Here is a 288,358-nt window from a genome sequence, read left to right as displayed (position 1 = left end):
TGTGACTTCCTATTGAATTGACCCTTTTATCATTAGGAAATGTCCCTTTATATCTAGTAATATTTTTTGCCTGAAAGTCTATTTTGATATTAATGTAGTCGTATCAACTTTCTTATGATTAGTGTTTACATGGTATATGGTATTTATGTTTTCATCATTTTACCTTCAACTGTTCTGTGTCCTTATATGTGATTTTTTTGTCTTTTTATTTTTTGAGACAGTCTTGCTCTGTCGTTCAAGCTGGAGTGCAGTGGCACAATCTCAGCTCACTGCAACCTCTGCCTCCCAGGTTCAAGCGATTCTCATGCCTCAGCCTCCTGAGTAGCTGCAATTTACAGGCACACGCCACCATGCCTGACTAATTTTTGTATTTTTAGTAGAGACAGGATTTTACCATGTTGGCCAGGCTGGTCTCAAACTCCTGGCCTCAAGTCATCTGCCCACCTCGGTCTCCCAAACTGCTGGGAGCCACTGCACCCAGCCTTAAATTTTGTGTCTTATACGTTGGTTCCGTTTTTTTTAATTTAGTCTAACTATCTGCCTTTTAGTTGGAGTGTTTAGTCCGTTTACTGATATGGTTTTGGGTCTACCCTCTCAGTACTCACTTTCTATTTCTTCATATGTTTTTTATTTCTGTGCTCCTCCTTTACTGCCTTCCTCTGGATGTGAGCTTCACATGTGTCTGCACATGTAGTATGTGACTATGCCGTGAGAATGTTGCCTTTAATTTATAAATTAAAATGTGATGAAGTTAAGAGCATAGTTAATTTAATTCTATTACTTCATTAATTTCTTTTTTAAATTTTAGATTCAGAGGGTACACACGCAGGTTTGTTACATGGATACGTTGCATGATGCTGAGGTTTAGGCTTCTATTGAACCTGTCACTGAACAGTGGACATAGTACCCAATAGGTGTTTCTTCAACCATTGCCTCCCTTGCTACCGTTTCCAGTGTCTCTGGTTTCTATCTTTATGGCCGTGTGTACCCAATGTTTAGCTCCCACTTATAAGTGAAAACATGTAGTATTTGATTTTCTGTTTCTGTGTTAATTCACTTAGGATAATGGCCTCCAGCTGCATCCATGTTGCTGCAAAGGACATGGTTTTGTTCTTTTTTATGGCTGCTACTTCATTCATCTCTGAGTGCGCTGAAGTGATTGGTTAAATGACAACATATCTGTCCTGTGAAGCTCTTTAACTTGTAAGCCAGAATTTAACTCAAGTCTTTAAAGAGAAAAATTGTATGCTCATAAAACTTCTTGTGAAACAGATATGAATGATGTCTAAATTTAATTCAGTATTTATTTCCATAAAATCTTATAATAAAACTCATGAAAACTATAGGAAGATGTCATGTCAGCCATTTCTAACATAGAACAAATATATACTCTATCAGTTTCATGTCACCTTTTTTAAAAAAATGATTTCTTAAGGAAATACCTTTCTCTCCCTCTGGTAAATTGATTGAACTCTGGAAAGCTGTAGCAGAAGAGAGGTTTGGGTCAGGCTGCCTAGAGGAACTTACCTCCCTTGGCAATTGATGCGATCCTGGCTTGTGTCACACAGGTATGATGCAAGTCTGTGCATGTGTGAAGATTATGCTTAACCAAGGGTTTACTTAGTGCAATGGTGAAACTGAACTTTGGGGAATTTTGAGAAATAATTCTGCGAAATATAATTGTAACTAAGGTCTCTTTGAGGTAGTTAAGGTCTTTCCCTAGCCATAATAATATTGACTTATTTTGCCTTGCTTTTGGCACTAGGATAAAGACAAAGAGACACAGTCATTCAAAAGATTGATTCACAATTTTTAAGCACTTTTAGTGCTGGGTATTCTGCCAGGTGCCATAGGTAATCTAAAATAAAAAAATCTGAGTTACTGCTCAAGGAAGACCTTGTCAAGTAGGAGGAGCTATGTCATGAATACAGATAACCATAGTGTAAGGTAGAAAGTGGCATGCACTATACATTTGAACAAAATGCTAAGGAAGTTCAAGTGGGAAAGACTATTTACAATGGGAGCTGAGAAAGATTTTTAAAAATTCTTTATAAAGGAGGGGACATTTAATTTGGGCCCTAAAGGCTAGGTAGAAACAATAGCTACTGATGAAGTGGAGAATATTAGAGGTAAACACTTGATAAAGGTGTAGCAATAGGTTTGGAGGAAAAATGAGCCATTCTGTTTTGTTGGTATACAAAGTAAAAGTAGGAAAGAAATAATAGATAATTCTGGAAAGATAAGATGAACCATACCAATGAGGGTTTTAAATGTCCAGCTATCATTATTACTCATTAAACAATTAACAATGATTTATTCCTTTTACCATGTGTTACAAAATAGGGCTAGCTGCTGTATAGACATATAAAATAAGGAAACACGGTCTATATGTGTACAGGATATAAAATATAGTTCTCTCAAATATAAATGGTCTCTGCGTTATTCTACTTTATAAATATTCTGGTTTTTAAAAATGTTTATTTATATCTATGTTTAGTTATGTTTACATTTGTCTTTATATAAGATTTGTACTTACCTATCACTTACAATGGCATGGATAACTCAGATAACTGGTTCCAATAGCAAACTAGTTTTCCTCTGACCTGCTTGTAGCTATCTTTAGCAGTACCCAGACTATTACTTAATGAGCTTCAGTCTGCCAAGGTCATAGAGATTTTCATGACCTTTGTTCTCTTCCCTTAATTTTTAAGCATGCAGAACGTCATGAGCCAGATATACTAGCCAATCTTTAACATTAAACATCTAGGGCCTATGTGGACGCCACTTGATTCCCCCGACATTGACCTTCTATTCTATACTCTCCCTAGCCCTAGTCTGTTGTAGGCACCATTTGGCCTTCCAAATTTCTGGGTCCTGGTGTACATACACTTTCTTCCGCTTACTCAAACATCAATCGATGTGTTGCTATGAATAAATTTTGAACATGCAATTAAGGTCCCAAATCAGTTGACCCTAACATAGGAAAGCTTACACCTGGATGGGCACACAGTGGCTTACACCTGTAATCCCAGCACTTTCGGAGGCTGAGGTGGGAGGATCGCTTGAGCCCAGGAGTTTGAAACCAGCCTGGGCAACATAGGGAGATCTCATCTCCACAGAAAAATTTTAAAATTAGCCAAGTTTGGTGGCACCTGTGGTCCCGGCTGCTCAGGAGGTTGAGATGGGAGAATCACTTGAGCCCAGGAGGTCGAGACTGCAGTGAGCTGTGTTTCTGCCACTGCACTCCAGCCTGGGTGACACAGTGAGACCCTATCTCAAAGAAAGAAAGAAAGAAAGAGAGAAAGAAAGAAAAGAAAGAAAAGAAAGTATTCCTGACTCATATGAAACCCCTGTGTACTCTGCCCCAATTCTGTTGTTCCCCTCACTTTTTCTTTTTTTTTTCTGTTTTATTATTATTATTATTATTATTATTATTATAATACTTTAGGATCTATGGTACATGTGCGCAACGTGCAGGTAAGTTACATACGTATATATGTGCCATGCTGGTGCGCTGCACCCACCAACTCGTCATCTAGCATTAGGTATATCTCCCAATGCTATCCCTCCCCCCTCCCCCCCACCCCACAACAGTCCCCGAAGTGTGATGTTCCCCTTCCTGTGTCCATGTGTTCTCATTGTTCAATTCCCACCTATCAGTGAGAATATGCGGTGTTTGGTTTTTTGTTCTTGTGATAGTTTACTGAGAATGATGATTTCCAATTTCATCCATGTCCCTACAAAGGACGTGAACTCATCATTTTTTATGGCTGCATAGTATTCCATGGTGTATATGTGCCACATTTTCTTAATCCAGTCTATCATTGTTGGACATTTGGGTTGGTTCCAAGTCTTTGCTATTGTGAATAATGCTGCAATAAACATACGTGTGCATGTGTCTTTATAGCAGCATGATTTATAGTCCTTTGGGTATATACCCAGTAATGGGATGGCTGGGTCAAATGGAATTTCTAGTTCTAGATCCCTGAGGAATCGCCACACTGACTTCCACAAGGGTTGAACTAGTTTACAGTCCCACCAACAGCGTAAAAGTGTTCTTATTTCTCCACATCCTCTCCAGCACCTGTTGTTTCCTGACTTTTTAATGATTGCCATTCTAACTGGTGTGAGATGGTATCTCATTGTGGTTTTGATTTGCATTTCTCTGATGGCCAGTGATGGTGAGCATTTTTTCATGTGTTTTTTGGCTGCATAAATGTCTTCTTTTGAGAAGTGTCTGTTCATGTCCTTCGCCCACTTTTTGATGGGGTTGTTTGTTTTTTTCTTGTAAATTTGTTGGAGTTCATTGTAGATTCTGGATATTAGCCCTTTGTCAGATGAGTAGGTTGCGAAAATTTTCTCCCATTTTGTAGGTTTCCTGTTCACTCTGATGGTAGTTTCCTTTGCTGTGCAGAAGCCCTTGAGTTTAATTAGATCCCATTTGTCAATTTTGGCTTTTGTTGCCATTGCTTTTGGTGTTTTAGACATGAAGTCCTTGCCCATGCCTATGTCCTGAATGGTAATGCCTAGGTATTCTTCTAGGGTTTTTATGGTTTTAGGTGTAACATTTAAGTCTTTAATCTATCTTGAATTGATTTTTGTATAAGGTGTAAGGAAGGGATCCAGTTTCAGCTTTCTCCATATGGCTAGCCAGTTTTCCCAGCACCATTTATTAAATAGGGAATCCTTTCCCCATTGTTTGTTTTTCTCAGGTTTGTCAAAGATCAGATAGTTGTAGATATGTGGCATTATTTCTGACGGCTCTGTTCTGTTCCATTGATCTATATCTCTGTTTTGGTACCAGTACCATGCTGTTTTGGTTACTGTAGCCTTGTAGTATAGTTTAAAGTCAGGTAGCGTGATGCCTCCAGCTTTGTTCTTTTGGCTTAGGATTGACTTGGTGATGCGGGCTCTTTTTTGGTTCCATATGAACTTTAAAGTAGTTTTTTCCAATTCTGTGAAGAAAGTCATTGGTAACTTGATGGGGATGGCATTGAATCTGTAAATTACCTTGGGAAGGATGGCCATTTTCATGATATTGATTCTTCCTACCCATGAGCATGGAATGTTCTTCCATTTGTTTGTATCCTCTTTTATTTCCTTGAGCAGTGGTTTGTAGTTCTCCTTGAAGAGGTCCTTCACATCCCTTGTAAGTTGGATTCCTAGGTATTTTATTCTCTTTGAAGCAATTGTGAATGGGAGTTCACTCATGATTTGGCTCTCTGTTTGTCTGTTATTGATGTATAAGAATGCTTGTGATTTTTGTACATTGATTTTGTATCCTGAGACTTTGCTGAAGTTGCTTATCAGCTTAAGGAGATTTTGGGCTGAGACAATGGGGTTTTCTAGATATACTATCATGTCATCTGCAAACAGGGACAATTTGACTTCCTCTTTTCCTAATTGAATACCCTTTATTTCCTTCTCCTGCCTAATTGCCTTGGCCAGAACTTCCAACACTATGTTGAATATAAGTGGTGAGAGAGGGCATCCCTGTCTTGTGCCAGTTTTCAAAGGGAATGCTTCCAGTTTTTGCCCATTCAGTATGATATTGGCTGTGGGTTTGTCATAAATAGCTCTTATTATTTTGAGATACGTCCCATCAATACCTAATTTATTGAGAGTTTTTGGCATGAAGGGTTGTTGAATTTTATCAAAGGCCTTTTCTGCATCTATTGAGATAATCATGTGGTTTTTGTCTTTGGTTCTGTTTATATGCTGGATTACATTTATTGATTTGCGTATATTGAACCAGACTTGCATCCCAGGGATGAAGCCCACTTGATCATGGTGGATAAGCTTTTTGATGTGCTGCTGGATTCCGTTTGCCAGTATTTTATTGAGGATTTTTGCATCAATGTTCATCAAGGATATTGGTCTAAAATTCTCTTTTTTTGTTGTGTCTCTGCCAGGCTTTGGTATCAGGATGATGCTGGCCTCATAAAATGAGTTAGGGAGGATTCCCTCTTTTTCTATTGATTGGAATAGTTTCAGAAGGAATGGTACCAGCTCATCCTTGTACCTCTGGTAGAATTCGGCTGTGAACCCATCTGGTCCTGGACTTTTTTTGGTTGGTAAGCTATTGATTATTGCCATAATTTCAGCTGTTATTGGTCTATTCAGAGATTCAACTTCTTCCTGGTTTAGTCTTGGGAGGGTGTATGTATTGAGGAATTTATGCATTTCTTCTAGATTTTCTAGTTTATTTGCATAGAGGTGTTTGTAATATTCTCTGATGGTAGTTTGTATTTCTGTGGGATCGGTGGTGATATCCCCTTTATCATTTTTTATTGCATCTATTTGATTCTTCTCTCTTTTTTTCTTTATTAATCTTGCTAGCGGTCTATCAATTTTGTTGATCCTTTCAAAAAACCAGCTCCTGGATTCATTGATTTTTTGAAGGGTTTTTTGTGTCTCCATTTCCTTCAGTTCTGCTCTGATTTTAGTTATTTCTTGCCTTCTGCTAGCTTTTGAATGTGTTTGCTCTTGCTTTTCTAGTTCTTTTAATTGTGATGTTAGGGTGTCAATTTTGGATCTTTCCTGCTTTCTCTTGTGGGCATTTAGTGCTATAAATTTCCCTCTACACACTGCTTTGAATGCATCCCAGAGATTCTGGTATGTTGTGTCTTGGATCTCGTTGGTTTCAAAGAACATCTTTATTTCTGCCTTCATTTCGTTACGTACACAGTAGTCATTCAGGAGCAGGTTGTTCAGTTTCCACGTAGTTGAGTGGTTTTGAGTGAGATTCTTAATCCTGAGTTCTAGCTTGATTGCACTGTGATCTGAGAGATAGTTTGTTATAATTTCTGTTCTTTTACATTTATTGAGGAGAGCTTTACTTCTAAGTATATGGTCAATTTTGGAATAGGTGTGGTGTGGTGCTGAAAAAAATGTATATTCTGTTGATTTGGGGTGGAGAGTTCTGTAGATGTCTATTAGGTCTGCTTGGTGCAGAGCTGACTTCAATTCCTGGGTATCCTTGTTGACTTTCTGTCTCGTTGATCTGTCTAATGTTGACAGTGGGGTGTTAAAGTCTCCCATTATTAATGTGTGGGAGTCTAAGTCTCTTTGTAGGTCACTCAGGACTTGCTTTATGAATCTGGGTGCTCCTGTATTGGGTGCATATATATTTAGGATAGTTAGCTCTTCTTGTTGAATTAATCCCTTTACCATTATGTAATGGCCTTCTTTGTCTCTTTTGATCTTTGTTGGTTTAAAGTCTGTTTTATCAGAGACTAGGATTGCAACCCCTGCCTTTTTTTGTTTTCCATTTGCTTGGTAGATCTTCCTCCATCCTTTTATTTTGAGCCTATGTGTGTCTCTGCACGTGAGATGGGTTTCCTGAATACAGCACACTGATGGATCTTGACTCTTTATCCAATTTGCCAGTCTGTGTCTTTTAATTGGAGCATTTAGTCCATTTACATTTAAAGTTAATATTGTTATGTGTGAATCTGATCCTGTCATTATGATGTTAGCTGGTTATTTTGCTCGTTAGTTGATGCAGTCTCTTCCTAGTCTCGATGGTCTTTACATTTCGGTATGATTTTGCAGTGGCTGGTACCGGTTGTGCCTTTCCATGTTTAGCGCTTCCTTCAGGAGCTCTTTTAGGGCAGGCCTGGTGGTGACAAAATCTCTCAGCATTTGCTTGACTGTAAAGGATTTTATTTCTCCTTCACTTATGAAGCTTAGTTTGGCAGGATATGAAATTCTGGGTTGAAAATTCTTTTCTTTAAGAATGTTGAATATTGGCCCCCATTCTCTTCTGGCTTGTAGGGTTTCTGCCGAGAGATCTGCTGTTAGTCTAATGGGCTTCCCTTTGATGGTAACCCGACCTTTCTCTCTGGCTGCCCTTAACATTTTTTCCTTCATTTCAACTTTGGTGAATCTGACAATTATGTGTCTTAGAGTTGCTCTTCTCGAGGAGTATCTTTGTGGCATTCTCTGTATTTCCTGAATCTGAATGTTGGCCTGCCTTGCTAGATTGGGGAAGTTCTCCTGGATAATATCCTGCAGAGTGTTTTCCAACTTGGTTCCATTCTCCCTGTCACTTTCAGGTACACCAATCAGACGTAGATTTGGTCTTTTCACATAGTCCCACATTTCTTGGAGGCTTTGCTCGTTTCTTTTTATTCTTTTTTCTCTAAACTTCCCTTCTCGCTTCATTTCATTCATTTCATCTTCCAGGGCTGATCCCCTTTCTTCCATTTGATCGCATCGGCTCCTGAGGCTTCTGCATTCTTCACGTAGTTCTCAAGCCTTGGTTTTCAGCTCCATCAGCTCTTTTAAGCACTTCTCTGTATTGGTTATTCTAGTTATACATTCTTCTAAATTTTTTTCAAAGTTTTCAACTTCTTTGCCTTTGGTTTGAATATCCTCCCGTAGCTCGGAATAATTTGATCGTCTGAAGCCTTCTTCTCTCAGCTCGTCAAAGTCATTCTCCGTCCAGCTTTGTTCTGTTGCTGGTGAGGAACTGTGTTCCTTTGGAGGAGGAGAGGTACTCTGCTTTTTAGAGTTTCCAGTTTTTCTGCTCTGTTTTTTCCCCATCTTTGTGGTTTTATCTACTTTTGGTCTTTGATGATGGTGATGTACAGATGGGTTTTTGGTGTGGATGTCCTTTCTGTTAGTTTTCCTTCTAACAGACAGGACCCTCAGCTGCAGGACTGTTGTAGTACCTGGCCGGCCGTGTGAGGTGTCAGTCTGCCCCTGCTGGGGGGTGCCTCCCAGTTAGGCTGCTCAGGGGTCAGGGGTCAGGGACCCACTTGAGGAGGCAGTCAGCCCGTTCTCAGATCTCCAGCTGCATGCTGGGAGAACCACTGCTCTCCTCAAAGCTGTCAGACAGGGACATTTAAGTCTGCAGAGGTTACTGCTGTCTTTTTGTTTGTCTGTGCCCTGCCCCCAGAGGTGGAGCCTACAGAGGCAGGCAGGCCTCCTTGAGCTGTGGTGGGCTCCACCCAGTTCAAGCTTCCAGGCTGCTTTGTTTACCTAAGCGAGCCTGGGCAATGGCGGGCGCCCCTTCCACAGCCTCGCTGCCGACTTGCTGTTTGATCTCAGACTGCTGTGCTAGCAATCAGCGAGACTCCGTGGGCGTAGGACCCTCTGAGCCAGGTGCGGGCTATACTCTCCTGGGGCACCGTTTCCTAAGCCCGTCGGAAAAGCATAGTATTCGGGTGGGAGTGGTCCGATTTTCCAGGTGCCCTCTGTCACCCCTGGAAAGGGAACTCCCTGACCCCTTGCGCTTCCCGAGTGAGGCAATGCCTCGCCCCTGCTTCGGCTGGCGCACAGTGCACTCACCCACTGACCTGCGCCCACTGTCTGGCACTCCCTAGTGAGATGAACACGGTACCTCAGATGGAAATGCAGAAATCACCCATCTTCTGCGTCGCTCGCGCTGGGAGCTGTAGACCGGAGCTGTTCCTATTCGGCCATCTTGGCTCCTCCCCCCAGGACCTCCCCCCTCACTTTTTCACCAGAGATAATCACTGTCTTGAATTTGATGTTTCTCATTTACATGTGCTTTTATACTTTCTCTAATGTGTATATATCTATAAATTAAGATAAAATATTGTTTTGCATGTTTTTAAAACTTTTCATAAATGGCATCATGGTGTTTGCAACTGTCTGAAAGATGTTTCTTCCCCTATCTTTCATTGTTATGGTTTTGAGAATAGCATCATTTTATTTGGGCATATGGTGTCCCTGGCTGAACACTAGCAGTCCCCATCCCAGAATTTATAGGGATGTTGAAAGGAGTGACACATAGGCACCAATAGATATAAAATAAGGTTTATTACTCACAGAATAAAGGGTAAAAATATTCCTCCAGGAGAAGAGGTCAGGTTCAGACAGCCTTACTCTGTCTTAAACCACATTGTTCTAATTACTGTATCTTTAGGATGCAAGATTCCTGATATCTTAAACAATGAGTCCCCTATTCTTCTTCAGAATTATTTTGGCAATTCCTGGCCTTTTGCTCATTTATATGGATAACTTTAGGATAAACTCAGTAAGTTTTATCAAAAAAGTCTGTTGGATTTTGGATGAACTGATGATGTCTTTGTTATTGAGACTTCCCATTCATGGGCATTTGTTTCTTTAATGTCTCTCAAAATTTTTATTTTTCTTTATAAAAGTCTTAAAGATTTATTTCTAGATACCTTATATGCATTATTGCTATGATACATATCTTCAAAAATTATATTTTGAACCACTTGTTGCTGGTTTTTAGGAATACAGTTTAGGTTTTTAGGAATACAGTTGATTTGCAGGACCATTATCTATTGATTCATTGAATATTTTATTATAGAAAAGCTCATAAATAGAAAAGAATGACAGTTTTATGACTTTCCTTTTAATCCTTGTATCTCCTTATTTTTCTTGTGTCTTATATCAGAAGGGCTTTTAATAAAAAGTAATTGGATGTTGTATAGAGAAGATATATGTATGTAACAAACCTGCACATTGTGCACATGTACCCTAAAACTTAAAGTATAATAAAAAATAAAAAAAGAAAGAAAAGAGATAGCAGGTATTTTCATCCTGTTCCTGTTTTTTATTTCCTCATTTTAGTGTATGGCTATATTAGTACCATGAGCCTCTCATTAATAGTATTGCAAGAGGAAAGCTGTAACCTATAAAGAGATATCTGTGATTATATTTTAGTGGTAAGACCAGAGGCTGATTTAAGTAGCTATATTCAATAATTCATTACTAGAAGTAGACTTAAAAATACATTTTACCTCACACCTGTAATCTGAGCACTTTGGGAGGTGGAGGTGAGTGGATCACTTGAGTTCATGAGTTCAAGACCAGCCTGGGCAACATGGTGAAACCCTGTCTCTACAAAAAACACAAAAATTTAGCTGGGCATGGTGGCTCGTGCCTGTAATCCTAACTACTTGGAGGCTGAGGTGGGAGAATGGCTTGAGCCTGGGAGGCAGAGGTTGCAGTGAGCTGAGATTGCACCACTGCACTCCGGCCTGGGCAACAGAGTGAGACCCCACATAAACAAAACCAAACCAGACATTTCAGTGTTTGCCCTCCCAAAAATTGAAATGTGCTATTTATCAAGATCCATTAGCTTAGGTGCTGCATTTTAAGTCAGTTTTTCAGAAATAGTAATAAGTTTGCATTGACACAATTGGACTTTGCTGTTAACTGTTCCTCAGGGCCAGCGGCATGGTACTAAATATTAACTCTGAATTGATAGTGTATTATTAATCTGTCTGGGCTGCCATAAAAAATATCATAAACTGGTGGTTTATACAACAGAAATCCATTTTCTCACAGTTCCATATGCTAGATGTTTCAGATCAAAGCCTGGCAGGGTTGGTTTCTGGTAAGGCCTTTCTTCCTGATTTGTGGATGGCTATCTTCCAGATGTGTTCTCACTTGGCAGAGGAAGATTGAGTAGCTCCCTGGTGTCTCTCTCTCTCTTTTTTTTTTTTTTTTTTTTTTGGCTTTTTAGAGACAGGGTCTCACTCTGTCACCCAGGCTGGAGTGCAGTGGTGCAATCATTGGTCACAGCATCATAGCAGCCTAGAACTCCTAGGCTCTACTACGTCCAGCTAATTTAATTTTTTGTACAGATGGGGTCTCGGTTTGTTGCCCAGGCTGGAGGTGTCTCTTCTTATAAGGCTGCCAATCCTACCCACAAGGGCCCCACCCTTATGATCTTGTTTGACACTAATTACTTCCTTACTCCAAAAACAGCCACACTGGAAGTTAGGACTTCTACATATGAATTTTGTGTGACACATCATGCAGTCCATAACAGATAGCTATTTAAATACCTCCACTTAGCTGGTTTTCCAGGTTAACAGGTAATCTGCATTTTCCTTGTAAAAGACATATATACCTATGACTTGACAAATGCTTATGATTAGAAGGCTATTCACTAACAGGCCCCATGCTGCTATTCTCACAAGGCAAGTATTAAGCTTGAATCAGTCATGCTGATTACTAAACTTGTTCATGGAAGTTGAACTTATTATTGTAATTATATAATTGAAATTAATTTAATGCAAACTAACAAATAAGAATGTGAAAAAAAAGTTGTTTTGATGAAAACTAAATTGAATCCTTTAGAAAGATTCAATAGAGTTTTAGGCTGGGCGCAGTGGCTCATGCCTGTAATCCCAGCACTTTGGGAGGCCAAGACAAGCGGATCACCTGAGGTCAGGAGATCGAGACCAGCCTGGCCAACATGATCAAACCCCATCTCTACTAAAAATACAAAAATTAGCCAGGCGTGGTGGCAGGTGCCTGTAATCCCAGCTACTCAAGAGGTTGAGGCAGGAGAATTGCTTGAACTAGGGAGGCAGAGGTTGCAGTGAGCCGAGACTGTGCCATTGTACTCCAGCCTGAGTGACAAGATCGAGACTCTGTCTCAAAAAAAAGAAAACAAAAAAAAAAAGGAAGATTCAATAGTTGTCAAAGTAGTTGACAAGGCAACTATAAAAGATTAGTAAACAGTAAGTACAAATCTAGGACTCTGCATAAAGATTATTTCATAAATATGTTTAGTTTTTATTCCACTTTAAAGAAACTGAAATGAGGCTGGGAGCAGTGACTCATGCCAGTAATCACAGCACTTTGGGAGGCTGAGGAGGGTGGATCATTTGAGGTCAGGAGTTGGAGACCAGCCTGGCCAACATGGTGGAACCCTGCCTCTACTTTAAAAAAAAAAAAATAGCTGGGCATGGTGGCACACACCTGTCATCCCAGTTACTCAGGAGGCTGAGACAGGAGAATTGCAGGCGGAGGTTGCAATGAGCACGCCACTGCACTACAGCCTAGGTGACAGAGCGACATTCCGTCTCAAAAAAAAAAAAAAAAGAAAAGAAACTGAAGTGATATAATAGCAAGTGTATTACAGATATCATTTGTGCAAAAATGTCATAGAAAAATCAGAAGATTCAAATAAAAGACTTTAACAAAGGCTGACAAATCATGTACAGTTATGCACTTTATGTTACAATAAAATGTTAAGGCATGTTTTTATTATTTGTAACTACTTTTATCAGTCCACTGCTTTCCTCATCACCACAAAAAAGGCTTCTCTTATACTGCTGACCAGGACCATATTGGGGCCATAATTAGTACACTATTGGTTGACTTAGAATAAGCCCCAGACAGAACTCTCATCCTGAACATTGTCTCTCCTATTTGCTTAGCTCAGTAACCAGTCACCAACATGTATCAACAGATGAAGCATGTGCAAACTATCAAAAGCCTATGCTTTTCATCCATGCCATTAATTTTTTTCATTTTTAATTTTTGTGGGTACATAGGAGGTGTCATGTCATTAATTTTTGGAGCTAGAAGATGACAGGGCTAGTGCACTGACATAGTGCTACACAGAATCCCAGGACAAATACTCCAAGGAAAAATAATCTCCTCTAGGATACTGCTTTTTCCTTTAGCTGTGGTGATTAAAAGTACTTTCTCTGTGACTTAATTTCTTAACATTTGCACCTGTACTGTGTGTCAAGTATCACACAATGGTAAATTCTAGTAGCACTTTACAGGTGGACACTACTTTTCACCTAAGAAGTTCACATTTTCAGTAGAGGCTTTCCTTTTTCCTGACAGTACTACAGTGGGAGTAAACAGCAATTAACTCATGTTTTCATTTTCAAATAGGGACATCCCGCCCAAGAGGAGCCCGGTGGTTAACTCCAATGGGTCTACCAGTTCCAGCCTTACTTCATCTGCTCCGCTAGCCCCACACATTCGGAAAGTTCTCAGTGCAGTCAGGCTCAACAGCCCTGCTTATGACTCTCCACGTGTTTGCTGCCTGTTGCTCTCTCTTTTGAGGCAAGGTTAAACAGCTGTTGGAGAATTGCCATCTCTTCCAGTGTCCCTACTGCCATTCTATTCCAGCAAGATCTTCAGCTAGATCCAAATAGGACAGAGGTGGTGTGAGTGGAAAGAGAGCCACTCCAGCTAAACTCTGACAGGGAAATGATTGCCTTTAATAGCTAACTAACAAAGGACTTGTTGACTGTATTTTCAGACTACTTTGTGTTATTAGCATTGTAATGACAAATACATTTAATTAACTAAAAGCGCTCTTTGACTTTTAACCAGAAAGGGCAAGTTATATTTAACAGGGAGTGGTAATGAATTTACATTCATTAAGGTTAATCTCTGTAACTCGTTCCATTGGATTATCTAAATGAAAATGACTTAGAGTTACAGCAGCCTGAATTAGAGGGAAGGAAAGACAGCCCTGATAACTTTCTATTATAAATCAGTGTGAAAACAGTGATAGAATGAAAGATTCTTAGAGCTGAGAGAAACACTGGAGTCCATGTAGCCCAAATGCTTATTTTACAAATGAAGAAGAAATTGTCAACATGTTTCTCACTAGGAACACTAGGGGCATTTGTCTGGGACAATTCTTTGCTCTATGGGGACTCCCCCACACTTTGCAGAATATTTAGCAACCCTGACACCTGCCCACTAAGTGTTAGTAATCTCCACAGTCATTATGACAAAAATGCACCCCCTCCCTACTTCCTAATGTTTCTGGGGGAGTTGTACCTTTCTCTCCCTATTGAAAACCCCTGAGCCAAAATGCTTATAAAAAACCAGAAAACATATACTACCACAATCAACTCATCCATACTTCTCAAACTTCAGTAAAGTGGGAATGAGCAACAATCAGGGATTTTGTTAAAAATGCATAATCTGATTCAAGATTCGGCAGGTCTGGGATGGAGCTGAGATTCTGCATTCTTTTATTTCATTTTTTAGAGCAGGGCCTTGCTCTCTTGCCCAGGCTGGAGTACAGTGGTGCAATTATAGCTCACTGTAACATCGATCCTCTGGGCTCAAGGGATCCTCCCATCTCGGCCTCCTGAGTAGCTAGGGCTGGCTACAGGTGCACGCCATCATGCCCAAGTAAAGATTCTGCATGTCTAACCAACTCATAGGTGATGCTGAGACTGTTATTTCATGAATCCCACTTTGAGTAACAAGGGACCAGAGATTAAATTGAGAGGATGTCTGAACTGTCTCAGTGTCTTTACCAGTTCATCTCCCATCCAGGGTTGTGGCTGAGGATACACCATAAAAGTTACTCTCTATGTATGGGCTTCTCAGGAGATCTGTTCTGGCTTTGCCTTGGGGACTCTGCCTAAATCTCCTTCTCCTGGGTGACCTGGTGGCAGACTCTGTCTTTGCCTCTGCACAGCAACCTTCAGACTGTTTCTTTGTATCCAGAGTCCAACTTTATGGAAGACCATCTCTCATGCCCTCAGACCATCCAGCTGCAGCTTCTGGAAGCCCAGCTCAAATCAAACCCAAAGCACCTGCTTGCTAAGTCAGCTGGCAAAGGCAGATGGAGTTTGGGAGAGCCTGTGAGCTATTATTTGTCTTGATGACAGAGGTAACCAGAGACTGTGTTTCCTGACTACCCAGCTCAGAGATTCTCTCCAGAGCCCCGTGCACTTATTTCTCTTCTATGTCTACCATTAAGTAAAACTGTGTCGCTCAGTACATCTGTTTAACTTACCAGGAAACTGCCACCCACTCTGCTCCAGCAAGAAGGTTCTTTATGGATCAGCTTTCTGATTGATGCACAATGTAGAGAACTCTTGCAGCACAAAATTAATGACATACTGAGAAATGAGTTCCTGCAGACACTGTTGTCAAACTTGTTTTCCATTTTGCCATTCGGAAGTGGCTGGTGGGAAGATCTGGAGATGGGTCGATTTCCTGAAGTGATAAAACAATGAGATATAAAGGAATTCTATTACTGTGTATACACAATCTGCTCTAGATTCTCCACTATCTTTTCTGGTCTCCTCCATCCTGTTTCAGCCAAGGAAACAAACCAGAAGGGCATCCATGTGGGTAGGTAGGCCCTGTATCAGGAAAGAAGTACTTCGTAACTCCATAATGTCTGTCTTAGCCTGGATTTCCCAGAAAGCAAAACCTGAGACAATGGTTTGTGTGGTTGGAGTTTGAGAATGGGGTACCATCGAGCAGCAGGGCAGGGCAGGGGGAGTCAAACAGAGAATGAAGGGAAGCAAGCAAGGATATAGTATCACATTGGCCACAGCTACAGGTGACTGGTACTTGATTCTGCCTGGACTATTTGAGAAGCTTTATGTAGTGCATGTGAAGACTAACTAGAGAGTGAAAGGGGGAAGCATTTATCTGTCAGCTCCCATAGCCTATTAGTTAAGAGCAGGCCCACAGGTGTTGACCTCCGTGAACTTCCAGGTTGTGCAGGTATGAGTGCCCAGAGTTTCTGAAGGAACTCACTGCATCAGAGTCAGTCAAAACCTGTGAGGAAGTGCTAGAGCAAGAAGTGAAATTGAGTGGAATTTTAAGTGATGTATAAAAGGCAACAATCCTTAATACAATGGAGAATGTTTGGGACAGCTTTGGGAGTCCTGGGAGTTGAGACATCCCACCTGAAGTGTCCTTTGTGTGACTAGCACAGGTTTTTGTCTGTCTGTGTTTTCTGAAAGACATACTTTGAACCTGCATTCTGGACCCCTGCTTTGTCATAGAAAAGGTTAAGGTGGGGAATCGGAAACTGCTTTTAGGGAATCAGGAACTCAGTTTTGATCCTGCCCCAAATGTTGATTTCCCACACTCAACTTTGAGTATAGGAAGATTGGCTATAAAAATAGCTTTGGAAAATTGGATATCTACATGTAAAAGAATAAAGTTGGGCCCTTACCTTATACCACATATAGAAATTAACTCAAAATCAATTAAAGATCTAAACACAAGGGCTAAAACTGTTAAACTCTTAGGGAAAAAAAAAAAGAGGAAAAGCTGCATGGCACTGAATTTGGCAGTAATTTTTTTAGATATGTTATCAAAAACACAGGCAACAAAAGTAAAAATAGATAAATTGGACCACATCAAAATTTAAAACAATACAATCCACAGTGTGAAAAGGCAATCCACAGTGTGAAAAGGCAGCCCACAGAATAGGATAAAATATGTTCAAATCATATACCTGATAAAGGATTGACATCCAGAATATATAAAGAACTCCTATAACTCAACAACAAAAAAATCAAACAACCCAATTAAAAACTGGGCAAACAGCCTGGGCAACATAGCGAAACCCCATCTCTACACAAATTAAAACAATTATCCAGAGGTGGTGGCACATGCCTGTAGTCCTAGCTTACTTGGGAGACTGAGATGTGCAGCTCACTTAGTCTAGGCTAGAGTGAGCAATGATCATGTCACTGTACCCCAGCCTGGGTGACAGAGTAAGACCTTGTCTCTAAAAACAAACAAAACTGGGTAAAGAACTTGAACAGACATTCCTTCAAAGAAGGCATACGAATGGCTAACAAGCACATGAAAAGATGCTCAACATCACTAATCATTAGAAAAATGCCAATCAAAACCACAGTGAGATACTAGGTCACACCCATTAGGATGGCTACTGATTAGTTTTCTAGGGCCACCATAACAGAATACCACAGACTGGGTGGCTTAAACAACAGAAACTTATTTTCTCACAGTTTTGGAAGCTGGAGGTCCAGGATCAAGGTGCCGGCAGGTTTGGTTTCTTCTGACGTCTCTGTCCTTCACTTTCAGATGGCTGTCTTCTTGCTGTGTCCTGGCATGGCCTGTTCTTTGTGTGTGCACATCCTTGCTTTCTCTCTGTATATTCTAATCTCCTCTTCTTGTAAGGACATCAATCGGATTGGATTCTGGCCCACCCTAAATGCCTCATTTTAACTCAATTACCCCCCGAAGGTCCTATCCCCAAATATGGTTACATTCAGAGGCACTGGGGATTGGGACTGCAACACAGAAATTTGGAAAGGACACAATTCTGACCATAAAAACTACTGTAAAAACAAAAAATAAGTGTTGGCAAGTATGTGAAAAAATTGGAATCCTTGCCTATTATTGATGGGAATGTAAAATGATGCAGCTGCTATGTAAAACAGTACATCAGTTCTTCAAAAAATTAAAAACATAATAACCATATGATCCATCAGTTCCGCTTTTGTCCATATACCCAAAAGAACTGAAAGTAATCCTCAGAGATAACTGTGCACTCAAGTTCACAGCAATATTATTCACAATAGCCAAAAGAAGGAAGCAACCCAAGTGTCCGCCGATGGGTGAATGGATAAACAAAATGTGGCAAGTCAGCTTTTAAAAAAGGAAGAAAATTCTGACATGTGCTATAATGTGGATAACCTTGAGGACTTTATGCTGAGTGAAATAAGCCAGGCGTAAAATGACAAATACTCCATGATTCCATTTATATGAGGTACTTAGAGTAGTGGAATTTACAGAGACACAAAGTAGAATAAAGGTTTCAAAGGGCTGGGGTGCAGGGATGAGGATGATAGGGAGTTGTTTAATGGGTATAGGAGTTTCAGTTTTCCAAGATGAAAAGAGTTCTGGAGATTGGCTACACAACAGTGTAAATGGACTTAACACTACTCAACTATATACTTAAAAATGGTTAAACTAGTAAATTTCATGTATATGTTACCAGAATTCAAAACAAAACAAAAACAGCTTTGGGGGTGATAGAGGGAGGCCAACAAAATATGGGTGGGGAAATGGACAAAATCGATAAAAAATGAGAATAAGCAAGTGCAAAATTTAAACCCTTATAAAATGGTTTCACGTTACTAAATGGGCAAGTTTTACTCCACTAAGTTTTGCTGATACAGACATATCTGTTATGTGTTCCTTTTTTGGTTTCCCAGAAATCTGCTCCAGGGGCAGGAATAAACCTTGTAAATCTTGATCTATTACCCAGCTGTGCCCATGAGGCCATGCTGTATAATGCTTAGAAAGAGAAAATGCATTTCAAGAGCAGTGACAAAACATCCCTGGGGCATAGTGGCTCCCTAGCTACTGCAGGACATTGCAGGATTCTCATTGGGAACCACTGGTATAAGATCCTAATAAGCTTTTTCCAGCTGTACTTAAATTGCTAATGAGAGCAGCATAATTATGTCAGCTTGCAAGCTACTCAAGCAATTTGAGAAATCTGGAAAGATGGTGGCAGTTGTCAATGCACAAAGTAATACCTTTAATGCCAGAATTACGTTGCCTAACATGCAGTCATCTTCGACATCACCAGAAACCAAGTCATTGCTTGCATAACATAACAGAAAAGTGAGAAATACAAAATCCTTACAAAATTGTTTTATTTTCTAAATAGGTTGATCTTTCATTTGGATTTTACTGATGTTTATGCCATCTGCCATTTTCTCACATTTTAAAAACATCCATAATGTTCTCCACATTTTCTATCTTATTTTATAGATAAGATAGTATGCAATTCATTCTAATTACATAATATTTACTTTTAAACTAATTAATTACATTTTATAAGTAGATGCTATCAGTAATAATTTTTCTTACTGACAATAGTTATTATCTTTATAACAATCACAATAATTGTTAGCATTTATGAAGAGTCTAAAAGAGGTGACAAAGCTCAAATTCCTACTACATCCTCAGAGTTGCTGCTATAGTGTGTTGTTTTTCTTAGAATGTTATTCCCATTGTTTTAAAAGTTCTTTATCATTATACCAACAAGAGAAATATAATCCCATTTAGCAGAAATTAGATAATTCTAGATAAAATATTTTGTATAAAACACAAAACCTAGTTTTAGGCACTTGTCTTTAAAAGAGACAAATATATTTGGGCACGTAGAGTAGTAGCAACTACATTGGAAAAATCTAGAAAACTTTTGTGTGATACATGATTAACAAGCCTAAGAATACTAACTTAGAGGAATTTTGAGACACAGTGTATCCTTGTTAAAATATTTGAAGGGTTATCAGGTAAAAGATAAATTATATTTCTATGGCACCAACAGGTAGAAATATGACCACGAAATAGAAATTAGAGTGGAGGAACATTTGCTAATATAAAGTCAGTAGTTCCTATGGCTAGGTAGAAATTTTAAAATTACATATTAAGGTCTGCAAAATGTAATTTTATTTTTTATAAGTCTATCAGATTTTATCTCAAGTCCCCAATTGTAGGAAAAAAGCTATTCAGTGTAAACTAGGTCAGTTCAAGATTCTCCCCCTCCACATTCTCCCAGGTTTGATTCTGAAAACAATAATTGTGCCCTGTGTTACAGAAGGAATCTTAAGGTGGCCCCTATAATCCCTGCCTCCTGATATTCATGCCTTGTGTGGTCACTTCCCATTGAGTGTGGGCAGAACCTATGACTTGCTTTGAACCAATAGGTTATGGCAAAAGTGATGGGATTTTAATGATTCCAGGTATTCAATTGTATGTGTGTGATTATGTTACATAAGACTGTGGTGCCAACTTCTTCCTCTCTTGTTGGTTTGAGAAGCAAGCAGTCATGTTGAGGAACTGCACATGGTGAGTGGGCAGCCCTCTGACCGAGAATGGTCTCCAGCCAACAGTCAGCCAGCAAAAACGACTACTACCACAAAAGAGCAGTTCTACAGCTGCAAAAGAAATAAAATTTACCAACAACCTGAGTGAACTTGGAAGTGGGTCCTCCCCAAGTCAGACTTCAGATGAGATCATAACCCCAGCGTCTTTTTGTTTTGTTTTTGAGACAGGGTCTTGCTCTGTCACCAAGGCTAGAGTGCAGTGGCACAATCACGGCTCACTTGCAGCCTCAATGTCCTGGACTCAAGTGATCCTCCCACCATAGCCTCCTGAGTAGCGGGGACTACATGTGCAAACCACCATGCATGATTGATTTTTTAAATTGTTTTGTAGAGACGAGGTCTTGCTACGTGCCATGGCTGATCTTCAACTCCTGGCCTCAAGTGATCCTCCCACCTCAGCCTCCCAAAGTGCTGGGACTATAGGTGCAGCCACGATGCCTGGCCTGGCTGCAGTCTTATAAGACTCTAAGCAGAGGTACTTAGCTAAGCCTACCTGGCATTCCCTATCCATAGAAACTATGAGATTAATAAATGTGTGTTATTTTAAGTGGCAAAGTTTGTAATAATATTATTATGCAGAAATTGATAACTAATTCACCTTGATATCAGTGGAAAGGGAGCACATAATCCTTGGTCCTCAACTGTCTTATTCCTTCCTTTGTTCCTTCATTCTTTAAACAAGTATTTATTGAGTGCCTGTGTGTCAGACATATATCACAGAACAAAGTTGGCAAAAATCCTTGCCCTCCTAAGGCTTTCCACTCTTGTTATATGTTGTTGAAGTCTTCAGTTTTCAGGCCAATCCAGTCCTCAAGGATAGTCAGCCTTCCACACTGTCATCTGCTGAGGTTTCCACACCAAACCCTTATATCCCAGCCTGAGGATCCCTCAGGTCCTCATGCTGTCAGGGTTGTACCTGGACCATTCTCAGCCAAAGAAGATATCTGGCAGTTCCCTGATCTCGTTGGGCTGTGTAAAACTCTGGAACTGCCTCAGATCTTTGGCCTAACAGTTTGCCCTTTCACAGTCTCTGTTTCATGTTTCCCAGAGTATAACAGCCTGGGAAATGCTTCAGAGAATCTGTTGACTCTCAAGGCTGTGGGAAAACAGTGCAGCGCAATGCCCACAAATTTATCCATCTAGGGCCTCCACTATCTTCCTGCGAATTAGATGAAGCCTCACCTCTGAGTCAATGCAGTTATATCCAGTATGGCTTGGTGCTTTTGTGAGAAGAAAAAGGGTCTCCTTCCCCGAGCCCAGCAACAGAGTATGGGACTTAGTTAAGGAGGCACAAGTTAGACTCCACCTCTCACTTCCTTCTTGGGTGGGTACATCTGCATGTATGCAAACCATATATGATATATAATGGCTCCTCCTGAGTTCCTCCTACAGCTCCTGAGTTCCTGCCTCAGCCTCTCGAGTAGCTGGGATTATGGGCACGTGCCATTACACCCGGCTAATTTTTGTATTTTTACTAGAGACTGGGTTTCACCATGTTAGGTGAGGGGTAGGGAGCACCAAGGTGAATAGGGTCTGGGGAACAGTTAAAGTCTCACATTCTTTCTTCTCCTCTAATTCCTCCTCAGCTCAGAGGAGGAGAGTAATTTATTCCTTTTATTTCGAATTGCACCAATTTTTTGGCTCTTAGGGCCAATGGATTACTTCAGAATCTTGTAGTCAGAGCATGGGAGGAACCAGGGTAGGGAGGAATTGGGTCACTAATTCATCCAGATCCTTCTTGAAGAATTTGACAACCTGAAGTCCTCTGTCACTTGAAGTCACCCTTTTAAAGCACTGGAAGCTTTAGACTGCAATTCTAATGGCCCAAATAGGTGAGAGTCATGGAGTGAGAGGTACAAGGGAGAACTCGTCACAGGGTGGCAATAATGTTGTATCTCACTACCATTTATGGATGCCCAGTATTGCCAAATGTCGTTCTAAGCACTTCACATTTAATACTTACAAAAAGCCCTATAAGGTAAATATTCAGCCACATTTTATAGATGATGAAAGTGTGGCTTACAAGATTAATGTCTCCAATATCACAGCCTTAAAGAAGTAGAAATGAAATCTGAAGCTATAACTACCTAATCCAAAGCTTGTGAGTTAATATTTTTAGCTCTATTATGTGCCAACCACTGCTCAATATACCAGAACTACATCAGTATTAAACTACTTTGCTACCTTAGAACAGAATACGTCAGAGAGGTAAAAATTCTTGATCACTGGAAGCATTTAGGCAAGACTAGATGACTGCTTGATTGAAATAGTTTCTATTAGACAGTAATGTATGGCATTCATTTAAAAAAATAGAAAATTAAAGCTTGAAATAATCATTTAACATAATGATTGGGCTGTGTAAAACTCAGCCCAAGATTCAGAAGTATAAATTTCCTTGGTAATTCTACAAACTCATTATTAAACTTTGGGTGCACAGTAGTAGTTATGACGTGACAATAATGTTAAGACTTCATTATTATTAATAATGCTCAGACTGGGGGTGTGGTTACACTGTGGCTAAGCACAGAGCCAATGAAAAAGACACTTTTCCAAATGAACATCTCTAATATCTGAATAGTATTGACCAAATTCTAGAATTGTTTGACCTGCTGCAGGATAATATACAATCTCATAAAAAGGACAATTTATTTGATGCTTGAGAAATAGAGATTAGGCATAAGTAAACTATGGTCAGATTGCCTGCTGGTTGCTACAGGGCCACTCTGACACTCTTTGGGGATGTGCCATGAAAGACTTGCTGCAATTATCCAGTAATCATACATGACACAATGTGCCATAGCCTCAGATGGGCCATGGAAGCAATTCTGTTTAAAGCTCTTCTGCTCCATCCTCTTGTATCCAGAAGTGAGTGACAGCTAAGCGTCATTGAATTTATTACAGTTGTTGAGCAAAAAGGTAGGAATGCACCAGGAGATAATGACTGATACTTCTGCTCTCTGTCTTTCTACTACACAGTGAGTGTACTGTTCTTATTAGCAGGTGGAGCCTGTTGACTTGAGAAACTGATATGTATTTTGAGGATTACAGCACTATAAAACTTAATGGCAAGACCTCTGTCTCTCTCTCCTCCCCCTTGATATTTCTGAGTGTGCCTAAGGGCACATTTAACATATAGCATATAAAATGCCTATGTGAAATACATAATAACTACCATAAAATGTAATAAATAACACAGACAAACTACATTTGCCTCCTCTGCCCATTTGGCTAGAATGTTTCTGTTTTGTGTTTCCCAAACGCTAAAGCTGGTGTGTTTAAGAAGTGTCCATATGTTGATGACTCCCAAATAGACATCTTGAGCTTTTACCATTCCCGAATTCTAGATTCATATATGCAGTGCCTGATTGACATTTCCTTTTACACTTAAGTCTTTTCCACCTCTCCAAACCCATTTTCCTCCAGTATTTCCCTCAAGTCAATACATCTAGGTTGATTCTCCTTTTCATTTACTTAATCCACTCACAAGCCAGTTACGCTTTCAAATATAACTTGAATTCATTCATATCTCTCCATCTTTACTACTACCACTTGAGAACAAGCATCATCACAATTCCTCCAGAATTTTTGAATACCCTCAAAACTACTCTCCTACTTCCAATCTGGCCCCTTATCAATCTTTTTTCACAGAAAACCAAAATGATTTTTGAAAAGATTTATCTATAAGTCTGACATTCTCACTCCTCTGCTTAACAACCTTCATGAGTTTCCACTGCAGCTAGAATAAAGTACAAACTCCTCACAACTGCCTATAAGGCCCTGTATTACCAGGCTTTCCTCTCTGGCCACATTTCAGACCACTCCCTGCTTATTCATTATGCTTCAGCTGTTCCTTTCTGCTCTATAAACTCATCAAAACTATTTCCACATCGAGGCATTTGCACATGTGCCCTTGGCCTGAATGCTGTTCCCCCAGATCTTTGTTATGCCCATAGGATCATTCAAATGCCTGCTCAGAGAAGTTCTCTGACCTCTGCATCTAAAGCAGATCCCTCCCACTCCATCACTCTATCACATCACAATTGTTATAAAATAATCCTGTTTGGATTATTATTATTATTATTTTAGAGATGGAGCCTCGCTCTGTTGCCCAGGCTGGAACGCTGTGGCACAATCTCAGTTCATGTAACCTCTGCCTCCTGGGTTCAAGTGATTCACCTGCCTCAGCCTCCCGAGTAGTTGGGATTATAGGTGTGCGCCATTATGCCTGGCTAATTTTTGTATTTTTAGTAGAGATGGGTTTTCACCATGTTGGCCAGGCAGGTCTCAAACTCCTGACCTCAGGTGATCCGCCCGCCTTGGCCTCCCAAACTGCTGGGATTAAAGGTGTGAGCCACTACACCTGGCCCTGTTTGGATTATTTTATAGTAATTTTATATAAAATTTTCTATCTGAAATGGTCTTATTTATTTACCTATTGTCTGTCTCCCACCATTAGAATGTGAGCCTCCTCAAGACAGACATCTGTTGGTCTTGTTTACTGCTGTGGCCTCAATGCCTAGAAAAGTTCTTAATTTATAGTAGGTACTTAATAAATATCTGTTCAATGATTTGGGTTTTTCCTTCAAGAAAAAAAGCATGTTTCAAGGTAAGATATCTAAGAAGGGTACAGAGTCCAGTTGCTTACTTACAATGAAACATGCAAACCAAAGACAGAGATATCAGAAGGCTCATCATTAGCTTTTCTAAAACATTCTATTCTCACCCCACTAATATGAATTAAATTTCTGCCTCTTGGACATTGATGTTAATAGACATCTCAAGTTCATCTAGTCTGACCCATGCTTTTCACAAAATATTTAAAATAGAGTGAAAACTTAACAGCTTTAAGAACACTAGTGTGATGGGAGGAAATTTATATTAACTCCTACAGTCATTGACAAAGACTCTCCTTGACCAAACTTTGGTTAGGTTCCTCTAAGCCCTTTTCTTGACTAGGCCTCAATCCTGGCCTATAAGAGCAGCAACTGAAAGCAGAGACTATTTCTCCCAACTCCTCCTGCCCTCCCAACTAAGAGGCATGGGCAAACACTAGTATAGTTTCTATAAGCTCGAGGCTGTGTTCCCAGGATGACAAACCCAGATCCCTTAAAATGCCTGCCTGAGAAAGCTCAACACTGCCAAAAGAATTTACTGTTCATTCTAGCCCAAAACCTGAGTATAGGCCCCTGATCTCTCTTTTCTTAGAGCATTTACTTTAGAAAACTTGCTATTGTAAATCTTTTCTCTCTTTGAGGTGTGTCCTCTACATTCCAGGAATGTCTTTCTCAAGGACCTGGGAGCCATCCCTTTGAAGTGTAATCACAAAGAAAGATAGGGCCCTGTTGTGCAGTCTCCCTGGGAGTGTAGGATCCTAACTTTGGTAAGTTCCAATTAACAGACAAAGACAGACTAATCATTTTGAGCCAATCCCCACTGATGTCCTGTCCTTCAGTACTTTTTCTTTAGTATACCCAGATGTTTAAAAAGCCTCCCATCTTTTATTTCTGCAAAATTGAGTTTAGTTCTGTACTGAAGTATTTCTCTTCTATTGCAGTAGCTCAAACAAATTCTTTCTTGTCATTTTCAACAATTGTCCAGTGAATAATTTCTCTTTAACACCATGAGCTAGGTAGCTATTATATGTGGCATGTTTGGCTCTATCTTAGGGTGAATGAATTGTCATAGATTGTGTACTACATCTAGCCAGAATTTGAGATTCCTCAACATGATGATATTTTCCAGGAATGGTTCTTCACACTGTCTTCACTTTGATGGGAGATGAGCTCAAGAAAGGTCCTAGGGATGGATCTCTGGCTAAAACAAAAAGAAAATAATAGAGCTATATCCTGAAGCAATACCCAAACACCTACATCTCCAAGCCCCTCTCGATAATCTAAATTTAGGCCACCTGGAGTTTTGTTTTGTTTTTTTTAATTGTCCCAATTGGATTTTGCAGTCTCAGTGACTGTAGGACCTCCAAGTGTCATAGATAGTTGGGTATAGAACCTGGAACTCAAGAGAGACATCTGGGCTTAAAGACAGCTGGGCTTGGGGACACAGATTTGAAATAATTAACATTCAGATGCAAACTGAGTAGGTAAAATTACCCAGCAAGAATGGGTTAACTATGAGAGGAAAAGAGGATCAAGGACAAATCCTCCTAGGAAATGTCAGTGTTTTCAGAAATGGTGGTGGACTGTGCTTCCCAACTGTTTACATGTCATAGCAGACATGGGAAACAGCATTTGTATGACACACTGGGTAAACTGTGAGACATTTAGGAGTGTTTATATAAGGCTGCATGACATTTTTCTTTACTTTCTGTGTTAGTTTCCTAGGGCTACTACAACAAAGTACCACAAACTGGATGGCTTGAAACAACAAATATTTATCATCTCACGTTTCTGGAGACTAAAAGTCCAAAATCAAGATGTCAGCAGAGCCATGTTCCTTCTGAAGCCTGTATGGCAATCCTTCCTTGCCTCTTCCTTGCTTCTGGTGGTTTGCCATCAATCTTTGGTGTTCCTCGACTTGCAGAAATTCAATATCTGCCTTCATCTTAACATGGTGTTCTCCTTGTGTGTCTCTCTGTCTTCACATGGCCATCTTCTTATAAGAACACATATTGGATTAGAGATCCACTCCACATTAGTATGACTTCATCTTAACTAATTACATCTGTAATGACCCTGTATTAGGCTGTTTTTACATTGCTATAAAGGAATACCTGAGGCTGGGTAATTTGTAAAGAAAAGAGGTTTATTTAGCTCACAGTTCTGCAAGCTATATAAGAAGCATGGCACGGGCATCTGCTTCTTGTGAGGACCTCAGGAAGTTCACAATCACTGGGGAAGGCAAAAGGGAGCAGGAAGTGTCACATGGCAAGAGAAGGAGTGAGGAGGGAGAAGAGGTGCCACATTCTTTTAAACAACCATATCCTGCATGTATAGAACAAGAACTCACCCATTATTTCAAGGATGGCACCAAGTCATTCATGAGGGATCTGTCCCCATGACACAAACACTTCCCACCAGGCCCCACCTCTAACACTGAGGATCACATTTCAACATGAGATTTGGATGGGACAAACATACAAACCATATCAGAACCTATTTTCAAATGAGTTCTTATTTTGAGGTACTGGGAGTTAGGATTTTAACACATCTTTTTTGGGTAGGGACACAATTCTTAATACTTTCTTTATATTCTATAACTATAATAAGAAAAAATTTAAAAAGTAGTAGGGGTGCTAAATATTGAATTGATATAATATTTAACCTAACTCTTTAATATCAGATTTTATGTTTGAAATTGGTATACTTTCTTTCTAATTATATGTGATCATTACCATTGGTGAGAAATGTTCATATGAATAGGTAGTTTAAAAAGTGAGAATATTTTTTATAACCACTTAACAATTTATGACAGTTGGAATTACATCTAAAGCATCTATCATCCCTTTTTTTTCAGTGACAAATGTAATAGTAAACATCTTGCAAAGATGATTTTGAATACAATCAAATTTTCTCTTGATGAAAAAACACATTATTAGGATAGTCATACTATAGCTAGAAAGAACACTACTAAAATTGTAGTCAGCACAAATTTTATATATTTCTTTATTTCTAAACATTATGCCATAAGAAATAAAAACTGATATATTTGAAGACAGAATTTTATCCTGCTTGCAGCTCCAATAGGAAAGAGCCCCTACCTGGCTTCCCCTGCACAGGCAGTTGTATCTTGAGCTGTGCACTCTCCTCTTTGGGCTACCAAAGTTGATGTCCAACTTGGCCTCTCCCAGATCTACTCAATAGAGCAGTGAGTGCCATGTGATGCTGGAAGGAGGGAGGCACACTTTCAGATCCACTTTTCTTGGATGACCATCACAGGAGCACGAAATAAAAATGCTTCTAATGATAGCAATCAGCTAGGAGGTTCTGTACTTCCAGGTCCCACATGGGTGAAACAATATCTCTTTGTTTCCTGTTTGTTGGGAAGCTCTGAGATAGAGGAAGTGGAGTCCTTAAAAGAGAAACAGATTAAGCAAGAGAAAAAAAATAAATGAGTGTAGTGTCCCAGAAACTAAGCAAGGGTGTGGCCCACAAAGTCAAGTGCTGATGATAGTCTGGGTAGATAAGGACTGAAAGGGTCCCACAAAGAGGTTACTGGAGACCTTGTTGAGAATAGTTTTAGTCAAGTGGTAGGAGCCCAAGCACAAGTTTCCATGGGTTGGAACTGGAAATCGGAATGGCAGTGAGAAGTGGGGACAGTGGAGGCAGACAACTGTTCTGTAAGCTTGGATTGCTACTCCGTGTCTCTAAGTTTCCTAGTTTTTTGTTTTGTTTTCTTTTGGTAAAATAGGGCATATATGAACACCAACCTCATAGGATTTTTGGGAGGATTAAAAGAATTAACATGAAAGCTTTCTGAAAATTATAAATCACCAGAAATGTATAAATACATCCAATTATTATCAAGGATTTTAATGAAAGTTTGTGATTCTTCTTGTACCATCCCCTCTCCCCAAAGAGCCATCTCTTTTAAGTCTGGTTAAAAAAAAAAAAAAAAAAAAGTAGTTAAACCAGGAAATAGAGCTAAACGGTGGCCAAAATTTTTGATCCTCTTTTGTGCTCAGATGATAATGGAAGTAAATCCCCTGGGATGCCACTAAAAAAGAGAAGAAAATCACCCTGAAGAGCTGTCTCTCTACAAACTATTGGATTTACTCTCTGTGAAGAATGTATGTTTTATTAACAGTGGTTTAACTTTGGGAAAATTCTGAGTAAAAGCTGAAAGACACAATGATTAATTCCTTGAATTTGCAGAGAATATAAATTCTAGGAAGACCTGAGAGTATAGATTTGGAATGTGTGTGGCCTTGGCTGGGCCTGAGAATCATAATGGAAATAGATTGCTATTATAGAAAGACCCATCAGTGAACCTAGCTGGGGTCTTCTGCTATGTTCAGCTAGAGGAAGGCCATGTTCCAGAAGAAAGTATTCCTAGACCAAAAAACTTGGCTACCTTTTCCATCATGCATTCACAGCAGAACAGCTAAACCGGGTGATAAATATATGTGATGCTGAAGTGGTGTCAGGTATAGCTTATGTAATTGCAACTCTACATCCTTAAATCCTGGAAATGGATTTATTTCTGTAATCAAATCATTTCACTTTGCCACATTATTACTGTATATGATTACTTATGTAGATCATTCAGCTTAAGAAAACATTAGAACTATTTTCAGTATGAACTAAGACTTACACTTTTTTTTTGAGATGGGGTTTAACTATGTTACCCAGGTTACATTTGATCTCCTAGGCTCAAGTGATCCTCCCACCTCATCCTCCCAAGTAGCTAGGACTACTGCACTCCAGCATGTGCCACTGCACTCGGCTTACACTATTTTGAATTACTATTTTCATTTTCTGAAAACTGGTGTTAAAGCAAAAATTGTACCAGGCGGCCAGGCATGGTGGTTCACACCTGTAATCCCAGCACTTTGGGAGGCCAAGGTGGGCGGATCACGAGGTCAGCAGATCAAGTCCATCCTGACTAACACAGTGAAAGCCCATGTCTACTAAAAATACAAAAAATTAGCTGGGCGTGCTGGCGGGCACCTGTAGTCCCAGCTACTCAGGAGGCTGAGGCAGGAGAATGGCGTGAACCCGGGAGGCGGAGCTTGCAGTGAGCTGAGATATGTTGCCCAGCCTAGGCAACAGAGCGAGACTCCGTCTCAAAAAACAAACAAAAAAAACAAAACAAAACAAACAAAAAACAATTGTACCAGGCAAAGTAAAATAGGCCAGGATGACATTACTTTATTCAAGGCTATTGCAGTAGGGGAGAGAGGCCAGAACTAACTCTGAACTTGACTCCACTGAGGCAGAGGGGGTAGGGTATTTTAAGGGCTCGGTTGAACTGGTGGACAGCACTGGAGGACATTAGGGGAAAGTCTTAGGCCATCTGTGTTTGCTAATTGGCTTTATCCAAAGTAAAAATAAACTTCTCATATGTTTATGTTAGAAGGTAGTTTTGCAACTTGGAGCAGATGCCCACTAAAGTTAGGCTCCTACTCTCCCACAGGAACTAGGAGATAGGAGTACTATATCCTTTGATAACTATATTTCAAAGAAATTGCTCTCAGGTCCTTGAGACAAGATATTCCTGGGTTGTAAAAGTGGCAAGAACTGCTCACTAGTAAAACTACTCACTAGCCACATGTGGCTATTAAGCACTTGAAATGTGGCAAGTGAGACTGTGAAACTGAATTTTTCATTTTTATTGATTGAAATTTAAATAGCCACGTGACTGGTGGCTGCCACACTGGACAATGTAGGCTCAAATTATCTCACCATCATTTGATCTGCAGAAAAACTGCTGCTATTAAATGTAATGTCTATAATCTGGATCATTCTCCAAAGATAAATTATCACTGGCGATTAGAGACGCTTGTACTCACTTTGGATGGTGGCAGTGAGAATTAAGTTAGATAATGTATATGAAAGTGCCTAGCAAAATGCCTAGTACAAAACAGGCACCGATGATGTTAGTTTAGTTTTCAGTCTCCTTCAGGGGACACAAAATGAATTGTGGAAGAGTGTTCAAAGTCAAGAACATAACAAATAATTGCTGGTGTGGGTGTTGTAGGGGCAGAAGTGTTAATATTCCTCATGGTTACATGGTTACAAGATGCTCTGGCTGTTTTGTAATCTACAGGAAGTTATTTAATCTTGGAAATAAGCACCTTCTTTATGCTTACTCAAATAAAAATGCCAAATTGTAAAACCATAAACATTTGGGTTACTCTCAATACATTTAATAATCTATTAATGCATGATGTTATTGATGCATTCTTTTCCTTAGAGGAGTTAAAATAAAAACCTTTATAAAGACTAAGTCAGAACATCTTCTAAAGATTCTTGTGATGTAAAGGCATGATTTTATATATTACATGTGTTCAAAAGAAATTATATCTTCTTCTGACAGTGAATTATATATTTAAAAATGTGGGATATACAGAGGAGAAAAGGAAAAGTAACATATATAATGAAGGAAAGAACAATTTTGGCAAATGTCTTTCAGCAGAATATGAGGATGTTGGCATACTACAATTGGCCTTAGTCTGAAAATAAGCTACTGTAGCTCCAGCCATCAGGAATTCCACATTTTTTAGCTGTGGGCATACAGCTGTGGGCTGGTTTCTCCCAGACACTATATTCTCTCCTATGTCTGACTTGGCTTTTTCTCCACTGTTGATCACCAGCATCTATTTTCAGTTGTTTTTAAAAGTTTTAATTTTCTCCTGGGAATTGCATAGTGATAAGTTTCTCCAAGAGATGCTTAAATTTTTATAACATGATGAGGATATTTATATGAAATAATCATTGTGAATGAATTATACTTACTCTCTGATAAGGAGTTTGAGGTGCTGCATTCAACCAAAGGCAGAATAATGGAACTCCTGGTCTTGGATCCCACCATGCTGACACATAAGAATAAATAGATTTTAGTAGTTTATTTCATAATTGCCTTATAATAGGGAGGCATTACATACTGACTTTTTATTCTGAATCTTATGCCAAGGAGATAGGACCCATTACATAATAGCTAGAAAGGTTTTTTTGTTTTGTTTTGTTTTGTTGTTGTTGTTAAAGCAAAGTTAAGCAAATTGATTTAAAATTGTTCAGGTTTACATAATGAAGAAGTGATAAGATTATAATTTACTAACAAAGACCATTAAAGCAAATTCCAATAATCCATTTAAGATACTTATTTTACAAAATTTCAACTCATACTTTTAAGGAACATGTCTATAGTGTAAAATAAGACAAAACTACGTAACTATGTTTCCTTTTGCCAACTATTGAATATATAACAAATAGTAAAGAAGAAAACTGACATTTGCCAGGCAATTTCTGTATGCTGGATGAGCACCCATAAAAGACTCTTTTCATCCAGTTTTGTAAATACGTTTTTAGTTATCATCTACCTTGCCCTGAATTCACTTGACTTTTTCACTTTCAGTGATTTTATGATTCCTTTGGTTACCACAAGTCACTTCATGTTGTAATGATTGATTAAACATGCTAATTTTTAATATTCTACAGATACAGTATGTTACTTTTACTCTTAATTTTTATGTGAATCAAAAAGCATATTAATTTCATATGAATAGCTGACAAACATCATAGACTTTTAAGACTATTATGTAGGAATTTCTTATTTATAAGCATTAAAGAGCTAAACCAGGCCAGGCACGGTGGCTTGCACTTGTAATCTCAGCACTTTGGAAGGCAGAGGTGGGAGGACTGTTTGAGCCTAGGAGATGGAGACTAGCCTGGGCAACAAAGTGAGACCCTGGCTCTACCAAACAAAAACAAAGATTAGCCTGGCATGTTGCACCTGTAGTACCAGCTACTTGTGAGGCTGGGATGGGAGGATAGCTTGAGCCCAGGAGGTTGAGGCTGCAGTAAGCTGATATCACCACAGCACTCCAGCCTGGGTGACAGAGTGAGGCATTGTCTTGGGGGAAAAAAGCTAAACCAAAAATAATTAGCAAAATTGGGAAGTTGGAACATGCTTAAAATTTTGGAAATGCTCTCTCACAAATTTAGTCCCTTATGATCATCTAGAAGCCATGGTTTTTTATTTTACCTATATATCATAAAACAATCCTTTTGCAGAATATTTCTTGTTCACAAGTCCAAATGTAATGACTTTCGGATACCTGAGGTGAGCATTTCTAAGTAAGGAACTGTGTTGATTTCTAATTAAGGAATTGTGTTGATTTACACTGGCCCGTCACCAAAAAAAATCAGTATTTGATTTAAAAAAAAATGGGCCAGACATCATGGCTCACGCCTGTAATCTGCTTTGGAAGGCAGAGGTAGGTGGACTGTTTGAGCTCAGGAATTCAGGACCAGCCTGGGCAACATGGGGAAACTCTGCCTCTACAAAAAATACAAAATTTAGCTGGGTGTGGTGGTGCACACCTGTAGTCCCAGCTACTCCGGAGGCTGAGGTGAGAGGATGGCTGCAGCACAGGAGGTGGAGCACCGAGATGGCACCACTGTACTCCAACCTGGGTGACAGAGTGAGACCATGTCTCAAAAACAAAACAAAGCAAAAACAATCCAAACCTCCTGCCATGTTTTTGAATATATTCAAGGTGTAATGTAATAAATAGCTTGAATACAACACAGTTTCGTTTTCAAGTGATTTGTATCAGCTAATCCTATAAACACTAATACTGTCATAGGTAGACTAATTCCTTTGAAGAATGACTCTTGGGACATTGCCAGTATCTGCATCTATTTTTTATTCTTTGATTCCTTTAAGAGTTCATTATGTGGCCGGGCGCAGTGGCTCATGCCTGTAATCCCAGCACTTTGGGAGGCCAAGATGGGAGATCACGCGGTCAGGAGATTGAGACCATCCTGGCTAACACAGTGAAACCTCGTCTGTACTAAAAATACAAAAAATTAGCCAGGCATGGTGGCGGGTGCCTGTAGTCCCAGCTACTTGGGAGGTTGAGGCAGGAGAATTGCTTGAACCTGGGAGGCGGAGCTTGCAGTGAGCTGAGATTGCACCACTGCACTCCAGCCTGGGCGACAGAGTGAGACTCTGTCTCAAAAAAAAAAAAAAAAAAAAAGACTTCATTATGTGAGCTTTGCTTAGACACCCAGAACAATTATGAAATTATTGTACAATTTGCTTACTTCATTGAAAACTTTCCATTTTATAGTTTCAAAGTTTTGGTTTTCATTTTTTATTTGTGGACTATAGGAGCTATTGTATTTGAAATGCAAGTATATTTCTGAGCCCACTTTCAGTCCACCATCCAACTAGGATTAAGGGATAACATTTTGGCAATTGTGTAAGTTCACATTCTTGGGTTCCAAGCAACAATTTCAAAAAAGGTTTCTTTTCTTCTTTGTTATTTCCAACATAAAGAAATCCTGTCATAGAATTTCTTTCTATCATGAATGGACAGCTTCTATCACAGAATGACAGAATCTTAGAGTTAGATCTAGTCCACCATCCCACTCAATTCAAGAATCCATTAGTTAGCATAATTTAGTATCCCAATGGATGATCATCTAGTCTTTGTCTAAAGTCCACCAGTGATGGGAAAATTCATCATCATAAACCCCTATTCCATTTATGGTATAGTAGAAAGCCCAGTGGTTTTGGAAACAGACAAGATGGATTACAATTTTCAGTTCTAACAACATGAGCTAGGGGAAAGTTAATTACTGTCTCTGAGCCGTGTCTTCCATGCCTATGTCTAGCATATAAGTGCTCAAAAAGTGGCTGATGACAAACTGTATAAAGATAAAACTAGTTAACATAAAACATCCTCAGTGGTTAAAAGCTCTTGCCCCTTCCCCACAGAAAGAAAATTCTTTCTCTATTAAGCCAAAATCTGCTTTCCCATAAATTAGTTCATTCAATAAATATTTATAGTAGTACTGTTCAAGGTACTGTATATAACTGTGAACAAGACAGGGGGGAACTTACTATCAGGAAAATTATGTTCTAGTGAGAAGAAACAGACCAACAGACAATAAATTAATGAATTAAGTTTACAGAAAAAAATTAAGTGAATAGATAATGATACCTATTATACAGAAGGCTAAAACAGTTATGTACTAATTACTGGGTGGCTACTTTAAGGCAAGACACTGCTGAGGCAGTGTCACTTAAGCTGAAATCTGAATGACAATTCTTCTACCCTTTGTTTCTAGATATGGTTTCTGAGCAGCTCAGAAAAATTCTTTCCAATTGTTGAAGGCAGCTATGATGTTTTTCTTTAGTTCTTTCTCTTCATCTTTCTTATATAACATGATTTCAACAAAAATTTTCAGCTGGGAAGGCTCACGTTTTATTAACGCCGTCTTTAAATGTGTCCTTAAATTGAAAACAATACTCCAGGTGTAGCTTGAACCATGTGGAAATGGTAAGAACACCTCTTCCCTTCCCTCTGGATTCTGTACTTCACTGATGATACCTAAGCTTACACTATCTTTTTTGGCGGCCCAATTCTAAATCAAAGCCCAATTCTGGCTAAGTTTTCATCAACAAGAAATACCCAGTCTTTTCCACAGGAACTCCTATTTTGATGCATTGCCTTCTTTCTATGCAGGGACAGTTGTTTCCATACCAGGACTTAACATTTACTTTTTTTTTTTTTTTTTTTTTTTGAGACGGAGTCTTGCTTTGTTGCCCAGGGTGGAGTGAGGTGGCATGATCTCTGTGTTCACTGGAACCTCCACTTCCTGGGTTCAAACAATTTTCCTGCCTCAGCCAGCCAAGTGGCTGGGATTACAGGCACATGCCACCACACCCAGCTGATTTTTTTATTTTTAGTAGAGACGGGTTTCACCATGTTGGCCAGGCTAGTCTGAAACTCCTGACCTCAGGTGATCTGCCCCTCAGCCTCCCAAAGTGCTGGGATTACAGGCATGAGCCACTGTGTCTGGCCTACATTTACTCTTGCTACAGTTTATCTTGTGTTTCAACTAATTCTTCCAACCTATGGAGGGTTTTGAATCCTAATTCTTTCCTCTACCATACTAGCTATTCCTTTCATCTCCACGTCATTCACAAATTTAGCTAATATGTTGCTAGGTCTATGAAATGGACATTCTGACAAATACAAAAATATTTCAGAGCCTTGGTAAATTATTCAAGAAATACAATTTGCTAATGAAAAAGAAAAGGCACACTACTATGGATGATTCCCCACCACCACCATCCCATGTTTCCTAAATCATCTGTATTAAGCATTAATTAATTTTATAATTAGGAAGAAAGTTATAAGAAATACATATCACAATATAAGTATATCGTCTATATTTTCATCTGAAAAGTTGGTAAACGTTAAAGAGTAAAGACAATGAAAGAGCCGCATGTCATTTCTATTAGAGACTTCCCCATAGGCTGATGCAGGGCTGTTAATTTAAATCCAACTCAACCTGGGCAATAATAATATATTAATAAGTGTATTAATATCATGGTAGCAAAATAATGGTCCAGAAGGATGCAGGCCTTTGATTCAATATCCTCATATAATCTCATCAAAATGAGGTTTTCTGGTAAAATTTCTTCTATTTCTTAGTTTAAAAGTAATTTTCTCAAGAATCCCTAGAAATAGTGATTATTTGAGTCAGTCAAACCTTTAAAAAAGCAAAATTTTCTGCCATAGTGTATGCTTAAAAAACTAAAAAAAAGTGTTTAGAATTTAAACTTTGAATCTTGGCATACAACTAATACTCAGAGGACCAAGAATGCATTTCTGAGTGTGGGAAAGCATTTGCCTTTGAGAGAAATTTAGAACAAAAAATAACATTTTGCTGGGTGTGGGTAGAGAATTAGTTCTTATTCAGAGAGAAATGCTTACATGATATAATTGTCTTAATACAATTTATACATAGAACACATTGACCTTGAGAAGTTCAGGTCAACTTGAATATTTATCCTTTTATTTCCCTGGAGATCTGACATTGGAATTTGGTTCTTTTTGTTTTTTGGTAAAACTTAGCTTAAAACCTAATCTGTGGCTTTTTTTAAAGCTTGAAAGTAAAGCAGGCAAAAGCAGGGGTCATCACCTTAATAACATCGTCCTCCTCTCCCTGCTTCCCAGCTCTCTGTTGCTAATCTCAAGGCAAGAGTGAGCTGGAACATGGCAGGTAAAGCTGTTGCATAGGCTCAGTTGAGGAAAGAGGGAGACATCTGAGATGAAGAATCATTTTTGGTTGTTAAAACAATGACCAGTTTTCCTTTAAAAGCAGGCGCATGGTCTTGATGAACACATTTTTTCTTTCATCATATCAGATTTCATATCAATGACATTCACTGATTATGCTTGTCACCTAAGAGAGTTAGTCAGTCGGCATCTTACTGCTTAAGATGGAAATTAGAGAATGTCCTAGGGCATGTACACACCTTCCATAAACTCTCTTCAAGTACAGGGCAACACACGTCTTGAACTCCTACTATGCCCCAAGCTCCAGGGATTCAAAGATGAATGAAATGTAGGTCTTACTCTCAAAGAACTCACAATTAAGTAGGAAAGACACAGGCAACCTGGACATAAATGCAACTAGAGGAAAACACAATAAAGATATGCCTATCTTATTGTGTGATCACCAAGAGGGGACACCTAAACCCAAGCCAGAGGGATTCCTAGAGGAAGCAACACCCTCTAAGCTCAGCCAATAAAATTATCAGACCACCATGTTCATCACTGCCTCTCCCCAGCATCTACCATAGTGCATAACCCATACTAGGTGCTTAATAAATATTTGTTGGACAAACTGAGTGTGCTTTACTCTTGTTAAAAGATTTTATGCAAGATCAGAAGAGCTGCATATTCTCATTAAAGCTTCAAAGAATTCAGGTATGTCATACTTATTATCTCCACAAGACTTATCACACTTTATATTGTACACATAATTAACTGTGCTTCTTCTTCTTCTTCTTCTTCTTCTTATTATTATTATTTTGCAGTTGCAAGATTTAATAGAGTGAAAACAGCTCCCATACAAAAGGAGGGGACCCAAAGAGGGTAGCCATTGCCGGCTCGAATGCCTAGATTTATATCCCTATCGTTGTCCCTCCCCCTATGCTCTCAGGCGATAGATTTGATTGACTATTTTTTTTGCCTAGTTAGCATTTTAGTGAGCTGTCTTTACTACCTGACTGGTCGGGTGTGAGCTAAGTTGCAAGCCCGGTGTTTAAAGGTGGATGTGGTCACCTTCTGAGCTAGGCTTAGGGATTCCTAGCTGGCCTAGGAAATCCAGCTAGTCCTGTCTCTCAGTCCCTGCTCTCAACAGGAAAACCCAAGTGCTGTTGGGGAGATTGGCCGATAACCATTGTAATTGTTTCCTGCTGAATTGGGGTGTAGTAGGGGTCACGCAGTTGAGATTTCCTTGGGAGGGGTGCCGTTGATGTCATCAACATTGGAGCATGGGCTAGTAGGCGGTCCAGGGGTCTGCGGTAGATCTTAGTCATGGACTGCATCTGGGGCTCCATTTGAAGAGTGATGTGTAGTTTTACAGCTTCAATTCTGGAAGAGACAAACTTAACAAGGAAGTTAAAGATACAGGGATTGAAATATATGGCCTGCAGTGTAGGGGATTATTTCTTTGGCACATTTCACAGGCCCTGACTATCTGCTTGACAGTTTTGAAAAGGTCTGGTCCAGTAAATAATAATTTGGCCATCTGATGGGTGCTATCAATGCCTAAGTGAAAGGTTGGGTTAAGGATTTTAAGTAATTTCCATTGGTTAGCTGCAGGCAAAAGTATTTTTCCTTATTTGGTGGCTAGCCATTCTGAGGGGAGGAAACTATTTCCTCATGAGGTTCCCCATTCTATTTCTCATGCTAAGTACTGGGGCTTTGATTCTCGGAGGGGATTACCCCATACTAGGGGTCCTTCTGTAAGCATTTCGAATGGAGGGTCCTGCCTTGTGGCTCTTTTGGCTTCAATATCCATTTGGCAGTTCCTTTCCTTTCCCTTTCCTTTCTTTTCTGATGACCCCAGCAGTGTAAGACTGCCACCTCTTTAGGTTTCTGTACAGCCAGTAATAATCTCCTAATGGCTTCCTGATGTTTGATAGGTGTTCCCTCAGAAGTTAGGAAATTCCCTTTCTCTCCATATGGCTTTGTGGGCATGGATGACTAGGTAAGCATACTTAGAGTCTGTATATATATTTACCCCTTTTCCTTCTCCTAATTCTAGTGCCTGAGTGAGGGCTATTAGTTCTGCCAGCTGAGTGCTAGTTCCTGGAGTGAGGGGATTACTTTCAAGTATTCCATTATCACTGACCACTGCATACCCTGTTTTTTGAAGTCTTTTTCTACAAAGGAACTTCCATCAGTATACAAGCTGAGGTAGGGATCAGTCAAGGGAACCTCTAGAAGGTCCCCTCGAGTGGTGTAGGTTTGAGCAATCACCTGTTGACAGTTATGTTCTATCTTTTCTTCATTGTCTGGAAGAAATGTGGCTGGGTTAAGAGCCGCACAAGTGCACAGTCACAGCACTGGCCCTTCAATTAATAGAGCCTGATATTTAAGCAAATGGTTGTCTGACAGCCACAAGTCTCCTTTAGCAGTGAGTATGCCGTTCACATCATGAGATGTCCACACAGTAAGATCTCTTCCCTGTATTATTTTAACTGCTTCAGATACTACGACTGCTACTGTTGCCACTACCTGTAAACAATGAGGCCAGCCCTTTGCCACTACATCAATTTCCTTACTCAAGCATGCCACGGGTTGCAAGCTGGTCCCTCGAACCTGTGTAAGGACTCCTAGAGCTATTCCTGTTTTTTCTGTGACATATAAAGAAAAGTCTTGCCCCACTGGCAAGCTTAACACTGGGGCTTGTGTTAGGGCCTTCTTTAGGGCCTGGAAAGCCACTTTTGCTTCAGTTGTCCATCTTACTAAATGGGTATTGGCTTTCTGAGTTTCCTTAATTAGTGTATATAATGGCCTGGCTATTTCACCGTACCTGGGAATCCATATTCGGCAGAAGCCTGTTATGCCAAGGAACGCTCTTAGTTGCTTTTAGGGTTTGGGGATGAGGATAAGCCAGTATAGGCTGGATACGTTCCTCACTGTGAGCCCTAGTGCCTTTGGATAATTTTAGCCCTAAGTATTTAAACTGCTGTGAGCAAAGCTGAGCCTTTCGTTTGGAAACCTTGTAGCCACAAGTGGTGAGGAAGTTTAAAAGCACTTGGGTGGCTTGATGGCACAAGGTTTCTGAACAGGCAGCTAAATATAAATTATCCATGTACCGAAGGACAAGAGTGTCCAGTATGAGAACTGGCACTCAAGTCTTGGGCAATGCCTGGCCAAAGAGATGGGGGCTATACCTGAACCCTTGGGGTAAAACAGTCCAGGTGAGTTGAGACGTTGGGTTCAAAGGATCTTCAAAGGCAAACAAGAATTGAGAGTCAGGATGTACAGGGATGCAGAAAAAGGCATCCTTAAGGTCCAGGACTATAAACTCTGCTTCCTCTGGTATTTGGGAAAGCAGAGTATAAGGGTTAGGTACAGCTGGGTATAGAGGGACAACGGCCTCAATGATAATCCTGAGATCTTGCACTAACCTCCACTGTCTGTTGGGTTTCTGTACTCCTAAAATTGGAGTATTGCAGGGGCTATTGCATGGTTTTACTAGGCCTTGGGCTTTTAGGTCCTTAACAATCTTTTGGAGTCCTTGTTGGGCCTCGGGTCTAAGGGGGTACTGCCTTTGGTAGGGAAAGGAGGTGGAATCCTTTAGTTTAACTTGAACAGGATGGGCTTTCTTTGCTTGTCCATATTGTCCTTCTGTTGCCCAGACTTCAGGATTCTTTCCTTCCTCAAGCAGGGGACAACAAACGTGTGTTCCTTCTCCTGTGTTCAGGTGTATGATGGCCCCTGCTTTTGCTAGAATGTCACTCCCTAACAAAGGAGTGGGGCTTTCAGGCATAATTAGAAAGGCATGTGAAAAGAGTAAAGTTCCCCAGTCACAACTTAGTGGCTGGAAGAAGTATCTAGGAACTGGCTGCCCTAGGACCCCTGGGATAGTGACAGATCTGGAAGACAGTTGTCTGGAACAGGACAGTAAGACTGAGAAGGCCGTGCCAGTGTCCAGGAGAGTTAACCTCCTGGCCCTCAATGGTCAATCATACCCAGGGCTCTGTGAGGGCAATGGCATGGGCTGGCATTTGCCCCAGGCACCCTCAGTCCTACTGCTGGATCATCTGGTTACTGGCTTCTGACTCAGACGACCTTCATCCCCTGGAGCTGTGGGCCTTCCAGTGATTCCCTCGACATAAGGAGCATGGACAAGGGGGCGACTTATTTCTGTTTGGACAATCTTTTTTAAAGTGTCCTTGTAGACCACACTGGAAGCAAGCCCTATTAGGCATTCAATTTGCCCAGCCTTTCCATGTTCCAGAGCCTCCAAAATCCGCTTGCCTGAGGGTCATGACTAAAGCGGTGGCCATTTTTTTAAAATCTCATTTGTTCCATTCTGCCTGCTCCTCCTGATCTCTATTATAAAAAACCGAGGTTGCCAAGTTCAATAGAGTTTCTAAGTTTTGCTCTGGGCCTAAGGTGGACTTTTGAAGTGTTTTTTAATGTCTGCAACTGACTGAGTGATAAACTTATCCTTTAAGATTAGTCGGCCTTTAATAGGGTCAGGTGACAGAGAGGTATGCTTCCTCAATGCCTCCCTTAGTCTCTCCAGAAAGGCAGTAGGATCTTCTTCCTTTCCCTGTGTTATAGTGGTCATCATCGAATAATTCATAGGCTTCTTCCTATTTTCCTTAGTCCTTCTTGCATGCAAGTTAGCAAATGTCTGCAGCACCAATCTCCATGTTCTGATTCTGCATCCCAGTGAGGGTCTACACTGGGAACTGCTTGCTGACCTGTAGGGAATTGTCTCTTTCCTCTGTTGTCATCCTATCATTGACCTGACTGAGATACCAGAGATTGCCAAACCCTCGGGCTGCGGTTGTGGCGGCACATCTCTCATTTGGGTTTAGTGTCTGATCTAGCACTAAAGTATCTCTCCATGCCAGATCAAAGGATTGTCCTAACCCTTGTAAAACATCAATATAGCCATCAGGGTTATCTGAGAATTTACCTAGTCTATTTCAATTTGCTTCAAGTCTGACAGGAAAAAAGGTACATACACTCTGACTAGGCCAAATTCTCTAGAATACATCTTAGGGGCGTTTTTGCCTTGGGGGAAATGTTTCCCATCTGAAAAAATAACATAGGGATGGCAGCACCCCTAGTCATTTTCTAATAAGCATTAGTCCTAGAGTGTCCTCTATCATCCTAATGCTTATTCCTTTCCAGAGTGCGTAACCACCCATGGACCTCTGCTTATTAGATTAGTTACTCTCAGTGATGTAGCACTCCTGCACCTGTTTTCCTGCCCTTCTTGACCACAAAGAAAGGGGGCCGGGCTGCTGGATTCTAGTGGTCCTTTACCAGCGGGCCCAACATTGCCTTTGCACTCAGAGGTGAGTTCCAGAGCTGGGCTGGTTTCCTATTTCATAACAACCCAGCTGCCCCATCAAGATGCATTCCTATAAACAACAGTTCTTAGGCAAATTCATTTCAGAGAGGGTGTAGGTAAACTTTTGAGTCGGGATTGAGATAGTCTTTTTGATTCTGTAAGTACTTTAAGGCTTGGCTGAGTGCAAACAGCTCACATGTTTGAGCAGACCAATTATTTGGCAATTTTCCTAACTGCTTCCACAAGAGTCTCCCTATCAATTACTGAATACCCATTGTGTTTTTTTTTCCCCTCAATCACCTGGGAGGAACTATCTGTCATCCTGTCCTGAAGGGAGTTCTTCCTAGGTCTGGTTGGACCTTTGTATGGTCATTAAGATTTAAATCACCTGTTATGAAATCTGCTAGGTTAAGGGAATTTTCAGTGGTTAATGTTAAATCACCTTTTTCTAAGAGAATAGCCCCATACTTTTAAGATTTTTTAGTTAGTAAGCTACCTTTTTGCTTTTTTGACTTAGAATAATTCTGAACTGGTGAGGTGTGCTCACAATAAGGTTTCCTCTAAAAGTTACTTTTCTTCTTTCTTCTGCTAGCAAAGGAGTTGCTGCTACAGATTGAATGCATTTGGGCCATCTGCGGGTTCCTGTGTTAAGAATTTTTATAGGAAGGCTACAGGTTGTCAGTGGTCTCCGAGTTTTCAGGCTACGTCCTTGTTTACACTGACAACAAGGTAGTATTGGAGTGTTATAGGGTCAGGGAGAAGACCTTCAATTATCAATTACAGGTTTTATATTTACCCTGGCTTTTAAAGGAATAGGGCACACTGCTTTTTTCTTTACTACTTCTTTCTCTTTCTTTCTCTCTTTGACTCCCTTTTTGTCTCTCTCTCTCCCCTCTCTGTCTCTCTCTCTTTCTCTTTTCTCCTAGCCCTTTACAAACTTGGGGCCCTGGCAAAGGTGGTGGGGAACAGGTCCCACATAACTGCCCATGTTTAGAGTTGTATGCCTAAATTGGGAGGGACACCAGGGACAAGACTCTTGGGTTCATAACCTAGGGGCCTAAGGATGCAGTGTGGAGCTTCCTTACATCCCTTTGGAGATACAACTTGCAGAGGAAATGAAAGACTGAACCATTAGTACCTAGGAGGCAGGGATCAGAGGAAGTAGCTTCAGAGGTAAGGAGAATTTTGGGGCTACACTTTCAAGAAAGTCATGGTCGGGACCCAGGAGGTATGGGTCAGAAGGAAAGGTAGGGGCACACTCATGGGTGATTGTTGAGTAGAGACTTCTGGCTGTGCCATGATCTCAACTGGCTAACAGCAGGAGTTCACGATGACAGCTTTCTGTCTCTAGTCAGCCCTCGGCTTCCCCAGGTAAACTGAAAGTGGAAGCTGGTTCCAGGCAGACCAATGCTCCCCACCCAGAAGGGTTGGGGGTTGTTAGAAAGCCCTTTCCCAGACAGCCTCACACCTGAGTCTTAAGTCCGGTGGCCATGCTAATAGTTTTTAACCAGCCAACAGGTGGCCAGTATTTTCCTCCAATTCTAAGGAACTGTAGGACAGAATAGCAAGTGAAAGTGGTCCAATATTACTCACCACTTTGGAAGTCCCTTCATGGTCACCAAAATGTTACCAGGTGGTCCTTGCTCCTAGAGAGCCCAAGATGGTGGCGGGCTGCTTCCAAGATGGCAGCAAGCCTCTTGTTCTCTGACCTGGGGTTCTTGGCCTCACAGATTCCAAGGAATGGAATCTTGGGCCATGCAGTGGGTGTTATAGCTCTATTAGAAGCCCTGGGTCACAGAAGAGAACCATTGAACCCAGCGACTAGTGTTCAGCTCAATTAGGACAAACCCAGGCACTTAGCCATGCATGAACAATGGTGAGCCTTTAGCCCAGTCAGGAGCAGTAATGGGCACCTCACTGGATCAGGAGCACAGTGGACACCCTGCTGGATCTGGAGGGGTGAAAGTCAGTGGCAGGTCTGTGATGGCAGCAAACAGCACTGGTGGATGGCCAGTTAAAGCTCAGCTCGAGCCATAACAAACATGGACCAGAAGAGTGTGCTGTTGCAAGATTTAATAGAGTGAAAACAGAACTCCCATACAAAGGTAGGGGACCCAAAGGGGGTAGCCCAACTGTATTTATTATTTGCCATGCCACCTCCTCCAGGAATGTGAGTTTTGATGATGGAATTTGCATTTCTATAGCCTAGAACTGTGGCTGGCATCTAGTAGAAACTCAATAAATATTTGTCGAATGAATGTGGAGTCCCACACTAGTGGCACTGATGAAATGAACAATTTAAAAGGAAATTCAATACATTTTGCTTTACTTATTTTGCGGGGGGGTTACATGAAGCAAATTCATGAGAATCTATATGAGAATTCAGTGACTAAATTCTTGTTGCCTAGGGCAATGGTCCTGGGTTTTCTGAGACTCTCATGAAGCTATTAACTCTCTCTATAGAAAAATTTACACATACATCAAGTTTTGACATTAACAAATATACAAAAATATTTGGTTGAGACCTCTTGACCTACTGGAGAAGTGGTAAAATTTGAAAAGAATTGATTAGGCTTTTTTGTGAGTTTGCTTTTTATTGGCAGGGGGGCAATTTTAATGTCCATCTTTAAGTGTCCTCTATCTTACTTTATTTGTAAAATGAAAGCTATTATATGATACATGTGTCAATCTGTATTCTATATTATCCAGCTCAATACTGAAACATTTTGAAAAGATTTGATTTTTCTTCCTTCTGATTCCCTTTAATTTAGTTTAACAACAAGAAAAAAGTTTTCAGCATTTAGATATATCATTAAGTGAAAACTAGGCAATTATTTTAAAATTTATATAAGAAATTATTTCAAACTATTTTTAAAATTTCAGAGTACAAAATAGACCATGGTTTATTGAAACAAAACTCACCAACCTTTAGAAATGGTTATCCAAGATTGTTGAGATCTACAAAAGCTCTTGATCTACAAAAGCATTTCCCATATCAGGTGTGGCAGACAGCCTCTTAAAAAGCTTCCAAAGATCACTGCCCTTTGGTATCCACATATTTTGTGCAGCCTCTTCCCCTGGAGCATGGACTAAACATAATGACTTGCTTCTAACTAATAGAATATGGCAAAAGTGATGGGCTTCTGAAATTAGCTTATAAAAGTCTGTGACTTGCATTTTGCTTCTATTCAGCTTCTCACTCTGGCTCTTCTTGTTTGCTTGCTTATTCTAATGAAGCAACTTGGCATGTTTGATTTGCCTGATGGAGAGGCCCACAGAACGAGGCCAACTAGAGACTGAATCCTGCCAACATCCACAGTATGAGTGAGCTTGGAATCTGACCCTCCTGTAGTTGAGCCTTGAGATGGCTGCAGCCCTGGTCATCACCTTGACTGCTGCCTTGTGAGAGACCCTGAGCCTGGGTACCCAGATAAACCCTCTCTGGATTCCTGACCCACAAAAACTGTGAAATAAAAATGTCATTTTAGGTCACTAATTTCTTAAACATTGGTAGATAACTAATATACCAAAAACTACCTTAACTACTGCCAGTAACACTCTGATGTAACTCAAATGTCGCTACATGGCCTTTAGGGTGAAACAAGTATTTCATAGTAAGAGTAACATATTTCCAGCAAAACCATCATTATTAAGATTCAGTTTATTCTCTTCGCACCATGGCACATGTATACATATGTAACTTACCTGCACATTGTGCACATGTACCATAAAACCTAAAGTATAATAATAATAATAATAATAATAAAATTATCTAATTATATGGTTCTCCAATAACCTTCGTGTCCTGCCCCCACAACAAGTTTTTCTTTGTAGCATTCCACTTCTGTTTCATTTTAATAGGTTGAATGGGAAGAAATATTAGCAATGTCATTTTAAAATGAATAAATTAGTTTCATGAAATGACTATGTAGAAATAAGGAGATATCCAAAAAGAAAAACCTGGCAATTATAAATGTAAAAATAAATTTTCATTTATATCCACTGCAATTATCAGTGGTTTTGAAATAATTGGCATGTTGTAGAATGTTGGTTTATATATTTCCAAAAAAATATATCTAGGGAGATTTGAATTTTTTTCTGGGTTTGTTGAGTCTCTTCTGTTTGTAAGACTGCTATAGATTATAAAGACTGTCATAAGCAGAACTGGGAAACAAAAGAATCTTAAATTCAAGTAAATTGTTTCACTGAAGGAACAAATAACTCTTTCCCATGTGTTTGATGTGGATTTAAAAGCAGCTAATTCTGGAAAAATTATCTTCCTTGGAATGTGGGGGTTGGCAGTAGCTTATATGAAAAAGTGAGATCTTTATGTATAAGAATTAAAATGCCATTTTGTCATTCTCTCTACTGCTCTTTAATAGTTCAGAAACTACTCTATGGTTTCAAATTTATATGACTTTACCTTTAGGCCCTTTTACATTTTGCTATGTGCACATATACTTATTAAGAAACTATATGTGTTGTGGTGGTTTATGCCTGTAATCCCAACACTTTGGGAGGCCAAGGCAGGTGGATCACGAGGTCAGGAGATGTAGATCATCCTGTCCAACATGGTGAAACCCTGTCTCTACTAAAATGCAAAAAATTAGTCGGGCATGGTGGCATGCGCCTGTAGTCCCAGCTACTTGGGAGGCTGAGGCAGGAGAATCACTTGAACCCAGGAGGCGTAGGTTGCAGTGAGCCGAGATCGTGCCACTGCACTCCAGCTTGGCAACAGACCAAGACTCCATATCAAAAAAAAAAAAAAAAAAAAAAATTTAAGTATTTTAGCCTCATGGAGATGGACTTAGTGTCTCTTCAACATATATTAGAAAAAATAAGAATTTCCAGACAAACTGTATATAACAATGTCCAAGTGATTTAATATTTGTAGTAAGTTAACAATATATTTTCTACAATTATATATCAGTTTCCCTGTACACAGGGCAAACACATCAAAGTGTGAATCAAAGTCTCTGGGACCTGATCTATAAAACTATTCATTTATTCTCTGGCCAACCTAGAGCTATCACTGAACTTAATTTCAAGTCTTTAGGGGCTTTTGATAATTATATTCCTTTTAATTGAATGATTTTTATAGTTTTGCTCTAACTTTGCTTGTGTTCTGACAGCTTCTTCCCTTTCTGCTTAGGATGATCTTTTCGCTGCTTGCTGCTTGTTTTTTTCCATTGCATCGAATGGCTTAGTAAAGCATGAAGAAAGGAAAGGGAAGGGATGAAGCAAGTGCGTGGGGATTATTCATCTTCCCTTTGTGCAGTTCTGGTTTGCCTGATAAAACTTAATTCCTGCCTTGCCCTGATACTGTACCACACTAAAACCACAGTGGGGGCATAATGGTCTCAGATCTCTCCACAGCCCAATTTAACTTCATGACAGAGCAGTTTCCACAGCAATCAGAGAGGAAAGTACCCTGAGGAGCCTCCTTTTCTGCTCCATTAGCCCCAGAGGATGAACAGCCAGTGGAGGTGGAACTAGCAGGGAGGAAGCTCAGAATTACTTACTCCACATTTTTCTGCATATGGTTCTAGCAAAGAATACTCGAAAGTTTTCTAGTATTCCAGCAAAGAATATCTCCAAATCTAAATATGAATGGCCTGGAAATTTAAAAAATTACACGTAAAGGTTTTTGTATTAATATAAGTTCCACTCTTATTTGGAAGTCTTGAATGGATTTGTGTGGATAACAAGTGCAAAAACCTTGGATATTGTCAAAACCCCAAAGTGACTTAATAACTTTCCTACCAAATCCATATGATTTTTTTCCCTCCTGCCCAAAGATTCCCCAGTTTCTCTTCAGGAATTGGACCATGTCTTCAAAATGCATTTTAACACTCTAAATTTCCTCTGGCCTACGTGCTTTCATTCAGGTCTCTCCCTGTATCATGAATGAATCTCTTGTATAACTCTCCTGAGTACAACCTTTCATGCACACATTCTCCCTCTTCCAAGAACCAGAAAATGTGGAGCTTTGTCATTAAATTAGGAGCTTCAGCTTAGAACTGGATTTGAAATGCCAAGTTTCTGGTGACATTACAGATTGATAGTTTGTGCTTAATGCTGGCTTCATTCTATTTCTGGCAGGCCACTGGATGTTAACCACTAGTTACAGTGGTTAACAAAGTTAACATATTAAAAAAGTTTGTGTTTTGACCTGATCTCCAAAACAAAGAATATTCTGTCTAAATTTTTCAAATTAAATAAAGCAATTTGATAAGGCTCTTTTGTCTGTGTGATTTTTTTTATTCATTTAAAAAAATATATCTGTTTGAGATAAGAAGCCAAATAATTTAACATGGTACCAGAAACTAATGCCAATTTTAAAGCAAGAATTAGCTAGGCATTCCAAAAAGAAGTTTTAATAGTTTTTGAACCACGATATTTTTGTGTTTGTAAAACTTTACTCAAAAATAAATATTAAATGTTTATTTTCTCTAACTCTAGCGTCAAATTTCTCAAAATATGTAGAAAAATACTGAGAAGTAAAAAGCCACGTAATACTGTTGCTTAGCGAATTACTATTAGCATCATGTTGTATTTGAAAGTCAATTATTTATTAAATAAGTTATATGACAATCTGTTCTTTAGGTGAGTCTGGATTAAATAAATTCAATCTATATTGTTACAAAAAAAGTTAAACTTTCCATAAAGTTTTTAAAAATTTTACTTTTTAATTTTTAAGATAATTTTGGTTTGTTTGTTTTTAGTCTGGCTTTTTCAAAAAGTAAGGATAGCAGGGTGGATCCGCACAGGTGGAATAAGGTATTCTGAAACTTACCCTCCCTAATTCAGAGTTGCATTATGTGGCTGGCTTCAGTGCCTACTGGCAAGCAGTCAGAGATTTTAAGGTATCCACACTGCAGGAAGGTAGTGAAGTATGATGCCAAATAATCATCTCAAATTAACTTTGGAACAAAAGAAAAAAAAGTGTGATTCCTAAAGTTTTATAATATATTGCTTTCATTATATCCTCCCCTGGGGTATGTTCCAACTGTTAAGTGTTTTTTTTTTTTTTTTTCCTGAATGTAAAAGTAATAGATACTTTATTTATTTATATATTTTTTTGCAAACTTCAAACGTTACAGAACTACAAAAGGAAACAAACCATCAACAGTTTGGAAGCAGATTTTTCCAAATTGAAAAAATTTTCAGGCCACCTGTGGTGGCCCAGCACTTTGGGAGGCTAAGGTAGGAGGATTGCTTAAGGCCAGAAGTTCAAGGCCAGCCTGGGCAACATAGCAACACACTGTCTCTCTATAAAGAAAATTCATCCATTCAATACTCAGTGTCCAGTATTATTTTTAATATGGTATTCTTTTTTTTTTTTGAGACAGAGTCTCGTTCTGTCGCCCAGGCTGGAGTGCAGTGGCGTGATCTCGGCTCACTGCAACCTCCGCCTCCCGGTTCAAGCAATTCTCCTGCCTCAGCCTCCCGAGTAGCTGGGACCACAGGCGCCCGCCACCACGTCCGACTAATTTTTTGTATTTTAGTAGAGACGGGGTTTCACCATGTTGCCCAGGCTGGTAGCAAACTCCTGAGCTCAGGCGATCTGCCCGCCTCTGCCTCCCAAAGTGCTGGGATTACAGGTGTGAGCCATGTCCAGCTAAGTTTTTCTCAACTTATTTATTTATGCACATTTTATATTGGTGTCAAGAATTTGTCCATATCAAGTGCACCACCCTCTCCTTATTTCAGATGAGTTAAAAAAGTGACATAAAAAAGTGTTGGGAACAAACAGTTAAATAGGTCTCCTTATACATCCATGTGTGTGACTGTATTTTCCAAATGGCTGCAACATTTATCCTATCATACAAGCTCTTCTTACATGTAACTTTGACACTCCTCCAATTGGGACAGGCTTTTGTGACTGTTTGGATCAAGAGAGTAAGATAAAAGTGACAATATGTGACCTCTAAGTCTAGGTCACCCAAAGGAAAGGCACATTCTGTCCTTTTCCCTGGAATAGTTGCTCTGAAAGCCTTCGAGCTCCTGGTAAGCACTTTGACTGTCCTGAGGCTGCCATGCTGTGAAGAACTCAAACTGGCCCATAATAAAAGATCATATATGTAGAGAGCCTGAGACTACTTGAGAGATAGAAATAGAGATAAGGGTGGAGATAAGAGAGGGGGAGGGAGAGAGAAAGAGAGAGAGTGCATGCATAGCCACCCCTCACCCCCTTTTACCAGCCACTGTTTAACTGCAATGACATGAGAAACCCTGGGCCAGAACTAACAATCTAAGCCCTTCTCAAATTCTGAATGCACAGAAACCATGAGAGATAATGTAATGATTGTTACTGTTTTAAGCTATTAAATGTTGTAGTAATGTGTTACATACTGATAAATAGCTGAAATATCCCATAAGCTTTTCCTAATTTGAGAGTGACATAATTTCCTTTCTTCTTGTAGAATCTGAACAGCTCTACCATTTTCAACCTAGAGAACAGGTTTGGACTGGCACAGGTACAAGTGGCAAGCTTTAGCATGACATACGTAGATAGCTGACCCCTGACCTAGATAGAGAAATGATGTTTTATAGAAGGTATACTGTGGTGATAGCTGGGAAAACATGAAAATTAAAAACAAGCAGTTTCAAAAAATTTTTACTTTGTTATATGAGAGTAAAAAACACAAACAGAAAAATCCAATACAATATTAATTAATTCTACAAGATTAATACTTAACCTTGTCAAGTCACTTAATTCTACTTTCTAAAGCCAAAACCTGTAATTGCTAAAATTGTAAGTAAAATTTATATTCTTAGAATATTTTAATTAATTAATTAATTAATTTTCTTTCTTTCTTTTTTTTTTTTTTTTTTGAGATGGTGTCTTGCTCTGTTGCCTAGGCTGGAGTGCAGTGGCGCAATCCCGGCTCACTGCAACCTCCGCCTACCAGGTTCAGCGATTCTCCTGCCTCAGCTTCCCGAGTAGCTGTGATTACAGGAGAGTGCCATCACGCCCAGCTAATTTTTATATTTTTAGTAGAAACAGGGTTTCTCCATGTTGATCAGGCTGGTCTTGAACTCCTGACCTGAGGTGATCTGCCACTTTGGCCTCCCAAAGTGCTGGGATTACAGGCATGAGCCACTGTGCCTGCTCAATATTTGAATTTCTTTTAGTGATTGATAGTGTTTTCTTTTTAAAAGATGAAAGTAAGTATACAGAGAAATGCACCTGATTTATTTTTGTCTTTGTTTTCATTTGACAAATACCCATGTAGGGCTTACTATGATGAGGATAAATCATTGGAGGAGACAAAGGGAGGTAAGTAACTTGACAAAGTTGGCAAAATTGGAACAGGAGCCCAGGAACTCTTAGTCCAAAGTCTATATTCTAGATTACTAACTTTAATGCCTTGTTGACAAGTACACCAGCTATTACCTGTCTAAATGAGTATTTTCCCCCTTCAAAATTGAAGTATTTCTGGGAATATCCCCAGTGGGGGCAAATTTGTTATGAACATGCAAGCGAAGTGTTACTGAAGCTATCTTTTATTTACATTTGAAAGAATACTTCTACCATTCAGAGAGATTTTCAAGTACTTAAATACAAGACATCCCAAATACCAATAAAAATACAATTTAAAACATTATGAATATTTAAAAATATTAGTCTTCATGTTGCTAATTGCTGAAGTGCACATTCATTTCTTTTACAGTTCGGATTTCATAATTACCTACTTCTTTACTTGTGTATTGGCTGCTTCTCCCCATAAGCTTATGTTTGCATACCAGTGCCCAGTCTAAGGCTTGGCATAAAGGAAGTGTTCAAGAAACATTTTCAATAAATTAAGGGGGAAATATCTATGTGAGGGAATGGGGAACGGCTTCATAAGATGAACCAGATCTTGAAGGAAAGGAATAACATTTGTTGAATGCTTACTATGGGACAGGCACTGTTCTAAGTGCTTTACATATCTATCTGTATTATATGATATGACATAGTATAGCTTGTTTATTATCTCAGTAGGATGTAATTTCTAGATACAGAGAATTTGTATTATTCACTATAAATCTTCCAGGGCCTATATCAGGGGCTGACACATAGTATGTTAATCGGTAAATATTTGTTGAATAAATACACAAAAATCACCTCTTTTAATCCCCATAACAACTTTAAAAGGCAGGTACTTTTAATATCCTCATTTTTCTGATGAGGAAGCTGAGGCCCCGAGACAATAAGATTTTCAAAGACACAGGGCTAGAAAGATTCAAACCCAGTCAGTCTGATTCTAGACTTCATTCTTGTTATGGATTGAACTGTGTCCCCTGAAAATATATTTTGAAGTTCTAATCCCTGGTACCTGTGGACGTAAAACTAATATAATCTTTTTTTTTTTTTTTTTTTTTTTTTTGAGTCAGAGCCTTGCTCTGTTGCTTAGGCTGGAGTACAGTATCACAATCACGGTTCACTGTAGGCTTGACCTCCTAGGCTCAAGCAATTCTTCTGCTTCAGCCTCCTGAGTAGCTGGGACTACAGGTGCATGCCACCACACCGGGATAATTTTTTTTTCAAGTTTTTTGTAGAGACAGGGTCTCACTTTGTTGCCCAGGCTGGTCTTGAACTCCTGGCTTCAAGTGATCCTCCTGCCTTGACCTCCCCGAATGCTGAGATTACAGGTGTGAGACACAATGCCTGGCCTGAAACTAATAAAATGCTCTTAAAAGAATGTGGTATAGTGTTTACCTAGAGTAAATAAGAAATAATTCCAAAAGAGGAACTGAGAAACATTTCAAATAATGGCAGCTGGCCAGGTGCTGTGGCTCACGCCTGGAATCCCAGCACTTTGGGAGGCTGAGGCGGGCAGATCACTTGAGGTCAGAAATTTGAGATCAGCCTTGCCAACATGGTGAAACCTTGTCTCTACTAAAAATACAAAAATTAGCAGATGTGTGGTGCACTCCTGTAACCCCAGCTACTAGGGAGGCTGAGGCAGGGGAATCACTTGAACCAGGAGGCGGAGGTTGCAGTGAGCCAAGATTACGCCACTGCACTCCAGCCTGGGCAACAGCGTGAGACTCCGTTGGGGGGAAAATAATGGCAGCAACATTGAGAGTATGTGCAAAATTTCTCCAGCAGTTTGCTGTCTTGAAGTACAATAGTTATGTGGACATCTGAATTTCAGAAGGTTTATTTAAAATTCAGTTTTACTAATTTAGAATTTTATTCCATATGCCATGTTATCAACTGGGATGTTGTGAACTTTTAACAAAATGGTTTGAGGAATGAAACAACTAGGTTGACTATCTGAGAAGAAGGAAAAGAATCAGTGCTTTGTAAAGAAAATCAGTATGTTGCATGCATTTACAGTTATAAATAGCTATATATGTGAAACTAATAAGGTAGTATAACTTGAGTTACTCTGCGATTCATGTAACAACATCTGTATGAACATTACAATAACACAGGTATGTATATTTGACCTTTATTTATTTAAAACATTTAATTAAGGGCCCAAATGCATTGGATTAGACTTGTGCTCTCTAATTCGATGGTCACTGGCATATTACTAAGCATTTGAAATGTGGCCAGTGCAAATGAGATACTCAGTTTAAATTGTATTTGATTTTAATTTAAATATAAAACAGATACTCAATTTAGTCACTGGAAAACTTTAAGGTATATTTGCAACAAGTTAGGTATGAGAGTCTACTATTGCAAATGTAAGTTTTATAAAATTGAAATACAGATCAAATTTCTGATAAAAATTTGGTGTCTAAATTGAGATGTATTATAGTATAAAATGCACACTAGATTTTGAAGACATAGTAGTAGTGTGCTTTTTGTGTGACTACAGAATCATTTAGTTAATATTACAAATCCTCACCTAGATACATATTTTTTCTATTAATCTTTTTTATCTCATGAAAGTAAAATATTTGAATTGCTGTATGTGCTATGAGTTATTTCCTGAATTTTCTATACTTGCAATCTCAACTGACATTAGATCAGAGTATCTATTACAATCATATTTTATGTTGTAAAAGCCCTTTATGTGCTAAACTATAACTTGGGAAAGAAAAATCTGATTTTGACTGATGGTATTCTCACCTGTATATAACAGAAATCTATAGGTTTTAGTCCCTTAATTTGTGAATGATACCCATTCTTAACATTACCAATTGCGTCCAGAGTGACAGTGCAATTACAGTTTGTTACAATGCAAATTAAAGCAGTTTTTTTCTCTGCACCTGTTGTCCTACATTTTTGGAAATAAAACCTAATCTTATGAGATTATTATTAAAAAAAGACTGAAAATTTTGATATTCTAGCTAACATTTATGTAGAAAAATAGGTTTTTTCCAGTATTCTTGGAACTACATATAAATGTACTAAATGGCTTCTTCAGCTAGGCCTTATTCTGTTTCATTCAAGATGAATGCTGTCATTTTAATAATTAAAGTAAACATATAGATGAAAGATGTGAACTTTACCTAGTACTGACAGGATATTGTAATCCCCTTGTAATGTTGCCTTTGAGGGAGAGGCCATATACTCTTTGTGGGTTACTCCCTGTACTTATAACACCTTTCCTATCTGTAGATATTAAATCTCAGAAACAGGAACAGATAGGTAGTATATCTAAATTCATGTAATAAGTACTTTATTATAATAAGGGTCTGTTGTACTAACAGTTTTGTTTCTTCTTAAGCAGCTTGAATTGGCTCCCATGCCTGCTGTTAAACTGTTTTCTCTCACATAAAACACCCTAATTGTAATGTGTCTCAGTTAATTCAGGAGAGTGAGTTTTGTAAAGTATACCTTTTTCTTAGATGTTGTAGGATTAAGTATTTATGGAGTATAGAATTAACAATGAAAGGTGTCATTTAACTTCAAGGAATTTTTTCAAAAAGAACTTTGTGATGCCTAGAAAATATTCTCTACAAAAACAACTAATTTTCTGGATAATTCAGACGAGGTCAAAGAAGTTTCTAAATGTAAGTGTGGACAAAATACAATTACCGTAAGAAATCTTCCTGATAAGGCAAAGTAACATAACTAGAAATGAAAACACTGTGATTGGATGTGTGTCTAGTATATGGAGATATAAAATCAGCAAATAATCTCAAACACTATCCTTTGTAATATCAGTATGCAGAGACAAATGGGACAGAAACTAGCAATCCTATTTAACTGAAAAGGAAACTGGGGCACAGAAGGCTTTAGTGTCTGTTGCTATTAATTTATTTTTATCAGACAGGCACTCCTTTTGGCTATGATCTGACTATTCCTCCAGTCCATGAACCTCCAAGCATAAATATCAATAAAACAATAAAAAAATGGCCCAGCGCGGTGGCTCACACCTATAATTCCAGCACTTTGGGAGGCGGAGGCGGGTGGATCACCTGAGGTTGGGAGGAAGGCCTGAAAGACTGCTTACTCATCATTATTCAGAGAGAGCAGTGATTCTTGAACATCAGGTTTCTAGAACTCCCAGAGAAATAATATACAAGATAAATAGGACTGTTCATTGGGCCTTTGCACCCTAACACCTTGACTCTTATCTTATTGGCATTCAAATAAAATTCCAGTGGAAAATCTGTAGAAACTGACAGGTGTGGCACCTGAGCTCTCCTCTCTGGGCTTACTCCCAGTTCCCCTGGGCCTCGGCATTCTGGGTCAAGCCTGGTTCCCTCCGGCCTCAGGGCCCCGGGCATGGCCGGCATCCTGGACGGCACGGCGAGGGCTGTGAATCTGTAGAAAGAGAGCTTCCAAGACGCTAACAAGAAGGGAGAGACTAGTCTGATTCTCCTCAGCCTGTCGAGGTCTTCTGTCAACAGTTCTGGGGACCCCTCACGAGTCCTTCCGTCCTGTAATCCCCCTCGGTGTCTGAGCGACCGCCGGCTCTGCCTGAACCGCTCAGGTTCGCACCTTCTGGCATCTCCTCCCACTTTCTCCAGCCTTCCCGGGCAGGGGGATCTTGGCCTGACGCTCCCCGCTCCCTGCTCCCGCCCTGGGTCTCTGGGGTCAGCAGAGCCACCCAGTGCACTGCGTTTAGGCATGCCCACATGAAGAGAGGCGACCACAGCGGTGATCATAAGCCCATGGTGGGCAGAGGCCCTATGGAGCCAAGGGCTCCGGCCGCCACCCCCGCTCCGCCACAAGCAGCGCTGCCAGGACTCGCTCTTCCTCCTCCTCCTCACACGCCGGCTCGGATGATCTCCTGCCATGACTCAGCGCTTCTCGCAAGCTGCCCTGCTGGGGACACCGGCTTCGCTCGGGCCCCTCCCGACGCGTCCACCCCCTCTCGCCACCCACGCCCGCCCCCAGCCGCTGGGCCTTTCCCAGTGCGGCCGCCGCCGCCACAGCTGCAGTCAGCACCTTCACCCCAGCAGCATCCGCCGCCTGCACCGCGCGTGCGGCCCGCCCCGGCCTGACCCCGCCGCCTAACCCGGCGCCAGCCATGGAGCCCGAAGCCCCCCGTCGCCGCCACACCCATCAGCGCGGCTACCTGCTGACACGGAACCCTCACTTCAACAAGGTACACCCGCAGGCCCACCTGGCCGCCCATCGGCCCCTCTCTATCAGGGTCAGGGCCCTCTTGCAGGTCCTCGCACCATGGCCTGGCCCCTCCGCCGCTCTCCTGGAAGGTTCCCGGTGAGCAGCTGCGGCCTGGGGGGCCTTGGTGTGGGCAAAAGGAAGAAGGACGCCTAATCGGGTCCGTATCCAGTAGAGTGATGGCAGGGCGGTGCTGGTGCCTCTGCACCTCGGCATCCCATGTTAGGGATAGAAGTAAAGGTAAAGGTTAGTGATAGAGGAAAAGGTGATACTTTTCGGCAGCTCTTCTCCAAAAACAAGAGCCCAGACAATGAAAGTAGTATCAGACAAAGTGTGTGAATGGAGTGTTTTTTGTGAGGGTAGCAGGCAGGCTGCCAGGTCAGACTCCATGTGCCATTCACTTACTGGTTGCACACACAGTGTGGCAATTATTGGAGGTTGATAAGGCGAGAAGTGGCTCTACTGGTCCTGCCCAGACAGAAATGTGTATTGAGTGCCTTCAGATCACGTTAGCAATCTGGAAATCCAAGTCCTCTCGGTTTCTGGAGTGACACGGTTAAGAGTCTGGGAATGCGTGGTGGGTGGCCTCTGTCTTGGACACTTTGCATGGCTTGGTAGAAGAGCTCTGTCCCAGACATGGGACTGTGGGTAAAGCCATTTCCTTTCTTTCTTCTTCTTTTTTTTTTGTTTTGTTTTGTTTTTAATTTGGCTTTCTGGAAGTTAAAAAATAATTTGTTTAGAGCTGCTCTCTTTTTATTAAAGGGGAATTCAGTGTACACCCTGTTCAGAGACTCCTTTTCGGATCCTGGTAACACTTCATTTTCCTTCACTGGTGATGCAATAAGCACTCGGGATCTCTCTCAAATAAAAAATACCTCCGAATTTATCATTTTGCTTCCACACTTATTTTACAGCCAGGTTTGTCTCTGGATTGTTCCTTTTGTGTGTGTGTGTGCGTGCGCTTTGGACATTTCCTATTTATTCAGGAGTTTGAAAATGCCATCAGTCAGCACAGAGGTCTGTTTAGTTATTTTGGTTGTCTCTTTGGTGGACTGCATTTCACATTAAGAACAGAAGCTCGGCTTTTTCCTTGTCTTGTTCCTGATGATTTGTAGATCATATTAATGACTTAAAGACATGATTTATTTAATAAGTTATAGTCAGTGTGAGTTCTTATCTGTTTTTTTTTTTTGTGGTGACAGGCACCTTTTACAAATCTATGATTATGTGCTATCTGTGGTCATGTAGCATTATTAAATTGTAAATAATTCCAGCTTATTTCTTTCTTTAAAATAAATTTAATTGCTAGTTTGATTGTTTTTTCTTTTCTTTTATTATTCTGCAGGTTTGCCACCTATTTTCAGTAGAACAAAAGTAAAATTTGATGTGACAAAACTATTTGTGACTTGTATGTGTCACCTGCCTACTGTAATTTATGACCAAGTTGTGGGTTGACACTTAAGAAGGACCACATGAGTTGTATAACCTGTTTGATTTTCCTCAAGTCGGAGGCAAGAGTGTCTATTAAGAGTGTGTAGATGGCATGAGCAATCCCTGAGCAAGAGTAATTACTGCCTTTACTATGCTTACATCAAGAATTTATTATTATTATTATTATTTTTTTGAGACGGAGTCTCGCTCTGTCGCCCAGGTTGGAGTGCAGTGGCGCGATCTCCGCTCACTGCAAGCTCCGCCTCCTGGGTTCATGCCATTCTCCTGCCTCAGCCTCCCGAGTAGCTGAGACTACAGGCGCCTGCCACCACACCCGGCAAATTTTTTGTATTTTTAGTACAGACGGGGTTTCACCGTGTTAGTCAGGATTGTCTCGATCTCCTGGCTTCGTGATCCACCCGCCTCAGCCTCCCAAAGTGCTGGGATTACAGGCATGAGCCACCACGCCCAGCCAAGAATTTATGATATAACAATCCTTTTGACTCCTGTTCACAAGGTTACTAGGAATTAAGGATTAATTCTTACTTCAGAATAATAGTATCAAAAAGATCTTCTATCAAAGATAAGATGTAACATTAGTATGTTAAAAGCACATTTTCAAATTTGTAATACTTGAACTTTTTATCTGCATTATGTCAAATTGGATTCACAATCCAGTGTACCAACTTTGAGGCAATCAATGGAATAATCTTTTACTCAGTTCTAGGACGGTTATCTGGTACCTTATGGGAGTAACAGAATTTCCTATGTACCATTGAAACTACAGCTATGGGACTTTCTTCATCTGTCATACACTCAAGACTTCTAGGCCTTTAATTTTGCTAGTAGCTCAGGAATGTTTTGGTTTATTTTTATTCTTATTATTTTGTAATAACTTTGGCTCCAAAAAGACAAGAGTAGATTTTACTTCCCTCAACAACCCAGCCTGTCACATGTCTTCTTCAACCACACTAACACAGAACTTCATCATCTTACCTTTGGGTAGCTGCAACAACAGTTTTGCTGGTTTTATTTCCATTGATATAGTTCATTCTACATATATGTATGAAAGAGACACCTTCATTAATTAACATTTTCTTCACTTTACTCTTCTATTATCCAAGCATTTATAGTATGTTATTATTTCCTATTATGTTTAATGTAAAATCAGTCTGTCAATTGGGTTTATAGTCTTCTCCAAATTTATCTTATTAGTTCCCCAATGTAGCCTTCCACTTAAAATATATTTGCTGAATCTCTTAATTCTTTCCTTTTTGTGTGTAATTTCTACTATGAAAATGTCTTAGATGATTTAATAATGATCTTTCTAGGGAAGCATTTCTTAGTTATGTTAGTCTTATTATTTAACACCTCTGTTTTTATGTATTCAGTTGTACTATATAATTTTGTATTTACTAACATGTATTTTTCTTTTCCTTTTTTTTTTTTTTTTTTGAGACAGAGCCTTGTTCTGTTGCCCAGGCTGGAGTGCAGTGGTGTGATCTAGGTTCACTGCAAACTCTACCTCCTGGGTTCAAGTGACTCTTGTGCCTCAGCCTCCCGAGTAGCTGAGAGTGGGCATGCGCCACTATGCCCAGCTAATTTCTATATTTTAATAGAGACAGGGTTTGGCCATGTTGGCCAGGCTGGTCTCAAACTCCTGACCTCAAGTGATCTGCCCGCCTTGGCCTCCCAAAAGTGTTGGGATTACAGGCGTGAGCCACTGCACCTGGCCATAAGTTGTATTTTTTTTTATTTCTTTGATTGTCATAGGGCAGGAGTCACAATATTTAGTACAGTATTTTGCTCAGTAGACATTAAATAAATGTTTACTTAATGAATGAGCCATGTCTTTATTTTTGTCTTTAAACAGAACTCAGCTTTTAAAGTGATAGTTTGGGCATTGTCCTCTTTAAAGTAATTTTGTGAAAATAAATTCACATTGAAGTCTAAAGTTTAGTTCACTTCCTATGCCATTATATTGTATGCTGAAATGTAGTCAGAAAAGTTGGAATTTGGTTTAAGCTTGATAATCTCATGAAATTTTAATTACTTGCTGGATAACCTAAGGGAGGTGCTTCATCTTGGTAAAATCAAAGTTAACAGTAGATATGGTATGAATTGAAAAATTTCCAAAAAAAGAGAATTAGGATCTTCATTTGTTATGATTCATGTATGAGTCTAAGCCTTACTATTTGTACTAAAATATGCATCATTCAAGGTAGGATTTCATCAAAACAATTGGGGAAGTAAATCTGCCTCATGTTTAGGAGATTTAATATTTTTCTGTGCACAGCCCTAACTATTTTTGAGATGCTTATCTTTGCCGGTTTTATATAAATGTGTCTAATTTAATGTTGAATGCTTTTATTTTCAGGGATATGGTCTAATATAGATGAATTGTGTTTTAAATTTTTTCTCAATAATTTTCATGTGACTAATAATAATATTTCATAAATTGCCCTTCAAAATTAAAATCCACACACTATAAAATAATCATGCCTATTTTTTATTCTCAATTAGTTTATTTCCCTTTGCAATGGTAGAAAACACTAATTGATAGTTCTATCATAATTGTGCTTACATGGTTTCTATATCTTAAGATTAAATAATAACATGACCCATAAGTAAATCTCCAAAAGACACCACTCTTCCATATTTTAGGCAGTTTGGTTCAGTATAAGTCATGTTTAAGAGTTACGTTCCAGTAGAAGATAGTGTTTTATCAAAGTTAATTTGGGTCATCGTTACTAACTTTTACATCTAAAAAATCAGCTTTTATAGCTGTTTGTTTCCTGGCATGACAAGACCTAGTTGGGTGTGTTGTAAGAAAGAGAGAGAAATAAGATTCATGGCAATGAAGGAAAAGTACCCTAAACCTCTTTTTCTTCAATGTAAACTAGACCTGAATGAATTATTCAGAAAATTTCATCCAACGGCGTTCTCTAGAGTTGCCTCCGCAACATGAGAAACTGATTTATTATTTAAGATAGAATCCCACTAATGTGAAAGTCATATACAGCCAGGTACCTCTGTATATGTTTGTTACTTTGCTGCAGTTGAAACAACAGTAGTAGTATAGAATATTACAATAACAAAATGTGTGCTGTAATAAGAAAGATGAGTTTGATATAACTCTTGAGACAGGTGATATGGAGTATAAGAAATACTGAAGAAAGGAATGGATTTGAGATTTTTCATTTTTCAGCTCTGATTTCCCTCTAACTTTTGGACAGGTAGGGGAGAATGTGATGTAAAGGAATGGACATTCTAAAACTTTGTGCCTAGAAGAAATGAGCCCAAGTCCCAAGCCTCCCAATTAGCTGTGTGATGTAGCATCTGGGAAGGTCCTCCTTGCTACATCATCCCATGGCGGAAGGCAAGATGGTAGAGGGTGAGAAAGAGCAAGAGAGGGTTGAACTTGCTTTTATAAGGAACCCACTCTTGCTTGCAATAATGAACCCACTCCTGCATTAACAATACTAGTCACCTCATAAAAATCCCACCTCTTAACACAGTTGCATTGGGGATTAAACAACACATGAACTTTGGGGGACACATTGAAACCATAGTAGAAAGTCAGGTAATATAATAATGAATAATGTTCTCTAAAAACATGAGAATATAACTACTAGAGCTTTTGTACTAATATACAGACCCTGCATTTAAAAACACTAGTATTATTTTTTCAATAATCAGGTAATGGTTGAGTAAGAACATCAGCAAAAAGTACTTGTGTGTTTGATATGGTTTGTCTGTGTTCCTACCCAAGTCTCGTCTTGAATTGTAGTTCCCATAATCCCCATGTGTTGTGGGAGGGACCCAGTGGGAGGTAATTGAATGATGGGGGTGGTTACCCCCAGGCTGCTGTTCTCCTGGTAGTGAGTGAGTTCTCACGAGATCTGATGGTTTTATAAGGGGCTTTCCCCTCTTTTGCTCATTCTTTTTCCTGCCGCCATGTGAAGAAGGATGTGTTCGTTTCCCCTCCCGCCATGATTGTATGTTTCCTGAGGCCTACCTAGCCATGCTGAACTGTGAGTCAATTAAGCATCTTCCTTTATAAATTGCCCAGTGTTGGATATGTCTTTATTAGTAGCATGAGAACAGACTAATACAGTATTCATACCAATGTTAGTAATTATGTTATGAGGCCAGGTGTGATGGCTCACACCTGTAATGCCAGATGTGAGCCACCTGGGTGGCCGAGGTGGGAGGATCACTTGAGCCCAGGAGTTCAAGACCAGACTGGGAAACATGGCAAAATCCCATCTTTAAAAAAAAGAAAAAAAATACAAAAAGCTGGGCATTGTGGTGTGCACCTGTAGTCTCAGCTACTTGAGTGGCTGAGGTGGGAGGCCACAGTGAGCCATGATCACACCCACTGCACTCCAGCCTGGATGACAGAGTGAGATCTTGTCTCAGAAAGACAAAACAAAGCAAAACAAAACAAAAGAATAAAACCTTAGAGATGCAGAGGCTGAAGGAGTTCTAAGACTTCCATTATACTATTAGGCATTGGCCCTTTAAGCTTAGAATATATTTAAATACATTTAAATTGTCTAATCAGAGTCTTAAGATGTACATCTAGTAAGTCCAGAAGAGAAGCCATAGAATAAAATCAGCCCTCCAGACACCTTGATTTTGGACTTCTATCCTTCAGAACTTTGATAAAATAAATTTATGTTTAAGCCACCCAGTGTGTGATGCTTTGTTGTGGCAGCCCTAGCAAACTAATGATATACTTCTGTAACTGAAGCAAAATTTCATAATACAGCACTTTCCCTTGCTTTGTTTAGTTGACATTTTCTGGACTTTGACAGGAACATGTAGGTGAGAAGCAGTAATGATCTCATCAGTCAGGTTTGCTTGTAGCCATTGCCAATTTTTGACAATCTCTGTCTTTTGACTTTTGTGTTTAGGCCATTTACATTTAATGTAATTGTTGATACACAGAGAGATAAACAGATTTCTGTCATATCATAGGTGTCCCCTTATTTTACATTCCTCTATTTCTCCTTTTCAACCTAATTTTTACTTACATAAATATTTTTATTATTCCATTTTGATTTATTCCGTGAGTTTTTGACAATATTTCTTTGTATAGCTTGTTTTTAGTACTTGGTCTGGTGATTATGATACACATACTGAACTTTTCACCGTCAACTTAAAGTTAAAATTTCACCACAATTGAAATATAGAGATCTTATCGTTATATAGATCTCATTACCTTCCTCTATTTATGTTGTAGTTATATGTATTATATCCTCTTATATCTCTATGTATGTATTACACAAATATTTTAAAAATAGTAATTTAATGTAATGTTTATACATTTTTTTTTTTTGAGACAGGGTCTTGCTCTGTTATCCAGGCTGGAGTGCAATGGCGTGATCACAGCTCACTGCAACCTTGACCTCCCAGACTCAGTCCATCCTCTTGAGTAGCTGGAACTCCAGGTGCACACCATCGTGCCTAGCTAATTTTTGTATTTTTTTCTAGAGACGGCATTTTGCCATGTTCCCCAGACTGGTCTGAAACTCCTGGGCTCAAGAAATCCTCCCACTGTGGCCTTCAAAGGGCTGGTATTATAGGTGTGACCTATAACTTTTATTTATTTTTATTTTATTTATTTTTCATTTTTTTTTGAGACAGAATCTTGCTTTGTCATCCAGGCAGGAGGGCAGTGGTAACATGGCTCACTGCAGCCTTGACCTCAAGGCTCAAGCAATCCTTCCACCTTAGCTTCCTGAGCATCTGGGACTACAGGCATGTGCTACCACTCCTGGCTAACTTTCGTATTTTTTGTAGAAACACGATTTCATCATATTACCCCATCTAGTGTCAAACTCCTGAGCTCAAGGTGTCTGCCTACCTCAGCCTCCCAAAGTACTAGGATTACAGACTTGAGCCACTGTGCCTGGTCCTAACTTTTGTTTTTAACTGTCACACATATTTTAAAGAGTTTAAGAGGGAAAAGATAATCTATTATAGTTATCCAGGTAGTTACTATTTCTGTTACTCAGTTTCATTCCCCATGTTCCATGTTTGTTTTGGGGTATCATTTCTCTTCCATTTAAAGAATGTCCTCTAACATTTTTTTTAAAGCAGGTTTGCTGGAAACCAATTGTCTTAGTTTTTCTTCCTCTGAGAGTGTCTATTTTATCTTCATTTGTGAAGGATATTTTCAATAGTTATAGAATAATGAGTTGACAGTTCTTTCTCTTTAAGACCTAAAAAAAAGCCATCTCTCTTCCTTCTGCCCTTTCTTTTTCCTGATGAGAAATTTGCAGTCATTCAAGTTGATACATGTTTGTAATACATCAGTTTTCTCTGGATGTTTTAATGGTATTTTATTTTTCACTTTCAGAATCTTAAATATAATGTTTCTGGGTTTGGAGGTTTTGGGGTTTATCTTCTTGGGGTTTTCTGAGCTTCCTGATTCTGTAAGTATATGTCTTTTACCAAATTTGATACGTTTTCAGCCATTATTTTCTCCAAATATTTTTTTCTTCCTCCTCTCTTTCTGGGACCTGATGAAACAAATGTTAGGCCTTTTGATATTGTCCTGAGGCTCTGAGCCTCAGGTGACTATATGATAGTATCAAAAGGCCTACTTTTTTAAGGACTTGTTTTCTCTTTATTTTCCAAACTGGTTTGTTTCTAATGATTCAGCTTTAAGTTCACTGATGCTTTCTACTCTCATCTCAATTCTGTTCTTCAGCCCATCCAATGAATATTTTATTACAATTATTGTATTTTTAAGTTCTAAAATTTCCATTTGGTATAGCTTTTATTTCTTGTCCAATACTTTCTTTCTATTTATTTAGAAAGACTTTGCCCTTATGTTCTTAGGCATGGTTATAATAATTGTTTTTAAGTCTTTGTACATTGTACAGAAATTTCAAGGCCTGACATTCAAGGTCTGACAAGGCTTGCTTATTAGTCTTTTATTTTCCAAGTTAACGTTTTCCTGTTTCTTTCTATGTTGAGTAATTTTTTAATCTATTCTGGACATTTGCATATTATGAGATTCTAGCTGTCAGTTGTATCTTAAGGGGAATACTGTTCTTCTTAGCTTTAGTGGTCACTCAACCTGGTTAGGTCATTTTGCAAGTTGAACCCACCCATGGCCTGCCGTTCCGATATCAATTTGGTTTTCAAAGTCTACTCAATAGTACTATTTGGATTTGTCCATTATGTGTACCACCCAGTGGATAGTGTGGGATCTGTGCAGTAGTCTATGCTATAGTTTACTTCTGAAAGCCTTTGGTATGCTGTTTAAGGTCAGATCTATGCACGTTTAGCTCAAAGGTGAGTGTAGAAGTTAATATACAACTTTATGGGGTTGCTCTCATGAGTTCCCTTTTTTCTGTGATCTCTCTGATATTTTTTGTTTCCATGAGGACCCCCTTTCGGGTCCTCATGGCCAGAAAACTGGGCTTTTGTTTTCCTGCCCTGCTGTGTACTTCCTCCAGATGTATTTGCATCTGAGGCCATATGATTGGAAGACAGAGAGAGAAAGTTGCAACAGGCATTTGACCTAAGATCTTGAGACCAGGTCTATATCCTCTGGTAAAAAGAATGATTCCCTTACCTTAGAATTTTAGGCATCTGTTGTGGTTATTGCTTCTGCCATCCCTGTGGGATTACCTGGGAGTTGGGACTAGAGAGGGTGGAAAAGAATATTGGATGTTCTTCGTTCTCTGACCTTTAAGCACCCCCTTTCTGATTCTTGGATCAGAAAGATAAGGCTTCTCTTGGCAGTCTTTGTACACAATCAGTTGCACTTCCAGCTTTTCTGCTGCTTTTGAGTCAAGGCCAGTTGATTACAGCAGAGAGAAAAAAAAGCCAGGCCATATTGGAGGAAAAAATGCCAGGAAACTTAATCTGGTTTTGTTGTACTTTAGATTCTAATCTTCTTCCTTAGTTCTTCTGCTATCATTTATTTTTCAGTCTTCAAACAGCTGCTCAATGCATTCTATACAAGGATTATTGTTGGATTTAGTGGGAGAGACAAGGTATACTATAGCTACCACTTTGCACAGAACCAGACCCTCAGGTTGTTATTTTTAAGGTATGAATGTGTGAAACTCAGTCTAACTTGATTTTAAGTTCAGAGAAGAAAAATACCAGGGAATTGGTTCCCAAATGTATACTCAACATTTTTTCCCATTTTACTGGGTACATAGTTGCTGTACCAATCAATATTAATAATAAAGATTATTGTGTGGAAATGGTTCATGTAAGACAAAAACTCTATACATCATTTATAAAATGTCTGTGTTCTAAGGATTTAGAAAGAAGTTTTGCCTTTTTGATATCTACGTACTTCATTTCTGCCCCTTTTTGGGCTGTGAAGGAGAACAGCAAGTTCAACGTTCAGAATTTCTTTGGGGTTCCCTCTCTTGGCTTTGGGCCCCCACCCGGCTCCGTACACGGAAGCTTCTTTCTTTCTTCCCCCTTCTTTTGGGCCTATTAAACTGTCCGCTACTTAAAACCAAAAAAACAAAAAAACAAACAACAACAACAACAACAACAAAAACCCAACAACAACAACAACAAAAATTTCTTTGTGGATGTGGGAAGGAGTGTTATACTGTTTTGCATCATAGATTTATCTTTCAACATAGTTGCTCTTAGGGCCTGGAATGTAGTAGGTATTCTGTAATAATTTGTTGAATGGATGAATTAGGGATTATTCTTGAAGTAACACTGTTTTACCTTGCAGATATTGCTATAACCTCTCGGCAGTTCACATCCTACCTTGTGGGATAAATGCACAATAACCTCTGTTATATGCTGTTGAATGTGTGTTGTAGAATCTCTTTTCCTTAATGGGTATAAAGATGAGCACTATATCATTTAGGATTAGGTTTTGCTACATATAACAAAAAAGCAAAATAAAAGTGAGTTAACTAAGATACAGCTTAATTAAGATAAACTGTTCTGTGGGTCCACAAAGTCATCAGGAACGTAGGCGTCTCTTTTGCTGCTCTGTCATCTTCAGGATCACTTCATGGTCCTAACTGACTATGTAGGTCTAAAGATACCACCTACAGGCTGGGCGCAGTGGCTTTTGCCTGTAATCCAAGGACTTTGGGAGGCTGAGGTGGGCGGATCACTTGAGGTCAGGAGTTGGAGGCCAGCCTGGCCAACATGGTGAAATTCCATCTCTACTAAAAATATAAAAATTAGCTGGGCATGGCGATGGGCGCCTGTAGTCCCAGCTACTTGGGAGGCTGAGACAGGAGAATCGCTTGAACCCAGGAGGTGAAGGTTGCAGTGAACCAAGATCGCACCACTGCACTCCAACCTCAGTGACAGTGCAAGGCTCCATCTCAAAAGAAAAAAAAAGATACCACCTACACATTCCAAGATGGTTGCTCGAAGAAATGAGAGAATTACAAGAAGGCCTGCTTTTCAGTGAAGTCCTCTCTTTTAAAGTAGCCTTCCCCACATTTCACATGATACTTCCAGTTAGGTCTCATTGTTCAGAACTCTGTCATATGGCCACATATAACTACAGGGGAGTCAGGAAATGTCTTTTATTTAATGCATTGCCACCCCAAATAATATTAGGATTCTGTTCCTGGAAAGGAAGAGGGAAATAGATGTTGTGGTAGGCAATTAGCAGTCTCTACCATAGCCAGAGCTGCCAGAAGCAAAAGGAATGAGATTTAATAAATGAAAATATTAAATATGAATGTAATATTCCTGAAAATTGAGGTGAATGATTCTTAATATTTTAAAAATAGTCTTATAGATTTGTTTTATAAAAATAAGAAGATATAATAATATGAAAAGTATGTCTGCCACTTCCGTGTCTGGACTAGCTGGTTCCCCTTCCTAAAGGCAACCACTGTTGCCAGTGACCAGTGTTTTCATTATATACTAGAGATATTGTATGAAGTATTTTTTAAAGTTAATTTTCATAAGTTAAAATGTTATTGATACAGGGCATGAATCAGATATGCCCTTAGTGTGGTAGATAGGAGATAATGTTATAAAGAAAAATGTTTCAGGTGGGAGTATGTATGTGAATTTTATAGAGACACCGAAAACAGATTAAGAATCATGATATCAGGTTGAACCATCTATGATTTGCCTGGTAGTCTGAAACTAGTTCTGAAGCATTGTTCTACCCACCACCTTTTGTTTTTTTTAAAATCCGAGCTAGCCTTAGTATGTGGATTCCTTAATATGGTGAGTGATAAACATGCGGGTTGGCTATTGCTAAACTCACAACATTTTTATGAAATGGAATAACTAGTCAGGAAAGGTGCTGGGGCTTCCCATTACTCTTAGGATAATGTTTGAAACTTCTTACCTGGTTAACTAGGACTTGCCCACTCAGGTTCGTACCTGTCTTTCTAGTGCTTATCTTTTATCATTTCTCACAGTTGGTGCAGTTTCCTTCCCTGTGCTTTCCCTGAGAAGCCAAGCTTTTCTGCATGCTGTTTCTTCTCTACCTACCCCCAACTTTTCACCTGGTCAACTGCTACTCTTTCTAGTCATCCTTCAGATTGCATTTTGACATTACTCCTCAGCGAACTATTTCTTTTTTTAACTGTCTAAATTGAGTTTTTCCTTTTCTTTTCCCTGTACTTATCACAATCGTTATAGTTATTTGTGTAGCTTTTCATATAATATCCTGTTAAGCTCTTTATATTGTAAGCCTAATGAGACTATGGATCATACCTGACAAGCCACTGTTTCATTGGGGTAGTTCCTGTATACATTGTAAGCATTCACTCAACGATATCTGTGAGTGTGATGATTAATTTTGTCTGTCAACTTGCTTAAGCCACAGGGTGCACAGACATTTGTTCAAACATTACTCTTGTAACTCTTGTAGTGTCAGTGAGAGTGTTTCTGAATAAGATGAACATTTGAATTGAATAAAGCAGATCGCCCTCCCTAATGTGGGTGGGCCTCATCCAATCAGTTAAAGGACCAAAAAGCTGAGTAAGAGGGAACTTCTCCTGCCTGACTGTCCTGAAGCTGGGACATCAGTTTTTTCCTGCCCTTGGACTCAAACTAAAATGTGGGCTCTTCCTGGGTCTTGAACCTCCTGGCTTTCAGACTGGATTTACACCATTACCATTGGCTCCCTTGGGTTTCTAGCTTGCTGGCAGCAGGTCTTTGAACTTGTCAGCCTCCATAATCATGTGAGCCAATTATAATATTTCTCTCCTAATAAATCTCTTCATATATATAAAGGTTCAGTTTCTTAGGAAAACTGACCAATACAGCGAGCTTCACAACCCCCCATTAAGTAACTGTAAAAGCAGAGAGAAAACATTTCTGCAAATCTCCACAGTGGATCTGAAGCAAGAAAGCCATCTTGTGGTGTTTCTGGGAATATCATGTCTGAGGTATATATCCCTTAAGAAACTGAAGCATAGTCCTCTGCAACAGTTCTTAACATATTTTGTGCCAAAGGCACAAAAGTTGGAAAGTTGATGAAGTCTGTGGACTCCTTAAATCAATGATTTTAAATAAACAGTATACATAGTATTACAAAGGAAACCATTTGTAATTAAATATAGATATCAAAATATTAACAAATATATCTTACAAGTGTGTATTATAAGATATATTCCTCTTTATTGAAGACTTATATAGCAAGATAATATATTTAAATATGGTCAATTTAAAGTAAAGTTTTATTTTTTAAAGAGATCAATATCAAGGTTGTCTGCATGACTAGCCTGTGTGCCTGTTCATGTTATTAAAAAAAGTTGGGCATGGCGTGGTGGCTCATGCCTGTAATCCCAGTACTTTGGGAGGCTGAGGCGGGTGGATCACAAGGTCAAGAGATCGAGACCATCCTGGCCAACATGGTGAAACCCCGTCTCTACTAAAAATACAAAAATTAGTTGGGCATGGTGGCATGCACCTGTAGTCCCACCTACTTGGGAGGCTGAGGCAGGACAATGGCTTGAACCTGGGTGGCGGAGGTTGCAGTGATCTGAGATCACGCCACTTCACTCCAGCCTGGGTGACAAAGTGAGACTCCGTCTCAAAAACAAAGCAAAACAACAACAACAAAAAAACACGTTGGTTAGGCACAGTGGCTCCTGCCTGTAATCCCAGCACTTTGGGAGGCCAAGGGAGGAAGATTGCTTGAGGACAAAGGACAGGAATTTGAGATCAATCAGGGCAACATAGTGAGACCCTGTCTCAAAAAAAATTTTTTTTTCTAGATGTGGTGGTGTATGCGTATAGTCCCAGCTACTCAAGAAACTAAGGCAAGAGGATTGCTTGAGCCCAGGAATTCGAGGCTGCAGTGAGCTATGATTATACTACCGCACTCTATCCTGGGCAACAGACTGTCTCTAAACAAACAAAACAAAACAAAACCTTATTGCAGATCTAAAGCTACAGTAATTTCAAAGTAATGAAGAACATGAATGTTATTTCCAGATACATGCCACAGATGTAACATGACATAAAAATAATTGTTATTTCTATTATGACAAAGACACAGAAACTACTTTTTTTTTTTTTTTTTTTCAGGCAAGTCTCACTCTGTCACCCATCCTGGAGTGCAGTGGCATGATCTTGACTCACTGCAGCTTTGACTTCCCGGGCCAAAGACATCCTACCACCTCTGCCTCCCAAGTAGCTGGGACTACAGGTGCATGCCACCACACCCAGCTAATTTTTTTCTACTTTTTTTTTTGTAGAGATGGGGATCTCACTATGTTGCCCAGGCTGGTCTTGAACTCCTGAGCTCAAGCAATCCTCCCACCTTGGCCTCCCAAACTGCTGGGATTAGAGGTGTGAGTCACTGTGCCTGGCCAGGAACTACTATTATGTCTCTTGTTTATTTCATTTAAAATGGAAAGAAATACTAAATCTCATAGAGTTCGTGAAAAAGATGTCCAAGTTCAGGCCTCCTTAATTACTCATCCATACTTTGAGAATCTGTGATTAGGTCTGTGAATTTTAAGTTAAAAGCCTCTGATAGGGGGCTAAATTGGTTCTTCACCAAAAGCACTGACCTTGGTCTCTGAAAACTGATTCTTAAACTCAGAGGCTTTCAGACGATACTGAAATGTGAAGAATAAAAGTCAATATTCACGTAGCATGTGCATATTAGTGACTTTATTTTAAAACTTAGTACCATAACCATTTCTATAACACTTTATAATTTACATAGGATGCAAAAACATCTGGTCTCATTTTTTTCTTCCCAACAACCCAATGAAACACACATAACATGTACTATGTGTTCAAGAAATAGTTGATTAGCCTTATTTAGCAGATGCAATAATTGAGGCAAATCTCCATTTAACCCTTAACACCTTAAATATTTGCTCTAAATCAAGTGTTAAATAATATCTTCTTGTGACTCAAACTTGACAAATGGTATGCCCTTTAGTCTTATGTTGCTATTCAGTCATATTTGTTGGTGAAGTGTGCATCTAAATTTCTAGTGTATGGCTTATTACAATCTATTAAATACCAAAAATGTACTGAATAGCTGCCTACAACAAATAATTGTCTGTCCTAAAATGTCACTAGTACCAAGATTGAGAAACCTGGTCAAGATGAAAGTACTTTAAAAAATCCCCATAAACTCTGGCACTTATGCTGATATGTAGATATATATTTTGGTCAAACCAAAGTTGATCTTGAATGCCTGGGTTAAAGTCAATGAAAAAACTTGTTAATAGTGGATTAGTTTAATTAAATGATTTCCTAAGGTATATGTGGAAAGCTTAATTATTATTTGGGAGATTTTTAAATCATGAGCACTCTTTGTACTATTGCATAAATAAATCTTTGTTTGAAATTTGAATTCAATGATTTGGTTATTCAAAATAGAACTACACAGAACCGAACTACAGAGTACTGAAAATTTGTTTCACATTAATATATTTATACATCCATTTGTTTATTTAAAATTTATTAAGGCCCTGCTCCATCCCGACATTGTACTAGGCGCTGTCATATAAATATGAATAGTATAGTGCCTGTCTTCCAGACCTGGGTAAAATGGCAGGTAAGCAGAAACAATGAACTATGGGACATTCTATGATAGAATTATCCCTTGAAGAAGATCATTATTCAGGAATAGGCAAGGGACACAGGAAGAAACAGACATTTGCAACTTCATGTGTAAATTAATTGGTAATTAAATGTGTTGGAATTGCTGTCTAATGTTCATAGTCTGCAGATTCTTCTATTAGCTTGAAGAGTTAAGAAATCAAGACACAATAGAGGATTATTTTATAATTCTGATCTTTCTGGTTCACTATATGAGTAATCACTATACACACTATCATAGGCATAGAGGATTTTGTCACATATATAAGATTTTTAAAAGTAGTATAAAGGTACATATGATAACTAGGAACTCTATTGGCAACCAGTGGTTTATTTGGATTATTCATACACGTTTCAATTGAAGATCTTAAATCTTGATTTTTCATCATTTGTGTACATTGCTAGTTTCAGTTATTTACTGAGAAGTCTCAATCTGCTTATTTAACAGATACTTTTCTCTATTGGTTTAGTGACGGTGAAATTTGCCTTACAACTTCTTATGATAAAATAGTGCTCCATCTTGCTGAAAAGCTTTGGAAATTTTTCAAATGATTTCAATGATTTCAAGAGATATATTTGGGAAAATTTAGTGTTGACATTGTTGGCTAAAAATTTTTCAGCCTTACAAAGAATCTGTAATGATCAGTAATAAGACTTTCAAGTGAGAAATACTTAAACCTCTCATCCAATGTTTTAAAAACCCATTTGCTGTCTTAGGTAGAGGTGTTCTTTCCTTTTTTTAAAAAAAATTTAAGCAAACATGTCATTTAAATCACAAAATTCTTACACTTGCTTATATCCTATATTCATACCTCAATGAAATAATTTTGGGGTCCTATAAAGTGATATTTTGCTGTAAATTTTAGGGTATCAAAGGCCAAGACTTAGCTGAATATATTTTAGATATATTGTTATAATCATTACAAGATTAAAATTACTTTATATCAGATATGAGTAAAAACTAATTACTATGCAATGAAACCAAATGATCTTTTGTGTAAAGAAGCTGTGTTTAATATATTGTTGATCTTAAATAATTGGTTTTCTGTCCTTTAAAGGAGACTAATAAAGAATTTGTTTGTATAGTTAAATGCATTCAAAGTAATTATTTTTATATGATTATTTTCTGATATAAACTTTACCTTGTAAATACATATGTCATCTGGCTGATTGTTTTTGGGGGAAAAATGAGGTTGGATACTACCATAAAAATAATTTTTTTTAGTTTTTTTTTTTTTTTTTTTTTCAAGACGGGGTCTTGCTCTGTCACCCAGGCTGGAGTGCAATGGTGCGATCTCGGCTCATTGCAACCTCAACCTCCCAGGATCAAATGATCTTCCCACCTCAGCCTCTTGAGTAGCTGGGACCACAGGCATGCACCACCATGCCTGGCTAATTTATTTTCATTTTTTGTGGAGGTAGTATCTCCCTGTGTTGCCCAAGTTGGTGTTGCACTCCTGGGCTCAAGCCATCCTTCTGCTTTACCCTCCCAATGTGCCGGGATTACAGGTGTGAGGCATCGTGCCCAGCCAATTCTAGAAATTGTTATCTATATTGTCAATTCGAATTTAAAAATAATCATTTCCAAGAACAATTTTTGGCACTAGAGAAGCCTTGGAGGAAGGAACCCTTCAGTAGAATATGTTCAGGGCAAATTAGTATCAATTATCTTCATGTAGATGTAAAATATGCACATAAACTATGTTAATAAATTGAAAATATGACACTTAAAACAAGCTCAATTTTATCTCTTTATTTCAGAATAATAAATAATAAAAATACAAAGGGTCCTCTTTCTGTACTCTTTATATATAAATAATTTTCTCCCCCAAATTAGCATTAAAATTAATTCTAAAACTTTTTTGATATGAAGAAATAATTTTAAGATAGATCTACTATATTATTTGCAAGGTCACATTAATAAAATATATATAATTCATTTGAAATAAAAAATTAAGAAAAAATTTTCATAAAGGATTCAAAGACAATCATATTAGATAAAGAATATTTTAGGCTGGATTCACGAGCCACTGTGTCTGGCCAAAATATTCTTTGTTTAATTTGATTGTGTAGTAATCCTAGGACTTTGGGAGGCCAAGGCAGGAAGATCGCTTGAGCTCAGGAGTTCAAGACTAGTCTGGAGCAACATAGTGAAACCCAGTCTCTACCAAAAAATACAAAAACAATTAGCTGAGCATGGTGGCATGTGCCTGTTGTCTTAGCTACTTGGGAGACTGAGGCAGGAGGATCACTTGAGCCTGGGAGGTGGAATATGAAATATATCAATAATTTGCTAAACAAATTTTTAGTCATTGTAATTATATTTCTTTTTAAGTAAAGAGAATATTAGTTACTGAATTGACTCTATAAAGTCTAATAAAATTCAATATAATGAAATTTACTTTTGGATGTACAGTTCTATTAGTTTTGACAAATATACAATGTTATGTAATCAACACCACAATAAAGAATGGTTCTATCACTGAAAAACATTTTCTTTTTGCTTCCTCTTTGAAGTCAAACCCTTTTTTCTACTCCCAGTCCCTGGCAACTACTGATCTTTTTCTATCCACATAACTTTGCTTTTTCAGAATGTCATATAAATGGAATCATACAGTATGTAGCCTTTTGAGTCTGGCTTCTTTCACTTAACATGATGCATTTAAGATTCATCTATGTTTTGTGTATCAATAGTTTGTTTTTTTACTGTTGGGTAATATTTCAGTGTATGGATATACTTTAGTTTTATCCATTTACTAGTTGAAGGACTTTTGTTGTTTCAAATTATTTGCAATTATTACTTTCCATTTGCTTCTCTACCATTTTTAACCTTCCTTATTCACTTTTCTGCTTTGTCTTCTCCAAAATGTACTGTAACAAGTATAATTAATTAATCATTAGTTAGTTAATCCAACGCATTTTTGTTGATTGCCTATGAAGTGCCACACAGGTATTATTCTAGACACTAGAGATTACACTAGTTAAACAGAACACACAAACCATCTCTGCCGTAATATAATCATAGCCTCAAATATTTAAATTATAAGTTCTGTTACCATAATGAATTTTCATACATGTATAGATTAACTGTCTTAAAGATCTTTGTGAATAAGATAAATGTTTCCTTTTTTTTTGCAATTCAGCTTGATTTAGTAATTTTTCAGGCAAAAAAGAAAAGAAAGTTGTTCATTGGAAATATTAAGGATTGTTACTGCGGAATACAGAATATATTTGTTCTGTTTTTATGGCAATAGTTTCTGATAAATTACTCAGGACAAAGTTTCTTTCTCAGTTATGCTTGCTCCCTGCAAATATCATTTCTAATATAAGTCCTTCGTCATGTCAGGAATTTTCTTTTCATTTCTGCTTGATAGTCTCAGTTTTCTCAAGAAGATATACATAGGTTAATTAGCACAGTCCAGAAGAATAGTTGTCCTGTTTGCTGCCCTTAGCAGTGAAACAACGTACCATTCTGCTGTCTAGGGATCTAGTCCAAAGGTTTTATAAAGAATAGGGAAAGGAAAGAAAAGACAAAAAAGGAGAAAAACCAGGATCAAACTTAGCATATATGAAGATGTCTTTAGAGGATTAGATGTACAGGTGGTCTGGAAACCTAATATATCTATATAGACGTCTAATATTTTCAACTACATGAAAGACTTGGTAGAAATCAAATGACAGTTAGAACCTGCATGTATAATTTGGGTTAATTATCCTTTGTTGGATAGGCCCTGCAGGATAATGCTAAGGTAAAAATTCTTTGAAATATTTTACTTCAAACTTTACACATAACTGACCTGTTTACAAATTTCTACAAAATAGATCTCTAATGAATATGTCTCTGTTAGTATGAAAAATAGAACCTGTGGCTTAAATGAAATAATACAATATCCATTTTAAATTTTTCAGGGATTTTAAGATTTAAGTTTACTTATTCGTTGATGTTCTTTTAACTTATAAAGGGTAGTAATAGAATGTGAACCCAATCATGGGACTAGTTTTCTTTTTTTTTTTCCTTGAGACAGAGTCTTGCTCTGTCACCCAGGCTGGAGTGCAGTGGCGCAATCTCGGCTCACTGCAACCTCCACCTCCCAGGTTCAAGCGTTTCTTCTGCCTCAGCCTCCCAAGTAGCTGGGACTACAGGTACATGCCACCACGCCTGGCTAATTTTTGTATTTTTAGTAGAGATGGGGTTTCACCATACTGGCCAGGCTGGTCTCAAACTCCTGCCTGCCGTGGCCTCCCAAAGTGCTGGGATTACAAGCGTGAGCCACCACGCCCGGCCCATAGGACTATTTTTCTCCCCAATCCTAGGATTTTAACTTGGCCCAGTTCCCTAGATTTCTAAGCCCTAGGTTTTGTTGCTGTTGTTTTTAAAAGAATTGAATTGGCACTTTAGTATGTTTTGGAAAATTTGGCTAACAGTGTATGGGAGTTTGTAGTTGCTAAACATCAAAGAATATAAAAAGATTTCCAGATGGCATTATCATTTACATGGCATAAGATATGGAGAATTGTTAGATTTAGGAATCAGTTTCAGTACATACCATTGGAAAATTTATGTTAAAAGACTGGCTAACTATAGCAATAAATGTCGTTAAGAGCCATTATTAAGGGAATGAAAGGGTATATGTTAGTACTTCTCACAAGACTTATCAAAATATTGATATTTTGATTATTATGTTTTTGGGCAGATTTTCAAGGCATAACACTCAGAAGTTTACTGCTTCTTCACATATATTTATATATTTTTGAGACTTTAGCTAGCTTTCCTTTCCCCTTTTCATTTTCTAGTTAGATAAAAATCTATTGAGTTTTCTCTTCTTTCTTTTTCAAATATATTACTGTCCATAATTTTGTTTCATTCCAAGGAGTTATTTCATGACATTTTGGTTTAAATGTTGTCTTCCCAGTTATATCTTTAACAAGTGAAGTTTGTCTTCCATTTTATAAATTACTTTTTCATACAGATATCTCTTGTTGCTTTGAATTTTAACAGTAATTTGCTCAGAATTAATATGCTAATCAGGTTTTTGAGCAGCAATTTAATAGATTTTATAAATTTTAATGTCTCTAAAATTGAATATTTGAAAATTTCCATGAATTCTAAATTTTCTCATAATAAATTCTAATGAATTATAAATATTCTATTGACTATGTTAAAATTTTATTGCAGCAAATTTCTGAGTTCTATTTATGTCAGGCACTGTTGTAAGCACTAGGGAGAAAGCAGTGAAGAAAACAATATTCTGTGGCCCCGTGGAGTTTTCATTCTGTTGTGGGGATGCAAACCAAAAGTAAAAAAGTAAATGGCAAGCAAAGACTTTAGACAATACCACAGATGTCTCCTGGTGCCAGCTGGAACTGCTGGGCAAAGGACTGACAGATTGTACCATCTGCCGTTTAGGTCCAGGAGAGGGTGATTGGTCCAGACACAGTTGAACATACTGGATTATCCTCTTGGGAAGAGACCATTCTGCTGCTATCCACACAAATTGAACTTCAGAGGATGCCCAACTGTAACAATGGGGGCTTTTGCAGCTATGAGAATGGTTGCTAATGAAAAATATCTTGCAACTGGACACCAGCTGTGGTGATAGCACTTAGAGACCTTATGAGAATTGAAGGTTGTGCACTGCTTCTTGCGCTGAAGATTCTGGAGCCACTGGTCCCAGCTAGCTCTTGCAGTTATCTCAGAGAGCTCTATCATGGCGTCATTCAGTGGACCAATTTGTCTCTCTTCAGTCTGGCCCTCAACCCAGGAGGCTAATTAAACACAAACCTTTCCATCATTGACATGAATTAATGGGTATATCTATATGAAAAATTAGAAGAAAGAGAGGATTGTTCATTCATTGACCTCTTTCACAAACTTCCTGGGGTTGGACATGTTTATTCCTAACCAATCAGGGTTTGTCATCTCCCTGTGGGATGAACCAAATTGTCTCTCCTTTCTCCCTAGTAATACACTTTATAAGTACTCAAGAGTCACTATTCTGTCATTGCAAGAAGTTTTCAGGGACAGAGGAATGATTGTAGAATCACTCAGTGCAAAGTTAATGAACACATTCTTACCCATCCAGGTTGATTAGAGATAGCAGTAGTTACAATGAGCAAAACTATCTTAGTCCATTCAGGCTGCCATAACGGAATACCATGTACTGGGTGGCTTATAAGCAAAATAAATTTATTTCTCACAGCTCTGGAGGCTGGGAAGTCCAACATCAAGGTACTGCAAATTTGGTGTTTGGTGAGGGGTCTGCTTCCTTATTTGTAGACGGTGGTCTTCTTGCTGCGTCCTCACATGGCAGAAGGGGTGACAAGCTCTCTGAGGTTCCTTTTATAAGGGTAATAATCCTATACATGAGGGGTCTGCTCTCATGACCTAATCACCTCCCAAAGGCCCTTCTTCCTATGCCATCGCCTTGGGGGTGAGGATTTCAATGTGAATTTTGGGGGACACAAATGTTCAGACCATAACACCAACTATCATATCATATTGGTGTACTTATCCTGGACCCAGAGGAACAGCAGTCATCGTTTAGATAAAGAAGTCTCTTGGGCTTCAGTGTCTCCAATCGGATGCCTCCCCAGAGGGACTCCTTATCCCAATCTACCACATCCGTAATGACTACGGGAGCTGCTCTGATATTACTTTGTCTTGTATTAATGCCAGCAAATATCTTAGGTCCATTATGATTTATGCGTCAATGCATAATTTCTATTTAGTTTTCATGTTTTTGAGCTTCATAGCTTGTTATTATCATTTGTTTTATACAATCAATGTTCATGTAAACAGGTAACATAGGTATAATAATAGGGTTGTAATGGATATACTGAGGCTTTAGACAGGAGGAAGCACTTGAGATAAGACATGAAGGGCAGAAAAACAGGGAAGAATATCTTGACCATGTGCCATGGAAGAATAAAAGGGTGTGGTATGTATGGACAATGGTGAGAAGTTTTGTATGCCTAGGAGTGCATAAGAATCAAAGGCTACAACTTGGGAGAGGAGTGTTGAAACAGGTAACTCAGAATCGTATAAGGCATTTCCTGACCTATTTTAAAGTTGGAATCACAGCAGGTCACAGGTGACTTACTCACATTCATAATTTTAAAATCTCTTCTAATAATGACTTTTTATTTTTATATGTACTGACATTAATAATAATGATTATATCTTCTTTCATTTTTGTGTCTTTAAGTAGTTTCCTTCCATTCATCATCTGATTTTATCCTAATAATCTCTGAGTGGCACAGCTCTGAAATATTATAGTATTCTAATTTCTACAGATAGGGAAACTGAGATATGGAGAACTTACATGGTTTACTCAGAGCCACATGGCCATGCTTCCAGTGACGCAGACTTCGGATTTTTAATTGCATGTACTTGTCAGATTTTATATGTATGCTTTTTGTCTATTTTCCTCTCAAATACTATTGTGCGTGTGTGTGTGTTTTTTTTATCTATAGGACTTGGCCTTTACCCTGGAAGAGAGACAGCAATTGAACATTCATGGATTGTTGCCACCTTCCTTCAACAGTCAGGAGATCCAGGTTCTTAGAGTGGTAAAAAATTTTGAGCATCTGAACTCTGACTTTGACAGGTAACACATTGCTGAAGGTGGTTTTTATATTTCTCTTATGCAGTTGTCTAGTTTATTTTTTATTGGGTGAGAAAATGAAAACATTTAATGATTTGGAAAGGGTAGCTAACTTTGAGGAGAATTTGCCTGTAAACACAATGATGTTTTTTAAAAATTTACTCTCTTTGGGAACATTTGAATGAAATAAAATTTTGCTTTCTAAACTGCATGCTCAGACAGACCACATTTATCATATGATATTGTAAAAGTAAATGATCAGGAAATGCCACCCTGAACACAACAAAACAGGTTAGAGTGGGTTTTAGTCAGACTTTAAGTATATTGTAGGTGAAAGCACACTTTTCTAGCCTCCAGTCTCTGTTCCAACACGGTTGCAAGTTTAGGTCACTTACTTTGGATAGTGTATTCAGTTTCTGTATTTGCACAAAGATAAAGATAATATTTTTCCCTACCTTTGGGATTAGATAACCTTAGATTGAAATTCTGTTCATGTCCTTCACCCACTTTTTGATGGGGTTGTTTGTTTTATTCTTGTAAATTTGTTTGTGTTCATTGTAGATTCTGGATATTAGCCCTTTGTCAGATGAGTAGGTTGCAAAAATTTTCTCCCATTTTGTAGGTTGCCTGTTCACTCTGATGGTAGTTTCTTTTGCTGTGCAGAAGCTCTTTAGTTTAATTAGATCCCATTTGTCAATTTTGGCTTTTGTTGCCATTGCTTTAGACAATGAAGTCCTTGCCCATGTGTATGTCCTGAATGGTAATGCCTAGGTTTTCTTCTAGGTTTTTTATGGTTTTAGGTCTAACGTTTAAGTCTTTAATCCATCTTGAATTAATTTTTGTATAAGGTGTAAGAAAGGGATCCAGTTTCAGCTTTCTACATATGGCTAGCCAGTTTTCCCAGCACCATTTATTAAATAGGGAATCCTTTCCCCCATTGTTTGTCTTTCTCAGGTTTGTCAAAGATCAGATAGTTGTAGATATGTGGCGTTATTTCTGAGGGCTCTGTTCTGTTCCATTGATCTATATCTCTATTTTGGTACCAGTACCATGCTGTTTTGGTTACTGTAGCCTTGTAGTATAGTTTGAAGTCAGGTAGTATGATGCCTCCAGCTTTGTTCTTTTGGCTTAGGATTGACTTGGTGATGCAGGCTCTTTTTTGGTTCCATATGAACTTTAGAGTAGTTTTTTCCAATTCTTTGAAGAAAGTCATTGGTAGCTTGATGGGGATGGCATTGAATCTATAAATTACCTTGGGCAGTATGGCCATTTTCACGATATTGATTCTTCCTAGCCATGAGCATGGAATTTTCTTCCATTTGTTTGTATCCTCTTTTATTTCATTGAGCAGTGGTTTATAGTTCTCCTTGAAGAGGTCCTTCACATCTCTTGTAAGTTGGATTCCTAGGTATTTTATTCTCTTTGAAGCAATTGTGAATGGGAGTTCACTCATGATTTGGCTCTCTGTTTGTCTGTTATTGGTGTATAAGAATGCTTGTGATTTTTGTACATTGATTTTGTATCCTGAGACTTTGCTGAAGTTGCTTATCAGCTTAAGGAGATTTTGGACTGAGACAATGGGGTTTTCTAGATATACAATCATGTCATCTGCAAACAGGGACAATTTGACTTCCTGTTTTCCTAATTGAATACCCTTTATTTCCTTCTCCTGCCTAATTGCCGTGGCCAGAACTTCCAACACTATGTTGAATAGGAGTGGTGAGAGAGGGCATCCCTGTCTTGTGCCAGTTTTCAAAGGGAATGCTTCCAGTTTTTGCCCATTCAATATGATATTGGCTGTGGGTTTGTCATAGATAGCTCTTATTATTTTGAGATACATCCCATCGATACCTAATTTATTGAGAGTTTTTAGCATGAAGGGTTGTTGAATTTTGTCAAAGGCCTTTTCAGCATCTATTGAGATAATCATGTGGTTTTTGTCTTTGGTTCTGTTTATATGCTGGATTACATTTATTGATTTGCATATATTGAACCAGCCTTGCATTCCAGGGATGAAGCCCACTTGATCATGGTGGATAAGCTTTTTGATGTGCTGCTGGATTCTGTTTGCCAGTATTTTATTGAGGATTTTTGCATCAATGTTCATCAAGACATTTATGCAGCCAAAAAACACATGAAAAAATGCTCACCATCACTGGCCATCAGAGAAATGCAAATCAAAACCACAATGAGATACCATCTCACACCAGTTAGAATGGCAATCATTAAAAAGTCAGGAAACAACAGGTGCTGGAGAGGATGTGGAGAAATAGGAACACTTTTACACTGTTGATGGGACCGTAAACTAGTTCAACCATCGTGGAAGTCAGTGTGGCGATTCCTCAGGGATCTAGAACTAGAAATACCATTTGACCCAGCCATCCCATTACTGGGTATATACGCAAAGGACTGTAAATCATGCTGCTATAAAGACACATGCACACGTATGTTTATTGTGGCACTATTCACAATAGCAAAGACTTGGAACCAACCCAAATGTCCAACAATGATAGACTGGATTAAGAAAATGTGGCACATCTATACCATGGAATACTATGCAGCCATAATAAATGATGAGTTCATGTCCTTTGTAGGGACATGGATGAAACTGGAAATCATCATTCTCAGTAAACTATCACAAGAACAAAATACCAAACACCGCATATTCTCACTCATAGGTGGGAATTGAACAATGAGAACACATGGACACAGGAAGGGAAACATCACACTCTGGGGACTGTTGTGGGGTGAGGGGAGGGGGGAGGGATAGCTTTAGGAGATGTACCTAATGGTAAATGATGAGTTAATGGGTGCAGCACACCAGCATGGCACATGTATACATATGTAAGTAACCTGCATATTGTGCACATGTACCCTAAAACTTAAAGTATAATAATAATAATAATAATAATAATAATAATAATAAAGAAATTCTGGCTCTATCTCACTAGCAGTAGATCCTTGAGCAACCACTACAGGCCCTGCCATCGTGACTGTAACTGCTTTGCTGTCTGTTTTTGACCCCACTCTGTCTTACTAAAGTACTAAGCCTTTGTAGACCTTAGTTTTTTTCATCCATGGATTAGAGAAAACAACAGCTATTTGAAAACATTGTTGTGAGGGTTAAAAGAGGTAGCCAACTCAATGTCAAATAAGTATTGGTGTTAATCAGGGTTCTCCGAAGAAACAGAGCTAATAGGATGTGTGTGTGTCTGTGTGTGTGTGTGTGTGTGTGTGTGTATAAATGAAAATATAAATATAAATGGATAGAGAGAGAGAGAAAGAAGGAGAGAGAGAAGGCTTGTTAAATCCAAAATCTTCAGGTAGGTTGTCAGGCTGAAGACTGAAGGAAGAGTTGCAATTGCGTCCAAAGGCAGTGCACTGGCAAAATTTATTTTTGCTAGACAGGAGGTCTGTCTGTGCTATTAAGGCCTTCAGCCATTTGGAGGAGGCCCACCCACATTTTGGAGGGTAATCTGATTTATTTAAGTCCACCAATTTAGATATTAATCTCATCCAAAAACACCTGTGCAGAAACATCCAGAATAGTGTTTGCCCAAATGGTGATACACCATGTTTGCTATGGATTGAATGTTTGTGTCCCCCTGCAAATTCGTACATTGAAATCTAATCCCCAGTGTGATGTTATTTGGAGGTGAGGACTTTGGGTGATGATTAGGTCATAAAAATGGCACCCTCATGAAATGGGATTAGTACTCTAAAAAGAAGAGGCCAGAGTACCAACGAAAAAAAGCCCAGGATCAGATGGATTCACAGCTGAATTCTACCAGAAATATAAAGAGGAGCTGGTACCATTCCTTCTGAAACTATTCCAAACAATTGAAAAGGAGGGACTCCTCTCTAACTCATTTTATGAAGCCAGCATCATCCTGATACCAAAACTGGGAAGAGACACAACAAAAAAAGAAAACATCAGGCCAATATCCCTGATGAACATCGATGTGAAAATCCTCAATAAAATACTTGCAAACCGAATCCAGACACATCAAAAAACTTATCCACCACAATCAAGTCGGCTTCATCCCTGGGATGTGAGGCTGGTTCAACATACGCAAATCAATAAACATAATCCATCACATAGACAGAACCAATGATAAAACTCACATGATTATTTCAATAGATGCAGAAAAGGCCTTAGATAAAATTAAACATCCCTTCATGTTAAAAACTCTCAATAAACTAGGTACTGATGGGACACATCTCAAAATAGTAAGAGCTGTTTATGACAAACCCACAGCCAATATCATACTGAGTGGGCAAAAGCTGGAAGCACTCCCTTTGAAAACCGGTACAAGACAAGGATGTCCTCTCTTACAACTCCTATTCAACATAGTATTGGAAGTTCTGGCTAGGTCAATCAGGCAAGAGAAAGAAATAAAGGGTATTCAAATAGGAAGAGAGGAAGTCAAATAGTCTGTTTGCAGATGACATGATTTTGTATTTAGAAAACCCCATCCTCTCAGCCCAAAAACTCCTTGAACTGATAAGCAACTTCAGCAAAGTCTCAGGATATCAAATCAATGTGCAAAAATCACAAGCATTCCTTCACACCAAAAATAGACAAGCAGAGAGCCAAATCATGAATGAACTCCCATTCACAATTGCTACAAAGAGAATAAAATACCTGGGAATACAGCTAACAAGGGATGTGAGGACCTCTTCAAGGAGAACTGCAAACCATTGCTCAAGGAAATAAGAGAGGACACAAACAAATGGAAGAACATTCCATGCTCATGGATAGGAAGAATCAATATTGTGAAAATGGCCATACTGCCCAAAGTAATTTATAATTCAATGCTATACCCATCAAGCTACCATTGACTTTTTTCACAGAATTAGAAAAAAACTACTTTAAATTTCATATGGAACCAAAAAAGAACCTGCATAGCCAAGAAAATTGTAAGCAAAAAGAACAAAGCTGGAAGTGTCATGCTACCTGACTTCAAACTATACTACAAGGCAAGAGTAAGCAAAACAACATGGTACTGGTACCAAAACAGTATATAGACCAATGGAACAGAACAGAGGCCTCAGAAATAACACCACACATCTACAACCATCTGATCTTTGATAAACCTGACAAAAACAAGCAATGGAGAAAGGATTCCCTATTTAATATATGGTGTTGGGAAAACTGGCTAGTCATATGCAGAAAACTGAAGCTGGACCCCTTCCTTACACCTTGCACAAAAATTAACTCAAGTTGGATTAATGATTTAAACGTAAGACCTAAAACCATAAACCTAAAACCTAAGACCTAAAACCCTGGAAGAAAACCTAGGCAATACCATTCAGGACATAGGCATGGGCAAAGACTTCATGACTAAAACACCAAAAGCAATGGCAACAAAAGCCAAAATTCACAAATGGATCTAATTAAACCAAAGAGCTTAGGGCTTCTGCACAGCAAAAGAAACTATCTATCATCAGAGTGAACAGGCACCGTATAGAATGGGAGAAAATTTTTGCGATCTGTCAATCTGACAGAAGGCTAATATCCAGAATCTACAAAGAACTTGAACAAATTTACAAGAAAAAAACAACTCCATCAAAAAGTGGGCAAAGGATATGAACAGACACTTCTCAAAAGAAGACATTTATGCGGCCAAAAAACATGAAAAAAACCTCATCATCACTGGTCATTAGAGAAATGCAAATCAAAACCACAATGAAATACCATCTGACACCACTTAGAATGGCGATCATTAAAAAATCAGGAAACAACAGATGCTGGTGAGGCTGTGGAGAAATAGGAATGCTTTTACATTGTTGGTGGGAGTGTAAATTAGTTCAACCATTGTGGAAGACAGTGTGGCGATTCCTCAAGGATCTAGAACCAGAAACACCATTTGACCCCACAATACCATTACTGGTTATATACCCTAAGAATTATAGATCATTCTTCTATAAAGACACATGCACATGTATGTTTACTGCAGCACTATTCACAATAGCACAGACATGGAACCAACCCAAATGCCCATCAATGATAGACTGGATGAAGGAAATGTGGCACATATACACCATAGAATGCTATGCAGCCATAAAAAAGAATGAGTTAATGTCCTTTGCAGGGACATGGATAAGCTGGAAACCATCATCCTCAGCAAACACAGGAACAGAAAACTAAACACCGCATGTTCTCACTCATAAGTGGGAATTGAACAATGAGAACACATGGACACAGGGAGGGGAACATCACACACCAGGGCCTGTCATGGGGTGGAGGAAAGGAGAGGGAGAGCATTCGGATAAATACCTAATGCATGCAGGGCTTTAAACCTAGATGACAGTCTATAGGTGCAGCAAACCACCATGGCACATGTATACCTATGTAACAAACCTCACGTTCTGCACATGTATCCCAGAACTTAAAGTAAAATAAAAAAATAAAAAAATAAAAGAGGCCTAAGAAAGCTGCCTTTTCCTTTCCCTCATGTGAGGATGCAGCGAGAATGTGCTGTCTATGTGGAATGTGTCCTTATCCGGCTCAGAATCTGCTGGCAGCTTGATCTTGAACTTCCTGGCCTATAAAACTATGAGAAATCAATTTCTGTTGTTCATAAGCCACCTAGTCTATGGTATTTTTGTCATAGCAAACTGAATGGACTATGACACCACCCATATGCATCTCCTCAAATCACACTTAATCTTTGAATAAAGGCAATAACAAAGTCCATACTTCCACCTAACACAATACAACTATCTTGCATACAACCAAAAATGCACCAACCCTATCCTCAAAAGAAGATGCCAAATCCTTGGGTGATGTTTACTCTCGTCGATATTCCTTAACTTAAACACTATGATGTAATATTAGCAGTACTTAAATACTATGATGCAGAGTCAGTATATCTTATGTTATCAGATAAGGTGATAAGAGAAGGAAGAAAATGATATTTTCTGAAATTTGCATATGGATTTTTGCTTATATATGTATACACACATATTAATAGCAAAACAAGGAAGAAATACTTATGGCAATTACAGTCTTCTTTTTCTTTAGTTGATCACATGGTCATAGCTGGTATTTATAACTACCTTTTTCCATGACCCAATCCATATCCCCTTTGCCCTCAGCAAGTATCTCAGCTGATTGTGGTTCTTTACCTGGTGAGGGTGACTCAAACCTTCAATCCTGAATGGTCTGGGCCATTAGTAATCTTGCTTGAATTGGATTGTTGTTTTCATTAGCTTTAATCACAGGGCATGGTATTACTAGGAGCTACCCTAAGGGATCTCCTGTATTTCAGACATACTCTCTCTCGCCTCCACTGTAGTGTTAACAGTTTAGTTTCCTCTTGGTAGTCAGGATCAATTTTTCCCAGCCAGCACAGTAACTCTTTTCTTGGCCTGTTAATTCAGGGGCATGTGGTGCTCAAAGTGGTCAGGGGGCAGTCTTAATTTCCTGTTCAATGGATTTGTTATTGTGTCTCTTGATGGAAACATTCTTCCCTTTGGAATGAAGACCTCTAGACCAGCAGAGCATAAAGTCACAGGGGTAGAAAGGAGAAATTTTGCTAGTGTGACACTAGGGTTGTTAGTGAGAAGGTGCCATTTCCATTTCCACCCCTTGATTCCTAGACCTGTGAATCCTGGCTATGAGAAAAACAGCACCATTTTTTGGACAGCACATACAGCCTCCTGGAGAACCTTGCCTCAGCTTTGCAAGGTATTGCCACTTTGCTGGTACTGTAACTGTGTCTTCAAAAGTACATTCCACTGTTCTGTCAAGCCAGTTGCTTCAGATTGTTGGGAAACATTGTAAAACTAGTGAGTTTCATGAGCATGTGCTCATTCCCCACATTTCATTTGCTCTAAAGTGAGTACCTTGATCAGGAGCAACGCTGTGTGGAATATCATGATGGTAGATAAGGCATTTTGTAAGTCCATGAATAGTAGCTTCAGCAGGAGCATTGCATGCAGGGAAAGCATATCTAGTTCCAAAGTAAGGGTCTATTCCAGAAAAAAAAAAGTTGTCCTTCCCATAATGGAAGCTGTTGAGTGTAACGAACTTGCCACCAGGTAGCTAGCTGGCTGATTACCCTGGAGAATGGTGCCGCATCAGGGAATCCGTGTTAGTCTCTGCTGCAGATTGAACACTCAGAAGTGGCTATAATAGCCAGGTTGGCCTTGGTGAGTGAAAGTCCATGTTGCTGAGCCTATGCATAACCTCTATCCCTGCCACCATGGCCACTTTGTTCATGAGCCCAGTGGATATGATGGGGTGGCTGGGCAAAGAGGCTTACTCAGTTTGTCCGACGTGTATACAGTTGCTTCTTTTTAAACTCCTTCACAATCTTCTCTTTCATTTGTTCCATAACATCTTCCTTTAGCTGCTTGTGTCCTTACTTTATATTCTTTTCCTGGGCCATTTTATCAGCTACCTGCTAAGAGCTGGTGACCTTCATCTATTTGCTACAGACTGTTCCTCAATATATATTGAACATCAACTCAGTGTCAGGTACTCTTTTAGATATTGGGGTTATAGGCAATGATCTCTGACCTCATGAAATTTACATAAATTTAAAAATTATTATTATTTTTAGAGAGGGTCTCACTCTATTGCCCAGGCTGCAGCGCACTGACGTGACCATAGCTCACTGTAGTCTCAACATCCTGGGCTCAAACAGTTCTCCTGCCTCACCCTTCCAAGTAGCTAGGACTACAGGCATGCACCACCATGCCTGGCTTATTTTTAAATACAAATTATTAAATTTTGTAAATAGTAATACAAATTGGTAAATTATAAAATACGTTAGAAAATGGCTAGTGTCTTGGGATGGGGAAAATAAAGGTAGAGCAGGGTAAAGAGGAGCAGGGTAAAGAGGAGCTGAGAATGCTGAGGGGAGGTGTGGCCAGTTTGCATTGTTGAGTAGGGTGATAAGGGTAGCCTCCATTGAGAAGGTGAGTTTTGAGCAAATAATCAAAGGCAGTGGAGCAGTTAGCCATGAAGAAATCTGAGGAACAGTGTTTTGTAGCTGGCATGTTCAAGAATCAGCAGGGAGACTTGTGTCTAGAGCAGAATGAGCTAGGGAAAGAATGGTAAATTGGGAAAGGAAGTTATCGAGGTAATGGGCGGTTGATTAGGTATGGCTTTGTAGCCTACTAAAGACTTCTGCTATACTATGAGTGAAAAGGGTAGCCTTTTGAGGTTTTTGACCAGAAGAGCCACATGATCTAAGCTATAATTTCAGAAAGACTGGCTGCAATGTTGAGAATAGAATGTAGGCTGGGATAGCTTTTAGGAAACCATTATAATAATCCAGGCAAGGGATGATGGTGATTTAGATCTAGGGTGGTAGCAATAAGGGTGGTCAGATTTTGGATATATTTTGAAAGTAAAGCCAACACAATTTATTCATGTATTTCACATGAGTGTTAGAAAGCTTTCAGAGAAGAGGAGTGTGTTAGTCTGTTCTTGCATTGCTGTAAAGAAATACCTGAGGCTGGGTAATTTATAAAGAAAGGAGGTTTAAATGGCTCATGGTTCAGCAGGTTGTACAAACATGGCACCAATTATCTGCTGCCTTGGTGAGGGCCTCAGGAAGCTTACAATCATGGTGGAAACAGGAGCAAAATAGGAAGGAAGTGCCAACCAAATCTCACATCAACTCAGAGCAAGAACTCATCACCAAGGGATTGGTGCTAAGCCATTCATGAGGGATCCACCCCCATGATCCAAATACCCACCAGGACCCACGTCCAACACTGGGGATTACATTTCAACATGAGATTTGGAAGGGACAAACACCCAAACCATATCAAGGGGAAAAGAGCAAGGAAACAGAAAAGGAATGACCAGAGAGATAGGAGGAAAACCGTGAGAATATGATAGATTGGAAGTCAAGGAAAGAAAGTGTATTAAGCCCTAAGGAATATCTCCTGTGTCAAATGTTCTGATAGGTAAGATGAGGTCTGAGAATGGACCATTGATTTAGCAATGCTAATTTCCACATTGCCAAATAAATTTTATCATGCCTAAAGTTAAACTCTTTGTCTTCCACATGTTTATTTTCTGGGTTATGTCTATTAATTGCCCAAACATTAGAATCCATGCATCTCTTACTCAGAATTCTGTGCATTTTCAACTATTCTAGGGAATGAAAATCAATTCAAAATGGCTGGTAAGATTGTTGGGTAGTTTTGCAAGATTCTTTTAAGTTGAACTGAGCAGTTTACGTTTTACTCTATAAACTATTGAAGGTTACAGATATCATGAAAAGGTTTATATTTACAAAGATAACTCTGGGTCAGAAATGCTTCTAGAAAGAAAAAGGCCATAAGATACAGGTACAAAGAAAAGTTTCTTGAACTTGCCTACCTTAGTTATTTTTAGGTAACTAAAATAACAGTCATTTTACGGTCTCTTACTTATTTCCTGTATGTCATTTCCCTTGGTTATTCAATACTGCAAGTCAAAGGATGAAATCTTTCTATTAACTTAGTTAATATTAAACTAAATCTATAGTTATATTCTCATCTCTTTTAAAATAGGGATAAGGTCTCTTCAAGTATTAAATAAAACTGCTATTTCAGCAATGATTTTAATGTTTGCATTAAAATGGTTCTTTATTCTTTGCAATATTAAGAGTATTTCTTGTCTGGGTGCGGTGGCTCACGCCTGTAATCCCAGCACTTTGGGAGGCCGAGGCAGGCAGAGCACTTGAGGTCAGGAGTTCAAGACCAGCCTGGCCAATATGGTGAAACTGTCTCTACTAAAAATACAAAAAAAAGTTAGCCAGGCTTGGTGGTGTGCGCCTGTAGTCCCAGCTACTTGGGAGGCTGAGGCAGGAGAAAACGCTTGAACCCGGGAGACAGAGGTTGCAGGGAGCCAAGATCGTGCCACTGCACTCCAGCCTGGGCGACAGAGCGAGACTCTGTCTCAAAATAAATAAATAATAAATAAATAAATAAATAAATAAATAAATTAATTAATTAATTAAATTAAATAAAAAATAAGCCGGGTGTGGTGGCGTGCCCTTGTAATCCTAGCTACTCAGAGATTGGGTTTCACCATGTTGGCCAGGCTGGTCTTGAACTCCTGACTTCGTGATCCACCCGCCTCTGCCTCCCAAAGTGCTGGGATTACAGGCGTGAACCACCATGCCCGGCCATTTTTGTATTTTTAGTAGAGATGGAGTTTCACCATGTTGGCCAGGCTAGTCTTGAACTCCTGATCTTGTGATCCACCCACCTCAGCCTCCCAGGGTGCTGGGATTACAGGCATGAACCACTGCACCCGGCCAAGACTCTGTCTTAAAGAAAAAGAAAAGAATATTTCTTAAGTCTTTTTTAATCAGATGTTTTCTATGTAACTTAAATGTACTTTATACTTGGTTGAAAATATTTAATTAGATTTCTAAGTAGCTATTTCATGACTTTATGGGATGTAGATCTAATTATGTCCAATTTTTACAGGTATCTTCTCTTAATGGATCTCCAAGATAGAAATGAGAAACTCTTTTATAGAGTGCTAACATCTGACATTGAGAAATTCATGCCTATTGTTTATACTCCCACTGTGGGTCTGGCTTGCCAACAATACAGTTTGGTGTTTCGGAAGCCAAGGTATGTCAACTTTTATTTTAAATGCAACTTGTGTCTTTATTTATTTTTGTAAGTTTTTTAACGAATTTAAAATTTATTATTATTATTTTAAATTTGACAATAAAATTGCATATATTTATGATGTACAGAGGATGTTCTGAAACATGTATACATTGTGAAATGGTAGAATCAAGCTAATTAGCATATGCATTATTTCACATTCATATCATTTATTTGTGGTGAGTATGTTAAAATCTACTTTTAGCAGTTTTCACTTATATAATAAATTATCCTTAGCAATAGTCACCATGTGGTACAATAGATGTCTTGAACTCATTCCTCCTGTTTAACTGAAATTTTGTATCCTTTTAACCAGCATTCCCCTAATCCCGCAACCCGCTCCCCCCACCTTTCTCCTATCCTCTGGTAACTACCATCTTCTCTTTGCTACTATGAGTTTGACTATTTTTAGGTTCCACATATAAGATCATGTGGTATTTGTCTTTCTGTGTCTGGCTTATTTCGCTTAACATAATATCCTAAAGTTTCATCCGTATTGTTGCAAATGACAGAATTTCTTTCTTCTTTAAGGCTGAGTGGTATCCTAGTGTGTATGTGTACCACATTTTCTTTATCCATTCATCTGTTGATGGACTCTTACCTTGATCCCATATCTTGGCCATTGTGAATAATGCTGTAGTGAACATGGGAGTGCAGATATCTCCTAGACATACTGATTTCATTTCCTTTTGATATGTACCCAGTAGTGTTATTACTAGATCATTTGGTAGTTCTATTCTTAATTTTCTGAGGAGCTTCCATGCTGTTTTCCATAATAGATTTACTAGTTTACATTCCCACTGAATGGTGAATAAGTCTTTCCTTTCCTCAGGTTCCTCGCCAATACTTATTGTTCATCTTTTTGGTATAGCCGTTCTAACAAATGTGAGATGATACCTCACTGTGCTTTTAATTTCAATTTCTCTGATGATTAGTGATGTTGAGCAATTTTTCATAAACCTGTAGGTCATTTATATGTCCTCTTTTGAGAACTGTCTATTCTGGTATTTTGCTCATTTTAAGAACAGGTTATTTGTTTTCTTGTTACTGAGTTATTTGAGTTCCTTATATATTTTGAATTAATCCCTTATGAGATGTATTGTTCACAGATATTCCTTCCTATTCCATAGGTTGTCTCTTCACTCTGTTGACTGATTGCTGTGCTGAGCTTTTTAGTTTATTATAATTCCATTTGTCTATTTTTGCTTTTGCCTATGCCACTGGGGTCATATCTAAAAACATCATCGCCCAGACCACTATCATGAGGCTTTTCCCCTAAATTTTCTTGTAGAAGTTTTATAGTTTCAAGTCTTACATTTTTCTTTACCTATTGAGTTGATTTTTTTTTAATATGGTGTGAAATAAGGGTCTAATTTCATTCTTCTGGCATTTGGAAAACCAGTTTTCCCATCACCATTTAATGAAGAGACTGTTCTTTCTCCATTTCACTTTTGTAAAAAATCAGTTGACTGTAAATTCATGGATTTATTTATGGGCTGTCTATTCTGTTTCATTCTGGGCTGTCTATTCTCTTTCTTTGGTCTCTGTGTTTGTTTTTATACTGATACCATGCCATTGTGATTACCATAACTTACAGTATATTTTGAAATCAGGTAGTATGATACTCTAGCTTTGTTCTTTTTGCCTAAGATTGCTTTGGACAGTTGGGGTCTTTTGTGGTTCATATGAATTTTTCGATTTCTTTTTTTATTTTCTGTGAAAAAAATGTCATTGGAACTCTGATAGGGATTGTACTGAATCTGTAGATCTCTTTGGGTAGTATGGTCATTTTAACAATATTAATTCTTCCAGTCCATGAAATGGAATATCTTTCCATTTATTTGTGTCTTCTTAAATTTTTTTCGTCAATGTTTTGTAGTTTTCTGCATACAGATATTTCACCTCTTTGGTTAAATTTATTCCTAAGTATTTTGTTGTTTTGGTGGCTATCACTATTATTATTATTGTTTTGAGACAATCTTACTCTGTCTGCAGTGTAGTGGCATGATCTTGGCTCGCTGCAACCTTTGTCTCCTGGGTTCAAGTGATTCTCATGGCTCAGCTTCCTGAGTAGCTGGGATTACAGATGCGCACCACCATACCTGGCTAATTTTTGTATTTTTGGTAGAGATGGGGTTTCACCACGTTGGCTAGGCTGGTCTCAAACTGTTAGCCTTAAGTGATCCACCCGCCTCAGCCTCCCAAAGTGCCTCCCAAAGTACAGGCATGAGCCACCACACCCAGCGTTGGCAGCTATTATTAATGGGATTGCTTTTTTGATATTTTTGGATAGTTTATAGTTAGTGTATTAGAAACATTGCTGACTTTTATATGTTGATTTTGTGTCATGGAACTTTCCTGAATTTATTAGTTGTAACAGTTTTTTGTTGGAGTTTTTAGAGTTTTCTATGTATATGATCATATTGTCTGCAAACAGAGACCATTTAACTTCTTCCTTTCTAATATGGATGCCTTTTTTTTCTTTTGCTTGCCTAATTACTCTGGCTAGGACTTCCAGTCTCTAGATTTCTCTCCAGATTTAAGATTTGGCCAGGCAGTGGCTCATACCTGTGATCCCAGCACTTTGGGAGGCTGAGGTGGGTGGATCACGAGGTCAAGAGGTCGAGACCATCCTGGCCAACATGGTGAAACCCTATCTCCACTAAAAATACAAAAATTAGCTGGGCATGGTGGCATGTGCCTGTAGTCCCAGCTACTCGGGAGGCTGAGGGAGGCCAATCGCTTGAACCTGGGAAGTGGAGGTTGCGGTGAGCCGAGATCGCGCCACTGCACTCTAGTCTGGTAACAGAGCAAGACTCTGTCTCAAAAAAAAAAAAAAAAAAAAAAAAAGATTTAAGATAATAGAAAGTATTTCCAAATCAATTTGGGTTCCCTTTTACAGATAGTAAATGAATTTCCTTTTTGTTTTGAAAGAGATTGGCTGGGCCTGGTAGCTCACACCTGTAATTCCAGGACTTTGGGAGGCTGAGGCAGGCAGATCACCTGAAGTCAGGAGTTCGAGACCAGCCTGGCCAACATGGTGAAATCCCATCTCTACTAAAAATACAAAAATTGCTGAGCGTGGTGGTAGTCGCCTGTAATCCCAGCTACTAGGGAGGCTGAGGTAGGAGAATTGCTGGAATCCAGGAGGCAGAAGCTTCAGTGAGCTGAGATTGCTACTGCACTCCAGCCTGGGTGACAGAGTGAGACTCCATCTCAAAAAAAAAAAAAAAGTAATATTGATAATAATTAAGCTTGCCTTTGATATGTTAATTACCACTATTACATATATATTTTTACAAGTTAAAACAAAGATTCCAAATTTTTCTGAAATGAGGAGAATATTACTTTCTAAATTGAGTCAAAATTAAATGATCTTAAAGTAGCTCTTTTGTTCTTTCCCTTAAATGAAATAGTAGTCACCTTTGAGATGCATAAAATATAGAACACAATTTTTATAGCACTACTTATTCATTATATTAGTTTCAATACTTTTTGAAACAAGAAACAATTGAAATAAATACATATTAATACTTTTAACACAGCAATAACAAAAGTTCAAGTTGAATATGTTTTTTTACTTTTGGCTCTGAATTTAAAGATAAAAAAGAAATGTTTAAAGTATCTACCACAAACACAAAAGCCTATTGAAAGTACTGTCCTTAAAAGGAATATTTCAGAGGTATTATCTGAAAGCAATATTGAATGTGGATTTCCATGTAGCTGTGTTGATATAGTGGTAATATGTATCATACTGCGCTGCATTACCCTTTGTATAAAGAAAAGAGTTGGCCACATCATCCCTTTGTATAAAGAGGATAATTGGATAAGTATAGATGATCTAAACTACATTAAAATTTTTTTATTGATACATATTAGATATACATATTTTGGGGATATATGTGATAATTTAATACATTCATATAATTTGTAAAAATCAAATCAGTGTAATTGAGATATCTATCACCTTAAATATTTATCTTTTCTTTATGCTAGAAACATTCGGATTATCTTCTTCTAGCTGTTCTGAAATACACAATAGGTCTTATTTCTTCCATCAAACTTCATACTAAACTACATTAATAGCACATATCCATGTTACATTTATATAATAGTTACATTAACAATGACTAAATTTTTTTTCATTGAAGAAAAGGAGTTAGAATTTACTGTTAATTGTATTGCAAAGTAATTGTTTTCTGGGTGTATAAGAATATTAGTTTAACTATACAAATAATTAGATATTTATTATTGAAAAAATAATAAAACAAATATTCAGAAGGAAGAAACTTAAAAATGCCTAATGTCATCATACCAAAAAACTCTGACAGACACAATACATACTATTTTCCTTGTAGATGAAGGAATCATACTATATAAACTATTTCTTGACTTACTATAGGCAAGAAACCTACAGTATTTTCCTTATAGATGAAGGGGTCATACTGTATAAACTATTTCTTGCCTTACTGTCTTCTCTGAGTAATGTATCATAAACATCTGTTCATGTCCAAAAAATATATTTCTATATAAAGAATCTTAATACAAGCATAATAAAAAGCTGTTTTAAATTCAAGGATGTTTATTGAAATTCTGTTTCTGAGAGATACTAAGTACTAGCAATGATAGGAAATGTAGAAGGGCTTGAATCAAACGAAGTATTTGAGTTGAAGTCGATAGAAATCTCAATAGCAACAAGTTTTTTTTTTTTTGGCTAAGCACAGGGGATTTTATTGATGGTACATGACAAGGTGGGCCTCCCTCGGCTCCTCCCTTTTAGGGGGTCTGCATGGAAACTGTGAGGAGGGGAGATTCTCATTGTGGTGGGAGACTTGAATGTAGCAGGGACTCTCCAGCAGTGAGGGCCGCTCTCTTCCCATCATGCTGTCACTGGGGCTGGTGGTCTGGGGGTCTTATTCCTTGGAAGCTATGTGGGCAGAGGTCCACCACCCTGTTGCTGCAGCCAAATTCATTGTCATACCAGGAAATGAGCTTGACAAAGTGGTCGTTGAGGGCAATGCCAGCCCCAGCATCGAAGGTGGAAGAGTGGGTGTCACTGTTGAAGTTGGAGGAGACCACCTGGTGCTCAGTGTAGCCCAGGATGCTTTTGAGGGGGTCCTCTGACGCCTGCTTCACCACCTTCTTGATGTCATCATATTTGGCAGGTTTTTCCAGACAGCAGGTCGGGTCCACCACTGATGTGTTGGCAGTGGGGACACGGAAGGCCATGCCAGTGAGCTTCCCATTTAGCTCAGGATGACCTTTTCACAGCCTTGGCAGCACCAGTAGAGGCAGAGATGATGTTCTGGAGAGCCCCATGGCTGTCACCCCACAGTTTCCCATAGGAGCCATCCACAGTCTTCTGGGTGGCAGTAATGGTGTGGACTGTGGTCATGAGTCCTTCCACAGTACCAAAGTTGTCAAGGATGGCCTTGGCCAGGGGCGTTAAGCAGTTGGTGGTACAGGAGGCATTGCTGATAATCTTGAGCTGTTGTCATATTTCTCATGGTTCACACCCATCACGAACATGGGGGCATCAGCAGAGGGTGCAGAGATGATGACCGTTTTGGCTCCTCCCTGCAAGTGAGCCCCAGCCTTCTCCGTGGTGGTGAAGATGCCAGTGAACTCCATGATGTACTCAGTGCCAGCACTGCCCCATTTGATTTTGGAGGGATCTTGCCCCTGGAAAATAGTGATGAGATTTCCATTGATGACAAGCTTCCCGTTCTCAGCCTTGACGGTGCTGTGGAATTTGCCATGGGTGGAATTGTACTGGAACATGTAGACGGTGTTGTTGAGGTCAATGAAGGGGTCATTGATGGTGATAATATCGACTTTACCAGAGTTTAAAGCAGACCTGGTGACCAGGCACCCAATACAACCAAATCCGTTGACTCCAGCCTTCACCTTCACCATGGTGTCTCAGGGATGCAGCTGGCAATGCACGAGAAGATGCAGCTGTCTGTTGAATGGGAGGAGCAGAGAGCTGCAACAATTATTTTTTGAGAGCTTTTACTATATTAGATGGTTTTCTCAGGCTTAGGACACTTTGGTGTGCATATATTCCAAAAGAAGAAGAGACAAACATATAAAATAAATAAATTGTCTAGAATGTTTGAAGGTGATAAGTGTTATGGAAAAAGAGAACAGGAAAGGGGGGATCAGGAGTGTCAGTTGCTTTGCAGGAGGCAGTGGTAATTTTAAACAGAGTGAACAGTGTGGGTCTCATTGGAAGATGATATTGGAGGAGTTGGGGAGGAAGTCATGTAGATATGAGTGGAAACATGCCAGACAGAAGGAACAGCCAATGCCAAGGCCCTCAGTGGGAACATGCCTGGAGACCGGGAGCAGCATGGAGACCACTGTGTCTGGAGTGGAGTGAGAGAGAGGGAGAGTAGGAGATGAGTTCACAGAGGTGGGTCAGTGAGTGGGTATAGGTCTTAGGGCTTCCTGTAGGCTGTTTGGAAGAACATTGACTTTTACTGTTAGCTAAATGAAAAGCCGTAAATGGTCTTACTCAGTTACATGACATGATCTAGTATTTTTAAAAAGAGCATTCTTGGTTGTTGTGTTGAGAATAGACTAAAGCAAAAGAAGAATCAGGGACCCTTGTTAGGAGACTATTATAATAAACCCAGTGAGAGATGACAGTGGCTCAGATTAGGAGGGTAATAATGGAATTAGGGGTAAGTTTTAAAATCCAGATTCTGGATAAAAATGAAGACAGCCACAAGGACTTTCTGCTGGACTGAAAGCTTCCTAGAGTAGTGATTGAAAGTATGGGCTCTGGAGTAGGTAGCCTATTTTTACTTACTGGTTTTGCCACTTGTTGTAGTCTGGTGTAAGGTATTTAACTTTTCTGTGCTTCGGTTTCCTCATCTGTAAATTGGGAGTAATACTACAGCCCGCCGCATCTTATCCATACTTTTAAATTCCAAAACTTTGAAAATCAAGACTGTAAAAAAATCTCATTTGGGACAAAACCTGATCTTATCTGAAATCATTGGCAGCAGTACCAAAGACTATATATAGTCTTGTAAGTCCAGCAGTAAACTGGATTTATAAGACTATAATAGTCTATTTATCTCACTTACTGTCATTTGTTTTTCTGTAGAAGTACTAATGTATTTGATTATGGGGACTTTCTTAGAAATAAATATGTTTACATATATATAAACATATAAGTATGTGTTTTTCTGTATGTACATATGTATATATGTAGAGAGAGATGGGTGGCTGGGGAGGGGGAGAGGAAGAAATGGGGAAGAGGGTAGAGGTAGGAAAGCATTTGTGGCAAAATGCTTACAAATGTTGAATCTAGGTGGAGGTATTGTATTATTCTTTCAACTTTTCTGTAATATTTGAAATTTAAGTAAGGAATGCTTTACTGCTAGAGAAAGCAAAGTTTCTTTTTTTTTTTTAACAGAGGAAAGTAAATTGTTTTATTTGGTGTCAGTATATTCCCCAAATACATATATCAAGGAATTTAACTATATTAAGCATAATCAACTGTAATTTTCAGAATTAAGCTTTAATCTGTGATGGAATGCACATATATAAGCTTGAATTATTTTAACATTAAATGTGTTAAATTTCAAATTAGTCTACAAAAACACATAACTATGAACATAGCTAATACATTCACGTGCATAGAAAAAATGGAGGAAAATATACCAAAATGTTAAAATTAATCATCTGTCATTTAGGAAATAGAATTTTTTAGCCATTTTTATTTTGTTCTTGATAACCTTTCTATAATATCCAAGTTTCCTGCACTAAACCTGTATTACTTTTATTTTAAATTTTTATTTATTTATTTTTATTATTATTATTATACTTTAAGTTTTAGGGTACATGTGCACAATGTGCAGGTTAGTTACATATGTATACATGTGCCATGCTGGTGTGCTGCACCCATTAACTCGCCATTTAGCATTAGGTATACTAAATCCATTTCTGTATGACCTCTTCATGACAGTTTTCTGTCATATTGCAATTTAGTGTGTATATTTTGTTGAACTTTTGATGATTTTGAAGTTTTCCAGTACAATAATTATGGCTTCTCCTATAATTTTAAAAAAATCCTGTTTGAAATTGTGTTATGTGGCTTAAATTTAGGTGTTGTATTTAATTAGAAAGGGAATTGTGGATGTGTGAATGATGTGAATGATGGATCTTCCATTAGCATATAGATGAATTTTATTTTTAAGCCAAAATGGAAAAGTGTCTAGTAAACCTTATCTACTACAACAGCAGGTATTTTAAGACATTCAGAAAGTGAAGAGGAGAATTATACCCCTTATTCTATTAATACTTACTGTGTATGGTTTTGGTGGTAGCACTTAGGAACATAGTGAAAATTAAGGGTTAAATGTACTTCAAGTACTGAGCTTAACATAGTTACAAACATATATCTTTTGATCACACTTTTAAGTATGTATCTTAATGCTGTGATACTTTTCTGTGGCTAGATTTTTTTTATTTTGAATATGGCATTAAAATCTGGCTAGGTATCCCAAAATAAATTCTTGTGTGAACAACCGTATTTCTAATTTTTTTCTAAATGACTGCTGGAATACTCATTTATTGGTTTTGTGTGGAATTTCTTTTCTTTTTGGCGTAGATACTTTGTGTGGGTTTTTCAGATGTCATAGATAATCATTTTTAAGAATATTTTTGGGCTCGCTTGGATTGTCTTGTTCCCATGTGCCGAAATCATTTTAATTCTTGCAGAATTTCCAGTATTTGGTAGTGCAATCTGCTTATGTCAGTGTGCCTAATTGTGGTTAGTTTGTACATAGAGGTGTGATTTTTGGAAGCTAGAGACAATTTTTTTTTTAATTTTTGCAGACTGCTGAGCTTCCTATGTTACTTAAGTTATCTGTATTTTGTGAAACTTTTTTTTAAAGAAAAGTTTTGTGCAAATTGATAATGCAGGTGTATGTAATGCATAGCTGAAGCAGATATTTATAACTTCTTTGGAAATATTTTTACCTACTGTATTTTTACACTGCATTTTCTAAGAATTATCTCCCTCTCCCTTGAGTTCTGATTAGCTACATATTATTATACCATGTATTTGGCAATTATTCATGTTCCTACTTTTGATATTTCTAATGTTCTATCAAAATATGCTTGATCTGTTTTTTTGGTATTTTACCATTCATTTTGTCTCAACTAGATTGTAAGATTCTAGAGAAAAGGGGTCATATTTTATAAATTATTCTTGTATTTCTCATGCTATTTAGATTTAATGCCTGGTTGGTGTTCAATTAATATATATTGTTTGCTGTCTCAGAGAAATTGTAACTTAGAATTACTTTATTCATTCACTCACACAGAAAAAATATAAAGTATTCATATGTTCTTTATTTCTCCTACTGTTTAAGCATATTATTCTAACAGGCAAATTCTCATAAATAATAGATACTAAAGAAATTGGATACACTCTAAGGAATCAGACTGTGAGGACATGAAATATTATTATTATTATTTTACTTTTGAGACGGAGTCTCACTCTGTCGCCCAGGCTAGAGTGTAGTGGCATAATCTCGGTTCACTGCAACCTCTGTCTCCTGGATTCAAGTGATTCTCCTGCGTCAGCCTCCCAAGTAGCTAGGATTACAGGCATGTGCCACCATGCCCAGCTATTTTTTTGTATTTTTTTAGTAGAGATGGGGTTTCACCATGTTGCCCAGGCTGGTCTCAAACTTCTGGGCTCAAGAGATCCATCCGTCTTGGCTTCCCAAAGTGCTGGGATTACCACCGCATCTGGCCTCATTCACTCATCCTTATATAGGGCACCACTGATTTGATTTTGGCAAACAGAATGCGCTAATACAACAGTTTGCTGGTGATAGTCTTTTTAAAAGAAGCATTTTCCAAAGTTTGATTAGAGTAGTACTTTTGGTTCACCAAAAAGTTATGATGAAAAAAGTATTCAATGCTCGAATTAATTGGAGTAAAACAGAAGTAAATGAAATCAAACAAGATTCTTTACAGCCAAGTTTCTCAGAATAATGACCTATTTTGTGAGTCTTTTGGATGGTGAGAATTAGATTTAATAAAGTGGTATACATAGCCTAATTCTTGGCACAAAGTAGATATTCTCAAATGGTGGTTATTGTTACTGGTATTATTTTAACTTTCAGGTTTCTTGATCAAATGGATTATGGTATCATGTACCAAATTTCAGAATATTGGAATATTTGAGAGAGATAGAAAGTTCATTTGGGGGGCCAGATGTGGTGGTGCATGCCTGTAATCCCAGTACTTTGGGGGGCCAAGGCAGACGGATCAGTTTAGTTTAAGAGTTCAAGACCAGCCTGGGCAACATGGTGAAACCCCATCTTTACAAAAAATACAAAAATCAACTGGTGTGGTGGTGCGTGCTGTAGTCCCACCTACTCAGGAGGCTGAGGTGGGAGGATTGCTTGAGCCTGGGATGTTGAGGCTGCAGTGAGCTGTAATTACACCACTGCACTCTTTCTAGCCTGTGGGACATAGTGAGATCCTGTCCAAAGAAAAAGAAAAAAGAAAGAAGGAAAGAAAGAGAGAGAGAAAGGAAGGAAGGAAGGAAGGAAAGAAAAAGAAAAGAAAGTTTATTTTGGGGACATGCTAAATTTTAAATGTGCTTCGGACTTCCAAGTAGAAGGGTCTAATAGTCAATTAAATATATGGACCTGGAACTTAGTAGATGATGTAGTTAAAATATCCTAACATTTTCACTTGCACATTATATATGCTGCACGAATGGTATCTGTTTTTGATTTTGGCAATGTCACAGATTATCAACAAGAGTAATTGTTAAAAAGAATTAGTCAATAAGATGTTCCATTACATTGCTTTATGTCTTCCTAGAAAATTCTTTGAAAAATGCGTAAAAGGAAATATTAAAATCAGCCAAAACAAAATATTAAAATATTTTTTCTACATTTAGTAATGCATTTTTATACTTATTTCCTTTAGAATCCCAAAAGGATTTGACGTAGAGTATTCATTATTTAAATTGTGGGGACTAAGCTTTCTTTATTACTTAATATGTAATTTCATGTGAGGAAGTATGTCTAGTATGCCATCATGAACACGATTAGAAATGGAGATGTATACAAATATGAGAGTCTAAATAATGTTTACTTATATGGAAACATATAGTTTCTGCAGATGTATAGCCAATAGTGTTGTCTCATATGATGAGGGTGTCAGTTTTAATTGATATTTGATTTGTGAAATAGCAGCAAGAAAAGAAGCTTAAAAAGAATAAATGTAAAAAGAAACCTTCCCAAAGCTAATGCTCCTTTAACCAAAAATGTTCTCGTTGTATAGTACAGATTATAATTATACTATCAAAGGAGAGGTTAATATAATGAAACTTTCATATTGTTCTTGCTTTATAAATTTTCTCTAGTTTTAAATATACCTGGCTTTTTTCATATATCTATTTTAATGATATACTGCATAGTATGGTAATTTTACTTGATTAAGCTATAAGTACTTCAATAACTCAGTGATTATAAAATGAGCCTAAGTTGTTTATGGAAAAGAAACATGGTTTCACAGCCAGTTTTAATAACTGCAAATTAAATTTTTAATGCTTGAAATAAGACTGTGGCACTGTCTTAGTCAATTTGGGCTGCTCTGATAAACTACCATAAACTGGGTACTTTATCAGTGACAGAAATTCATTTCTCACAGTTCTGGGGAGGCTGGGAAGTCTGAGAGCAGGGTGTCAGCGTGGTTGTTTTCCAGTAAGGACCCTCTTCTGGGTTGCAGACTGCCAGCTTCCTGTTGTTTCCTCATGTTGCAGAAAGCAGAGAGCTCTCTGGGGTCCCTTTTACAAAGGGCACTAATCATATGACCTAAATCACCTCCCAAAGGCCCCATCTCCTAATACCATCATATTGGGGGTCAGGATTTCAAAATACATGAATTTTGAGGGACACATTCAATGTGTTGCAGGAACTTTCAATAGTTTAATGCTATTCTACTTGTTATTTGACAATTATAATGTAAACTGTCAGTTGATTCAGTGCCCAGAGGTTAGTAGACATGCCTTGCTGTCCTAGGTCCTCTCACTCTGAAATGTGTGGAGCTAGCCTTTTTTCATGGACCAGAATGGGAGTTTCTGGGAAGGGGTGAGAGGCAGTCCTAAACCTTTAGGTAGTCCTGGGTACTAGAGCTGCCCAGGTGAACCAGAACTATATTTAATTGGATTTGCCTTTTTTAAATTAAACTACTTTAGAATCCTTAGGAATATCTAGGAAACTTTTGAAAACCAGAGAATATTTTTGTCTTATAGTTCTGGCTTAGTGTGTGACTTTTATTTTTTATTCTGTTATAATTGTCTGCATTTCTAGAAATTCTCTTAAACATCAAATAGTTGATGTTTAAGAGGGCAACTAGCTTTTAATGCTTCCAGAAAAGTGATCATTTTAATGTTAAATATTAAAAACATTTTCACTATCTTTGGTAATAAGCCTTTGATTTTGATTTATACTTATTCTGTAATATTATTTGGTCCATTTATTTCATTTCCCTTGAAACTGGCCTAACCCTACTTCAAGGTATGAGGAAAAGAAATACATGGTGTAATTTTTTTCAAAGATATGAAACAAGTCAGATGGAATGTGTGGACTAATTCAAGTCTTAACTGTTACCTCAGTTGATTTTGTAGTTAAAGATAATTATTTATTAAAAGTTGATTTTTATTTATTATAGAGATATAGATGATGATTTCTTAAATTATGAATTTAAGCTAATTATTTTTTCCAAGCAGAATAAAAGTTATTTTATGAAAATGTATATATGACTTGTGCTAAATAGGAGTGAGGTAGAGTATCTTATATCTTAAGTACTGGAAATTCAGTGAGTGCCCAGAAGTAGTTTAAAATACCAAACTATCTTCTTTCCTAAGCATTGCCTTAATGAGGAAAAATTTGGAGAATGGAAAAAATGTAGACATGTTTCAAACATCAGTTCTTTACATCAAGATCTAAGGCTTGTCTAAATTTGTGCTTAGACATATAAATCTTCAAGGCAGTGAAACTTATCTTTTACTGTAAAATGCCATTAAAAATATAAAGTAACAGTTCATCGGCTCTCCATATTCATCTAGATATTTTAAATGTGGAAAACTTGAATGGAAATTTAGTTTAGGATCCCAAAATAACTTTTCTACAATCTGTGTGGTACATTCAGGTGTTCTGACTTAAGTTTACACGTAGCATATGGAGAATTAAGAAAAATTGCCAAGTTTTATCTCAGGTGGTATTTATGGAAGTCTATTAATTTGGGCATTATTTCCTCATCTTTAAGAAGAGTATTTATTTTTAAGGAAGATTATAAATCTTACTGTTCTTTACTAAAAATAAAGAATTTTTAAAAAGGAGGCATAGTTCTGATATCACTTTGCATCCTCTACCCAAATCACATCTTGAATATTGTATTTAGTTTTGCATACCATGGTTTTGAAGTGTCACTGATATCCAGAGAAAGTGACAATAACAGTGACAGTTACTGAAAACTTGTGTGAGAAACAGTTGGTGGAAATAGGAATGTTTAGCTTAAAAGGAAAGACTTGAAAGTTAAGCCTTCAATTATCTGAAAGATTTTCATATAGAAGAAAGTGTATGCTTGCATGGCATAGCCTCAGAATGTAGTACTTAAATCACTAGATGAGGTGTAAAGCCACATACCCACAACCATGTCATCTTTGACAAAGTCAACAATTACAAACAATGGAGAAAGGACTCCCTATTCAATAAATGGTGCTAGGATAACTGGCTAGCAATATGTAGAATATTGAAACAGAACCGCTTTTCACAATTAACTCAAGATAGATTAAAGACTTAAATGTAAAACCTAAAACTATAAAACACTAGAAGAAAACTTAAGAAATACCATTCTGGACATTGGCCTTGGCGAATAATTTATGACTAAGTCCCCAAAAGCAATTGCAACAAAAACAAAAAAGGACCCTAATTAAAGAGCTTCTGCACAGCAAAAGAAACTATTAAAACAATAAACAGACAACCTACAGATTGGGAGAAAATATTCACAGACTATGCATCTGACAAAGCTCTAATATCCAGAATCTATTAATATAAGGAACTTAAATTTACAAGCAAAAACCAAACAATCCCATTAAAAAGTGGGCAAAAAACATAACAGACACTTCTCAAAAGAAGACATGAAAAACTGTTCAACATCAGTAATCATCAGAGAAGTGCAAATCAAAACCACAATGAGATACCATCTCACACCAGTCACAATGACTATTACTAAAAAGTTAAAAAAAATCAGATGTTGGTGAGATTACAAAGAAAAGAAATGCTTATACACTGCTGGTGGAAATGTAAATTATTTTAGCCACTGTAGAAAGCAGTTTGGAGATTTCCCAAATAACTTAAAACTGAACTACCGTTCAACCCAGCAATCCGATTATTGGGTATATACCCAAAGGAAAATAAACCGTTCGACCAAAAAGACACATGCACCCTTATGTTTGTTGTAGCATATTCACAATAGCAAAGACATGGAATCAACCTAGATGCCCACCAGCAGTGGATTGGATAAAGAAAATGTGGTGCATATACACATAGAATACTACACAGCCATAAAAAGAATGAAATCATGTACTTTGCAGCAACATGGATGCAGCAAATCATCAATTTTAACTCAATACTATATATTTTATTGTATATTTTGTAATAATATTTTATTTTTGCTATGGTAAAATTTATAAAATAGTTGATAGAAGGATTCCAAATTAAATATTATCTACTTAAATCCTTAAAGTTATCAAATTTTATTTTTTTCTAAGCAAAGAAGTTTCTCATTTAACAGTATAAACCCTGATCTTAATATGATTGGTGGCTGAATTAATGGCATTTATAATAATTTGGAGAATATCATATTTTACAAAAATAGTGCTGCCTTGTGAAATAGAACATTTTCACTATGAAATGAGGTAATTTATTTTAAAAGCTGAAAATGTGCAAGTATATTATTTCCCTCTTTAAATAAGTTCATTTTTATTGTCAATGTGCCAAATAAATGCCATCTGCCTGATGAGATCAGTGTTACCTTAGGATTCTTTCCAGTGCTTTTTACCATGAAAAGTACTTTGGAGTTTATCAGAACAACAGTCTATTTATACTTAATTAATTGGGTGCTTGTACTAGTTTTAAAGTGAATAAATGAAGAAGAGGTTATATAAAATTATTTTGTGTACATTTTGAGTCTACATTTATTTGGAAACAATAGTTGAGCTGTGATATGTAGAGATTGAGTCAGTAACATTTGCTATTTGTTGATTTTTAAAACTGCTCATTTTATAATGTAAAACAATCATTCAAAGGAAAGTATCGCCAGATAGTAAGTGCCAGAGTTGGGACTTGAACTTGTTTTCTTCCTCCTAATCCTCTGCATTAGTAAGAGTCCTCCAGAGAAACAAAACCTGTAGCATATATGTATGTGTGTGTATGTATGTATGTATATGTGTGTATATGTATGTGTATATATATTTTAAGGAATTGTTCCATGAGGCTGGCAAGTCTAAAATCTGCAGTTTGAGACTGAAGACAGTCTGCTGGCAGAATTTCCTCTTTTTCGGGGGAGATCAGTCTTTTCTAATAAGATTTCCGCTGACTGGATGAGGCCCATACACATTGTGGAAGGTAATCTGTTTTATTTAGAATCTACTGATTTAAATATTAGTATCATCTAAAAACTACCTTCATGGAAACATTTAGAATGTTTGACCAAACATCTGGGTACTATGCCTAGCTAGGTTGACACATGAAAATAGCCAATACATATTCCTAGACCAATCTTGAGTCTTCTTATCTTAGATTGATTATGTTTTCCAACTCTACTTTGAGTTGCTCAGAGAAGCAGCACTCTATCATGTAGCTCCTTGGACCTTTCCCTATTGATTAATATGTGTTCTGATTTTCAAAAGGTAAAATGATGTATTATGTTTGTTAATTAAGATTATTTTCTCAAATACTGGAGTGTTTACTTGTGAAGAGTTTCATATATTGCTTTTCAGAGGAGCTTAATTCTAGCAGATATTTCTTAGGAATATTGCTCTACTATGGTTTCACTTTTAAAAGTTCCTAATACTGACTGGATTAATTATAGTAATTTAACATTTAAACCTAATTTTAGAAACTGTCAGATAATATTATTGACCATTCAATTCTTCTGGAAGATTCTTGCTTTTTTTTTCTTCCCAACCTTGCCATTTCTTTACAGTCTTTTAAATTATTGACTATGTTTATTATTTCCCTTCTCCTTCCTTCCTTTACCAGAAATTTATTGAGCATCCACTGCATGCTAGGCACTTTACTAAGCATTGAGAATAGGTAAATAAAGACTTAATTTCTGCATTTGTGGAATTTACAGGTAATATTCAAGTGAACAAAGAAATACATGAGTACTGTTTGTGTTATGAAGGAAATGAACAGAGGACAATGATAAACAATAACAGGGGATTTCCTTTCACAGTATAGTTAGGGAAGTGCCTCTAAGGAGATAATGTTTAGGCTGCCACTTGAAGGATAAGGAGGCAGCTTGTGAAAATCAGGGGAAAAAAAAGGAAAAAATAAAAACCTTTGAGCCTGAGGGGATAGCATGTTCAAAAGATCTGGGACTGGGGAGGTGGCATGAGATGAAGTTTGAGGTAGACAGCAGTCTCATGCAGGGTGTATGGGTCATGATAGAGTTTCATTATAATGTTTAATCCATTTAAAAAGCCATTGAATATTTGAAGTAGACAGCATCTAACTAAAGTTTTAAAAGATTACTCTGGCTACCATGTGGATAAAATATTAGAAATGAGAGCTAGAATGGAATGGAAAGGGCACTAAGAAGACTTGCAGTATTGGATACCTTTCCAATTCTTAATTGCTTTGAATGCACTTGATCCTCTTAGGATATGGAGCAAGGAAATCAAGAAAAGCTGTAAGCTAACAGAGTTGCCAATAGCAGCAACCAGTTCACGTGGGAATAATTCCACAGTCTTGTAGTCCTGTACTGATGGCTATAGATAGGTGAGGTGATAGGGATATGATATGGATACACAGCACGTAGGTATATACACAGACTCTAAATACATCAGCTGGAGATAAGAAGGTCTGCTGTACATAAGAATTTCTCAAGCTTGCAGTGAGCTGAGATTGCACCACTGCACTCCAGCCTGGGCAACAGAGCGAGATTCCGTCTCAAAAAAAAAGAATGTCTTAAGCTTGCAGGCTTAATATAGTTCATTTTATTTATAGCCCAAGTCAATCACCTCACTATCTTGTCCTTTACTCACTGTACAAATCCATCCTGAACCAATCCTTTCTTACCCTCCCAGAAATGCCAATTAGATCATGTTCTATGAAGCCAGTAAGTATTATTCATTTCATTTCTGTGCACCTATTTTTTAATTAAAATATTATTAATGTGGGGGTGGAGTGCTATAATTCTGCCTGCACAGTTCAATTTCAGCTGGGCCTTCTGCACCTCAGTGTTTCATTCCAGCTGTGTTTTTGGCTCATCTCACTCTTGCAGTTACAAGAATGTAAACTCTCTGCAGCCTTATCCTCCTTATCTCAGATATTTCTCTCCATGTCCCCCATGAATTCATTGGTTCAGCATTTTATTTCCATGAACTAAATCTAATGCATTTCCTTTCTTCAATTATTTCCTTCTTAATCTGTTCAGCTAACTGCAGTGATCCATTCCACCCACTAGAATGTTGGTTCTTGCTAAGGTTTTATTCTGGGTTCTATTTTCTTTTTATTCTGTATATTCTCTTAGTCACATGTAATTGGAGAATTTCCAAGTCAATATTTGTAGCCTAGATTTCTTTTCCTAAGATTATTACTCATATTTTCAACTATTAAGTAGCTCATCTTAATATGGCAAACAACTACTTCCACCTACCCACTCCCCAGCCTAACACCCCAGGCTCCCATGTTTTCTAACATTGTAAGGTGCAACATCATTCATTCAGTTATCTAAACCAAACACCTCAGAGATAATTAGGATTTTTTCCCCTTCCTTTCCCTTTTTGAGCATTAGAAATTGTATCCCTTAATTATCAATTGAGTCTCTTTTGTCCTTTCAATCCCCATTGTCACTTTTTTTAGCTAGGTTCTTCTTGTTTCTTTCCTGGACTACTACTGCATATTTACCCTTGAAGACTGTCAAAAGTGAGTGGATTTTCAAAAAGATATATCTAATTATGTCATTCTCCTGATTAAAATAACTGAATGGCTCCCCATTTCCCCCATGATAAAATTCAAACTCTTTAGCATGATATTCAAGGATTTTTGTAATTTGACTTCTTTGCCTGCTTCTCTGTCATCTCTTTCCTATTCCTCCCACTCATGTCCCTACCCCAAGTTGAATGCCCTCAAAATCCCCTGGGCATTTTCACAATCTATATCATATTGATGGTGTGGTAACTGATTCTTTTCTATCTACTGACTGATTTTTTTTCTTGAGGGTAGCAACTCTGTATCTTTCAGCTATACCCCTGAACTTAGTAGAATTAGCAATTTTTGTTAAGTGAATAAATGGGCAATAAAGTATGACAAACATTGCCAGCCTTGTATGTGCTTTGGACCTGAAGAGGGTTGGTTTGAATCCCTCCATTTCTTCTTACTAAATGTCTCATCTGAACTTTAGTTTCCTCTTCTGTAAAATGAATATTGTTACTTTGTTTAAGTAAAATGTTCCCTCTTAAACCTTTCTTTTGACAAGCGGTATATAGAACTTAAAAACCGATTTATCTTCAATTCAAATGTATGTACAATTCTCAAATATCAAATTATTCCTTATAAAGCAGAAGTTTCTTTTTCTAAGTATTGAAACTTAGCTTGAAACATGATTACAGAAATTATCATTGGAACATAATTGGTTTAATGTTATAACATGTATTTAGTAATATATGTTAATGGAAAAGGATGGATGTCATCTGACTCATCAACTAAAATTATAATTTTAAGGAGTGGATTTCAAAAAACCAAGCAAATGTAAATTATGTATTATAAATATCATTAATGAAGATATTTATAAGACACTAACAAATCAAGATTCGTATAAAAATTACTGAAAACGGTGTTTACAAGTATTCATAGAATGCAAAGGAAGCTATTATGTTATTTTGCCTCACGACTAGTATATCATATTTAGTACCTTAAAGGAAACACAAATATTTCTGAAGACAGATGGAAAGTGTTAAATCTAAGTGATAATTTAAACTATGTAAAGTTTCTCAAGAAAGTCCTCACCCAGAAAACAATCTATTTTATATTGGGGAGTTCTTTCTTTCTCACATGAGCAGATGAGGTCACTAATTTTTCTAGTAAGATAAATAAGATACTGATGTTGTAGACTTCTTTTTGCAAAGATTATTTTTTTACCAAATTTAGCTTGTGACTTATCTTGCAGTTATAAGACATTCCTAACATGTGACTGTTAAAGTCTTGGAGATGGTAGTATGGTTTCTTTATTACTTTTCATTATTTCTCATGTAACAAAATAGAACACACAGTTTATTTTAAAATGTGAAAAGTTACACTAATGAAATTCATTTTATTAGTGTCAAAAATAAGGAAGTAATTAGAGCACTTGTATAATAAATAAGTCACTATCATGAGCAATGCCAAAGAATATATTGAACTGTTTTCTACTTGCTTTTATTTGGAAATGAGGTACATGCTAAAAAACAATACAAAACAAAAACCTCAAGCGATCCCAGAGGGCAGTCTTCTTTAGTTTGTACCCAGAGAAAACCACTAATGACTATGGTAAGAAGAATTCCTTGTGGTTGGAAAACAGGTGAACAAGTTGCTGAAAGTCTCATTTATGTATTAAGCCAGTTCAGTCAGTTTGAGAGTTATATGATTTCTGTTGTCCAAGTATCTGCTAACTGCCACATTGAATTGGTTAAAAAAAAAAAAAAAAAAAGAAGAAGAAGAAAGAAAAAACCTTCCCTCTGCTGTCTTCTCCAATCAATGGACAAATATAAATATTTGAATAGAGAAGATACCTTCTAGTTTGATACTTTAACAATATAGCAAACTGTCTTTGGCAAAGATTATTTCTGACTCATTCAACCTGATTTACAGGCATTTGTAACTTTCATTGTATCTAGTTTTTGTCAGGGTCTATATGAGAAAAAAATACCAAATAGAGAAAATTCTTTTATATCTTTCATTGCAACTGTGGTTAGAAACAATGTCTACTATATTGTTCAATGTGCTTTATATAAAGACACATTTGATAAATTTCTCTCAAAATCAAAGAAATGCCTTTTTTTCTTCTTTCTCTCTTGCTAGAATTGAAAACTAATTCAGTTTTTCCTGTTGAGCTTTGCCTATATACTATTTTATGCTCAATTATAGTACTTTTCTTTAGAACATCTTTTTCCTGTCTTTTTACCACCGCCCCCCCACCACTGTATTAATTATTTTTAATGAATGAGTCTTGCAAACCCACATTTTAGATAGTTGTTAGCCCTTCAGTTCCTCCTAGGTTCAGTGGAGGGCTTGTGTCCTTTAAAAAAAAAATCTGCCCCACTTTAGCAGAGTCTCACACTTTCTTCCTCCCCTGGGTATGGGGCACTTTACTGCAGCTCAGAGAAAACAGAGTAAATCTTGCCTGTCTTCTGGATCTCTGCGGTTCCTCTCATTTTTCTATAGTTTGAATAATTTCATGATTTTACTGAATCTGTGACTTTACTAATTATTGCCTCAAACCTTTTTAAATTTATTTGAATCCACTAGCAATTTATTTTAGTTTAAATGGAAAAAAAAGATCACAAACTAAAACCATAATTTGAGTCTTTGTTTTTTTAAAAATACTTTCTGAACACCAATCCCTTTGCCTTCCCAGCTATGAACATAGTTAATTAGCAAGATCTGTGGGAAATCTGAAGGCTGAGATCCCAAAGGCTTCATACTTTTTTTTCAAATAATTATTTACCAACCTAGTACCTCTCCGTTTTAAATTAAATTATTATATTATATATTTGGGAGTTTAAAAGTTTAAATTATTTTGATTGCCAGTATGCTGCCAAATATTGGGTTAAATTTAAGTATTTCCAAAAACTATGCTCTCAAGTCTGCAATTGCATGTTTGAGAGTGACTGGTAATTTCATCAATGCCAGATGATTATCATTCCTCTTTCTGAAAAGACATTTTTGATAGAAAGTTGTTTTTTTTCTTTCTTATTACTAAATGTCAAAGAGTTTTGTTTAGCAGTGTCACTTAATTCTTAGAACTGTTTCCAAGTCATGCACCAAAAAACATGTAGAGATATATTATGGAAACTTATTTTTTTTTCTTTTATTATTATTATTATTATTATTATTATTATTATTATTATACTTTAGGCTCTATGGTACATGTGCCCAATGTGCAAGTAAGTTACATATGTATACATGTGCCATGCTGGTGCGCTGCACCCACCAACTCGTCATCTAGCATTAGGTATATCTCCCAATGCTATCCCTCCCCCCTCCCCCCAACCCACAACAGTCCCCGAAGTGTGATGTTCCCTTTCCTGTGTCCATGTGTTCTCTTTGTTCAATTCCCACCTATGAGTGAGAATATGCGGTGTTTGGTTTTTTGTTCTTGCGATAGTTTACTGAGAATGATGATTTCCAATTTCATCCATGTCCCTACAAAGGACATGAACTCATCATTTTTTATGGCTGCATAGTATTCCATGGTGTATATGTGCCACATTTTCTTAATCCAGTCTATCATTGTTGGACATTTGGGTTGGTTCCAAGTCTTTGCTATTGTGAATAATGCTGCAATAAACATACGTGTGCATGTGTCTTTATAGCAGCATGATTTATAGTCCTTTGGGTATATACCCAGTAATGGGATGGCTGGGTCAAATGGAATTTCTAGTTCTAGATCCCTGAGGAATCGCCACACTGACTTCCACAAGGGTTGAACTAGTTTACAGTCCCACCAACAGTGTAAAAGTGTTCCTATTTCTCCACATCCTCTCCAGCACCTGTTGTTTCCTGACTTTTTAATGATTGCCATTCTAACTGGTGTGAGATGGTATCTCATTGTGGTTTTGATTTGCATTTCTCTGATGGCCAGTGATGGTGAGCATTTTTTCATGTGTTTTTTGGCTGCATAAATGTCTTCTTTTGAGAAGTGTCTGTTCATGTCCTTCGCCCACTTTTTGATGGGTTTGTTTGTTTTTTTCTTGTAAATTTGTTGGAGTTCATTGTAGATTCTGGATATTAGCCCTTTGTCAGATGAGTAGGTTGTGAAAATTTTCTCCCATTTTGTAGGTTGCCTGTTCACTCTGATGGTAGTTTCCTTTGCTGTGCAGAAGCTCTTTAGTTTAATTAGATCCCATTTGTCAATTTTGGCTTTTGTTGCCATTGCTTTTGGTGTTTTAGACCTGAAGTCCTTGCCCATGCCTATGTCCTGAATGGTATTGCCTAGGTTTTCTTCTAGGGTTTTTATGGTTTTAGGTCTAACATTTAAGTCTTTAATCCATCTTGAATTGATTTTTGTATAAGGTGTAAGGAAGGGATCCAGTTTCAGCTTTCTACATACGGCTAGCCAGTTTTCCCAGCACCATTTATTAAATAGGGAATCCTTTCCCCATTTCTTGTTTTTCTCAGGTTTGTCAAAGATCAGATGGTTGTAGATATGTGGCATTATTTCTGACGGCTCTGTTCTGTTCCATTGATCTATATCTCTGTTTTGGTACCAGTACCATGCTGTTTTGGTTACTGTAGCCTTGTAGTATAGTTTGAAGTCAGGTAGCGTGATGCCTCCAGCTTTGTTCTTTTGGGATTTCTGCATTTCCATCTGAGGTACCGTGTTCATCTCACTAGGGAGTGCCAGACAGTGGGTGCAGGTCAGTGGATGAGCGCACCGTGCGCCAGCCGAAGCAGGGGCGAGGCATTGCCTCACTCGGGAAGCGCAAGGTGTCAGGGAGTTCCCCTTCCAGGGGTGACAGACGGCACTGGAAAATCGGGCCACTCCCACCCGAATACTGTGCTTTTCCGAAGGGCTTAGGAAACGGTGCCCCAGGAGAGTATAGCCCACACCTGGCTCAGAGGGTCCTACGCCCACGGAGTCTCGCTGATTGCTAGCACAGCAGTCTGAGATCAAACAGCAAGTGGGCAGCGAGGCTGGGGGAGGGGCGCCCGCCATTGCCCAGGCTTGCTTAGGTAAACAAAGCAGCCTGGAAGCTTGAACTGGGTGGAGCCCACCACAGCTCAAGGAGGCCTGCCTGCCTCTGTAGGCTCCACCTCTGGGGGCAGGGCACAGACAAACAAAAAGACAGCAGTAACCTCTGCAGACTTAAATGTCCCTGTCTGACAGCTGTGAGGAGAGCAGTGGTTCTCCCAGCACGCAGCTGGAGATCTGAGAACGGGCTGACTGCCTCCTCAAGTGGGTCCCTGACCCCTGACCCCCGAGCAGCATAACTGGGAGGCACCCCCCAGCAGGGGCAGACTGACACCTCACACGGCCGGCCAGGTACTCCAACAGACCTGCAGCTGAGGGTTCTGTCTGTTAGAAGGAAACTTATTTTTAATTGATGTGCCAGTTGACAGCTAGATTATATTCTCCTTCAAAATTGTTGAAAGCAAAGAATTAGAAGCCACTTGAATTGCAAAAGGATTTGTTACCCCATCATCATAATCATCACTTTTTAAATTTCTGAAAACTATCTCCAAAAGTCTTTACCAAGATTTTTCAAATGGTCTAATATCTGTTATTTTTTCACTTGAAGTCATTTAATCTGAGATACTCATAAAGGGTTGGGAAAATTAAAATATTAGTTTTGATACATTTCCACAGTATAAACTTTTTCAATATAAAATGTGTGTATCTTACACTTTTATCATAAACTCGAAGTTACAGATTTCATTCCTTGATGTAGTAGAAAATACTTGCCATGTAACTTCATTGGCCCAAACAGTCCTCTTTATCAAATCTTACGGGTGAATTAGACTTACTTTCTGCCAGAAAAATTCTGACTTCATTTTTCAATCAAAATGTGTTAATATTTCTTTTTTGAACTTTTTTTTTTTTTTTTTGGTGAGACAGGGTCTGGTTCTGTCGCCTGGGCTAGAGTTCAGTGGTGCATTCTCAGGGCACTGCAGCCTCTGCCTCCCATGTTCAAGTGATTCTCCTGCCTCAGGCTCCCAAGAAGCTGGGATTATAGACGTCCGCCACCATGCCCAGTTAATTTTTTTTTTTTTTTTTGATTTTTGATAGAGATGGAGTTTCACCACGTTGGCCAGGTTGGTCTTGGATTCCTGGTCTTGGGGGATCTGCCCACCTTGGCCTCCCAAAGTGCTGGGATTACAGGTGTGAGCTACTGCACCCGGCCTCTTTTTTTCTTTTTTTTTTTGACAGAGTTTCACTCTTGTTGCCTAGGCTGGAGTGCAATGGCACAATCTCGGCTCACTGCAACCTCCAGCTCCCAGGTTCAAGTGATTCTCCTGCCTCAGCCTCCTAAGTAGCTGGAATCACAGGCATGCACCACCACACCTAGCTAATTTTGCATTTTAGTAGAGATGGGGTTTCACCATGTTGCCCAGGCTGGTCTCAAACTCCTGACCTCAGGCAATTCACCTACCTCAGGCTCCCAAAGTGTTGGGATTACGGGCATGAGCCATCGTGCTCAGCCCTGGCCTCTTTTTTTAAAATATTATAAACACCACTGAGAAATAATTTATAGAACACAGCTTATATGATTAATAAAAATAATGTCAAGATTAACATGATGCAGATATAATTAAATGATTTATCTATTTAAAAATAAAATATAAAACAAGATAATTGTTTCTCATTTGTTAATTTGTAATAAAGCAGTGTAATATATAGGAGAAGCTACAAGTCATTTATGAATTAGAGAGTATGAAACACTTCCAAGTATGATATTACTTGGAAGTACGTATGTATGCATATATTAAGTTCTGGTGTTGGGCATTTAGAAATAACATACACAATTCAATTAATATAATCCATCACATAAACAGAAACAATGACAAAAATCACATGATTATTTCAATAGATGCAGAAAAGGCCTTTGATAAAATGCAACATCCCTTCATGTTAAAAACTCTCAACAAACTAAGTATTGATGGAACATATCTCAAAATAATAAGAGCCATTTATGACACACCCACAGCCATTATCATACTGAAGGCACAAAGCTGGAAGCATTCCCTTTGAAAATTGGCACGAGACAAGGATGCCCACTGTAACCACTCCTATTCAACATAGTATTGGAAGTTCTGGCCAGGGCAATCAGTCAAGAGAAAGAAATAAAAGGTATTCAGATAAGAAGAGAGGAAGTCAAACTGTCTCTGTTTGCAGATGACATGATCCTATATCTAGAAAACCCCAAGGTCTCAGCCCAAAAGTTCCTTAAGCTGATAAGCAACTGCAGCAAAGTCTCAGGATACCAAATCAATGTGGAAAAATCACAAGCATTCCTATACACCAACAATAGACAAGCAGAGAGCCAAATCATGAATGAACTCCCATTCACAATTGCTACAAAGAGAATAAAATACCTAGGAATACAACTAACAAAGGATGTGAAGGACATCTTCAAGGAGAACTACAAACCACTGCTCAAGGAGATAAGAGAGGACACAAACAAATGGAAAAACATTCCATCCTCATGGATAGGAAGAATCAATATTGTGAAAATGGCCATACTGCCCAAAGTAAGTTATAGATTCAATGCTATTCCCATCAAACTACCATTGACATTCTTCACAGAATTAGAAAAACTACTTTAAATTTCATATGGAATCAAAGAAGACCCCATATAGCCAAGACAATCCCAAGCAAAAAGAATGAAGCCAGAGGGCTCATGCTACCTGACTTCAAACTATACTACAAGGCTATGGTAACAACAATAGCATAGTACTGGTACCAAAACAGACACATAGACCAATGGAACAGAATAGAGACCTCAGAAATAAGACCAGACATCTCTAACTATCTGATCTTTGACAAACCTGACAAAAACAAGCAATGGGGAAAGGGATTCCTATTTAATAAATGGTGCTGGGAAAACTGGGTACCCATATGCAGAAAACTGAAACTGGACCCCTTCCTTATACCTTACACAAAAATTATCTCAAGATGGCTGAAATACTTAAATGTAAAATCAAAAACCATAAAAACCCTAGAAGAAAATCTAGGTAATACCATTCAGGACATAGGCATGTGCAAATCTTTTATGATGAAATTGCCAAAAGCAATTGCAACATTGCTAAAATTGACAAATGGGGTCTATTTAAACTAAAGAGCTTCTGCACAGCAAAAGAAACTATCATCAGAACGAACAGGCAACCTCCAGAATGGGAGAAAATTTTTGCAATCTACCCATCTGACAAAGGTCTAATATCCAGAATTTACAAGAAACTTAAATTTACAAGAAAAAAACAAACAACCCCATCAAAAAGTGGGCAAAGAACATGAACAGACACTTCTCAAAGGAAGACATTTATGTGGCCAACAAACATATGAAAAAAGCTCAACATCACTGATAGTTAGAGAAATGCAAATCAAAACCACAATAAGAAACCATCTCACACCTGTCAGAATGGTGATTATTAAAAAGTCAAGAAACAAGAGATGCTGGTGAGGCTGTGGAGATATAGGAATGCTTTTACATTGTTGGTGGGAATGTAAATTAGTTCAACCATTATGGAAGACAGTGTGGCGATTCCTCCAAGATCTAGAACCATAAATACCATTTGACCCAGCAATCCCTTTTCTGGATGTATATCTTAAGGAATATAAATCATTCTATTATAAAGATACATGCACACATATGTTTATTGCAGCACTATTCACAATAGCAAAGACATGGAACCAACCCAAATGGTCTTCAATGTTAGACTGGATAACGAAAATGTGGTACATATTACACCATGGAATACTATGCAGCCATAAAAAGGAATGAGATCATGGCCTGTTCAGGGACATGGATGAAGCTGGAAGCCATCATCCTCAGCAAACTAACACAGGAACAGAAAACCAAACACTGCATATTCTCACTTATAAGTAGGAGTTGAACCATGAGAACACATGGACACAGGGAGGGGAACAACACACACCAGGACCTGTCAGGGGGGCGAGGGGAAGGAGATCAGGACAAATAGCTAGTGCATGCAGGGCTTAATACCTAGATGACAAGTTGATAGATGCAGCAAGCCACCATGGCACACATTTACCTATGTAACAAACCTGCATGTTCTGTACACATGTATCCCAGATCCTAAAGTAAAATAAAATTTAAATAAAAATAAATTTAACAAATTAATTTTGTTAAATATAATGATCAAACTTTCTGTGTATTTAATGAAAGATAAAAATACACATTGCTGGCTGGGTGCGGTGGCTCACGCCTGTAATCCCAGCACTTTTGGAAGCTGAGGTGGGCGGAGTTCGAGACCAGCCTGGCCAACAGGTGAAACCCCATCTCTACTGAAAATACAAAATTAGCTGGGCTTGTTGGCGCCTACCTGTAGTCCCAGCTACTGGGGAGGCTGAGGCAGGAGAATCGCTTAAACCTGGGAGGTACGGGTTGCAATGAGCTGAGATCGCACCACTGCACTCCAGCCTCGGCAACGGAGCGAGACTCTGTCAGAAGGAAAAAAAAAATGAATACATGTTACTAAAAATGCTTGGTTTGGTGGTCGGTCAATAATTTGGCCTTTGGACAAAGATACAGGAAATATGAAACATTTGATAAAATAAATTAATATGAGGGTTATTTAACAGGAATAAATGCTTAAATTTAATAAAGTGTTATCTAATATCTAACTGGAGGATGGACCTTTTATTTGAATGAAAATAACATGAAATTTTTATCTGCAGGTTTTAGCCAGTATATCTAGGAATATTTAGTAGCTTTGGAAAGTATTCTATTTATGTTAAAACAATCAACATCACTAAACATTTACTTATTTCAGCTGTTTGAATATTTCTTTCTTTCCAGTGGACATATCGTAACCATTGTGAATAGCTGGAAATGTATGCTTTTTGTAAAATATGTGAGGGAAAAAGCCATTTTCAACATATGGTTCTTTTGCCTTATTTTCATGAGTGTCTCCCTCAACAGTGAAGCCATCTCCCACTGGTCTACTCTACGTTGTTTGAATTCAGAACTAAAAATACCCTCATTCTAGTGTCAGAGTTTACCTGTAACAGGAATATGTGAAAGACCAGATAAAGCACACGTTAGCAGGCCTTACCTGGTCATGTAAGTTACCTCACCAAGTCCAGTAAAATCCCAAAGGTTTTTATACCTCGGGACAATGCTGATAGCAACTTGAGATAGATAATTTGGTGTCTTTCTTTTGTAAGATAGAAGAAAGTCTAGTATTAAAGCAGCTAGGGAATGGAGAATCCACATGAGTGGATCAATCTTGGAGAACCACACTAGGTCTTGGCAGATCAAATTTAGGAAAGAGAGATATGAAAGGTAAATATCTAGAAATTGATTAAATTAAAACTGTTGATGCTTTTGTTGTCCTAGGAAAGTCTCTCAAACCATACCCCAGTCAGTCTTGGGGTTCCAAGAGTAAATGTTTGAAGAGAGAGGAAGTGGAAGCTGATAGTTCTTAAGAATTGGTTGGAAACTGGCACAGTGTTACTTCTGTCATATTTTATGGGTCAAAGCAGTTACAGAGGCCATCTGAAATCAAGGAGAAGACATTGACCCCACTTCTCTATGGGAGAAGTGTCAAAGGATTTGTGATCATCTTTAATATGCCTCAGCTACTATTTGCTAGACACTGTATTAGGTCACTGGAATAAAATAATGAATACGATAGACATAATGGTTTGTTGCATGAAGCATATGGTCTAACAGAGGAGACAAACATGCAATTATAATATTGTGTGATACACACTATGGTAAGAGAATATGGGGTGCCATGGAATCATACAGGAGGGGCCCCTAAACCAGAGAAAACTGGAATTCAGGCACAACACCCCAAAGGAAGTACCCTGAGAACTCTATTGTGAACCAAGTCTTATTGATATGATAATAGTACAGCTATAATTTTTGAAAACATATTTCTCACTCGTGCTAGACTTGAAGGAAACTAGTGACAGATTTTCAGTAGTAGCATAAATTTGAATTTGTGCAGAGGTGATCTAGATCTGAGGGAAAATGGGCATTATTTGGTTTATAGAGTAGAATTGGAGGGATCATTTTCTTAGTACCCAGCAGTAGCAACCTCCCCTGGAAAATTCTTTGGAAAACTGCCTCATATCAGAAGAATTTGCTTGAACTGTATTTGGCAGTATACCAAGTCTGTCCATATGGCTTATGTTTTTCTGTTGACAAATTTTCTTTTCTCTGAAAAGGAAAAACCCGGCAACAAGGCCTGTGAACAAACAGCAGTTTTTCTGTTTAGGTTTATATAGGCCTATTCCTACAGTTTTCAGCATATGCATGTGAGTCTCTGTCAGTTTTCCAAAACATTAGAAAAGGAAATGAGACTGATTGATTGAATAGTTTGATCAGTTAGTTTTGGGTTTAGATACACTAATCTGCAAACTTCCAATGTAAAGATCAGCAAAGGAAAAGACTTCTGGATAAAGGCTAAGTCAAGGCTGTAGGATTTACTTTAGTAGCAGTTTGAAAGGAACTTGAATATAAAACTTCAACTAAGAAGCTATTGCTCTTCAAGAATGCTGTTTTATCAGAGAAACAGTAATAAAATTCTTAGAATAAATTATAAATGAAATTATTAGAAAGTTTATAGCAACAACAATATGATTAATGAAAGTTGTATTAATGATAGAGATTACCTAAAGATTTTGGACATGAGATCTTGAGCCAGCATAGGTAAATTTCATGTAAACATTGGGGCAGATCTTAATGGTCTAAGTAAAGTGTTATATGTTTAGAAGTAATTGAATTCTACTGTCTCCTCTTTTTCTTCATTGATGTTTTTTGTGCTTTATGCCTTTGACTTCTTGAATAAAAGCATGGAGTCATTCTGGTGCACTTCCATCATAGAGTGTCTCTCCTATTTCCGCTCTTGGATCCCATTGCATAGTCAGTTTGTATTGGCCCTAGATATAACTGTCATTCCCTAGACATTAAGTAATGGAAATATTTTTTCTTTGCATTGCCAATAAATGCTGGATAGGATGTATATATTTTCATTTAACAGTGAGAAGTGCTTTTTCCCCTTTACTTCATTGCTGTTATTTGTAATGTTTGGAAAGAAACCTGAGATACCAGACTAAATGTGAGACTAAGTAATTATTCTATTTGATGGAATTCGCTAACTCAAACAGGATGAGTAGGATGGATACTTGGCAAGCCTTTGTTACTTACGCAGTGGCTTTTTATGCATAGGAGTTTATCATTCTATGGATATTTTTGTGTTTTTCAATCCTCATTTCAAATTGTCTCGTTTTCCTTTCTATAATGTCATATTCCAACAATTGTCATCTGTCCCATTAAATATTATGGTGTCTTTGCCAGCTTCTTTACTGAAAGGGAGTTTAGAAAAAGCAAGCAAGTTATCACATATGGGATTGAACACAGTGTAAGTAAAGTTGACTGTTTTTCCTGCAAAGTTAAGTTGTAGAATTTATTATGCCTTTTCCTCTCACCATATAGTATCTTGAAATAATTACAGTACAGACTGAGAAAGACAAGGATTTGTCAGCTACTTCATTTCTTTAACTTCCAATGTCATAGAAAAGTATGAACATGTCTTCCTAACTTTATCCATTTTAGTATGTAACGGTCTTTACAAATTTTAGCCTGAATCACTTGTATTTAACCTAAGTTTTCATTTTTGATTGAGATATAGATTCTTAAACTCTTTGCAATAATCCTATAAATATTTAAGAACTATTATCTTTTTCTCTTCATATCTTCTCTGCTGCATCCTTTTAAAACCTTTCCTAAAGGAACCCCTAAAGGGTTGTCTTGTAAAACATTGAATCATCTTTACTGTTCTTTCATGGCCCTTTAAAAATTCTCTGTAATCAGTTTAAATGTTATTATACCAAAGTTAATTTGATTGGAAATATATAGGACTTTGATATAGTTGATTGTCAAGTTTTGAACCGAGAAAGAATATATTCCTTCCTCTCAAGTTGTTATAAAAAAGCATCGTTTTCTGTGGATTGGATTTCGTTTATTTCCTTCCTTCCTTCCTTCCTTCCTCTCTCTGTCTCTCTTTTCTTTTCTTTTTTTTTCTGACAAGGTCGCTGTCTGTTGCCCAGGCTGGAGTGCAGTGGCATGATCACGGCTCGCTGCAGTCTCAACCTCTCTGGGTCTTAGAAGATAGAAGGATCATTTTTCTACCAGTCATTTGAAAATGGAAGGTGTTATCTCCATCTTAGTAAGGATAGTATTTTTATTATATGGTGGCAGATTTTGCACTTAGGTAAAGGGAAAAAATAAGGTCATTGACTTGGAAAAACTAGAGAGTTACTTTAATATAATCTGTTAGGCCACAACCCTCTTAAATAAAGTATATTTTTAAAAGTATGGAGCAAACACCTCAATTCACTTCAGTAGACATTTAGAGTGCCTACAGTAAGTTCAGTGTCAGGAATAGAAAAGAAATTTCCAATGAAATGTCCTCTTTGGGCTACCAACAGTTAGTTAGGTCTTTGATCTCCCATTCATCATCCTGTTCTTCATGTAATGACCCACATGACCTGACACTTAACTGTGTGCCTGGAAGTACAAGGAAGAGTGGCAAAAAATTACAGGAGAAAATTCTTTAAAGCATACATATCTATTTTTATTTTAAAAGTAACATTCTGCACATGTATCCCAGAACTTAAAGTATATTAATAATAATAAAGTCTATTTTCTTTGGAAGGAGGATTTCTTCATTCAACTTTCCTGCAGTTCTCTGGTTGCTAGCAAATATTGCAGAGGGAAATGAAAATAAAATGGGAAAATTTTCTATGGCAAGTTCAGGATTGGGAAAGACAGTATCATAGACCCAGAGAATATTGAGTCTCAGCTTACTGAATATTCTAGGTCCAGCTCTTCTTATCTCTAAATTACTGAGTCTCGAGAAGATAACTGACTGTTCCAAGGATTCATAGCCATGACTAAAACTCCTATGCTTATCCAGTGCCTTTCTTAATAAGAAGCCAAAAAATACGATAGGGTCTACTCAGTAAATTGTAATGTGTTAGTTTTGTAAATCAGTGTCGTAAATGGTGAGATCAATGCATGTAGTTATATGGCATTTTAATTTATTATATGATAACATTTGACTCCTTTGAAGTTAGTGGACTAAATGCAACAAAAATTAGAAATGTGGCCATAAAAGTGACCCTAAAAGTAATGTAATTCATAGTTAATATTTAAATCACATGCAAAGCATGTGGAAATATTTAATAGGGAACTAAAACCAAGCTTATTAGTACAAGCATGCCTTGTTTAATTTTTATTCATGTTATTGGTCTTTGCAGATAATTTTTTTTGTTTTTTACAAATTGAAGGTTTGTGGCAATCCTGCATTGGGCAAGTCTATCAGTGCCATTTTCCAATAGCTTGTGTTCACTTGTATCTAGTATCTCTGTGTCACATTTTGATAATTCTCACAATATTTCAAATAATTTTGTTATTATTATAACTTTTATAGTGATCTTATATCTGTAATCAGATCTTTGATGTTAGTATTGTAATTATTCTGGGGTACCATGAACCGCTCCCATATAAGACTGCAAACTTAACCCATAAATATTTGTTTTCCAACTGCCCCACTGACAGCAGTTCTCATCTCCCTTCTCTCGGGCCTATTCCCAGACACACAACAGTGTTGAAATTAACCCAGTTAATAACCCTACAATGGCCTTTAAGTGTTCAGGTGAAAGGAAGAGTCACACATCTCTCAGTTTAAATCAAAATCTGGAAATGATTAAGCTTAGTGAGGAAGGCAAGCTGCAAGCTAGGCCTCTTGTGCCAAACTATTATCCAAGTTGTGAATGCAAAGGAAAACTTCTTGAATGAAATTAAAAGTGCTATTCCAATGAACATACCAATGATAAGAAAGTAAAGCGGCCGTATTGCTGATACGGAGAAAGTTTGAATGGTCTGGGTAGAAGATCAAACCAGCCACAACATTCCCTTTAAGCCAAAGCCTAATCCAGAGCAAGCCCTAACTCTCTTCATTTCTAGGAAGGCTGAGAGAAGTCAGGAAGCTGCAGAAGAAAATGGTGAAGCTAGTAGAGGTTGGTTCATGAGGTTTAAGGAAAGAAACCATCTTTATAACATAAAAGTACAAGGTGAAGAAGCAAGTGCTAAGGCAGAAGCTACAGCAAGTTATCCAGATCTAGCTAAGATCATTGATGAAGGTGGCCACACTAAACAACAGATTTTCAATGGAGACACCGCAGCCTTCTATTGGAAGAAGATGCCATAGGACTTTCATAGCTAGAGAGGAGAATTCAATGCCTGACTTCATAGCTCCAAAGGACAGACTGATTCTCTTGTTAAGGCCAAATGCAGCTGGTGACTTTAAGTTGAAGCCAATGCCTACTTAGCATTTTTAATATCCTAGAGCCCTTAAAAATTATGCTAAATCTACCTTGCCTATAAATGGAACAAGAGTCTGAATGACAGCACATCTGTTTACAGCATGATTTACTGTTTTAAGCCCACTGTTAAGACATACTGCTCAGAAAAAAAAGATTATTTTCAAAATATTACAAAATATTACTGCTCATTGACAATGCACCTTGTCACATAAGAGCTCTGATGGAGATGTACAAGGAGATGAATGTTGTTTTCATGACTGCTAACATCGTCCATTCTGCAGCCTGTGGATTTAGGAGTAATTTTGACTCTCATGTCTTATTATATAAGAAATACGTTTTGTAATACTATAGCTGCCATAGACAGTGATTTGTTTAATGGATCTGGGCAAAGTAAATTGAAAACCTTCTGGAAAGGATTCACTAGTCTAGATGCCATTGAGAACTTTTGTGATTCATGGGATGAGATCAGAATATCAACATTAACAAGAGTTTGGAAGAAGTTGATTTCATCCCTCATAAGTAACTTTGAGGGATTCAAGACTTCAGTGGAAGTCTTTTGATTTCTGGAAACTGCGGCCATCTATGTGTGCTATTTAGATCTGAACTATCAATGCAATGCATTGGTAATTTGGTCACAGAAGTGGCAAGAGAGGTATACAGCAATAACTGGATAGTCCTCTTGTATTGATCATATAGCTCCTCAGTGTCCTTCATCCTAGGATTTTTGCCATAGTGTTTCACCCACTTTTGAGCCAGCTAGAGCCCCAGTCTGATCTGAACTATCTTTCTTTCTTCTTACCTTTATCCTTTCTGTTTCTCCCTGTTTCCTTCTTTTTTGAAGGCAAATTCCTTCTTCACACAAAATTCCTGACTTCAAGAGTTGGTAATCTAGTAGGACAGACATATACGAAAGTGAAAAATTATATGACAATATGATAAGCATCATAGTAGAGAAAAACAGCAGGGTTCTATGGGATTTCTGAGGGATTCCAAACTCAGATTGAGAATGTTGGTCAGGAAATATTTCCAAGAGGAGCTAACACTTGAACTGCCTTTGGTAAGCAATTAGGAGCTAGCCTAGCAGTGAAAAGGAGCTGGAGGTATTGGACAGATGCCTAAATGAATCCTTAAAACATCACTCAGAGTTGGAAACCAGATAGTTCTCAGGCTTAGTTGATCAAATGCCAAGAACAGGGTAGGAACCTTAATGGGAGATGAAGCCAAATTATCTGATATAGCAGAAGCTGAGACAAAGTGGACTTTGAAAATGAGTCCAAGGATTGGAGCAAAGCAAGGATTCCCTAGGCGTTCACTGTTCATTAGAGTAAAAAAGAGAAGAGTTGAACATTGGAGCCTGGAGAATGCCAGCATTTAAGGGGTAAGCAGAAACAAAGAGACTATGAAGAAGACTGAGGAGTAGCCAGAGACTGACAGTGTCAGGGTAAACCGGACTAGAGGACAGAGACACTGACCCTTATTTACTAATACTGTAATGAAGATAATAATTGGGATACAGATGGAAGGAAGTTTATAAGTAGATAGCTAAAAGCTGAATCTCTGTTTATCTTTGGAGCAAATGAAAGTGTACTAATCTATTGAGAGTATAGAGGGGTGGGAGTGAGGGACACGGGAAATATGAAGTAGCTCTTGTGAAGAATCTAAGTATAGCTAGTAAGGAACTCCTGGCCTCAAGTGATCCTCCCATTTTGCCCTCCCAAAGTGCTAGGCTTACAGGCACATGCCACTGCACCCAGCCAACAGTAAATAATTATAGTTTGTTTTTGTGTACCTTACACTAGTTTTTCTGTGTTCCTTGGAGATAACAGCAACAGTCAGGCTGCACCCCTCTCTGCATCATGCTCTTTCATTCTCTCGTTGAAAGGGCTGGGAACCCTGCATGAAATGTTGAAGACTGGGCAGGGTTAAGAACACTCACATAGGGCCAGGTGCAGTGGTTCATGCCTGTAATCCCAGCACTTTGGGAGGCCAAGGCAGGTGGATCACCTGAGCTCAGGAGTTCAAGACCAGCCTGGCCAACAGGGTGAAACCCTATCTCTACTAAAAATACAAAAAATTAGCCGAGGGTGGTGGCAGAAGCCTATAATCCCAGCTACTCAGGAGGCTGAGGCAGGAGAATTGGTTGAACCCAGAAGGTGGAGGTTGCAGTGAGCCAACATCGCGCCGCTGCACTCCAGCCTGGGCAACAAGAGTGATACTTTGTCTCAAAAAAAAGAACACCCACATAGGTTGGTGGCCTGCCTCAGGGTGTGAGGACAAGTGAGGTGACAGGAGAATCTGTGTAGGAGGGCAGTCCAGTGCCAGGTGACAGAGCCCCAGTGGGATGAGGAGGACTTCCAGGTAGGAGAGCTACTTACTTCAGAGATTGGTGTCTGAGTGAGGTGAGTGGGGCATCAATTTGGGGAGGGGAGGCAATTGGTTTCATTCAGGAGGACTGATCAAATAAGTATTAAGCATAATGGAAGCTAGGTTTCTCACTATAAGAAAAAATGAAAACTGAAGGGAGACAACCAGAATGAACCCTGTTGGAAGTATTGCTGCAAATTTATGTTTTCGATAGATAGATAGATAGATAGATAGATGATAGATAGATAGATAGATATGTATATACACACATATTCACATACATATGTATGAAATGTATATGTACCTATATATAGTTTCTAGCTCTGTCCATTGGGTTGGCCTGGAAGCAGCAACACACCTGGATCAGTGAGCACATGGTGGAACACTCACATCTAAATAGCATTCTCTACCAAAAGGAACCAGAACTCCTTAGAAAAATTGCTGACTCCAGGGCTGTGCCAGAGTAAGTAAAAGATGAGTTTCGGATATGTACTGAAAAGTAAGAAAGTGCTTGAAAAATGATCAGTGTATTAGTCAGGGTTCTCTAGAGGGACAGAACTAATGGAACATATATATATAGGGGAGTTTATTAAGTATTAACTCACACAATCACAAGGTCCTACAATAGGCTGTCTGCAGGCTGAGGAGCAAGGAGAGTCAGTCTGAGTTCCAAAGCTGAAGAACTTGGAGTTCAATGTTTGAGGGCAGGAAGTATCCAGCACAACAGAAAGATGTAGGGTAGGGGAGGCTAGGCCAGTCTCTCTTTTCACATTTTTCTGCCTGCTTATATTCTAGCCATGCTGGCAGCTGATTAGATGGTGCCCACCAAGATTAAGGGTGGGTCTGCCTTTCCCAGCCCACTGACTCAAATGTTAATCTCCTTTGGCAACACCCTCACAGACACACCCAGGATCAATACTATGTGTTTTTTAATCCCATCAAGTTGACACTCAGTATTAATCATCACAAGTCCATCCCTTGTCAACTTGAACCCATACGCATCTCCTGAGATCATACATAATCTTCAAATAAAGGCAATAATAAGGTCATAATTATGCTTAACATAATACAACTGTCCTTCCTACAACCAGAAACGCACCAATCCTCAACCCAAATACCGTTACATAAAGTTAACAATACTTAAATGCTGATGTGCAGTTAATAAATCTTATGTCACATGATAAAGGAGGAAGGAAATAAAATGAAGATATTTTCTTAGTACAAGTGTATACATACACAAACATGTTTCTAACAAAAGAAGGAGGAAATATCCATGACAATTACAGTCCTCCTTTCTGCAACTGGTCACGTGGTTGTAGTTGGTATTGATGACTACCTTCTACTACCCATTCTGTATTCCCTTTGCCTTCGGCAAACACCTCAGCAGATCGTAGTTTTTTTCCTGGTGGAGTGACCCAAACCTCCATTCCTCAAGGGTCTGGGTCATGTGTAATCCTGCCTGGATTGGGCTGTTGTAGTTTCTCATTGACCTTAATCACAGGGCATGGTAATACTAAGAGAAGCCCTAATGGATCTCTTGTATTCCATCAATACTCTTCCTTACCTCCATTGTGGAGTAGTAGACTGATTTCATCTTGATAGTCCAGGTCAATCACCCCAGCCAACACTGTTACTCCATTCTTAGCCTGTTGACTTAAAGGTATGAGGAGCCCAAAGTATCTAGGTGGCAATCGTAACTTCCAGTTTAATGGAATCATTGTTGTGTCTCCTGGTGGCAGCATTCCTCCCTCTGGAACTAAGACCTCTAGGCCAGCAGAACGTAATCTTGCGGGAACAGGAAGCAAAAATTTTGCTAGTGGATCACTAGGGATGATGGTGAGTGGTGCCACTTCCACCCCTTGATTCCTGGACTGGTTAACCCTGGCTATGGGAGAAACAGTGCCATATATTGGATGCTGATTCAAAGCATCCATGGCCTTCTGGAGAACTTTACCTCAGCCCTGCAAAGTATTGTCACCTAGTTGGCATTGTAACTGTGACTTCAAAAGGCCGTTTCACCATTCTATCAATCCAGCTGCTTCAGGATGATAGGAAACATGGTAAGACCAGTGAATTCCATGAGCATGAGCCCACTGCCACACTTCTTTAGCCATAAAGTGAGTGCCTTTGTTAGAGGCAATGTATAAGGCATTCTGTGAGTCCACGGATGGTAGTCTTGGCAGAAGCATTGCATGCAGGATAGGCAAACTCATATCCAGAGTAAGTGTCTATTTCAGTGAGGACAAACCTCTGTCCTTTCCATGATGGAAGAAATCCAATATAATCAACTGCCACTAAGTAGCTGGCTGATCACCCCAAGGAATGGCACCATATCGAGGGCTCAGTGTTGCTCTCTGCTGCTGGCAAATTGGGCGCTTAGCAGTGGCCATAGCCAGGTCAGCCTTGGTGAGCGGAAGTCCATGTTGCTGAGCCCATACGTAACCTCCATCCCTGCCACCATGGGTACTTTGTTCATGGGCCCATTGGGTGATGACGGGGTGCCTGGGGAAAGAGGCTGAGTGGTGTCCACAGAACGGGTCATGTCCTATCACTTGATTATTAAAATCCTCTTCTGCTGAGGTCACCCGTTAGTGAGCACTCACATGGGATACAAATATCTTCACAGTTTTGACCACAGAGGTCCATCTACATACCTCTTCCCCAAATTTCTTTGTTACCAATTTTCCAATCATGCTTCTTCCAAGTCCCTGACCATCCAGGAAACCTACAGCCCATGAATCCGTATATAATCGCACATCTGACCATGTCTCCTTTGATGCAAAGTGCACAACCAGTTGCATTGCTTGAAGTTCTGCCCACTGGGAATATTTCCCTTCACTGCTGTCCTTCAGGGATGTCCTAAAAAGGGGCTGTAGTGCTGTAACTGTCCACTTTCGGGTGGTATCTGCATATCGTGCAGAACCACCTGTGAACCAGCCCCTTCTCTTCCTCTGTCAACTGATCATAGGGAACTCCCCATGAGGCCAGCGGTGCAGGCTGGGGGAGAGAAGTCAAGGTGGCAGGAGTGGAGACCGTGGACACGTGAGCCACTTCCTCATGTAACTTACTTGTGCCTTCAGGACCTGCTCAAGCCCAGTCACCTATATACCACTTCCATCTGATGATGGAATGCTGCTGTGCATGGCCCGCTTTATGGCTGCATGGATCAGAAAGCACCCAGTTCATGATAGGCAGTTCAGGTCACATGGTGACTTGATGACCCATAGTCAAATGTTCAGTTTCCACCAAAGCCCAGTAACAGGCCAGGAGCTGTCTCTCAAAAGGAGCTTATTTATCTGCAGAAGATGGCAGGGCCTTGCCCTAAAATCCTAGAGGCCACCACTGTGATTCACCTATGGGGGCTTGCCAAAGGTTCCAAACAGCATCCCTGTCTGCCACTGACACTTCAAGCACCATTGGGTCTGCTGGGTCATATGGCCCAAGTGGCAGAGGAGCTGGCACAGCAGCCTGGACCTGTTGCAGAGCCTTTTCCTGTTCTGGACCCCACTCAAAAGTGGCAGCCTTTCAGGTCACTTGATAAATGGGCTGGAGTAATACACCCAAATGAGGAATGTGTTGCCTCTCAAATCCAAATTGGCCCACTAGGCATTATGCCTTTTTCTTGGTTGTAGGACAGGCCAAATGCAGCAACTTATCCTTCACCTTAGAAGGAATATCTTGACAGTCCCCACACCACTGGATCCCTAGAAATTTTACTGAGGTAGAAGATCCCTGAATTTTAGTTGGATTTATTTCCCATCCTCTGGCACGCAAATATCTCACCAATACATTCAGTGTGTTTGCTACTTCTTACTCACTGGATGCAATCAGCATAATGTCATCAATGTAATGGACCAGTGTCATATCTTGCAGAAGAGAAAAGTGATCAAGGTCTCTCCGAATAAGATTATGATACAAAGCTGGAGAGTTGATAACCCCTGAGGTAGAACAGTAAAGGTATATTGCTGGCCTTGCTAGCTGAAGGCGAATTTCTTCTGGTGGACCTTATGGACAGGAATGGAGAAAAAGGCATTTGCCAAGTCAATGGCGGCATACCAGGAACCAGGAGATGTGTTAATTTGCTCAAGCAATGAAACCACATGTGGTACAGGTACAGCAGCTGCAATTGGAGTCACCACTTGGTTAAGCTTACAATAATCTACTGTCATTCTCTATGATCTATCTGTCTTCTGCACAGGACAAATGGAAGAGTTGAATGGGGATGTGGTAGGAAACAGCACCCCTGCATCTTTCAAATCCTTGATGGTGGCACTAATCTCTGCAATCCCTCCAGGGATGTGATATAGTTTTTGATTTACTATTTAGGTAGAGGCAGCTCTAATGGTTTCCATTTGGACTTTCCTACCATAATAGCCCTCACCCTACCAGTCAGGGAGCCAATGTGGGGGTTCTGCCAGCTGCTAAGTATGTCTATGCCAATTATGCATTTCTGGCACTGGGGAAATAACCATAGGATAAGTCCAGGGACTCACTGTAAGTTGGACCTGAGCTAAAACTCCATTAATTACCTGACCTCCATAAGCCCCTACTTTAACTGGAGGACCACAGTAATGTTTGGGGTCCCCTGGAATCAGCATCAGCTCAGAGCCATTGTCCAGTAGTCCCCAAAATGTCTGATCATTTCCCTTTCCCCATTGCACAGTTACCCTGGTAAAAGGCCAGAAGTCTCCTTGGGGAAGGATGGGAGAAAGATTCACTGCATAAATTGTCAGTAATGTAGTGGCGTCCTTCCTCCAGGGGATCTGGACTCCCCTTCATTCAAGGGATTGTGGGTTTGTAAATTGGCTCAAGTCTGGAAATTGATTGAGGGGTCATGATTCTCTGTTTTTTTAATTCAAATTAGTCTTTTGTCCATTCGACCTAGAAGTTTTCAGATTGTATAGATTAAGTAGGAACGCAGTAGGTTTCCTATCAATTTCACTTCTAGCTCTACACAAGTCAGAATATTCTGATTGCTGCTTTGCCTCTGCCCTCTATTATGGTAGCTCCACCCACCTTGCCTTTGAAGGTTGAGTGTGGCCACTTGGCCCATGCCACTTCAGGATCCAATTATTCTCATTGTATTTAAATTTTGTAGTTGAGTGACTCTAGTTCCCATGTTAGATCTGACATGCAGAGGAAAGTAAATGCAAGGCTTTTCAAAGATGTAGGTGCTGCCCTCACAAATCTGTTTTGCAAGACATTGGTCAAGGGTATATCTTCTGGACCCACCCTACTGGGATGAGTCAGTCTAAAGTGACTAATCCACTCCACCACCCCAATCTCCCTAAGCCTTTGGATCCCTTCCTCTACATTAAACCAAGGCAGATCAGGCATTTCCAGCTCACTCACAGTGGGCAATCTTTTAATCCATATTTCAGCTAACCAAGTAAATAAACTATTAGAACTTTTTGTAACCCCCCGAGCTGCAACATTAAATGTAGAGTTCCTATTTAGTGGCCCCAAATCAATAAATTCAGCCTGATACAACTCTATTTTCCTTCCACCATTATCCCACACCCTTAATATCCACTCCCATGCCTGTTCTCCAGATTTCTGCTGATATAAATTGAAAAACTCAAGCAGTTCTTTTCAAGCGTAACGCACCTCCTCATGGGTCACACTTTCAACCTCACCTCTAGGGGCCTGCCGGGACTTTAGTCTAGTTATAGGTCTAGAAGCAAACAGAGGTGTTGGGGGTGGCTCCTGAGGAGAATCAACATTATCTTGAGTGCCTCTGCCCAGCTGCCGCATCATCTGGGATGTGAAGAGCGCCTCTGCCTGACCGCCCCTGCCTGACCACCCTGTCTGGGAAGTGAGAAGTGCCTCTGCCCGGCTCCTGCCCTGTCTGGGATGTGAGGAGTGCCTCTGACCAGCCGCCCCATCTGGGAAGTGATGTGCCCCTCTGCCCAGCTGCCCACCGTCTGAGAAGTGAGGAGCGCCTCTGCCTGGCTGCTGTGCAACCTTCCAAGTGTGAAGTGACGGCCTTGTGTGTGATCTTTTCTGTCTTCCCCAAGTTTGCATTTTCGACATTAAAGTTTACTTTTTAATTAAAAGTTTAAATTGGAGAATATAAAAAGAAAAAAGAAAAAAGAAAAAAAAACATTATCTTGCCTGGCAGCTGCCTCGGGGAGGCCATCACTGTTGCCTCAGGTAGCGCAGGGTTTATCTCCTCAGACAAAGGTGGAAAGGCTGATGGCAGCATGGGTCCAAGAGGGGATGTTGCCACTACTGGAGATGGGGAAGCTGTTCCTTCTGGCAAAAAGAGTTCATCACAGTTTACAAACTCAGTGTCCCCAGTTTCATCAGGGTCCTCCCACACATCCCCATTCCAAGTTGCATGGTCCCATTCTTTTCCAGTCAATGCCCTCACTTTAACAGTAGACACCTGGCAAGGCTGTGCATGCACCTTTCATTGCAGGTCAGCCACTTGCGCAATAAGAGCTTTTGTCTGTTTTTCCACAATTTCAGCTCTTTCTCTTAGCAGATCTGAGGCTCAGTATATGCTTCTGAAGCCAGGAGATAGAATCTCTGAGTTCATCATTTTCTTTCATAACTTTGTCCACTGAACTTAAGAGCAACCAACCAGCTTTATTATGGTCCTTGGTTCACCACATAGGCTCAAAGGTATTAGGTATAGAGTCACTAAACTCCTTGCCTCTCATGAGTGATGAATCAGGAGTGACAAATGCATTTATTTTGCGTAACAGTGTAAACAGTTCACGCCAAGGACTATTAGTGTTTTCCATGCTATTAGAAATAGAGTCCTTAGCATTTCGTGGTCTAATCATATTAGGCAGCCAACTCCCCAAACCCCAAAACCAATGAAAGAACTCCATCCTTAATATTCTTTTCCACTAGAACCACTCCTTGTACCAAAATCTGTATTAGTCAGGGTTCTCTAGAGGGACAGAACTAAATCTGTATTAGTCAGGGTTCTCTAGAGGGACAGAACTAATGGAATATGTATATATATAGAGAGAGGGGAGTTTATTAAGTATTAACTAACATGATCACAAGGTCTCACAATAGGCCATCTGCAGGCTGAGGAGCAAGGACAGCCAGTCCAAGTTCCAAAGCTGAAGAACTTGGAGTTCGATGTTCAAGGGCAGGAAGCATCCAGCACGGGAGAAAGATGTAGGCTGGGAGGCTAGGCCAGCCTCTCTTTTCACATTTTTCTGCCTGCTTATATTGTAGCCACACTGGCAGCTGATTAGTTTGTGCCCACCCAGATTAAGGGTGGGTCTGCCTTTCCCAGCCCACTGACTCAAATATTAACCTTCCTTGGCAACACCCTCACAGACACACCCAGGATCAATACTTTATATCCTTCAGTCCCATCAAGTTGACACTCAGTATTAACCATCACAATTGGGATATCTCAAAAGCCATAGAAGCCAGCTTGAAGGGCCTCCCTCTGGCAAATCTGGGACAATTTGGCCATCAGATACATTATATTTGCAATAGATTAAAACCTATTGAATAAGATAATAAACCATGAGCCCATACTGATCTGAATAAATTGAAAGTTGGATGAAGAAACAGTATGCTTACAGAGTTTTGAAGAATCCTTTCACAAAATACTTGTTAAATATAAAGGTGAAAAAGAATGACTTTACAGTAAAGAAGCCTGGAGGACACCACTTTAATCAAGTGTTAAATGTTAACATCATCACTAATAGGACCAGTCAGCAATGGTGCCACCTGATAGTAAACAATGAGAAGAAGCCAGCATCACTTCTGTAATATTACTGCAAAAGATGTATAATCTCAATCTAATTATGAGCAAACAACATGCAAACTCAAATAGAGGGACATTCTATAAAAACACTAAATTGTTCATAAGTATCAATGTCGTGAAAGTCAAGGAAAGACTGAGGAAATGTGATTGACCAAAGAGACCTGACAACTAAATGCTGCGCAGCATTTTGAACTACTCTTTATTATGAAGGACAATATTGGAACAACTGGTGAAATGTGAATGAGGTCTGAGGATTAGATGGTAATAATGTGTCAATATTAATTTTCTGGTTAAGATTATGTAGGAGGATATTTTTATTTGTAGGAAATGCATTACATCATTTGGTAGTGATGCGGCATCATGTTGGCTATTTAAATCATAGTTCAGGAAAAAAACCAATTTTATGTAATGTACTTCAAAGAAGAATTCAAAGAATTTACTGCACTTAATGATCATGTTGATCTATGCTTTCTTAACATTTTTTCCCCTTGACTTCTTTTGGCTTCAGAAACACTGGTTGTCTTACCTGTTAGGTCATCTTCTTCTCAAAGGCCATTCTTAGTCACCTTACTCTTTTATTGTGGGTACTAATTTGTAATGTTTTTCCTTGGCCTTCTCTTCTTTCCCCTTTAATAATTTCTTCTATTTCTTTCAACTCTAGGCATATCTATCCTAAATCTGCATCTTTATCCTAGCTATTTCCTGATCTTTAGACCTACATTTTACTTGAAGTTAGCTTCTTTTAGTACTTCTTTTTCTGTCAATCCAGACCTTTGGTATATAACTCAGCGTTGGGTTAACTCTCAGGGCTCACTAATGCATACTCATATTTTGTGAAAAATGTGGGGTTTACTTTTCTTATTTCAAAAGATAGTAAAATTGGCTTCTGTAATGGAACAGAGGGTTATTAAGAAAATTTCAGAATGGCTACTACCTGTACTGATCCAGGATCAGGGTCATAAACTTATCTCCAAAATGAAATACAAGTTTGATTACAGTAGAAAGTTGCATGTTATAAAAAGGTGAATTTTATCTTGATATGAAACAAACTTTTAGGGATATTATCTGAGATAACATGAAGAAGTAAGAATATTATCTCATCTCCCAAATCTGTTTTGAAGGAAGAGGTTATGAGAAAAATTTGAACTATATATATGAAAAAGCGTCCATATTTTAAAATTGTCTCAGTTCTAACATGAAACAAGAACAAAAACAGGAGTATTCTTAGTTGGCATGTTTAAAATTAAACATTTTAAATTGATCAAGAATAACAGGGATGGTGAGAATGTATTCATAATAATTCCATTCATTAAAAAATATTGATAAATACCTTTCTTATTTAAACTTTTTTATTTTATAACTGTATATATGTATATGTTGAAAATTAATGTTTTTATATCCAACTGTATACCAGAAAGTATGAGTCACTTCTGTGCCAAAACACTTTTGGATATCTCATTCGGTTTCTAATTATGAAGACATTTCAGGAAGTATTGCAAATAACTCAAATAGCCCTCCCAAAATGCTTGGTTTTGGTGGGACGTTACAGGTCCTTTATTTGTTGAACTCTCTTCAAAAGTAAAAATTCTTTCTATGAATGAATCTCTACTCAGTGCAAGAGATTACAGGTGGCCAAATGACTCTTCTTCTGAAGCTGAACTAGATATAATAAATATTGGCATTTAATTGGTGTTAATTTTGGTGTAATTTATTGTCTCTCTTATTTAAAAAAATGGTGTTTCCTGAAACCAGTGTTACTTGGAAAACCTTGGCTAACTAACAAGTTCCTGAGAAATATTATTGGATACCCCAAAGCCCTGACTTGACCACTGTGCAAGCTATGCATGTAACAAAATTGCACTTGTACCCCCTAAATTTATACAAATAAAAAATAGCATATTGCCAAGAATGTCTTAATAATTCAACAAAAGTGCCTGCTTTAAAAAGTCCAAAAATATTTTAATTTTATAATTATTTATTGAGATCCTGCTGATTTTATAGGCTCACATTGGACTATGACAGGGATCCAAAAGAAATATATACCTTATAAAGAACTTATAATCAATTTTGAGAAACAAAATACATTCATATGAAACAGCAAGAAAACCATGAAAGGGTATAATGTAGTGTCAGCTTAGTAAGTTAATATTCTTGTTGAGTCAGACAGTCATCAGTAATCTTCCTATAGCACTGACGTAATTTTGGGTTACTTAATGAGTCAGTATTAGTCTGGATTTATTTCATGTTTTCTGTGCTTTATAATATTTGATTATAAAAGCTTTATTTTTCAGCACTGAAGTCAGCACATATTGTTGGATACATACTACTTGCTAGCACACTTATAGGCATCGGGATTACAAATGTAAGCAAAATAGAGATTCTTTGTACTTAAGCACTTTACTGCTTTGTGTGTACATGTACGCTGGGTGATGATGCCAGGGAAGACGCAGACAGTTAACATTTGAATACATAAATAAATAACTCCAGATATTTTTAAGTATTATGAAGGAGATAAAAATGTTGGGGTGGAGGTGCACTGACTACTGTTATCAGAGAAGGCCTGTCTGAGGAGCCAAGATTTTAGCTGAAGATTGAATAATGATAAAGAATTAAGTAGTAGTTAGATTTATAGTTTGGAGCTCAAGGAGAGGTCTAGAGTGATGATAGAAGTTTGAGAGTCATTACTATGAATATGATATTTAAAACCACGAGAGGCCAAGTGCAGTAGCTCACCCCTGTAATCCCAACACTGGGAAGCTGAGGCAGGTGGATCACTTGAGGTCAGGAGTTCAAGACCACCCTGGCAAACATGGTGAAACCCCATCTCATGTCTACTAAAAATACAAAAATTAGCTAGGCGTGGTGGCAGGCGCCTGTAATCCTAGCCACTTGAGAGGCTGAGGCAGGAGAATCGCTTGAACCCAGGAGGCAGAGGCTGCAGTGAGCCAAGATTGTGCCACTGCACTCCAACCTGGGTGACAGAGCGAGACACTTTCAAAAATAAACAACCAACCATGAGAGTGCTTAAGTTACATCAGTGAGTGTAGCTGGAGAAGAGAGGAGTATAGAGCCCTGAAACAGTTCAACATTAAGAAGACAGAGAGGAGGAGGAGGCAGCAAAGGAACCTGAGAAGAAGCAGGTAGTGATTAGGAGGAAACGTAGGCAAATGTGGTATCTCAGCAGCTAGAAAAGAAAGTGTTTCACAAAAGGGAAAACCAACAATGTCAAACAGTCAAGAGGTCAAATGAGATGAGAGTTGAGAGCTGACCTTTGCCTGACCACTTTCTGCTCAAGGAAACAGATTAGAAAAATGGCTCATTTTAGGTCTGGGCAGAACATTTTCAAAACAGACCTGAAACATTTGATCATAACAGAGCAAGGAATCTATCCAAAACTACTATAGACATGTCAAAAGGACTCAGGGGACAGCATGAAGAGTCTTTCACTTGCTCAAGATGAGATAATATGAATATCAATAAGGAAAATAACTATAATGGATTGAAACACATCAAATATGTTTAAATCCGTGAGTTCAAATTGATCAAAAAAAGAAAACCAACAACAAAACCACACACACATACACACAACAACAACAACAACTAAGTGGAAACCTCTGAAGAAATCTAGTTAACCAGCTTTTTAATTTAAAAACTGATAAAGAGAATCAAGCATTTTTCCTTTTTCTATATCAACCATATCCTTGGGTACCCAAATAGTAGATGTGGTGAAATTTCTTTTTAAAGGGGTGTTCCAGTAAATAGATAATGAATGATACAACTGGAATATCACCATTTTGTAATGCCAGATGAATTCATGAATTTAGACATTTAGCAAAATAAGCTACTAACATCACAAAAAGGAATACCAAATATGGTGTGCCTTCTGATAACATCAACCCATGAAATGTCTTGTCCAAAAAAAATTGAACATGAATCTGATTATGCTTCTAGATTCAATTTTCAATTACCAATTTTCCAAGAATACAGAAGAAAGATTAACATGTTAACCTATATCATAGGGATGTAATTAGCCAAATCCGTATTGAGGGAAACTCTACCAGACAAATTAAACAATAGTGCCTATGGAAGGTTTATGATTTGGTGATAAAACAATAAATTAACTATAAAGGATGTGATACCATAAAAGTGAGGATAGTGGTTACACTTAGAAGGGAAGAGTCTTCGGGAGAAAGCCTGGGGATGGGTTTTGGGTAGCTGGCAAGATTCTGTTTAAATGAATATTATGTAGAAAGGTGGTTGTCTTATAACAATTCATTAAGCTGTATGTGGTTCTCTGTATGTGAGTTATATTTAACAATACTAGAGCAAAACTTTTAAATGAGGATAAGGCATTTACATATTTCAAATTCTATTATTTTAATTTGTGAAGTTACTTGTTAAGATTTTGTAGGAAATGGGAGGGGCAAGCAGTGTTAAAGACTTGAGAGTAAATAACAGAGTTGTAAACGGCAACTAAGATCACAAATCAAAGAAATCAAGTGAGCTCCACATGAAAGAACTGCTCAGCATTAGTCAGTCACTTCAGCCATCTCTAACACATGTTCTCATCTTCATGTCGAAAATGGATTAGGTGGAATATACATTGGAAATACCTGTTTACAGATGCTTCATGTTGCTTTTCAAAGTGCTTTTGTATATATTATATCATGACAGATTCTAAATGAATTTGTGAGTGGAACTGATAATGGTATCTAAATTCTCTGTGCATAAAAATAGTGAATGTTTATTAATTTAAAAATATTTTAAAATATCTAAGAGAACAAATCTCCCTTTATTGTAGATGTCAATATATTATTTCAAGTAATTTCTCCCTTACTTATAAGAATTCCTGCCCCTTATTTGTTTAAGGAAATAATGTCCACTAGTTTGATAAAAATTGAGATAAATTAAATTCTTGTTTGAAAAAAATTTTAAGATATTCATGATAGTTTGACAGGCCTGAAGTAAATGTAAACTACTCCTTTTTTTTTTTTTTTTTCTGCAGAGGTCTCTTTATTAGTATCCACGATCGAGGGCATATTGCTTCAGTTCTCAACGCATGGCCAGAAGATGTCATCAAGGTAAATTATCATGTTTTTCCACTATAGCAAATTTTTTCTTTTTTCTGCCCCATAAAACAGTTTAAAATATACTGACAATTCTCATGATAATAGGTAGCATTCATTAGCTTTTCTAGTGAATATCACCTAATTTATGTCCCTTTGATTTTTACATAGTGGGTTAATTTTATTCTGATGCCATTTAGATACTAAGTTTTCCTATTATTTCTATCTAATTTCTTAGTACCTCCATTCTAAGTAATGATAAATGTTGAATATGTTATAGCATCTGAATTTCTTTAAGCAAACCCGTAAATTCTATTTGTTGTGTTTAATTATCCACTTAGAGGAATCCAAGTAGGCAAGAAAAAAAGTCTGTTAATTCATTTCTTTTATCATTATGACTTTAAGTAGTTCATTTGACTTACCTCTGTAAGTGAGCTAATGAAAATAAAAGTAATAATAGTACCTGACATTTGGTAGCATTCTGAATGAGACTTTTTACATGGATTAACTCTTATAATAATAATAATTGATTGAGGAAAGAAAGGCACAGATGGGTTACAAAGTAGCTTAAGATAGTGGTGGGAACTGCATGCAGGCCCCAGAGCTGGCCTCTGAATCCCTGTTCTTAGACACAGGGCTATGCCATCTTCCTTGTCTAAGGGAGGTGAGAAGTGTTTGTTCTCCCTTTGGTTCCCTCTTTCTTTTCTGTTGAGTGCCTAGCAACTTTGTGGTATCTTTTAGTACCAGGATGGAATAAATCAATGCCTTTTGGTGGTACAAAGGCACTTCAGCTATAACTTCTGAATGTAAGTCCGTTAATGATCTTTTTAAAATTATTTTAATTTTTTAGAGACAAAGTCCCACTATGTTGCTCAGTCTGGTCTTGAACTCCTGACCTCACGCAGTCCTCCTGCCTGAGCTTCCCAAAGTATTGAAACTATAGGTGTGAGCTACCATGCCTGGGTGATCTTTCCTATTTGAGACATTGTGGCTGTAATTGATTAATTTGGTTCTCTAGGGCTCATGCTAGGAAAACTTGTAAATTAAAATGGTTTTTATTATTTCCAGTGTCCTCAATTTTTTTTTTTTTTTTTTTTTTTTTTTTGCTTTCTCCACCTAAGTTGCTTCCTCAGCTTTTCTGCTATCAACAAGACCATGTTATCCACAGATTCTGGTCTTAGAAACTACCCTAAGAAACATCTTAATTGTATAAAGCATAAATGTCTGATCACCTAAGGATGTTTACTTTTAATCAGGAATCTAAAGAAAATTTAAGGAATCAACAAGTTGGCCAGAAGTGGTGGCTCAGGCCTGTGATCCCAACACTTTGGGAGGCTGAGGTGGGTGGGAGGATTGCTTGAGCTCAGGAGTTTGAGACCAGCCTGGGCAACATAGTGAGACTCCATTTCTAGAAAAAATTTAAAAATTAGCTGGAATGGTGGTGCATGCCTGTAGTCCCAGCTACTTGGCATGCACCCAGCTACTTGGGAGGCTGAAGTGGGAGGATCACTTGAGCTCAGGAGTTCAATTCTGCAATGTACTATGATCACACCACTACACTCTAGCCTGGGCAACAGAGTGAGACCCTGTCTCAGAGAAAAACAAATAAACAAGAATTAACAAGTCAATAGAGGAAATAGTTCTGCAGTAGAGAGTTCTAGTCAATATCCCTGTAATCATAACAGCTAGGCAGTAAGCTATCACACCATGTTTCTTGTTCTTCCAACTAGCTGATCTCTGCATCTTTAACTTTATTCATAGGCTACTTTTATCCTTTGGACTCTTAAGATTGGGCCTTTACTGATGTTCTTATCCCTAACTATGCCCTGTTTTATTTAAAAATCTTAGCATAGTGCCTGGCACATAGTAGGTACTTAGTAAATGGCAGCTATTGATTGTAAAAGAATGCTGAAGAAAGATAAGTGTATCTTATATGGTCTCTACTATATACTTGAAAGTATCCATGAAATAAAGGCAATTATTAGGCAAAATATAATCAAAATGTGTGGTATTATAAGTGCCTTATTGATTCATTCTGAGGAGAACATTATTTAGAGAAGGCTGGAATAGTTAAGAAAACTTTTCTAGCAAAGTCGGAACTTAAATCCAGCCTTTGATAGTTAGAAAGGGAAGAACATACTATTCTAAGAAGGGAACAGGTGAATGTAGGTATCAAGTTCAGTAAGAGAATGGGGTGTTTTTAGACAATAAGGAAATTCACTGGCCTGACTAAAGCTGAGTGTTAATATTGGAATATAGTGGAATTAAGATTGTTTAAGGGGTAATCAAATTATTATAAAAGGTTTTGAAATTCAGGAAGAGATTTAGATTTGAAAAAATAGAATGTCATATTTAACAAGGAAATTACTTTATATAAGTAATATTTGAAGAAGGTTCACTGGAAACAGATTTTAGAATAGTTTTAAGAAAGCAGGAAAAGATGCAAAGGTTCTGCATTTAGGTAGGCTACAAGAGGATGGGCCTTGGGAAATTAAATGAAGGGATGAAGACAGGACACATGGAGAGTATCTTTGTGTGTTCAGAAGAAATCTGCGTATTTCATACAGAAGTTTCTATTCAGGTAATGCCTAGATAATTTGTATAGTGGGGTGAAGATTTAATTTCTGTAAAACAGACATCACTGATAGAATTGTAGTTGTCTTACTGATATTAATCCTGCAGTTGTGACTTAATTATTGTACAGAAAACATCCAACTGCTTCATTTTTCTGAAGCAGGAGATAAAGTAGGTTAAAAAAAGCAAGAGAATATTAATTTAGTGATAAACTACGTAAGTGACAAAATTTTTTTTCTTTGAGAGAATTCTTTTACTGTTAAAATTTAGTCTTTTATATGGAAGTATTTATGAATTAATGCTATAAATGTACGTTGTAATAAAGCATAAATATCAAATGTCTCAAAACATATTTTAAAAACTTCTCAAACTACTACATATCTAAATGTTCATGTATATGTATATAATTAAATAATATAAATAGCTCTGAGAGAAGAACTTAGGGAATAAAAGTTATGAAGAAATAAGAAATAATGCACTTCTTTTTTTTTTTTTTTTTTTTTTGAGACAGAGTTTTGCTCTTGTTGCCCAGGCTGGAATGCAATGGTGCGATCTCTGCTCACTGCAACCTCCGCCTCCCAAGTTCAAGCAATTCTTCTGCCTCAGCCTCCCGAGTAGCTGGGAGGCTACTTGCCACCATGCCCAGCTAATTTTTGTATTTTTAGTAGAAACGGGGTTTTGCCATGTTGGTCAGGCTGGTCTCAAACTCCTGACCTCAGGTGATCCGCCCACCTCGGCCTCCCAAAGTGTGCTGGGATTATAAGCGTGAGCTACTGCAACTGGCCCGCTTTTTTTTTTTTTTTAAATGTTCAAGACATATATTTAGTTTAACATAGATAAGCTGTCAAAAATAAGTGAAAAGGTATGCCACTTGAAATCCCTTTTTCAGAATTTTGAAACCAAATAACAACTCTCTGTGTTTAAGCACTTTTGATGAAATCTGGAAAGCATTTTATAAATTATTATTCAGGTCATAACTAAGCTAAGCTAAATGACTAAGCTAACTAAGCTAAATGACAATATTACTCTCCTTATAAAACATATCATTAAAAATATTTGTAAGTATAGGCAGGCCAACTGGACTTTACCTATGTAAAGATCACATTCATAAAAGTATATATTATCAATGATATGTAAAAGTACCTCTATTTGTGGTAACACAATAAATAAAACTGTCTGTTAAATAAACATTAGAAGTATTAGGACTTTGAAAATTTGGCCTTAATTTAATTTAAAAAACAAAGTTATAGTTATCTGCAGTATTTATCTTTTTTACCTTAAATCAGGGCTAAGTTAACCCAGTAGTATCGGATTGCTTCCTCCAAAAGAGCATCACATATTGATCCATTGCTATTTGACATGGAAAATCTTCCAAAGACAAATGTGTAGAATATGCAAAAATGATTTTCACCTACCTCCCAAATGTATTTGCTTTTAAGACAGTTTTTCAAGAGCTGAATAATATAGGTGAACAGGAAATTAAATAAAATATCTTAGAAGTATATTTTAAAATATATTCTGCAATGTGGTATGGTGAAAAGAGCACTGTACTAGGAATTAACATATGTGAGTTTCTGGTTCTTTGATATTAACCAAGTAAATCACTTTAGGCAAATTATTTCAGTTCTCTGATTTTTCAGTTAACTAATTTATAAAATAAGAGGAATAGACGGAATATACTTTAGATTTCTCTTTACAGCTAAAATGCTATAACTTTATAATTAGCTCTGGTGAAATAATAGTAATAATAGCTATAAATTTTTAAGAATTTGTAATGTACCAGGTACTGTGGTAAGTTCTTTATATATCATGATTTCATTTTATGTAATCATAGTTTTATTCAATTTACTAACATTTATTGATTGTTTACTGTGTGCCAAATGCTGTACTAGGTGCTGATGTACAGTGGTAAGCAAAAATGCCTGGTTCCTAATTTTATACAGCTACTCTGAAAAGTACCTTTGTTACTCCCAATTTACCAATAAGAAACAGAAGCTTAAATTCACCCAAGGCCAAATAACTGACATATTCCCACGTTTCTCTGAATATGATGATTGTAGCAGTTTGTAGACTATCTAACAAATTGTGTTTCATAAGATTGGTTTTGTTTAAATTCATATAACTGACATGAATCACAAAGATGTTCAATAATGATATCAAATTACATAGAATTAAAATCTCCACATGATTAAAGTATATGCTTCATAAATATTCAAGTTAATTAGAAATAAACTAAACAGGCTGGGCACGGTGGTGGCTCATGCCTGTAATCCCAGCACTTTGGAAGGCTAAGACGGGTGGATCACGAGGTCAGGAGTTTGAGACCAGCCTGGCCAACATGGTGAAACCCTGTCTCTACTAAAAATACAAAAATTAGCTGTGCGTGGTGGCGGGCGCCTGTAATCCCAGCTACTCAGGAGGCTGAGACAGGAGAATTGCCTGAACCTGGAAGGCAGAGGTTGCAGTGAGCTGAGATTGTGCCACTGCACTCCAGCCTGGGCGACAGAGCAAGACTCCGTCTCAGAAAAAAGAAAAAAAAAAGAAAGATAAAAGAAAGAAGGAAGGAAGGAAGGAAGGAAGGAGAGACAAAATTCATTAAGTCTAGTGGAAAATTTTCAGGTAAGAGAAGTAGCAGACTCTACTGGACATGTTTCAAAGATATCAAGTGATTATAGAAGTTAAGGAGAATGGGTCAGATTGTTTTAAAAATAGGAGGATAGTGCCAGGATACATAAACTAAAGATCAGAGCATTTAGGGCAGAGGTATAACCTTCTCAATCTCTTCAGTAACTATGCAGTACTTTACTAAAAGGACACTCTTGCCCAAAACCACCCTACATTTCTTTTGGTTCCCAGTCTGAGCTCTTATTTCCCTATACTTTACCCACTTGCTCCTCTTGACTGAAAACTTAAGTTATTTGGTATGTTTGAATCTTTATGTACACACTTGCCCTTCTTCTTTCAATAACCTAAGTAAGCATATTTATAAATCAAGTTCATTTCTTCACCCTCTTCTTCCACAATTACAATTCATAAAATCTTTTTCATATATATTCAATTTATGTTTTTTAACAGCTTAATATTTCACTAGTAGTAACTTCAGAAATAGAGTCAGAAATTGTGTCTCAGGATTTGTGAAAACTTGTTAATAGGTAATTTTTCTTTTTCTTCTAGGCCATTGTGGTGACTGATGGAGAGCGTATTCTTGGCTTGGGAGACCTTGGCTGTAATGGAATGGGCATCCCTGTGGGTAAATTGGCTCTATATACAGCTTGCGGAGGGATGAATCCTCAAGAATGTCTGCCTGTCATTCTGGATGTGGGAACCGAAAATGAGGTAAATAATTTACGTCTATAAGGCAGCTATGTACCTTTAAAAATGGCATCAATTCTTGCATTTTGAACTTATTCCAGGAACTTGATGAAATTCATTCTTTTTTGTCTGGTTCTCTTTCTCTCTCCAAATCTGCCCTTTACTGTTGTAAGAAAATTACTTCTCCTGTTCTCCTTTTCCCATCTTTATAACGTGATTAATCTTTTATCTGCTTCCCTAGTGCCTTATGTTGCTTTGATATATATTTACACCATTATTCTATAGAGTATATGTTTTACTTTAAGACAATAGTTTAAAAAAAATTTTTTATTATATAGGAACTAATCCCATGGGATTTATTAAATTTAATCAGTCTGAAATATTCTTGTTTTAAAAACCATATTGAACCTAAAGTAGATCATTTGGAGTTTAACTTTTCTCATTCATGACTTTATATTTTAGAATCTTAAAGTCAGATGTTAAGTACTACTTTTTTTTTTGCTCTTCGTTTACTGCTAATATTTAGGATTAACTAGCTAACTAGATACTAGAAGTTAAACATCAAATTCTCTGAAATAGAAATGAAAGATAATAGTCAGTTAAGGATGAACTTTTAAAAAGTTATTTACAAATTTCAGACCTAGGTCCCAAACAGATATATCATCAAATAAGACCTTGACGCAAATACATACATGCATTATGTTTATTTTCTTTGTCTCCTTCTAAAACAATTGAAGATATAACTTTTGATCTATAAGTAATATATAACTTTTTGCTCATGCAAAAATATATTTACGATAGTGACTTAAACAGTTATGTTTTTAACCTACACATAGAAAGTTACAATATTTAACTTGATCTGTGCATGAATGCTCACTTAACCTTTATCAAAGGATACATTTTGATAAAAATACATTGCTTATCTGGCATTTTCCTTTCTAATACCAATAGAAATGGCTTAAAAATTATCAAAGCTGGCCTCTTTAAACAATTGTCCTAAAATTGTGTGTATACATTGAACATTAACAGTTCCTCTTTAAGCCAGGAGAGGTGGTGTGTACCTACAGTCCTAGCTACTCAGGAGGCTAGGAGGTAGGAGGATTGCTTGAACTCAGGAGATTCAGGATGCAGTGAGCCATGATCACGCAATTGGACTACAACCTGGGCTACAGAGTGAGACCCTGCTCTAAAAAATTTAAATTAAAACAAAATAAATATATTTCTTATTTTAAAAATTGTTCTGTGATAAGTTGCATTGAAATAAAACAGTTTATTTATGTATTTTTTATTTTTTATTTTTTATTTTTTGAGACAGAGTCTTGCTCTGTCACCCAGGCTGGAGTGTAGTGGCTGATCTCTGCTCAATGCAACCTCCGCCTCCCGGGTTCAAGCGATTCTCCTGCCTCAGCCTCCCGAGTAGCTGGGACTACAGGCACATGCCACCATGCTCGGCTAATTTTTTGTATTTCTAGTAAAGAGGGGGTTTCACCGTGTTAGCCAGGATGGTCTCGATCTCCTGACTCTGTGATCCGTCCACCTCGCCCTCCCAAAGTGCTGGGATTACAGGCGTAAGCCACCGTACCCGGCCTATTTTTTTATTTTCTTTAAGACAGGGTCTCACTGCCGTTGCCCAGGCTAGAGTGCACTGTCATGATCATGGCTCACTGCAGCTTCACTCTCTCATGCTCATGTGATTCTCCCACCTCAGCCTCCCAAGTAGCTGGGACTACAGTTACATGCCACCACAGCTGGCTAATTTTTTGTTTACATTGAAATCAAATTTTAAAAATCACAAAAATATATAGTATATCTTAAAAATTCTGTGGAGAAATGAGGAGGAATATATAATGACAAAACAGACATGCAAAAATGTTAGAATTTGCCTCTTTTTTTTTTAAGAGATAGGATGTTGCACTGCCACCCAGGCTGTAGTGCCATGGCACTATCATAGCTTCTTGCAGCCTTAAACTCCTGAGCCCAAGTGGTCCTCCTGCCTCAGCCTTTCGAGTAGCTGGGATTCCAGGTGTGCACCACCACACCAATCTAATTTTTTTTTAACCTTTTTTTTTTTTTTTTTTTTTTTTTCTTTTTAGACGGGGTCTTGCTATGTATGTTGCTCAGGCTGGTTTGGAACTCCTGGTATCAAACAATCCTCCTGCTTCACTGGGATAACAGTGAAGTTTTAAACAGTTTTAAACCTTGGCCATTTATTGAGATTGTTTGTATAATGTGGACATTAAAAAAAAAGCTGTGCACTAGTGAAACTGTAACGCTAGGACTCTTGCATTGATAGATTATATTATATGAAAGAATTGATTTCATGAGAGAGATTGTATTATATGAAAGAATTGATTTCATGAAAGTAGGTCTTAAAATAGCCAAATTGATGGTTGTCTTGAATTTTCCACATTATCTCTGTTTAGTGTATGTTTCTTTCCTGTTTTGGTATTCATTGCTTTTATGTTATTACATTTCTATCCAGTATCTTACTTCCTCAGCCTGCAGAACCCATCCACCTATCCTTCACGAAATTTCTTACTTTACCCAGCTGTAGATCTAGCTTTTTTTTCCTCTCTTTTTATTAAGACATGTCTGGTTCATACTACATTTCAAAATTTTTAGCTGATAATTAGAAAATAATCTGATTATCTAAATGAATCTACGGTTAAAATGCTGTGTATTATTTGTAGAGATTTTGCTTACTGCCATTCGACTTTCAGGAATATTAAGGGCAGAAAATTAAGTGAATGGTGAACTTTTAACTCTTTGACAGGTCACCGGAGAATACCTTTGTCACTTTGAGAGTGACAAAGGTCTTTGAGAGACCTTTCTGAAACTCCTCAAATTGCATTTGGTAGATTTAATTGAATTAGACCAACATTGAGTACCTACTCATTATGTTAAGTGAAATAAACCAGGCACAGAAAGACAAATATCCCATGTTCTCACACCTGGGCTAAAAAAGTTGATCTCATGGAGGTAGAGAGTAGAATGATAGTTGCCAGAGGCTGGGAAGGGTGTGTGTATGTCAGGGTAGAGGGTGGGAGGATGAATAGAGGTTGGTTAATGGGTACAAATATGTCAATTGAAGGAATAAGTTCTAATGTTTGATAGCAGAGTAGGGTGACTACAGTTACCAACACTGTATTGTATATTTCAAAATAGCTAGAAGAGTTGAAATGCTACCAACACATAGAAATGATACGCAAGGTGGCTGGGGGCGGTGGCTCACGCCTGTAATCCCAGAACTTTGGGAGGCCAAGGCGGGCGGATCACCTGAGGTTGGGAGTTTGAGACCAGCCTGAGCAACATAGAGAAAACCTGTCTACTAAAAATACAAAATTAGTTGGGGATGGTGGTGCATGCCTGTAATCCCAGCTACTCGGGAGGCTGAGGCAGGAGAATCGCTTGAACCCAGGGGTAGAGGTTGCAGTGAGCTGAGATCATGACATTGCACTCCAGCCTGGGCAACAACAGCAAAACTATGTCTCAAAAAAAAAGAAAAGAAAAGAAATAATACTCAGGATGATGGACTCCCTAAATACCCTGACTGGATCATTACACGTTCCATGCATGTAACCAAGTATCACATGTACCCCATAAAAATATACAAATTTATGTATCAATAAACAGATTTTTAAAAAGTATTGAATATCTGCTATCTATCAAAGCCTAAGCAAAGCCTAGATAATATCGGAGTAAGAAGATTTTGCCAGCAGGATGCTCTGAATCTAGAAGAGGAGATACACATGTAACTAGTTGCAGTATGTATTAATTGCTTTCTTTGGTAAAGGCTTTTGAAGGCATTTAGCAAACCAATTCTCTGACAATTATTATATCCTCTTGTTACTGGTGAACAAAGAATTGGACAAAGCACACAATGCAAGGAAAGAATAAAGCAAGAAAAGCAGAGATTTAATGAAAATGAAAGCATACTCCACAGGGTGGGAGCAGGCCCGAGTAGCCGCTCGGGGACCTGGATACAGAATCTTCTCAGGTCCAAATACCCACTAGAGGTTTCCCATTGGCCAATTAGTGTTCACCCCATTTAAATGAAGTGGTGGCCTGCAATCAGTCTGATTGGTTGCAGAAAGCAACCAGTCAGAGGCTGAAGTGAAGTTACAAAGGTCACACTCCTAGCAAACATCTGATTGGTTGTGGAAAGCAACCAATCTGAGGCTAAAGTGAAGTTACAAAGCTGCCCTTCTATGCAAATGAAGACTTGGCCCACAGTCAGTGTGATTGGTTGGGGACAGCAACCAATCAGAGGCTAATGTGAAGTTACAAAGTTACACTCCTATGCAAACGTCTGATTGGTTGCAAAAACCAGCCAATCAGAGGTACTTTCAATTTCTCATCTGCCAGCAGAAAAGCTAGGGGTTTGCAAAGGGAGTAGCCTCTGGTCATTTTGTACTTAGGCGTAGAAAGTTAGGATTTTCCTTTCAATTTTGTTCTAGGAAGTCAGTGCAAAACGGCCTTAGATTCCCCGCCTCCAGACCCTATTCTCCTGCCTCATTCTTAGTCTTAAACTCTGTATTACTGTTATCTTCTTATAACTTGTCTTTTTAAATAAATCATATTTTGGGAATTTAATTGTAAAAATGTATAGTAGTAAATGATCAATTAGAGTTCTTGTTCTAAAAGGAGAGTAAATTATTTGTTCCCTTTATAAAAGGTAGTTTAGCTGTACCCAGAGTTAAACTACAACATTTACAGATATACGTTCTCTTCAAGACTGCCCTTATTTCTGACATCAGTTGCAAGTTGAAGAGCTTCCCAAAACCAACTTCAGGCTTGATAATTTGCTAAGACTCAAAAAACTCACTGAAAGCTATTGTACTTACAGTTACAGAGTATTATGGGCGAAAGATACACATTAAAATCTCACAAAAGAAGAGATGCATGGGGAAGAGTCTAGAAGAGTCCCAAATGTGAAGTGTCCATTTTCCTATAAAATCAGGACATGTTACCCTCCCAGTATGGATATGAAATATCAACATGTGTCCCACTGTTCAGAGTTTTACTGGGGTCTATTACCTAGTCGTGATTGATTGATTGATTGATTGCCCAGGTGGTTGAACTCAGTCTCCAGGTTGACCGATACTGTATGACGCAAAGGCCCTACCCCAGATCACATGGTTAGTCTTTCTGGCATGGCCAGCCTTCACCCAGTGACTCTAGGTTATGGTCGCTAAGCTACTAGATAAAAGGATTAGGCCCTTATTCAAACTGGTTGAATGCTTGTCAACTGTCACCAGAGTCCATCCACAGAATAAATAAAAATATGAGGCAAACAGACAAAAAGGAAAATAGATGTAAATTTTATTGTTAATTAAGCAGAATTAAGTTTTAAGCTCAGATAAGATTAAGGATTTGATCATCAAGCTTTTAAGGAAATATAGTTCCTATGCTATATAAACTGTCCCAGAGCATATTAAAATTGACAGCTTAACATTTCAGTTTTTAAAAACAGCATAACCTTGATATCCAAACCTGGTTAAAAAAAAATAGCACATAACAAGAAATTGCTAATTAGTCTCATATTTACCCATGCTCCCAGTTTCACCACTTACTAGTGGTGTTTCTGTGTTTTGCTCATGTAAAATGAGTACTTAGCTCATAGAGCTGTCATGGTTTAATACATTTAGAATGCTTAAAATTGTGACTGGCATTTTGAAAGCACTTGGTAAATGTTACCTCACGTGAACATAGATGTAGAAGCAAAAGTTCTTTATAAAATACTGGCAAGTAAAATCTTGCAGAATATTTTAATGTTGAAATAATGTTTGAAATCTATTCAAACCATTAGCTACATCATAATTAATGGTGATATATTAGAGGCATTATTTTAAAAGACAGGACACCCGTTATCACTGCTGTTTTCTTTTTTATTATTCAGAAAATTCTAGCCTGTGTAATAAGACAATAAAACAAAGGAGATATAACTGACAGGAAAAGAGAAAATTATCATTATTTATAGGTAATATGTTTATTACTGAAACCCAAGAAAACCAACTAAAAAGTACTGTGGTCAAATTATAGCACTCAGTAAAGTGGCTGCTTATAAAACAAATATTCAAAACTTAATAGCTTTTCTATGTACTTGTAATAACCAGTTAAAAATTAACTCATTCACAGTAGCAACAATATTCTATTCTGCTATTCTTCTAATGTTATATAGTATTTGACATTTCTAAGCAAAGAAATAATTACATATTATTTGGTTAATCAGAATAATTAATTTTGGGGCAAGTATTTTTTTCCAAAAACTGAACAAGGTGTGTTGCATTTATTAAGCAAAATATGTTTTCATCTTTGACTCAATTTGCCCTTAATTTTATTGACTTTTGGGCTACACATATCAACTGTATTCCGTTAGCAATACAGTACTTTTCAGGATAAAAATAGAAGTTGTTTAAGATTCTGGATTAACTTTTCTGTTGCTTAAAATAGATAGAAATGCTCCAACATATTACTTTCTCCGTTTGAGCTCTTGGAGTTCAAAATATGTTAGTAATATTGTAACCTGTAAAACATCCTAATCTAAATTTTTATGGTCTTTAACTCATAATGTGTGTGAAGAATAGAAAAATATTTGGAATCAACTGAGTTGCCACTCATAATGTTCTTATTTTATTCATTCTGACATTTTGTTTTTTGTATTTATTCTTTCACTGCTGCTTTTCTGAGAAGACAGGAAGGAAAACTTAATTATGACTGAGTCTATGAGTTCGTTTAAAATGTAATGGTGTTTTTATGTAGTGGCAGTTTCACATATGGAAAACTGATTTTAGTCAAAATGTTCCTGTAGGACTAATTTTTAATCTTCATTGCTTTTTTGAATCTCTGCATAGTTTTACACTTAATAATAAAAATATAGAAACTGCTTGAAAATATTACTTAGTTTCTTACCCAGAATAACCTAGCAAATTTTAATAAAAGTAAATCCCCTTTAAATACAAATTATAAATGTTTTCCTCTTTTATCATACCTACATGTACTGGATAGTAATGAAAATAGAAACGGAATTAGCTGCCAGTAAATAAGACAGTCTTCACTTGCCATAAAGATACACTTGCCTGACTGCTTTTAAGTTTCTGCAGCTTTCAACTAAAGGAAATTTAAGGAACTAAGACACCAAAACACAAGTACACAGAAGTATTTGGCTAAAAAATATTCTTTTTTTATTTTTATTTTTTATTTTAATAGCCTTAAGGGTACAAGTGGTTTTTGGTTACACGGATGAATTATATAATGGTGAACTCTGAGCTTTTAGTGTACCCATCACCTGAAAAACATTGTACCCAATAGGTAATTTTTTATCCTTTACCTACCTCCTACCCTCCTCCCATCTGAGTCTCCAGTGTCCATTGTGCTGCTTTGTATACTCCTATGTACCCATAGCTTAGCTCCCACCTATAAGTTCACATGTACCCTAAAACTTAAAGTATAATAAAAAAAAAAAAGAAAATATGCAGTATTTGGTCTTCCATTCCTAAATTATTCTAAATTATTTCATTTAGGTTAATAGCCTCCAGTTTCATCCAAGTTGCTGCAAAGGACATTGTTTTATCCTTTCTTATGGCTGAGTGGTATACTACGATATACACGTGAAAATTTTCTTTATCCACTCATTGGTTGATGGGCACTTGAGGTTGATTTCATATCTTCACAATTGTGGACTGTGCTGTGATAAACATACATGTGCAGGTGTCTTTTTGATATAATGGCTTCTTTTCCTTTGGGTAGACACCCAGTGGTGGGATTGCTGGATTGAATAGTAGATCTACTTTTTGTTCTTTGAGAAATCGCCATATTGTTTTCCATAGATGATGTACTAATTTACATTCTCAATAACAATGTATAAGTTTTCCCTTTTTACCACATGGTGCCAACATCTATTGTTTTTTTGACTTTAAAATAATGGCCATTTTGATTTTGTTAAGATGGAAAATACTCTTATTCTTTAAGTTAATAATACTAAGTATTAAATTAGGTAGGGTGTTTGTGTTTATATTTTCATCTCATTTTTCATCTATTATTTCACAGTCCACATTTTCTTTAATTGTGAAGCAGTTGCTATATAAAGTTTACTTGTTACCTGAAGTAAATTTTCTTTAGAGTATGTCATGTTTAATTCCTTCTTTTTTTGCTGTTGCCAAATCTTTTCATAGAAATTATGTTGATTTTATGTCTATTTTTCTTGTATATGACTAATATTGAGGCTTGCTATTTGACTAAAAATAATTTGAGTAGATGTTCCTTGTGTTCCCTTCATGCTTGTTTGGACATTATTATGTCTTAAAGAACCTTTTCATGTGTTATATGGGATATTCTTTTTTTAGGGTTTTATTGTAACAAAGTGCCATAGACTAGGTGGCTTAACCGACAGAAATTTATTTTCTCACAGTTCTGGGGGCTGGAAGTCCAAGATCAATGTGTTGGTAGGGTTGGTTTCTTCTGTGGTTTGTGTCTTTGACTTATAGATGTCCATCTTCCTCTGGTGTCTTCATACAGTTTTTCTTCTGTGTATGTCTGTATCCTAATTTCCTCTTCTTTTTTTTTTTTTTTTTTTTTTTTTGAGATCGAGTCTCGCTCTGTTGCCCAGGCTGGAGTGCAGTGGCATGATCTCAGCTCACTGCAACATCTGCCTCCTGGGTTCAAGCAATTCTCTGCCTCAGCCTCCTGAGTAGCTGGGATTACAGGCGCCCACCACCACGCCTGACTAATTTTTGTATATTTAGTAGAGACGGGGTTTCACCATCTTGGCCAGGCTGGTCTTAAACTCCAGACCTTGTGATCCACCCACCTCAGCCTCCCAAAGTGCTGGGATTACAGACGTGAGCCACTGCACCCAGACAATTTCCTCTTCTTAAAAGGACCAGTCATATTGGATTAGGGCCCACTCTAATGACCTCATTCAACTTAATTACTTCTTTAAATACTCTGTCTCCAAATATGTCACATTCTGAGGTACTGGGATTAGGGATTCAACATACGAATTTGGGGGCAACACCATTCAACCCATAGCACATGGTCAGTCCTCAAGAGGTCACGGGCAGAATGAGTAGGAGAATGTCATTTCTGCATATTCTTTGCTTATTAAACCATTGCTCCAGGTCTCAGCTTTTCTGTGTCTAGTTTTATGTTTAGTCTGGCCTCTGGTTGATGTGTACAGTGTACCCTTGCCACTTCAGACAAGTGATCCTGTATTGGAATGAATACCAGTCATCATTAGTAAAGCCAGGGGAAAGAAGAAAATTCTCAACTCCCAGGATTTTGGCTTGGAGTTTCATTTGCTTGCTCTTTGTGGTCTCATTTTGCCCCACCCTCTCTAAATTAGAAGATCATAATAGATTTTATCAAGAATTTATTTATCTATTTCCTGAGACATTACACTAGTGCCTTGGGAAAGAGAATGGGGTCTTTCTTTAGTTTGATTTTATACACAATATAACTAGCAGGAACTCCTTGAAATTTTTAGGTAAATTTTAGAAATACTGATTGTATAGAACAAAATAGAAAATTTATTTAAATGAGACAGAAACCTAGTAGGAAGTAGAATGGTTTTATTTTAACTTAATAATACAAGTTCGAAATAACTTAATAATACAAGTTCTCACCACTTCAGAATTATCAGGGGCATGTGTTAAGAATGCAGAATTTTGCACCCCGCTCCAGACATACTGAATCACAACTAAATTTTAATCATTTTTATTTCTAGCACTTTTTAACAATCATGCCAGCTCATATGCACGCTGACATTTTAGTGGTACTGGTTTTAGACTCTTACCTGAATGTGATGGTTACTTTGCTTATTCTTATTGATGACATGAGCCAACAAAACAGCAAAAGTTATGTATTATTTCTTTATAGAATCCATAACAAAAAATGAGAAATGGTAACAAAGAAAATAATTTTCTGTAAATTATAAATAGAGTTTAAAAATAAATGCAAGAATGAGGAATAGTTACATTAGTATAGAAGATAAAGGTGTATAATGTTCTTAATATTTAAGGAATACTTTCAGGTCAGTAAGAGAATATTAGGCTCAGTGACTCACACCTGTAATCCCAACACTTTGGGAGGCTGAAGTGGGAGGATCACTTAAGCCCAGGAGTTCAAGACCAGCCTGGGCAACATAAGCAAGACCTTGTCTCTGCAAAAATTAAAATAAAATTAGCCAGGTATGGTGCCTGTAGTCCTAGTTACTTGGGAGGCCAAGGTGGGAGGATTCCTTGAGTCTGGGAGTTCGAGGCTACAGTGAGCTGTCTATGATCATGCCACTGCACTCCAGGATATACAACAGAGTGAGAGCTTGTCTCTAAAAAATAATTTTAAAAGAAGACATAAAAAAAGAGAACACTTTAAAGTAAGTAAGAAAATGTCAAATCTCCACTATACAAATTGCCTAAGGATATATGGACACAGATAATTTACAAATGAAGAAATAAAAATGGTCAATAAACTTGTGAAAAAATTCACAACAGTAATATAAAAGAAATATAAATGAATGCTACTTGAGAACAGTTTTGTGCCTACGTGCCACACAGAGACACACATATAGCAGGTATAGATATGAATTTATTGTAACTTATTATATATTTATATGTATATTTCATGATATAGGCATGATATGAAAAGATACCTTATTTGAGACTGCAACAAAATAGACATACTTATTATATACCACTGGAAGTGTGATGAGGTGCTGTTAATTTATTCATACATTCTAGGAGAGCAGAGTACCAATACAGACGTTTGTCTATTGACACGAAAACCTTCATCATATATTCCTTTGTGAAAAGAGGTTAAAATATACTCTATGCTATCATCCCAAATTTGGACAGATAATCTTATATATGCATAGATACAAAGAAAAGGACCTGGAAGAATATACATCAAGGTGCTAATGTTGGGTAGTTCTGAATGGGTAGAGATTATTGGTATTCTTTGGTTTTAATTTTACTTTTCATGCTCTCAAACATTTCTGATAAACAAATATTGCTTTTGTGATGACGAAAATACTTGTAATATTAAGACAATATTTTTAAATTCTCAGACACATCAGATTGTAAAGATAGAAATGTGGGAGACAAAAACAAGGTGAGATTTGATAGTGATTGCTATTAACTTCAAATAAATGGATGCTTCAGTTATAAATTCTGAAGGGTCCAGAATTGAGATAATGTTAATAGTAAGATAATTAGTATAATTATCAACATATACCCTCCTTATCTCCTTTTTTGAGCTCTCTTATATTTCTATATGTCTTGTTCTTTACTTTTTCCCCAATCTTTTTCCTTTTCTCAGGCTTGTACATTTTCATAAGTCTTCAGTGGCACCACATGCATTTAGCATAACACCTAGTGCTAAAGAAGTTCCACCCTTTTTTAAGTGCTTCCTTAATACCAAGTGTTTATTCTCTAACAGTGATCTATTGAGTGTTTGCTCCTGACCATAAGAAGTTTTTAATCCAGTAAATTAATATCACTTCTGTGCCAGTCTACTTTGTCTGTGGAACCATTATCAAAATTGAATAATGTTGTTAAATTGCTTTTTGTAGATACTAATTTTTTTGTCAGCCAAATCTCTGAGAATGCACTAATTATTCAAGCCTTAATTATCTTAATTAAATTATGAAATAAAAAAACTAATTTTTGATGGGGACATTATTATGATTGGAAGAATTTTTTTATATACTTTAAGTTCTGGGATACATGTGCAGAACATGCAGCTTTGTTACGTAGGTATACATGTGCCATGGTGGTTTGCTGCACCTATCAACCCATCATCCACATTAGGTATTTCCTAATGCTATCCCTCCCCTTGCCTTCCACCCCCTGACATGCCCCGCTGTGTGATGTTCCCCTCCCTGTGTCCATGTGTTCTCATTGTTCAATTCCCACTTATGAGTGAGAACATGCGGTGTTTGGTTTTCTGTTCCTGTGTTAGTTTGCTGAGAATGATGGTTTCCAGCTTCATCCATGTCCCTGCAAAGGACGTGAACTCATTCTTTTATATGGCTACGTAGTATTCCATGGTGTATATGTGCCACATTTTCTTTATCCAGTCTAACATTGATGGGCATTTGGATTGGTTCCAAGTCTTTGCTATTGTGAACAGTGCTGCAATAAACATACGTGTGCATGTGTCTTTATCATAGAATGATTTATAATCTTTCGGGGGACCTGCCCCGAAAATCACGTAGGTTCTTTTCTATTTTCCTAAGCATTGGCTGACTTGAGAAATAAAGGGACAGAGTACAAAAGAGAGAAATTTTAAAGCTTGGCATCCGGGGGAGACATCACACGTTGGTAGGATCCGTGATGCCCCACAAGCCACAAAAACCAGCAAGTTTTTATTAGGGGTTTTCAAAAGGGGAGGGAGTGTGTGAATAGGTGTGGGTGACAGACATATCAAGTACTTAACAGGGTAATAGAATATCACAAGGCAAGTGGAGGCAGGGTGAGATCACAGGACCACAGGACCGAGGAGAAATTAAAATTGCTAATGAAGTTTCGGGCACCATTGTCATTGATAACATCTTATCAGGAGACAGGGTTTTGAGATCAACCGGTCTGACCAAAATTTATTAGGCGGGAATTTCCTCTTCCTAATAAGCCTGGGAGTGCTACGGGAGACTGGAGTCTATTTCACCTCTGCAGATTCGACCATAAGAGACAGGTATGCCCCGGGGGGGCCAGTTCAGAGACCTACCCCTAGGTGTGCATTCTCTTTCTCAGGGATATTCCATTCTGAGAAAAAGAATTCAGCGATATTTCTCCCATTTGCTTTTGAAAGAAGAGAAATATGGCTCTGTTCTGCCCGGCTCACCAGTGGTCAGAGTTTAAGGTTATCTCTCTTATTCCCTGAACAATTGCTGTTATCCTGTTCTTTTTTCAAGGTGCTCAGATTTCATATTGCTCAAACACACATGCTGTACAATTTGTGCAGTTAATGCAATTATTACACGGTCCTGAGGCGACATACATCCTTCTCGGCTGACAGGATTAAGAGATTAAAGCAAAGACAGGCATAGGAAATCACAAGGGTATTGATTGGGGAAGTGATAAGTGTCCATGAAATCTTTACAATTTATGTTTAGAGATTGCAGTAAAGACAGGCATAAGAAATTATGAAAGTATTAATTTGGGGAACTAATCAATGTCTATAAAATCTTCACAATCCACGTTCTTCTGTCATGGCTTCAGCCGGTCCCTCTGTTTGGGGTCCCTGACTTCCTGCAACAATAATCCTTTGGGTATATACCCAGTAATGGGATTGCTGGGTCAAATGATTTTTCTATTTCTAGATCCTTGAGGAATCGCCACACTGTCTTCCACAGTGGTTGAACTAATTTACACTCCCACCAACAGTGTAAAAGCATTTCTATTTCTCCATATCCTCTCCAGCATCTGTTGTCTCCTGACTTTTTAACAATTGCCATTCTAACTGGCATGAGATGATATCTTATTGTGGTTCTGATTGGCATTTCTCTAATGACCCGTGATGATGAGCCTTTTTTCATGTTTTTTGGCCACATACATGCCTTCTTTTGAAAATATCTGTTCATATCCTTTGCCCACTTTCTGATGGAGTGTTTTGTTTTTTTTCTTGTAAATTTAAGTTCCTTGTAGATTCTGGATATTAGCCCTTTGTCAGATGGATAGATTGCAAAAATTTCTCCCATTCTGTAGGTTGCCTGTTCACTCAGATGATAGTTTCCTTTGCTGTGCAGAAGCTCTTTAGTTTAATTAGATCCCATTTGTCAATTTTGCTTTTGTTGCCATTGCTTTTGGTGTTTTAGTCATGAAATATTTGCCCATGCCTATGGCCTGAATGGTATTCCCAAGGTTTTCTTCTAGGGTTTTTATGGTTTTAGGTGTTATGTTTAAATCTAAATCTTTAATCCATATTGAGTTAATTTTTGTATAAGTTGTAAGGAAAGGGGTCCAGTTTCAGTTTTCTGCCAGTTTTCCCAACACCATTTATTAAATAGGGAATCCTTTCCCCGTTGCTTGTTTTTGTCAGGTTTGTGAAAGATCATATAGTTGTAGATGTGTGGTGTTACTTCTGAGGCCTCTGTTCTGTTCCATTGGTCTATATGTCTGTTTTGGTACCAATACCATGCTGTTTGGGTTACTGTAGCCTTGTAGTATAGTTTGAAGTCAGGTAGCATGATGCCTCCAGCTTTGTTTTTTTTTGGTTTGTTGTTTTTTTGGTTTTTTTTGCTTAGGATTGTCTGGGCTATATGGGCTCTTTTTTGGTTCCATATGAAATTTAAAGTAGTTTTTTCTAATTCTGTGAAGGAGGTCAATGGTAGTTTGATGGGAATAACATTGAATCTATAAATTACTTTGGGCCCTATGGTGATTTTCATGATATTGATTCTTCCTATCCATGAGCATGGAAGGTTTTTCCATTTGTTTGTGTCCTCTCTTATTTCCTTGAGCAGTGGTTTGTAGTTTTTCTTGAAGAGGTCCTTCACATCCCTTGTTAGCTGTATTCCTAGGTACTTTACTCTCTTAGTAGCAATTGTGAATGGGAGTTCACTCATGATTTGGCTCTCTATTTGCTTATTATTGGTATATAAGAATGCTTGTGATTTTTGTATATTGATTTTGTATCCTGAGATTTTGCTGAAGTTGACTATCAGCTTAAGGAGTTTTTGTGCTGAGACAATGAGGTTTTCTAAATATACAATCATGTCGTCTGCAAAGAGAGACAATTTGACTTCTTCTTTTCCTGTTGGAATACGCTTTATTTCTTTCTCTTGCCTGATTGCCCTGGCCAGACCTTCCAATACTATGTTGAATAGGAGTGGTGAGAGAGGGCATCCTTGTCTTGTGCCAGTTTTGAAAGGGAATGCTTCCAGCTTTTGTCCATTCAGTATGATATTGGCTGTGGGTTTGGCATAAATAGCTCTTATTATTTTGAGATATGTTTCATCAATACCTAGTTTATTGAGTGTTTTTAGCATGAAGGGGTGTTGAATTTTATCGAAGGCGTTTTCTGCATCTATTGAGATGATCATGTGGTTTTTGTTATTGGTTCTGTTTGTGTGATGGATTAGATTTATTGATTTGCATATGTTGAACCAGCCTTGCATCCCAGGGATGAAACCGACTTGATCATGGTGGGTAAGCTTTTTGATGTGCTGCTGGATTCGGTTTGCAAGTATTTTATTGAGGATTTTTGTGTCAATGTTCGTCAGGGATATTGGCCTGAAATTTGCTTGTTTTGTTGTGTCTCTGCCAGGTTTTGGTATCAGGATGATACTGATCTGATAAAATGAGTTAGAGAGGAGCCCTTCTTTTTCTATTGTTTGGAATAGTTTCAGAAGGAATGGTACCAGCTCCTCTTTGTACCTCTGGTAGAATACGGCTGTGAATCTGTGTCTGGTCCTGGGCTTTTTTTTTTTTTTTTTTTTTTTTTTTTTTTGGTTGGTAGGCTATTAATTACTACCACAGTTTTAGAACTTGTTATTGGTCTATTCGGGGATTCGACTTCTTCCTAGTTTAGTCTTGGGAGGGTGTATGTGTCCAGGTATTTATCCATTTCTTCTAGGTATTCTAGTTTATTTGCTAGTTTATTTGTAGAGGTGTTTGTAGTATTCTCTGATGGTAGTTTGTATTTCTGTGGGATCAGTGGTGATCTCCCCTTTATCATTTTTTTATTGTTTCTATTTGATTCTTCTCTCTTTTCTCCTTCATTAGTCTGGCTAGCAGTCTATCTGTTTTGTTAATCTTTTCAAAAAACCATCTCCTGGATTCATTTATTTTTTTAAGGGTTTTTCATGTCTTTATCTCTTTCAATTCTGCTCTGATCTTAGTTATTTCTCATCTTCTGCTTGCTTTTGAATTTTTTTGCTCTTGCTTCTCTAGTTCTTTTAATTGTGATGTTAGGGTGTCGATTTTAGATCTTTCCCCCTTTCTCCTGTGGGCATTTAGTGCTATAAATTTCCCTTTAAATACTGCTTTAGCTGTGTCCCAGAGATTCTGGCACATTGTGTCTTTGTTCTCATTGTTTTCAAAGAACTTATTTATTTCTGCCTTAATTTCATTACTTACCCAGTAGTCGTTCAGGAGCAGGTTGTTCAGTTTCCATGAAGTTGTGCGGTTTTGAGTGAGTTTATTAATCCTGAGTTCTAATTTGATTGCACTGTGGTCTGAGAGTGTGTTTGTTATGATTTCCTTTCTTTTGCATGTGCTGAAGAGTGTTTTCCCTCTAATTGTGGGGTCAGTTTTAGAATAAGTACTGTGTGGTGCTAAGAAGAATGTATATTCTGTTGATTTGGGATGGAGAGTTCTGTAGACGTCTATTAGGTATGCTTGGTCCAAAGCTGAGTTCAAGTCCTGAATATCCATGTTAATTTTCTGTCTTGTTGATCTGTCTAATATTGACAGTGGGGTGTTAAAGTCTTCCACTATTATTTTGTGGCAGTCTAGGTCTTTTTGTAGGTCTCCATGAACTTGCTTTATGAATCTGGGTGCTCCTGTATTGGTGCATATGTATTTAGGATAGTTAGTTCTTCTTGTTGAATTGATCCCTTTACCATTATGTAATAGTCTTCTTTGTCTCTTTTGATCTTTGTTGGTTTAAAGTCTGTTTTATCAGAGACCAGAATTGCAACCCCTGGGGTTTTTTTTGTTTTTTGTTTGTTTGTTTGTTTTTGTTTTGCTTTCCATTTGCTTGGTAAATCTTCCTGCATCCCTTTATTTTGAGCCTATGTGTGTCTTTGCATGTGAGATAAGTCTCCTGAATACAGCACACTGATGGGTATTGACTCTTTATCCAGTTTACCAGTCTGTGTCTTTTAATTGGGGCATTTAGCCCATTTACATTTAAGGTTAATATTGTTGTTTGAATTTGCTCCTGTCATTATTATGCTAGCTGGTTATTTTGCCCATTAGTTAATGCAGTTTCCTCATAATGTCAATGGTCTTTACATTTTGGTTTGTTTTTGCAGTGCCTGTACTGGTTTTTCCTTTCCACATTCAGTGCTTCCTTCAGGAGCTCTTGTAAGGCAGGTCTGGTGGTGACAAAATCCCTCAGCATTTGCTTGTCTGTAAAGGATTTTATTTCTACTTCACTTATGAAGCTTAGCTTGGCTGGATATGAAATTCTGGGTTGAAAATTCTTTTCTTTAAGAATGTTGAATATTGGCCCCCACTCTCTTCTGGCTTGCAGAATTTCTGCAGAGAGGTCCACTGTTAGTCTGATGGGCTTCCCTTTGTAGATAACCCAACCCTTCTCTCTCACTGCCCTTAAATTTTTTTCTTCATTTCAACGATGGTGGATCTGACAATTATGCATTTTGGGGTTGCTTTTGTCAAGGAATATCTTTGTGGTGTTCTCTGTATTTCCTGAATTTGAGTGTTGGCCTGTCTTGCGAGGTTGGGGAAGTTCTCCTGGATAATATCCTGAAGAGTGTTTTCCAAATTGGTTCCATTCTCCCCATCACTTTGAGGTACACCAACCAAACGTCAGTTTGGTCTTTTCACATAGTCCCATATTTCTTGGAGGTTTTCTTCATTCCTTTTATTTTTTCTCTAATCTTGTCTTCACACTTTATTTCATTAAGTTGATCTTCAATCTCAGATATCCTCTCTTCTACTTGATTGATTCAGCTATTGATACTTGTGTATGCTTCATGAAGTTCTTGTGCTGTGTTTTTCAGGTCCATCAGGTCATTTATGTTCTTCTCTAAACTGGTTATTCTAGTTAGCAATTCCTCTAACCTTTTATCAAGGTTCTTAGCTTCCTTGCATTGAGTTAGAACATGCTCCTTTAGCTCAAAGAAGTTTGTTATTACCCACCTTCTGAAGCCTACTTTTGTCAATTAGTCAAACTCATTCTCCATCCAGTTTTGTTCCCTTGCTGGTGAGGAGTTGTGATCCTTTGGAGGAGAAGAGGTATTCTGGTTTTTGGAATTTTCAGCCTTTTTGTGCTGGTTTTTGCTCATCTTCATGGATTTATCTACCTTTGGTCTTCCCTGTTGGTGACCTTCGGGTGGGGTTTTTGCATGGTTTTCCTTTTTGTTGATGTTCATGCTCTTCCTTTCTGTTTGTTAGTTTTCCTTCTAAGAGTCAGTCCCCTCTTCTGCAGGTCTGCTGGAGTTTGCTAGAGGTCCACTCCAGTCCCTGTTTACCTTAGTGTCACCAGCAGAGGCTGCAGAGCAGCAAAGATTGCTGCCTGTTCCTTCCTCTGCAAGCTTCCACCAAGATGGGCACCTGCCAGATGCCAGCCAGAGCTCTCCTGTATGAGGTGTCTGTTGACCCTTGCTGGGAGGTGTCTCTCCGTCAGGAGGCATAAGAGTCAGGGACCCACTTGAGGAGGCAGTCTGTTTCTTAGCAGAGCTCGAATGCTGTGCTGGGAGATCTGCTGCTCTCTTCAGAGCTAGCAGGCTGGAATGTTTAAGTCTGCTGAAGCTGTGCCCACAGCTGCCCCTTGCCTCGGGTTTTCTGTCCCAGGGAGATAAGAGTTTTATCTATAAGCCCCTGACAGGGGCTGCTGCTTTTCTTTCAGAGATGCCCTGCCCAGAGAGGAGGAATCTAGAGAGGCAGTTTGGCTACAGTGACTTTGTGGTGCTGCGGTGGGCTTCACCCAGTCCAAACTTCCCGGTGGCTTTATTTACACTGTGAGGGGAAAACTGCCTACTCAGGCCTCAGTAATGATGGACATCCCTCCCCACACCAAGCTCAAGTGTCCCAGGTCTGACTGCTGTGCTGGCAGCAAGAATTTTAAGCCAGTGGATCTTAGCTTGCTGGGCTTCATGGGGATGGAATCTGCTGAGCAAGACCACTTGGCTCCTTGGGCTTCAGCCCCCTTTTCAGGGGTGTGAACGGTTCTGTCTCACTGGCATTCCAGGTGCCACTGGAGTATGGAAAAAAACTACTGCAGCTAGCTCGGTGTCTGCCCAAATGACCGCCCAGTTTTGTGCTTGAAACCCAGGGCGCTTGTGGTGTAAGCACCCAAGGGAATCTCCTGGTCTGTGGGTTGTGAAGACTGTGGAAGAAAAGTGTTGTATCTGAGCCAGAGTGCATGGTCCCTCAGGGCAGGGTCCCTCACAGCTTCCCTTGGCAAGGGGAGGGAGTTCCCCAACCCCCTGCGCTTCCTGGATGCGGCGACGCCCCAACCTGCTTCTCCTTGCCCTCTGTGGGCTGTACCCACTGTCTAACCTGTCCCAATGAGATGAACCGGGTACCTCAATTGGAAATGCAGAAATCACCCACCTTCTGCACTGGTCTTGCTGGGAGCTGCAGACTGGAGCTGTTCCTTTTTGGTCATCTTACCTGGGAATTGATAATTTTTTAACTTTCTGATTTACTTCAAAATCTCTGTATTGTTCATAAATCTTTGTAATTGACTACATTGTAGTCAGACTTCTTTATGGTATATACTTTAATTATTAACATGGGAGAGGAGGGAGAAAAGAGAAGGGGAAACATAACATTTTTTTCTCAATTGTGTTATTTTTCTAATTCACATTTTAGAAGCCTAAATATATTCTAGACATGGAGAAAGTATTTTAATTCTGGCAGCCATTAGTAGCACATTGGCACTTCAACTTCAGCTGCTCAGAAGCCTGCCAGTAATTGTTTAAAGTTTTTATGCCTTAAGGAACAGCTGCACTTTACAGCAGCACTTGGTTTCAGATTTTATATTTCACCTGAAATACATTTATATGATATAACTTGTTAACTTTCAGCTAACTGGAAATCCTTAACTCCTCTTATGCAATACATTATAAGTAAGATATATTGGCCAAACCAAGACAATTTCACAATGACAGAGGGTGCCATTACTAATTACAACAGGACAACAAGTGTGAAGAACTGGGCTGTAATTTCTTTTGCCTGTAAGTAAACTCCTCTTCAGATTATTCTTAACATCTGAAGGTTTAACCTTCTTAACATCACCATCTCAGTGGCTTAAAACAATTACTGTTTTATTAATGTTTATGATTCTGTGGGCTGGCAGTTTGGACTGGAATGGCTAGGAAGGCTAGGATGCCTGGCACAGCTGGGCCTTTCTCCACATCAGTTCTCATTCTTCAGAAATTGGTCACATTCCACATACAAAATATGCTCATCACCATCCTAGGATTTCAAAAGTTTCATCCCACTAATAGCAGCAGGTCCAAAGTTCAAGATATTGTTATCTAAATCTGGTCTAGATGCAAATGAGATTTCTTGGGTTTTGCTCCTTAGTGGAACTCATTTCTGTGTTCCCACACATCAAACATACAATGGTGAGGCAGGGACAGAATAACCACCATCAACATTCTCATTCATAGCTGGAGGAGTAGGAATCATATGGCTCTAAATGGTACATAGCAATTCTGAAATCTCACTGGACACATGTTGCCAGGCCACCTACATGGGGAAGAGAAGGGAATATTCTTTGAATAGGGCCCATTCAGTTTCCTTGGGGTGGTTCTGTAGTTCATTGTTCTTTTTTGGGCTTTTGGTTTTGCCTTCTGGGTTCTTGGCTCTGTCCTCTGAGATATCCTTCCTCTTTCATAAGAAATGATCTGTATTAGCAGCTGAATAACTTTCTCAGTCTGCTTCCTGACTACAGAAAATTGGGGACCCAGAGAATTATTTTCATTTGAAGTATCTCTATCTTAATAATCCAAGATAGTACCATACCCTTAAAAACTCTTTAGGTCTTCTCTGTATCGGATTATAGTCTACTCAATTTGACAGAGGCTCCATTCACAATTCTTTCAAAATAGGCCTCCTTCCTATGTTGGCTGGCATGTCAGAGTGCTGCGGGACCAGTTCCTTTTGTCTAGTCAAGGTGATCTATTAGTCTTCACTTTAAATCATTCAGAGATTTCTTAAAAAGTTATTAAAACCACACACTTAATTTGATCTTTGAAGACCTTATTTTACTATGCACATCTTTTACCAGCAAGTCCTGTGTCCTATATATTCCTTCAATTTTGCTCACAAACTGAACATTTTCTTCTCTACCTCTTCTCTGTTTGAGACTTTATTATATAGCCATGAGAAGCCAAGTCAGCATTCTGCCTGGAAATCTTATTAGCCAGATTCACAAATTCATTATTTCAATTTTCTCTATTCTAGGTTACTGAAGGTGTCACTTTGGTCTTTTCTTTTTATTTTTATTTTTTGCAGGTCATTCCCAATTTAAGTTTTTTTGAGTTTCTTTCAGCAATATTTTGTAGTTTCCAGTGTGCAGGTCTTACACATATTTTCTTAAATATGTCCCTATGAATTTTGCATTTTGGGCTGGTATTATAAATGGAGTTGTATATTTTATTTCATTTTTAACTGTCCATTGCAAGTGTATAGAGGTACAATTGATTTGTGTATATTTACTTTATAACCTGTGATTGTGTTAAATTCATGTATTTTTTTCTACTGGGATTTTTTTTGGTAGATTTCTTAGTATTTTCTATGTACACAATTATATGTGTACAAATAAAAAAGTTTTGCTTCTTTTTTTTTCAATCTGTATTTCTTTCTTTTTCTTGCCTTATTGTAATAGCTAGGGTCTCCAGTATAGTGTAGAGTAGAAGTGATGAAGGTAAATATTCTTGTCTTGTTCCCTATTGTAAGTGAAGAGCACTCAGTCTTTCAATGCTAAATATGCTATTAGCTGTGGGTTTTTCATAGATGTCCTTTATTGCGTTAAGGAAGTTCCTTTCTGCTTCTAGTTTACTGAGAGCTTTTGTTATGAATGGGTATGTTATACTGTATTTAAATTATATATCAATTTCAAAACTGATTTAATAAAAGTGATATTATATATTATATATACCAAAACTTACACGGGGCAACATTCTCAGATATATCAGTTTAAGAAACAACTTAAACTATGTAAAGTTAAAAAATTTAAGAAAACACTAGTAAAGGCTAAAAAATTTATTTTTTTTAATTTTTATTTTATTTCATTTTATTATTATTATACTTTAAGTTTTAGGGTACATGTGCACAATGTGCAGGTTAGTTACATATGTATACATGTGCCATGCTGGTGTGCTGTACCCATTAACTCGTCATTTACCATTAGGTATATCTCCTAAAGCTATCCCTCCCCTCTCCCCTCACCCCACAACAGTCCCCAGAGTGTGATGTTCCCCTTCCTGTGTCCATGTGTTCTCATTGTTCAATTCCCACCTATGAGTGAGAATATGCAGTGTTTGGTTTTTTGTCCTTGCGATAGTTTACTGAGAATGATGATTTCCAATTTCATCCATGTCCCTACAAAGGACATGAACTCATCATTTTTTATGGCTGCATAGTATTCCATGGTGTATATGTGCCACATTTTCTTAATCCAGTCTATCATTGTTGGACATATGGGTTGGTTCCAAGTCTTTGCTATTGTGAATAGTGCCACAATAAGCATACATGTGCATGTGTCTTTATAGCAGCATGATTTATAGTCCTTTGGGTATATACCCAGTAATGGGACGGCTGGGTCAAATGGTATTTCTAGTTCTAGATCCCTGAGGAATCCCCACACTGACTTCCACAAGGGTTGAACTAGTTTACAGTCCCACCAACATTGTAAAAGTGTTCCTATTTCTCCACATCCTCTCCAGCACCTATTGTTTCCTGACTTTTTAATGATTGCCAATCTAACTGCTGTGAGATGTTATCTCATTGTGGTTTTGATTTGCATTTCTCTGATGGCCAGTGATGGTGAGCATTTTTTCATGTGTCTTTTGGCTGCATAAATGTCTTCTTTTGAGAAGTGTCTGTTCATGTCCTTTGCCCACTTTTTGATGGGGTTGTTTGTTTTTTTTCTTGTAAATTTGTTTGAATTCATTGTAGATTCTGGATATTAGCCCTTTGTCAGATGAGTAGGTTGCTAAAATTTTCTCCCATTTTGTAGGTTGCCTGTTCACTCTGATGGTAGTTTCTTTTGCTGTGCATTAGCTCTTTAGTTTAATTAGATCCCATTTGTCAATTTTGGCTTTTGTTGCCATTGCTTTTGGTGTTTTAGACATGAAGTCCTTGCCCATGCCTATGTCCTGAATGGTAATGCCTACGTTTTCTTCTAGGGTTTTTATGGTTTTAGATCTAACGTTCAAGTCTTTAATCCATCTGGAATTAATTTTTGTATAAGGCGTAAGAAAGGGATCCAGTTTCAGTTTTCTACATATGGCTAGCCAGTTTTCCCAGCACCATTTATTAAATAGGGAATCCTTTCCCCATTTCTTGTTTTTGTCAGGTTTGTCAAAGATCAGATAGTTGTAGATATGCGGCATTATTTCTGAGGGCTCTGTTCTGTTCTATTGATCTATATATCTGTTTTAGTACCAGTACCATGCTGTTTTGGTTACTGTAGCCTTGTAGTATAGTTTGAAGTCAGGTAGCATGATGCCTCCAGCTTTGTTCTTTTGGCTTAGGATTGACATGGCAATGGGGGCTATTTTTTCGTTCCATATGAATTTTAAAGTAGGTTTTTCCAATTCTGTGAAGAAAGTCATTGGTAGCTTGATGGGGACGGCATTGAATCTGTAAATTACCTTGGGCAGTATGGCCATTTTCATGATATTGATTCTTCCTATCCATGAGCATGGAATGTTCTTCCATTTGTTTGTGTCCTCTTTTATTTCATTGAGCAGTGGTTTGTAGTTCTCCTTGAAGAGGTCCTTCACATCCCTTGTAAGTTGGATTCCTAGGTATTTTATTCTCTTTGAAGCAATTGAGTTCACTCATGATTTGGCTCTCTGTTTGTCTGTAATTGGTGCATAAGAATGCTTGTGATTTTTGTACATTGATTTTGTATCCTGAGACTTTGCTGAAGTTGCTTATCAGCTTAAGGAGATTTTGGACTGAGACAATGGGGTTTTCTAGATATACAATCATGTCATCTGCAAACAGGGACAATTTCATTTCCTCTTTTCCTAATTGAATAGCCTTTATTTCCTTCTCCTGTCTAATTGCCCTGGCCAGAACTTCCAACACTATGTTGAATAGGAGTGGTGAGAGAGGGCATCCCTGTCTTGTGCCAGTTTTCAAAGGGAATGCTTCCAGTTTTTGCCCATTCAGTATGATATTGGCTGTGGGTTTGTCATAGATAGCTCTTATTATTTTGAGATATGTCCCATCAATACCTAATTTATTGAGTGTTTTTAGCATGAAGTATTGTTGAATTTTGTCAAAGGCTTTTTCTGCATCTATTGAGATAATCATGTGGTTTTTGTCTTTGGTTCTGTTTATATGCTGGATTACATTTATTGATTTGTGTGTATTGAACCAGCCTTGCATCCCAGGGATGAAGCCCACTTGATCATGGTGGATAAGCTTTTTGATGTGCTGCTGGATTTGGTTTGCCAGTATTTTATTGAGGATTTTTGCATCCATGTTCATCAAGGATATTGGTCTAAAATTCTCTTTTTTGGTTGTGTCTCTACCAGGCTTTGGTATCAGGATGATGCTGGCCTCCTAAAATGAGTTAGAGAGGATTCCCTCTTTTTCTATTGATTGGAATAGTTTCAGAAGGAATGGTACCAGTTCCTCCTTGTACCTCTGGTAGAATTTGGCTGTGAATCCATCTGGTCCTGGACTCTTTTTGGTTGGTAAGATATTGATTATTGCCCCAATTTCAGAGCCTGTTATTGGTCTATTCAGAGATTCAACTTCTTCCTGGTTTAGTCTTGGGAGGGTGTATGTGTCAAGGAATTTATCCATTTCTTCTAGATTTTCTAGTTTATTTGCATAGAGGTGTTTGTAGTATTCTCTGATGGTAGTTTGTATTTCTGTGGGATTGGTGGTGATATCCCCTTTATCATTTTTTATTGCATCTATTTGATTCTTCTCTCTTTTCTTCTTTATTAGTCTTGCTAGCAGTCTATCAATTTTGTTGATCCTTTCAAAAAACCAGCTCCTGGATTCATTAATTTTTTGAAGGGTTTTTTGTGTCTCTATTTCCTTCAGTTCTGCTCTGATTTTAGTTATTTCTTGCCTTCTGCTAGCTTTTGAATGTGTTTGCTCTTGCTTTTCTAGTTCTTTTAATTGTGATGTTAGGGTGTCAATTTTGGATCTTTCCTGCTTTCTCTTGTGGGCATTTAGTGCTATAAATTTCCCTCTACACACTGCTTTGAATGCATCCCAGAGATTCTGGTATGTTGTCTTTGTTCTCGTTGGTTTCAAAGAACATCTTTATTTCTGCCTTCATTTCGTTATGTACCCAGTAGTCATTGAGGAGCAGGTTGTTTAGTTTCCATGTAGTTGAGCATTTTTGAGTGAGTTTCTTAATCCTGAGTTCTAGTTTGATTGCACTGTGGTCTGAGAGAGTTTGTTATAATTTCTGATCTTTTACATTTGCTGAGGAGAGCTTTACTTCCAACTATGTGGTCAATTTTGGAATAGGTGTGGTGTGGTGCTGAGAAAAATGTATATTCTGTTGATTTGGGGTGGAGAGTTCTGTAGATGTCTATTAGGTCTGCTTGGTGCAGAGCTGAGTTCAATTCCTGGGTATCCTTGTTAACTTTCTGTCTCGTTGATCTGTCTAATGTTGACAGTAGGGTGTTAAAGTCTCCCATTATTATTGTGTGGGAGTCTAAGTCTCTTTGTAGGCCACTCAGTACTTGCTTTATGAATCTGGGTGCTCCTGTATTGGGTGCATATATATTTAGGATAGTTAGCTCTTCTTGTTGAATTGATCCCTTTACCATTATGTAATGACCTTCTTTGTCTCTTTTGATCTTTGTTGGTTTAAAGTTTGTTTTATCAGAGACTAGGATTGCAACCCCTGCCTTTTTTTGTTTTCCATTTGCTTGGTAGATCTTCCTCCATCCTTTTATTTTGAGCCTATGTGTGTCTCTGCACGTGAGATGGGTTTCCTGAATAGAGCACACTGATGGGTCTTGACTCTTTATCCAATTTTCCAGTCTGTGTCTTTTAATTGGAGCATTTAGTCCATTTACATTTAAAGTTAATATTGTTATGTGTGAATTTGATCCTGTCATTATGATATTAGCTGGTTATTTTGCTCGTTAGTTGATGCAGTTTCTTCCTAGCCTCTATGGTCTTTACAATTTGGCATGATTTTGCAGTGGGTGGTACCGGTTGTTCCTTTCCATGTTTAGTGCTTCCTTCAGGAGCTCTTGTAGGGCAGGCCTGGTGGTGACACAATCTCTCAGCATTTGCTTGTCTGTAAAGTATTTTATTTCTCCTTCACTTATGAAGCTTAGTTTGGCTGGATGTGAAATTCTGGGTTGAAAATTCTTTTGTTTAAGAATGTTGAATATCGGCCCCCACTGTCTTCTGGCTTGTAGAGTTTCTGCCGAGAGATCCGCTGTTAGTCTGATGGGCTTCCCTTTGTGGGTAACCCGACCTTTCTCTCTGGCTGCCCTTAACATTTTTTCCTTCATTTCAACTTTGTTGAATCTGACAATTATGTGTCTTGGAGCTGCTCTTCTCGAGGAGTATCTTTGTGGCGTTCTCTGTATTTCCTGAATCTGAATGTTGGCCTGCCTTGCTAGATTGGGGAATTTCTCCTGGATAATACCCTGCAGAGTGTTTTCCAACTTGGTTCCATTCTCCCCGTCACTTTCAGGTACACCAATCAGACGTAGATTTGGTCTTTTCACATAGTCCCATATTTCTTGGAGGCTTTATTCATTTCTTTTTATTGTTTTTTCTCTGAACTTCCCTTCTCGCTTCATTTCATTCATTTCATCTTCCATCACTGATACCCTTTCTTCCAGTTGACGCATCAGCTCCTGAGGCTTCTGCATTCTTCATGTAGTTCTCGAGCCTTGGCTTTCAGCTCCATCAGCTCCTTTAAGCACTTCTCTGTATTGGTTATTCTAGTTATACATTTGTCTAAATTTTTTTCAAAGTTTTCAACTTCTTTTCCTTTGGTTTGAATTTCCTCCTGTAGCTCAGAGTAGTTTGATCGTCTGAAGCCTTCTTCTCTTGACTTGTCAAAGTCATTCTCCGTACAGCTTTGTTCCGTTGCTGGTGAGGAAATGTGTTCCTTTGCGGGAGGAGGGGCACTGTCCTTTTTAGAGTTTCCAGTTTTTCTGCTCTGTTTTTCCCCATCTTTGTGGTTTTATCTACTTTTGGTCTTTGATGATGGTGATGTACAGATGGGTTTTTGGTGTGGATGTCCTTGCTGTTTGTTAGTTTTCCTTCTAACAGACAGGACCCTCAGCTGCAGGTCTGTTGGAGTTTGCTAGCGGTCCACTCCAGACGTTGTTTGCCTGGGTACCAGCAGTGGTGGCTGCAGAACAGCGGATTTTCGTGAACCGCGAATGCTGCTGTCTGATCGTTCCTCTGGAAGTTTTGTCTCAGAAGAGTACCCAGCCGTGTGAGGTGTCAGTCTGCCCCTACTGGTGGGTGCCTCCCAGTTAGGCTGCTCGGGGATCAGGGGTCAGGGACCCACTTGAGGAGGCAGTCTGCCCGTTCTCAGATCTCCAGCTGCATGCTGGGAGAACCACTGCTCTCTTCAAAGCTGTCAGACAGGGACATTTAAGCCTGCAGAGGTTACTGCTGTCTTTTTGTTTGTCTGTGCCCTACCCCCAGAGGTGGAGCCTACAGAGGCAGGAAGGCCTCCTTGAGCTGTGGTGGGCTCCACCCAGTTCGAGCTTCCTGGCTGCTTTGTTTACCTAAGCAAGCCTGGGCAATGGCGGGCACCCCTCCTCCAGCCTCGCTGCCTCCTTGTGGTTTGATCTCAGACTGCTGTGCTAGCAATCAGGGAGACTCCGTGGGCATAGGACCCTCCAAGCCAGGTGCGGGATATAATCTCCTGGTGCGCTGTTTTTTAAGCCCGTCGGAAAAGCACAGTATTAGGGTGGGAGTGACCCGATTTTCCAGGTGCCGTCTGTCACCCCTTTCTTTGACTAGGAAAGGGAACTCCCTGACCCCTTGCGCTTCCTGAGTGAGGCAATGCCTTGCCCTGCTTCGGCTTGCGCACAGTGCGCTGCACCTACTGTCCTGTGCCCACTGTCTGGCACTCCCTAGTGAGATGAACCCGGTACTTCAGATGCAAATGCAGAAATCACCCGTCTTCTGCGTCGCTCATGCTGGGAGCTGTAGACTGGAGCTGTTCCTTAAAAAATTTACTTTAAAGTCTGTTAACTATCATAGTAAAGGTAAAGTAAAACCGTTGTTTGATAATTTTGCTTTTGGAAGTGGAAAATTAAGAAAGAAATTGCTATCTTTCCATTCCTTAAGCTAATATTTCAAAACTAAATGTTATTTCTCTGTGTGATTACCTTTGTCTGTAAAATCTGAATTGGACTTTTCTAACACAAATGAAATATTTTATTTTTTTTCTTTTCCTCAGAATAATCTAGAATGTTTTTAACATTTAGGAATTATTTTTCTTTCTTATTTATTCATTTATTTTTATTGCAACAGAGTCTCCTTTTGTTGCCCAGGCTGGAGTGCAGTGACGCGATCTCGGCTCACTGCAACCTCCACCTCCCAGGTTCAAGTGATTCTTCTACTTCACGCTCCCAAATAGCTGAGACTACAGATGTGCACCACCACACCCAGCTATTTTTTGTATTTTTGGGGAGACATGTTTCACTGTGTTACCCAGGATGGTCTTGATCTCCTGACCTCGTGATCCGCCTGCCTCAGCCTCCCAAAGTGTTGGGATTACAGGCGTGAGCCACTGCTCCTGACCGGGAATTATTTTTCTTATTTGGTGTATAAATACTACAGGTATATTCCATGTAACATTAAGTAATTACCCTGTAGGTTAATTCTGAATCAGTGTGGTAAGATTTTATTTCTATTTTTATCCCTTTTATGCAGATGAAGAAACTGAGGCTCAATAAATGATTTGGTTATAGTTATTTCTATTTTTATGGTAACTTTTTTTAATAGGAGTTACTTAAAGATCCACTCTACATTGGACTACGGCAGAGAAGAGTAAGAGGTTCTGAATATGATGATTTTTTGGACGAATTCATGGAGGCAGTTTCTTCCAAGTACGTATCTTTATTTTACCTATATTTTAGTTGGTAACAATAACATAACAGACTATTAAAAAATCCAAGATTTATGCAATATGGTTTAATAATTAGAAGTAATTTGAATGAAAAATGCATATATCCTATCTATTTCCTCATAACCGTTAATGGACAAATGATAATATCCTGTGTCTATCTAGAAAAGATTATTTCTGTTGCTGTCCCTGAATATACTTTTTTTTTTTACAAGAATCTTTAGAACCTGTGGCTGTTGAAATGCATGGTTATGGTAAAGGAGGCAGTGACCAGTGACTAAATTACCTGCAAACCTTTTTACATTTATTGACAATCTGTACTTTCTGGTTGATGATAAAATCTGATCTTCAGTCATCTTTGTGGCTGGTATTTGACTCTCTTATGGTCAACCACCAGCCACAAAGGAAAAGCAGAAAAAGAGGTGGGGACCGAGCATGAGTTGGTAGAGTCCACAGGGGACCAGAACAGAGCAAGAACAGGGCATTCCATCGTGATCCACGCATCTCTGATTAAATCTATAATATTTGATTAAAATGCAGTGCTATATAGGTTGAGAGTCTCTTATCCAAATCACCCAAGACCATTAGTGTTTTTGCAGATTTTGAAATATTTGCATATATATAATGAGATGGTACCCATATCTACACATGAAATTTATTTATGTTTCATCTAAGTCATATACACATAGCCTAAAGGTAATTTTATGCAAAAGTTTAAATAATTTTGTGTGTAAAACAAAGTTTATTTACATCGAACCATCAGAGGCAAAGATGTCACTGTCTTAGCTACCCGTGTGGACAATGTATGGTTGTCTGGCATCACCATTATCCCTGATTCTGAATTTTGTATGCTACCAATAAGCAATCATTTTTTTTGCACTTATCATGCATAAATCCTTAACATAATATACCATTAATGCAATGAAAAAAATAATGTGTTCAGGGTAACTTGTGGCATCATATCAGCGCTCAAAACGTTTCAGATTTTGGAGCATTTTGGATTTTGGATTTTTGGATTAGGGATGCTCAACCTGTATCTTTTTAAGTTAGCATTTGATTGTGGGCCAGATGCTATTGTAAATTTTTCCATTTTTTTTTCAGAAAAGAGACTCCTACCATAATTTAGTAATATATTCTAAGAGAATTTTATCACACTGACAGTCATCCCTTGGTTACTGTGTAGCCACGGAAACCACATACTATTTAAAAACACATGTTGCCTTGGTTTTTCTTAGAAATAAAGTCATCACTAGAATTAACTGTAACTAGAGATGCACTTCTGGTTTCTTTTTATTATAATGTTTATTTTTAAGAAGTTTTATCCAACAGCAGAAAGTGCTTTCATCAGCTTGCACAACATTTAGAATACATTGAACCTCTCATTACTCAAGGTTTTAATGCTGGGTACATTTGCCAATTAGTATGGACTACATTTTAGAACCACATGCTTGATTTATTTATTGTAATTATTTGACCTATTTCATTAAACTATACTTATTTATAGAAATAGTTGAGAAACTCTGCAGTTTGTTTGAGATCACATAATACAGTTAATTTCTAATAGTTTTTCATATTTAAAGTGCCTTATCTTGTGAAACGCTCATGTAAGGTTTTGAAATTATCCAACTTCCTCAGCAGCAACATTAATCAAGAGATTGTATAGATAATACTGTAAGGCTATATAAAAGGAAAGTAAATGCAGTCTGGAATAAAGTCTATCTAAATAAGACAACTTTAACAAACAGAGACGCTGCTAACAAGTTAGGTGCACTTAAGTGCTGATGAAATAAGGGGAGAAGGAGATTTTATTATTGGGAACCAATGAAAAGCTTTTGGGAAAAAATGAGATATGAGCGAATTTTGAACATTTTGTGTCAATCCAGAATCAAAAAAACTGTTTGTTTGTTTTTTTTTAAATGTGGAATTGAGGCATTACCTAAGTTCTTTGTAAGGAAACAGGGATTGACAAGTGTCAACAATAATTTTAAATGTAGATAGCACCTATGAATCAGGGGTTGTACTTCCAGAGAAAAATGCCAAAGACTAAAAAAATACTTTCTGTCATAACATTGTTTCAGGAAAATGATCTAGCTGTGAAACCTAACACTACCCAATTAAATTAGGAAGTTGTAGTGAAGATAAACCCAAGATTATTTTAAAAAGAAACATAACTTAAATTCAAAGTGGGAAATGATTGTTACAGGTTACCTAGATATCAGACTCTGAGATAGAGTTGGGCCAGGCACAGTGGCTCACACCTGTAATCCCAGCACTTTGGGAGGCCGAGGCAAGCAGGTCACTTGAGGCCAGGATTTGGAGACCAGCCTGGCCAGCATGGCGAAACCCTGTCTCTACTAAAAAATACAAAAACATTAGCCAGGCATGGTGGTGTATGCCTGTAATCCCAGCTACTCGGAGGCTGAGACACGAGAATTGCCTGAATCCGGGAGGTGGAGGTTGCAGTTAGCCAAGATCACACCACCCCGCACTCCAGCCTGGGCAACAGAGCAAGACTCTTTCTAAAAAAAAAAAAAAAAAAAAAAAAAAAAGGAGTATCCTTGGGATAAACCTCTTTGGAAGAGAGGACATAGTACAGAGGTTATACTGCAACATGGACCCACCAATAGCCATGGATAACTTAGTTGGGATCACCCCTGCATGCTGTTTAGATACTTACATGGACACTAATTTCTGCCCATCAACCTCCCCCTCTTTCTCCTTCAATGCCCATCAGCCTCCCCCTCTTTCTCCTTCAATGCCCATCAACCTCCCCCCTTTCTCCTTCAATGCTATGTTGGTTTTTTTTATTTGCCATCTTGGCAGGTTTAGGGTAGAGCAGCTTCAAATTCTTCCTCTCGGTCTTCTCCACAATGAGAGCTCTTCACTCACAGGCTGAGGATTTGATATGGGTCTTGTGGCACTTACCAAGTCTGTCTTTTCTGATTACACATCTAGGGTCTGAGGAATCACCACTAGGTGGGTCTGTGGTCACAGTGGACCTATTATGAGCCAGACCTTGGCTGGGTCTCCATTTATTACTGGCTCCTGTATGCCTCTACTCTAACAGGGAGAGGGGAACAGTGTTTTGATGCTTCAGGTCTCCAGGTATCAGTGTCAACTGTGTGCTCATTAGTTCTCAAATGTTTGAATAGTCCTTCTCCAGTGCATAGTTACTTGGGTAAAAGGCTGAGTTCCCTGTGGATAAAGATTAGGGGGATTATTACCCTGTATTCTTGTCATGGTGTTATAAGGTTCTTTCTTCTGGGAACTAGGCCTCTTCTTCAGTTTATGGGTTCTGGGTCTAAAGATTAACTCAGGTTTGGAAGCTGAGCAAGAGATTGTGACTTCATTGGGGCAGCTACACTCAACTTTGTGGTCATTCATCTTTGGTTTCTTTTGATGGTAAATATTGAGTAGTAGCTTTGTTAGCTCTCTGTTTTGCCTCTAGGGATGCAAGATTCCATTAATTATCTCAATAACGTTTTGTGGGTTAGCCACACACACCCCACTTTTGCCACTCTTATGATAATTGTGTCCACCTGGCTTCTGATAGTTAAGCATTCTCACCTGCTCTTAGCATCCTCATTGCTATCAGTCAGCCTGGTTATATATCATCCTTTTCTTCTGTCACTCCTGACCTTCAGGGGAGAACCACCACTGAAATTTTTAGTAATGTTGATGTCTTCTCATTGGCATATTCTTTATGGCTTTGGGAAATGGTGTGTTTTCTGGGCCTTCCCGTGGAATATATTCATCTTATGAATTTTCTGGCTTTTACATGTGTCTATATACCAGACTGCCCAGTTCTCTGAGCCTCGCAATCCCCTCTTCTGCCATCTGCCACAGCATTCCTGGCATTTCAGTCATATTAGTATCAGCCATTAATTTGTCCATGTTTCTAGGAACCATCCTAGCAATGAGTTTGCACCATCTTCTGGGATTCTTGCCACATATTAAATCCTGCATCTCAGGAGAGTGCCTGCAAATCAGTAAGCTCTCCCTTTTCTTAGGTTCCAGCCCTTTTAATCAAACACCCTCAGAATTTAATTCTACATGTATTCTCCTGGCTAATACAAATACCGGTCTTGTGGCTCCTTTGGGTTAAAGTCTCTTTCTTCCTTTATCAACTCTAGTATGTCCCAGATAGGTTATATTGTGATAAAACCTTAGTTATTGGCCCAGGGATCTGGAGGGGAGGCAGAGGTAGATGGTAGTTAAGGGGCACATGCTAATTTATGGGGGTGAAATGTCTGTCCTTATCATCCAAGAAAGAAGGGGAAGGCCACTTTGTGAGATGAGAAAGCTCTGGGGGAATCTGGGGATTCAGGATTTTGGCAGACATCAAACCAGACATCCCATTCCATGTGGCAAATTCCCATTCTTTTGTAACTAGGATTCTGACTTAGCAGATCTGCTTTCCTTGAGTTTGGGAGCTTGAATATTCTGATGATTAAGCCCTGTTTCTGGACATAAGCTTTCTCTACCCAGCAGCTACAGAAGGTGAGAACATCTTTGTATCTACAAAGGAGGCCCTCTGGCTTTCTTGTTGGCAATTCCTTTCTCTGAGCTTTTTGTGTTTTTTTTCCCATTGTCCTTATAGTTACTCTACTTCTCTCATATTTCTCAAACATCTGAAATATCATTCTAGCTAAGATGTTCCCTTCCCAACATCTCAACTCACCTCTGGTGAGTTTTAATAGTTGGACTCCTACCTTGGACCGGGCGTGTGCTCCATCTTCTACCAGTGGTGGGGTCCTCATTACCACTGCGGCAGTGAGTTAACCTGCACCAAAGCCCCGTCTTATTACCAGCTTTCTCAGACTATTCCAAGATTAGGTTACCTGGGAGGCACATTCGGAAATGAAGTTTAGTGTTTAAGAGGTTCGTAAGAAGTGCCCTTGAGATTAAACTCTGTGGAAGAAATAACAAAGGAAGCAGGAATGGGCAGAAGGAGAAGTTGAGCTGCCTGCAGGCACAATGACAGCTTTCCCTGATCCCGTGGGGAACTCTGAAGCTACAGTGGCTTTTCAGAGTTGTTAACAGTTGGGCTGAGATGGTCAAGGCTTTATATTCCTGCATCAATTAGTCACTGGATGTGGGTCACTCTGGGGAAGAGCATAGGTCATGGTCTGTGGTGAAAGGACTCTTTGCAGCTGAGGCAACCCCCAGGACAACAGTGGGGGATCCGAGGGGCGTATCATGATATTCAGCATAATTACTGAATTCAGAAAGTATTGATTAATTAGCTTGGATATTAATTAGCATCTCCAGTGGAGTAGCACAAATCCATTTCCTAGTACTGGCGTGTTCAACAAATTTATCAATTGGGCCTAGTAATTCTACATCTGAGTATATAGGTTAAGAAAATACTTTAAAATAAGAATATAGGTAAAGGAAAAATTTGAAGCCCAACATACAGAATTTCTTCTCTTTGCTTCCAGGATAGTACACTCCCCTTGCTTTCCTCCTACCTCACTGATTGTTCCTTCGTAGTTTTCCTGAGCTTATTCCTTTTCATCTTCCCCACTCCCTGCCACCTGTATACATTAGAATGCTTCGGGGCTTGAAGCTTGAAACTTCTTTTTGCTATTAATCTCCACTTCCTTGGTAATCTCATCAAGTCATACATCTTTATATTTGTGACTCCCAAATCTTTATCTCTAACCTGTACCTCTTCTCTGAACTTCAGAATCATGTGGTAAAACTCCTACTTGACATTTCTGCTTAGATCTGTAATAGACGTAGCATATGTAACATGTCCAGACTTGGACTCCCAATCTCCCAGTCACCCCCAGCCCTGCTCCTGTTGCAGCCTTTCCCATCTCAGTAAATGACAACCCCATTCTTTCTCTTCCTGTGACTAAAAATGTTGGAATTACCACTTTGTACCCAGGCCACCTGCAAAACTTAGTAGCTTTAACTTCAGAATGTATCCAGAATCTAACCTTTTCTCATTGCCAGTATCATTACTTGTCTTATCTGAACCACTTTTCCCTGGATTATTGTAATAATTTTTTAACTGTTAATGAAATTCTGCTCCTCCTTTATTGCCCTTTAGCCTGAAAATTCTGTTTCACTGCTTCCTCATTTATTGCCCTTTAGTCTGTCCTCAACACAAAAGCTGTGATGATTCTGAGGTGATTTCTCTGCTCAAAACCCCAGGAAAGCTTATCATTTTATTCAGAATAAAAACAAATTCTTGCAATAGCGTAAAAGGCCCTGAGACTTCTGGCTCCCTGTTACCTTTCTCACATTATCTCCTCCTAGTTTCCCCCCTTGCCCACTTTGTTGTGGCCTGTTTGCTATTTTTCTAATTCAAACTAGGTCAAAGCTTGTCTTTCTGTCTACTTGACATCCTGACCATACCTGCCTCTGCCCAGTTTTCCACATGACTAGCTCTCTCACCTCCTTTAACATTTCCTCAGATATCCCTTTCTCAATAAGGCCTTCTTTCACCAACCTATGTAAAATTTTACCATCAGCCCACTTTCCTCTTTTCATACATTTATAAATATCTGACATATTTGATATTGAATTATTTATGTTCTGCCTCTTTTCATATACTGTTAAGTTCTATGAAAGCAGGAGTTTTCTTTTTCCTCCACTGCCATATCCCTAGTTTCTAAAAAGTTATCTAGTATGTGATAAGTACTATATGTGATAGAATTTGATTTGTTTTGTTTATATAGCTTAAAATGAAAAGTATGAATGGAAGAACTTATTAGAATTTCTTTTCATGTGATTTAATTTCAGGAAATATTAAAGCTCTTAAACATGTGTGTTTGTTTTTGTTGTTGTACTTCTCATAGTACCCTTTTTTTTTTTTTACAGAATCAGTTGCCCCTGAAAATTAATAGAAATGTAGAGGCAGCATCAGCTTTACTGCCTAAAATCCTCTATATTAGAATTTCATTAATGATTATTAACTAAATGAGAACAAAAGCTTTACCTCAAGTAAGCTTTAAAGAACTAATATTAAATTTTTTAAATGGAATAAATAGCTGATATTCAACAAGACTGTATTTAAAAATTTTGTTCTTTTTTATTTTAAATGACAAAAATTAAAAGTTACTGGGAAGCACTAGGAATGGCCACAAACATGGTTATTATACTACACCCTCCTTCAACCTTGGCTGCCATCACAAATTGTTCTGTGATCTGTCACATAAAGTTTAAGAGAAATAATCTTAGTCTGAAGCCATATCATCTGCCATTTGCTGCCAGGTGTGATAATGGGGTTTTCATAAAATTATGCTTTTCTTGCTGAGTAGTGTTGAACAAAAGTCTTGGCCGTGTGCTTGAAACAGACCAGACTAGTCAGAGATGCTATCAAGTTGGTAGTAGTCCTTGAGGGTCACATAGCAGATTTCAAGATATATAGCCTCTGAATTATCATGGCCAGATATACTAAATTTATTTCTTTAATTAGTAATATCATCTTTTCTAAAGAAGGCATCAAATATGTAAATTAATATGTGCTCTTCACCCTTATTCAGGGTTGCAGTTAGATAGAGTTTCCCCCAACTCTACACTAAATCCTTGGCTTCCCAACAGGGAAGGGTCTTTTTCTACTGCCCTCCTTCTTTCTCCATTTCTTCTGCAGTTAATTTCATGGCTGACTTTCTGTGCTACCTTTTTCCACCTGTTCTAATCATTCCTTTTTATGTCTGATCATTTTTTAGATGACAGGGATATATTTATAACTTACGTGATTTTATCTATAAGTCTGTGAGGCTCTTTAGATTCCACCTGTCACTTTGATCAGCATGAGTTACTTTGCTTTTCATAAGAAATGTAATGAAAGCATATGATTATGTGGGATTCCACCTGCTATTCTTCCCTGTGGACCCAGGGTGAAATAACCAGGTGAAAAAAATAAAATGCAAAGAATGTCTGTCAATGTGAGAAAAATCAGCAGTCATGTTACTAGGGAACATGACTCAAATCAGGTTTCTGACTCAGAATTTTTTTCTATTTTCCCATCCAAAGAGAGATCAGATTCACAATTAACTATAGCCATATTTTCCTTAAAATCCCAACTATTTATACCATTCTCTCTACTTTTTTTTCAAGTGAACAAAAATGGTGGGTCATGAAAGAATTAGAAATCTAAAGGTATGCATTTTGTATGTATGTGTAAAAACTTGTGCACTTATGTTCCATAATGGATTTAAAGTGGATATATACTTCAGTATTTTGATATTTGATTTGCATCCCTGTCAGTATCCCAGTCCAACCTTGGAGAAGCCAGAACTTTAGCAAGTCAAGTTTACTGTTTCTTTCTGAACATGGTTTACAACTCTTCCTTTTAGATGCTTTTTGTGCCTAATTCCATTTTATTCTAATCAATTGCATTAATTCCACCATTCCTTTAATATGGATATAAATGTTTTACACTGTTTTTGTTCTGGTTACATGAGTCTTCTGCATGCATTATTTCATTTAGCCCTATTTTCCTTACTAGAATATAAGCTGTGTTAGAAAGAGTACTGTATTTTCAAGGGATTGCTTTTTTCTGACCATCCCATATTATATTTTACGCTACAGTAGGCATAAAATAACTGCTGTTGAAAGCATTATTTAAGCATTGAGTCTAATGTTCATGAAGCTACAGTGACATGTATCTGAAGTAAAGGTAGCTCCCCAACATAAACTAGAGAAAGACACAGTTTTCCAAATAAAGAGTCTCTGCCTATAGTAAACTAAAGATTTGAGTTTTAATTATATAGATACATTTATGTTTTCGGTTGTAATTTTTATCTAAAGAAAAGAAACATTTTAATAAATTCCTGTTGTAGCCATTGTTGCCTATCTTTTTCTCTTGGAATTTGTAAACATTGAGATTTTTATAGAGAAAGCCCTTAATATTTTATCTGAATTTATTAAAGCTAAATTATTAGATTATTAAAGATAATCATTATGATTTGAAAATTAGATTATTAAAGATAATCATTATGATTTCAAAATAATCTGTATACCATGTTTCTTTTCTGTATCTCTCTCCTTTTTTATTCTCTTAACTTTAATTTAGCAAGATTAAGCCCAGTTTCTTAAAAGCTTGTGTTTCTTATTGTTTTCCATCTATAGTCCCACATATAATAAATTAGAAAATAAGAATGATACATCCGCTCATTGGTAACATGAAAAAAGAAGACTCAATGTGATTTCCTCAGTTATAGATTAACCTAAAAACAAAACAAAAAACACTATCAATAGCAATATCTTGTAGGTTAAAATAAGGTCTTTTGTTTATAATATTTTTTCTTGCCATCCTTAACTTACGTGTATTTATAGACAAAGGTAAAGCAGGTATGAACATGTTGAAAGCAATTTACTTTTCCTTTTTAAAGACCATCTATGTGGTTGGTTTGGGGAAATCTTATAACAATATTAGAATGAAGTACATATATTTTCATTATTAGAGATTAAAGATGCGGAAAGGAAAAGAGTAATTAAAGAGGCAAACTTAGAAAATTGGTTTGGGGATAAGGTCAGAAATTAAGAGTACTTTTTTGGTTCTGTAGGAAATTGAAACCCTAATTGCAACTAATGTCATATCTGGACCTAACATTAGTATTGACAGTCGGTGCATTTCAGTTAATGAAAGCCAAAGTCCTTATAATGGCCCTCAAGCCCTGATGTGGCCCCCTTCCTGACCTCTATGATGTGCTCACTCTCCTGCACTCACATTCTCCACGCTGCCTGTACTGTCATTGAACTCTCAAGGCATGTTCCTAACTTAGAATATTTTCACTTGCTTTTCCCCCTGTCTGAAATATTCTTCTCCCAGAAATGTGTTTGGTTAAAAACTTAATCTTTTTCATATATTAGCTCAAATCTTAACCTTCTTCTGAGGTTTACCCTGACTACCCTATGTAATACTGAGACCTGTCCCATCTTCTCCCCACCCTGGCTCTCCTGATCACCCTTGTGTTGCTCTACTTTTCCTTTCTTTAAATACCACTTATTACCATTATTCATTTATTATGTTTATGCTTATTGTGTGTTTCTTCCACTAGAAGATATGCTCTCAAGGACAGGATCTACTTTGTTCATTTTATGAACAAGTTCCTTCCTGTATCAATGCTTGGCACAGAGTAAATCAACAATAAATATTTGTTGAACTGAATTGAGATACTCAAAGGGAGGCCACACAAGACAATGTGAGTGGTTTTGCAGAAATCTTTCACCATTACTAGAAAATTATTTCATTTAAACATGTCTTATTTTTATTGAATTACTAGCATCATTTTTATATGGAAAGGAGAGCCATCGGCACATGGTAAATAATGAATACCCGATTGTCTCAGGTCCCAGGAGCAGATTATCCCTCAAGGAATTAGAGGTTAGTTCTAAAGTTAGCATGTTACATAGAGTAATCTAACGACATTTAATGCAAGTTGGTAGTAAATATTGTTTGAGCTGACATATGTCAAAGTCTCATTATTTAAAGCTACAATAAAATTTGTGTAAAATTTGCCATGATCAAAATGTAAGAACAAAATAATCATTCCTATTGCCAAGATGATCACATTCTGGCTAACTCAATTTTCCATGATTTGACTGTTACTTTTATTTTACTAACTATAAAGCAAGCCAGAATTAACACAGTGTGCCATGTTTTTGATTTAACTATGATGTAGTGATTAATTCTCAAGAGTGTTTTTCTTTGTGGTATCCACAGATGGTGACCCACTTTTTTCATATCCTCATGAAAATAATATCATATTCTGCATATACAGGGTAAAAATGCCACATTTGTGAATAGAAAACAAGATAAGCTACTGTTAAAGTTTTGTTGACCAATATTGTTAGATTGGGATGTGTCGAAATTTAGATGGAAAGAAAGGCTCATCCTACTGAGCACAGGTTGGAATGGTGTTGCCTGGGACAGGTTTGCAGTCCATTTCTTCAGAGGCATCATAGAATGACATTTCTTAATTCAGTTAATTTACCATGGTTTGGAGCCTGACTCTCAGCTCAGGAAGTTTAGAAATCTAATTTTGACAGCTTGCAAAGCCCGTATCTCGGGTACATGCGATAAGTAAAACTTGCACTTTGGAGTCAATCCTCAGCTCCACCAACTACTACATTTGTAACCTTGGAAAAATTACTTACCTTCCCCAAGGCTTAATTTTCTTGGCTGTAAATTGGGGTAAAATAGTAATAGTACCTTCAGTAGTACCTTCAGACAGTTGTTATGATGATTGAGAGAAAACATATAAAACAAATTACTTTTATCAAGTGCTATAAATAGTAACTATAATTTTTATTTTTCAGGAAGGATTACTAGGGCCATAATTTAGTTAAAAGGTGTAGGCTGGCAAATTTGGCTTAATATTAAATGGAGCATTTAATAGTTGGAATTGTCCCGAAATAAAATAATGTATATAAAAGTACTTGCACATAAAAATTACTCAGAGGTTGTTATTCCTTATTGTTTCTGTTAATATTATTTGTGAACTCTCCATCACTCTGAGAACATGGACAGCTGTGCTTGAAGATATAAAGATTTCTACTTTTATGTGAGTGATGGATTAGAATTAAATGTCTCTAAAGTGTTCCAACTTTAGGATTCTATGAAAGTGGTAAAAAAATCGTATTTTGTTTCAACATTCAGGACTGGTTGTTTCATAAAATTCAGTGATTCAGCCATGCTTGTGATCATTATGAGTCAGTTGAAATTGATCATCACAATATATTTGACCCAGAGGAATAAACTTCTCATTCAACGTTGTAAATTATTTTGTTTTGCATAACAAAACAACTTTAATAAACTTCAGTAAGCTTTAGCTTTCCCTTGCTACCCAAAGTTTGTTTCATAAAGAGGTCAAGAGACAATTGGCAAGGTAAATAATTCAAGAGAAAAAAAGTTCACAAAAAGTTTTTATTTGCTTTGCATTCTATTCCCTATGCTACATATTAATTGTACAGTTAGCTTCAAAGTAAGTTTGTAGTAAAAATTACTTTCACAATAAAAAAGGTACATAGATACAAGCAACTATCAAATTAACTTTGCAAAGAATAAGATGTGGGTTTACATAAGCCGTTTATGCCAATTAACTAGACCAGTTCTCGACTCTCTCTTTTTTTGAAACATCTGTATCAGTATCATCTGATTGTATCCTAAAGCAGATATGGAAATAATTTATTATTCTTGGGTCTCTTCTGTGACCCCATTATTGTCCTGTGCATTTATCTCAAGATCAGATTCATTATTAAATCTATCCAGACAATTCCTCTATCATGTCCTTGATCCATTTCTATAACCGTAACCCAGTTTCTATAACCATAACCCAACTTGACCATTTTATATCTTTACACCATCTCGGTAACTTCTGATTGTATTTAGGATCATATTAATAAGTATTCAGGAACTTACTTTTACCCCGCTATTGACTGTTTTCACCTACATATACATCCCTTTGTGATCTGGCCCATGCACTTCACCTTCCTGTCTTGCCATCCTCCATCCCTCCGTGTATCCTTTACACCATTGTATAAATAAATAGTTTTAGTTGCCTGCACATGTCATTGTTCTGTCACACTTCTCTGTATAAACTGCTCCTTCTTCCCCCAGTGCTTTTGCTTATTTAATTCGTGCTTATCTTTCATAACTCAGGTTAAATATCTATACTGGATTAGAGAAGTTTTCTGTATAGTATCCTAGCATGGCTACACCAAAATAGCATGTATCACACTGTATTGTAATTATATTTATTTATTTGACTTAGCATTAAGTCATCAAGATATTAGAGGTCAGGGCCTCATTCTTTTCTCTCTTCCTTTATAATGCATGTTGTTACTGTGATACTTCTTTTTAATAACTTTAATTTAAAGTTCAGGAGTACATGTGCAGGTTTGTTACATAGGTAACCTTGTATGATGGGGATTTGTTGTACAGATTATTTTATCACCCAGGAACTAAGCATAGTACTCGTTAGTTATTTTTTTTTGCTCTTCTCCCTCCTCCCACCCTCCTACTCTAAGTAAGCTGCAGTGTCTGTTGTTCCCTTTTTTATGTTCACATGTTCTTATTATCTAGCTTCCACTTATAAGTGAGAACATGTGGTAATTTGTTTTCTGTTCTTGCATTAGTTTGCTAAGGATAATGGCCTCCAGCTCCATCCAAGTTCCTACAAAGGACATGATCTCATTCTTTTTATGGCTGCGTAGTATTTCATGGTGCTTATGTACCACATTTTCTTTATCCAGTCTTCTATTGATGGGCATTTAGGTTGATTCCATGTCTTTGCTATTTTGAATAGTGCTGGAGTGAACATACACGTGCATGTGCATGTGTCTTTACGGTACATTGATTTATATTCCTTTGGGTACATACACAGTAATGGGATTGCTGGGTCGAATGGTAATTATGTTTTTAGCTCTATGAGGAATCTGCACACTGCTTTCCACAAAGCATGAAATAATTTACACTCCCACCAGCAGTGTATAAGTGTTTCCTTTGCTCTGAAAGTACACCAGGATCTGTGTTTTTTGATGTTTAAATAATAGCCATTCTGACTGGTGTGAGATGGTTATCTCATTATGATTTTGACTTACATTTCTCTAATGATCAGTGATATTGAACTTTTTTCATATGTTTGTTGGCCGCATATATATCTTCTTTTAAAAAGTATTTGTTGGCTTCTTTTAAAAAGTATTTTTAAAAGTTGTAATACTTTTAAAAAGTATTACAGGCACGGTGGCTCGTGCCTGTAATCACAGCACTTTGGGAGGCCGAGGTGGGTGGATCACCAGAGGTCAGGAGTTCAAGACCAGCCTGGTCAACATGGTGAAACCCCATGTCTATTAAAAATACAAAAATTAGCCGGGCATGATGGTGGTGCCTATAATCCCAGCTATTCGGGAGGCTGAGGCAGGAGAATCGCTTGAACTCAGGAGGCGGAAGTTGCAGTGAGTCAAGATCGTGCCACTGCACTCTAGTCTGGGTGACTGAGCACAACTCCATCTCAAAAAAGAAAGAAAGAGAGAGAGAGAAAGAAAGAAAGAAAGGAAAGAAAGAAAAGAAAAACAAGGGAGGAAGGGAGGGAGGAAAGGAAGGAAGGGGAAAGAAAGAAAGAAAGAAGGAAGGAAGGAAGGAAAAGGAAGGAAGGAAGGGAGGAAATTTGTTGTCCTTTGCCTACTTTTTTTTATTATTATACTTTAAGTTCTAGGGTACATGTGCACAACGTGCAGGTTTGTTACATATGTATACATGTGCCATGTTGGTGTGCTGCACCCACTGACTCGTCATTTACATTAGGTATATCCCCTAATGCTATCCCTCCCCACTCCCCCCATCCCATGACGGGCCCTGGTGTGTGATGTTCCCCTTCCTGTGTCCAAGTGTTCTCACTGTTCAATTCTCACCTATGAGTGAGAACATGCAGTGTTTGGTTTTCTGTCCTTGCGATAGTTTGCTGAGAATGATGGTTTCCAGCTTCATCCATGTCCCTACAAAGGACGTGAACTCATCCTTTTTTATCACTGCATAGTATTCCATGGTGTATATGTACCATATTTTCTTAATCCAGTCTATCATTGATGGACATTTGGGTTGGTTCCAAGTCTTTGCTATTGTGAATAGTGCTGCAATAAACATACGTGTGCATGTGTCTTTATAGCAGCATGATTTGCAATCCTTTGGGTATATACCCAGTAATGGGATGGCTGGGTCAAATGGTATTTCTAGTTCTAGATCCTGCACAACTCCACCTCAAAAAAAAAAAAAGAAAGAAAGAAAGGAAAAGAAAAATATTTGTTGATGTCCTTTGCCTACTTTTTAATGGGGCTGTTTTTTGTTTGTAGATTTAAGTTCTCTATAGATAATGGATGTTAGACCTTGTCAGATGCATAGTTTACAAATATTTTCTCCCATTCTGTAGGTTCTTTGTTTACTCTGTTGATAGTTTCTTTTGCTGTGGAGAAGCTCTTTAGTTTAGTTAGATCCTATTTATAAATTTTTGCTTTAGTTGTGATTGCTTTTGGCATCTTTGTCATGAAATCTTTGCCAGATCCTATGTTCAGAATGATATTTCCTAGGTTATTTTCCAGGGTTTTTATAGTTTTGGGTTTTATATTTAAGTCTTTATTGAGGTGATTGTTTTACATGGTATAAAGAAGGAGTCTAGCTTCAATCTGTATATGGCTAGCCAGTTATCCCAGCACCATTTATTGAATAGGGAGTCCTTTCCCCATTGCTTGTTTGTGTCAGCTTTATTGAAGATTAGATGGCTGCCTGATACCAAAACCTGGCAGAAAACCAACAGAAAAAGAAAACTTCAGGCCAGTATCCCTGATGAACGTTGATGCGAAAATCCTTGATAAAATATTGGCAAACTGAATCCAGCAGCATGTCAAAAAGCTTATCCACCGCACTCAAGTCGGTTTCATGCCTGGGATGCAAGGCTGGTTCAACATACACAAATCAATAAATGAAATCCATCACATAAACAGAACTAAAGACAAAAACCATGTGATTATCTTAATAGAAGCAGAACAGGCCTTCGATAAGATTTGACATCCCTTCATGTTAAAAACTCTCAATAAACTAGGTATTGATGTCACATATCTCAAAATAATAAGAGCCATTTATGACAGACCCACAGCACAAATCATACTGAATGGGCAAAAATTGGAAGCATTACCCTTGAAAACTGGCACAAGTCAAGGATGCCCTCTCTCACCACTCTTTTTTTATTTTATTTTATTATTATTACACTTTAAGTTTTAGGGTACATGTGCACAATGTGCAGGTTAGTTACATATGTATACATGTGCCATGCTGGTGTGCTGCACCCATTAACTCGCCATTTACCATTAGGTATATCTCCTAATGCTATCCCTCCCCCCTCCCCCCACCCCACAACAGTCCCCAGAGTGTGATGTTCCCCTTCCTGTGTCCATGTGTTCTCATTGTTCAATTCCCACCTATGAGTGAGAACATGCAGTGTTTGGTTTTTTGTCCTTGCGATAGTTTACTGAGAATGATGATTTCCAATTTCATCCACGTCCCTACAAAGGACATGAACTCATCCTTTTTTATGGCTGCATAGTATTCCATGGTGTATATGTGCCACATTTTCTTAATCCAGTCTATCATTGTTGGACATTTGGGTTGGTTCCAAGTCTTTGCTATTGTGAATAGTGCCACAATAAGCATACGTGTGCATGTGTCTTATTCAACTTAGTACTGAAAGTTCTGGCCAGGGCAATCAGGCAAGAGAAAAAAATAAAGAGTATTCAAATAGAAGGAGAGAAAGTCAAATTATCTCTTCTTGCAAACAACATAATCCTATACCTAGAAAACCCCATGGTCTCAGCCCAAAAGCTCCTTAAGCTGATAAACAACTTCAGCAAAGTCTTAGGATACAAAATCAGTGTGCAAAATTCACAAGCATTCCTATACACCAAAAATAGACAGAATGCCAAATCATGAATGAACTCCCATTTGCAACTGCTACAGAGAGAATAAAATATCTAGGAATACAGCTAGCAAGGGAAGTGAAGGACCTCTTCAAGAAGAACTACAAACCACTGCTCAAGGAAGTAAGAGATGACACAAACAAATGGAAAAACCTTCCATGCTCATGGATAGGAAGAATCAATATTGTGAAAATGGTCATACTGCCCAAAGTAATTTGTAGATTTATAGATTCAATGCTATTCCCATTAAACTACCATTGACATTCTTCACAGAACTAGAAAAAGCTACTTTAAAATTCACGTGGAACCAACAAAGAGCCCGAATAGCCAGGAAAATCCTAAGCAAAAAGAACAAAGCTGGAGGCATCACACTACCCTACTTCAAACTATACACAAGGCTACAGTAACCAAAACAGCATGGTACTGGTGAAAAAAACAGACACATAGACTAATGGAACAGCATAGAAATCTCAGAAATAAGACCACACATCTCCAACCATCTGATCTTCAAAAAACCTGACAAAAACAAGCAATGGGGAAAGGATTCCCTATTTAATAAATACTTCTGGGAAAACTGGCTAGCCATACGCAGAAAACTGAAACTGGACCCCTTCCTTACACATTATACAAAAATTAACTCAAGATGGATTAAAGTCTTAAATGTAAAACACAAACCATAAAAAATGATGAGTTCATGTCCTTTGTAGGGACATGGATGAAATTGGAAATCATCATTCTCAGTAAACTATCGCAAGGACAAAAAACCAAACACTGCATGTTCTCACTCATAGGTGGGAATTGAACAATGAGAACACATGGACACAGGAAGGGGAACATCACACTCTGGGGACTGTTGTGGGGTGGGGGGAGGGGGGAGGGATAACATTAGGAGATATACCTAATGCTAAATGGCGAGTTAATGGGTGCAGCACACCAGCATGGCACATGTATACATATGTAACTAACCTGCACATTGTGCACATGTACCCTAAAACTTAAAGTATAATAATAAAAAAAAATTTTTTTAAAAATCCTAGAAGAAAATCTAGGTAATACCATTCAGGACATAGGCATGGACAAAGATTTCATGACAGAAACATCAAAAGCAATTGCAACAAAAGCAAATATTGACAAATGGAATCTAATTAAACTAAAAAGCTTCTGCACAGCAAAAGAAACTATCATCAGAGTAAACAGCCTACAGAATGGGAGAAAATTTTTGCAATCTATCCATCTGAGAAAGGTCTAATATCCAACATCTTCAAGGAACTTAAACAAATTTACAAGAAAAAAACACACAACCTCATCAAAAAGTGGGCAAAGGACATGTACCGACACTTCTCAAAAGAAGACATTTATGTGGCCAACAAACATATGAAACAAAGCTCAACATCACTGATTGTTAGAGAAATGCAAATCAAAACCACAGTGAGATACCATCTCATGCCTGTCAGAATGGTGATTATTAAAAAGTCAAGAAACAACAGATGCTGGTGAGGCTGTGGAGAAATAGGAACTCTTTTACACTGTTGGTGGGAATGTAAACTAGTTCAACCATTGTGGAAGACAATGTGATGATTCCTCAAAGATATAGAACCAGAAAAACCATTTGACCCAACAATCCCATTACTGGGTTTATACCCAAAACAATATAAATCATTCTATTATAAAGATACATGCAAGTGTATGTTCATTGCAGCACTATTCACAATAGCAAAAGTAGTGAATCAACCCAAATGTCCATCAATGATAGACTGGATAAAGAAAATGTGGTACGTATACACCATGGAATACTATGCAGCCATAAAAAGGAATGAGATCATGTCCTTTGCAGGGACATGGATGAAGCTGGAAGCCATTATCCTCAGCAAACTTACACAGGAACTCATAAGTGGGAGCTGAACAATGAGAACATATGGACACAGGGAGAGGAAGAACACACAATGGGGCTTGTCAGGGGTGTGGGGGCAGGGAGAGCATCAGGGTAAATAGCTAATGCATGCGGGGCTTAATACTTAGGTGATGGATTGATAGGTGTAGCAAACCACCATGGCACACGTTTACCTATGTAACAAACCTGCACATCCTTCACATGTATCCTGGAACTTAAAATAAAATAATATTTTTAAAAAAAGAAGATTAGATGGTCATAAGTGTGCAGCCTTATTTCTGGACTCTACACTGTTCCATTAGTCTCTTTGCTTAGGATTGCCTTGGCTATTCAGGTTTTTTCGTGGTTCCGTATGAACTTTACAATAGCCTTTTCTAGTTCTGTGGAGAATGTAATTGATAGTTTGATTGGAATAGCATTTAATCTCTGAATTGCTTTGGGCAGTACGGCCATTTTAATGATATTGATTCTTCCTCTTCATGGGCATGGAATGTTTTTCTATTTGTTTGTGTTGTCTCTGATTTCCTTCCGCAGTGTTTTGTAGTTGTCAGTATAGAGGTCTTTCAACTCTCTGGTTAGCTGTATTGCTAGGTTTTTTTAATTCATTTTATGGCAATTGTGAATGGGATTGAGGTCCTGATTTGGCTTTCAGCTTGGCTACTGTTGGTGTATTTTTATGTGCAGGTACTTTTATATCCCTTGGGTACGAAGGGAAATCTAAAGTTTATTGAAGTTTATTAATGTTATTTTCTTATGCAAAAGAAAATAATTTAAAATGTTGAATGAGAAGTTTATTCCTCTGAGTTAAATACGTTGTGATGACCAATTTCAACTGACTCATAATGATCACAGTTATCACTGAATCACTGAATTTTATGATACAACCAGTCCTGAATGTTGAAACAAAATACAATTTTTTAGAACTTTAATAGAACCCTGAAGTTGGAACACCTTGGAGATGTTTAATACAGGTGATTTTTGTACATTGATTTTGTATCCTGAAACTTGGCTGAAGTTGTTTATCAAATGAAGGAGCTTTTGGACTGAAAAAATGGGGTTTACTACATATAGAATCATGTCATCTGCAAACAGGGACAGTTTGACTTCCTTTCTTCCTATTTGGGTGACTTTATTTCTTTCTCTTGCCTGATTGCTGTGGCCAAGACCTCCAATACTGTGTATAATAGGAGTAGTGAGAGAGGGCATCCTTGTCTTGTGCCAGTTTTCAAGGGGAATGCTCCCAGCTTTTACCCATTCAGCATGATGTTGGCTGTTGGTTTGTCATAGATGGCTCTTATTATTTTGAGGTATGTTCCTTCGATACATAGTTTATTGAGCATTTTTAACATAAAGCGATGTTGAATTTTATCGATAGCCTTTTCTGCATCTATTGAGATAATCATGTGTTTTATCTTTAGTTCTGTTTATGTGATGAATCACATTTATTGATGTGTGCATGTTGAACCAACTTTGCATCACAGGGATGAAGCCTACTTGATTGTAGTGGAGTAACTTTTTGATGTGCTACTGGATTCAGTTTGCAAGTCTTTTTTTTTCTTTTTTTGAGGATTTTTGCGTCAGTGTTAATCAGGGATATTGGTCTGAAGTTTTTGTTGTTGTTGTGTCTCTGCCAGCTTTCCGGCTCTTCTCTGTACATTTGATAGAATTTATCTGTGAATCTTTCAGTTCCTGGGCTTTTTTGGGGGTGGTAGGCTATTTATTACTGATTCAATTTTGGTGCTCATTATTGGTCTGTTCAGGGGTTCAGTTTCTTCCTGGTTTAGTCTTGGGAGAGTTTATATGTCCAGGAATTTATCCATCTCTTCAAAGTTTTCTAGTTTGGGTGCATAAAGGTGTTCATAATAGTCTCTGGTGGTTATTTGTGTTTTTGTGGGATCAGTGTTAACATCCCCTTTGTTGCTTCTAATTGTGTTTATTTGGATCTTACCTCTTTTCGTCTTTATTAATCTAGCTAGCAGCCTATCTATCTTATTAATTTTTTCAAAGAACCACTCCTGGATTTGTTAAACTTTTAAATAGTTTTTCATGTCTTATCTCCTTCAGTTCAGCTCTGATTTTGGTTATTTCTTGTCTTCTGCTAGCTTTGGGGTTGGTTTGCTGAGGCTGGAGAATTGCTTGAACCCAGGAAGCAGAGGTTGCAGTGATCTCAGATTGCACCATTGCATTCCAGCCTGGGCAACAAGAGTGAAACTTCATCTCAAAGAAAAAAAATAGATTTATTGAGTTGGATTTCAATGTTCTTCCAACTGTCGATGATCTTCATTCTTATCCGTATTCTGAATTCTATTTCTGTCATTTCAGTCATCTCTTCCTGGTTAAGAATCCTTGCTAGAAAACTCTGTGGTCATTTGGAGGACAGAAGATACTCTGGCCATTTGAGTTGCTCAAGTTCTTGCTCTGGTTTTTTCTCATCTCTGTGTTTGAGTGTTCCTTTAACTGCCATGTAGATTGAGTACAGTCAGTAGAATTCTTTTCTAGGTGTCTCTAGAGGGCTGAGCCTTTGTGCAGAGTCTTTATTTCTAGCTGTCTTCTTGTCTTTGGTTTCACTTGGGGGTATGTTACCAAAGTATTTTTTGGTGTTGAAGTTTTGGGGTGTGATCCAGTGGTGGCACTTAAGCATAATGGTCAGTTGGTAGGCTCTTAATCACGTGGCTCCTCTATATTTACCCACAGTTGCAGCCATGTTCCTTCTTAATGCTCTGAAAGTGGGTTCCTCTCCTATTTGAGTGCTGGCTGCAGATTGCAGCCTGGCACTCCGGGGCTGCACACCACGGTTCTGGAGCAATCTCAGAGTTTATGTTCCCTCTCCGACTTGGAAGCAGCAGTGGTTGTGGCTGAGAGTCTCTCACTTCCCCTTTTCTTCTGGGGCTCTAACCCGGAGAGTTGTGGCGCTGCAATCTATCAGTGCAATCGCTCTGGGATGGGGAGGCTGCACTGCCTATTGATGAGCAGGGGGAGTCGGGGGGAACTGTGGAAGACAGATTGGCCTCCCCTCCTTGAGGTAACTGCAGCTTGCTGGAGATGTGGATAAGGCATTTAGGGTCTTTGCTCCTTACCCAGTCTGAGGACAACAGGGGCAGTACCGCTGCAGAGGCAGTGGCAGAAGGGCTTTTGGTTGCCCCTGGGTGCTCCATGTCCAAGAATTGTTCAGCTGCTGTCGCTGGGAGTGTTCAGCCAGGGGGTTGGGCGGCTGCAATGCTGGCCTGAGTAGGGGGCTCTGCTTGTTGGGGAGCAGGGGATCGAGGGCTCACCAGGAGGAAAGACCGTTCTCCTCTCTGTATGGTGACTGTGCGTGCTGCAAGCTCGGATAGGATATTTATTAGGTGGTCAACAACTGGTTGCTGAATGAGGGCTGAGGTAAAATCTTAGAGCTGGAATGTCAGAGATGGTGTATCCGAAGACTCTGTAACCTTAAGGGAATTGGATGATTACTTGAAATTAATTCAGAATTCTGGATGAAATAGTGTTTCTTTTTTCCTATGGATTTACAGTGTAAAATTAGCAGTTCTTAATAATACATAGAGTAGTTGTATATTTGTCCAGTGTTTTTGGAAAAGTATTGTGCATGTATTTCAGTGGCAAAAGAATTTCTTGCATAGAAAGTAAAAGTTTAGGCTTATGTATGTCCCATACTTAATATATAATTTAATATGCAAACATTTATATTGTTTTCTGGTTACAAATAGTTGAGGATAATACCAACTTTAGCCCTATCTTAGTTTTCTTATTTAAACTCTGGATTAGACTATAACTGTAGTCTCTGCCTAGAAGTATATATAGCTAATATAAACCTCAAGTGCACACAGAGAGTAAATAGATGCTACAACTAAATGCAAAAGAAGAATTAAAATGAGTGTAGTAGCTCACTTCAGTGGTGTTTTTTATAAAAGTGACTCTGGAGAATTTGTATGTTAGAGATGTCATTTGGAAATAGGAATTGGGCAAAAGAGAAATTGAGGAGATTCCCTGAAATGAAGGCAAATGTAGTGAAACAGCTGAGTCAGAAGCAGATATATTATGACAGCTCCTTTCACTTACTTCATTTCACCCCTTTCCCCATCCCACACATTTATGCAGTTGATTTCCTGGGCAAAATTCATTTCTATTCTATTCAGTTTATTTTTTTGTTGTTGTTCTGGTTAAAGCTCTAGGCACGACTAAATCTTCAGTTTCAGTAAAACATACCTAAATAAAATTTTGCCTGTGGAAAATTGTAATATTATTTAACTCATATGCAATATCTAAAGTAGGCAAAATCATAGAAACAGAAAGTAGAAACAGAAACTAGAAAGTGGTTGCCAAAAGCTGGGGGAAGAGAGGAGGGAGATTAGTATGGGTATAGAGTTTCAGTTTTGCAAGATGAAAAAGTTCTAGAGATCCATTGTACAACGTTGTGAATACACTTAACATTTCTGAACTGTACATTTAAAAATGATTATGATGGAGGTCACTTCCAAGATGGCCGAATAGGAACAGCTCCGGTCTACAGCTCCCAGCAAGATCGACGCAGAAAATGGGTGATTTCTGCATTTCCAACTGAGGTACCTGGTTCATCTCATTGGGACTGGTTGGACAGTGGGTGCAGCCCACAGAGGGCAAGCTGAAGCAGGGCAGGGTGTCGCCTCACCTGGGAAGTGCAAGCGGTCAGGGGATTTCTCTTTCCTAGCCAAGGGAAGCTGTGAGTGACTGTACCTGGAGGAGTGGTATGCTCCTGCGGAAATACTGTGCTTTTCTCATGATCTTTGCAACCGGCAGACCAGGAGATCCCCTCCCATGCCTGGCTCAGTGGGTCCCATGCCCACGGAGCCTTGCTCACTGCTAGCACAGCAGTCTGAGATCGACCTGGGATGCGAGAGCTTGGCGGCAGGAGGGTCGTCCACCATTGCTGAGGCTTGAGTAGGCAGTTCTATGCTCACAGTGTAAGCAAAGCGGCAGGGAAGCTCGAACTGGGCAGAGTCCACCACAGCTCAGCAAGGCCTACTGCCTCTCTAGATTCCACCTCTGGGGACAGAGCATATCTGAACAAAAGGCAGCAGACAGCTTCTCCAGATTTAAACGTCCCTGCCTGACAGCTCTGAAGACAGCAGTGGTTCTCCCAGCATGGCATTTGAGCTCCAAGAACAGACAGACTGCCTCCTCAAGTGGGTCCCTGACCCCTGCGTAGCCTGACTGGGAGACATCTCCCAGTAGGGGCTGACAGACACCTCATACAGGCGGGTGCCGCTCCGGGATGAAGCTTCCAGAGGAAGTATCAGGCAACAATATTTGCTATTCTGCAGCCTCCTCTGGTGATACCTAGGCAAACAGGATATGGAGGGGACCTCCAGCAAACTGCAAAGTAACTGCAGCTGAGGGGCCTGTCTGTTGGAAGGAAAACTAACAAACAGAAAGGAAAAGCATCAACATAAACAAAAAAGACATCCACACCAAAACCCCATTCATAGGTCCCAACATCAATGACCAAAGGTAGATAAAACCACAAAGATGTGTAGAAACCAGAGCAGAAAGGCTGAAAATTCCAAAAAACAGAACACTTCTTCTCCAAAGGAGCACAACTCCTCTCCAGCAAGGGAACAAAACTGGATGGAGAATGAGTTTGATGAATTGACAGAAGTAGGCTTCAGAAGGTCGATAATAACAAACTTATCTGAGCTAAAGGAGCATGTTCTAACCCATCGCAAGGAAGCTAAAAACCTTGAAAAAAATTACACGAATGGCTAACTAGAATTACCAGTGTAGAGAAGAGCTTAAATGACTTGATGGAGCTGAAAAGCACACTACAAGAACTTCGTGAGGCATACACAAGCTTCGATAGCCGATTCAATCAAGCAGAAGAAAGGATATCAATGATTGAAGATCAAATTAATGAAATAAAGCCAGAAGACAAGATTAGAGAAAAAAGAGTGAAAAGAAACGAACAAAGCCTCCAAGAAATATGGGACTATGTGAAAAGACCAAATCTGCATTTGATTGGTGTACCTACCTGAAAGTGACAGGGAGAATGGAACCAAGTTAGAAAACAATCTTCAGGATATTATGCAGGAGAACTTCCCCAACCTAGCAAGGCAGGCCAACATTCAAATTCAGGAAATACAGAGAACACCACAGAGATACTCCTCAAGAAGAGCAACCCCAAGACACATAATTATCAGATTCACCAAGGTTGAAATGAAGGAAAAAATGTTAAGGGCAGTGAGAAAGAAAGGTCGGGTTACCCACAAAGGGAAGCCCATCAGACTAACAGTAGATCTCTCTGTAGAAACCCTATAAACCAGAAGAGGTTAGGGGCCAATATTCAACATTTATAAAGCAAAGAATTGTCAACCTAGAATTTCATATCCAGCCAAACTAAGCTTCATAAGTGAAGGAGAAATAAAATCCTTTACAGACAAGCAAATGCCAAGAGATTTTGTCACCACCAGGCCTGCCTTACAAGAGCTTCTGAAGGAAGCACTAAACATGGATAGGAACAACTGGTACCAGCCACTGCAAAAACAGGCCAAATTGTGAAGACCATCGATGCTAAGAAGAAACTGCATCAATTAACAGGTGAAATAATCAGATAGCATCATAATGACAGGATCACATTCACACATAACAATATTAACCTTAAATGTAAATGGGCTAAATGCTCCAATTAAAAGACACAGACTGGCAAATTGGATGAAGAGTCAAGACTCATTGGTGTACTGTATTCAGGAGACTCATCTCACGTGCAGAGACACACATTAGGCTCGAAATAAAGGGATGGAGGAAGATCTATCAAGCTAATGGAAAGCAAAAAAAAAAGCAGGGGTTGCAATCCTGGTCTCTGATAAAACAGACTTTAAACCAACAAAGATCAAAAGAGACAAGGCCATTACATAATGGTAAAGGGATCAATTCAACAAGAAGAGCTAACTATCCTAAATATATATGCACCCAATACAGGAGCACCCAGATTCATAAAGCAAGTTCTTAGAGACCTACAAAGAGACTTAGACTCCCACACAATAATAGTGGGAGACTTTAACGCCCTACTGTCAATATTAGATCAACAAGACAGAAAATTAACAAGGATATCCAGGACTTGAACTCAGCTCTGGACCAAGTAGACCTAATAGACATCTACGGAACTCTCCACCCCAAATCAACAGAATATACATTCTTCTCAGCACCACATCACACTTATTCTAAAATTGACCACATAATTGGAAGTAAAACACTCAGCAAATATAAAAGAACAGAAATCACAACAAACTGTCTCTCAGACCACAGTGCAATCAAATTAGAACTCAGGGTTAAGAATCACACTCAAAACCGCACAACTACATGGAAACTGAACAGCCTGCTCCTGAATGACTACTGGGTAAATAACAAAATGAAGGCAGAAATAAAGACGTTCTTTGAAACCAACGAGAACAAAGACACAACGTACCAGAATCTCTGGGACACATTTAAAGCAGTGTGTAGAGGGAAATTTATAGCACTAAATGCCCACAAGAGAAAGCAGGAGAGATCTAAAATTGACATCCTAACATCACAATTACAAGAACTAGAGAAGCAAGAGCAAACATATTCAAAGCTAGCAGAAAACGAGAAATAACTAAGATCAGAGCAGAACTGAAGGAGATAGAGACACAAAAAAAACCTTCAAAAAATCAATGAATGCAGGAGCTGGTTTTTTGAAAAGATCAGCACAATAGCCCTCTAGCAAGACTAATAAAGAAAAGAGGAAAGAATCAAATAGATGCAATAAAAAATGATAAAGGGGATATCACCACCAATCCCACAGAAATACAAACCACCATCAGAGAATACTATAAACACCTGTATGCAAATAAACTAGAAAATCTAGAAGTAGATAAATTCCTGGACACATACAACCTCCCAAGACTAAACCAAGAAGAAGTCTAATCTCTGAATAGATCAATAACAGGTTCTGAAATTGAGGCAATAATTAATAGCCTACCAACCAAAAAAAGTCGAGGACCAGATGGATTCACAGCCGTATTCTACCAGAGGTACAAAGAGGAGCTGGTACCATTCCTTCTGAAACTATTCTGATCAATGAGAAAAGAAGGAATCCTCCCTAACTCATTAATGAGGCTAGCATCATTCTGATACCAAAGCCTGGCAGAGACACAACAAAAAAAGAAAATTTCAGGCCAATATCCCTGATGAACATTGATGTGAAAATCCTCAATAAAATATTGGCAAACCAAATCCAGCAGCACATCAGAAAGCTTATCCACCACAATCAAGTCGGCTTCATCCCTGGGATGCAAGTCTGGTTCAACATATGCAAATCAATAAACAAAATCCATCACATAAGCAGAACCAATGACAAAAACCACATGATTATCTCAATAGATGCAGAAAAGGCCTTCAACAATATTCAACAGCCTTTCATGCTAAAAACTCTCAATAAACTAGGTATTGATGGAACATATCTCAACATAATAAGAGCTATTTATGACAAACCCACAGCCAATATCATTCTGAATGGGCAAAAACTGGAAGCATTCCCTTTGAAAACCGGCACAAGACAAGGATGCTCTCTCTCACCACTTCGATTCAACCTAGTATTAGAAGTTCTGGCTAGGGCCATCAGACAAGAGAAAGCAATAAGTGGTATTCAAGTAGGAAGAGAGGAATTCAAATTGTCTCTGTTTGCAGATGACATGATTGTATATTTAGAAAACCCCATCATCTCAGCCCCAAATTTCCTTAAGCTGATAAGCAACTTCAGCAAAGTCTCAGGATACAAAATCAATGTGCAAAAATCATGAGCATTCCTATACACCAATAACAGACAAACACAGAGCCATGAGTGAACTCCTATTCACAATTGCTACTCAGAGAATACATACCTAGGAATACAACTTACAAGGGATGTGAAGGACCTCTTCAAGGAGAACTACAAACCACTGCTCAAGGAAATAAGAGAGGACATAAACAAGTGGAAAAACATTCCATGCACATGGATAGGAAGAATAAATATCATGAAAATAGCCTTACTGCCCAAAGTAATTTATAGATTCAATGCTATCCCCATCAAGCTACCACTGACTTTCTTCACAGAATTAGAAAAAACTGCTTTAAATTTCATATGGAACCAAAACAGAGCCTGCATAACCAAGACAGTCCTGGGCAAGAAGAACAAAGCTGGAGGCATCACTCTACCTGACTTCAAACTTTACTACAAGGCTACAATAACCAAAACAGCATGGTACTGGTACCAAAACAGATATATAGACCAATGGAACAGAACGGAGGCCTCAGAAATAACACCACACATCTACCACTATCTCATCTTTGACAAACCTGACACACAAGCAATAGGGAAAAGATTCCCTATTTAATAAATAGTGTTGGGAAAACTGGGTAGCCATATGCAGAAAACTGAAACTGGACCCCTTCCTTACACCTTATACAAAAATCAACTCAAGATGGATCAAAGGCTTAAATGTAAGACCTAGAACCATAAAAATCCTAGAAGAAAACCTAGGCAATACAATTCAGGACATAGGCATGGGCAAAGACTTCATGTCTAAAACACCGAAAGCAATGGTAACAAAAGCCAAAATTGACAAATTGGATCTAATTAAACTGAAGGGCTTCTGCACAGCAAAAGAAACTATTATCAGAGTGAACAGGCAACCTACAGAATGAGAGAAATTTTTTGCAATCTATCTATCTGACAAAGGGCTAATATCCAGAATCTACAAAGAACTTAAACAAATTTACAAGAAAAAAGCAAACAACCCCATCAAAAAATGGGCAAAGGATATGGACAGACACTTCTCAAAAGAAGACATTTATGCAGCCAACAGACATGAAAAAATGCTCATCATAACTGGTCATTAGAGAAATGCAAATCAAAACCACAATGAGATACCATCTCACTCCAGTTAGAAAGGCAGTCATTAAAAAGTCAGGAAACAACAGATGCTGGAGAGGTTGTGGAAAAATAGGAATGCTTTTACACTGTTGTTGGGAGTGTAAATTAATTCAACCATTGTGGAAGACAGTGTGGCGATTCCTTAAGGGTCTAGAACTAGAAATACCATTTGACCCAGCTATCCCATTACTGGGTATATACCCAAAGGATTATACATCATCATTCTACGATAAAGACATATGCACACGTATGTTTATTGCTGCACTATTCACAATGGCAAAGACTTGGAACCAACCCAAATGTCCATCAATGATAGACTGGATTAAGAAAATGTGGCACATATATACTCTGGAATACTATGCAGCCATAAAAAAAGATGAGGTCATGTTCTTTGCAGGGACATGGATGAAGCTAGAAACCATCATTCTTAGCAAACTATCACAAGATCAGAAAACAAACACCGTATGTTCTCACTCATAAGTGGGAGTTGAACAATGGGAGCACATGGACACAGGGAGGGGAATATCAAACACTGGGGCCTGTGGCGGGTGTGGAGCTAGGGGAGGGATAACATTAGGAGAAATACCTAATGTAGGTGACAGGTTGATGGGTGCAGCAAACCACCATGGCTTGTGTATACCTATGTAACAAAACTGCATGTTCTGCACATGTAACCCAGAACTTAAAGTATAATTTAAAAAAAAGATTATGATGATAAGATTAATATTACATATTTTTACCATAATAAAAACATTTTTAGTATTTGTCGATGAAAATTTTCATAAAAACAGTTTTTAAAGGATTGTTGAAATATTTAGTGTTATATACTAACCTATTTTATTATTTTTACAGTTCATATAAAGTGCTTGGACTAGTACCTATAGTAAGTGCTTAATAATATCATGATTGAATATGTAACATTTACTTTCCAATGCAATTTGATGCTTTCTTTTTAAGCTGCTTTTACTGAAAGGGTACTTGCACTGTAACTCAAAATCATCTGATGTAGTTCATGAGGGCTATTTATAGTCATAGAGCACTGTGAGGCTACAAGGAAAATTTTAATATAAATATACATTCTTCAGGAATATTTTATGCTTTGTAACAACTCATTTTCCTTGAAATAGCCAGCCTGCTCCTGTGTTTATCACTTCTTTGTGTTTTTCTCTTAAATGTTATAAATGCAAAAGAATTTTCTTTCAAGTATGCCTTTTATATACTGCTGAGCACTCATAAATATTAGGTATTAAAAAGGATATTTTCTTCTAATTTAGATATTATGAGAAGGTAACTTAATTTGAATTCATTGTTTCTCAATATTTAAAAATATCTCTTTAAGTGTAAGAATGAATACTTGATATGTATCCAAATGTTATCAGGGATTTGAATCTTCAGGAGTTGAAGAATGATTTTAACTATTGACATCAAAAGAGAAAAATAGAAAAGTTAAGGAAGCATTATTTTTTCTTATTTTGACTATGACACAACAAAATACCCACCTGATCTCTTCCATCAATGTTATTAACAAGAGTCACAGCTAGTACATTTGTTAGTTATGTACCAAGCTCAGTTCTAAATGCTTTAAATTATTTTTATTCTCAAAAACAACTATGAGATACTTACAATTATTTATCTTAATTTTTTAGGGTAAGAAAACAGAGGCACAGAGTAACTTATTATAGCCACCCAATCAGAAAGTGACAGTCTGAGATTGAAATCCAGACTCTCTGGCTCCAGAGCCCATACTTTTTTAATCAGTGCATGACACTCCTGTCTTATTTAAGGAAATCTTATTCAGATATGTCAAGTGCAAACAGGATGGCATCTCTGGTACATTCTGAATTCGGAAATCTTATAAGCACCACTTTTGGTATAATGTGAAAATAGAAATGACAATGACTGTATGCTTTTGGCTGAATTTTAAACATGAAGATAAGCCGTACCCGAACAACTGAAAAAACAACTATGGAAAACTCGGTTATTCAGTTGAAAATTATGCGTTTGCCTCTTTTCCTAAACATAACTTCCCTAAAAAAGACAAAACAGTTTGATAATCTTTTGTCGTATTTGAAATTCAAACAAATAGGAAATTTATGTGAATTCAATAGAAGTTTCATTCAATGGCATTCCAAATCTTGCTATTTCTTGTACGCTTCAGGTGCACTCCCACCTCAGGGTCTTTGCTTTTGCTGTTCTCTTGAACCTGAACACTCATCTAGGTGTCTCCATGCCTTTCTTTATCCCTCTCTCCTCTTCTGCAAGTCTTTACTAACTTGTCACCTTCTCAGTGAAGACTTCCCTTCAACATTTGCATATCTCACAGTGGCTTTCTCCTTCTTCCTTCTCTACAGCACATATCACCTTATAACATGGTACATAGTTTACTTATTCTTATTTATTATCTGTCTTCAACCAGTACAATAAAAACTCTATAAAAGCAGGGATTTTTTTGTGTCTATTTTGTTTACTGCAATATCCCCAGAGTGTGATTGCAAGTAAGCACTCACTATAATTTGTTAAACGTATTCACTTTATCTCTGGTTTCAAAGCAGTTTACATTAAGATTAATCTGACAGTCTAGTAGAATTAAAGCTTTTATGCTTTTTGATGCAGGCAAAAGAATAAAAGAGAGAAAAACCAATCCATTTTGTTTTGAACAGTCCTTAATACACATACATTTTCAATAACTGTTAAATATATATTATACTCTGCTGGTTAAGGTTGTTGTATTAATCAGTTTTGTAATATATTATACCCCCATTCACTTATTTTTAGTCTAATGTTAAGAAAAAAAAAAAGAAAAGACAAAACAGGAAAACAGATCATCATATCAAAAAGATACCTGCACTGATATGTTTATCGCAGTGCTATTCACAATGGCAAAATCATAGACTCAATCTAAGTGTCCATCAACAGATGACTGGATTTTTAAATGTGATAAATATATACCATGGAATACTACTCAGAGAGATTATTTACTTCTTCTTTCCTATTTGGATGCCTTTTATTTCTTTTTATTGCCTGGTTGATCTGGCTAGGACTTGCAGTACTGTGTTGGATAGGAGTGGGGAGAGTGAGCATCATTGTCTTGTTCCTGATCTTAAGGAGAATGCTTCCAGCTTTTGCCAGTTTAATATGATGTTGGCTGTAAGTTTGTCTTAGATGGCTCTTATTATTTTTAGATATGTTCATTCTATGCCTAGTTTGTTGAGGTTTTTAATTTTTTTATTTTCATTTTATTTTATTTTATTTTTTATTATATTTAAGTTTTAGGGTACATGTGCACAATGTGCAATTTAGTTACATACATACACATGGGCCATGCTGGTGTGCTGCACCCATTAACTCATCATTTAGCATTAGGTATACCTCCTAATGCTATCCCTCCCCCCTCCCCCAACCCCACAACAGTCCCCAGAGTGTGATGTTCCCCTTCCTGTGTCCATGTGTTCTCATTGTTCAATTCCCATCTATGAGTGAGAACATGTGGTGTTTGGTTTTTTGTCCTTGTGATAGTTTACTGAGAATGATGATTTCCAATTTCATCCATGTCCCTACAAAGGACATGAACTCATCCTTTTTATGGCTGCATAGTATTCCATGGTGTATATGTGCCACATTTCCTTAATCCAGTCTATCATTGTTGGACATTTGGGTTGGTTCCAAGTCTTTGCTATTGTGAATAGTGCCACAATAAACATATGTGTGCATGTGTCTTTATAGCAGCATGATTTATAGTCCTTTGGGTATATACCCAGTAATGCGATGGCTGGGTCAAATGGAATTTCTAGTTCTAGATCCCTGAGGAATCGCCACCCTGACTTCCACAATGGTTGAACTAGTTTTCAGTCCCACCAACAGTGTAAAAGTGTTCCTATTTCTCCACATCCTCTCCAGCACCTGTTGTTTCCTGACTTTTTAATGATTGCCATTCTAACTGGTGTGAGATGGTATCTCATTGTGGTTTTGATTTGCATTTCTCTGATGGCCAGTGATGATGAGCATTTTTTCATGTGTCTTTTGGCTGCATAAATGTGTTCTTTTGAGAAGTGTCTGTTCATATCCTTTGCCGACTTTTTGATGGGGTTGTTTGTTTTTTTCTTGTAAATTTGTTGGAGTTCATTGTAGATTCTGGATATTAGCCCTTTGTCAGATAAGTAGGTTGTGAAAATTTTCTCCCATTTTGTAGGTTGTCTGTTCACTCTGATGGTATTTTCTTTTGCTGTGCAGAAGCTCTTTAGTTTAATTAGATCCCAAAAGCAGGAAAGATCCAAAATTGACATCCTAACATCACAAGTAAAAGAACTAGAAAAGCAAGAGCAAACACATTCAAAAGCTAGCAGAAGGCAAGAAATAACTAAAATCAGAGCAGAACTGAAGGAAATAGAGACCAAAAAAACCCTTCAAAAAATTAATGAATCCAGGAGCTGGTTTTTTGAAAGGATCAACAAAATTGATAGACCACTAGCAAGACTAATAAAGAAAAAAAGAGAAGAATCAAATAGACGCAATAAAAAATGATAAAGGGGATATCACCACCGATCCCACAGAAATACAAACTACCATCAGAGAATACTACAAACACTTCTACGCAAATAAACTAGAAAATCTAGAAGAAATGGATAAATTCCTCAACACATACACCCTCCCAAGACTAAACCAGGAAGAAGTTGAATCTCTGAATAGACCAATAACAGGATCTGAAATTGTGGCAATAATCAATAGCTTACCAACCAAAAAGAGTCCAGGACCAGATGGATTCACAGCCGAATTCTACCAGAGGTACAAGGAGGAATTGGTACCATTCCTTCTGAAACTCTTCCAATCAATAGAAAAAGAAGGAATCCTCCCTAACTCATTTTATGAGGCCAGCATCATCCTGATACCAAAGCTGGGTAGAGACACAACCAAAAAGGAGAATTTTAGACCAATATTGTTGATGAACATTGATGCAAAAATCCTCAATAAAATACTGGCAAACCAAATCCAGCAGCACATCAAAAAGCTTATCCACTATGATCAAGTGGGTTTCATCCCTGGGATGCAAGGCTGGTTCAATATATGCAAATCAATAAATGTAATCCAGCATATAAACAGAACCAAAGACAAAAACCACATGATTATCTCAATAGATGCAGAAAAGGCCTTTGACAAAATTCAACAACACTTCATGCTAAAAACTCTCAATAAATTAGGTATTGATGGGACATAGCTCAAAATAATAAGAGCTATCTATGACAAACCCACAGCCAATATCATACTGAATGGGCAAAAACTGGAAGCATTCTCTTTGAAAACTGGTACAAGACAGGGATGCCCTCTCTCACCACTCCTATTCAACATAGTGTTGGAAGTTCTGGCCAGGGCAATTAAGCAGGAGAAGGAAATAAAGGCTATTCAATTAGGAAAAGAGGAAGTCAAATTGTCCCTGTTTGCAGATGACATGATTGTATATCTAGAAAACCCCATTGTTTCAGCCCAAAATCTCCTTAAGCTGATAAGCAACTTCAGCAAAGTCTCAGGATACAAAATCAATGTACAGAAATCACAAGCATTCTTATACACCAATAACAGACAAACAGAGAGCCAAATCATGAGCGAACTCCCATTCACAATCGCTTCAAAGAGAATAAAATACTCAGGAATCCAACTTACAAGGGACGTGAAGGACCTCTTCAAGGAGAACTACAAACCACTGCTCAATGAAATAAAAGAGGATACAAACAAATGGAAGAACATTCCATGCTCATGGGTAGGAAGAATCAATATCATGAAAATGGCCATACTGCCCAAGGTAATTTATAGATTCAATGCCATCCCCATCAAGCTACCAATGACTTTCTTCACAGAATTGGAAAAAACTACTTTTAAGTTCATATGGAACCAAAAAAGAGCTGGCATCACCAAGTCAATCCTAAGCCAAAAGAACAAAGCTGGAGGCATCGTGCTACCTGACTTCAAACTATACTACAAAGCTACAGTAACCAAAACAGCATGGTACTGGTAACCAAAACAGAGACATAGGTCAATGGAACAGAACAGAGCCCTCAGAAATAATGCCACATATCTACAACTATCTGATCTTTGACAAACCTGAGAAAAACAAGCAATGGAGAAAGGATTCCCTATTTAATAAATGGTGCTGGGAAAACTGGCTAGCCATATGTAGAAAGCTGAAACTGGATCCCTTCCTTACACCTTATACAAAAATTAATTCAAGATGGATTCCTAAAACCATAAAAACCCTAGAAGAAAACCTAGGCATTACCATTCAGGACATAGGCATGGGCAAGGACTTCATGTCTAAAACACCAAAAGCAATGGCAACAAAAGCCAAAATTGTTGAGGTTTTTTATAATGAAGGGATGTTGGATTTTATTGAAAGGTTTTCTCTGTCTATTGAGATGATCTTATGGTTTTTGTTTTTAAATCTGTTTATGTATTCCAAGAATAAATCCTCCTTGATCATGATGTATTAACTTTTTATGTGCTGCTGGATTTGGTTTGCTAGTATTTTGTTGAGCATTTTTGCATATGTGCTTATCAGTGACATTGGCCTGTAGTTTTCTTTTTTTTTTGTTGTGTCTTTGCCAGGTTTTGGTAGAAGGGTGATGCTGGCTTCACAGAATGAGTTAGGGAGGAGTCCCTCCTCCTTGATTTTTTTGGAATAATTTCAGTGGAATATGGACCAGCTTTTCTTTGTACATCTGGTAGAATTTGACTGTGAATCCATTTTCTCTGGGTTTTTGGGGGATTTTTTTGGTTGGTAGGGTTTTTATTACTAATTCAATTTTGGAAGTTAATATGGTCTTATTAGGGTTGCAACTTTTTCCTGATTCAATCTTGGGAGGTTGTGTGTTTCCAGGAATTTATCCATTTTCTCTAGATTTTCTAGTTCATGTGCATAGAGGTGTTCATAATAGTCTCTGAGAATCTTCTGTGTTTCTGTGGAATTGGTTGCAGTGTCACCTTTGTTGTTTTTGATTGTGTGTATTTGGTTCTCCTTGCTTTTTCCTTGTTAATCTAGCTAGCAGTCTATTGAGCTTGTTCCCTCTTTCAAAGAACCAACTTTTGATGTCATTGATTCTTTGTATGGAATTTTGGGTCTCAATTTCATTCACTTTTGCTCTGATTTTAGTTATTTATTTTCTTCTACTAGCTTTAGGGTTAGTTTGTTCTTGTTCCTCTAGTTCCCCTAGACATGATGTTGGATTGTTAATTTGAGATCTTTCCAAATTTTGGTGTGGCAAGATTAGGGAAATTTTCTTGAATTATTCCCTCAAATCTATTTTTCAGGTTGTTTACTTTTTCTCCTTTTCTCTCAGGAATGCCAATAATTCCTAGATTTGGTTGCTTTATATAATCGCATATTTCTTTAAGATTTTGTTAATGTTTTGGGGTTTTTTGTTTGTTTTTGTTTTTGTTTTTTATTTTAAGTTCTGGGATACATGTGCAGAACGTGCAGGTTTGTTACATAGGTATACATGTGCCATGGTGATTTGCTGCACCCATCAACCCATCACCTAGATTTTAAGCCCTGCATGCATTACGTATTTGTCCTAATGCTCTCCCTCTCTTTTCCCCCCACCCCATGAGAGGTCCTGGTGTGTGATGTTCCCCTCCCTGTGTCCATGTGTTCTCATTGTTCATTTCCCACTTATGAGTGAGAAAATGCAGTGTTTGGTTTTCTGTTCCTGTGTTAGTTTGCTGAGAAAGATGGTTTCCATCTTCATCCATGCCCCTGCAAAGGACATGAACTCATCATTTTTTATGGCTGCATAGTAATTCATGTTGTATATGTGCCACATTTTCTTTATCCAGTCTATCATTGATGGACATTTGGATTGGTTCCATGTCTTTGCTATTGTGAATAGTGCTGCAGCAAACATACATGTGCATGTGTCTTTATAGTAGAATGATTTATAGTCCTTTGGATATATACCCAGTAATGGGATTGCTGGGTCAAATGGTATTTCTGGTTCTAGATCCTTGAGGAATCCACACTGTCTTCCACAATGGTTGAACTAACTTATACTCCCACCAGCAGTATAAAGTGTTCTATTTTCCACATCCTCTCCAACGTCTGCTGTTTCCTGACTTTTTAATGATCGCCATTCTAACTGGAGTGAGATGATATCTCATTGTGGTTTTCATTTGCATTTCTCTAATGGCCAGTGATGATGACCTTTTTTCATGTTTGTTGGCCGCATAAATGTCTTCTTTTGAGAAGTGTCTGTTCATATCGTTTGCCCACTTTTTGATGAGTTTGTTTGTTTTTTTCTTGTAAATTTGTTTAAGTTCTTTGTAGATTCTGGCTATTAGCCCTTTGTCAGATGGATAGATTGCAAAAATTTTCTCCTATTCTGTAGGTTGCCTGTTCACTCTGATGATAGTTTCTTTTGCTGTGCAGGAGCCCTTCAGTTTAATTAGATCTCATTTGTCAATTTTGCTTTCATTGCAATTGCTTTTGGTGCTTTAGTCATGAATTCTTTGCCTATGCCTGTGTCCTGAATGATATTGCCTAGGTTTTCTTCTAGGGTTTTTATGGTTTTAAGTTTTACATTTGTCTTTTTTCTTTATTTGTCTGCCTTGATTAGTTCAAAAGACTAGTCATCAAGTTCTGAAATTCCTTCTTCTATATGGTCTAGTCTATTGATGAAACTTTCAATTCTACTTAGAAATTCCTTAAGTGAGGTTTTCAATTCCAGAAGCTCTGATTGATTTTTTTTTTTAAGTTGTATTATCTCTTCCTGCATTTCCTGGATTTTCTTACAAGTTGCTTTGTGCTGAGTGAGAACATTCGGTGTTTGGTTTTCTGTTTTTTTCTCTCTTTTTTTTCTCTTTTATTTTATTTTATTTTTTTTTTTTGAGACAGAGTCTCAGTCTGTCACCCAGGCTTGAGTGCAGTGGCACAATGTTGGCTCACTGCAACTTCTGCTTCCCAGGTTCAGGTGATTCTCATGCCTCAGCCTCCCGAGTAGCTGGAATGACAGGCTCCCACCACCACACTTGGCTAATTGTTGTATTTTTGGTAGAGACGGGGTTTCACCATCTTGGCCAGGCTGGTCTCAAACTCCCGACCTCAAATGATCTGCCCACACCTGCCTCCCAAAGTGCTGGGATTACAGGCGTGAGCCACTGTGCCTGGCCGGAAGTTTGTGTTGATTTTCAACCTTGTCTTGACATTTTCAATAAGCCCTGTAGTAAAAATTAGTTTAGATAATGTAAGAGGATATAGAAAGAGTACCTAATAAGTAATGTTGTTAGATGAGTTATCAGAGATGATGTCTCACTTATCTCTTCTGTCTTTTATAGAAAGAATGGTTTAGTAGTAACATGAAATTAAGATTAGAGGCAGATTTTTGCTCACTTTATTCATTTTCATTCACTATAGACCCATGATGTTTTGAAAAGTTATATTAAACATCCATGAAATTTTACCATGGCATAAGTCTTCTTAAATCTGCATATATATTTGAAAAGCTTTGAAGTATTTTTTCACAAGGGAATGGTTTATGTTCAAAGACTTGTATAGCTATTCTAAACACCTTTTATTGTGCCAGATATGTGATCTTTTCTTAGCATGCTCTTCAGTATTTTTGTAAAGTTAGATTCAGAACTGCAAAACAATATAGTAGACTTCATTTTATTTGTGAGATGGTTGTTAAAGCAAGTTGACAATAATAAAAATGATTTTATTAGTCCTCAACAGGGATTAAATATTCTCCCTTTTAATGTCAATTAATTTATTTCTTCAACAAATATTGACTATTTGCCATATGGCAGGTTTTCTTCTAGGCACTGCAGATACAAATATATTATTATGAGTATAATCAGACTCACCTGCACAGTTATATCAACTAATACCTAATTATATGTTCATGGTGAGACACAGGCTATAAAATTCTGACACATTTCCACCTGTTTAGCTACTGTAGTTGTTGGATCAATCCTTTTAATTTTATGGGCAGCATTTTTTGTTTATTTACCATCTTGCCAAAACATGGGCAGCAAAAGGAGAAGTTAGTGGAGACAAAATGTGAAATATAAGTAGCTCCAAAAGAGAAGTTTAGCAGATATTGCAAGTAAGAAGTTAATTCATTTAAGGAGAAACAAATACTAACCCTAAGTTCATTTTCTCTCCAGTTTTAGCCTATCAATTATATACTTGTTTTTAAAAAATGTTTAGTGGTTGCCTCAGAGTTTATAGTATACATTTATAACAAATCCAAGTCCACTTTTCAATAATAGTATGCTGCTTCATGAATACTGCAAGTACCATATAACAGAGTATTTCCAGTTCTTCCCTGCTGGCCCTTGTAACATTGCTTTCATTTGTTTCACTTGTCCATAAACTATAATTATGGAATATATTGTTGTTGTTATTATTTTGAAAAAAAAATGGTTATTTGTTAGGTCAGTTGAGAAAAAGAAAAATATTTTATTTTACCTTAATGTATTTCTTCTCTAATGCTCTTCCTTTCTTTATGTGGATCTAATATCCTACATAATTCCTGACATATCATTTTCTTTCTTATCTTTTAATATTACTTGCAAGGCAGGTCTACTGACAAGAAATGTCTTCATTTTTGTCTGAGAAAGTCTTTATTTCTCCTACAGTATATCAGTGTATTACATGATGCAGAATTGTAGGTTGGTGGGGTTTCTTTTCAAAACTTGAAATATTTAACCCCACACTCTTCTTGCTTGTGTGGTTTCTGAGGAGAAGTTTCATGTAATCCTTATTCTTCTTCCTGTGGAGACAGTTTTCTTCAAACTTATTTCAACATTTTCTTCTTCTCTTTAATTTTCTGCACTTTAACTCTGATATGCCTATGTGTAGATATTTTGGTATTTATACAGCATGATGTTCTTTGAGCTTCCTGGATCTGTGCCTTGGTTTCTGTCATTAATTTTGTAAAATTCTTAGCCATTATTACTTCAAATACTTACTTCTTCCTTCTCTTTCTTGTATTCCCATTGTGATTATTTTACAACTTTTGTAATTGTCACACAGTTCTTGGCTATTCTGTTATTTTTCTCTCTCTCTCTTTTTTCTCTCTGCATTTCAGTTTTGGAAGTTTCTGTTGACATTTCTTTGAGCACACAAATGCTTTCCTTGTGGTGTCTGGTCTACTGATGAGCCCATCAAAGGCAGTCTTTATTTCTGGTACTGTTACTTTGATTTCTATCATTAACTTTTGATTCTTAGAGTTTCTATTGCTCTGCTTAGATCACTTAGCATATTAATCATAGTTATTTCAAATTCCCAGTCTGTTTATTCCAAAATTTCCACTATATCTGAATCTCGTTCTGATGCTTGCTTTGTGTTTTCAGACTATATTTCTTGCCTTTTAGGATGCCTTGTAATTTTGTTGACAATTAGACATGATATATGGGGTAAAAGGAACTTAGGGAGATATGCCTTTAATATGCTGGGTTTTGTTTATCTGGCTAGGAGTTAAGCTGTGTTTGATGTTTGCTGTAGCTGTAGTATTAGAGGCTAAAAGTTCTTCAGTGTCATTGTTTTTGTTTAACCTCTTGTCTTTGGATTTTTCCAGAGTCTCCTTAAATAGACTTTGAGGCTAGAATTTGTTTTAGCTGTAATCTGCTGTTATTATACCAGAGCCCTGTTGGGGCAGTGATAGGGTGTGGGGGAAGGGGTTGTTTACTATAGTCCTATGATTGGCTGTCAGTTTTTTAGTGAGCCTGAGTTTTGAGTATTTTCTTTCCTCCATTTGAAAGCCCAGGGAGGACTGTAGTTAGATATTTCCCTTCCCCCAGTTTAGGTAGGCTTTGGTGAACCCCATTAAGTTAGGATCTGGTAAAATAGTTTCTCTTGAGAGTAAGTCCTATTAAGAAGAACAGAATGCTCTGGCATTTTAAAAAATGATAAATAGGCTCGGCACAGTGGCTCATGCCTGTAATTCTGGTGCTTTTGGAGGCTGAGGTGGGAGGATTGCTTGAGCCCAGGAGTTCAAGACCAGCATGGGCAATGTAGGAGGACCCTCATATCTACAAGAAATTAAAAAAAAAAAAAGACTCTAGCCGGGCATCAGGCATGGTGGCAAGCACCCATAATCACAGTTAGTTGAGAGGCTGAGACAGGAGGATCACTTGCGCCCAGCAGTTCTAGGTTATAGTGAGCTATGACTGTGCCCCTGCATTCTAGCCTGGGCGACAGAGCAAGAGCTCCTCTCTAAAAATAAAATAAATTTAAACAATCAAATTTTTAAAATGGTTACTATTCTCTCCCCGCTTGCTGGAAGCACAAGGGGGACCTTTCCTCAAATCTTCAGTCAAAACCTAATGAAGCTCCTGGAGATAAAACTTATGACAGTGTGGAGGCGCCCATAAGACTGGCCCTCCTAGTAGTTTTTAATTTGCAAGTTAGTATACACTGAGTCTCCAGCAATTCATTAATTACAGTTTAAAGCTTTGCTACTGATACCGGCTCTTGCTGCAGGGTTCTGCTCCTGGGCTTCTACTCAAAGCCATGATTCTCTGTATTTGCCTGTCTTTCTAGTATTGGGGTCAACCTAATGCATCATGATGGATTGAGTTAACGTGTAGTTTGTTCAGCATTTTTCTTGTGAGATGGGAGTAACAGTTTCCAAGCTCTTTACGTGTAAGAACCAGAAACTCTGACCCTAGATTCAGAATTCTAGGGTTCAAATGGCAGGAGGTCCAAGAAGATAAGCAAGTTTTCTGGCACACTGAGTTGAATTCCAAATCTTATTATTATTATTATTATTTTGAGATACAGTGTCACTGTCGCCCAAGCTGGAGTGCAATGATGTGATCTCAGCTCACTGCAACCTCTACCTCCTAGGTTCAAGCGATTCTCCTGCCTCAGCCTCCCGTGTAGCTGGGATTACAGCCATGTGCCACCACACCAGGCTAATTTTTGTATTTTTAGTAGTGACGGGGTTTCGCCATGTTGGCCAGGCTGGTCTCGAACTCCTGACCTCAAGTGATCTGCCTGCCTCAGCCTCCCAAAGTGCTGGGATTACAGGCGTAAACCACCACACCTGGCCCCAAATCTTATTTTTGTTCTTAGTTTTAGTTTGATAATCTAAGATATAGATTAGAATGTACTATATGAATCCTTTCCCCATGTTGTGTTACCTTAAACAATATGGTATTCTAACTATTCTGCCATAACCCTGAGTCTCTCGTCTTCCTTGGCCTGTGGCTATCCATGACCCAGAGTCAACATACTTGTAGTGGACATTGGTTTTCAGTTGTGTTTTCTGCTAATGTAGAATTACTGGTTAGTTCTAATTAAACTGGGGGTGCTGAGGCTAGGCCTGCTGGGGAATTTATACCCAGATTCAAAAGCCATTAGTTTCATGTTATAAAAGAAGTTGTGTAGTTAAGGAGTCAGCGTTACACAACTTATAGACAGTGAATATAAGAATGTAAATATTCTCTTTATAAAAGACAATATAATTGATATGTAAGTACCCAGGCTTGTTTTGTTTGGTTCACAAAATATATTAAAAGTTTTATTTAAGAGAATGTTTATTGCTGTTTTTTCTACTAAAGAAATGCCATCTTATACATTCATCAATTGTTAAATATTTCTTTGAGGTGGGATGCAGTTTACTTCAATTCAGATGGCTGTCTGTCTTAAGACAATATGCTAAAATTCAGTTTTAAAATCTTAACCACTTAACAGTTTATTGCAGAGCTAGGGAACTGTAGTGTAGCATATAAGTTATTAGTCTCTTTCTTATAGCAATTTGTTATCAGTGACAGAACTTTTTGTAAGTAAATCAGTGATAATTCTAAGTGACCAGGGAACCTGAAACTGTGATTATTAGGTTATCTTAATAACCAATAATAAAAATTAAGATTGTTCTACGACCTTTAAAATTTTTTTTGTGAAGACATTAAAAACTTTTTAATGTTGGTTATAAGTATATTGGGAAATGAAAAAATAGTAAAACTAATTTTTTTTAGTATTCTGTAATTGTAAACATCAGAAACATTCAGAATTAAAGTTTTATTTCTTTGTAAAAACTTTTCAAGAGTAGTTTGAACACTTCTTGCCTTGTTTTCATTGTATGGAGCAAGAGGTTTTCTATGCCTTGGCAAATTATCATACTCCTTTCCAAATGTGGATAAGCTGTCCACTTTTGATCTGTGCATTTTTAATGTCATGGAATATCTGAGAGGTCTTTTAATGTGAAGGTCTTTGCTGGCATCACTGCTCCTGGGACATTGTCATGCTTTGCATCACAACTGCTTTCCTGAGTTTATAAAGTTTTCCTGGGTATGGATTTCACAGCAGAATCTTTGTCTGCACCAGCAGTTCACCAGATAGCTTAACATTATCAATTCATGCTGACTTTTGAAACAAAGAAGTCAGCCTTTCCTGGAGGTTAGAGATTCATCTTCAGTCTTCTTGTAATTACTGCTTTCAATTGCTGTATTCAAAGTTGGTGCTTGGACCTAAATGCTAGCCAACTGCATCGTGAATTTGTTTTATTGCAGAGTCTTCAATGCAAAAAAGTCAGTGCTTCGTTTCAACCGTAAGTGACTTTCTGTATGTTGTGCAGATTAAACTAAAAAATGTTGGCCGGGGCGCGGTGGCTCACACCTATAATCCCAGCAGTTTGGGAGACCGAGACGGGCAGATCACGAGGTCAGGAGATCGCGACCATCCTTGCTAACATGGTGAAACCCAGTCTCTACTAAAAATACAAAAAAATTAACTGGGTGTGGTGGTGTGCACCTGTAGTCCCAGCTCCTCCTGAGGCTGAGGCAGGAGAATGGCGTGAATCCGGGAGGCGGAGGTTGCAGTGAGCCGAGATCGCGCCACTGCACTCCAGCCTGGGCGACAGAGCAAGACTCCATCAAAAAAAAAAAAAAAAGGCCGGGCGCCGTGGCTCACGCCTGTAATCCCAGCACTTTGGGAGGCCAAGGCGGGCGGATCACGAGGTCAGGAGATCGAGACCATCCTGGCTAACACGGTGAAACCCCGTGTCTACTAAAAATACAAAAAAATTAGTCGGGCATGGTGGCAGCGCCTGTAGTCCCAGCTACTCGGGAGGCTGAGGCAGGAGAATGGCGTGAACCTGGGAGGCGGAGCTTGCAGTGAGGCCGAGATCGCGCCACTGCACTCCAGCCTGGGCGACAGAGCAAGACTCCGTCTCAAAAAAAAAAGGGTCAAAACTATTTTACCTAATTTTCAAAATATTCACTGGACTTTTCAATATGGTTTATACTATAACTTCATGTAGTGCTAGTTTTGTTTTTTTTTTTTTTGTTTTTTTTTTTTATTGTCTGTTTCTTTGTTTGAGACTGAGTCTCACTCTGTCCCCCAGGCTGGAGTGCAGTAGCACGATCTCTGCTCACGGCAACCTCCAACTCCCAGGTTCCAGCGATTCTCCTGCCTCAGCCTCCCATGTAGCTGGGATTACTGGCGCCTGGCACCACACCTGGCTAATTTTTGATCTTTAGTAGAGACAGGGTTTCACTGTGTTGACCAGGCTGGTCTCGAACTCCTTACCTCCTGTGATCCGCCCACCTCGGCCTTCCAAAGTGCTGGGATTGCAGGCGTGAGCCACTGAGCCCAGCCTGTTTTTGTCCTATCTTAACATTGCTGTCACCATTTTAAAATCTTCTAGTCACATCTAATTTCACTTCCAGTGTCAATTTTCATTTCTTCATTGTACTTTCCTGGGGCATTTTTGGAAATTTCCTCTTTTGATTAAATATTTTTGTAAAATATCACTGGGAGTTTATTACTTGGAGAAACACAATTACATACTTTGCTGTCTGTGCATGAGCCGACTAGCAGAAAAGAAGTGACATGATTCGTCACTGATCGTGATGTGCATCTCTTATTTATGTAGTGATTTGTAAATAGCAGCAAGCACATCTGGTTTGGTATATTTTCCATATCAGATTTTAAAATGTAAATCGATTGCTTACTTGTTGGTTTTAAGTCCCAATATGTCTCATACTCTGAAATAAACACTTCTACATGTATTTTATGTTGATGCTTAGTGGTAGTTTAAATGGCCTTCTATCCTGGCATTAAACTACAAAGATTCTCACTTATATTCAACAAAAATAATGGATACTAAATAGAAGAACTGAAACAACCTTTTATGAATCCTTTGAAAAAAAAGTTTTTTAGTAAATTTCTGCTAAATTAACTATTAGATATAGGCTTATCTATAATATACTATTTATGTGTTTACATAAAGAGAAATTCCTACCAAAAGATCAAATCCTCAATTTTTTTTTAATGTTCCCTGGAGTTGAAGAGATGGAGCATTTTTATAAGCTCCTGTACTTCCCTTTTTCCATCTATTCACTGCTTAGCTTCAGGCAGTATTTTTATCAAACATGTTCTTTTTCTCCATTATCATGACCCAAGATACATGTTCCATTTATTCTTTTTAATTTAACCATGGGCATGAACACTTATCAATATGGTAAGAGAAGTCAGAATGGAAATTTTAAAAATCAGATAGCAAGCATAAAATAGTTTCATATTATTCTTCTCCATATTTCATTATTAGCAGAGCATTAGGTGACAATATTTGAGTATTAGCACATCAGAGGAAAGGAGCCAGATTTTGGAAAGGTAGCAGTGAAGCTGAGGGATACGAGTTTGAAAAAAGAAGCGATTAATAGGGCCAAACATAGTGAATCAAGCAAGATAAGCATTTAACAGTTTCCATTGAAAACTCACTTTTACACTATAAAAGTAGGATACTTTTACATGAAGGGGTTAAAAGGCACTTAACCAAATAACTGAAAAGGTCAGTGGAGCACACTGGTGAGTATAGTTAGAAAGGCTTGGCAGAATAAGACTTAACTGAAGCAGCAGAGATGGTGTCATATAACATTCGTTTCATAACACATAACATGAAGTAGATTCTTGTCAGCTGACATAAAATCTTCTTTCTAAAATGGTAATGATTTTACCTGATTTGTCACTGTAAATTCAATCATCTGAATCTATTAGTATAATTATATTTCAGGAATTAAAGGAAAATAAACCTCTTTTTTATATGTAGAAAATACTTCATCATAGAAGAAAACTTTCTTTTTAATCATGGAATGTTGTTTTAGTTCATGGAATAAGACTTAAGTTTAGGATTTTTGTTGAAATGTTAAGTGTTGAGGTGGTTGATTGTTTTAGAACCTTTTAAAAACTTTTTAAAACTTTATTTAAAAGTTTTTAAAAACTTTTTAAAACTTTATTTAAAAGTTTTTAAAAACTTTTTAAAACTTTATTTAAAAGTTTTTTAAAACTTTTTAAAACTTTATTTAAAAGTTTTAAAAACTTTTTAAAACTTTATTTAAAAGTTTTTTAAAACTTTTTAAAACTTTATTTAAAAGTCTTTAAAAACAAGTTTTAGAAGAACTTGGAGAGCAGTGTTTAAAACAAGGTTCTTATGAAGCCAACCTAGAAAAAATAACATTCCTGTATATTTTTAGGCAATTGTTTATTGTTTTACAAAAGATTTGCTCATAGTCATATTAAAACCTTCTTATTTTATATCTTCTTAAAAGGGATAATTTGAAATTCTCATTTTAGAAACTAATATTACAGCTTTGTACAGTGTCTTATCTTTTGCCTATATTCTTTTTTTTTTTTTTTTTTTTGAGGTGGAGTTACATTCTGTCATCCAGGCTGGAGTGCCGTGGCACCACGTTGGCTCACTGCAACCTCCGTCTCCTGGGTTCAAGCAATTCTCCTGCCTCAGCCTCCCGAGTAGCTGGGATTACAGGTGCCCACCATGACGCCTGGCTAATTTTTTTATATTTTTAGTAGAGACGAGGTTTCACCATATTGGCCAGGCTGGTCTTGAACTCCTGACCTCAGGTGATCCACCTGCCTTGGCCTCCCAAAGTGCTGGGATTACAGGCGTGAGCCACCACGCCTGGCCCTTTTGCCTATATTCTAAGGAGGTATTAGTTGCTTTTAGAGAATTAGTTTACATATAAAGATTAATTCCATAAATAGACATATAAATATCAATATAAATGTATACACATATAAATATTATCTGCATATATACCTGCTAAGTCTATAAAGAGAGACTAATTCTGTGAACATGATATGTGTGTCCTCAGTTTTAGAGGAAGTTTTATCTTGCATTTAGTTGTTTGAATCTAATCCTTGGACTTAGGGGGTAAGTAGCTGACTGCAGTGCCTTTCCAATCACCCGTAAAAGAAAAAAAGCACAGCTTTCCTGAAGTATAGAAGCATGGGAATATTTGCAAGCATAATATGTAAGTCTCTCCAACTTTAACCTGGATATCCTTTGTTTCAACTTCTCTTTCATATGGTTTTTAAAAATACTATATACCTCAATTTTAAGGCCTAGAATGTTGTTTTTAGATACAATTAAAGTATGTTACACACAAATTATGTTCTGTAACACTTGAAATTGGTATCTTTAAAAACTTAACACATACCAATATGGAAATTCAAGATAGCACATTATATTTCAGAAATAAAAATGCTTCTCTGTTAGGATTTCATGAGAGTGTTTAGGCTTTTTTGTGTCTATTGTTTTACAGTAAATTTTTATAGATTTGTTTATTTGGTAGCCCTGTTAAGGATATTTCATAGTCATATCTCTGGGATCCTTTAATATATCAGGTGAGTTGGTTTAATGATGTCCACATTTTAAAACAGGTACAAAAAAATAGAATGAGTAGTATTTAACAGCAAAACAGGGTGACTATAGTCACCTGTGCATTTTGTGCATGAAAATTTGAAATGCAAAATTGTGCAGTTTTAAATAACTAAGAGAGTATAATTGGATTGTTTGTAACACAAAGGATACATGCTTGAGGGGATGGATACCTCATCTTCCATGATGTGATTATTATGCATTGCATGCCTGTGTCAAAATATCTCATGTGCCCCATAAATATATACACCTACTATGTACCCACAATTTTTTAAAAAAAGTAATAAAAAATAATATGTTGCCCTTAGTGTCTTACATTTTCACTATGAAATTGAATATTTTTACTTGAAGTTATGACTTCCTATGTCTTTACATTCCTTGGTATGTGGAGAATTTGGAATGTCCCATACTTAATATTTTCATTTGCCACCAAGATTGCTCTGAATCTGTATTCTCCTTTATTGCCAAGTTTCTTCTTAACTGGGAGTTTGAAAATATAAACTTTAACCTTTTTTACTGGATACCACAGAACCCACAACGTATTACTGTTATCAGCTTACAGAAAAACACAATGACTAATATGTGACTAATGACTGATGTAGTTGATATGAGAAAGACTAATCATATCAATGACTAATATAGGTTCATATGAGAAAGAGGAATGGGAACCTCTTTATTCCACATATGCTTATTATTCAACATTGCCAAATTTCAAAAAAACCAATTGCAGCCTCCATGTGACTCAGTTGTAGCCACATTCTCCCCTTTTCCATTAAGCTGCCACACAGCTCTTTTCACTTATGACCTGATAGAGCCACCCCAGGAAAAGAGAAAATGGTTTTCAGACAATTTGCATCTGTAAATTGTCATTTAACTTACTTTGTTTTTAAATTTTTATCCCTTTCGAATTTTCTGGAGCTTTGTGAAGTTACTTACTACTTAATAATCCTATCTTTGAAAAGAGTTAGTGCTGTATCAGCAAGTAATCCTGAGGTGGGAATAGTCCCAAATTATGGGCCCATTCGTCTTGAGACCTTTTCATTTTATATTACCAGAAAGTAAAAGCCCCTTTCCTGACATTGTAGTGTGGGTTTTCTAGTTAGATTTTTTTTTTTACTCCTTCGCCTAGCCACAACTTTACTTCATTTGAAATTAACTAAATTTGTTTGGCTTTGATTATAAATTTATCTTGTTTGTTTAAATTTTCTTCTCCCAAAATGACATTCTTATGTTATTTATTAGTGTGGAACAGTTATGAATCCTTTCCTTTTTATTACAAACTGTTGAACAACTTAGAACTTTTCTACTCTGTTTTAAGAATTGCATGTGTAGAGTCTTTTCAGTAATCTTTTCAACTCCTTTGGACTGTGAAAAGGTATTTTCTAGCAAAATAAGAATGAGAAATTCCACATATTATGCATCCTCTTCTCAGAGATTATTAGTTTGTAGAAGCATGTTCGGGTTCAGAGAACTTGAATGCTGAGTAAAGAAACCCCTTTGTTTTGCTTTGCCAAGTGTTTCCAAAATCAGTTAGTCAGGATTGCTATTTTTGCAAAATCCCAGTTAATGCCCTCCATTAGCGTGCCACTACTGCATGTAGTAGTGTGCAGTTCTGAGAAACCCAGTTTCTCAGCTGTTTCTAATCACTATAGGATATGGTGATCATTTTTGCCGGAGGAAAGTATAATAATTAAATAGGATTTGTCCTACAGAAATATCAATTTTTTTTTTTTTATTTTTGAGAAGGCGTTAGGGAGAAAAGAGATTTTTAAGTGGAGTAGATCATTTAACAAGAAATCTGGGACCTGATTTGTTGTGCAGTTTAGCTAACAACTTCAAAAAGAAAAGGAATGAAGAGTGGCAATTTGGAACATATAGAATGTAAAAGCAGATATAGTCTGATAAGAAATATGTTTTTTAAATGTATAATGTCTTAGAAAAATCAAATAGAAATTTATTACGCAAATCAACTGAAGTATGGTAATATCATTCATTTTACTTACACGAGTACAGGTCACCCCACCCCTTGCCCCAGCACCATTTTTTGATGTGCTATGTTTTTACCCATTAGATGGATTAAAGAATGAGATATATGATATATTTGTAAAAAAGCATTACAGAGACCTATAAATCCAGACCTCTGGGTCTATATTTCACAAGAAGTTTTGGAACAATACAGGGGTTATTTTTCTTGCTATGGAGTAATATAGAATTTTGGAATGAGACAAAGATATTTTTAAAAGTTAATGAAGACTTTTATTTTTATAAACACCTACATATTCCAGAAGTTTACATTTGGACAGCCTCCTAGTTTAAACACTGAAGATAGGCACTAGAATCTCGTTGTAATAAATCCGTTTGGGTCATTTTGGAAGACTTAATCCTCTTCCAAATTCTCATTAACCTAGTCTCCGAGGACAAGAGCACAACCAGAATGCGTTAGTTACTAACTTCTTTCCCAATCTCTTTTTATAGATAGATTCATTTAGGCCTGTAATTATTTCAAATTTTATAAAATTATTGATATAAAAAGGGGGAACAGTTGGGTATATCTGAAAAAATGCATTTCGGGAGGGAAAGCCAATTAGACAATTTACAAAACTGGCTATATTTTGACTTATGCATTGTCTTAGTAATGTTTTATGTTATTGTTTAACTACTTCGTAATACCTCCACTAAAGTAAACTGACAGAACAGTCTCAAGATTTGTATATTATGAAATCCAAATATGGTGTACTTTATGATAGAAAAGGCATATAATCAAAGCCTCCCAAGAATATTTCTTAAATGTCACAATTAATATCCCTTAATGTTACTTGCATATACACTTTATTATATATGTGTTGTCTATGTATTATATACTTGCATGTACAGTTTATTATAGAAAAAAACAAACACAAATGATAGAGGAACAAGATTTAGAATATAAATGAATCAATAACTGAAAGATAATTAGACTGGAACTGTTTATTAGCACTGAGTATTTCATTTGGGACCATACTACCTTTACCCACATGCTATAGTAACACTTACCTAAATATACACAGATATCTAAGGAAAGGACCAATAAATATTCCTGGGTCATTGCTTACTCAATCATGGTTTAATATACCACCAAGCTTACTCGTGGCTCTTGTGATAAACAACAAAATCCCACTGAGCAAACAATAACTAATATTTAGTGAATCCTTATTATGTGCCAGAGTTTGTTCCAAGGGCTTGTATTAATTTAACCTCTCAAAAGTGTGAGGCAGATACAGTGGCTCACACCTATAACCCCAGCAGTTTGGGAGGCCAAGGCTGGCAGATTGCTTGAGCTCAGGAGTTCAAGACCAGCCTGGGCAACATGGTGAAACCCCGTCTCTACCAAAAATACAATAATAATAATAATAATAATAATAACTGGGCATGGTGGTGCGTGCCTGTGGTCCCAGATACTTATAGGGCTAAGGCTGGAGGATCACTTGAGTCCAGGAGGTGGAGACTGCGGTGAGCTGAGATTGTACCATTGCACTCCAGCCTGGGTGACAAAGTAAGACTCTGTCTCAAAAAAGTTTAATCTCCAGTACTAGAAAGCAGATCAGTGACTTTCTGGGGCCTATGCTGGACTGGGGATTGACTGAGGTGGGCCACAAGAGAACTTTTGGGAATGTTGTGAATATTCTATACCTTACCTTTGTAAAGGTGAGACATAAGATACATTTATTTGAACTTACCCTAATTGTATACTTAATAGGAGTACTTTTATTGTATGTAAATAACACATCATTTAAGTTAATTTAAAAGAAAGCAAGGCACAGAAAAAGTCTTACCCCGAAATAAAGCTACTATAATACCTTATTGTTTATCTAGGCAACTTTATAGATTTTATTATCAATATTTAGATTTTCCAGGCATTTTATTTATAGGATTTGTCCTATATAAATATCAATTTTTTTATTTTTGAGAAGGCCTTAGGCAGAAAAAAGATGAGTAGATCATTTAACAAGAAATCTGGGACCTGATCTGTTCTGCAGTTTAGCTAACAACTTCAAAAAGAAAAGGAATGAAAAGTGGCAATTTAGAACATATAGAATGTAAAAGCAGATGTATTTTCTTTATAGAGCATGCCACCTTTTTTCAGTTTCATTATTCAGTATAAACTCTAATGGAGTATGAAAAAAAGAAGAATGTGACACTTGAATTGGTCACTTAGGCTGTTTAAGTGAGGAGAATTTTGGACCTATTGGCTTTTAATAAATGACTATCAAATATCATATATCTCTGTTCTTGTTCTGCTAATATTTTTCAATGGATTATCAATGGATATCACATATACAGAATATCTATGTTTATATATAAAAAGAAAACAATATATGAGAGATTTATTCAGTATTTATTTTGACCATATTAGTCTATTAGTTTCAGAAGTGAGAATGGAATTCTAAGTCATTTGCAAACATCAACTATAATTATCTGTTTCAGAAGTTACTTATGTTTCTTGCACATCTCTGGAAAACAGTCGGACCAAAATACCCCTATCTAGAAAATGCAAAGTTTATACATCTTGTCATGTATGCCTCCTTAAGAGACATAGTTTTATTTAGACATTTTTCATCAGAGAGGCTAAAACTGTTCTCCTCTGACTGGGCTGCACTGAGAGCAAAATTATCAGATTTTTATTTCCTCTTTGACTAATCAGGTTACTGACAGGGTCAGACTTTTTCAAAACCTGAGTATTTTGCTTAGTAATAAGTGGCCTGGGGTTGTTCATTTGATCTGTCTTCAGTATACTTTTTCCAGTTCTTTTTATTGATTTAGAATTGCACAAGGAATTCTTAGAAGGGCAGGGGAGAGACTTGAGATTTTAACCCAAAAGGCTCAATTTGTTTGTAATAATCTGCTGGATTATTGGGTTCTTTTTAGTAAGTATTGTTTTAGGCACAGAAATTTCTTGTGTTGTTTTATGTTTCTCAGCGATACCAGAATAAAATTATTAGTTTAAAAATGATAAATTATTGAGCTTCCACACATCCCTATGTTAGTAAACTCAGTAAACTACCAAAATTACCCTTCCTAAAAGATAAACTACCTACAATATAGCTTTGTTAATCAGATTATGGAAATTTGTCAATTTTGCAGAGACGAAGTTGCATTCTTGAAAATTTAGGCTGAAATATAAGCATACTTGTTAATTCAAAAAAAGTTCCAGAGTCATTCATAAATGGTTTAATGTGAAATGAAGTCAAAACAATTATTAGAACTACATAGATGGCATCATGTTTTGTCCCTAAAAATTGTTAGGAATGAAGCAGAGACTCTGCCAATAGAATTCTAATTTTAGTAGTATGTCAGATTAAATCAACTAATTATTGCACTATTTTAAGGGTGGGTAGAGATTGGCATGCAGGTAATTGCACCCATACCGGTGCCAATGGAAGCAATTCTAAAACAGTTTGGGCTTAAATATCTTCAATACCATTGAACGTATGATGGCTTAGTTCATTATGTCCTTAGTATATGAGAGGAAAAGAGCTTATTTATAAAACAGGGAACATAATATTTTGGCATTTAATTAGTATTAGACAATAATACTGCCATAAGAAACACTATTAATTTGGAATTATAAATAGACATAACTCAGGACATGTTATTGATAGGTGAGTGCTGATTATGGAAGATGGTTAGTATTCAGACTTTGACATTATTCCAGATGATTGTGCCAGAGAAGCTAGATTTGTACTTTACATTGGATTTGTGCTTTCAGCTATTTCTAAATGTACCATTCTGATTATTCTTGAGTAATATGCATGGATTTCCATTACTCTGTGGCCTAAGAATGGATATTGGCTTTCAAAGTTTTTATTTTAAGCAGTTATACATGCAAAGTCCTTTTTTAGTTTTTCTTTTGATTTTGAGGTCTCACTATAAAATAGTTTGATTTTTTTAAAAACGAAGATCTGAATGATTGTTATCTTTTTCTAAGTAGTACTCTGGAACACTGTACAATAATAACTGCTAATGTTCATAATGCCTTTGGAATGCCTCTTTGAAGATTATGTATAGAACCTACAAGCAATTATTTTAAGTATCATAATGGTGACATTTCAGGAAAAATCCTTTGAAGTGGATATTGACTTTTGAGAATAATCAGAATGAGAATATTGATCCAATTAGTATTCATATTCAATTATAGTTCACAAAATACTTGTTCAAATCTGTTATTGCCAATGAGGAAAAAGGATAGAAAATTACCACAAGATATAACTATCAAGCAATTAAATTGATTTTAAATTCACCTTGTAGTTGAAAGTAGTTGAGCAGTTGCAGCATCATTGCATAAATATATAGTTTGAAAGTGTGCACAGAAAGATAAATAACATTCATATTTATTTGAATACAGGAATACCTCAAAGATATTGCAGCTTTGGTTCCAGACAACCACAATAAAACAAATATTACAATAAAGCAAGTCACATGAATTTTTTGGTTTCTCAGTGAATATAAAAGTTATGTTTAAGGCCAGGCCCGGTGACTCATGCCTGTAATCCCAGCACTTTGGGAGGCCAAGGCGGGTGAATAGTTTGAGCTGAGGAGTTTGAGACTAGCCTGGGCAATGTAGTGAGCCCTTGTCTCTGCAAAACATTAAAAGAAAAATTAGCCAGGCACAGTGGCACACTCTTGTGGTCCCAGCCACTAGGGAGGCTGAAATAGGAAGATTACTTGACCCTGGGATGTTGAGGCTGCTGTGAGTTGTGATCATGCCATTGCACTCCAGCCTGGATGATGGAGTGAGACCCTGTCTCCAAAAAAATAAAATAAAATAAAATAAAACTCACTTGTGTTTACACTGTACTGTAGCATACTACGTATGCAATAGCATTGTTTAAAAAATTTGTCTACCTTAATTAAGAAATAACTTTATTGCTATTAAATGTGAATGATCATCTGAGCCTTCAGAGAGTCATAATCTTTTTGCTGGTGGAGGGTCTTGCTTTGATGTTGATAGCTGCTGACTGATTAGAATGGTGGTTACTGAAGGTTGGGTGAGTGTGGTAATTTCTGAAAATAGGACAGTAATGGAGTTTGCAACATCAATTGACTCTTCCTTTCATGAGAGATCTCTGTGTAGCACGCAATGCTATTTGACAGCATTATATCCACAGTAGAACTTCTTTCAATATTGAAGTCAATCCTTTCAAACCAGGTTGTTCCTTTATCAACTGAGTTTATGTGATATTCCAAATCTAAATATTCTAAATTGTTTTCGTTTCAACAGTATTCATAGCATCTTCACCAGAAGTAAATTTCATCTCAAAAAAACACTTTCTTTGCTCATCCAGAAGAAGCAATTCCTCAGCCATTCAGGTTTTATCATGAGATTGCAGCAATTCAGTCCCATCTTCAAGCTCCACTTCTAATTCTAGTTCTACTTGTTATTTCCACCACATCTGCAGTGACTTCCTCTGCTAAAGTCTTGAACCCCTCAAAGTTATCCATGAGAGTTGGAATTAGCTTCTTCCAAACTCCCATTAATGTTGATGTTTTGACCTGCTTCCGTGTATCACAAATGTTCTTAATGACATCTAGAATGGTAAACCCTTTCCAGAGGTTTTCAATTTACTTTGCCCAAATTCATAAGAGGAATTATTGTCTAGGGTAGCAATAACTTTAGGAAGTGCATTTTCTATGTAATAAGACTTGAAAGTTTAAATTGCCTCTCTATGTATGAGCTGCAGAATAGATGTTGTGTTCGCAGGCATGAAAACATTGTTCTGGTACATCTCCATCAGAACTCTTCAGCTGACTAGGTGCATTGTCAATAAGCAGCAATATTTTGAAAGGAATCTTATTTTTCTGAGCAGTAGGTCTCATTAGTGGACTTAAGATATTCAGTAAACCATGCTGTAAACAGATATGTTGTTACCCAGGCTTTGTTTCATTTATAGAGCACAGACAGGGTCTATTTAGCATAATTCTTAAGGGACCTATGTTTTTCAAAATGGTAAATGAGCATTGGCTTCAGATTAACGTCACCAGCTGCATTAGACCTTAACAAGGGTGTCAGCCTATTCTTTGAAGCTTTGAAGCCAGACGTTGACTTCTCCTTTCTAGCTATGAAAGCCCTAGATGCCATCATCTTTCTACAGAAGGCTATTTTGTCTCCATTTTAAATCTGGTCTTTAATGTAACCACCTTCATTTATGAGCTTAGGTAGATCTTCTGGATAACTTGCTGCAGCTTCTACATCAGTACTTTCTGCTTCACCTTGCATGTTATGTTATGTTATGTTATGTTATGTTATGTTATGTTATGTTATGTTATGTTGACAGCTGTTTTCCTTAAACTTCACGGATCAGACTTTGCTAGCATCAAACTTTTCTTCTGCATTTTCCTTACCTTTCTCAGCCTTTATAGAATTGAAGAGAGTTAGGGCCTTGCTATGGATTAGGCTTTGGCTTAAGGAAATGTTGTGACTGGTTTAATCTATCCAGATCACTCAAACTTTCTCCCTATCAAAAGACTCCCTATCAAAAGACTCCCTAAAAAAGACTTTTTTTGCTTTCTTATCATTTGTGTGGTCACTAGTGTAGTGCTTTTAGTTTACTTCAAGAACTTTTCCTTTGCATTCACAACTTGGCTAACTGCTTCGTACAACAGGTCTAACTTTTGTCCTGTCTCAGCTTTCAACATTCCTTTCTCACTAAACTTAACCATTTCCAGCTTTTGATTTAAAGAGATGTGTGACTCTTCCTTTGACTTGAACACTTAAAGGCTATTGTGGGGTTGTTAATTGGCCTAATTTCAATAGTGTTGTGTCTCAGGGAATAGGGAGGTTTGAGGAGAAGGAGAGAGTCATGAGTATGGCCAGTCAGTGGAGCAGTCAGAACATACACAACATTTATTGATTAAGTTTGCCATCTTATATGCAATTATAATGGTAACATAAAAGATCACTGATCACAGATCATCATAACACATATAATAATAATGCAAAAGTTTGAAATATTGGGAGCATTGCCAAAATGTGACAGAGACACAAAGTGAGCACATTCTGTTGGAAAAAAATGGTCCCAATAGATTTGCTCGACAAGGGTTGTCACAAATCTTCAATTTGTAAAAAAATTGCAGTATCTTCAAAGTGCAGTAAAGCAAAGCACAATAAAATGAGATGTGCCAGCAATAAATTCTGATAAACTTACCTGAAAATATTCTGTATTCTTATAGTATGAAATAAGATAGAAGGTATCTTACTACATTACAAAAAAGGTCTACTCTACCATATGTGGCTATTGGACTTAGTCCCTCTGGCTTTTCTCTTAGATGGCAACACTCACTAGCATATATTTTTCTGGAACCTTGGGTGTTTTTTAACCTTCCTGGTCATTAGTTATTGCTAAATCATCTCTGAGGGCATTTCTAGATCTAAAATTTTATGTGGTAATATTCTTCAGTAAAATAATATACAATTCTATTTTCTGCTGAATACGTGACCCTTAGTGTTTTGTAGAAGTTGCTGGCTTTTAGAAATAAACAGTTTGATTCAGACTAAATGGAGAAAAAGACACAGAATTAGTGATTCAAACTACAGAAGTAAATGACATGATTGAGGTTGGAGATGAGGTATTTACTGGAACATGCATTTGAGGAGACCTTTAATTCTTTATTGTAAGTTTGCAGATGGAGTTTATAAAAGCATTTTCTAAATTTCTGCATCCCTTATATGAAGGCATTTTAGGCATAAGGAATGGTACAAACTAGAAATAGAAGAATACAGTGGTATGTTGAAGCACAGATAAGTCCTTTAGAGCCAAAGCTTCTCTGAGGATTTGAGCCTGTACCCATGCTGCCTTCAGCACAGAGGCCATGAAGTTCCCTCTTTCACATACTCATCTCCCCATGCTCCACCTTTGCTCTCCATCAGATGGCCTGTGCACATAATTAGAAAGTCTTGCTTCACATTATTGTTATACTTGGTTGCCTATTAACATGTAAAAATAACATATCATTTGTCTCTTTTCATGTATGCCTCCACATACTTCGTGCTTTTTCTTTTTTCTTTTCTTTTTTTTTTGGAGATGGATTCTCACTCTGTTGCCCAGGCTGGAGTGCAGTGGTGCAATCATGGCTCACTGCAACCTCCACCTCCTGGGTTCAAGTGATTCTCCTGCCTCAGCCTCCCAAGTAGCTGGTATTACAAGCACCTGCCACCACTCCTACCTAATTTTTGTATTTTTAGTAGAGACAGGGTTTCACCAGGTTGGCCAGGCTGGTCTCGAACTCCGGACCTCAGGTGATCCATCTGCCTCGGCCTCCCAAAGTGCTGGGATTGCAGGCGTGAGCCACCGCGCCCGGCCTATGCTTTTTCATACTTCACGTTTTGTGCTTCATCTTCCCTAAACCAGACTGCCAACACTCTTCTTCTTCTCAGATCTTTCCACTGTTTACCTGGAAACCCGCACTTTAACAACAGGCTCCCTTACCTCCTCACTTCCTCACTGGATGTTCCCTTTACCTCCTTGCTTTACTGAGAAATGGCTCTCTGAACATAGGAACAGGCAAAGATTTCATGATAAAGATGGCAAAAGCAATCACAACAAAAGCAAAAATGTACAAATGGGATCTAATTAAACTAAAAGCTTTTCCACAGCAAAAAAAAAAAAAAATTTATCAACAGAGTAAACAAAGAACCTACAGAATGGGAGAACATATTTGCAAACTATGGATTTGACAAAGGTCTAATATCCAGAATTTTAAGGAACTTAAATCTACAAGAAAAAACAACCCCATTAAAAAGTAGGCAAAGAACATGAAGAGACACTTTTCAAAAGAACATACATACGGCCAATAAGCATATGAAAAAAAGCTCAATATCACTGATCATTAGAGAAATGCAAATCTAAACCATAATGAGATACCATGTCATACCAGTCAGAATGGCTATTATTAAAAAGTCAAAAAATAACAGATCCTGGCAAGGGTGAGGAGCAAAGGAAATGCTTATACACAGCTGGTGGGAGTGTAAATTAGTTCAGCCATTGTGGAAGCAGTATGGAGATTCCTCAAAGAAATAAAAACAGAAGTACCATTTGACCCAGCAATCCCATTAGTGGATATATATCCAAAAGAATATAAATTATTTTACCACAAAGATACATGCACACATTTTTTTGTTTATTGGAGCACTATTCACAATAGCAAAGACATAGAATCAACCTAAATGCCCATCAGTGATACACTGGATAAAGAAAATGTGGTACTGATACACCATGGAATATTATACAGCCACAAAAAAGAGTGAGAGCACATCCTTTGCAGGAACATGGATGGAGCTGGAGGCCATTATCCCTAGCAAACTAATGCAAGAACAGAAAACCAAGTACTGTGTGTTCTCACTTATAAGTGGGATTTAAAATGATGAGAACACTTGAACACAAAGAGGGGCACAACAGACACTGGGGCCTAGTGTCCATGTGTTCTCATCCCCACCCCAGAGGGTGGAGGATCAGAAGAGGAAGAGGAGCAGTAACTATTGTGTACCAGGCTTAGCATCTAGGTGATAAAATAATCTGTACAACAAACCCCCATGACATGAATTTACCTATAAAACTACCTTGTATATGTACCCCTGAACCTAAAATAAAAGTTTAAAAACAACAACAAAATAATAAAATTAAAATCACAAGGGAAAAAGTTTCATGAATTTTGGAGACAAGGAGGATTTTTTAAAATGTTTTTTAGTAGAATATACTAAATAGCAACTTTAGTTATAAACAGAACTTCAAAATTTTTTGAATTTTAAGGAACTCAGAATCTCTTAGGTTTGCTATTTTTTTTGAAAAGCAGACAACACCTAAACATAGTGATTCTATTTTGCTTGTGATTCTTTTTTTTTTTTTTGGTCCTTGCTATAAATGTTGTGATTTTTTGATACTATAGATGCTTTTTACAGAAATAAATACTAGATAAAAATGGTTGGAAATATTGTTTTAATTATTTATCTCTCATTCTAAAAGAAAAACGATTCATAGTATAACATTTCTTCAAGTCCTTGGTATCATTTTGGAAACAGAGTTGTTTCTTTGAAAGATCAGCAGCAGAGATGTAAATTTAGAAGTAATTTGTGTAAAACATGATTGTCAATTCCTTAAGAATACAAGAAACTTGAGGGGATGAGAATATGGGGGAAAAGAATGGATGATTATGGCTGAATCTTTATCATTTCTACTGTCACAAAGAATAATTAAGAAGTAACAGTAAAATATAATAGAAGGAGTGGTAAGAGAAATGAAAGAACTGTCTAAATGTTACAAAATAATGTGGAAGTAAAGTAGTAGGAGCAAAAGCCATATTGCTATGAAAGAAGTTAACACATCCGTCTTCTTCATTGTTACCTGCAAAGAAGAATTGAATTTGAATGGTTCTTGGCCAGAGATAACTTGTGTCAACTTCAGATTACTTATTCTAGCATTCAAGACCATTTATCATCTGAAATTCAGCAACCAATACTGATCTTCTAAAGTCCTTGAAGCTAATGTTTGTCATCTCCCCAGTACAAACTTTGAGACCTCTATTCTATGATTGATTCTTTACTCCACTCTTTTCCTTATTTGAATTCTACCAAGGGCCCATCTTAAGTCTCACCTAATTCATGTTGTTTTCCCTCAGTCCTTTAGTGATCAGTGTGCCACTGCTTTTGCTTTTAATCTGAACCTCCTTTAAGTTATTTGCTTGCATCCTTTTGTCTTCCCAATGAGACTATTTTGCCAGTGAGCATTTCCAGGGCAAGATCCATGTTTCTTATTTGCTGCTTAATTCATTGAGCACTCTCAAGCTTCAGTACATTATCAAAAGTGAGTAATTTGGAATAAGTTATCCCTAAGGCACTCATCAGAGCTAGTGCACTAGATCTTGAATGTTCCATATGTAATAAATCCTATAAAAACATTTTACTATATCTCAGGAAAAATTAAAACATGCTTGGTTAACCTGGTTACACTGAATTCTTGATCACTTATAATCAAAGAAAGATTAATGTTCTCACCAATATCTGTTCATATATTTCCTATAATAAAAGGACCTGGTATGTTGAATGCATACAAATACTGTTTTGATATTAATAGTTTTATGATAAAATTATAACACCCTTATATTATCAGTGCAATATTTTCAGATGTAAATATGCTCTTCATTTCATTGACTTGATAACTCTGTTGGTGCTCTGTGGTAGCCAGTATATATAGCACTGAGCCCTGTGGTTCAGTCCAGACCTTACCACCTATTAGCAGTATGAACTCAACCATGGCTTTTAATCTTACTGAGTTCATTTGTTTATCTGCTAAATGGATAATACCTTCTTCACTGGGTTGCTGACAGAATTGAGATAATCCCTATAAAGTATGAAGCATAGTGCCTGACACATAGTGCTAGATATAGTGATTAGTCACTGTAATAAGGTATTTGTCAGATTTAACAATGCAAAATCTCTGCAGTTTTTACATGTTAATTTTATGGGTGCTATTTCTGTTAACTTTTAAAACCATTTGCACCTAGTATTTTATGTGGTATTTTGATCATAAAATAGTAGGTTCTTTTCATAGTGATGTAGAACTGAATTGGCTAACTTCTCAGTGTTCCACTACTTATAATTTTATAGTGACAAAGTGGGTTCAAATTGGAACTAACTATCCCTTACGTGGCTTTCTTTTATTATATGATGCAAGATGCTTATATTACAAAATGAATTCAGAATGCCTCTCTCTAAATCTTTAGGAGTCAAATCAGAGTTAACTACCAGGTAGAGAAAAGTCATGAAACTAAAACTGATATATAGTTTCTAAGGGATACTTCTAAAATAAACTTTTGTAAATGATAAGGTATGCTGTACACCATTTTACTACCTATGCCTATTCCCAGATTTCACTTAAGAAAATTATAAATTTATAGTCTGACCACATTGTGTCCTAAACATTGAAGGCAAACCATATTGTAGGGATTTCATTTTAACCACAGAGAAATTCTAACAAGCACAAAACCGCAGAACCAAGTAAGTAGTAGATCCGGGAATAGAATTGAGAAGGCTCTGATTCCTCCTCACATACTGAGACCACAGAGTTCTGCTCCTTCTGAACATAATGACAGCTCATCCAATGCTTCTAGACCACCAGTATATGATACATTAGGAGCAAACCGTATGACAGCACTCTCCAAAGGCTCACAGTCTTTACTTTCTAAAGGTCTGCTTAGAAACCAGAGAAGCAGAAGAGCCATTACAAGCACCTCATGATTATTGACTGATATTTGTGTTTGGGGTACTTAGTCGCTATGACGAAGTTTGCTTCTCTGCTAGGTTACAAAAATGTAGTAATTTGTAACCATAGAAATGATTTTACCAGTTTTTAGTAACATTTTTGTAATTATTAATACAGCTAGCTAAAGTGTTTCCTTGGAGGATGAACGGCATCATACATAAAAGGAGTAGAAAAAGTTTATGTTCCCTTCAGAATTGACCCCCCTATCCCATTTTACTTTTAAATTGTTGCTTCTTTTTGTCTTTAGTGATTTACAGAGCGCTGAAATGGTTGTTCTAAATATTTTGTCTTGCAATATCGTTGCTGTTTAGGGAATGAATTTGCCAACTTCTTCACTCTGTCATGCTAGAAGTAGATTTATTTTTATTACTGTTTTATGTGGATAAAAATTGCTTGTATTTCCCTACATTTTACCATTTTATTATACATAGGCCTTTTAAACTGGGATTATTTTTGTTCTTTCTGAAATATACCTTTTAGAAGTTTCTTTAGTAAAAGTCTTTTGATTTTTATTTATCTAAAGATGTCTTAATTGTATTTATTTTTTAATTATTATACTTTAAGTTCTGGGGTACATGTGCCAAATGTGCAGGTTTGTTACATAGGTATACATGCACCACGGTGGTTTGCTGCACCCATCAACCCATCATCTACATTAGGTATTTCTCCTAATGTTATCCCTCCCCTAGCCCCACACCCCCAAACAGGCCCCATGTGTGATGTTCCCCTCCCTGTGTCTATGTGTTCTCATTGTTCAACTCCCACTTATGAGCGACAACATGCTGTGTTTGGTTTTCTCTTCCTGTGTTAGTTTGCTGAGAATGATGGTTTCCAGCTTCATCCATGTCCTTGCAAAGGACATGAACTCATCCTTTTTTATGGCTGCATAGTATTTCATGGCATATATGTGCCTCATTTTCTTTATCCAGGCTATCATTGATGGGCATTTGGGTTTGTCCCAAGTCTTTGCTATTGTGAATAGTCCTGCAATAAACACACATGTGCGTGTGTCTTTATAGTAGAATGGTTTATAATCCTTTGGGTATATACCCAGTAATGGGATTTCTGGGTCAAATGGGATTTCTGATTCTAGATCCTTGAAGAATCGTCACACTGTTTTCCACAATGGTGGAACTAATTAACACTCCCATTAATAGTGTAAAAGCGTTCCTATTTCTCCACATCCTTTGCAGCTTCTGTTGTTTCCTAACTTTTTAATGATCACCATTCTAACTGGCGTGAGATGGTATCTCATTGTGGTTTTGATGTGCATTTCTCTAATGACCAGTGATGTGAGCTTTTTCTTCATATGTTTGTTGGCTGCATAAACCTTACTGTTGAAAAATAGCTTTGTCTAGGATGACAGTTATTTTCTCTTAGGCCTTTGAGAATATTATTTACCTGCCTATGGCTTCTATTGTTACTATTAAATAATTTTTTAAAATCTGTAGATTTTTAAGTGGCTATAGAGTACTTATGTGCCAGTCATTGCAATGAGCACTTAACGTTTATCACTTCATTTAATCCTGCTAACAGCCTTATGGTAATAGGCTGTTACTATTCTCATTTTTCTGATAGGAAATCAGAGGCACAGAACAGTTAAGGATGCACGGTATGTAAGGAGGACAAGATTGATCCCAGGAGCTCTGACTCCAGAGCCTATGCTTATAAACCAGTATGACAGCCAAGTAAATACTTAAAAAGAAGGATAAAAGATGATTAACAGTACTAAATATTAAAATTACTATAAAGCTGTAGGAATTAAAGCAGGGAGGTATTTTTTTCTTGATAGATTAGTAAGACTAATCATTACTGTTAGACTATCATTACTGAGCAGTACTGATGTGGTATACCTGTGTGCCTGTTTCCTCATCTATTGGATGAGAATAATAATAGTACTTACTTCATAGAGTGGTTGTGAAGAGTAAGTGTGTGTGTGTAATATCTTATAAAGGAAAACATATTTGTTGTCATCAGTAGTAGTATAATAAAATAGGAAAGCACAGAAACAGACCCTACTATATATCAGAATATAGTATCTAATTATAGGTGATGAGGAGAAGGATGGACTGTTAAATAAATGGTGCTGACATAGTTGGGTGATTATATGGAAAACAGAAATTTTGGTATAGCTTGTTTTTTTAATCTATGGCCTAACAGTAAAAGTATACCAGATTTAGAGGTTAACTATTTTCTAAATCTATAATATAATTAGAGGAAATTTTTCATTAATAGTTAAATAAATATATGTAGAGGAGACTGTTATAAGCATTTCATCAAAGGAGAAACCATAAATAAAAGGATTGAAAGATCTAACCACATAAAAATTTAAAATTTATTTGGTGAAAACAATTAGGAACACTGTCTAAATAATTAATGGCACAGTGTACTAGATTGCAATGTATATAACAGAAGGTACTATTCTTATGAAATAATAAAGAAAACAACTATAACAATAGAAAAATGAACAAGTGAACATAGAATCTTCCAGAAAGAATTACAAATGACGAGTAGACATAGAAAAAGATGCTAGGCTACACTAGTAATAAAAAAAAAAAAAGTTAACACCAGTTTTCACCTGTGAATTTTACAGTAATTTGAAAAGAGAGTCTACCCAAGATAAATATGTAATTATATATAAATTAACATAACTGAAGGGAAATAAAAGACTTACAGAGTTTTTTTATTGTATCAGAAGAAAAAGAGAGAAAAATCATCTGCTTTGTGATATCGAGGGGTAGTGGTTTGAGACTGTCCTTGAATTATAATGTTGACAAGAAGTGAGAAATGAGTGCAAGGTTTAACATTCTCTGTTCTGAGAGGTTTGACATCGGGGGAAGAAATATAAGTAGCTATAGCTTTGATTTTGTCATGGTCAAGGGAGGTGGTCTTAAAATCAGGTAGTCCTGAAAATGCTTGGGGACAGGAAAGGACCAGTGGTAAAGGAGAAATTGCAGCTGTTAGTACAAAGAGGTGCAGTTGATTCAGTAAGGTCCATAGGGAGGTTCAAAACAAGGAAGCAAGAATAATTCTCACAAGTTGAGGAAGAAAATAGAAATAAAAGCACAAAATATTTTAATGTAGGGGAAAACTGAGAAGGTTAATATTGTTCTCCCAACCATTGATCTTAGTGAGGTAGTGACTGGTAAGGGACTTGGGAGACCAGCAGAATAAAAGGTTTGTAAAAGCTGCTGCTATGGTCTAATCATTACTATTACATGTTAAGTTGTATATGTTGAAATGTAGTCGCCATTGTGAAAGTATTAAGAGATGGGACCTTTTGGGAAGTGATTAAGCCATGAGGTCTCAACCTTCATGAATGTTTTATCAGTGCCCTAATAAAAGAGACTGAAGAAAGCATGTTTACCCATGAAGCTAGACGGGAGGAATGGAAGGGCCACAATGAAGATCTGACCGTATCTTTCACTACACCCTTACATTTACTACCACATTATAGCCAAATAGGGCTTTTAAACCATTTTTTAAACAATTTTTCTTTTTTATCTTTTACCTCAGTTATTTTGCTTCTATTTTTCCTCAGCTTATAAAACCCCACATCTCTACTTTTGAAATTATAACCATTCATTAAAACTCAGTTCATTTGTTGCTTTGTCTTTGATCACAGCCAGAAGTGATATCTATCTTCGGAACACCTATCATTCTTTGTTTATACCACTTTTATATTACGTCTTATTTACTTCAAAAATTTTTGTTTCTACTAAAAGTTAAATTCCTTAAGGAAAGGGAACATATTTTGGTCATTTTATGTTATTTCACAGTGGCAACACAATGCCTTTTCTGTAGTAAGCATGTAAATATTTGCTGAACAGATATTATATTACATATTTATACTTAAGCAGCAAGATAGAACCTTTAAAAGGAAATAATGTTTTCCTATTTCTATGGGCTAATTTTAAAAGTTTATTTTTAAATAGCATTTTATTAGCCTCTTCTAATATGAATGTTTTTGTCCCATAGGTATGGCATGAATTGCCTTATTCAGTTTGAAGATTTTGCCAATGTGAATGCATTTCGTCTCCTGAACAAGTATCGAAACCAGTATTGCACATTCAATGATGATATTCAAGGTAACAAAATTTTCACTGCATATGGATCAATAACATGTCTGAAATTAGTTCATAATTGTAATAATGCTTCAAATTCAATCAATATATACTGAGTACCTTTTAAATTCCAGGAATTATGCTTGCTGATGTTACATATTATTTCTCATCTAGTTGCATATATTTGAGAAAAGTACTCTCTGACTGTATAATATACCATATTATCCACTAGCTAGAAATGGGCTCCAAGAAATCTGACAAAATCCCTGGTGATTATGGCTAAACAAAGAATGAAATGTATGAGACCATATTATTCATTGTTTAAAAATAAAAGTGTACATACTTCTCTCTTCAGCCTATCTTAGCCACAATTTTTATGCTTTACCCCAGTAGGAGCTGCCTTTATGTAGTATGCTGCATTTTGCTATTTGTCTTTGATTGTAGATGCTTGGCTACCTGCTTTTGTCTAAGCTGCCAAATTTTTTCCTCTTTAAGCTCTAGTTTTTTAGTCCTCTCCAGATCCATGCAGAGCCCACCCTGCAATACACATGTCTTACTATGAGAATCTTACGGATTCTGTTTCATTATTGGAAGGTAGGAGGAAGCACAGGTAGATGTGCTGAGGAGAAATGCCGTAAAGAGGTTTTGCAACTTGAAATAAGATTGCAAATGGCTTCCATTTCACTAATTCCAATGAATGTTTTTCAGTGTTTATCTTATTTGAATTTTCAGCAGCATTCCACATTGTTGACTCACCTTGTTTCTTGAAATACTCTTTTCTGTTGGCTTCCATGTCAGGGCATTCTGCTGGTTTCTTCTTACCTCTTTGGCTGTTTGCCTTTTCTTTTTCTTCTGCAGGTTCATCCTTTCCTGTCTAGCTATTAAATGACAAAACACTTCATTTTTAAATGACCTGCTCAGTGCCAGGTCCTTTTCTTTTTGTTCTGCTATATGTTCTTAGGTATATACTCAGGTCCATACATTCAATTAGCAAATTTATATTGCTAGCCCAGAATTCTTTGTATTCCAGGTCTATATACCCATGTCTTTATTTAAAATCTCCACTTAGGCACCTATAATCCCAGCACTTTGAGAGGCCAAGGCAGGCAGATCGCTTGAGCATAGGAGTTCAAGACCATCCTGGGCAACATGGCGAAACCCATGTTTCCATACAAAATTTAGCCTGGCATGATGGTGTGTGCCTGTAGTCCCATATACTCAGGAGGCTGAGGTGGGAAGGATTGAATCCCTTGAGCCCAGGAGGTCAAAGCTGCAGTAAGCCATGATCATGCCACTGCACTCCAGCCTGTGTGACAGAGCCAGGCCCTGTCTCGAACAACAACAACAACAACAACAAAACTCCTGCTGTATATCTCAAAATTATCTCATACTTAACCTACTCCCAAATCAAACTCTTATTTCCCCTCCAAACCTGACCTTCTTCCAGTGTTCTCCTTTTCAGTGAATTGCTGATAGCTCGCTCTTCAGCTTTCCCACCAAATACAGTCTATCACTAAACCTTTCTCATTTCCTATCATCAAAATCTGTGTTTTTCATAGATTTCTCCTCATCACCCCAGTGTAAATTACTATCATGTAAGTAATCTATCCACATTTACTCTTGCTTCCCCTTCTTATATGTTTTCTGCATAATATCTCTACAATTTGTCAGATGTAGATCTAAGTGCTGAGGCTTTTGTGGTGAACAGAGATAGTTTTCTTTTTCCTATAGAAATCTGATCTTATTATTTCTTCCTCAAAATAATTTGATGGATTTTCATTGTACTTAGGATAAGATGAAAATCCTGAATGTAACCCAAAATGCATGGTCTGACCCCTGTTTCTCTCTTCACCCATTCTAGCCACACTTCCTTTCTCAGGTCCTGAAATGAGCCAGGTTTCTTCTTATTTAAGGATCTAGCCAAATGTTGATCTCTCATCCTAGAATACCCTTTCTTCCCCTCTTCAAATCTCATCTCAATTATGACATTCATCAGTAAACCCTTCTGAATTTCTGGGTCTGGGTCAATTCCACCTCATAGGTTGCCATAGCACTAATTATTTTTCTTTTTTCCTTATCATAGTAGCATTTTTATATATTTATGCAATTTTTTTTTTTTTTGAGACAGAGTCTTGCTCTATTGCCCGGGCTGGAGTGCAGTGGTGCAATCTTGGCTCACTGCAACCTCTGCTCCTGGATTCCAGTGATTCTCTTGCCTCAGCCTCCTGAGTAGCTGGGATTATAGGTGCATGTCACTGAGCCTGGCTAATTTTTGTATTTTTAGTAGAGATGGGTTTTTGCCACATTGGCCAGGCTGGTCTCGAGCTCCTGAATGCAAGTGATCTGCCCGCCTCAGCCTCCCAAAGTGGTGGGATTACAGGCATAAGCCACCATGCCTGACCTATTTATGCAATTAAAAAAAATAGTATCTCCATTCCAACTAAATTTTAAGCTCTGTGAAGGCAGAGAACATGGCTATTTTGTTCATCACTGTATCATTAACTTGTCATTAACATAGTCCCAAGCCCACAGAAAGTATTTAATGTTAGTGGAACGAATCAATGTAATATGTCTAAAGCAGGGGTTGGCAAAGTACAGCCTGTGAGCCAAATCTAGCCACTGCCTGTTTTTGTAAAGTTATTGCAACAAAGCCATGCCCACTTGTTTATATATTGTTTACAGTGGCTTTCATGCCATAATAGCAGAATTAAGTCTGGGATAGACACTGAATGGTACACAAGCCCTAAAATATTTACTATATTGCCTTCTATGAAAACAGTTTGCCAACCTTTGGTCTAAAGAATTAAACATGAAGGAGTTGGTGAGCGCTGAACTAAGGAGTTGGTAGGTTGGCTTGGGTAGGTTTGCATTTGGAAAGATTATTCACACTGTCTTCAGTCTAGAGAACAGGATTGAATTGGAGCACATTTGAAGGCTGTTGCTGAAATCTATGATGGTGGCATCTTGCTCTAAGAAAGTGCTAGTGAAGTTAGAAGTAGACAGGTAACTAGTTGTTGATAGTGAAGGTGAGGAAGGAGCCAAAGATGGAGCCTAGGCTTTTGCCTTGAAGAACTAGAAGAATGGCAGGGCAGTAACTGAGATGGATAAAGTGAGAGACACTCTTAAATGCAGATGTTAAGAGCATGGACTATAGAGTCACACTGATTTGCTTTGCCCTTTACTAGCTACGGACTTTGACCAATTTACATAACCTCTCTGTGTTTAATTTCTTACCTATGGCAGAAAGTTACATAACAGCTTCTATTTTTTAATTTGAAACAATAGATCAGAAGTTTGAGCAAAACAAAAAATATATGTAATAGCCTCCAATTTTTCTTTGAAATAACAGGATTGGAAGTTTGAGGAAAATAAAAAAAAAAAACAGATCTGAAAGAACTATTGTAGAGAACTAGAGAGCCAACGGACTATGAAACATAAAAGGATTCAGTCAGCGGACATTGAAGATTCAGCTGAAATTAACACTGTAAATGTATCATGATGCTGGCTGAGCAGCTTGAGTTCAGCAGTTCAGGAATAGGCAAGGCCACAATGAACAGCTGGATTCATCTATGTTAGATATTTTATTGTGTTTGTGCAAAGAAAGGACAATGAGATAAAAGCTAAGGTTAAAATGATGACCGTGACACTAAGCTAGATAGGGAAGAAAGTGAAGATAAAAAGACTGTTAGATGGGGGAAATGCCTAGACATTCCAATGGGGTTGAAGAATGGGAATAATAAGGATGATTGAATTAGAGGCCTGGGAAGATAGGAGACTGTAGACCACGAGTAAAGTATTCTAATATAGTACTTTCACGGATTGGTTCTGAGTGATGGCAAGCACAAGATGAAATGTAGAAGGAAGTCGGTCGAAGTGGAATAAAGGTGAATGCTATTGGAAATGCGGTGATCAAAGAAAGTTTAAATGTAAAATGGGGATGATAATGTTTCTCTCATGGAGTTTACATTGAGGACAAAATAATTATTTGTAGAAATACCCTATAAACGGAAAGGTACTTTATAAATAATAATTTTTAGGCCAGGCACAGTGGCTCACACCTGTAATCCCAGCACTTTGGGAGACCAAGGCAGGCAGATCACGAAGTCAGGAGTTCGAGACCAGCCTGGCCAATGTGGTGAAGCCACATCTCTACTAAAAATACAAAAATTAGCTCGGCATGGTGGCACATACCCGTAGTCCCAGCTACTCGGGAGGCCCTTGAACCCGGGTGGTGGAGGTTTCAGCGAGCTGAGATCATGCCACGCACTCTAGCCTGGGCAACAGAGTAAGACTCCATCTCAAAAAAAAGAAAAAATAAAAAAAGTATATATATAATAATTTTTAAAATTCACCATGCTTAAGTATTTAGTATGGCAGCTATATACATTTAACAGCTTTAAAAATCCTGAGTCTTTATTTCTTTTGAGATACATGAAAGTAATTGGTCAAGTCTTTCTTTTCCCCAAATTCTTTGTGATGTTAATTACATTGTTCCTTCAGTGCCAATTTTCATGACACAGATGCCTAAGTTAAGTAAACTGTGTTTTATTCTTTTTTATATTAAATTTCTTTTTGAGTATTCATGAAAAGCGAATATAGGATTTCAGAAATGGAATAATCTGGAAATTTCCAGGTGTTAAGAATTGTGAGCTATAGAAAGATAGCCTGATTTTAATATTATTTGCATTAGTCTATTTTCACACTGCTACAGAGAACTTTCCTGAGACTGGGTAATTTATATAAAGGAAAGAGGTTTAATTGACTCACACTTTCTCATGGCTGAGGAGGCCTCAGGAAACTTACAATCATCATAGAAGGCAAAGGGGAAGCAAGCACCTTCTTCACAAGGCAACAGGAGAGAGATGAAAGAAGGAAGAACTTCCAAACACTTATAAAACCATTAGGTCTCGTGAGAACTCACTCACTATCACAAGAACAGCATGGGTGAAACCGCCCCCATGATCCAATCACCTCCCTCCCTCGACACGTGGGAACTACAGGTCCCTCCCTCAACATGTGGAGATTACAACTCGAGATGAGATTTGGGTGGGGACACAGAGCCAAACCGTATCAGTATTGCATACTAACTTGAAGATACCATGTATAATAGTGATAAAGTGCCTTTGGTGCTACAAACACATGCTTTGTAGACCAGTGTTTTTAAGTCACTTGTCAATTCATTTTGCAGTGTTCTCTAAAACAGCCACCAGTAAACTGTTGAACAAAACTACAGAATTCCTTTAATATTGTGTATCTTCTGATTTTGTGGGTATCATGTAAATGTCCATACAAAGTTAAAGACCAGTATTAAATAATTTCAAATTATCATGTAGAGTTAATAGGATTCAGTTTAAGAAAACGAATGCTAAATTCAAATTATCAAACAAAACAAGCAATTAGGGTCAGGATTTCTATCCATCAAGGCCAGGAATTTAGAGGTCAGGCTCTGGGGTACATCAGAATTAAAGGCTGGAGCACAGGATATCAGAAGCAAGAGCCAAGCCTAGGTCAAGAGCAGTGCATGAAGGAGCCCTGAGGATCCACAGCAGAATATGCCCCCCAAGCAGGTCACCACAATGGAGGCATTAAATAACTAGTTTTTCACGACTAATTCAACCAAAAATATAATCTGCACATATATAGTCTATTTATTTCCATATAGGAATTTTAAAGTATTACTGCCTTAGGAAATGAAAAGATAGGTTTGAGAAAAATATGTCTAATCTCTGACTAGAGAAAACCTTTGGCAAGTTATTGGGGTTCTGACTAGAAATGACCAAACCATTTTGTGCACGTCATGCAAAATTGTGCCCTTATGACACAGTTTCTCCGTATGGTTCCTTTTTACCTTTTTAACCTTATATTCTTACCATTATGCCCACAGATGTAATACTTTCCTCTCTGCAGGCACAGAAATTGCATTCCAGTGCCAACAAAAATGATTATCTAACCATTACAGCCTTACCATGTAAATAAATGTGTTTACACTGGACCCTTGGGTGGACTCTTTTCTTTTTTTTTTTTTTAACAGATGTGTTATTTAAAGATATGATTTATGAAAAGTATTTGATTAAAATTGTATATGCTTAGAATTCTACTAAGTTAGTTATCTAAAATAACCTTAAATAATATGGATTTTGGTTCAAAATGTATTTTAGACATGAATGCGTTCTCATTATAAATTATTTTAAACTGGAAAAAATGCACAAATTGAATCTATTAAGAAATTGGCCACATAATTATATAATCTGAAGACAAACAGAATTCAGCAAATTCAGACTGAAAAGAATAAGGTTTCAACCTCTAGTTGTTTAAAATAAGCTAGAAAAAGAAATTTTTCTTCTCATAGTAGCCTCTGGAATGGCTACTCTGTAACATGACACTCTAAATATTGCACATAGAAATTCTTGCCATAATAAACTAGTTTGACTTGTTAGTATTTTAAAAAATACATTTAATATATTAGGCTACATTTTTGTAAATATAGTGAAATCTTATACTGAATGCTTTGATAATTGAAAAGATCAAAATCAGACATGGTAGAACAGATATTCACAAAAGGATACCATGGCCAGTAAACATATTTTTGGAGTTTAGCCTTACTATTAAGTTTTTAAAAATTTATGAAACAGCAAGTGAGAAACTGATTTTCTCTATCAAGCTAGCAAAGATTTTTGTTATAAACCCAACTGTTAATGATGCTTTTAGAAAATGAGCACTTGCATACATTGATGGTAGAAGTATAGACTGATACAACTTTTGGAGAGCCAGTTTGTGTCAAAAACCTAAGAACATGCAGATCTTTACCTGATACAATTCTTTTGTACAAGTTTATCCTGAAGAAATAATGATGTGCAAATTAAATATACAAAGTATTGCAATGCTATTTTTAATAGCAAAAAATCAGAATCCTCTAAATATCTAAAAATAGAGGTTTGGTTAAATGAATTACCATATAACCATAGTATGGAATATTATAACTGTACAAAATAATATTTTAAAATATATTATAGACATGGTTGGGTATTCACAAGATATTTTTAAGAGATTAAAAGCATGTTAAAATAGTAAGTATGGAATGAGGTATTTTTTATAAATTAAAATTTTTTGAATATACGCATATCAGTATGAGACAAAAATTTGTTAAGAGTATACATCAGAATGTTGAAAGTGGTTACAGCTACACAGTGGGATTACAGGTGACTTTTTTTGTCTTTATCTGGATTTTAACTGTTTAATGCATTTACCACAATGAGCATGTATTTATGAATAACTATTTCAACTGCAAAAAGATCAAACATGGCACAATTGTTGAGTCATAATATCAAAAATACCTAATATATAATCTTTCATTAGCAAGATAACTTAGTACCAAAGCTTTTTACTTCCATTAGTATTCTTTCCAAAGTGGTATTGTTGTTTATGTTGTAATTTGGAATTTGCCATCATCTCATATCAATGACATTCTTCATTATATCACCACTTATTTGACAAAATACTAGACATAACTGATCGTAGCAGACAAGTTATACAAAGAAAGAAAGAAAATAGCATTCTGACTATATTTCTTCCTCTTACTCATAGATTTTTCTGAGTTAATACTCATTTAAGACTTACAATTAATATTCTGAAACATTTTTATGTGTAGATCCTATATTTATATGTAGATCCTATAAGATTTCTTTATATTAAGATGCAAAAAAAATTTTAGACTATCTTATTAAAATGTGTTTTGTCAAATACTTATCAGAAAAAAAACATGAATTAGAATGTAAGAATATTTTGTTAAATATTTTTATTACAAAAGAATGTAACATAGAACAATTTTAAAATATTACTTTGCCTCGACCAGGCACAGTGGCTCACGCCTGTAATCCCAGCACTTTGGGAGGCCAAGGCAGGTGGATCACCTAAGGTCAGGAGTTCAAGACCAGGCTGACCAACATGGAGAAACCCCGTCTCTACTAGAAATACAAAAAAAATTAGCCGAGCATGGTGGTGCATGCCTGTAATCCTAGCTATTCGGGACGCTGTGGCAGGAGAATCGCTTGAACCTGGGGGGCAGAGGTTGCGGTGAGCCAAGATCATGCCATTGCACTCCAGCATGGGCAACAAGAGCGAAACTCTGTCTCAAAAAAAAAAATTATTTTGCCTCACTAATAATGACACCCCACCACTTTGGGAAAGATGTTCATGGTTAAAAGATGGCTTCTTTTCCTGTAACTTCAACCTCTTTCTCTCTATTGCCTTCTTCCCTTTAGTCTATGACCATAGACCATATTTAAATTGCTTTAAGTCTTAAATTTATTGCCTCACTTCTGTTTTCTTCCCTCCATCAGCCAATGTCCCTCTTCCCTTAAAAACATAAAAATAAGATATTTGCCTCAACCTTGTTTCCCTCCCACCCCATCTCCATCTTCACCCCATTCTTCCTTTTCTTATCTAAGCTTCTCCAAGGAGTGTTCCACACCTGCTCTCCCTGTTCTTCACCTTTTATTTCTTCCTCAGAATACTGCCGTCCATCTTCAGCCCTAACATGCATGCCACTAAAAATGGCTCTTTGATAGGTCACAGGTGATGTAATTGCAAGATCCAATAGCAATCTTTGATTTTCTTTCTTGATTGACCTTTGTTCTTTGTCATTACTTCTCTCTGTTTTCAGGTAAGTATATGCTCTTTTACCTCTTTGATCATTTTTTCTCTGTCAATGTGTGTTATAACAAAAATGTGTTATAACACATTTTTCTGCCCTCTGTTCCTTAAATGTTCATGTTCATTTAGGTTCTCTCCTTTAGCCACTCACGCTGAATAATGTTATCATTCCACATGACCTCAATACAACTACATGTTTTTAAATTCTAAATATCTGTGACCCAGATTATATGTAACTATTTCTTGATACTGCCACCAGAATAACACATGACAGAAAGCACAAGCTTTGTGCAAAAGCTCAAAATTGAACCTCCTAATTTGTTTGCATACCCCCAGCCTCAAATTTCTCAAAACCATCACCCACCACTATTCTCTGAATTTAAAATCTTTCAACACCATCTGCTACCTATAATATATTATAATTATATATACCCATATATACCTATAGGTACTATTAGTATATAGTAGAAGGCCCTACATGATCTGACCCCAAAACTTCTCTAGCCTCATATCACTTTGCATTCTAGTAAGTTGTGTTTGCTTCAGCAACACTGCACACAGTTTCACATGTGTTTTATGTTCTCTCTCCTTTTATATTTTAGAAGGCTGGGTATACAGATGGAGGTTGTATTCTGAGTCTTTACTGTAAGGTGACTTGTATGGGCCATTTCCTTAGGTAATCTTCCTTTTCAGTCTCTTTGGATTGCTTCTCTAACACTGCTGAGATTCCACACAAAAGATTTTTCCAATCTCGCTCCTGATACTACCTTTCTGCCAGTGCTCTTTAAGTAGAAGAAGATTGGAGGGTCTCCGTATTAAGTATGTAAACTTTCAATTAAGCTTGTTTCTAGTATGGCACCCTTGCCCCCAATTATGCCTGGTGTCTTATACTCCAATGACCCTTTCCAGAAAATGAGCGTCAAGTTTTCTTTCAAACTTCCAGAGTGTGGGGAAGTTGACTATCTTCTAGAAGGAGAGGGAAGCAGATCTGGGTTTTAACTGATATATATATACACACACACACACACACACATATAGAGAGAGTTAATTATATATATAATTATATAATTATATAGATATTATATATTATATATAAATATAATATAATTATATAATAGATTATATAAATATAATATAATTATAATAGATTATATAAAAAATATAAATATAATATAATTATATAATATATAAATATATAAATATAATACAATAATATTTTATATAATTACATATAATATAATAATTGTATATTATATGTAATTAAATATATATATTTAATTTTGAAACCGTATCTCTCTCTATTGCCCAGGCTGGACCGGAGTGTAGCAGAGCAGTCATAGCTCACTGCAGCCTCAAACTCCTGGGTTCAAGTGATCCTACTGCCTCAGCCTCCCAAGTAGCTAGGAATACAGGCATGTACCATCACACCCAGCTAATTTTAAAAAACATTTTTTGGGGGGTAGAGATGGGTATCTCTGTGTTGCCCAGGCTTGTCTCAAACCCCTGGGTTCAAGCAATCCTCCTGCCTTGGCCTCCCAAAGTCCTGAGGTTACAGGACATAAACCTCTGCACCCTAGCCTTCTTAACAGATTTTTTACCAGCTTCCTGTTTTCACCCTGTCCTTTATCCCCACTTCCAGAGGCACTTGGTGCCTCCTATACCTGGGTTTTTGAGAGTTTTGCTGTATCAGTCTGGTCACTTATTCCCCACTGCTGGCCAAAAATTCAGCTTTCTCAAGTCTGCTAAGTCAGTTGCCATTTGCTCATTTAGAAGCCTGTCAGCTTCTAAAATGTTGTTGCTACCCTTTTCTCTTAGTCTTTTTAATTTTTTTCTTTTCGAAAAAGCAGTTTTCTATTGTTTTAGTAGAGTTTGTTGGGGAAAGGAATACTAATTGTGTGTTCAACTTCCATTTTTAACAGGGAGTCATCCCTGCCTCCATGTCTTTGCATATGCTTTTCCTACTCATTGTGTCCTCCTGTCTGAGGTTCTGAAACTCTTACATTAATCTTTCAATACTGTGTTCAGGAAGTATGCACTCTAAATGCCTTGACCTTTGCCTAGATAAATTCACCCCTCCTCCTGCTACTTCTAGTTCTTGTATTTTACCCAATCTATTTAGTAGCACATGAGGATTGTAATTATTTGATTACATATTGATCTGCCTTATTAAAATATATATGGCAATTTTAACCAGATTTAACAAATTATTGCATTAGTAGAGGCTATTCTTTGATAAAAGGTGAGACTTTAACAACCATATGTTGTTATGTTTATGTTTATGTTAGAGTCATAAGTTTCTAAAATGTTAAGAAAGATTCAATCTGTTTAGTATCTTGCTAACAGTGTTAAGTCCTCTTTAAAACTGATAGTACAGGCAGGGTGCAGTGGCTCACGCCTGTAATCCCGGCACTTTGGGAGGCTGAGGCGGGCAGATCACCTGAGGTCAGGGGTGTGAGACCAGTCTGTCCAACATGGCAAAACGCTGTCTCTACTAAAAATACAAAAATTAGCCAGGCATGATGGTGGGTGCCTGTAATCCTAGCTACTTGGGAGGCTGAGGCAGAAGAATCGCTTGAACCTGGGAGGTGGAAGCTGCAGTGAGCCAAGATCGCGCCACTGCACTCCAGCAGGGGTGACAGAGTGAGACACTGACTCAAAATAAAAAAATAAAAATAAATATAAAAACTGATAGTATGAAGATAAACCTAAGCACGAATTCTGTCTGACTTATAAAAAGCTTAGTTTTAAATCTTAAAGTAAAAGTTATTATGGAATAATTTATTGTAAAAATTTACAGTTTCATAAAATTTCAGTTTTCTACATGTATTCCCTTCTCTGCAATGAAGTTTAAATCAAGGTAGTACCAGGCCGTGTACAAGAATCATGTTCAAGTTAAATTTTTGATAGTGCTAAAAATATTTCTGATTTTATTAATTAATTCTATAAATGGAAGATTAGTGTTTTCATTGTGTTCTCAGGAAATATTATGAAATATATCTTTAAATATAATGTGTGAACTTAACACATTTTGAGTTTTGAGTGATCTAGCATAACCATATGAAAATAAGGTACCAAATAGGATATTTTAGAATATTTTGTGTCTATCTGACCGTAAATGTCCAATTCGATGTAAATAAAAATAGTAATACAAATACAGTGATTGCTGATGATACTTCAACTTTGATGCTTCAACTGGTTAAATCTTATAGAAATCCTTAAAATCATATAATCTCGGAGTTGGAAGGGAGCTTAGAGTTCCCCAGATCCAAACTTCTGGCCAGTTTACTTCAAAAGAACCCAAGAGAGAGATAGCTTGAGCTACTATTTCTGAATAACTTTTTATTTAGTAAGTGGATATCTATACCTCTCTTTCTAGTTTAAATTCTCTTTCATCTGTTTAATGACTCTAGTGAATATATCTTGCATGGGGAAAATATCATTCTAATCATGTCATGATGTATTCTCTACATACACTAGCCATGTTTTTTGCACAGATTTTCACCTTAAGTAATGTATAGAAGAGTGGCTTTTTCATAATATATGACTTAGCACAGTTCATAATTATTGCAATAGTGACTCTAAATTGCATGCATTTTATTTTTGTAGTACACATTGTGATCCTAAATAAAAGACACTTATGGGACTAACAGGCCTTCAACAATTATTATTTATTGTGTTCTTATTTATGGCTACCTAATTACACAAGAAAGAAACTAAAAGATTGAATAGAACAAATTTACTGATTGTGAAATGTTGATTACCTTTGATACTTGACATACATAACGCTTCATCGTTGTGTCATTTTCAAACCTAGTCTAATCTTTGTTTTAACCATAATGTTAAATGAGGGTATTTAATGTTTAGCTAGGCTTTACTACCCAGCTGAGTGATGTAGGAAACATTATAGGTAGAATGTTATGTTAGAGGAGTAAAGTGTAGATACAGCTAGAAAATGCTGCAAGAAGCTGCTGCTTTATTAGCCATAAAGAAGTTGAGCTGTGTAATTACACTCAAAAGCAAGAGAACTTCTTTGTGATCTGTGAACGCTTATATGGTAAAGTAATATAATTGGAACTGGTGAAGTTTTTATGCCTATGAGACATGATGAGGAAAATACAATTTTTATCTTAAAGAAATTTTGCATTCGTTTTGTCTAGTACCTTTGGGATCCACCAGTGATTTTCATAGGTAAAAAGTCTATTAAATAATACAATATAATTAGATTTTAGTTGCTATTAACATTAAATTCCAAATGTATCAAAAATATCATGAGCACCAATACCATCATCAGCAAGAATTTACTATTTGTGTCCTCCTGTCTGAGGTTCTGAAACTCTTACATTAAGAGTTTCTTTGTGTGAAGAAGAGTTTCTTTGTGTGAAGCCTTCTTTGTGTGAAGGGGATCATTAATAGATTTCAAAACCCCAAGAGTAATTAGACAGAAGAATCTAATAGCACTTATTACCCTTTTATATCATAAAGTAAAACTACTTTACATATGAGGAAACTATCTATTTGATTACACAATAATTTCTCTAAATTCTTTCAGCTAGTCAGTGGGTTGTTGAGCTAGAATCTGAGGACTCCAAATGCCATCCTTTCATTGATTATGTCACTAAGATAAGTCACAGAATCTTCTTTTAGGGAAGTATTCAAGAATAGTAGTAAGCTGCTATCTTAAATTATTGATGTCAGTAGCCTGGGAATTTTACCACATATGCAAGCATGGGATAAGACAACCACAGGTTTCTCTTCTGTACCAGTTAACCTGTTTTATGATTATTTCAAGATATGAATAAAAGCTTGGAAATTGGCAGGATCTGTTTGAGGATTACTCAAGGATATTTATTACTTGTTTCAGGAACCGCATCTGTTGCAGTTGCCGGTCTCCTTGCAGCTCTTCGAATAACCAAGAACAAACTGTCTGATCAAACAATACTGTTCCAAGGAGCTGGGGAGGTATTTACCTTGTGTAATACTTATGTTCTCCTAAACTAACATATAATTAATGTTAATTGCTCATTAACTCAAGATTTGACGTATTCTTTCAAATTTTTAGTATATTACAACTGTAGGCTTTACTGAAGATTCCCAAATTAGGTACTGAGACATATTAATCATTCATAGGATAATTTAATACAGAAGTAATGAGATATTTTTCACAGATTTAAATTTGTAATATTATCAAATGTTGCCATAGGTATTTGTTATGCATATCTAAGGTGCCATACAGGAAAACTTTCCAATGTATGTGTATATATGCAAGCCTTTATGTATTTAAGCTGGTTTATCTGATATTGGCTTTTAGTATACTCCAGTGTTACAAATACAAGTTTTTAAAATTTGACTCACAATTCAGTGTGTATGTATGTAACTACATATGTGTTTTTAAGAAAAAATATTTTGAATTAGGGATTCGTAGTATATTATTACTGTTCACTGCAAAATCCCAAAATATTTTAAATTGTTGGGAAGAGACTGCAGCAAAACCAAATTATGCCTTGTTATTATTTGCTTAATTTAATAATCTGAAAGAAGAAAACTAGACTCCTGTAATAATAATTCATCCCCAAAATAGAAATTAAAATGTTAGTTGAGTTTGAGTTTCTCATGGGAAAACTGCCAAAATCTCTTTAGAATTATAGAATGTAAGTAATAGAGAAATATTTTGTGGCTATATATATATATATTTCAAGAAACTTTAAATTTTCAAATTGAATATGATTATGAACAAAACAATATGTTACACTGGTAGATAATTGTTTATGTTGTATTGGTTTTCATTTTGCTTGTTTTTAGATAAAACAAAATATGTCAAGTTAGAATTCAAATGCCACGATATAAATATGTGAAAGTATTCAGAATGTAAATCGCAAATTCACTTTCACTTTGAAATAAAAATCAAGGCTAAATGACAGCTCATTAACATTTGAGTTCTCTATTTTGTGGATTATTACATGCTGTATTTAACTTTAGTAAACCTCTTTGAATTTTCAAAGGGTTTGATGAATGGCACAGGCCAGTTCTTGATACTCAACTAGGCAGAAGAATTCATGGTTGGATTATTCAAAACTAGCACTTGTTTGTCCCTGAAAAGATATTGGAAATTTCACAGATAATTATAAAATTTACCAAATACCAAGGAAGTTGATTCCTTTAATCTTGCAATAAATTTCACAGCACTTTTGGTATCCAAATTAGAAGAGTAAGTAGATGCTTGGAAACACAGATTTTTTTTTTTTCATCAGTTTCATTCTATTGCCTAATTGGTCAAGTTCTCATCCAAATGACCAAGCTTCTTTCTTCAAATTCAATTAGAGTAGCTTGAACCTAACAATAAACAACACAGTTCAATGAGCAAGGTTGACCAGTTCATTATTTTGAATTCAGCATTTTTTCTTGGAGCAAATCTTGGTTGTATTAACAGGATTAAATACACTGACAATCAAGGATATCACCAGTTTATCCGTGGCCAAATAGAAAGCCACATAATAGTGGCTCTGTTGTAGTAAAAAGGGTAAATAATTGTTATTTGGCTTAACCTAAATGTGACAAAAATACTTTATTCCCACTAACAAAGACAAAATGGGGTGAAATGTAACCTTTAATAAGGTTGAAATCATAACTTTTAATAAAGTTGAATCATGTAGAACAACTTTAAAATTTTTTCTTTTCATCACTGAGGCTGCCCTAGGGATTGCACACCTGATTGTGATGGCCTTGGAAAAAGAAGGTTTACCAAAAGAGAAAGCCATCAAAAAGATATGGCTGGTTGATTCAAAAGGATTAATAGTTAAGGTAAGAATTTGTCATTTTTAACCAGAATAAAGATAAATATGCCATTCTGGATGACCATCTCAAAGACAACTCTGTTTCTACCACCTCCCTTTAGACTATATTAAAAGAGTAGCCATTAAATACGAATGATCATGTCATACAGTAATACTGATACTCTTCTGAATAAAGAAGAAAACTATGGCTTAGGAACAGATTCCATCTGCAATGTGAGTCGGCTCCTTATACCCCTTTGAATTGACAGTCCATTTGAATTAGTTTAGCTTTCTTTCTTTCCTTCCTTCCTTTCTTTCCTTTCTCTTTCTTTCTTTCTCTCTTTCTTTCTTTCTCTTTCTTTTTCTTTCCTTCCTTCCTTCCTTTCCTTCCTTTCCTTCCTTCCTTTCTTTCTTTCTTTCTTTCTCTGTCTCTCTCTCTCTCTCTCTCTGTTTTTGAGATAGGGTCTCACTCTGTCACTCAGGCTGGAGTGCAGTGATGCCACCATAGTCACTGTAGCCTTGACCTCCTGTTTTCAAGTGATCCCTACCCCACCTCAGCTTCCTGAGCAGTTGGGACCACAGGCCGCCATATCCGGCTAATTAAAAAAAAAAAAAAAATTGTACAGCTTTCACTATGTTTCCCAAGCTGGTCTCAAACTCCTGAGCTCAAGTGATCCTCCTGCCTCAGCCTCCCAAAGTGCTGGGATTTACAGGCATGAACCACTGCACTTGGCCAGTTTAGTTTTAAATTTAGCAATTTGATATTGATACAGATGAAACACCTAGATATATCACTTTTTATTGAGAGTTGGTGATCAAATTGTACATTAGCTAGAAAGAAATGAGGAAAGAAATGAAATAGCTACCCTTAACCTGCTACTTTCTCTCAACCAAATTCTTAAGGGTTTGAATGGGAATTCCTGAGAGAAAACTTTGATAAATAGCTTGTTTGAATGTTGTCTTACCTGAGCTTGAGTTTCTCCATCTTTAATAGCGATAATAGTACCTACTTCATAGTATTATTTTGAGAACTAAATAAAATTAGGTTTGTGGCCATACTGCTATATAGTTATAAGCCATTATTAATACTTGTGCCACCTGTGCATATCAATCATTCTTTAAACTTCTAGAAAAAAGTACATATAAATCCCCTTCCTATGTGAAGATGAATGATTAGGAATAAATAATGGTAAGCAGTGTCTTCTGGAATTTAGTATAGAAGTAAATGTGAATGTGTACATACAGACTTTCTGGAAAGCTGTTTATGTGTATTCAAAGCCTTTAAAAGGTAATACTTTTGAGCCACTAGTTTCCATTCAAAGAATCTATCTCATGGAGATAGAGATGTATACAGTATTTTATGTATGAGGATGTTATTGCAGCATTATTTACAATAATGATATGGTTTATCACACATTAATTATAATAGTGATATGTTACACTTACCTAAATAAAGGATGATTGTCAAATGAATTGTGGAATAGCCACATTAGTATATTGTATAGTCTTAAAATTGTTTTCAAAGAGCAATAAATGACATGGTAAAGGATTCATAATGTTAGGTGAAAAAAACAAATACCATAGTATATATTATTTTTTATTTAAAATACAGTTGTATATAAAAGTCATAGAAGGAAATATATCAAATGCATATTACCTTAAAACATTATTTCTAATGTCTTTTTTTATATATTTTGAATTCTTAGTAATCTGTTCCTTTAAAGCTAGAAAAATATTTGTTTTTTAAAATCAGTATACATAGATATATTTTTCTTTAAATGAAGAAAAAATACATGCATAACTTTTGTAGTAAATAAGTATATATAAAGACAGAGGCTTTCAGTATGGATTTCTTGGCTTAAAAATTGCTATTGCTGGCTGGGCATGGTGGCTCACACCTATAATCCCAGCACTGTGGGAGGCTGAGGTGGGTGGATCACGAGGTCAGGAGATTGAGACCATCCTGGCTAATATGGTGAAAGCACGTCTCTACTAAAAATACAAAAAAAATTAGCCAGGCATGGTGGCGGGTGCCTGTAGTCCCAGCCACTCGGGAGGCTGAGGCAGGAGAATGGTGTAAACCCAGGAGGCGGAGCTTGCAGTGAGCCGAGATCGCACCACTGCACTCCAGCCTGGGTGACAGAGCAAGACTCCATCTCAAAAAAAAAAAAAAAAAAAAAAAATAGCTATTGCTTTGAAGAATCAGCATAAGTATGAAAATTTGTACACTGTCATCATGTGACAAGTTGTGGCCATGAAATAAGAATGTTTGTTGAATAAAACCACCTATGGATCGGGTGTTGTTCTAGACTCTGGGGATTCAATGAAGCCCTTGATCTTAGGAAGCTGATAGCCTAGTGAGAAAAATTCAAGCCACGAGTTACAGAACTAGAACCATATGAAAGTGTTATAAAAATATGTTCATGGTGTCAAGGGGCACAGGAGATGATGCTCCCAACTGCACTAAAGGAAAAAGATGGGAGTACTGAGGAAGACATCAAGACAAGGTGTCTATTAAGCTAAGTTGGAAAGGAAGAGTTAGGAGTTTATCTAGGGTCTCCATAGATATGTTAAATTTCCTATATACAAAACTGAAACAAAGGAAATATGATGGCAAGTTCACTGAGAGATCTTGATAGAAGCTAAAGATGATGCCTTTCATCTCTTTAGATCTTCAAAGTTCTATACAATGTGTAGTACGTGCCTGACAACAAATATTTTGTTAGTAAATGAGTGAATAAGTCACTTTACAGACAGGAGAACCAGCATGTACAAAATAAAATACTTTGGTAAAAGGGACATTTACAGATTATATTAGAAAGGAAGCAGATGACAAGAGATGAAGGGCTTTCCGAACCCTGAAGATGAGCAATTAAAGAAACCCGTGCAGGGGGGTTTGCCTCTCCTTTACTCTGATGGCATTGTGGAGGATGGATTGCAATGAGAGGAAACTGAGAAAAAGAACTAGTTACAAAGCTGTTGCAATAATCCAGATAGAAATTAATTGGGGCATAACCACGGAGGTGAGTGAAAGAAACTTAATTCAGTAGGTATTTAGGAAATACAAGTGGCATACTTAGTAACTGATGAAATATGGAAGGAGGAGTAGGGTAGAGTGGAGGAAGGAGTCTAGGTGGACTCCTTGGGGTCTGTCTAGTAAGGAATAAAGAACAGACCAATTTAAGGGAAGTAACAGGATCAGTTTCACACATAGTAAGTTTAAGGGGCTTGTGGAGACCTCAGACAGAGATGTCCCATTGGCAGTTGGAGATACGGGACTGGTACAGAGGATAAGTGTCCGGGCTGGAGATGGGGATCTCGGGGTCATCGTGTCAATAGTGTGATACAGAGGATAAGTGTCCGGGCTGGAGATGGGGATCTCGGGGTCATCATGTCAATAGTAGGAATAGTAGGAGCTGTGGAGAAAGCTATACAAATGGTTGTCCTTAGGGATATAAAATATTCGAAAGTCCAAAAAGTGGAAGTCTATGTGGTTTTATTTTGTTGTCTCTGATGACATTTTTACCTGAAATCTGTGTCAAAATATATAGATTTTAGCATCTTGAATAATTTTAACACATATTTACTGAGCTGAGATTCCAGAGTCCACGGATATAATACTTGGAATAACTGTGAAGTAGCTGGCTAGATCTAGTCAGTCTCTCTTACTTCATGTCTTTTACTTGCCAAAATAAAGAAGTTCATATATTCTGCTTGCCAAGATAAAATTACATTTTAAAAGGCTATTATATATTTAATAGCTTGTACACTATTTAATATAAAAGATACATATTAAGTTTCACTTTTTCTTTCATGCTTTTAAACAGTCAAAATCCTTATATTGACTTTTGTTGCAGAACTAAGCCTTAGAATAACCAGTAAATTAGTGTAATCCTGTTTTCAAATTTACATGATTCTTTTGTGTTTTTTATCTTTCATTCCTAGTACTTTTATATCTCCTGAGAACCAATAATAATCATTTTATTAATTTTATTAACTTGTAACGTAATTGTTTATAAAATGTAAAAATACTATAAAGTTTTAAATAAAAAATTTTCTTGGTGAAACTCCACTTTTTAAAAACACCATGCCAAAAACTAAAACATGAACTGTGAAGTCAGCTCATCTTTGAAGTTATATCATCATCATGCTAGATAATTATTATTCCAGCGTATTTTCTCTTTCAACTTTCAGTGTCACAGGCTAAGCATTTTCCATCATTTACCCCATATCCATATGTGCAGTGGAAAGAGTTAATGCTATAGAATACCAATATTGTAAATAATTCATCCATATCACCAAGGTTAATTGAAGTCAATTACTTGGTTATGGATCATACTCAAATATCTTTGTACTTTATAGTAATAAACATAAGATGCCTTAGTTTTTTATAGTGGAAAATAATTTATATATTAATTTTGTCAACTAATATTAATACATTTTAATGTAAAACTAACACTTAGTTTTAAAAAACCTTCCAAAACAAAAATTAAAGTAAGAATAAAGACAGTGAAAAGAGGATGAAAAGGGAATGTTGCCTAGTATTTGCATTTTGCAGTGAAGATTTAGAGCATTTTCAGGGAGGATAAGAAGCCACAAAACAAACCAGGTTTAATCTTTGTCTTAAATAAATATTATATTTTCATTCTCACTAATAAACCAAATTAATGCTAAGACAGAACATCAAAATAAAAAGTAGCATATTAACAGACATTATGAAGGATCGATTTCATCTAACCCAGAATGAAGCCATAGACTGGTTTGAATTTTGTTTTGATTTTTATTTTATTTTGTTTTGTTTTAAATAATTTTGCTGTACTGTATTTTTCTGATTTATAGTTAAATGTTTAGCTCCTGTAGAAAGAGATGGTCAATAAAGGTATATTGTATGTTATAAAGGTAGTTTTGACAATATAGTTATTTCATTCCTGAAAGTATGATCTCTAGGTCGAGGGCTTGAAACTACAGACTATACAGCTTATCTGCTATTTTATCAGAATTTTTGACTGGTGCTGCCTTCACCCTGAATGATGGTTAATACATTTCATACACTGTGGTTTAATAAAAAAGTCTAACTCCAAATAGACTATGTAAGCTGGTAAAAAGTATCTGGCTTGATTGTTTTCTCCCTCTTTTTTATTTCAAATAGAGTATGATCAATGCATGTAGGTATTAAAAAGAACAGAGGCCAAAGATTATATGCATGAGTCTTAGAAAATTATGAATATTGATTTTTAACATACAAAATTAAATATTGATGGAGTTCACCACCTACTATCTTACATTAAAAACACTCCATGCCCCTTACTATACTTTTGTCACATAATTTATTTTTGTTTAATCTGTCCTGAGATGATGAAACACAGCTCTGGACTCTTTTAGCAAGTGCACATACCTGATTTGCAACAAATGCAGTGAAATGCTACTGACCATGTGCTGAGGAAGCCCTGTCTACAGATCCAAAGAGGGGCCAGGTTCAGCTCTGATAAACTAATGACATGACAGCAAAAACAGGCCAGTAAACTGGGGGTAGGTAGTCCAACTGGGGCTTGTGGAAGAGTTTTTCTAGTCCCTGTATGTAAGAAGGAATAAATATTTGTCACTGGTAATCTAGAATTGATTTACTTATTCCTATCCTGGGCTGTGGAATAATAGCCCAAAATCTTGGCAACCTTTGCCCCCATTCTCCTCCCTATGTCCACTACAAACATGTGCTTTTGAAAAGGTAGTAATTAAATCTGGTTATATCTTCTACGATATAGTAAGAATCATCACAATATAAAGGGATAGGGGAGATTAAAGTAATAATATCACAAATAAAGTTTCAGCTATCCATAATATGTTTGAGGTAATTAGAGACTTGAAAAAAAGAGAGAGAGAAAAGATGCATCATAGAATTTGGGATTTCTGAGGTAAGAAGTGCCCACATGCACTTTGCTAAAAGAAGGCAAAAAGATTTCAGCAAGGGATCCTGAAAAGGGAGAATGAAGGGAAAAGACATCTACTCATTTCCATACCAACTGAAGTTACTGGCATAACGAATATTTATTCCAAATCAGATTTTGAAAAATAAAGAAAAATAAGCCATTAGTCTAGAAAATAGAAGTCCAGAGGTATAGGTAGTTGCCTCAGTATTACCGGATTTAGAAAAGGTTGTCACATTCCAGTAGTTTCTTTAAACTAGGTCATCAAGTCAATTTTGAAAATGATAGAGAACATACTTGGGAGACGTTTTGTATGTGTGTCTTCTGCTTCTTCTGTTTTGTCAAGTAAGACCTTCAGTATTGCTAGTATTACCATTTCGTGATTCCTGGACTTTTTTCAGCATTCTTTCAGCACTTGTAAGTCATACCAGGAATCAAGCCTTTGAAAGTGTTGCCGTGGGTAATTTATGCTTCTTACTAGATGGAATGTCTTCTGGCTAAGTTCTGGCTTCAGTGTCTAGGAGCTGCCAGTGGGTATACTATGATTAATAAAGATGTTTATGATTAAGCATATATCTTTTTCTTTTCATACATTATTCATCTGTCTTTTTTATTATTTGTTTCCCATTCTAGGCAATTTAAATATTTTTCATTATATCTCAGCTTGTCAGCAAAAAAAGCTGTGACTTCCAATTTATCCTATTCTGTAGCTTTTCTTCTTTAGACTCATTATTGTGTACTTTTTTGAAAACATAGCACATAACCTCTTAAAAACGCATGTGGTAGGGATATGATAGATCATTTAATACACTGATTCTCAAAACTGGCTAATCATTTCTTTTTTTTATTTTTTATTTTTTTGAGATGGAGTCTCTCTCTGTCGCCCAGGCTGGAGTGCAGTGGTGTGAGCTCGGCTCACTGCAAGCTCCGCCTCCTGGGTTTATGCCATTCTCCTGCCTCAGCCTCCTGAGTAGCTGGGACTACAGGCTCCTGCCACCACGCCCAGCTAATTTTTTGTATTTTTTTAGTAGAGACGGGGTTTCACCGTGTTAGCCAGGATGGTCTCGATCTCCTGACCTCATGATCTGCCCACCTCAGCCTCCCAAAGTGCTGGGATTACAGGCATGAGCCACCGCGCCTGGCCTACAGCAGATTATTAATAGGAGAAAATATACCAAAACTTTAAGTGCTGGAATTATGATTTTTTTCTTCTTCACAAAAATTTTAATTGCAACAACAACTAGCATTGAGCTCTTACTATAAACCAGGTACAGTCCTGAGTGTTTTACGTGTATTACATTTCATTTACCCCACAAACAACCTGATGAGGTAGAAATTCTTATTATCCTTATTTACAGATGAGGAGACAAGCACAAAGAGGTTCATATGTTTCAAATTTTTTAGTAATTCAGTATATTGCTTTTAAAAACAGAGCCTGTCTCTACTAAAAATATAAAATTAGCTGGGCACATGCCTGTAATCCCAGCTACTTGGAAGGCTGAGGCAGGAAAATAGCTTTAACCCAGGAGGCGGAGGTTGCGGTGAGCCGAGATCGCGCCATTGCGCTCCAGCCTGGGCAACATGAGCAAAAACTCTGTCTCAAAAAAAAAAGACAAACAAAATAAAATTAAAAAACAAAACAAAACAACAACAACAAAAAAACAGAGCCTGGCATGGTGGCTCACGCCTATAATCCTAGTGACTCAGGAGGCTGAAGCGAAAAGATCACTCCTGAGGCCAGGAGTTCGAGACAACCCTGGGCAATATAGCGAGACCCCCATCTCTAAAAAAAAATGATAAATTAGCCAAGCATGGTGGTGTACGCCTGTAGTTCCAGCTACTAGAGAGGCTTAGGCGGGAGGATCCCTTGACCCCAGGAGTTCAAGGCTGCAGTGACCTCTGATCCATGGCACTCCAACTTGCATGACAAAATGAGACCTCATCTCAAACAAACAAAAGCAACAGAAATAAAATGATAATAACCCTTTAAAGCAAGAAAATTGTACTATCTTCATTATTAACAATTTGCAAAGACTATGACATACTATTTGTTAAGTTTTTGCCCGGGGTGATTCTGTGCTATATTGAAAAGGCTTTGAGTTCCAGTACAATCTCTTGCCTTGAGCAAGTCCCTCAAAACTTCTGAACATGTTTCCGCATATGTAAAATGACTATACTTATACTTGTCCTGCTTCTCAGAATTGTTGAGGGGATCAAATGAAATATGTGAAAACAACTTGTAAGTCATCAAGTACCATATAAAATTAGGCAGTAATCCATTATGTAGTCAAATCTTTAAAATTTGCAGCTAGAATATTATAATTAGATGTTTACTAGATAACACATGGCACATTCATAATCAGAACATTAAAAACAAAAACATATAAAACAAATACTGAGAAAATCTAACAATGGCATAAATATGACTTCAAATTCTTTTCTTAGTCAGTAGCATAAATCAGTAGGGCTACAGCTGAAGCCAACTCCAAATTCTGAGACCTGCTGTGAAACACAATGTGTGGCAAACAATATAATTATTTAAATTATATTTTGCATTGCCATTTGTTAATGCTAGTTCTCACATGTCTGTAAAATTAGGATTTTCAATATCAATTAAATGAAGGACTTTGTTTTGTTCACTGTTACATCTCCATTGCCTAGAACATTGACATATAAATATTTGTTGAACGAATGAATGAAATAACATTCTGACAATTGAAGAAGAGACTTTAAGAATAGCTGTAACACATCATACATAAAAATGTTAAGCATAAATATTTGTAATATATATACCGAAATGTATTTGACCCGCACATGTTTGGCAGATTCTTAATTTTTTCTTACTTGCTTTACTTAGGGACGTGCTTCCTTAACACAAGAGAAAGAGAAGTTTGCCCATGAACATGAAGAAATGAAGAACCTAGAAGCCATTGTTCAAGAAATAAAACCAACTGCCCTCATAGGTAAGCATTTTCTCCTCTCCCTTCTCCCCTGCCCCTTATTTTGACCTGATTGTTTTTTTTTTTACTACCAATTTTTGAGGTATAATTTAGCCTTTTTGAAATTCTAACCCTTTGAATTAAAAAAACTACACGTTCACTCAAGCGACAGTACCCTGTAGAGACCTAGATTTTTAACGTTAGTCCTGTTGTCTTTCTCTTACAGATCTGAGCTGAAGTGTATGGCCCCCTCCTCTAACTCTGTCAGCCTGCTAATACCTGGCACGTTCAGCACTTTTCTAGGCTTGATTACTCCAGATAGACAGTGGTTCTCAAATAAGAGGGATTTTTGCCCTGCAGGAAACATTTGGCAATGTCTGGAAGCTTTGAGTTGTCTTAACTAGGGTAGCGGGGTTGGAAGGGAGTAAAGGGAGGGGCTACTGACATCTAGCAGATAGAGGCAGCGGAAGGATTCTACTAAATATCCTGTAGTGCACTGGACAACCCCAGCGACAAAGAATTATCCAGCCTAAAATGTCAATAGTGCTGAGGTTGAGAAACACTGCAGTAGATAAGACCCTCCTGGAAGACAGGGATCACATCTCACAAATCTTTATGTTCCTTATAGCACTTAATACAGTACTTACACAATGCATGTGCACTGCAAGACTTTAAAGTGGTTTTAGAAAACTCAAAGGAATTTATGAAACTTTATCCTTTATTTTGTGCATACATAATTTTGATTTTTACCCTGTATTATACTCCATTCCTACAAGCTCTTGTGAAACAGATGACAATGTTGAAAATAATGATGATAACTACAATAAAACAAGTACTTACTCCATGACAGGAACTTTACTAAGTGTTTAATATTGTTTTTACAAAATATATTCTGTCAATAATCTTATCGTTTTTCATTTCCATTATGCTAATTGCTTTATTCTTCTGTTAAAGTTACTTCAGTGGGTGGTACTTTACTTTTGCAATTGAATCAGATGGTTGTCTTAAGTGATAGCGTTGGTTTATAAAACGTAATTGCTTTATAGCCTGACAGACTGAAATATACTCATAGAATTGCTTAAAAAGAAAGTTTACCTATTAGATACAAATTTCCAAGTGATTGGTAACTAACTCAATGTACTATAGGAGCCAAATATTATCTTTAATTTTTAATAGATATTTGTAGATTTGTGACCCTAAGGATTGTAAGGATTGTTGGCATTAACAAACTTGCCTCTTTTTGTCACTATACTTTAATACAAATAGTCTATATAGCATTTTGTTTAGGGTCTATTAGAAAATGACCTGACAGATATCACTGATTTGAGGCATGGTCTTCTTGTGTGAATTAACCAGTGATAGTGTTAATTACCAGCTTCATATTTCTTCATTAGGAGTTGCTGCAATTGGTGGTGCATTCTCAGAACAAATTCTCAAAGATATGGCTGCCTTCAATGAACGGCCTATTATTTTTGCTTTGAGTAATCCAACTAGCAAAGCAGAATGTTCTGCAGAGCAGTGCTACAAAATAACCAAGGTAAAGTAAAACTATAACAGATATTTTAATAATCAAATTTTTATTCATTATAGGGAGGCCTAGGATATCTAAGGTGCTTACTGTTTAAGTTTAAAAATTATACAACCAAAATGGAAAGAAAAGCACACAGATCAGAGGGATAAGAACTATTTCCTTTTCTAGAATGTTGTATAAATCCTCTTCTTCAACAAAATAAAATACATATTTTAATGTTTTACTGATAATTTTCCACAAGTGATTTGGAAATTTCTAAGATTTAAACATAAAAGTTAAATAGAAAGGAAGCAGCTTGGTTCTAGAGGCTTATTAAAATAGCTTTTAACGAGCTATTCCCAAACACTGAAGCATACAATGTAAAACCACAACCTTATTTTTGCTTTGCTAAATCCTGGGTTTGGGTTTTGGTACTATGGGTGGAACATTTGGGCAACTATCTTGACATCTAGCCAGATTGGGATAGGAGTCATCAATGCTTCAATATTTTACTATGATTTATTTTATACCATGTTTGTACTAATATATATTTGGCTGATATGCTGAAAGGAGCCTTTTTTCCCTTCAAAGACTTTAAAATATCATTACAACAAAATAGAGGTTGAGTCATATCTATCTAAAATATTAATTTTGGAAAGAAATCCAAAATGAACTAGAGAGGTAAACATGAAAGCTATGTCACTCTGCACTAACTGGAACTTAATGGCTCTATTTTAATCATATATCCTTAAATGCTCAATACTGGAATTAATGATTTTTTTTGGCAAGGAGCCACTCCATTGTTTATCTCTCTTATTTGGGATGGCATAAGTGTTCTCACTGATTTTAATTTTTATCTGATCTCTAGATTGGAGAATTTGCCTCACATTATTCAGTAGTCCTTAAATCCTTAAAGGAAAAAAAAAAGTCCTTTGAGCAACAACAAAATTTTAGCATCATGCCTTGCACATACTAGGCATATAATAAACAAGTGTTTAATTAATTATTTTGTCTTAATATATCTCAACAGGCCTCAAAGGTTAAGAGACTTATCTATAACTCACATAAACAAAATTAGCCAAATTTATGTAGTTGTGTTTTAAACTTTGAATGTGTCTGATATAAGTGTATGCCTCAACTCTTGCTTATCATCTTGCCTAATGTTCTATGTTTTTCTGCATAAAACATTGAAAGTTATTTTGGGGATGAAAATTTAGACACTGGTTTGGCTAAAGGATTGGAGAAAAAGGAAAGGTCTGCCTGTTGCTGGATGTGAGTTTCTGCTACTGTAGGCACAGGTGAAGATAGGAACGGTTAAGTTACAATATACAAAAAGACTATTGAACCATAAAAATATAATCCAAAAATGGTATGGGAAGGTTTCCTTCACCATGTTAATAACATATATATGAGAATATTTAGCTAGCTACAGTACTATCATTTATTTAATGACATTTCTCCTTAAAATATGGTGATTATAGAAAGACAGGCAGGAAGAGTGGGAGTGCAGGAGGAGGGGGAGATACATATATATAATGTTACAGGCCTCTTTCTCAAATATAATTTTCCAAAACCTTTATATATGAAGTAATAATTTAGTTACATTAGAAAGTTGTTTATAACAAAATGTTTTATCTGCTAAAGAGCTTAAGGTGTCAGACTTGTCTGAAAACAAAACCGAATTCTGTGCAAAACGTAACAGTGTCTTATAAACAGCTAGATGAGAATTTGTTTTTCTGCCTCATCTATTTTCATCTTTTTATCTCTCAAAGAAGGTTGAATTTCTGTTATACAACTTTAAGAACAACTAAAAGGTATATTATGACATTTGCTAAAAATAGGTTAGTATTAATATTATTTAGACTCTAGATCCAAGAGATATGAAAGTTAAAACCCATTCTGTCATCATTTAAACTATGCCTTGGGGATTTGATGCTTTAGACTTTTCAAATAGATTTCTTAGACTGTGATGCTTTATTTGTTGAGGGTTTCTGATTCCTACTTTGAAGCCTAAATACTCTCAACTAGATGTCCACTCTCACCATCACAGATAAATGTTCTTTTGATTAGCAATATGAAATGCAGCACCTAACAGGCCCTAGTTAATGCCTTTTTTTTTTTTTTTTTTTTTTTTTTTTGAGATGGAGTCTCACTCTGTCACCCAGGCTGGAGTGCAATGGCACGATCTCGGCTCACTGCAACCTCCGCCTCCCAGGTTCAAGCAGTTCTCCTGCCTCAGCTTCCTGAGTAGCTGGGATTACAGGTGCCCACCACCACACCCAGCTAATTTTTGTATTTTTAGTAGAGATGGTCTTTCACCATGTTGGCCAGGCTGGTCTCCAACTCCTGACCTCAAGTGATCCACCCTCCTCGACCTCCCAAAATGCTGGGATTACAGGCGTGAGCCACCACGCCCAGCCAAGTTCATGCCTTTTTAAAGCAAGCAGTACATGAGATTCCTCGAAATAATTATGACAAAATATTAATACTAGGCAAAATGAAGACAATTGTTGAAAAATATTGATAACTTAATCTTCTTCTTCCTTGCCAATTCTACTCCTGCCAATGAGTTTGTTTCCTATGTGATTCTCCACATAACTCTTTATTTTATTTTATTTCATTTTATTTTACTTTATTTTATTTTTTTTGAGCTGGAATCTTGCTTTGTTGCCCAGGCTGGAGTGCAGTGGTGTGATCTAGGCTCACTGCAACTTCTGCCTCCTGAGTTCAAGCGATTCTCCTGCCTCAGCCTCTCGAGTAGCTGGGCTTACAGGCACCCACCACCACTCCCCAGTCACTTTTTATATTTTTAGTAGAAATGGGGTTTCACCATGTTGGCCAGGCTGATCTCAAACTCCTGACTTCAAGTGATCTGCCCCCCTCGGTCTCCCAATGTGCTGGGATTACAGGCATGAGCCACTGTGCCCAGCCCACATAAGTCTTTACAATATAGAAATATATATGATTTTCCCAGTTTTTATTTTGGAAATGTGTTGATTCCTAAACCCCAACCTAAAATATCATTATTTTCAATACTTAAATATTAGCCCATCATTTTTTATCTTCAGATGCCTATAATTGGAAGCCTATATAGAAATGGTTGATGACCCTGTGGGTTAAACCACTGCAGAGAATAGAGTGATGGTCTTAGGGCATCCTGTACTTTGCATGCTCCTCCTGGAAGTAAAGAGTAAGACAGAGAATAGTAATAATCACCCATTCCAGAACTGATTGCACAACATCACAAAAGCTTGTCCAGACTTATTAGCAAGTTAATAAAAAACTAGACTTCTTTCTAAGTACTTACAGTTTAGGCTGTGGGGTAGTTCTGTTATGATACATTTGTTTTAAAATATTCTGCTTCTTTTTAAAGTGAGTTGTATGTGTCTTTGTTGTAGGGACGTGCAATTTTTGCCAGTGGCAGTCCTTTTGATCCAGTCACTCTTCCAAATGGACAGACCTTATATCCTGGCCAAGGCAATAATTCCTATGTGTTCCCTGGAGTTGCTCTTGGTGTTGTGGCGTGTGGATTGAGGCAGATCACAGATAAGATTTTCCTCACTACTGCTGAGGTATTATAAAATCCTCTAAGTTTACCAAGGGTTTAAAATACCAAGTGTGCTCAGCCTAGGTTGTCTGTTTTATTTATCTAGCATCTCAGCTTACTCTCTGAAAGAAGTAAAGTCTGAAGAAGAGAAAATCTTTCCCAGTGGAGTATAAGGGGTGGGTAGCATGTTCATACCGACTCACAAACAAAAGGTTCTTCTTCAGTAGTCATTAGAAAAATTGTGTTTTTTATTTCTTAAGAGGAACATTTTTGTGTCTTCACACATCAGATCAAGTTCTGTGACAGTGATGAGACAATTAAAAATATTGTTTCCAGGGCTGGGTGTGGTGGCTCATGCCCCTAATCCCAGCACTTTGGGAGGCTGAGGCAGGCGGATCACTTGAGCCCAGGAGTTCGAGGCCAGCTTGGCCAACATGGTGAAACTTCATCTCTACTAAAAATACAAACATTAGCTGGGCATGGTGGTGCTTGCCTGTGATCCCCCCCACCCCAACTCAAGAGGCTGAGGCAGGAGAATTGCTTGAACCCAGGAGGCAGAGGTTGCAGTGAGCTGAGATCGTGCTACTGCATTGCATCCTGGGCTACAGAGCTAGACTGTTACCTAAAAAAAAGCAAAAACAGAATTGTTTCCAAATGATGATTAAGTGGTAAATATTTCCCTGTTGAGAACAGTGCTTAATAATGAATGGCATTTTGAAGGTTTAAAGTGAAAATCTGATATGGTATAGTGCACATGTTTATTATTCAGGGTTCAGTACAGGAAACAGAAACCACCCTAGTATTTAAGCACAAATTAAATCAAAATCGGAAATTAGTTGTTTATAAAATCATTAAAAGAATAGGAGAAGTGAGCTCTGTCTGGGCCTTGAGGAAAGATTCTCAGAACATCACAAAGCAGACCCACTGGGGAATCTTGTACTGTCATGAAACTGTGAAAGATCTGAGATTGTACTCTACTTGCAAGCTAACAAGTTAGCCACAATTTCATAGATATTGACAGAAGACCTGAAACTCTTAGGTCAGAGGCAAAGGACTTTGATAATTCCTGGCACAAGAGATATCATGAGCTGCATGTTCCTATCAGTTTCCCTCCCCTTCCCAAGCCTCAGCAGGATGATACGGTGATTGGGCATATATTTGTAAAATCATGAGCTTTTGATAATCATCAGGTTGATGTTCATCAGGTTGATATCATGTTTCAGATTTGAACAGGTTACCACTTGTGGATGAGAAACTTAAGTGAATTTCTTCTCTTACGATTAAACCTTTGCAGCTGAACTGATCCAAAGAACTTGATTGATATTCAAATATTTTTATCCTGCAAATATTTTTTCCATTGTGAAGAGGAACCCCAAGAATGTAGACAAAGATTTTTATGTTACTGATGTGATCTAAAGGAGCATAATCTTGGTGGCTAGCACCTGGCATCATTCTATGAGAACAGATGCTTGGAAGCAATAATGTTCTCCTGTCATTTTCTTCACTGCATTAAAAAGCATGCCAGCTGATGTCGCAGGTTTTCTTTAACTCAGAAAATCTTGTTAAACATAAATGGATGTCTAATTACTAAGACAGCATGTAAAAGTTGCTTTTGCATTAAGGAAAATGTAATCATTGTCTTTTAGAATAGGCACATCAGAGTTTTGGTTACCTGCAATAGTCAGTGTTTTCTTTCTTAAATAACTCTAGCACCCTCTAGTGACAAATTCCATGAAAAATATTTTCAGTTTACTCTCCAAGAAAAGTAACAATCACTACCGAAAAACACTTTGAAGGAACAAAAAATGTGATGTTGTCAACATACCACATCACTAATTCCTATCATAGCTAGTGATCTCTCTGGCTGCATCTCTTGGCCTTTCTGCTGGTTTTCTCTTAGGCTTCAACACAATATTCCTGTTTTTATATCATCTCAATTATGTCCCCACTCATTATTTTCCTTGTCTCCTTTTCATCTCCCTTTTAAGTAAGAGTTTTTTTTCTAGCATTCCTTTTTTGTTACCAGTTTTTTCTTCTCTTTTTCTTATGCTTTCAAATATCTCATTCATTCATTCATTTCTATTATCTTCATTCTAGTAGTGGCCAAATCTGTGTATCTCTATTCTCATCTTTTTCCATATCTCCAGTTGCCTGTTGGGTAATTCCACAGACATGCCCTACTGTGTCCTTAAACACAACATTATGAAAGCCTTACTTACCTTTCCTCACTCTCAGCATTCACATTTTTATTAGTGATACCCCCTTTCCAAGCAGGCAGCAAAGCTTAGAAGCTTGACATTCTTTTCATTCTCCCTCATCCCATAGCCTTCAAACACACCATGCATATGTACGCCTGTGTAACTGCTTATCTCTTATCCTGTCTGGAAAGACCTGAGAATTATTCTCCAATGATCTAAGCTTCTCCTTTAGGGTACTGCTTAAATACCACCACATCCTGGAATCTTTTTGTGACAAGTCTAGCTCATCTTGATCTTTCTCCATAGCCATGGCTGTCTTTATTACACACTTTGACATTTAATTTTATTTCTGGTTATGATACACTCCTGAGAGCTTCCTATTGTAAAAGATTAGGTGTTGCCTTTATAACTAAATTGTAGATTATCCTTTTTTTTTTTTTTTTTTTTTTTTTTGAGACGGAGTCTCGCTCTGTTGCCAAGCTGGAGTGCAGTGGTGTGATCTTGGCCCACTGCAACCTCCAACTCCCTGGTTCAAGCAATACTCCTGCCTCAGCCTCCCAAGTATCTGGGATTACAGTCACATGCCAATACACCCAGCTAATTTTTGTGTTTTTAGTAGAGACGGGATTTCACCATGTTGGCCAGACTGGTCTCGATCTCTTGACCTTGTGATCAGCCCGACTTGGCCTCCCAAAGTGCTGGGATTACAGGCATGAGCCACCGCACCCGGCCTGTAGATTATCTTTTTTAAAGACAGAGAGTCTTCCATAAACTTCTTTTAAAACTTCAGTAGTATCTAGCACAATGCTAGGCACAAAGCAGAAAATTAGTAAATACTTTTTGAATAGGATTAAATAGAACCAGTCATGTATCTTAGCAAGAGGAATAAATACAATACCACAGACATTCACTACCAGACGACCCCAAAAAGAAGAAAAGTACTTCTTGTCTAGATTATATTTTGTAGTTAACAAAAGTAACATATAGGAGATATTTCTGAATATTTTGTTTTGCAACCACAAATTTAATAACTGTTAGGATTATTGTCAAAATACTAGTTGAAGCTCTTATGGAACTAGAAATGTCATGGGTTAGCACCAATCTCAAAGAATATTAAGAATATTTCTGGACATTTTTATATCATGAAGAGATTTTTGGCTTTCCTGGCACTGTAGACAGTCTTCTGGACCTCTGGTGATCAGCCCTCCTGGCCCTGTGTGGTCTGTAGTGTATCCTGGGAACAGATTCCTCACATCCTGTTCACACCTGGGAGACAAATATCAGCCTCCTATCTTCACACCACTTCTCCTGAATCACAGGCTGGTGTCTTCTCATCTGCCTTGCTCCACTCCTTTCTGTTATCTGCTCAGAGGACCCTTTAGGTAATCATCATGGACAGTCACACATGGAGAGTAAGGATTCAGAATGACTCTTCTTTACTCAGCTATCCTGTGACTGTCTCCAATCTCTTTAAAATGACATTTGTGTGGCATTCTAGAGAAGAAACAATGAAATTGGATGCCAGCAGAGTCCTGGTGTTTATAGGTGGAATACACGTATTATGTCGTATAAATAGTTGAAAAAACTTGAAGTTGATTCGTTGTAGAAATTGCCCCCAAATTAAATAGCTAACAATCTATACACTATAGAGCCAGATCTGACACCAAAAGCTATTTTGCTTCCATTTGGCCATGTGGGCTGCCTAGTGGTTCTTTTTTAAAACAAAATAGCTGGTCAGGTGCAGTGGCTCATGTCTGTAATCCCAACACTTTGGAAAGCTGAGGTAGGTGGATCGCTTGAGCTCAGGAGTTTGAGACCAGCCTGGCCAACATGGCGAAACCCTATCTCTGCTAAAAATACAAAAAAAAAAAATTAGTTGGGCATGATGGCACACACCTGTAGTCTCAGCTACTCAGGAGTCTGAGGCGGCAGAATCACCCAAGCCAAGGGAGATTGCCTACATTCCAGCGTAGGCAATCTGAGTGAGACCCTGTTTCACATACATACATACATACATACATAAAACAAAATAGCTAAGTTTAATTGAATACTTTTCTGACAGACACTGTGGTAAATTGTTTGCTGGCATGTATTTCATTTAATCCTTATGAATTAGGAACTATTATTAGTCCTATATTACTGATGAGAAAACTGAGGCCTAAAAAGGTTAATTAATTTGCCCAAATACAAAACAGATAGTAATTGATGGAATTAGAATTCAAACATAGGTCTACCTCACACCAGAGCTTGAGCCTTCAACCACCATGCTCTGACATCTTTTTAACATTGTGCTATTCATTTTGTTCTATCCAATTAAATAACAATACCTGACACCCAGAAAAGTTTTTGCTTTAACATCCAAGAAATTATTATTTAAATCTGCCACACCTCCTTTGCAGAACAACAAGAAGTTTCAATTCAGTGGAGCAATTAACATAAAATGGTTTTATTTTGCCCCAGTCATTGTTTTAAATCATTCTCCACCAGCTCTCCCTCTTGTTTCTCTTAGTGACATTTCGGTAAGAGCCCATAACTTTCAGTTCACTCATTCTTTTAATATTCTTTTAATTAAATCCCTAACATATGCTAGGCATTATTCTGAGTGCTGAGAATACATCAGTGAATAATAATTAAACATCTGTGCAGTTCAAAATGTTATATCCAATTCAAATGTCATGTCCTCTCCTTGCAGTAGGAGAGGCCTGCAGTAGCAGGTAGAGAAAACCCATCTGTTCTTTTACTCTTTCTCTGACGCTAGCACTTTGAGGAATTTGGGGGGAAATGTTTGGCTTGACTCTGAGAAACCTCTTCCCTCTTTTTGCTAAGGCCTACTTCTTCAAATATGTTGGAGAAAAGAAGGAAGGGCATGGAAAAGGGCAAACATCTCTTTTATTAACTCTATTATTAACTCCATTAATCCTCTCTGGCAGGGTCCAAATCTGGCCCTCTGATGTAGGATGTCTGGCTTCAGCTTAGCTTCCTTACACTTCTTCAGGTCCCCAGGGATGCGGGGGCCTCCTCTGCTGTGGCCACTTGACCTTGGAAACTCGTGTACCCATACCAGATCCACTGATGGGAATGCATACAGCTTACAGCCACCCTGTCTGTCTGGCTCTCCCTTTCCCATTCTCTTCTCTGCTTAAGTACACATACCTATAACTGCTCACACTGAGTAGGGGAAAAGAATGCCCCCCAGTCTTTCCTTGAGGACACCATAAGCCTTTAAGAAGGAGTAGCATGCACCAAAAAGAGGGGAGGAAAAAGCCACTACATTACCCAGTAGGCCAAACCATGGTTCCAGCAAATTTCCCTGCCTCTCACTAGCTCAGCCTTCTGGAAGTGGGTGGCTATGGTTTGTGGGGTTGGCAGGGCTGATTCTACTTCTGAGGTAGATGGCAAGCCCCACTTGTTTGGTGACTTCCTGATAGTGTGGAATAGTTAATGTCTCTTTGTCCTAAAGTTTGGGACCCTGATGACCAATTCTAGGGCAAACATCCTAGTTACAAAGGCAAGAAATTAATGAGTTAAATGATGAGTTTATTATAAAATTATGGTCAACACCCTACAATTATATGTTATAATATTTTGTATAATATGTGGAGCAATACTAATCAAACAAATAGTTATACTAGTAACTTTACCTCCTTCTCCCTTCCCCCATCTTACCTCTGCCTAAATGTCCCTGGTCAGAAGTCCTTAGTCACCGACGGGATTTAACTCCAAATTCCTTTTTTAACATTGATAATGCTCCAGTCCTTATTTCTGTACCTAGACCCTCTGCTCCCCCAGGTCAGGACACTTGGGTGTGCTGAGTCCAGCTCACACACAACTCTGCCTTTGGTCTGACTCTGTTTTTTGTCTGGAATGCCTACCTACTTTCTGTTTGTCTAACTCCAGGCTTTCCTGTAGGTTTGCCTTTCAAACCACTGTGCGCTATGAGGCCTTCCAGAACTGCTCTTCCTCTGGATTTCTTAGCACCCATATTTCACCATTAGCCTAAGCCTTCTTCTCTTTCAGCGTTCTCTTTTTCTTCCCATGCTCTGTTACCTCACTAAATTATACATCTCTCAAGGACAATAACACTTTTCTTTAGCTTCTCTGTAGTGTTAATGCTTGTTCAGTGTCATATATATTTGCTGATGGCGAAGAATAATATTTTGGAAATAATTTCATGATTTAAAAATCTAAAAGATATTAAGATATGCTGAAAAATAAGTATTTGATTATTTAAAATGTTACAAAAGAGGAAGGTTTCCTACTCCCTCTCTGCATCCACATTGTCATGGAACAAAGGCCTAGGTATAAGCTGATTTAGATTTTCCCCCATCTAGAAATTTAATCAAAGTCTTAGAGCTGGAGAGAACATCAGGGTTACTGAATCTCCCTCTCTGCCTTAGGGTTAAATACAAAATTTAACACTGTTTGATTTGGAACTAGGGAATGGTTTGGGGACAGCAAATGTTGAGGCTAATTAGGTGATTTAGATAATCCAGAGTCTGTGTAAAATTAAAATCCTACTTGTAGTGAGACTCTGAACTAGCTTTCTCAGCCTTTTGCTCTACCTCCTGCACAAGAATATGACTCAGAGCTGGGAGTAATGGCATGCTTAGCCTTGGGTAGCTGTCCTCCTCTGCTTTCAGGATCCATTTTCATTACTCTATCATCTTCCTCTTTCTTTCTTTTCTTTTCCCTTTTTCCCCTAATGTATCAATTGGAAAGTATCTAGTATTTCATGGTACAATAGAAAAGGAAGTGGACTAAAAGGAAACCTAGATTCTATTCCCATCTTTTTCACCAATTGTGTGATCTCAACCACCACCACACCACTCTGGGCTTAGTTTCTTTGTTGATAGAAGTGGGGACGAAATTAGGTAATCATATTAATGTCACTGGTTTTTGTACAGACCATTATATGTAACCGTTCACTTAGTTATTTGCATACCCACCACATTGTATCGTGTGAAGTATAAACACTTTTTTTCTTTCTTTTTTTATAAGGTTATAGCTCAGCAAGTGTCAGATAAACACTTGGAAGAGGGTCGGCTTTATCCTCCTTTGAATACCATTAGAGATGTTTCTCTGAAAATTGCAGAAAAGGTAAAACCACTCTTGTTCAAGCTTCATTATTTTTCCTTCCTTTTCTTGCTAAACATGCATTTTTAAATATTAAAAATCTGCTTCCTTGAAATGTATATCTGTATCAACTTACTATGTCAGAAGTCAGAGAAATGAGGCACACTGACACTGTAGAGCTTAGGAGCTACATTTGCTTCTCAGAGAAGAATGGAAGTATTGGGCCAAATAATTAATCTCCCTCTCTATCATTCTTTTTTTCTCCTAAAATTTAAATAATTCATTAGGGCTTCCTGTCGGCCAGATTTCTCCCATTTCACCTTTTTAAAGTTATTCTTTTCTATATCACATTAGTGATAATTACCAAAATATTACAGATATGTTATAGTAACATTTAGACCTTGAACCACCTTCCATATCCATGCCACTATGATGTATGGCATCATAAATGACAGATCACAACTGATAATACTGGGCGGAAGGCAAAATAAAGAGGGCAAAGAACTTGAAAGCTGTTGGGGTGGCAGATGAGCTACTGAAGGAGTTAGCCAAGAAGAACCCAAAGGCAGAGAAATTTTCTGTAACTAAACTGGAAGATAAGTGGACTTTTTTTGCAGCGTAATTGTATTAGTTTTCTTGGGCTGGGATAACTACATACCACGGTTATGTAGTAACTGTTTTTAAGTATTTAAGCCACAGACTGTGTGGCTTAAACAACAGAAAACTATTTTCCCATAATTCTGGGAGCTAGAAGTCTAAGATAAAGATGTTTGCAGGTTTGGTTTCCTCTGAGGCCTCTCTCCTTGGCTGGCAGATGGCTGCCCTCTTTCTGTGTCCCCATATGGCCTTTTCTCTGTGTGTGTACATGCTTGTGTGTCCAAATTTCTCCTTCTCATAAGGACACCCATCAAATTGGATTATAGACCACTCTAACGGTCTCATTTTAACTTATCTCCTTAAAGGCCTATTTCTAAATACACTCATATTCTGAGGTACTAGTGGTTAGGGCTTCAACAATGAATTTGGGGTGGGAGGAACACAGTTTAGCCATGACAGTAGTTATATGTTTAAATTGGGATTTCTCTACTTCAGCGTTGTGGACATTTTGGGTCAATAACCATCATGCGGCTGTCCCAGGCATTGTACAATCTTCAGCACCATTCCTGGCCTCTGCCCACTAGATGTCAGTAGCATCTGCTCAGTTGTATCAACCAAAGCTGTTTCCAGACATTGTCAAGCATCCCCTTGGGGGCCAAATTGCTCCGTATTGAAAATCACTAGCTTAAGCTATTAGCAAGTTATCTAAACAACACCATTTAAGAGTCACATATCATTATTTATCTAGTTGACTGAAGGTAGTCTCTTAAAAAAAGAAGTAATTCTCTAAAAACCTTTACATAATAATCTGCTTGGTTATCTATTTATGAAAAAGTATGTTCATATATTCTACAAATATGTATCTGCTAGTTTTTAAGTAGTTTAAACTATTAATATACTGAATAGCATATTATCATTTTAAGTTCATTTTGGAGATTTAAATGAAAAGGAGTTAGCTTATGATTAGAGGAGAAAAAAAGCAGGGGACAGCAGGGGAGTGCCAAAAGATTCAGATATCACACCTAGAATAATGGAAGAATACAGAGTGCATACACAGAAATTGTAAGTGGACTGCAAGTTTGAGGTATCAATGGCACATTCAAATGTACCATTTTATCAAGTAGATAGAAATGACTGAAACTTAAAGAGAGGCTAGATAAAAGACCTGGGCATCTTCTTCATGTGGTAACTGGTGAATGTCTAGGAGTGGGTGAGGTTGCCAAGAAAGCAAGTATAGAAAGGAAAGAAAAATGAGAATAGAATATAGTTTAGTATTCTGTCTAGAAGACAGAAGAAAGATGCCAGTTAAGAAGAGAAGTGGTCAGGATTTCAAGAAGAGACTCCAAACTGAGCAGCATGTCAATAATTAGGAAAGAGACAATTTCAGAATGGGAGTAGAAATTGTGATCAACACAGCCAAATCCTGGAGAGAAAAACAGAAGCAGACTTTTATTTGGTACTTAACAAGTTATCAGAGACTTTTACAAAAGAAATTTCAAGATGTACAAGAGGTAGAAGGCAGAGAATTAAGAAAGCAATAAAATATAAGCCACTCTGTCAGAGAGTTTGGCATTGACAGGACAGAGAGAGTGAAGATTTCATTGGGAGAAGGGATTATTTCTATGGTATACCTGGGAGCAGAAAGAGGAGATGAATTTCCACATAGTCTATGTCAGTAATGAAACAATGTGTTTTATTATAAAATTAACATAGCCATCTTAAATAGGCACGAGGGATCTTTTTGGGGTGATGGAAATATTCTAAAACTGAATGTGGTAATATTGTTGCACAGCTCAGTAAATTTACAAAAATAATTTAGTTGTACACTTAAAATGCTTGAATTTTGTGTGAATTATATCTCAACAAATCTGTTTAAAAAGTAATAATACCATATTATAGGCACCTTGGAAAACAAATAGAGAAAGGGAAAATAACCAATATCCTATTTTTCTAATATAAGTATTTTTTTTTCTGTGTTTGTTTTGAGTCTTTCATTTGTTTATTTTCTAACATTATTATAATTATGAAATATACATATTGTTTCCTGCTTTTTCATAGACATTTCATAATACAGCACAGTATTCATAACCTTAATTGTTCATAAATGCATAGTTTTACATTGAGACGAGATACTTAATCATTCTGATATTCTTTGAAATCAGACTTATCAAAATAAGTCAGTCATATAAATATTGTTTTAAGAACTGATGTGAATTCGGCTGGGCACGGTGGCTCACACCTGTAATCCCAGCACTTTGGGAGGCCAAGGCAGGTGGATCACCTCAGGTCAGGAGTTTGAGACCAGCCTGGCCAACATGGCGAAACCCCTTCTCTTCTAAAAAAGTACAAAAATTAGCCGGGTGTGGTGGCAGGAGCCTGTTAACCCTTGGGAGGCTGAAAGGAGAATCGCTTGTTTTTTTTGTTGTTGTTTTTTGTTCTGTTTTGTTTTGTTTTTGAGATGGAGTTTTGCTCTTGTTGCCCAGGCTAGAGTACAATGGTGTGATCTCGGCTCACTGCAACCTCTGCCTCCCAGGTTCAAGTGATTCTCCTGCCTCTGCCTCCCGAATAGCTAGGGTTACAGGTATGCACCACCACACCTGGCTAATTTGGTATTTTTAGTAGAGACGGGGTTTCTCCATGTTGGTCAGGCTGGTCTTGAACTCCTGACCTCAGGTGATCCACCTGCCTCGGCCTCCCAAAGTGCTGGGATTACAGGCATGAGCCACTGCGCCCAGCCGGAGAATCGCTTGAACCTGGGAGGCGGAGGTTGCAGTGAGCTGAGATTGTGCCACTGCACTCCAACCTGGGTGACAGAGTAAGACTCCATCTCAAAAAAAAAAAAAAAAAACTGGTGTGAATTAAATAGTATATATGAAGTGATTAATTTTGATGAGGAGAATCCATTTAAAGAAAGTAGGGAAAGAGAAGATGTATGAAGACACTGAGGAGATAGTCTGAGTTGGTCAAAAGGGAAATTAAGGTCATTTTCTCTGAGTAGTTGAAATTTTCTCCCATGATGTGATATGATGATGTGATTCTCCAGTGAGTGATGAGAGTCAAATGGAAACTTGAGGATGGGGGAAGGTTTGGAATTGCTTTTTAGGAGCCACAAGAGGAAGTTTTAAGAAAAGAGATAAAAAAGTATAATGTGCAGACTAGAAAAAAATATAGCACCACAGAAAGTTTACTGCATGGTTCTAGGATGCATAGCCACAAAAGGAGAAAGCCAGCTCTGAGGGGTCCCCAGACGAGGGCCTAGAATTATGCATGAAACACAGGACGTGATGACAAGAGATTCTGTGACACTGGCAAAGAGTGCTGATCCTGACTGTGGTGTCCAGATGATTAGCTGAGCAAGATCAGGAGACCCTGGGGTACAGGAAGAGATTTTGTAGGAGGCTGTGGTGAGAATAGGGATTCTTGAAAATTCAAGGTTCAAGTTTAGCAGGACTATTTAGGTATTTATTTCAAGTTAATTGTCAGTCAGGTCATGTCAAGACTTTGAACACTGGCTTCTCTGAGAAATCCAGATGTGATAGTACTTGAATCAGTCTCACCTGTTCACACTTTCCTTAGTTGCTGGTGTCATTTTTCTCTCTCACTGTATGATTTATAATTGCATTTTCATCTTATATCTTCATTGCTTATATGTGCTTTTATTATAATACACTTAATGTTTTTGCAAACATAAGACACACAGTGTTTTTGAAATGGATAAAAACTTCCACTCACGTGGGCTCACGATTACCTCTATTTATAAAAATAATTAATATTCTTTTCTTATATCTAGATTGTGAAAGATGCATACCAAGAAAAGACAGCCACAGTTTATCCTGAACCACAAAACAAAGAAGCATTTGTCCGCTCCCAGATGTATAGTACTGATTATGACCAGATTCTACCTGATTGTTATTCTTGGCCTGAAGAGGTCCAGAAAATACAGACCAAAGTTGACCAGTAGGATAATAGCAAACATTTCTAACTCTATTAATGAGGTCTTTAAACCTTTCATAATTTTTAAAGGTTGGAATCTTTTATAATGATTCATAAGATACTTAGATTAAGATTTTACTTTAACAGTCTAAAAATTGATAGAAGAATATCGATATAAATTGGGATAAACATCACATGAGACAATTTTGCTTCACTTTGCCTTCTGGTTATTTATGGTTTCTGTCTGAATTATTCTGCTTACGTTCTCTTTAAAAGCTGTTGTACCTACTACTGAGAAACTCATCATTTTTATACAGGACACTAATGGGAAGACCAAAATTAGTAATAAATTGACATAACCAACATTAAAACCCATAATTATTTTGTTGACCATTTTGTTAAAATCTACTTTTCAAAAAAAAAAGCTAGAAATGAATCTAGGCATAGGTGAACTTTTGCTAAGCAGAAATAACACTACTTTGTTGCCTAGAGAAAGATAACTTCTCAAGTATTTTTATTCCAGTCCTAGATCATATATGTTCTTTTGTGCAACCGAATTCTAACAGTTCTAAGAGAAAGATCACTGCTGTTTACAATGCCTTGTGCAGCCTTAGATTTTAATATTCTTTTGTCATTGTTACATCTCATAGAGTAAAGCTCTTATTACCTTGATCCTGAGTCAGAAATCCCATCTGAAATCACCTTTTTTTCTCCTTGATCAAACATCCCATCCTTCAGCTACCATACTGTTGCTACAGGGACTTCGTGGACTGTGGCCCCTGTCCCGAGGTTGGCACCTTCAGTTCAGCACAGCCTGAGCAGTGAGAAGGTCTGAAAGGAGAGTATATAGTTAAGATCCTTGAGAAAGGGCTGCCTGCGGAACTGACCTCTTAAAGATCTCAGGATCTTTAAGACGACAAGTTAGGTTCCTACTGGAGTTACCTGCCAGAATGGCCTCTTAATTAACTCAAGTAATTAAGAGCTAACTGTGTTTTAATCACCTCGCTTTCCCCTGAATTTGGAGAAAGTATTATAATTAAGTTCCCAGTATCAGAAATGTCCTTACATAAGATTAAAATATCGTGATGACTAATACCATTCTATGAGAAAGAGTAGTTATATGCCCAGACTGTATTAATTTACTTTAGAAACTAATGTTTGAAGTAATGGAAAAAATTTTAAATTATAAAGCTAAGGTGCAATAACATTTGCTACTTATTTATAGAATTATTTGAAGAATTTTGTTTTTGAAGTAATGCTTTAAGGAGTATAAGATGTTCAAGATAAATTATACTATAAAATGATTTTATTGAAAGTTGAAGGTTACACAAATTGTTTTAGGTATGAGAAGAAGAGGTTAAGGTATTTCTAAAGGTAACATATAGTCAAGAGTTTCCTCAAAATAGTTATTTGGAGAAGAATCAGAATGTCTATGTATTTCTTGTCTGTTTCTATGTTGTCTTATAACTCTAACTAAATGTGTTTACCTATGCAAAAGATTAAAGCATAGAAAAAGTGAATGAATAAAAATATAAAATAATTGTCCATTTTCTTAAAATGTTACATTGTAATGCTTGGTCTTGGGGTCATATAATTATGTATGATGAATTTCTAAAATATTCTAATAACTGCTAATTTCAGTATAAACATCATTCATTTAAAACATATGTGGCTGGGCACAGTGGTTCACGCCTGTAATCCTGGCACTTTGGGAGTCTGAGACAGGCAGATCACCGGAGGTCAGGAGTTCAAGACTAGCCTGGCCAACATGGTGAAACCCTATCTCTACTAAAAACTACAAAAATTAGCTGGGCTTGGTGGCTCATGCCTGTAATCCCAGCTACTTGGGAGGCTGAGGCACAAGAATCGCTTGAACTGGACGTTGCAGTGAACCAAGATTATGCCACTGCACTCCAGCCTGGGGGACTGAGTAAGACTCTGTCTCAGAAAAAAAAAAAAATACATGTAATCACATATTCTGGACACTGTGATGTGTGAGCCACTTCCTTGTCCTCAGGGAAAGATAATGAAATAAGCATTAGATAGTTACTTACTAGGTGTCAAGTATACCACATACATTATTTTAATGTAGTCCCCTCATTTTCCTTATGAAGTTGATATTTTAAGTAACTTGCCAAGTCCACAGAACTAATAAATGAAGAAAGTAGGCTTTACATCCATGTTCATCTTTCTTTATAGTTTGTTCTCCTTTCCGTAGGCTACAGTCTAGAACAGCACTGTCCCATGTGTAATTTTAAATTTTGTAATAGCATCATAAAAAAAAGACACAGGTGGAATTCATGGTAATAATATATTTTGTTTAAACCAATATATCCAAAATATTATCACTTCAACATGTAATCAACATAAAATTATTAAGATAGTTTATTTTGTTCATACTGTCTTCAAAATCCAGCACATATTTTACACTTACATTTTAATTCAGTTCAGACTAGCCACAGGTCTCAGTAGCCACATCTGGCGAATGACACTGTATTGGACAGTGCAGGTTTAGAAGAGACAGTTATATACCAATAGCTGTAAGACTGCATCTCCATGAGAGAAGTGAAGTAGAAGTCTGAGGGAAATGTTTACACAAAAATATTTTGGTAAATAATGCCTCAATAAAGTAGATAAAAACTAATTTGTGCCAGCCTCTCTTCATAAGCCAGCCATGCATATTAGGAAGGGAGCACAGCCCCAGAACAAGAAAATTATTTAAAAATTTTTTATAGAACGCTCACTTTGCTATTAACCAAAGAAATATAAAATGCTACTGGAGCACACATGGAACAAATAAATTATATAGTGAGAAGGAGATGTTGGAAGAGAATATAATAACATTAATGTTAATAAAATTAGACAAAAAGAAAAATGGAAAAAGATAACTTTATCACAAAAATAGAATATCTAAAGAATTAAATGTACATTCTAAATATAAAAGATAAAATATCTGAAATCAAGAATTCATCAGACAGATGCCTTAACAGCTGACTAGAGGTCATAGAGGAAAGGATTAATGACCTCAAAGGCATGTCATTAGAAATTACTTACATTTTTTTAACTTTTATTTTAGGTTTGGAGTTACATGCAAAGGTTCATTATATAGGTACACTTGTGTCATGGGGGGTTTGTTGTATGGATTATTTCATCACCCAGGTATTAAGCCTAGTACCCAATAGTCATTTTTTCTGCTCCTTTCCCTCCTCCCGCCCTCCACTGTCAAGTAGACCCCAGTGTCTGTTGTTCCCTTCTTTGTGTTCATGAGTTCGTATCATTTAGCTCCCACTTATAAGTGAGGACATGTGGTATTTGGTTTTCTGTTCCTGTGCTAGTTTGCTAAGGAAAATAGCCTCCAGCTCCATCCATGTTCCCACAAAAGACATGATCTCATTCTTTTTTTATGGCTGCATAGTATTCTATGGAGTTCATATACCACCTTCTCTTTATCTGATCTGGCATTAATGGGCATTTAGGTTGATTCCATGTCTTTGGTATTGTGACTAGTGTTGCAGTGAACATTTGTGTGTGTGTGTCTTTATGGTAGATTGATTTCTATTCCTCTGAGTATATACCCAGTAATAGGATTACTGGGTTGAATCTAGTTCTACTTTTAGCTCTTTGAGAAATCTCCATACTACTTTCTACAATAGTTGAACTAATTTGCACTCTCACCAACAGTGTGTAAGTGTTCCCTTTTCTCCACAACCTTGCCAACATCTGTTATTTTTTTGACTTTTTAATAATAGCCAGAATGTCATGAAGCCATTCTGACTGGTGTCACAATGAAATTGTATCTCATTATGGTTTTTGATTTGCATTTCTCTAATGATCAGGGATATTGAGGCTTTTTTCATATGTTTGTTGGCTGCATGTATGTCTTCTTTTGAAAAGGGTCTGATCATATCCTTTGCTCGCTTTTTAATAGGGTTGTTTTTTTCTTGTAAATTTGTTTAAGTTCCATATAGACGCTGGATATTAGACCTTTGTCAGATGCATAGTTTGCAAATATTTTCTCCCATTCTGTAGGTTGTCTGTTTACTCTGCTGATAGCTTCTTTTGCTGTGCAGAAGCTAAATTTAATTAGATCTTGTTTGTCAATTTCTGCTTTTGTTGCAGTTGCTTTTGGTGTCTTTGTCATGAAATCTTTGCCTGTTCCTATGTCAAGGATGGTAATGCCTAGGTTGTCTTCCAGGACTTTCATAGTTTTGGATTTTACATTTAAGTCTTCAATCCACCTTGAGTTGATTTTTGTGTATGGTATAAGGAAGGGTTCCAGCTTCAACCTTCTACATATGGCTAGCCAGTTATCCCAACACCATTTATTGAATAGGGAGTCTTTTCTCCATTGCTTGCTTTTGTTAGCTTTGTCAAAGACCAGATGGTCATAAGTGTGTGGCCTTATTTCTGGGTTCTCTATTCTGTTCCATTGGACTATGCGTTTGTTTTTGTACCAGTACCATGCTGTTTTGGTTACTGTAGCCCTGTGATATAGTTTGAAGTTGGGTAATGTGATCCCTCCAACTTTGTTTTTTTGCTTCGTATTGCCTTGGCTATTTGGGCTCTGTTTTGGTTCCATGTGAATTTTAAAATAGTATTTTCTAGTTCTGTCAAGAATGTCATTGGTAGTTTGATCAGAATATTATTGAATCTGTAAATTGCTTTGGACAATATGGCCATTTTAATGCTATTGATTCCTCTGATCTTTGAGCATGGGATGCTTTTCCATTTGTTTTTGTCTTCTCTGATTACTTTGAGCAGTATTTTTTAGTTCTCCTTGTAGAGATCTTTCACTTCTCTGATTAGCTGTATTCCTAGGTATTGTATTCTTTTTGCAGCAATTGTGAATGGGATTGCATTCCTGTTTTGGCTCTCGGCTTGGCTGTTGGTGGTGCATAGGTATGCTAGTGATTTTTGTACATTGATTTTGCATCCTAAAACTTGGCTGAAGTTGCTTATCAGCTGAAGGAGCTTTTGGGCCAAGACTATGTGGTTTTCTAGATATAGAATCATGTCCTCTGCAGACAGGGATAGTTTGACTTCCTCTCTTCCTATTTGGATGCCCTTCATTTCTTTCTCTTGCCTGATTGCTTTGGCCAGGACTTCCAATACTATCTTGAATAGGAGTGGTGAGGGAGAGCATCCTTGTCTTGTGCTGGTTTTCAAGAGGAATGCTTCCAGCTTTTGCCTATTCAGCATGATGTTGGCTGTGGGTTTGTCATAGAGGGCTCTTATTATTTTGAGGTATATTCCTTTAATATCCAGTTTACTGAGAGTTTTTAACATGAAGGTATGTTGAGTTATATTGAAAGCCTTTTCTGCACCTGTTGAGATAATCCTATGGTTTTTGTCTAACATAAACAGAAAATTTCCAAATGGAAGCATGAAGAGAGAGCAAGAAAGGAAAAAGAGAGAGAGAGATGTTGGCTAAAATGAGGTGGTCTAATATATGTGCTATTGGGTCCTGTAAGGAAAGAAAAGAGATACTGGAGTACAAATATTTGAAGAGATAATGGAAAAGAATTTTCTCAAATTAATGAAAAGCATCAACTGATAGTTAGAGCTAGCAAGCCCCAAGTAGGATCAATACAAAGGAAACCATGCCTAGGGATATCATAATCAAATTGCATATCAAAAATAAACAGAAAAATCTTAAAAGCAGCCAAATGAAATAGGTATACAATGCCTTCAGAAGTACAATAAGAATGACAGCCAACTTCTCAGCAGAAAAATGAGATAATAGACATTTTTAATGTGCCAAAAGAATAAAACTTAGCATTCTTTTTTTTTTTTTTTTCAGACGGAGTTTCTGTCTGTTGCCCAGGCTGGAGTGCCGTGGCATGATCTCAGCTCACTGCAACCTCCGCCTCCTGGGTTCAAGCAATTCTCCTGCCTCAGCCTCCCAAGTAGCTGGGACTACAGGCACCCGCCACCATGCCTGGCTAATTTTTTTTTTTTTTGTATTTTTAGCAGAGACAGGGTTTCACTGTCTTAGCCAGGATGGTCTCGATCTCCTGACCTAGTGATCCGCCCACCTCAGCCTCCCAAAATGCTGAGATTACAGGCGTGAGCCACGGCGCCTGGTCTAAAAGTTAGCATTCTATACCTAGAGAAAATATCCTTCAGAAATTAAGGCAAATAGAGACATTTCAGACTAATGAAATCTGAGCTAATTCATGGCCTGCAGACCTACACTGCTAGAAATACTAAAGGAAGTTCTTCAGGCTGAGGGAAAATGATCCTAGATGGAAACGTGCATCTGTGGGAAAAAATGAAAAGCACCAGAAAGGGCTGGGCCCGGTGACTCACGCCTGTAATCCTAGCACTTTGGGAGGCCAAGGTGGGCTGATCATGAGGTCAGGAGATTGAGACCATCCTGGCTAACACGGTGAAACCCCCGTCTCTACTAAAAATACCAAAAAAGGAAAAAGAAAAATTAGCTGGGCATGGTGGCAGTTACCTATCCTCCCAGCTACTTGGGAGGCTAAGGCAGGAGAATTGCTGGAACCTGGGAGGTAGAGGTTGCAGTGAGCCAAGATTGCGCCACTGCACTCCAGCCTGGGCAACAGAGCAAAACTCTTGTCTCAAAAAAAAAAAAAAAAAAAAAAAAGAAAGAAAAGAAAAGCACCAGAAAAGGTGGATGTGTGAGAATATAAAATACTATTTTAAAATTCATATAAGACTGTTGACTAATACAAATAACAATGTATGTGGGGTTTATAAAATATGTAGAAG

At 37.5% G+C, this 288,358-nt stretch overlaps 1 protein-coding gene and 1 pseudogene across 2 annotated transcripts; one reads left to right on the top strand and one right to left on the bottom strand.

Annotated features, from left to right (window-relative positions):
• The first annotated feature begins 56,571 nt into the window (after positions 1-56,571).
• ME1 (malic enzyme 1) lies at positions 56,572-283,168 on the top strand. 2 transcript variants are annotated; one of them, XM_054492838.2, is made up of 14 exons: positions 56,572-56,931; positions 79,908-80,041; positions 91,481-91,630; positions 140,335-140,410; positions 146,144-146,305; positions 175,114-175,217; positions 240,395-240,504; positions 253,994-254,091; positions 255,817-255,930; positions 264,684-264,789; positions 266,160-266,302; positions 269,674-269,847; positions 277,019-277,117; positions 281,481-283,168. In XM_054492838.2, exons 1-14 carry the CDS (start codon positions 56,854-56,856, stop codon positions 281,649-281,651), a joined length of 1,719 nt encoding a protein of 572 aa, XP_054348813.1. In that variant the 5' UTR covers positions 56,572-56,853; the 3' UTR covers positions 281,652-283,168. The 2 variants fall into 2 exon arrangements, with proteins under 2 accessions (XP_054348813.1, XP_054348814.1); XM_054492839.2 differs by lacking the exon at positions 269,674-269,847 and having other exon boundaries at positions 56,591-56,931.
• On the bottom strand, positions 96,583-97,585 carry LOC129039237 (glyceraldehyde-3-phosphate dehydrogenase-like; annotated as a pseudogene).
• Positions 283,169-288,358: the final 5,190 nt, after the last annotated feature.

This window comes from Pongo pygmaeus, chromosome 5 (assembly GCF_028885625.2).
Source record: "Pongo pygmaeus isolate AG05252 chromosome 5, NHGRI_mPonPyg2-v2.0_pri, whole genome shotgun sequence".
NCBI classification, from domain to species: Eukaryota; Metazoa; Chordata; class Mammalia; order Primates; family Hominidae; genus Pongo; species Pongo pygmaeus.
This window is presented reverse-complemented; position numbering and strand designations above follow the sequence as displayed.

Bases quoted from the DNA above. Each gene is read 5' to 3' on its own strand.
- ME1 (XM_054492838.2), top strand. From the start codon at position 56,854: ATGGAGCCCGAAGCCCCCCGTCGCCGCCACACCCATCAGCGCGGCTAC. The intron at 254,092-255,816 runs GTATTTACCTTG...TTCATCACTGAG, and splicing joins TGTTCCAAGGAGCTGGGGAG to GCTGCCCTAGGGATTGCACA. The intron at 255,931-264,683 runs GTAAGAATTTGT...TGCTTTACTTAG, and splicing joins CAAAAGGATTAATAGTTAAG to GGACGTGCTTCCTTAACACA.